Source organism: Trichosurus vulpecula, chromosome 3, assembly GCF_011100635.1.
Source record: "Trichosurus vulpecula isolate mTriVul1 chromosome 3, mTriVul1.pri, whole genome shotgun sequence".
NCBI classification, from domain to species: Eukaryota; Metazoa; Chordata; class Mammalia; order Diprotodontia; family Phalangeridae; genus Trichosurus; species Trichosurus vulpecula.
The window spans coordinates 19790981-20010656 of record NC_050575.1 but is presented as its reverse complement, the minus strand read 5'-3'; the positions used below and the strand labels follow the sequence as shown (position 1 = coordinate 20010656).

At 44.1% G+C, this 219676-nt stretch overlaps 2 protein-coding genes across 2 annotated transcripts; both read right to left on the bottom strand.

The window, feature by feature from the left end:
• Positions 1-35565: 35565 nt before the first annotated feature.
• Positions 35566-204675, bottom strand: KIF26A (kinesin family member 26A). The gene is made up of 16 exons (XM_036749690.1): positions 204602-204675; positions 203733-204021; positions 146342-146830; positions 125023-125189; positions 88156-88339; positions 61277-61486; positions 59714-59807; positions 57939-58201; positions 57504-57687; positions 55828-55987; positions 51510-51672; positions 46566-49884; positions 39934-40124; positions 39451-39471; positions 38334-38484; positions 35566-35880 (listed from the first exon to the last, which is right to left on the bottom strand). The coding sequence occupies exons 1-16, from the start codon at positions 204673-204675 to the stop codon at positions 35717-35719; spliced, it is 6123 nt and encodes a 2040-aa protein (XP_036605585.1). The 3' UTR covers positions 35566-35716.
• LOC118842924 (glyceraldehyde-3-phosphate dehydrogenase-like) lies at positions 113558-114809 on the bottom strand. Its single transcript, XM_036750262.1, has one exon. It carries the CDS (start codon positions 114745-114747, stop codon positions 113746-113748), a length of 1002 nt encoding a protein of 333 aa, XP_036606157.1. The 5' UTR covers positions 114748-114809; the 3' UTR covers positions 113558-113745.
• Positions 204676-219676: the final 15001 nt, after the last annotated feature.

Sequence of the window (219676 nt, the reverse complement as noted above, 5' to 3'; positions counted from 1 at the left end):
TCTCTCCTCTCTCTCTCTCTCTCTCTCTCTCTCTCTCTCTCTCTCTCTCTCTCTCTCCTCTCTCCACCCCCACCTCTCTCTCTCTCCCCTCCCCATCACACAGCCAAATATTACAGATCTTCATTTGGAATAGGAAAAGGATACAGGGCAAGCACATTAAGCACATTCTTTTTGTTGTTGTCTGTTAGTTTAGCTAATTCTACTTTGTTAAATGTTAGAAGTTTTTATGTAAGATTTTATTCCTTATTACATATTTATATTTGCTTTTGTTGACAGTTATGGCTTACAATTTAATTTTAATAACATATTATTTTAATAATAAAAACAAAGATAATTATAAAATAATGTTTAAAGAAATAATTAAATAATTAGAGAGAGATACATTGTACACAGCCAGGCTGAGGCAATATCATAAAAATGATGATACAACCTAAATTAATCTATATTTTTAATGTAATACCAATTAAAATACCAATGGGATACTTCATAGAATTAGTAACTAATAACAGAATTTATATGGAAGGATAAATGTTCAAGATATCAAGGGAATGTCTGAAAAAGAAAAAGGAAAGGATGGAGACTTGCACAAGCAAACTTTCTATTACCCTATAAAACAGTAATTATCAAAACTGTCTGGTATTAGACAAAAGATAGAAAAATAGATTAGATGAGCCAGAACAGGAAGCAAAGGCATACAATGGGCTAGTGTTCAATAAATTTAAGACTACAAACAACAGGGGAAGAATTTATTGTTTAATAAAAATTGTTGAGAAAATTGGGTAAGAATGTGGTTAAACAAATAGATTAGATCCATTTCTCACGGGTATACAAAAGTAAATTCTAAATAGATCTGTGGTCTGGATTTTTTAACTATAAAAGTATTAGAAGATAATAGAAAGTTATTTCTATCACAATTGTGGAGAGGAAAGTAATTTTTACATATTCAACAAACAGAAGAAATTATAGTAGACAAAATAGATGTTTGATTATATAACAATAAAGGAATTTGCATAGTAAAAAAAAAAAGAACGCATCTAGACTAAAAAGGAAAGTTGGAAAAATATTCCTAAGTATTTGCCATATAACTCAACAGTCAATAAGCATTTATTAAACACATACTAAGTGCCAGGCACTGTATCAATGATACAAAGACAAAAGATGAAACAATCACTACTTTCAAGAAGCATACATTTTATTGAGAGATAAAATCAATAGATAAAAGCTTAATAACCAAAATTTATAAGGAATCGATACATATTTTAAGTGTAAGATCAGTTCCACAGTAGATACATGGTCAAAGGATATGAGAAAACAACCTTTGAAAGAAGGAACGCAAATTATCAGTAGCTGCATAAAAGTCTTCCAATTCTTTAACAATTTGTTGTTTAGTCATTTTCAATCACGTCTGAGTCTTTGTTTGGGGTTTCCCTGTCAAAGATACTGAAGTGGTTTGCCATTTCCTTCTTCAGCTCATTTTACGGATGAGAAAACTGAGGCAAATGGGGTTAAATGACTTGCCCAGGGTCACACAGCTAGTAAGTGTCTGAAACTGGATTTGAACTCAGGTTATCCTGACTCCAGACCCAGCATGCTATCTACTCTGCCACATAGCTGCCCTCCTTTAACAATTAGAAAAGTGCAAATCAAAATAACTCTGAAATACAACTTTGCTCTTTTTATTGGAAAAGATAGTTTCACGTGATGAAATAAAGCACTGGCAGGACTGTGTGTCATGCTTTCAATTGCTCTGTTGGCAGAACTGTGAAATGGCATGATTTTGGGGAGGGGAGATGACAAATATATTTTATAACAAATAAGGATTTTTTATAAAAATTGGTGGGGGAAGTCTTTGAGAAATGACAGCGATCTAAAAACAAAAGAAAAGAAAACAGCATTAATTAAAAAAAAACTTTAAAAGAAAAAAAAAGAGTTGTGTGACATGAGCTACAAAGTTGTCCAAACAGCTCTGCAACCCAATACTCCCTTTCCTGGAATTCCAAAAGAATAAAAAGGATCACGGATCATATCATTATGCAACAAGGTGACCAAAATGACATCAGCCAACTACTGACCCAGATGCCTACTTTCTCATCTCTATAAAATATTTATGAGAGCGGTGTATACACATGTAGGGCATCCTTGATGAAAGCATGAGAAGTGGATGGACCACCTTTTCCAAATGATTTTCTACGTTGGACCATCTCTGCACAGTTACACAGTGGCCTGAGAAGTGCCAAAACTACTTTGTTTGCTTTAATTGTTTGAGAAAAATCCTTTGACTCAATAGAGCAAAACAGTGCTATAAAAAGGCTCTCTTCCAGCAAGAACTCCACCATGTTTATGGTAAGAACATGGGAAATCCCTTGATAGATACAACCACAACTTTTGTTAAGTGGGCTTCTTCAGACATAATACCAAACAAGGTAAAATATAGGCATAAAGCAGGAGGAGGAGGAGGAGGAAGCTCACCAAAGGCATTCGTCACTGCGATGAAGGATGAAAGGATAAAGTCCAGAAACTAAGAAATTAACAGGCCAGAGGAACTCTGAAACCGTTGGACCAAGTATTCATTAAGTATTTAACGTGTGCCATGCACTGGGCTCAATGGGGATACAAATAGGAAAACAAAGCTGTCTCTAATCTCAGGGAGTTTTCATTCTAAGAGGCAGCACAGGAGATTTTAGCTACAAATCAATCAGAAAGGGCTAGTTTAGTAGGTTCTTGGGCTGCAGCCACAACCCTGACGCTGATAATGCATTATTGTCATTAATAAAACCATACCCGTTTCTGGAAAGAAGCCTCTGAAGGCTTTGGACAAGGTGGTGACGCAATCCTATCTGTGCTGTAACAGTATGATTTTGGTAGTTGTGTAGAAGACAAACTAACAAGGGGAAACAAACAGAAGCTGAGGCTGACCAAATAAAGAGCTAAGTGAGGGTTTTGGTATCATGAATAGCAAGAAAGCTGATACAAAAGGTATCATCTAGGTATTATCAAGACTTGGCATATGAGTGGCTGTTTGTCCTTCATTCTTGAAGAGGACAGAGACATTAGGGAGGTGATGCCATGATATGCAAGTGAATTGGATTTAAGCGAGGGAGGGCCGTGGAAAGTCACCAGCCTCACTTTCTCCTCCAGAACCATCTGGACCCAGTGACCAGATACAGGACAACTGGAGATGGCCCAGGATGCAGTGGGGAACCTTGGCCTTTTCAAGGTAAGGTCTTTAGCAGGTCTCAATTTGACTGAGGCAATGCCCATTCAGTGATTAAGGCCTAACGAAAAATGAGGCAAAGAACGGCCTCTTTAAAAAACAAATAAATAAATCTGGGAGGGGAAGACCCTCAAGATTTCTGGCGGAAACAGAAACAGTTGTTATTTACATTTACTCCAAGCCAATCAGGCCCAAACAGTGACCAAGTGGGACCAGAGTGATTTGGGGTTAAGACTGGTGTTTAAGAGAAAAAAATGAAAACAGGGTGGGGGGGGGGAGGGCAGGACAGAAAGGTTATTGTGAGTAACAACAAGGAAAGAGTCAAGGATGTCTCCATGACTGTGAACCCTGGAGAGGTGAATAAAATGGGAAAGTCTGAAGGAAGGGTAGGCTTAGAGTAAATGAAGAGAATCAGCTCTACCTTGGACAAGTTGAGTTGGAGATCCTGATGGAACGTCAAAGTGGAAATGTCCAACAGTCAGATAAAAGACCCCTTTTCCCGGCCTCTGCTCTCTCCCCATCCACCCTCCCCACGAGGCCCATTCTCACTTCCATTCCTAGGGCCCTGCCTCATCCTCTCCCCAGCTTTCCCTTCCTTCAAAGTCTAGGTGCATGGGCTGCAATCTTACTCCAAGGGCACCTTGCCCTGACCATCTCAGCCCTGAAGGGGGCAGTAGGATACCTAAGCAGGTCTGGACTAAGGACTTGGGGTTTGGGAGTCGTGGTAGGAAGGGGCTGGCTTTCTTGGCCCAGCAGCCCAGACTCACCTGGAGCCCAGGGCTACTACTGGTGTAGGGGAAAGAAGAAGGGTTGTATGAATCTGGCAAGGCTTTTCCTTCCTCTGGAGTTAGGTTCTTCCATCTGTAAACAGCTGGCAATAGACACGCTTATCTGCTTTACAGAAACGAAAATGCTTTGTAAAAGTGAGAAGATGACTAATTATGATTACCTGTGCGACCTTAGGCAAATCAATTAACCTCTCTGGCCCTCAGTTCCTTATCCTTAAAATGCAGATGTTGGACCAGATGATCTCTAAGGTGTCCCTTATCTCTAAATCCTATGAACCCACTATTTGGGGTGAAAACTAAGATGTAGGAACAATGGCATTGAGTGTTGGAGGAGGGGTGGCGCAGAATTGTCCCACATGACACACTTTTAAATTTGATCTAAATTATTAACATTTTCTTCATCACTTTCTTAAGCCTAGAAAATCAACCAAAGAATAAGCCAAGTCCTGATTTTTAGCATTTGCCAATTGCAGAGATATAAATGCTCGGACTGGACATTTAAGGATGGGCTCAACAAGTTAAGCCGGCTCCAGTTCACCCCTGCCTGGACCTAATTAGAAAAAACAAACTTCCTCTGTGCTTTTGGAGAACTGTACTCTGATCCCATGTCAGTCTTTACACACACACACACACACACACACACACACACACACACACACACACACCCCTACCTCCACCAAGCTGTGTGACCAAAGGGAATTTGCTTACCTTCTCTGAGACCAATTTTTCGTCTGTAAAGAGGAGGTGGCCCTATTTAACCACCTCTTGGGAAGTTGTGAGCCTTTAATCGTTGCTTGCTCAGCCCTCTGAGAGCCTCCTGGGCAGGACTTTGCTCTGGCTCAGCGCCTCATGACGAAGTGACACCACTGTTAAATGATTAATGGCCCTACTCTATATTTATGTAAACTCTTTCATCTGAGGATCTCCAACATTTCCTAACCGTCTCAGCTGTATTCCTGCCCCATTGTTCACCTCACCCAGCACCCAGGGCTCTCTGAAGTCCAGTGGGAGTTGATGATAACCAAGGTTATTAGCCAGTGATCTTGCCTTGGGCCCATTTCTCAGATGGGAAAACTGGGCTCTAGAGAGACTGACTGTCAGTGGTACAGGAGCAAAACCCTAATCTTGCCTGCTATTCTAAATTCTCTATTCCCTCTCTCCCCACCATAATAAGAATACTAGTATTTCTGCTACCAATAATAATAATAATTCCCATTTCTATAGTGCTTTAAGGCTTACAGTGTACCTTCCTCACGACAGCGCTATGAGGTAGGGAGTCCTTATGCCCACTGTATAAGTGAGGGAACTGAGTCTCAGAAAGGGAAAGTGACTCATCTAAAATTCCACAGCAAACAAGTATCGGAGCTGACACTCAATCTCAGGCCTTCTGACTACTAGTTCAGGGCTCTTCCCACTCAGGACGTCACCCACCTCTCCACAGATTCCTGGCAGCCCAGGATATGAAACCAACAAAGTAAGAGTCCTGCAAATGGAGAGGGAAGAAATCCCTTGGGGTCTGAGGCCAGTGCTCCTCCTAAAACAGGCAGTCATTTTGCATTTAGATGTGCCTGCAAAGTCCCCATGACCTTAGAGTCAGGGAAGGTCATAAGGCCTGGAACTTCTGCCTGCTTGTGCAGGGCTACCATCCCCATAAGTCACTATCAGCACCAAGTCACAATCTATGCTCACCATTCCTACCTTCCTCTTCACTCCCAGTCCCTACCCGGACGCCCTGGGAAAGCCATTTCAATCGTCTGAGTGTTGGTCCCTTTACCTACCAGAAGGAAAGGGAAAGACTTCCACTACCAAGCTCCTATAGGCCTTATGGAAAAAAAAGTGCTTTATAAATCTTTAAGCATTCTAGAAATGTGAGTTACTACTACCACAGGCACAGCCCTGGGCCCTCTTCTGTTCTTTCTCTAAGCCTAAACTATTTCACTTGAAGATCTTATCTCCCATGGTTTTCATTGTCATGTATGAGGATGATTCCCCCTTGTCCAGCCCATCCTCTCTCCCAATATCCAATCTACCATTTCTAACTGCCTATTAGACATCTGGAACTAGATGTCCCAGAAACATTTGGAGCTGAATGTGCCCCAAACAAAACTCATATCTTTCCCCAAAAGCCCACCCCAGCCCCTCCTCCAAACTTCTCTATTACTGTTGAGGATGCCACCACCCTCCCAGTCATCCAGGCTCACAATCTTGGTATCATCTTCAACCCCTCACTCTCTCTCACCGTTATCCACACCCCCCACCCCTTGCTATGTCCAATCAGTTGTCAATGCCTGTTGATTTTACCTTTATAGCATCTCCTGCATACTCCTCCTTTTCTCCTCTGCCACACCCACTATCCTGATACAGGCTCTCATCACCTCACACCTGGACTAAGTGAGCTTTCAGGTCCCTTCCAGCCCTAGATCTGTAGGCCTATGACCATTATACAATCATTAGTTTATCATCGCCATCATCATCCCCAGCCATGAAGCCTTTAGGAAGATGCTGCTTTCACCATGGGATTAGATCACCGGCCTCCCTGCCCATAAAGCTAGAGCGAAACTTTATTTTTGTTCAGTCATGACCCTATTCGGGGTTTTCTTAGCAAAGACACTGGAGTGCTTTGCCATTTCCTTCTCCAGCTCATTTTACAGATGAGGGAACTGAGGCAAAACAGGGTTAAGTGACTTGCCCAGGTAGTAAGTATCTGAGGTCAGATTTGAACTTAGGAAGATGAGTCTTCCTGACTCCAGGCCCAGGGCTCTATCCACTGTGCCACCTAGCTGCTCTTACCATGCTTTAACACTTTTATATTTCAAAGTATAGTGTCATCCATGACTTAATCTAGTCCTTACAACACCCTTCAGAGGGAGGCTGCCGAGAGATTACTACTCCCATGTTATAGACGGAGAAACTGAGGCCCAGGAAAGTTCAGTGACTTAACTAAAGTTACACAGGACTTTGGGACAGAGCTTTGTTATAGGACATAGGTCATCAGCCCAGAGCTCTTTCCAAGGAGCCTCACTGAACTCCTCCAGGTTGCTCCTGAGAAAAGGGGAAGGGAAAACATAAATCTCAAAGGAAGTAAGACTGGGAAGCAAGCCTAGTGAGCGATTCCCCACCCTGCCCTGCCCTGCCCTTCTCCCAACCAATCTTGTTTCTGGCTCTGCCTCTGCTTTCTGGGCCTTCCAGCACCAGGGCTGAATGCCAAGTATTTCCAGACATGGGCCTGTGAGTCAGCAGGGGCCAGACACATCCCCACACTGGCAGATCCTGTACCTCTTTCTTTGAGGGTCAGTTATCCTCTCCTCAGATAATAAAGCCCAAGTGGGGCTATTTTCTTAGCTCCCAAGTCAAGGATGAGATCGGTACCTGGCAAGGACAGTCACCAAGTCCTACCCATCTGGAGGTGCCCCATCCCCTCCATCTCTGGAACCTCCCCTAGCCTTAAAGGTCCCTGGAAACTAACTCACTTTCTATCTCATTAACAAAGAATCACAGAATCATGGGCCTCTAGAGCTAGAAGTGGCCTTAAGAAGCCATCAAGGCAAAGTAGAATTAAATAAAATAAGTCAAAAGTCTTCAGCTCAGATGCCAACATCACCTCTTACCAATTGCATAGATTTGGGCAAATCAGCCACCATCTCTATGCTGACAGCTGCCAGATCCATCTCAATGTCCATCATAACTCCCTCCAGTCTCATATCACTGGCTGCCTATTGGACTTCTCCAACTGAATGTTCCATACACAACTCAGACCTGTGCCCAAAGCTAAACTCATCATTTCTTTCCCCAAACTCTCCCTCCTTCCTAACTTCTTTATTCCCATGGAAGAGTCCATCATCCTTCTAGTCGCCCTGATTCACAACATCAGAGTCATCTTCCCTCTCCATCATCCACGTCTAATCAGTTGCGATGTTTCATTGATTCTTCCTCCATAGTCTATCCTGCCTCCTTCTCTGCTCTCATAGAACCACCACCCTAGTTAAGACCTTTATCACCTCTCACCTGTACCATTTACAGTGTCCTTCTCATTGGCTGGCCTGCCTCCATCCTCTCCCTTCTCCAATCCATCCTCCACCCAGATACCAAATTGATATTCCTGAGGCATAGGTCTGACCATGTCAGCCAGCTACTCAGGAAGCTCCAGCTCTTTCTTGTCTTTAGAGTGAACTATGAACTCTCGGTTGGATTTTTCAAAATCCTTTTCAACTAGGGTCCAATCTAATTTTCTAGACTTATTTCTTATTACTCTCCTTTATGCATGCTACATTCCCACTGAACTGGTCTGCTTACAATTTTCCATATACAAGGACACTCCATCTCCCGGCTACATGCTTTTCAAAAACTATTCCCTATGCCGGAGCAGAACGCCCTTCTCACCTCCCCCTCTTAGAGAGCCTAGCTTCCTTCAAGACTTAGCTCACATGCCACCTCCTACAAGAAACCTATCCTGTCCCTCCCACCCTCTCAGGTGCTAGTGCCTCTACCCCTAGAAATTATTTTATATTTCCTTTGTCTATAGTTTATGGTTACTTTTCTGTATACATACTTCCTCCTCCCAGTAAACTATAAACTCAATGAGGGCAGGGACTATCTCATTTTTGTCTCCGTATACATAGCACCTGGCATATGCTTAGCAGATGCTTATTGAATTGGACTGAATGGAATAAGATTATAAAATCAGAGAACTGGGAAGCACCTCGGAGATCATCTTGGCAGACCACCTGTACAGCACCAGAATCTCCCTTACTGCATGCCTGATGAAAAAATTATCATCTAGTCTTTACATGAACACAGATGTGGATGTCACTACTTTTTAAGGCAGCCCAGTTTGGTTGTCTTCAAAGTCAGCTAGTCTGTACCAGCTCACCCAGGGGTCTTAGGCAGACCCTATCATGTGACATGGCCTAACAGTTCTATTGAGAATAGGTAAAGATGGACACAGCTAAGAGCTTGGACATGGGGAGCCATAGAGGAAAGGGTTCCATGAGCAGCTTCTCTCTAATCTGGGTCAGGCCATACTCTGAAAAACCTGGAACAGAGATAGATGTAGCCTGTGTTCTGGTCCCAAACTGCCAGGTAAGACTCAGCAGCCCCATAAAAAGTGCTAAATTCAGGGTCCAAGTTGTACCACTAACTGGCTGTGAAATGAGGGGGTTGGCCTTCCAAACTCCCTTACATCTCTGCAGTCTATGATTCTTAGGTCCTCTTCAGCGGCGGCATATTCCAAGTCCTTAAATACCTTCCAGCTCTGATACCCTGTGTTCTAAGATCATTTCCAGCTATGGCATTCTATGTTCTAAGCTCAGGTGCTTTCTAGCTCTGAAATTCTGTGTTCTAAGGCCCCTGCCAGCTCTAATCGTCCATGAAGCTACGAATCTAACTTCGCCTTTCCCCCTTCCAAGGCCCGAGGGAGCCACACCCGAACACTACAGCTTTCCCATCCGTTAAATGGGTATAATCATAGCTGTGGCCCAGCTGGGCGGTGAAGGGTTTAATAAAGGTGTGGGAAGCACTTTGATATTCCCCAATGAAAGGGATCCTAGAAGTTCAAAGGGTTCTAAGCAAAGAACAACAGCGTTTCCAAGAAAACCAATCCTGTTGCTAAGAGGGGAAGGGAAAAAAAAAGCCTGTGAGAAAGGCCAGGTTGAAAGGGAGTCAGGCAGGTATTAGCATCCAGCCTGCAAGGGGCCCCAACAACAACCTCCAGTCCTGGCTGGCAGGTGAGCTTAAGCAAGTCCCATACCCTCTCAAGCCTCAGTTTCTCTATCTATAAAATGAAGTCGTTGGACTAAGTTATCTCTCAGACTCCTTCCAGTTCTAAATGCTGCGACCCTTGCCTAATAAAAGCTCCCATTTTTATTGCCCTTGAAGCCTTCCTAAGCCCTTTTCCCACAAAAAGCCTTGTGATGTGGCAGCTCCAATAGTAACTGGCAAAAAACAGCTGGCTTTTGAACCTCTCTAGAATCTAGAGAGAGCTCAGCCCTACGCAAAATTTTAGCAGCTTCAGCTCTTCTCCAGCCCCCGACTAGGCTAAGGCGGCTCCTGTTCCTCCAAACACTCAGGGATTTCCATTAAACCACCTGAACTTTTCTGCAGAAGAGCCATCACAGATGGGACATATTTGGGGGATCTGAGGCACAGCTCCTTAGATCGCCTTTAAGACCTTCCCACCAGCAACGTTGGCCCTGAGACCTCAAGTGCTCATGTCTCAATTCAAGTCAGTAAATATGCATTAAAAGCTTACTAAACGTGAGGCTCAGCAGGGATACGAAGACACCTTAGACTTCATCTTCCAGAACTCACAACCCAAGGAAGGGTGGGGGGTGCACACAGCACAAATAACCTCAATAAGGATGAAGTAAATGCAAAGAAGCGAGTGCAAATCCAATCAGTCCCCTTTTTCTCCATCTCACACTGATGTACTCACACATTAGTTATCATCAGTTCTTAGAATTACACCATGTCCAAAAGGTGGGCATTCTGCGCTCTGACCACAATCTCCAATCCTTCCATGTCACTGACACTAAACTTGCTTTTACCTCAGGAAGGAAAGAAGGAAGAAAGAAAAGGAAGGAAGGAAGGAAGGAAGGAAGGAAGGAAGGAAGGAAGGAAGGAAGGAAAAAAGGAAGGAGAGAGAGAGAAAGAAAGAGAGAGAGAGAGAGAGAGAGAGAGAGAGAGAGAGAGAGAGAGAGAGAGAAAGGAAGGAAGGAAGAAAGAAAGGGAAGGAAGGAAGGAAGGAAGGAAGGAAGGAAGGAAGGAAGGAAGGAAGGAAGGTAGGAGAGAGAGAGAGAAAGGAAGGAAGGAAGAAAGAAAGGGAAGGAAGGAAGGAAGGAAGGAAGGAAGGAAGGAAGGAAGGAAGGAAGGAAGGAAGAAAAGGAAGGAAGGAAGGAAGAAGGAAGGAAGGAAAGAACTGTGCTAAGTGTTTTACAAATATTATCTCAGCTGATCCTCACCACACCTGCCCTAGGAGGCAGGTGCTATTATGACCTCCCTTTTACAATTGAAAACTGAGGCAAACAGACCTTAAGTGACTTGACCAGGGTCACACAGCTATTAAGTGCCAGAGGCCAGATTTGAACTTAGGTCTTCCTAACTGCACCACCTAGCTGCTTTTGACACATTGCTATTCTCTTAACCCAACTCCCTGTGGATGAAATTCAATTTCTCCCAAAACGAAGCTTGACCCAATGATTTGCCACTTTGATGTGTCAACGGATTTGAGGCGATGCAGGGAGAGAAGCAGGTGGTAAAGAGGGACCAGATCTGCTTTGTCATTGATGCATGGAAATCCCTGCAAGGAAATTCCCTCTACCCATGAAGATGGTCACTTATACTGCAAGTTATAGTCCTAGAGAACTACCTGGGAATGCTGAGGTTAAATGACTCACCCAGGGTCAGACAGCCAGTATATGTCAGAGGTAGGATTTCAACCCAGGCTCCATCCACTATGCTATAGCTGTCTCACTAGGCATTACCCCCAAATCCTCCATACCCCTGACCTTCAATCATTCCCAAACAGCAAATCTGAAGTTTTGGGTGATTCCCACCATCTAATTTCTCAATTCCTACTTTCAAACTGTTGAATATCACTGAAAAACAATAATATTGAACTGATTTTGCCCACCACAAATTCAAGGAGATAATTTCAGCCTGGCCCTCTCTGCTGTTCAGCAATCCTTTACTTGCCCTTATTAACTTAACCTCATTCCCTGAACAGCAACTCTTTCTTCCCTTCCAAACACTCCAATCACACCCACTGTCCCCAACACTTTATAGCAGACGACTCAGTCTCCTAATTTGTTGAAAAGTCTGAAGCCACCCAAAATGACCCCCTTCAGCCCAGCTCCTCCATTTCTCATACCTTTCCTTCATATTGTCTCTCTCTCTCTTCTTCCATCTTTTCATAGAAGAGGTCATTATTCACTAAAGTAAATCCCACTATCTGCATGTTTGATCCCATTCTCTCTACTTACCTCCTCCTCTTCCTCCTCCTCCTGGAGTCCTTATAATAAGATGAAGCCCAAAAGTGCCATCCCTCTCTCATGCATCTTTAGCCCCACCTTCTCCATTGGCTACTTCTCATCTGCCACAAACTGGCCGAGATGAGAGTTGGAAGGGACCTCAGAGGTTATCAAATTCAACCATATTGAGTAAGAACCCCCTCTAAAGCACCCCTACAAATGTCTATTCATCTTCTGCTTGAAGACCTCCAAACTGATGTTCTGGAGGGCAAGGCACTGTGTTGTGATGTCGTAGAGGGCAAGTAGAGAAGCCTGAAGAGGCACTGAAGAAGCCTAGCCTGCTGTTGGACAGTTTTCTTTAATAAGAATTTTTCCTTTATATCTAACCTAAATCTGCTTCTCTGTAATTTACTCCCATAATATTTTGTTCTCCTTGTAGGCTAGGGTAAAGAACAAGTGAAATTCTTTCCCGCGAAAGCCCTCCAGCTACTGGAACACAATGATCAAATTTCCTCTAGGTTTTTTCTTCTCTGGGCTAAACATCTCCAGGCAGTCTCCAGTCTCCTCACCATCCTGCTCTGTCTCTTCTGGACATACTCTAATATGCTGATATCCTTCCTAAAATGTGGTTCCCACTATGTCCCACACATAATCTAACCAGGGCAGTATACAGCAGGGCTGTTTTCCACATGAACATCCCATCCCTCTTCCTGCAGCCTAAGATAACATCAGCTTTTTGGACTGCTGGGTCAAACTGGTGATTCCTGTCAAGACTGGGGTCCTCTGGGATTCCCAGATCTTTCTCACACAAGCTGTCTAGCCGCATATCACATGTATAATGGGTATCATATTAGAGTATTAATACTTGTCTTTTCAATGGATGGGGGAGGGGCTAAGGGAGAGAGAGAATTTAGAAGTAAAAAAATTAATTAGTTAGAAATGGGGCAGCTAGGTAGAATAGTGGATAGAGCGTTAGTCCTGGAGTTAGGAGGACCTGAATTCAAATCTGACCTCAGAAACTTACTAGCTGTGCGACATTGGGCAAGTCACTTTACCCTGTTTGCCTCAGTTTCCTCATCTGTAAAATGAACTGGAGAAGGAAATGGCAAACCAATCCAGTATCTTTGCTAAGAACCCCCAAATGGGGTCACAAAGAGTCAGATACAACTGAAATGGCTCAACAACAAAAAATAAATTGTGAATTTGTGTAGTTTATTTTTTAAGCCCATGTAGAGGCTCTTAAATTCATCTCTATTAAATTTTATTGCATTATAGCCAGCTCATCACTCATATGTTTCAGTTATCCCTCCCAGGCTTTTGCGTCATCTCTCAGCCTGTCATCTATGAGTTCCTTCAAGTCGTTCATAAAATTCTTGAACAGCCCAAGGCCAAGAAAAGCTCCTTAGGATCTGCCTCCAAACGTGCTCTGGTCTCCCCAGTTCTTTCTCTTCCACCCCATTGAAATGTGACTCTACGCCCCTGCCCCCTACAATTTTGCTGAAACTGCTCCAAAGCCTCCAGTGACCTTCTCTTTGCCAAATCCAAAGGCCACTCCCCTCAGTCATTGGCCTCTGCAGTTCCTGGCACCGCTGCTGGACGTGAAGTCCTCCCTTGGCTTCAGACACATCTCATTTTTCTGTTTTTCCTCCTGCCATTCTGACTCACCTCTCCCACTACCTTCAAGACAGTGCTCAAATTCAGTATGTCCAAAACCCAGATCAACCCCTTTCCCCCTAAATCCGCTCCTTCTGACTTCACGACTTTTGTCTATATTGCCATCATTCACCCAGGCTGCCATGTTGAAAACTTCGAAATTCTCTTTAATGTTTCCCTCTTTGCTTCTCATTTCTAAAGAATCACTAAGCATTTATTAAATGGCTACTATGTGCTGGGAGGGCAGCTAGGTGACACAATAGATACAGCGCCAGACCTGGAGTCAGGAAGACTCATCTTCCTGAGTTCAAATCCAGCCTCAGACACTTACTAGCTGTGTGACCCTGAGCAAGTTACTTAACCCTGTTGGCCTCAGTTTCCTCATCTGTAAAATGAGCTGGAGAAGGAAATGGCAAACCACTTCAGTATCTTTGCCAAGAAAACCACAAATGGGGTCACGAAGAGTCAGGCCCAACTGAAAAACTATCAAAATGTGCTGGAACTCTTCTAGGTTCTCAGGGTACAAAGACAAAAATGGAACAATCCAGGACCTCAAGGAGCTTATGGTATATGAGGCAAGACAGTATTGCCACATATAAGAGGCAGAGTGGAACAAGAACAAAGTCAAAAGACCTGAATTCAAATCCTACAACTGTAGGGACTACCTCACAGAAATGTAGCTGATACTTACTGAGGGACCCAGTAACCCTCAAATTCACAAGGTTGTCTATTAGGCTGGAAATGCCCCTGAAAGGATCACTGCTCAGTCACCTGTACTCAAAGAAAAAACATAAAGCAGAAGACGAAGCCCAGAGCCCAGGCTCCAGCTGGCCCTTCTGAGCTCCTGTTTTAGCTACCACATGACAGCAGTGGTCATTTCTTTGGGGGTAGGGAAGGATGCCACTTTACTACTCTCTTATGAGAAGTCCTCAAAAGAGAACTACATGACATAAATGCTCTAGCGACTGGAAGAAAAAGAGATAGAAGGTGAGTTACGCCTTTCAAGTCTACCGAGCATCACTTCCTGGTTCAGTGGCCAGTTCTCTTTGGCGAAACTTTGGCATAAGGACCATTCTTCAAGGAGAAGCAGCAAGAGGACCACCCAGCTTTGCTGCATCATTCCAAAGTCCTTCAGTTCTGAGCACATGTCCCCCAAAAGGGTCTAGACTTATCCCCTATGGTCCCTGATAAACCTAAAATATCCTGTCTTCTTCCCCACCCCCTGCCTGATAAATTCCTACCTATCCTTTAAAGACCAACTTAAATGCCACCCTCTCTCTGAAGGCAATCACTTTGATCAATGCTTACTTTCCCTCCACCACCCCCACTTTCCTTAAACCTCACATGGCCCTTTGTTTTATACCTAATTCAGTTAGAACAAAATATTGTGCATTGTAATTAGCTGTGTTTGTATTATACCCTGACTAAATTGTGAGTTCCATGAAGAAAGGAATCTTTTTTTTTAATTTTTTTTAAATTAATTTATTTATTTTTAGTTTACCACACATGGTTCTACATAGTTTTGAGTTCCAGATTTTCTCCCCTCCCTCCCCCCTCCCTCCCCAAGACGGCATGGAAGCTCATATAACTGTCCTGTATAACTTCGCATTGAATTAATTTATGCACTAGTCAAGTTGTGGAGAAGAATTTTGACCAATGGAATGAATCATGAGAAAGAAGAAACAGAACCAAAAAAAAAAAAACCCAAAAGCAAAAGCAAAAGAGAAACAGAAAAGGCGAGCATGTAGTGCGCCTCGTTCTGTATTCAAACTTCACAGTTCTTTCCCTGGATGAAGATAGCATTCTCCATCATGAGTCCCCTGGAGTTGTCCTTGCCCCTTAGGTTGCTGAGAAGAGCGCAGTATGTCAGGGTTGGTCCTCACGGATTCCATATATCTGTGGCTGTGCACAACGTTCTCCTGGCTCTGCTCCGCTCACTCAGCATTATGTCATGTAGGTTTTTCCAGGTTGTTACGAAGTCTGCATCATCCCCATTTCTTATGGCACAGTAGTATTCCATCACCTTCATATACCACAGCTTGTTCAGCCATTCCCCAATTGATGGGCATCCCTTTGATTTCCAATTCTTGGCTACCACAAAAAGAGCTGCTATATATAGCCTTGTACATATGGGTCCTTTTCCTGCTTGTGTGATTTCTTTGGGATACAACCCTAGAAGTGGTATCGCTGGGTCAAAGGGTATGAACATATCTATAGCCCTTTGGGCATAGTTCCAAACTGCTCTCCAAAATGGCTGGATCAGCTCACAACTCCACCAGCAATGCAACAATGTTCCAATTTCCCCACATCCTTTCCAGCATTTATCATTTTCCTGTTTTGTTATTTTAGCCAATCTGACAGGAGAGATGTGGTATCTAAGAGTTGTTTTGATTTGCCTTTCTCTAATCAGCAGCGATCCAGAGCATTTTTCCATATGCCTGTAGATAGCTTTAATTTCTTCCTCTGAAAACTGCCTGTTCATACCCTTTGACCATTTCTCAATTGGGGAATGGCTTGTATTCCTATATATTTGGCTCAGTTCCCTGTATATTTTAGAAATGAGGCCTTTATCAGAGATACTAGTTGCAAAGATTTTCTCCCAGTTTTCTGCTTCCCTCCTAATTCTTGTTGCATTGGCTTTTTTGGTACAAAAACATTTCAATTTGACATAATCAAAATTATCCATTTTGCATTTTGTAATGCTCTCTATCTCTTGTTGGGTCATGACTTCTTTACTTTTCCATAAATCTGATAAGTAAACTATTCCTTGCTTTCCCAAATTACTTATAGTATCAGCTTTTACTCCTAAATCATGAACCCATTTTGACTTTATTTTGGTATATGGTGTAAGATATTGGTCTATACCCAGTTTTTGCCCTACCATTTTCCAATTTTCCCAACAGTTTTTGTGAAATAGTGAATTATTAGCCCAGAAGCTGGCCTCTTTGGGTTTATCAAAGAGTAGATTGCTAAACTTGTTGATTTCTCCTACTTGTGTACCTATCCTATTCCACTGATCCACACCCCTGTTTCTTAACCAGTACCAGGCAGCTTTGATGACTGCTGCTCTGTAGTACAGTTTAATATCTGGTGTGGCTAGGCCACCTTCTCTAGCATGTCTTTTCATTAATACCCTAGATACTCTAGACCTCTTGTTTTTCCAAATGAATTTTGTTATTATTTTGTCCAGCTCAGTAAAATAATTTTTTGGTAGTTCGATTGGTATGGCACTGAATAGATAGATTAATTTAGGTAAAATTGTCATTTTTATTATATTAGCTTGGCCTAACCATGAGCAACTGATATTTTTCCATTTATTTAGATCTGATTTTATTCGCGTGAAAAGTGTTTCATAGTTATGTTCATATAGGCCCTGGGTTTGTCTTGGCAAATAGACTCCCAAATATTTTATAGTGCCTTCAGTAACTTTGAATGGAATTTCTCTTTCTATCTCTTGCTGTTGGGCTTTGTCAGTAATGTATAGGAATGCTGAGGATTTATGTGGGTTTATTTTATATCCTGCAACTTTGCTAAAGTTGTTTATTATTTCAAGTAGTTTTTTACTTGATTCTCTAGGATTCTCTAGATAAATCATCATATCATCTGCAAAAAGTGATAATTTAGTTTCTTCTTTTCCTATTTTAATTCCTTCAATTTCCTTTTCTTCTCTTATTGCTACAGCTAACATTTCTAGTACCAAACTGAATAATAGGGGTGATAATGGACATCCTTGTTTCACCCCTGATCTTATTGGGAATGCATCTAGTTTATCCCCATTACAAATAATGCTTGTCGATGGTTTTAGGTAGATGCTATTTATAATTTTGAGGAAGGTTCCACTTATTCCTATGCTTTCTAGTGTTTTTAATAGGAATGGGTGTTGTACTTTGTCATAGGCTTTTTCTGCGTCTATTGAGATGATCATATGGTTTCTGCTAGTTTTGTTGTTGATATGGTCAATTATGCTAATAGTTTTCCTAATATTGAACCAGCCTTGCATTCCTGGAATAAATCCTACCTGGTCATAGTGTATTATTCTCATAATGAGTTGCTGCAATCTTTTTGCTAATATTTTATTTAAAATTTTTGCATCAATATTCATTAGACAAATTGGTCTATAATTTTCTTTCTCTGTTTTGACTCTACCTGGTTTGGGTATTAGTACCATATTTGTGTCATAAAAAGAATTTGGTAGGACTCCTTCTTCCCCTATTTTCCCAAATAGTCTACAAAGTATTGGAATTAGTTGTACTTTAAATGTTTGATAGAATTCACATGTAAAACCATCTGGCCCTGGAGATTTTTTCCTAGGGAGTTCATTGATGGCATGCTCAATTTCTTTTTCTGATATGGGGCTATTAAGAAATTTCACTTCCTTCTCTGTTAGCCTGGGCAGTTTATGTTTTTGTAGATATTCATCCATATCTCTAAGGTTGTCAAATTTATGGGCATACAGTTGGGCAAAATAATTCCTAATTATTGTATCTTTTTTAAAAATTGATATTTACCATCTATTTTTAACATTCTTTTCTTTTTAAATTTTGAGTTTCAAATTCTCTCCTTCCCTCCCACTTCCTTCCCCACCCACTGAGAAGGCAAGAAATATGATATCAATTAAACATGGGAAATCATGCACAATATAATTCCATATTAGCCGTATTGCAAGAAAACAAAAACAAAAACAAAAAAGCGAGAAAACTACACTTCAATTTGCACCCAGAGTTCATCAGTTCTCTCTCTGGAGGCAGATGTCATTTTTCATCATGAGTACTTTGGAATTGTCTTGGATCGTTGTATTGATCACAGTAGCCAAGTCTTTCACAGTTGATCGTCACTATAACATTGCCGTTACTGTACAGAATGATCTCCTGGTTCTTTTCACTTCACTCCGCATCTTCATGGAGATCTTGCCATGCTTTTCTGAAGCTATCCCCTTATTTCTTTTTTTTAAAATAGTATTTTATTTTCCCCTAATTACATATAAAACAATTTTTTAACATTCAGAGGTTTTTTTTTGTTTTGAATTATAAATCCTATTCTTCCTTCCCTCCCCTAACCCCTCCTCAAGACAGCAAGCAATCTGATATAGGTTATACATGTGAAATCATGTAAAACATATTTCTATATAAGTCATTTTGTGAAAGAAAACTAGAACCAAAAAAAAATGAAAGGAAAGTGAAAAAGAATAGTATACTTAAGTCTGTATTCAGACACCATCAGTTCTTCCTCTGGAGGCATTTTTTCATCTTGAGTCCTTTCGGATTGTCTTGGATCATTGTATTGTTAAGACTAGCTAAGTCATTCAAAGTTGCTCATTGTGCAATATTCCAGTTACTGTGTACAGTATCCTCCTGGTTCTAGATCATTCTGCATCAGTTCCTGTAAGTCTTTCCAGGTTTTTCTGAGAGCGTCTTGCTCATCATTTCTTATAGTATAATAGTGTTCCATTACAATCATGTAACACAATTTATTCAACCAATTCCCCAATCAATGGGCATTCCCTCAACTTCTAATTCTTTGCCACTACAAAAAGAGTTGCTAAAAATATTTTTTGTACATATAGGTTATTTTCCTTTTTCTCTGATCTCTTTAGGATATAAACCTAGTGGTAGTATATTGCCAGATCAAAGGGTACGCACAACTTTATAGTCCTCTGGGCATAGTTCCAAATAGTTCTCCAGAAAGGTTGAGCCAGTTCACAACTCTACCAACCATCAGTATACTTATTTTCCCTCATCCCCTCCAGCATTTCTTATAGGCATGATGAGGTACCTCATGGCTATTTTAATTTGCATTTCTCTAATCAATAGTGTTTTAGAGCATTTTATATGAATGTAAATAGCTTTGATTTCTTCTTCTGAAAACTTTCTATTCATAACCTTTGAACATTTATGAATTGGGGAATGGCTCTTATTTTTATAAATTTGACTCAATTCTCCATATATTTGAGAAATGAAGCCTTTATCAGAGAAGCTTGCTATAAAAATTTTTCATATTACTTAATTGTTAATGCTACCTTTTAACAAAATGTAGTTCCCCTGATTATCTCTTTTAACTAGGTCTCTTTCTGCTTTTGCTTTATCTGAGATCATGACTGCTACCTCTGCCTTTTTTACTTCCACTGGAGCATATTAGATTCCCAGTCTTTTATTTTAATTGTGCATGTCTTTCTGTTTCAAGTGTGTCTTTTATAAAGAACAGATTGTTAGATTATGGTTTTTAATCTGTTCTGCTATTCTGCTATCTGCTTCATTTTTACAGGTGAGCTCATCCCATTCACATGTGTTTTTCCCTCTATCCCACTTTCTTCTGTTTCTTCTCTCTCTTCATCCTGTCCCTCTTCAAAAGTTTATTTTGCTTCTAACCACTACCTCCTTTAATCCATTCTTCCTTTTATCAGCCAATGCCCCCTTCCATACTTTCTCTTATTCCCTTGTTTCCCTATTGGGTGAAATAGATTTCCATACATAACTTAGTGTGTGTGTGTGTGTGTGTGTGTGTGTGTGTGTGTGTGTGTATTCTTCCTTCTTTGAACTAATCTGATGAGAGTGAAGTTCAAGTATTGTCCACCATCCCCACCCTCCCCCCACCACCCTACACTGTAAAAACTGTTCCTTGTACTCCTCTTTTATGTGAGAAAATTTTCCCCATTCTACCTCTCACTTTCCCCTTCTCCCAGTGCATCCCTCTTTCTCGCTCTTTCAATTTTTTGGAGATCATTCCAACATAACCAACTCACTCCCATGTCCTCTATCTATGTATTTTCTTTTAAATGCCCTAATAATGATAATGTTCTTAGGATTTAAATGAATCATCTTCCCTATAGAAATGTAAACAATTTAACCTAATTGAGTACCTTATGATTTCTTTTTCATGTTTACCTTTAAATGTTTCCCTCAAGTCTTGTGTTTGAATGTCAAATTTTCTACTCAGCTCAGGTCTTTTCATCAGGAATACTTAAAAGTTCTTTAGTTCATTAAATATCCATTTTTTTCCCCAAAGAATTATACTCAGTTGTGCTAGGTAGGTTATTCTTGGTTTTAATCCTATGTTCTTTGCCTTCCAGAGTACTATATTCTAAGCCCTCTGTGTCTTTAGCATGTGATTATGGCTCCACAGTATTTGAATTGTTTCTTTTTGGCTGCTTGCAATATTTTCTCCTTGACTTTGGAGGTCTGGAATTTGGCTATAAGATTACTAGGAGTTTTCATTTTGGGATTTCTTTCAGGAGGTGATCAGTAGATTCTTTAAATTTCTATTTTACTCTCTAGATCTAAGATATCAGGGCAGTTTTCCTCAATAATTTCTTGAAATATGTTGTCTAGACTCTTTTTATTATTATTATCATTATTATTATTATGGCTTTCAGGTAGTCCACAAGTTCTTAAATTATCTCTTCTCACTCTATTCTCCAGGTCAGTTGTTTTTCTAATAAAATAGTTAACATTTTCTTCAATTTTTTTCATTCTTTTGATTTCATTTTGTTTCTTGATGTCTTGTGGAGTCATTAGCTTCTATTTGCCCAATTCAAATTTTTAAGGAATTATTTACTTCAATGGGTTTTTGTACCCCTTCTCCCACTTGACCAATTCTGCTTTTAAAGGAGTTCTTTTCTTTTTTTAATTTTTAATTTTTGGAGGGGGCAAGGTAAGGTAATTGGAGTTAAGTGACTTGCCCAAGGTCACACAGCTAGTATGTGTCAAGTGTCTGAGGCCGAATTTGAACTCAGGTCCTCCTGACTCCAGGGCAGGTGTTCTATTCACTGTGCCACCTAGCTGACCCCTGAGTTCTTTTCTTTAGTGAACTTTTATGTCTCTTTTACCATTAGGCCGATTCTGGCTTTTTTAAGGTGTTATTTTCCACAGTATTTGTCGTGCCTCTTCTATTAAGCTGTTAATTCTCTTTTCATAATTTTCTTGCAACTCTCTCATTTCTTTTCCTAATTTTTCCTCTACCACTTATATATTTCTTTACCTCTTCTAGGAATTTTTGTTGGGCTTGTGTCAAATTATCAATTTTTCTTTGAGACTTTGCTTATAGCTATTTTTGCATTGTCTTCTTCTGAGTTTTTGTCTTCTCTGTCACTATAGCAGCTTTTTATGGTCAAATTCTTTTTGTTGTTGTTGTTGTTTGCTCATTTTTCTAGCCTATTTCTTGACTTTGAACTGTATGTTAAAGTTGGGCTCTACTCACCTCTGTGTGGGGAGGCACTGTCCCAAGCTTTAGGCTTTTTCATGCTGCTGTTTTCAGAGGTAGTTCTAGGAGTCTGCAAGTTTCCGGTGCTTCCAAGGTGGTGTGATCCAAGAAGAGGTGTAGTGACTTACTCTCCTAATCAGTGCTCTGGTCTTTACCCAGGAGGGCCTCCTGCTCCCCTGCAGCCACAAGCACGAGCTCTCCTCTTTGCCCTGGAACTGTGACTAGGGCCCCTGCTCCCTTGGGACAGACCACAAGTGTTCCTCTCTACCCTGGCACTGCATGTGGCACGGCAATGTGGTTTGCCACATTGCCAATCAGCACCATTCATACCCAGTACCAACAATGGGTCCCCTGTAAACTCTTGCTGACTTTGTTTAACCAACTTTTGTTTCCATTTTCCCAATTAAGGCACTGCATTGTTGGACAAGGGTCTAAAGCCCCTTCTAAAGCCCTGACATTCTATATTGTAAGTTCTAAGTCTGAGCTTCTGGGTTCTAAGAACATTTCTGTAGCATTCAAATTCTAGGATTGCAGACCCTTTCCGGGAAAGAGGAAAGAGCTGCAGACTCCCCAGGGCCTCTACAGAATCTCTTTGCATTAAAAAAAAATATATGTCCAGTGGCAGATACACCTTTCCTTGACTCCATTACTTGACTCTAAACAGGGAATTAATTACCTTCTGAATTTAGTCCTAATGAACTATTAGCGTAAAGACCTGGCTGATAAGAAGCAATTTTGCTCAAGGGCTTCCTTAATGAAATGACTTATGGCATATTATAAAAATATGATAAATAGTGGCAGGCCCCAGGCTCATCTATCTCCCAAAGTACCACTAATGCCTGAAGGTGACTGGCCCAAGGCTCTGGAGACTCAGGTAGCGGCAGGAAGAAACCGAAGTCAATTTTGAAAGCTGTAGGGCAGAAATTCCAAAGTCAGAGAATGAGGAGGTGAGAGGTCACAATTATCTGGACAATTCAGGCCAGTTCTTAGAACCCAGAAGCTCAGACTTAGTACTTACAATATAGAATGTCTACAATATAGAATGATCTCCTCCTCATGAAAGTCACTTAGCTTCTGTACAGTGAGCTAGAAAAAAGGGTGCAACTCAGCGCTCCTGTGCTCCAGGGAACACTGCTGGCTCATCCTCTACCTGGCTCAGCTCACTCTGGGCATGGGATTTAAAAGTCAGAAAACCTGGGTTCATATTCACCTGTGACACATTCTCTCTCTCTAACATTTGATTTCTACAAAAAGGTCATCTAGCACATCTGAGCCTCAGTTTTCTCATCTATAAAACTGGGAAGCTTGATCTATGTTATTTCCTCAATGTCAGTGTGAGGGAAGGCATCTTAAAGAAATACAGAAATGCATCTTGTAGAGTTAGGAGGCTGTAAGGGTAGTCATGAACCTCCACAAGGCCAAAGCTAGGAGCATTTGATTAGCCTTATTCAATTTTATTCTGTATCTGCAGGAAGCTTATTAAAGTTACTAAGTCATTTCCTGTGGGTAGGTAAGTCCTGTTTCCCCACTCAGATGTGAGTTCCTTTGAGGCAAGGCCTAGAACTATTACTCTGCCTCTGTCTTCTCTATCATGAATGCTCTAAGAACAGAATCCAGCCCTGCCCCTCTTCTGTCTCTCCCAGATTATGAGATTTCTTTTTTTTTCATGTACTTTCTTTAATCTGCTTCCTTCAATTTGTACCACTTGATATGGCTTCCTATGTTTCTCTAAAATTTTCATTACTAATGACACAGTAATATTCTGTTATATAAATATAACATAATTTGGTCAGTCCTTTCCCAATCATTGGACATATGTTTTGCTTCTAACTTCAACAACTAGGATTTATATGGCACCTACTATGAGCCACATACCATGCTAAATGCTGTACATATATCTCATTTGATCCTCATAACGACCCTTCCATTCATTCTTTTTTTCTTTTTTTTTTAATTTTATTTTAGACTCAAGAGCCAGAACACAAATAGAATAAAGAAACAAAACATATCATAAACTTAAATATTGAAATTTAAATACAAAGTAAGGAAGAAAAAAAGCATGTCATGTGCATAGCAGAATGTAACAGAAAGACTGTATGATAAATAATATATGTTGTGTTGAGAATTGTCCATCTTTTCTTTGCTTCTTTGTGAGTTTTCTTTTGTTCTCTGTTGTGCAGTTTTTTACTTTGTTCTGATTATAAGATTTCTAACACCAGGTCTCTTCCGCCTCTCTCTCCTCTCCCCTAACTCTGACACCATGTAACAGCAAGCACCCTAGCATGCCCAGGATGGCCTGCTAGCAGGTTCTTTGATCTGCTTTTAAAGGAAAGCATCTTTAAAGGGATCAACAATCTTCTTTAATTATATTCACTAGTTCAGGGGAAAAGTCAGCCCCCTCAACGTTAGAGAAAATACAAGCAGAGAAATTAGCATAAAGACCAACAGACAGGGCTCTTAACTGCCTGAATCAAAGCAATATTGCTATACACTTTACACACATCACTGGATTGAGAGATCCTTTACATCTGAGCAGTCAGGGGGATCTGAACATATGGCTACTCAGAGTCTCAACCAGGAAATCAAAAGATCACTCTCATAAGCTAGCCCTCAAAGCAAAATGCCAACCTCAAAATACATATAATATATATGTATATATATATATGTATATATATACATATATGTGTGTGTGTGTGTGTAGGTGTGTGTGTGTGTGCGTATATATATATATATATATATATATATATATATATATATATGTATTTGACTAATAGGCTCAGATCCAGAAGGCATGACAACCATAGTGCCTAATTAATGTAGTGCCAAAAGGTGTGAAAGCCATCTTACAAGCAAGTCTCCCCTAAGCAAGCTTCCCTTAATGGGCTCTTGTAGTAGCAATTAGATCTGAAGATCTTTCCCACCCATTAATAGGCCATGTGACCTGCTTATGTCTCAGAAAGTCTAAGACACATGTGGTGGGAGGAGCTTCCTGGAAGGAAAAGGAAGTCATGTCATAGAAAATGCGGGGGGAGAGAGAGAGAGAGAGCGAGAGAGAGAGAGAGATGTTATGGCTACTAATAGCTGCTAGTGGCCACCCTCATGATTGTTAGAACTGAACAGACTGACTTAGCTGTACTGTGAGTTTGTTTTGGGGAAGACCACAGCAGGGGGTCAGAGAGGTTTTTGAATGGTGAGTATCCAGTCTGTTATATGGTGTTTTAACTTCCTTGCTGTTGCCATAAAGTGGGCTGACTGGCTGTGGGAGCTGAACATTTGATTATGGGATATGGTTTTCTGGTGTCTGAATAAATGGTTTACTTCTTCTACCTTCTATGTTGAGAGTCTCGTATACTTTGCACTACAGAACTACATAGGCATTTTGACAATTATCATCTATGTTGCTATTATTGCCTTACGGTTTCATTTGGTGACTAGGAGGTTGGGATCGCAAGGTATAAGATCTCTATCTAGAGGTAGAAGGGCTTTAGAAGAAGAAATGATTATTGCAGGATGGGAGGATGTAACTTATTGCTCCCTAGCAAGGGAATGGTCTAAGGACACTGGTCTCTGTGAGGACTGGAAGCAGAAGCTACAGAGTGGAGGACCCAGAGATTCGGAGCTATGTCTCAGAGAGGTTACTGTTGAGCCAGGAATGGGGATCCCAAGAGTGATCTCTAGATGAGGCTGGATTTTACTCACAGCCTATTGTACTATATGTAAAAGCAGAGACAGGCTATTAAGAGAGAGAGCTCAGGATCAGACAGTTACTGGACATCTGAGAATACTTTTATACCACAGCAAGATGGAGAAAACTCAGATGGTAGAACAGCAGGAAGCTAACAGCCTTGTTGTAAATTCAGCTAGAAGGCAGAGGGAGCCAAGGTGGTTAAGAGTGTACCTCAGTTCAGCTGAGGTCAAGTCTATCAGTCAGTCTGGTTACCATGGTAATGGGGCAGAGAATCTAAACAAGAGGATACAATGTCAGAACCTCCGGTACGAGGCAATACTTTGTCGCATGTTACTTCTCACAGAGAGAGTAAGACAGTAACACATCAGACTTCTCAAAGAGAAGTGCACTCCATACAGCAGAGGAGACAAGAAACACAAGATCATACTACTCAGTTTAGGGAGATTTTGGAGGATTTTACACAGCAGGAAATCACAGATATCTTGAGTAGGTTCACCCAGAGAATGGGATAATCATTAATATCTTGGATGGTGAGAATCAGTGATGAAGGGGCCCCAGGAGTATCTGTAGATTCTGTGGATTGTATAAGATTCATAAGTATTAGTCAGAACTCTTTTGTACAGCAAGCTTTTAGGGATTATCATTTGCAAAGAACTAACCAAGCAACCAATTTGTTGGCTTTGGCTGTGACAGGCTGTAAAGAAGAATATCCTGCTGACACCATGTGGCCTTCTGCAGATAGACCTTGGTATTCAATTAGGGACTGTACAATAAAGTTAAAGGAGGAAGTAATGAAGACTGCTATTATGTTGAGGAATGCTGAAGTTTATTATGAAACTCCCTTGGGAGTCTCTCATAGGAATTTGATAGTTAAGATGGCTCCCCTCACTTATAAACATGTGATTCTGACTCTGCTGATTGCAGAAGTATGGAACCCTCTTTCAGAGCTGCTGGATAATATTTCACAGTCAAGTGACTTAGGAGACTGGGGAAATAAGTTTCCTCAGGAAAGAAGGATACATAGCTAACGGATTCAACATCCAATGAATAGAGTGACAAGGAAAGAAATAATTACTGCTCTATTGAAAGCAGGGGTAGATTTTAGAATAGATGGTATCCCAACTAATGAGCTATACAAAATGTGCCAAGATAAGGGACTCAATAGCAAACAGAATAGAGAAGTAAGAACTGCCCCTACAAATCCTACAGATCTTGAACCCTTGTATCCAAGTGAATCATACCTTCAAGGAGACTAGGGAATACGCCTTGCCCCAGCTCAGATTAAGGAAACACACAGACAGGATTACTGACCCGTATTAATCTGACTATTTATTGGAAGAATGGATCAAATACTGTAACTAGGGTATTGATAGACACTAGGGCAGAGGCCAGCTTGACTTATGGAAACCCTGACGAATTTAAGCATGGAACTCCTATTACCATCACAGGACTGGAAGGGGCTGAAATATCAGCCAAACAAGTCAAACTGATGATGAAAATTGGACAATTGCTTAAGAAAGAATGTACCATGGTTATTGTACTCATTCCTGAATACTCATTGGAATAGATATATTGAAAAGTATGACTCTAAATTTGCCTGAAGGGAGATATCAATTTGCAATAAGGAAGATAGGAATTAATACAGTTTTGGTGGAAAAAGTAAAGATGGACCCAATCACTTTACTTGAACCTTCTAAAGTAATTACTTTGAAGCAGTTATCGTGTGCCAGGTAGGCAAGATGAAATTGCCAATACTATAAAGGAATACGGGGAAGCAGGAGTGTTAGTCCCTACAACCACTCGATGGAACAATCCTGTCTGGCCAGTATGAAAGTCAGATGGGACATGGAGAATGACAGTGGATTATAGACAATTGAATAAAGTGATTCCTCCCTTGTCTGCTGCTGTTCCAGATACTCTTACCTTAATAGATAGGATACAGAAATATGATGGAACTTGGTATGCAGTTATCGATTTGGCCAATGCTTTCTTTACAATCCCAATAGACTCTAAACAATGGGACCAGTTTGCTTTCACATGGCAGGGCCAACAATATACTTTTACACAATTGCCACAAGGATATCTGCATAGCCCAACTATTTGTCATAGGATTCTGGCTGAACATTTGGGTGAATTAAAGTTGCCTGGTATACAGCCTACCCACTACATAGATGATATTTTGATTCAGGTAGAAAATGTAGAAGATGTGGAGAAGAGTTTGATACTTTTAATTGAGCATATGAAAAGCAAAGGATGGGAAATTAACCCCGCAAAGATTCAAGGACCAGTTCAAACTGTAAAGTTTTGGGGTATACAATGGAATAAAGGACTGCAAGAAATTCTCCCACAAGCTCAACAGAAGGTTCAAGATTTTCCTGTCCCGACCAATAAGAAGGAGGCACAAAAGTTCATAGGACTGTTTGGATATTGGAGGTACCACATCCCACATCTCAGACAAATTTTGAAATCCTTATATAAAGTTACCAGGAAAAAATATGAATTTAATTGGGGACTTGAAGAGTAAAGTTTTTGAAGAAGCCAAAGCTTTTCTATACAATTGGCTCTGGATTTTATGGCCTATGCAAAGTGGACCGGTAGAATTACAAATGACTGTACACGATGACTATGTGAATTGGAGTTTGTGGCAAAAACAACAAAGCCAAAATGTACCCTTTGGATTTTGGTCAAGGAAACTACCTTCATCTAGATTACAATATACACCTTTTGAAAAGCAGATGTTAGCTGCATATTGGGCTTTAGTAGAGACTGAACAACTGACTCTGGGTCATGAAGTGATATTAAAGCCTGGAATCCCAATTATGACTTGGGTAATGAGTAACCCAGCATCTCACAGAATTGGACATGCACAAGAGGCTAGCATAATTAAATGGAAATGCTATATTTGGAATAGGTTGAAAACAGGCAAAAATAGAGTTTCCACTCTACATGAATCCATTGCAAGCATCAACATTGATGGAAATGAAAAAGCACCTGAACCAAGGCAACAGTTGGTACAATCCTTGGTAAAATGGAATGATGGATATGATGGACTGACTGAAGAACAGAAGAAACATGCATGGTTTACAGATAGGACAGCAAAATATTTGGGCCATAAAAGACACTGGAAAGCAGTAGCCTATAACCCATGTACTAAGAGAACTTTGGAAAGTACTGGGAAAGGTGGAAGTAGTAAATATGCTGAACTTATGGCAGTACATCAAGTTATTAAAACAGAGAAAGGAGGACAGTGTCATATATTCACTGATTTGTGGGCAGTAGCTAATGGGTTAGCTACATGGATGCCAATGTAGAAAAATCAAAATTGGGAAATTTATGGTAAGCAGGTTTGGGGCAAAGAACTATGGGAAGGTATATGGGACATGTCTTTGGTTACTAATTTGTCCGTTTTTCAGATGGACGCTCACATGCGCCTCACTACACCAGAAGGTGAGTACAATGCATATGCTGATTGACTAGCAAAGATTGCTACTGAACATATTGTCCCTACTTTGAAACCAATTGATGATGCAGTACTAGCAAAATGAGTCCACCAAATGGCTGGATATTTAGGGGTCCAGGCCACACACCAGCGGGCACAAGATCGAGGTATTAGTATCTCTTATTCATTTTTAAAGCAAGTAACAGAGGAATGTCACATTTGTCAATTGGAAAAGGAATGAACTGTTCCTCAGGTAGAAACTGGAGAAATAGCAAGGGGAAAAGTTCCAGCCCAGGTATGGCAGATAAATTATATTGGGCCTCTACCCCAAGATAAAGGATGAACATTTATATGTACTTGTGCTGACACCTATTCAGGTGGACTAGTGGCTTGTCCTTATAAGAATGCAACCCAGAAAAACACTGGTAAGACTCTAGATAGTCTAAGTCTATATTATGGAACCCTGATGCAGATTCAAAATGACAATGGGTCACATTTCAAAGGTAATGAGATGAAGAGATATTGTGTATTGAACAAGATAGAGTGGATATATCATATTCCATATTGTACACAAGCACCTGGATTGATAGAATGAATGGATTGTTGAAAGAACAGTTAAGAAAGTTAAGTTCTAATAATTCTTATCAACATTGGAAGGATAATTTGTTCACTGCTTTATGTAATTTGAATAATAGACCATTAAGAGGAAGTACACTTCTAGCCAGAATGATGACCACGAATCTGCAAATTAGAAAACAGCAAACATACAAGATACAAAATATTGAGTGTTGGACTGTGAGGGAAGATGTCCCACCACCATATCCAGGAATTCGTAGTTTGGCAGGATACAATTTACATTGTTTAGAGAACTTTTAGTTGGATAGAAAAGAGATAAGAAAAATTTCTACTGGGATATGTATGAGAATCCCTAAGAATCATATTGGACAGATATCACCCAAACCAGGATTAGCAGCTCAGGGAATATATGATTAGCTGCAGTGACAGATTCTAGTTATCAAGGAGAAATTATTGTGACACTCCAGAATTTAGGCGAAGAACTTGTACAGTTGTGTAAAAATGATAGAATAGTTCCATTGATTATTATTCCTTGTGAAACAATACCTCTTGTAAAAACTGACCCTCCTTCCAAAATAACTATCAGAGGAAAGGAAGGATATGGTTCTATTGGTAGAATAAAATTGGGAGCTAAAATCTGGGTAAAACAGAAGCTGGACAAGGTTCCAAAGGCTGCAGAAATTATAGCACATGGGAAAGACAATACTGTAACAGTGGTTTACCCAAGAGAAAATAATTATGAAACTGTATCTTTGACTCATGTAGTCTATTGTGAATAAGGCTATGATAGTCTCTTTGTTTCTCCTTGGACTTTTGTCTCTTAAATTTGTTTGTGAGATTTGTTTCCTGCAGGCTTAGTACCTGCAGATCACTGAAGTCAGATGTCACCCTCCGATGTGTTCCGATGTCACCTCTGGACCTGTCCACGACTATGAGGTGTCATCTCTGAACCTGTCCACGACTGTGATGTGTCATCTCTGGACCCGCCATCAACCGAGTTTCAGATGCCAGCATGCTAAAGAACTGACCTCTCGAATAGGACTCTTTATCTTTTGGGGCAGGGACAGCTCTACCTCCAATTCCAGCAGGAAGAAGCTTTGGAGGACGAGATCTTCCCCCCTTGCCCCAAGATTTTGAGCCCCATTCATTCGAGGGGAGAATGATGACATTGTTTTATATGTTTATCTTGTGTTATCCCTGTTAGATTGTTGTGTAAAGTTCTGTTAACACCAGTTATCCCAGAATTCCCACTGCCCTACGTAATGGGTATGAAAGGTCTTGGGGCCAAATGTAACAGCAATTAAATTTGAAGATCTTTCCCACTCATTAATAGGCTACGTGACCTGCTTATATCACAGGAAGCCTTAGACACATGTGGTGGGAGGAGCTTTCTGACAGGAAAAGGAAGTTATGTCACAGAAAATGCTGAGAGAGAAAGCTGTTATGGCTACTAATGGCTGCTAATGGCTTCCCTCATGATTGTTAGAACTGAACAGGCTGACTTAGCTGTACTGTGAGTTTTTTTGGGGGGAAGACCCCAGCAGGGGGTCAGAGAAGTTTTGGGATGGCGAGTCTCCAGTCTGTTATATGGTGTTTTAAGTTCCTTGCTGTTGTGATAAAGTGGGATGACTGGCTGTGGGAGCTGAACATTTGGTTATGGGATATGGTTTTCTGGTGTCTGAATAAATGTTATACTTCTTTTACCCTCTTTATGGAGAGTCTCTCATACCTTGAGATACAGAACTACATAGGCATATTCACAACTATCATTGACGTTGTCTTTATTGCCTTACAGTTTCAGCTCCATATGAGGCCTATTAATGAGTGGGGAAGATCTTATATCCCATTAGCATTATACACTATCACCTTGTGAACTCACTGAGGAAAAGTCTTAGGTCTGTTTCCTCATCTGTCAAATAGGGATGGTAATAGTAACACCTACCTGGGTTGTTGTGAGAATCAAATAAGATAATTGTTCAGCACTCTGCAAACCTTAAAACAATACATACATACATACCAGCTATCATCATCATCATCTTTGCATAGCCAATTAAGCTGTTCAGGCCTTCCATCAAGATACATCTAAGATTTAGAGTTAGAAGAGCCCTCAAAGATCAGCTTGTCCAACCCCCTTATCTTACCAAGAAGGATGCCAAGGTTCAGGTAGGTAAAATCCAAGGTCCATGTAGGTAGTGAATAACACATCCAGAATTTGAACTATTCACCCAGGCTCCTGTTTGTAACCATTGTCACTAATGACTCTACCCTCCCTCACTTTTAAATTTTTTTTCCTCCGTTGTGTATTTAGCAATCATCAACAAATATTTTAACTCACTAATTTTTCTGACAAATGGAACTGATCACAGCATGCCCCTCCTCAAAAGCCTACTGTGTCTATTTTTCTCTGGAGGTAAATTCAGATCATTAGCTCAACTTTCAGACCTTCCCCAATCTGGGCTCCACCCTACTTGTGACAATGTACCCATGCTCCTCCTCTCTACAATCTAGGCTTCAGTTGAACTAGGTCTCTGCATTTTTCAATGCTTTTGTGAAATTGCTTTTCACATGGAATGTTATTCCTAATCTTTACCAGTTCAATTCTCACTCATTTTTAAAAAAGCAACCCAAATGTCATGTCCCCCACGTGGTATGCCCTGACTCCTGGTTTGCTCTTTCTTCACCTCCCATCCTCACAGCAGGACTCCAGGCTACTCCTGTGTCCTTAGACTGAGCCCCGCAATTTACAGCTTAAATCCACTCCTCTGATGACTCCCTTCCTACCCTTCCCGTCTGTCTACGAACTCCCCAGGGCAAGACCCAAGTCTCCTCCTCTTCCACCTCCTGTGCAACCTTATGACATACTAGAAAGAAGCAGTGTAGCAAAATAGTTAGTGCTGGACTTCATCCAGTGACAAAGTGACAGTGGGGATTTAGAGGAGCCAAGCCAGACTTCCCAATATAGGAGGAGTGTATGTCAACAAAACCAAAACAATGATGTAATTTTGCTGGGACACTTGTCTTTCTCAGCTCTGGCAGAAAGATGTGAATTTGAATCCTACTTCAGACACTGGCTAAGCAAGTCAATTGCCAGTTTTCTTCTCAGTGAAATGTGGATCACCATCTGAACTTTATCTCACAGGGTAATTAATCATTAGGCTCCAGAGAGATAAAGTTGGTCTTTGTTCTTAGAATCTGCATTTGACCAGAGCTTTCTTAACAACCCCACTTACCACAGACACACACACATACACACACACTTCTGACCAAAATGGAAAATGTACTAAAGAGAAATCTCGAAGGACCCCATTATAGGACCCTGCTAAGGGCTCAAATTCCGTATCCCAGGATCAGAATTAAAATTGAAAGAGATGTTACAAGTCATCTGATCCAACCTCCCCATTTCACTGATACAGAAACTGAGGTCCCAAATGACTGTGATGCAAGACGAAGTTGATCTTACTTCATTTTATTTGTCTTCCTTCAAGATTCAGGGACCCTGTGGCTGTTGTTCCACATCTACATTTTTGTGATGTGAGACCTGGACAATGGAAAGAGACCTGGATGTATTCAGTAGATAGGAGATATGGAGCTGGAAGGGTCCTCAGAGGCCACCTAGTCCAAACCTCTCATTTTATAGATGAAGAAACTGAGGCACAGGGGTGTTAGGAAACCCAAGTTCAAATCCCAGCTCTAATATTTTAATATTTAATGATTTAATTTCAATATTTAAGCCTTTGGGGCTTGGATGAGTCTTTGAACATTTCTGATCCTCAGTTTACACACACACACACACACACACACACACACACACACACACATAAGGGATAATAACATGTGTTTTGAGGAAAATGTGTTTTAACCAAAACAAGGGTGTTTTGAGGAAAGTGTTTTGTAAATCTTGAAGTGCCAGTAGAGCTGGAAGCTAATATTCCCTCCTCTGAACCCTTAGAGAGCAGTTACTTTCTGCACCAATACAGAGAGCACAGACCATATTCTGCCTTTTATTATGTGGATATACGTATCCTGGGCTGGTCTCTCCCTCCCACCTACCTCAATGCAAATTCCTTGAGGGCAGAGACAAGTCTGAGTCACCTCTCAGAGCTCTCTCTCTCTCTTTCTTTCTCTCTCTCTCTCTCTCTCTCTCTCACTCCTCTCTGTCTCTGTCTGTCTGACTCTCTCTCTCCTCTCTCTCTTCTCTCTCTCTCTCCCACTCTCTCTCCCACCCCCATTCGTCTTTCTCTTCTTCCCTCCCTCTCCCCATAGTAGTCTTTGCTTCCCAGTCATTGCTTCCTCATAAAATGTAAACCCCTTGAGGGCAGAAACCATTTCATTTTTATCTTTGTATTCCTCAGTTCCCCATATACAGAACACATGAAATAAATGTTTCTTAATTGTTTATAAAAGAATCACCATATAAAAGTGAGTTTTTGTTACCGTTTTTGAAAGCAAAAAAAATTCACTAAAAAGAAACATTAACAATAGATGTATCTTTTATTCACAAGTAAAAGTGGGGATGCCATGTTATCATACACATTTATACAAAGGCTCATAAAACCCCTATAAATCAAAATGGTCAGAAAATATGATTCGTATGAAATGGGACCTTACATACAGTATTCAACCCTGGAAAAGTTTGTTTTCTTTTTCCTTTTTTCTTCATTTGGCAACAACTGATTGACCCAGGGGCCCCCCACTAGGGGACTTCTGGGCCAGCCTCTTTCCCTCCCACTTCCCCCCTTCCCCCCCTCCATCCTCAGCACAAACCCATGCAGTCGTCCATCCCACTCATGTCCTGAGCATTCATTCATCATTACAAAAACTGGGAAAAGGTTGACTTTTTGACTCCAAAGTTTTTGATGCAAATATTGGCTTTATGGTCAAAACGATAGAAAAATATGAACCTAATGAAACATTTACAAAACTCTTCCCCCCAACTTTTTTTTTGCTGGTTTATTTTGGTAAGAAATTGGAGGCTCTATTCCTGCCATTGAAGAAGGCTCTTGGTGCTTTTTGCTAAGCCCTTGGCCACTGCTTTCCCCAAGGGGGAAGAACAGGTTTATAGAAAATGAGGTTAATTCAACCACGGAGGAGATCATTCCGTAGTTAACAGTCCCCCTTGGCCCCAAATATACTTCGATCCCCACACTTATTTTCACCCATGTGGGTCCTCCAACAACACAGTTCCCAACCCCTCTCACAATTTTAGTAGACAGTCTTTATGAGTTGCTGTGCACCACCGCCAAAAAAAATTCCATCCTCTGGTGATAGTGCTGGCCTTCACCAGGCTTGTCTTCAGCCCCCACACTACCATGGAAGCTGGTACTCAAAGCTTTTCTAGCTTGGCTAGCTCATCACGCACAGGCTTCAAAAGCCTAGGGATCACCTCCACACCACAATGAGGCATCGGATAAGGATGGCAAGAGACTTTGATTCAAAAAAAAAATAAACCAGAAGTAAAAGCCAATCTTAGTTCTGCTCTGAGGAGGGAATGAAAACTAGTCCTTGTCAGAGCTCATTCCATGCCCTTTGGAAAGACAAAAACACCCATAAAAATATCTTGGATCTGAACCCCAAATCGGTGTTCTGGCCATTTAAGTTCTGCTACATCAAACCACTTTTCTAGGGAACCAGAAGGCAAGGCCAGTAGGAAATAGTCATGTGCTTATTGCTGTCATTACAAAGTTTTTACATGGGGTCAGAAATACACAATACAATATCAAAGGTCCTATAGGAAAACAGCTGATGCCTGGGCTGCTGGCTTCCAAATTTCTAGCACCAAAGGGAGAAAAAAAAATCCAATTAACGTGAAAGGCACTTGGCATTGCTAGGGGAATGTCTGTTGGTGTTCTTAATCCTCAGCTCCTGTCCGTCTGTCCATCCGTCCGTCCGTCCGTCCGTTTGTCCATCAGTCAGGCATGGTTCATTCTCACTCTCTATACAGTTTGGTCTTGAATGAGGCACCATGTTGATTGTGAAACATTCCAGTTCCTTGCCCACATCCATCCCCTCTCTCTCCCTCCCACTTTCCCACCCCACTGTTCCTTTCACCTCTACATTCCTGTTCCCCTTGTCACTTCCTTGTGGCGTTGCAACCTTGGCACAACCAGCCATCGCCCTGGATTCTGTTTTCTGTCCTTTCCCTTGTCTCATCCCTTTCCCATCCCGTTCCTGTCCCATCCTGTCCATTCTGGTCTGCTCTCAAACTTCTACTTCCTGCACGTCTGACACGCCGATGTCAAAGCAGGTGACGATCATGACATGGGCTTTGCACACATTCACACAGTGCTCGAGGTCCTCCGTAGCTTGTTCGAGAGCCTCCAGGTATTCCTCAGACTCTTTATCCAGTTCTGGGTCCACCTCAACTGCAAACCAAGATCATAACAGGGGTCAGAACAATGGGTGTCCAGGTACCCTCTAAAAAAGCCTCCCTGCCTCCACTATAATCCATCCTCCACTCAGCTGTCAAATTGATCTTGTCATTCCCGTATTCAATAAACACCCTAGGCTCCTCCATCTCCCAACTAACTCCCCTTGTTTTCCTGGCCTGTCCCTGATTCCTGGAATTCTATGCCTCCTGGCTTCTCTCACTTTCTTCAATCCCACTTACTGCAGGAGGCCCTTCCCAGTCGTGCCTGCCCTGCCCTCCCACTTCCCTGAGACTCCTCTCATTAACACAGTATAGATTTCATAGGTACATAGTTATTTGCATGTTGCACAACATGTCTGAGGGCAATGAACGTGTTTTTGTATTTCTTCCTACTATGTCTTCACTCCTGAGACCATCTCCACACCCACTGGAAACTTAGACTGGCTCTACCAGCTTTGATAGGTGAACCTCTCTGCATTACCTTCTAAAGAACCGAGCCTCCACACCACTTCACCTCCTCACCATGCCTTGTTATGGATAACCTCTTCACTCTCATTCCCAACCCCTGCTTTCCAACACCCCATTATGTGTCTTCCCCCATTAGAACGTAAGCTTCTGAAGGGCAAGGAATGCCTAACAAGCCTTTTATTTGTAGCTTCATACTGAGCACTGTGCCTGGCACATAGTAAGCACTTAAGCCTTCTATCATCCATCCATCCATCCATCCATCCATCCATCCATCCATCCATCTTCCTATCTGTCTATCTATCTATCTATCCATCAATCTACCCATCATCTATTTGTCAGTCTGCTTATCTCTGTCTGTCTAGTTTTGCCTACTGTCTGTCTGTCTATCTATCTATCTATCTATCTATCTATCATCTATTTGTCAGTCTGCTTATCTCTATCTATCTATCCATCATCTATTTGTCAGTCTTCTTATCCCTATCTATCTATCTATCATCTGTCAGTCTGCTTATCTCTGTCTAGTTTTGCCTACTGTCTGTCTGTCTATCTATCTATCCATCATCTATTTGTCAGTCTGCTTATCTCTATCTAGTTTTGCCTACTGTCTCTCTATCTATCTTTGTGTCCCCAGCACTTAGCAGAGTATCTGCCACATAGCACGAGATTAATGAATGTGTATTAACTGATTGACTGATTGATGTATCAAATAAGCAAACATCCAAGAACAAACTCTTTCAATACTTGTAACACCCACGATTTAGCCAATGAGGTCCCTCCCATCACCTCTGTAGCTCAAAACCTCTGTACAATTCATTTCTCACATGGGAAAGCTGAGGCCCAGAAAAGTAAAATGACTTGCTCAAAGCCACACAGATATTAAGTGGCAGAACCTGGATTTGAACCAGAGTCTTCTGGTTCCAAATGTATGACCAAGTGCAAGTCACTGTCCCTCTCTAGGCCTCAGTCTCTTCCTCTGTAACTGGAAGAAGACCATGTGTATTAGATACCTGACAAAAGATGCTAGGAGGAAAGTCCTTGGTAAACCTCAAAGTACTTTAAAATTTGAATTGCTGTTACTATTCACGGGCTAATGATGAACAGGCCCTAGTCCTTCCCTTCCTCCTCTCGGAGGACAATTACCCATGAGCAGATTCCTATTCATAAGCCCTTCTCCTGGGATGAGAAAAAGGAGGAGAGGCCCTGAGCCAGGGGTGGGGAACCTGCAGCCTTGAGGCCACATGTGGCCTTCTAGGTCCTTGGGTGCGGTATTTGGCTGAGTTCAAGTTTTACAGAACAAATCCTTTTGGGCTGCACTTGAAGACCTAGAGGGCCACATGTGACCCTTTGCAGCCCTTTGACTGAATACTAACTCCACAAATTTCACAAACTTCAAATCTTAATAAAAGAATTGGTTTTGTGAAACTTGAACTCAGCCAAAGGCCTCACCCAAGGACCTAGAAGGCCACATGTGGCCTCAAGGCTGCAGGTTCCCCACCCCCTCCCAGGCCTGGACCTTGGACAAATCACTTTTTTTCCTCTTAGGTCTCAGTTGCCCCTACTGTAAAATAAAGGGATTGAACAAGATTATCTCTAAATCCTCTGATCCTCTGAAACTCCAGCCAGGCTGCAGATAGTGCTGGCGGTCCTCACTCAGAAGCCCTCAGCACATAAAGAGGGAGCTGGCTGTGTGTACACACCCTAGAGGCACATTCCCATTGGCCCTCACCCTGAGAAGAAGGACCAATAGGAATGTTTTCCCATGGTGGGACCTCAGACTATGCCTGCCAGTGCAAGAGTTTAAGGCTTCTCTGTCCATTTCTATTATGCAGACTCTTCCCAGACTCAAGGAACTAGAGGAACAACGCAAGAAAGAGCCCAGGATATGGCTTTGTTTTTGTGTCTGCAGCTACCCAGCTTTAGGAAGCTCCAGGGTACAGGAAGCCAAGCAGCAGAAGGAGGATGTTGCTCCAGCACACTTACATTCTTCTCTCCACTTGTTTGGATCCATCATCAGCCGGCTCTTGGTCTCCTCCAGCTCCTCCTTCAAGAGTTCATGCTTGGCTTCCATCTCCTTGATTCGCTGATGTCTCCTTTCCAGGACCTTCAGCTTGGCATTAAAATACATCAGGCCCTTTGGAAAACAGAGAGAATTCCCAGACATCTGGGTTCAGGCTGCAGCTAGCACTCCCAGGCAGGTGAGAGAATAAAGGAAGGGACCCTAAAGATCATTTAGCCCCCATTCACAGAGGGGAAGAGACCTGCCCAGAGTAACACAGTTAGTGAGCAGTGAGACCCACAGTTCAAGCCTAGGTCTCTCGATTCAAAATCCAATGGGCTTTCTTCTCCATTACATTAGACAGCTGGGGGAGTAATGGATAGAGTGCTGGGCCTGGAGTCAGGAAGACCTCAGTTCAAATCCTGCCTCAAATACTTATTAGCTGTGTGACCCTGGGCAAGTCACTTAACCTCTGTTTGCCTCAGTTTCTCCAACTGTAATAGTAGGGATAATAACCCTCCACCTCACAAGGTTGTGAGGATCAAATGAAATAATATTAGTACAGTTCTTGACACATAATATATAAATGCTATCTAAATGCTTGTGGCAGACTTGAGTGACCTTAGGCAAAACCCTTTCCCTTCCTCTGGGCTTCAACTTCTTCTTCTGACAGATAGAATAGATAAATGAATGAATAAATAAATGATGGATAATAAATAAATTAACAAATAAATAAATGGATAAATAGATAAAAGTGCAAGGAAGGAAGGAAGGAAGGAAGGAGGGAAGGAGGGAGGGAGGGAAGGAAGGAAGGAAGGAAGGAAGGAAGGAAGGAAGGAAGGAAGGAGGGAGGGAGGGAGGGAAGGAAGGAAGGAAGGAGGGGAGGGAGGGAGGGAAGGAAGGAAGGAAGGAAGGAGGGAGGGAGGGAGGGAGGGAGGAAGGAAGAAACAACATGAGTGAATAAAAAATGATGAGGCTGAGTTCTCCAGAAAGGTATCCCTAGAGGTCATCTCTAAGGTTTCTTCTAACTCTGACATTCTGACACTGTACGATCCTTGAGGAACCCTACCTACATCACTGTGAGGGGAACATGCTATTTACCTTTTCCACATCTTGGAAAGGCTAGAGGGAAAAAAGAGAGAGGGAAAAAGGAAAAACTCCATCAGAAGGAAGCAGGCTTTGGGCTGAATGATTTTCCCAATAATAGCCCCCTCTCCCTCCCCACCAACGTGGAGGTGCCATCACTAAGGGTGAATGACCTTGCTCTGGAGGGAAGCTATTAAGGGGGGACTTAAAAGGTTCTGAACAAAGTCCGCTGCCACAGGGCTCTGCGCAGACAGCGCCCTAATAACGAGTGCACGCACATTCTCCACTCATGTTCTCCGTCAGGTTAAACACAATTAATTGTGGCCTATAATGATGTTTCTCTGTTCAGGAGACCTAAACATGCAAAACAGTGAAAATTAATCATGCCAGGAGCTCTAATTGCATGACCATTTCCAATTGAACCCCTTCCTCCCTCGGGGCCCTGGACCAAAGGGGTTATGGAGGGAGGAGGGGCTGCCGGGGAGGGGAGGGGCTGACCTCGGGCTCCTCCCGCCGGTGCCTCTGCAAGCGCTCCACGTCGTCAATCTCGTACACTTTGATCTCAAAAGGCTCCTTCAATGTGCCAGGCAGAGGGGGCAGGTCCACCCACTGGCCGGCAGCGCTCGGCTTCCTACCTAGGGCCGCAGCATCAGGCAGGGGAGTCGGAACCAGGCGCCGCCGCTGCAGACCTGCCAAGACATGACCAACATCCCCAGCCCCGTCAGCGATGCCCCCAAAGCCAGCCCCCCGCTGTCTGCCAGGCAAGGGCATCCGCGTCCAACTCCATGCACATTCTCCTCCTCAGCTAAGAGCAGAAGGCGGACTGTTAGAAATGGTGATAACAGCGCTTGATTGGAAGCCCGCTGGCATTGGGTTCATGCTTCAGTTCAATTCTTTTTTTTTTTAAGTTTTATTCTTAATTTATAGAATAAAACAAGCGTTTCCATAACATAGTACGATAAAAACGACAATCGTACATGAAACTGCGAATCTACTATGAACAACCTGCTATTCCCTTCAAATACACAACAAAATTATCATGTAAATTTTTTTCTTTTTTTCTTCCTCCTCCCCCCCCCAAAAAAAAAACCGAATTGAACCACCTGAGAGGTTTCAATTCGTTTCTGTAGTAGAAAGGTTGCTGGGAGGACCTAGATTCAACCTTACTCTGGACGCTTACTGTATGACCTTAGACAGTTCATTTAACTTCATGGGACTCAGTTTTATTATCTGGAAAATGAGGGAATCAGACTAGGTGGAGCAAACTAACCCCAACCCTTGTGACTTTTTTCTCATGCCCATCCACTTTCCCCCATGTTCCACTCCAACCCTGCCCACTCTTTCCACTGTCTCCTGGAATTACCATTCCATAAGTGAACAAATTTCTCCACATTCCAGACCTCTTTCTTCGTACTTCTTCCATCAACCTGCCCTCACTGAGACCTGGTGACCTACCACTGACCACCCCAGCCCCGGTCACCACCCCATCCCCTACACACACACACACACACACACACACACACACACACACATACACTATTCCTGTCATATATAACATTGGTTATACCTCCACTCACACCTCCAAAACCCTAGTCCTGGAAGGAGAGTCAGAATCCTCCTTGATCACCACTGTCACTTCCACAACTCACCTTTTGCTGACACCACTCAGCAATCTCTCATCCTTTGAAGTTCATTCACTTAAAATTTTCCACCCAATCCAGATTATGGAGGATATTATGTACAAGCTGCCCATCATTCTCCCTCCTTTTTCAAGGAATTCGGCACCCATCTCACAATCTTCCTCATGTTACCAACTCTTGGCTTTATTTACATTAAGGGACTTCAACATCCATATTCATTTCAAATGCCTTAGCCTCCCAATCCCTCCTATTCCCATGAATAGGCATAGGCAGAGATGGTTACAGCCTGGATCTCCCCATTACCCACAAGTGTTCCACTTCCTAAATCCAAAATTCTGACTTTCCTCTATTCGACCATACCCCTATCATGGCACCTCACCCCTTACCTCACTTCTCCAGAACCTATTTTTCATCCACATCATGATCTTCAATTTCTCCACTTTTCAGTACTTTCCCGGGGTCATTATCCCTCCCCTAACTACACTGTGCATCCACTCCAATCCTGACCCTCCAGTTCACCAATTCACCTTCCACTATTGTCTTCACTCAAATCCCTCAACCCCATGTCCTACTACCAATCAAGCCTTGCCAAATCCCAGCCCTGGATTACTCCTACCACCCACCTTTCTCTGTTCCTACCGAACATAGCTGGAGGAAGTCTTATAACTGTGCTAACTTGGTAACATAAATTCATGTTATCCAACTTGAACCAGGCGCTCAGTACAGGCAGGCATTCCTTATACTCCCCCCCTCCAAGTGATTCCCTATCTCACTCCCCATGGAAGTGTTCCAAATCTTCTTTCCTCAAGTCCTCCTATCCCATTCCTCAACTGGGGACTTATTACTTTCCTGAGAAAATTAAGGCCATTTGATATGAGTTCACTCTCCGTGCCTTCTCTTCTCATAGCCCTTTGGCCTCATCACCCTCTCTGCTAAAGAAGGGAAACTTCTTGCCAAGGCTAAAGGCTCTACATATGCCTTTAACCCATCCCCTCTAATGTACATGTCTCCAGCCTTAAGAATCTTTGAAGAGATTTATTCTTTTTTATATAGTTAGGTGGTGTACCATCTTTAAAAAATTTTCAATAAAGCCTACCATTCCTATTCTCCCCTTCTTACCCAAACTTATAGAATAAGCCTCCACACTCATTGTCTCCACTTCTCTCACATATGCCTCAACCCTTGGCAAAATGGCTTCTGCCTGAGTTTCTCAATTGCAACTGTTCTCCCCTGTTATCAGTGTCTTCTTTAATCACCAAATCTGTCCTCATCCTTCCCAACCTATCAGCTGCATTTGACACTACCAACCACCCTCTCCTCCTGCATATTCTTTCCTCTGAACTGTCTATAATTCTTTCTCCTGTTTCTCCTTTTACCAAATATCTTAACATCTCCTTGCCAGTCACCATAGCTGGCTGCATTTCATTACTCCTAACTGTGGGAGTTACTAAATGTTTGTACTGAACCCTTTCCTCTTCTCTTTCTCTCTCCTCTCTCTCTCTCTCTCTCTTCTCTCTCTCTCTCTCTCTCTCTCTCTCTCTCTCTCTCTCTCTCTCTCTCTCTCTCTCTCTCCCCTCCTATCTCCACTCTTTCTCGTTTACCTTACCAGTTCTCATAAGTTTAATTATCACTTCTACACAAATGACTGTCCCCTGAACTTCAACCCCACTTCATTAATTGCCTGTTGTGTATTCTAAGCTGGATGTCTCAGAGACATCTCAAATGCAACATTCCCAAAACTGAACTCCCTCTCTTTCTCCTCCAGTCCATTAGCACTTCCAACCTTCCCTAATTCTATCAAAGGCCACCATTTTTTCAGTCCCTCAGGTTTGTAACTTTAGTGTGCTCCTTGACTCTTCACAACCAAGCGACTGGCAATTCTTGTCAATTCGATCTCTACAATATTTCCACCATCTGACCCCCTCCAGTCTACTAAAATATAGCTACCACCTTAGTTTCAGGCCCTTACCACCCTTGTCCTAGATTTTTGCAACTGCCACCTAATTATAGTCTCTCCACCTCAAAGCTCTCCTTATTGTTCTGTCCTACACACTGCTGCCATTATGATTTTCCTTAAATGTAGATCTATGACATTCTCTACTCAATAAACCACAGTAGGCTTCTTATTGCCTCTAGGATAAACTACTTTTAAAAATAATTTTATATTATAAAAATATGTTTTTATTTATTTTTATAATTATTTATATTATAAAATATTTTTAAAATATAAAAATAATTTATTTGAATGTCCTTAACAACCTGGTTCCAAACGATCTTCCCAACTTCATCAGCACTCTGTGAGCAGCTGAACTGGCCTTCTCTCTTTTTCTCACATGCAACATTCCTTGCTAACCTCCATCATGGTTTCTATCACTCTTCTCCTTCACGACGTAACTCAAGCATCAGCATCACTTTTGACATGAAATCTTTCTTGATCCCTCCAATTACTGGTGACTTCTCTTTCAAAAGATCCTTTATGTAGTTATGTAGTTCAGGTATATTTCCATATGTATATAATGTATATTACGTGTACATATATTTGTACATGTATATATATATATATATGTATGTATACATATGCATGTTGTCTCCCACACTGGAACTTCAGTGCCTTGAGAATTGGGATTGTATCATTCTTCGTCTTTGTATGCCCAGCACCTAACATAGTGTCCAATACACAGTAGGTGCTTAATAAATGATTGGTGATTGAATAATGGATTGATGGAAAAACATTAGCAGGTTTGGGCATTAAGCATACAAAATAAGAGAGCCCATTTACCGATAACAGACAGCCCTTATTGGAAAAGAAATAGTTTGTCATCTTTAAAGACCTCACAAGTATTTCCTGGGGCTAAAAACAAAATCGAATCCATCAGTGAGTAATACCCTCCTCGATTCGTGTGCAACTTTACAGGGCCGTTAATATTGATTTGTGGGGGAGGCTTAAGTGGGAAGGGAGCTCACGTTAGCCTGATTTATTTCCCGCCCACAGGAGGGACTCAGAAGCCCTGCCCACCAAGCTCCAGCCAAGCCAGGCAAGTTAGCTCACTGAGGCTGGACTTCTGGATTGGAAAATTAACTAGCCCACTCTCAATTTCCCCTCCCTAGTGGTGGGTGCCCATGGAGGGGTAACAGGAAGGACACTGTATGAGCCAGGGCACCTCCCAAGGAAAGCAACTAGGTTGGAAGGAATATAGCCATCGGGCCATAAAAGGATGGAGTGAAATTGGGCTGAGGGAAATTTTGCACAAAGAAGAGGAAGAGACATAGAAGAGCCTGGTCTTCACATGTCTGAAGGGCTGTCGTGAGGAAGAGAAATTAGATTTGTTCTGTTTGGCACCAGGGTGTTGAACTAGGAACAATGGGGAAAGTTTCCGGGAAGCAGATTTGGCTTGGTATAAAGAAAAACTAGGTGGCGCAGTGGACAGAGTGCGGGCCTTTGTAAGTGCAAATCTGGCCTCAGACATTTACTAGCTGTGTGGCCCTGGGTGAGTCACTTAACTCTGTTTGCCACAGTTTTCTCACCTGTAAAATGAGCTGGAGAAGAAAATGGCAAAACCACTCCAGTACGTTTGCCAAGGAAACCCCAAATAGGGTCAGGGAGTGTCAGACATGACTAAAATGACTGAACAACAGCAAAAAGAAAAATTTCCCAAGAATCTTAGCTCCAAAGAGGAATGATCTGCCTCAGGAGACAGGGATTTTCCCAGGACTGGTCTGGATGACCACTTCTCAGGAATGGTGTACTGGGGGGTTATTTTTTCCAATAACAACAGTGGACTAGGGATCTCTAGGGCTAAAGTTCTTTGACCCCATGCTTGGGCCTGAGTCTGGAGAGAATATTTCCCACCACTTCCTTTCTTCCCTCCCCCCACCCCCCAAAAAGATTTGTCCAGATTCCCTGTTGCAAAAGGATCTCGTGAGAAGCAGTATGAGTCTGTAAAGATAGGGCTCAACAGAAAGCATAAAAATCCAGGTTCAAGGCCCAGAACCACCACTGACTAACCTGGTGACTTTAGACAAGGATTATACAGACATAACATCTTGAGCTACAAGAGACTTTTGGAGTCATCTACTTCACTTTACAAATGAGGAAGCTGAGAGGTAGAGAGGGATGGTGACTTTCTTAAGACCACACAAGTAACAAGCAGCCTAGTGAAGATTTGAAGCCAGATCTTCTGATTCCAAATACTGGGTGGTACGGTGACAGAATGATGGGCTTGGAGTCACGAAGACCTGAGTTCATATTCAGCCTCAGAACTAACTAGAAAAACTAGAAAAAGTTAAGACTAAGACTGGAAAAATTAAGAAGTGTGACTCTGGGAAAGTCACTGTGCCTCAGTTTCTTCACCTGTAACATGGGGATAATAATAGCATCGACCTCCCAGTGTTGTGAGGGTAAGATTAGATAACATTCGTAAAGTACTTTGCAAACCTTAAAGTGTTATACGAATGCTAGCTACTCTTACTGTTTCACACTATCCCCTCCGCTGGCCTCAGTTTCCCCATTTTCTACAGGATGGTGGTCTCTATGGTCCTTTCCAGTTCTGATATGATATGTTGTATGGTTCTGTAAGGCTGAGCCTTCTCATTTGTAAAATATAGGTAACAAAAAAATGGTTAACATTCATTTACCTAAATTATTACAAAGCACTTTACATTCCTTTCTTCCTCATACACTGAGACATTTATTATGCCCATTTTACAGGTGAGGAAATTAAGGTCCAAAGAGATGAAGTTACGTGCCAAAGGTTGCATACCAAGTCAATGTCAGAGTCAGGACTTGCCCTGGGTCTCCTGATACTAAGAGCTTCCTTCTATTCCTCAAAACTGGAACCTGGGCCAACTTTTGCCGGCTTTCTTGAATTTCACTGAGAGTGGATGCTGGGGACTGCTCAAAGGTTGCTCCAGAAAGTTCCACTCGGGGAGGAGGGGAGTGGGGAGGGGGTAGGAGAGGGGCAGAGCTGAATGTCGCTTTTGTAGTATGTCACCGGGGTTTGGCTGAGTTGCCTGTCCCGAACTACAGCCCCCAACTCTGGACTCTGTTCTTATCTTCACATCAAAGACCGAGGGGCAGAGATGACTAGGACCATCTAAGCCCAGATGGGAGCGGGGCACCCGAGGCAGACACAAATCTTAGAATTCAGCACACAGACTGAGGATGGTTTCTGTCTCAGCCCAACGTCTGGCCTGTGGGGTTTGGTGGCAGCCCAGCGCTATCACCCTCCTCCCTGTCTCTGCTTCTCTATCTCTGCCCAGAAAGCAGTGAAAGGTGACAGCCCAGGTGGAAGGTGACAGCCCAGGTGAAAGGCGACAGCCCAGGTGGAAGGCGACAGCCCAGGTGGAAGGTGACAGCCCAGGTGAAAGGCTCCCTGGGTCACCCCACCGAGAACAGTGAGGATAAAGTCCCCTATCCCCCCACCCTTCAGCCACGGAAGACCTGGGAGGGGAGGAAGGGGGGAGTCTTTCTTTCCAAGAGTTTCTTTTTACCTGTCGATCTTTTCTTGGGAGATTTCAGGCTCCTCGTCCGGCCCCCGGGGGACGACAGGCCGCTCTCGCTCATGGAGTCGTGCGTGGACGAGGCGCTGCCGGTGGCTTCGCTGTCCCGGATCATGCTCTCGTAGCCGCTGCTGCCGCCGCTGTGGTAGAACAGGGCCGTGCGGCCCATGGCCGGGGGCAGCTCCCCACTCAGGACGCTGCTGTTGTCGCTGCCGTGCCCGCTGCTGTAGCGCTGGGGCCGCCGCGGAGCCGTGATCTTGCTGTAGGGCGAGGGCAGGGCGGGCACCGGCAGCTTCTCGTCGCCCAGATTCACGCCGCTGTCATTCCCGCTGTCCGAATCCGCCGAGCTACGGGAATGGCCCCCTTTGCCCGAGCTCCCAGAGGCCAGCTCGTTCACGCGGCTGTTGGCAGCCCTCATGGCCTGCTTGGTGCCCATGATGGTTCCCCGGCTAGGCTTGCTGTTGACCCCAGGCACCGCACGCGGGGCCACCTTGCCGTTAGTGGGGCCACTGGGGCTCTTCCCCGCGGGCTGCTGACTCAGTGACTTCACAGAAGAGCTGAGAGCCCGCGACCCACTCGCCAGCAGGTTACGGCTCTTGCTTCCACCAGCTGGGGATTTGACATTCGCCACCCCCTTTGCGGAGCCGCCCTTGCAGGGGGTCACGTATGACGTTGGAGACACGGGAGAAGGGGCCACAGGGGGCACACCCAACCGCGGCACAGACCGTCCCTGCCTCCCAATGTTGCTGCCCCCGCCATCGGCCTTGGCTCCCCCCAAGCCTAGGCCCTCACACCGCTCGAGGGACATGTGACTTCCATAACGATGTACTACGTCAGGCTTGGCTGCTCTCGCCTTCAGGCTCGATGTGCTCTTGGGCAGAGAATGCTCACTCTTGATGCTGGCTTTGCCTTTCAGGCTCTCTGAAGCCAAGCCTGCACCAGGCCTGGGTCTTAAGTCAGCCTCTTCTTCCCCTCTGGAAGCAGGGGCTCTTGCAGGGTCCATGCCTCCCCTAGAAGGAGAAATGCCGCTTTTTTGCTCAAGGCTTGATTTCCGGACTGGTGGGGCAGGAGGTCCTGCCCCACTGGGCCTGGGTAAGAGACTCGACTTCTGGGGGCCGGTCTTCTTCCCCATAGAGGTTTTCAGGCTGCTGGTGGTCAAAGTAGAGTCAGGGCTATCTCCACTTCGAGCCACTGGCATCACACCCAGTGTGGTGGCCCCTCTCCTCAAGGGTGGGATTTGGGTCATGACCTCTGGTTTCTTAGCATGGTCCCCAGCTGACTTGCAAGACATTTCACATCCATCCACCACCCGCTGGGAACAGGCCAAAATTGTCTGAGACTTGGGGGGCCTATACCCTGCGGCCTCTCTGCATGGCATGTTTAAGGGGTCAATACTTAATGGAGGGTTGCTAGGAGATGACAGTGGGTCTGTGGAGTGGGTGCCCGGTGGGACGTCCACTCTCACTAGCCAAGGGTCATCAAATAGCCCACCTGGACTGGGCAATTCATGGCTGTGGTGCATGGCACCCACATAGTTGGGGGTTGAGGTAGTAGTTCTCAGAGTCCGAGGAAGACTAGAATGGATGGTTTGCATCTTATGGGTCACTTGCGGATTCCCACCCCTCCCTGCTCTCCTGGGCTGATTGGGGATCCTGGAGACACCTGGAGTGGGGGCAGCTTTGGTGGATCCCAAGGACTGAGGATTCTTGGCAATGGCAGGTGACAGCTTCTTGGAGCTAGTGCTCTCCAAGCTGTCCAGCTCTGAGACACAAAGCCCGCTGTCATTCAAGGAGTTCTTGAGGTTCCCTGGGGTGAAAGTGACAGTGACACCAGGAGAGTCCAAGGTGAAGTTCTCCCCGGGGGGGTCACAGGCAAAAGGAGATGATGTAGTGAGGACCTCCCCGGGGGGCATCACCTCACCATCCATGGTGCAGAGGCTGACCTCACTGAGCCAAGAGCTGATGGAAGAGCGGCGGCTTCCGGAGGGAAAGGCTCCCTCGGTGAATGGCAGGACGATGTCGATGTTCACGCCGGACGCCTGAGACGTGTAGGCATCAAACTCATCATTGATACTGCTGATGATGCTGACCGGGCGGGAGCCTGAGGCCAGAGCCTGCAGGGAGCAGTCACTGTTGAAACTGATGATGCTCGTGGGCCGGCCCGAGTCTACCATGCCACTGATTGACAGCTCCTCGACCACGGTGAACACCAGCTCGTCCTCGCCATTCAGCTCCACCGGCTGCTGTAGGGTCACTGTAGTCGTCAGGATGTCCCGGTCAAAGCACTTACCCCGGAAAGCCGAGTGGAAGCTGTGTACTTCCAGGGTGCTGGTGGACGGCGGTGGAGATGCCCCCTGGGCAGGCGGCATCTCCCCAGAGCTCACCATCTGCTTACTCATTCCTAGCGGAGGTGTCCGGACCCCACCGTCATCCAGCTTGGGATACATGTTGCTAGGAGGCGTGAGGTCCTTCTGCTGAGGGGGTGGGGGCGCTGGGCTGGGCAGAGGTCGCTTCCCGTACATGGCCTTGTCCTTGACAACTGGCTCTGTGGTAATGCTACAGTCTGGGCTCCTGGTCACTTCCGGCTTACAGGATCTCGACGAGTGTAGAGCTGGATCTCTCCCTCCATCTGACACCACATCTGATTTTTTCCCATCACCTCTAGTCACAGGATTGGGGATATCCACTTGGCCTTGGGAGGGGCTGCTTCCTGAGCAGGCACCATTGCGGGGAGGTCCTGCTGAGAAATGGAGGCCAGGCCCCTTTTTGGGGGATGCTGCCTCCAGCAACGCAGGCTTCTTGCACCCCCTCAGTGGGGAGGGTGGCTTCTCCTTGGCTGACTTGGCCAGGCCAGCCTCCGCACTGCCTGGACCATTGCCATTCCCTACCCCAGAGGAGTCGCCCCCACCAAAGCGACTGGGCTCCTCACTCCCATCAATGCACTCCAGTCTCTCCTGCAGCTCAGCAAACGTGTTACACTTGAAGTGGTCCTTGTCTGAGCTCCACGGGCCACCCAGCCCATCCTTGCCCCGCTTCCTATTGAGTGATGGGATAATGGGGACAAACTCAGGCGGGCCCTCATTGTCTGTGAGTTCCCGGTCAGACAGGGCGGCCCCGTTGGGCCCCACGTAGATGACGGTGTCACAGGACTGCTCGCTGCTGGAGGAATAATCAGGGTCACTGGAGAGGCCCAGGCCAGGGAGGTCGGGATCCAAAGCCACCGTGCGAGGGTGAAAAGGCCTCAGGTGTGGGGGTCTCCGTACTCGGCCCTCCTCACAGGAGCTCTCTCCTCCTGAAGAGCTGGATGCATACTGAAACACAAGGGAAGTGCCGTCAACAGTCCAAATCTCAGCTTCGCCCTATTAGCTCAGTAAGCTAACCTGGCTCCCATATTACTTCTATCCAAACTGAAGTTCAGGACCTTCCAAACCTACCAGCCTCAGTTTCCCCATCTGTAACTAAGGAAGGTTGATCCAGATGGCATCATTGTTTGCTGCTCAGTTGTTTCAATTGTGTCCCACTCTTTGTGACCCCATTTGGGGTTTTAGCAAAGACACCAGAGCAGCTTGCCATTTCCTTCTCCAGCTCATTTTACAGATGAGGAAACTGAGGCAAGCAGGGTTAAGTGACTTGCCCAGGATCACACAGGTATAGTAAGCGTCTGAAACCAGATTTGAACTCAGGAAAATGAGTCTTCCTGACTCCAGGCCTGGCGCTCTATGCACTGCACCACCCACCTGCACCCAAGATGGCATACAAAGTGCCTTTCAACTCCAATGCTCCATGTCCTGATCCCCATTCCACATCCTATATTCTAAAGAGTCCCCTCCCTCCACCACTTGGGGGTTCTGCATTTCTAAGGGCCCTTCCATTTCTTATGGTCTATGTTCCAACGTGCCTTCAGCCCTGGCCTTCAATGTTCTGTGGTCATAAACAGACCATCAGCACTCTCAATGCTGAGTTTGGAATTTAAGGATCATGGGGTGGGGGGGACAAAAAGCTGGTGGTACTTCTATGGAGCTAGACAGTCCAGCACTTATAGCCTCAGGAAATGAAAACTGTAGGTATCACACAGTCCCTTCCAAGAGGAGCAGTAACGTGGGGAAAGAGCCTGATGTCCTGGGGCGAGCACTAGGTGGGCATGGGAAGCAGAAGGCCTGAGGTCAAGTCCCAGCTCCAATGACCACTGAGTGACAGTCACAGGAAGAGCTGTGTTCGAGTCCTACCTCTGATACATCCTGACTATACGTGACCCTGGGAAAGTAATTTAGCCTGGCAGTGCCCCCAGACAAATCTCTAAAGTTATAAGCTTCAGAACAGGTTGACACATGCCCAGGTAGAAGGCATCCTCACCAAGAGGTCCCCACACTGATGGAATCCCAGGTCTGGTAAAAATAAGGATAATAGGGGCAGCTAGGTGGCACAGCGGATAAAGAACCAGCCCTAGAATCAGGAGGAACTGAGTTCAAACCTGGCCTCACACACTTACTAGCCATGTGACCCTGGGTAAGTCACTTAACCCCAATTGCCAAAAACAAAACAGAAAATAAAATTGGGCAGAATCATGCTTGCTGTGACATCTTCCCAGGGTTGTGGGGAGGTTCAAATGAAGCAAGGGCTATAAAGATCATCATCTCATAGCTATAGAACTTAGAAACCATCAAGCCCAACCCTTCCATCCTGCAAATGAAGAAACAGCCCCAGAGAGGTAAACTGCCCAACAATTAAATATCTGAGGTAGGATCTGATCCCAGGTCTTCCTGACTCCAAGTCCACTGCCTTATTTACAACACCCCACTGTCTCTCTCTTAGGCCTCAGCTTTCCCACCCGTAAAATGGGAAGGGTGTTTTCTAAACTATGAAGGGGCTAGATATGTATGGCTGCTGTTGTGATGATTCTGACCCAGCCGAGCCCCAGCTCAGGGGGTTGACGCACCTTGGACTTCTTCTTTCTCATTCGGTGGATGCGGGAGGCAAGTTGCACTGTGGTGAGGGTCTCTGCATAGTTGGCCGGGGAGTCAGAGATGTGGGCGATCATGGTGGTCCTGCAGTTGATGTTGCCCAACGACTCTCTAAGGAGCATCGTCAGCTTGTTGTCTCTGTAGAGCACAGGCAAAGTCAGTTCCGAGGCCTTCTCACCTAGAAGTGACTCCTCCTCCTCCAAATCCCTCATGCCTCCCAATCTGACTTCTGCTCTAATCACATTCAATACCTATTATGAACTTACGTGCATACATGTGACAGGATGATGGGCTCAGAGTTGGAAGGGACCATCGAGTCTAACCACTGTCATTTTACTGAGGCCCAGAGGAGTTATGAAAAAGTTAGGGTCATAGAGATAGTAACTGTCTGAATCGGGATTTGAACCCATGCCCTCCTGACTCCAAGTCCAGCGCTCTATGCACTATACAACTTAGCCACCTTGATGGTGAGTCATGGGAAGTGTTAGACTTGGGAGTTAAGAGGCCTGGGCTCTAAGCCCAGTGCTGACACCTAATTGAGCAAATGACTCTCCTCACTGATTTACTGGGAAGAAAATGCTTCATAAACTCCAGAGTATTAGAGAAATATGGGCCGTTACTGCTATTCTCACCATGGACTTTCAGGAGGGCTCTCAGAGATCCCCGAGTCAGAGATAGTTACACCTGCCCACTGCCAACCTCAGAGCTAACAAAGGGTCAGGGCCGCTTCCCAGGACAGGACCCACCTATATCCTGTCCTGGGAATGCACACATACTCCCACACCCACCGTTTAAAGATAATCAAGTCCCCTCCTATCATTTTACAGATGGAGAAACTGAGACCCGGAGCAAGGAAGGTACTGGCACAAATTCAAATGGACAGGACCCCTCCACTTCCTGTAGGATGCCAGAGAGGAGATCATCCCCATCATTTTACAGACAGGAGAAATGGAAGCCCAGAGTGATTTGCCAAAGGTCACACAAAGGAGTCAGTGTCAGAGGCAGAAATGAAAACCCATTCTTCGCACTCTCACCTCAGGCCTCTTGCCCATAAGCTAACTAGACAAGATCCAACCAAGGCAGGCACAAGGCCAGGAAGCGACAGATGCCTGAACTGGACCAGAGATGGAACCAGCCTAGGGTATTCAAGAGCAAGGGGTCCCAGATCACCATCTGCCTGATTTAACAGCAGCTAGGTGGTGAGGTAGAGCGCCAGGCCTGGAGTCAGGAAGATGTGGGTTCAAATTAGATCTTCCATACTTCCTAGTTGTGTGACCCTGGGCAAGTCACTTAACCTCTGCTTGCCTCAGTTTCCTCACCTGCAAAATGGAGATCATAATAGCACCTACCTCCCAGGATGAGGATCAAGTGAGATAATAACTGTAAAGTGCTTAGCACAGTGCCTAGCACATAGTGAGCTCTATACAAGTACTATTATTATTAATTAACACTAACTGAAGCAGTGAGCAGGTAGCAAAGCCTGTTTTCCCCTCATGCTATGCCAGCACAGACCAGAATCCCAGGTGGCACCTTCTTTAGGATAAACAAAACATTTAAGTGAACCTAGCATTTCCCAAGGTCTCATTTCTTCTGTGCATCCCCCTGGACCTTCTGATAAGCCTAAAGATCTGAAAAATGACTTTGGATAGCATTCAGCAGGCATTTTTGTGAGGCATTGGAAGATCCGAGACATCGTTACTTGCCTAAGGCACACCGTGAGTCATAGGATCTCAGGGTTGGAAGGGACCCTGGAGGTCTTCTAACCCAACCTACACATGAACAAGAATAACCCCTTTCTACCAAGCAGAGGTCATCAGGCTTCTACCTGAATACCCCTGGTGAAGGGAAGTTCACTCTCTCCGTGAGACATCCCATTCCCATTTTAGACAGAGAGTCAGGATTTTTTTTTTCTTTACACCAAGCCTGAATTTGTCCCTCTGCACATCTCCCCACCTACTCATCACTCCCTCTTCTGCCTCCTGGGGCCAAACAGAATAGACCTAATCACTCTTCTTCATGACAGCCCTTCAAATACATAAAGGCAGTCATCACATCTCCCCTAAGTCTTCTCTGTCAGGCTAACCATCCCTGAGTTCCTTCGATCCATCCTCACACGGCATGCCCTCCAGTTCCATCCCCACCCTCCTTGTCCTCCTCTGGACATGCTCCAGTTTATCAATGTCCTCCCTGAAAGGTAAGGCCTGGTCCTGAAATCCAGATGTCATCCGGGACAGCAAGACGATCTCCTCCTACCTAATCCTAGGCATGATGCTTCCTTCCATTAATGCAGCTGAAGACTGAACAGCTCCTATATTTTATAGGTTGTCACATCATACTGTTGGCTCATATAGAGTTTACAGCCCTCTAAAACATCCAGATCTTTTTCACATGAGCCGTTGCCAATGAGTAGATACGGGGAGAGCAGCACTCAGATTTTGAATGTCCCGAGACTCAACAGGCTGAGCTAAACCAAATAAAATGAAAAATCTGAAGGGTCAAAAGGTGCATCACATTTCAAGCTCAAACTTTCATCTGCATTTAGTGCCTATTCATACAGCGGACAGCCAGAGAGAATCCTAGATCTGGAAAGAATCTAGTTTAGCCTCATTTTACAGATGGGGAACCTGAGGCCCAGAAAAGGCAAATGTACTTACTTGGCTGAAGGCCACAAACTGAATCAGGGGCAGAGACGAGACCCAAACCCAGGCCTCTTGACTCCTTGGTAGGAGAGAAGAGTGCACAAAATAAAGGAAGCCCATCTGAGGCCACTGGGGAAGACAAGGACAGTTCACCTACCCAAGCCTCCATGACCACAAACTTTCCATCTCACCTAGGGCCTTGCCAAGTGGAGGATGCTCATGGGTTTCTAATGTGTGTTTAGTCCTTACAAATGGGAATATGTGGGCTTTGAGAAGTTCCACATGCATGCAATTATACTCCAATAGGACTTTACCCCACTGAACAACCTCACCTGGCCACAAACTATATACACATTTTGTCCCAAAAAACCATGTATTTGAGAAATCTGCATTCTCAAGAAATGCACAGAGTACAGTGGTTTAAGGTCCAAGGGATTCACGATTTAAACATTTTTAATGGTACCTTAAGCTGTGAACGATTGTCCAAAATTTATTAAAATGAAATAGAATGTGCAATCTTACATATTAATAGGCATGTAAGGTTTTGCTGGAATAATTCTTTTAATTCTTACAGAATGGCCCACATAAAATATTCATAATTATTTTATAATTAGAGTTTTATCATTGCATATTTAGAGTTTTCACAACCATAGGTAGAATGCAATTTTAGATTTTATAATTATATAATGCAAATTTTAATTTGGAGCTTTTGTGGGCAAAAGTTTTACTGGATAATTGTAAGTACTTAATGAATAAAACTGAAAAAAGTTCTGAGTAGCATATTAAATTATCCTGGGGATTCACAACACGGTTTTTGCTGTTGTTGTTGAAAGGGGCTGGAAGACTGAAAAAGAAAAATTGGGAACCGCTGTGTATCAGTAAGGCAATAATCACAATATAGATGATAATTGTCAAAATGCCTCTCCACATAGAAGGTAGAAGAAGTAACCATTTATTCAGACACCAGAGGACCACAGAGGAAGGAGCAGTGGACCAGAAGACCATGGGCTTCCTCAGTTTCCTCATCTTTAAAATTCCTATGCTGCCTATATAAATGGGATTGTTGTTAGGAAAGCACTTTGTGAATCGTACAGCCCAACAGAAATGCGAGCCATCGTTCTTACAGCCTTAGGGTTCTATCAGTATACACGAAATATCCAAAGAGCCAGAGGAGGTTAGATGTTCTATGGAGGATTTATAGAAAGTTGTAAATCCCAAACAGTCAGGATAAGAGGTGAAGGAGGGGTAGCAGAGTGAAAGAAAAACCCACTTTGATAACATCACAATCCCAATTTCTACAGGAAGCTGCTCCCAGTCCCTCTTAATTCAAGCGTCATCTCTGTGAATCAATTGCCATTTATCCTGTATATGGTTTGTTTGTACATATTTGTTGGCTTGTTGCTTCTCTCATTAGATTGTGAGGTCCTTGAGGGCAGGGATTGTCTTTTGTCTCTCTTTGCATCTCTGACGCTTGACACAGTGTATGGCACATAATAGATGCTTGATAAATGCTTATTGACTGACTGATAGATCCATAAAATACCAAGGTACTGTTCTTTTGCAGAAAACTAAGACCTACAGGTCTGAGTGACCTGAGCTGTGGGCCCATGGGAAGACTGACCGATATACGAGGTGTGTATAGTCATTCACTCACTTGTATGGCACGTGCTTTGCACCGTTGATTAAGGCCAAGATCACATTGCCCAAGGCAGACAGAGACAGGCAGAGGGAACCACCAGCTTCCCGGTTCTTGCTCAGCACTTTTTCACAACTCCCCAGATCGATGAGGTGCAAACGGCTACGTCCGCCTGACACTGAAACCAAAGAAAGGGAAGACGTTATCCTAGGAACTGAAGGACTCTGAATACAGCTCTGGACCAATTCAAAGAACTGAGAACTAGTGGCCCCAACTGGATAAGAATGACAAATAAACACTAGCAGAACTGCATTCAAATCCAGCCTCGGACTCTTACTAGCTGTTTGACCCTGGGCAAGTCATTTAGCCCTGCTTACCTCAGTTTCCTCATCTGTAAAATGAGCTGGAGAAGGAAATGGCAAAATACTTCTATACCTTTGGCAAGAAAACCCCAAATGGGGTCACAGAGTCAGACACAATTGAACGACTGAACAGCACTAAGTGACGTTTCACTAAAACCAAGAATGAGTCTCAGGGTCAGCCTTCAGATTGACAAATGGACAGAACTGAACAATAGTGGAACCCAGCTCCTTGTCTAAAGAGAGGGATTGAGCAGAGGGCAGGCAGCCTGTGCATGTGTATAGACCACAGTTGGAGCTCCCAGCCTCTCTTCTGACACTGAGAGATGGGCGCTTAGGAGGCCTGATAACTCCTGAGGTCTTTAAGATTCACAGAGAGAAGGAGAGAGACAATTTTCAGTCTTGAGGTGGACATGACAACGACTGTCAAGAGCGTCAGCTCCAGAATAGAGATCAGGGCCTAACATGAGGATTCCCTTCAAATCTAAATGGTCCATGACCAAGAGAATGCCAAGTCCCAATGTCTGGCCTGATTGTTCTGAGACATTAAGTTCAATGACATTCTAATGCAAGGAAAGACTATTGGATAGATAGATGGATACAAAGGTGGTTAGAGAGACAAAGAGGTAGACAGGCAGATTGATGGATGATGCAGAGAGAGAAAGAGAGAGGGAGAGAGAGAGAAATAGGAGAGGAGAGAGAGAAGAAAGGGGGGGGGGGTGGTAGAGCAGGCATTTATTAAGTGCTTCCTATTTGCCAGGCATCCAGCTTCGCTGTCTGGTGGCTGGACTAGCATGAAAGACAAAGGACTTGGGTGGAGGACTGGGGTTGACCACTTTGGTTTACAATAGAGTCAGTTGTCATGTGAGGATTATACTCCTGATTCCCCATCAGCAGAATATGCCCATTGAGGGATTTTTTCTCAGTAGCAGAGATGGGTCACACTGAACTATCCATACTCTTATGCTCAGTCTGGGGTTGGGGGGTCATGACTCAGTCTAGGGCCAGAGGACAAAGCCTCACCCCAGGAACTCAGTGCTTAGGAAAATGGAAACACTTAATAAATACACTCATATTCTCTCTCCCTCTGTCTCTGTCTCTCTCCCTCTGTCTCCTTCTGTCTCTGTCTCTGTCTCTCTGTCTCTCTCTGTCCCTAACGGGGTCACAACAATAACCTCAGCCTCATGCTCAATGTCCTCTTACAGTGTACAGCCATGAGAACTTTGTAGCATTCTGTGCATTTGTAGTATCTATGGAAGGTCCTAAACCTCAGAACAAAACCCAGAAGGGGAGGGGGGAGGGAAGAGGAGGAGGGAAAGGGGAAAGGAGACCTACTTCCTCCTTTGCCACACTTCTCCATCCGGTACTGGTAGATATGGAGGGTGAACAGCATGTGTGAGTTCCTTCGGTCCTCTTCATCACAGTCAGCCCGGCTGGTGCTCCGGGCAGCCAGTGCTGCATCCAGGAAGAAGGCAGCTTTCTCTGCAGTCGGAGCCCGGAGCTCACTCTGGTTCTGAAGCTGAAAACCAAGGAGGAAGAGGCTCATTAGACAGAGGCCTGACTGGCATTTTTTGTCAGACAGATTAAGTCTCGAGGGCTATCAGAGAAACAAATATGTACAGCCAGGGAGAGGGGATTAAAAATTAAAGGCAGGATCTTTCTTTCTTTTTAAGCTACCTTAGAAACTGTTGTAATTATCCTCAGATTAAAAGGAAGACAAGAGAGGGAAGGGATTGGCTTGGCCAGGGCCTGCCATGCTGCTCTTTATACCTGGGTTCCACAAACAGGATCCTCTCGAAGGTAAACCCCAGGAGACTGGCCATCCTGAAGGCTGCCACTAGCTACGTCACCTAACAAATCCTTGAGGTTTTCATCTTTGCCGCTAATCTCTACGGCTGAAACGCGCACAGAGAACCGGGTTCCCGTCTTTTCTTTCCGCTCATTGATCAGCTTAAACAACCAAGAAATGGCACAGGGCACAATCCCCAAGCTCTGGGTGGAATGATCCTTCCCAATCATGGTATATGACTTCCCTGCAGGGAATGACAAGAAAGAAAAGGCTGAGGAGTTATTGTCAAGTGATGGGGAATGGAAACACGTACTGGAGGGACCCCATGCTCTGGACACCAGCTATACCAGCCCCAGTGCCAAGGGGCAGCCAGCCCCTTGTCCCTCAAACCCAGGCCCAGACTGAGTCCCGACCACATCATCCAATTAAGCCTCGGTGCGTTTTGACCACAACCCCACTCATTGAAGTGAAGAAGAAGGGGAATAAGCACTTACATAATGCTTATTATTTCTGGGCACTGATCTAAGCACTTGTACAAATATTATCTCTTGTGATTCTCTGGGATAACCCTGGGAGGTAGGTGCTATTTATTATCCCCATTTTACAGTTAAGCAAACTGAAGCAAACAGAGATGGAGTGACTCGCCCAGGATCACACAGCTAGTAAATGTCTGAGGGCAGATTTGAACTCAGGTCCTCCTGACTTCAGGCAGCTCCAGCTGCCTCAGTGACTTATCCTTTCCCCAAGGCCATGAGAGGTCAGGATCTATTTCAAGACAGATCTATTAGTATTGATTAATCACATCCTTCCCTCTAACTCAATCCTGTAACATATTAATTTCCAAACTCATCCGGTCTTTCTGATACATAGGAATATGGAAATTCTAGAGCTGGAAGGGACCTTTAAAGGTCATCTTGTCCTGGGGTGCTTAGATTTCAGGGGGTTTGTGAATTTAACAGTTTTCCTTTGTAATTGTATTTTATTTAATGGATTTAAAAATATTATTCTGAGAAAGTGTCCATTGACCCCACCATACTGCCAAAGGGGTCCACAATATAAAAAGTTAAGAATCCCTGCTCTAGACCAACTGTCTCATCTTACAGACAAGGCAGCACATTAGAATGGACAGAAACCCAGAGGAAGTTAGGAGAGACCTTGTTTTCAAATCTTGCCTGCAATACCTGGCGGCGAGACCCATCTAACAAACATGTATTAACCACCCACTTGGAGGCTCTGAGCTTTAGTTTCCTCCTCTGCAAAATGGGAGCCATGCCATGCCTCATAGAGGTTATCTTTGAGGATTCAGTGAGATGATGCGTTAAGCATCTTACAAAACATAAAGCCCCATGCAAAGATCAGCTAGAATGATGAGGATAATGATTATGATGATGGTGGTGGTGATGGAACTTAGGCCCAGGAGAAGAGTCCAAGGCAACATGGGCCGATGTGGCAAAACAGGATTTGAACCCAGACCTTTTGACCCTAAATCCAGTATTTTTACAATTATTCCACAAAACAGGACCCAGCACGTCAACCCCCTCGATGCCCCTTGAGCTCCTCAGGTTCATTATTCAACCTCCTCCCCCATTAAAGTTGAAGGTTTTAATGCTGGAGGAATAAACCTGGGAAGTTTGCAAAGCTAATTAAGAAGAAATCCCCATCTCTTTCCAGACTCCAGCTTTATTGTTCCGGGAGCTGACAGCATGTAATTACCAGACTGACGGAGTCATTAACGGAAGGGAAACTGGGTGCTCACCAAGCCTGACATGGCCAAAGCAGAATATGCAGCCATCAGCACCATTCACAACTGACTGGATCACGTCTGCCACTGTCCCGGAGCACACCTCGGCCTGCAGGAGGGGAGACGTGAAGGTAGGAGCGGGTGAGGGCCTACTTGTTCCTGCTCACCACCCCATCTGCCACCAGAATCAAGAAGTATCCATAGAAAAGACCGTCATTGGGTCTCCTCTGGAACAGAAACCAAATCTTCCCTTTGGGCAATTTGCAGGTATTTATTAAGCACCTACTGTGTACCAGGTAGTAGGGAGACAAAAACCAAAAGTGAGATAGTCCCTGTCCTCATAAAGCATATGATACTTACTTGGGAGACTGGGGTATTGGAAAACAATACATATGCAGATAAACAAATACAAAACAGATAAAAAAAATTCCAGTGGGACCATAGAGTATGAGCTCCTTGAGGGCAGGCAGGAGCTGTTTTGTCTTTCTTTGCACTTAGTACAATGCTTTGCATGTAGTAAATACTTTATAAATGCTTGTTGACTGACTGACTGACTGATGCAAAGAACTGAAAGATTACTCTCAAGCTGAGCCCTTGAAAGGATCCAGGGAATAACAGTGGAAAATGTGATTTATTATTCCATGCAGCACACACATGATGACGCATTCAGGGTAAACCCAAATATAGTCAAAAATGGCACGCTCACATAATATACATGTAAACATGTGTCCTTACCCATGAGCATGTATAATGTGGGCACCAATTTTTAAAATCAGGTTTTTATATTCGTGAATCTCATGGTATGCAAGCTGTGCTAGGGAGAAAGGGAGAATGAACTTTGGGGCCAGGTTTATGCATCTCTTCCAGCACCATGCAGTGGGGAAGGTATGTGGCGTAAGAAGGCAATAGCCACTACCACTAGCCCTAAGGAAGGAGCCATCTTCTCCCCACCTCCTTCTGTGGTTGCCCAGAGCCAGTGTGGAAAAGCTGAATGAGCTGAGACTTGCTTGCTGTTTCTAAGCTGGCCCTCCCAGCTCTGAGCATATTGACAGGAGACCAAGAGAGCCAAATGAGATCTATGGCTGAGCAGCAATGGGGCTCTGCACAATCTGGTTCCCTGTGCGGAGTCTCACTCAGCACCCTGTACTGAGGACTGCCTGAGGTCTTGAAGGCCAACACAACACACAATAAAGTGGCAATAACTTCACATCACAAGGTCAATGCTTCCCTGATGACACCTTCTGAGCCCTTCCCTGTTGTCTAGAGTGGACCATGTTAGAGATCCCGAGAACCTGGCATCTAGCTTCAGAGACCCGAACAGGCCAAAAAACCACCGACTTCGTACAAGAAAACATGAACGTTCCGCAGTCTCGCCAGGTTTCAGCACTGCTGGTGGAATGAGAAACCGCCTGGTCTTCAGGACCTCATTTTGAGCCCTTGATTCTCTCTCCTTTACAGGAGAACGAAAACACTCTTCTCACCACACCCAGAAAAACACTACAAACATTGGGAGGCAGCTTCAAAAGCCAAGTTCCAGAGGTCCCAGCCTGGCCCTTCCCTCAGATGGCCCTCACTCACCTGAGCAGCATCCTGCGGGAAGACTGCATCAAAAGCAAACATCTTCGGGACCGCACCTGCTGTTCTCCGTGAGCCCCCATTGGCTGGGGAGCTAGCGGCTGGGTCGTAGAGTGTCACCTGTTTCTTCCGGGAATCCACCTTCAGGAAGGACATGGGCTCGGAAGAGTGAGGGGCACCCGGCGACGTACAGATCCGCACCATCACCTTCACCTGGGAGGGAGAGAGGCAGGACATGGCTCTCTAACCAAACCTCAAGCTGAGGCCACTGAGCTCCTGGGCATTGGCCCTGCTCTGCCAACTCATCCAGGATCCCACCCTGCTTCCCAAATACAGCAGGAGACAGAGCAACAGGAAAGCTTGAAAACCTTATTCATATGCCCGACACTGAAAGCACTTTCTCAATATAATTAAAAAAAAAAGACAATTTGTATAGTGGAAGGAGCCCTGAATGCAGAGTGTGGAGAGACTAACCGTGTGACCATGGGCATGTCCCTTAAACCTCTAACCCTCAGTCTCTTCTACTGTAACATAGGAAAAATCAATACCTCTAGTGCCAAATGAAATTATGTATGTAAACTGTTTTTCAAACCTTAAAGTATTACCCAAATGTCAGTAATTATTGGTCTATCAAGAGCTCGTATTTCTCGAGTACCTAAACATTTATAAATGGCTTTCCAACAACAAGTCTGTGGGGCAGGGAGTCTGAGTGTTCTTAACTCTCTTTTGTAGATGAAGAAACTTGAGACTTACAGAATTTCACCGTTAGCACAACAGAAATTATGGGAACCTTGTTGGCAAAGGCCCATTCCATCCTAGAGCTCATGGTAGGGAAGGAGAGCAGATACAGTCTTGGTTTGACTGGCACCCTAGTCACAGTGTTCATAGGAAAGCTATCTAGGATCCAATAATCTCATATTTTTCAGGGAAAGGCCGCCCAACATGGATAGGAAGCTCTCAAGAATGAAACTCTGGAGACACAGGGAGAATGATTCTGATGAGGAGGGAAGGGGGCTGCTGCTCAGTCTCTCCCCCTGTGAAGCTGCTGGTGTAGCTCAGGGGTAATCATGGGACCCGGTGCCAAGCAAAACCAGTCAGCCAGTCAGTCAACAAACATTTACAAATACCCATTATAGGTTACTCCTGGGCCTGGAGTCAGGAAGATCTGAATTCAAATCCAGTTTCAGATACTTATAGTTATGTGACCTTGAGAAAGTCACTTAACCTCTGTTTCAGTTTCCTTACCTGTAAAATGGGGATGATAAAAGCATCTACTTCCCACGGTTGTTGTGAGAATCAAATGAGACACTTTATAAAGCACTTAGCACCGAGTCTGACATTTAATAAACGCTCTATAAATGCCATTATTATTTTTTTTATTTTGTTTGAAGGACAAGGAGGCAAACATCACTGGGTCAAAGAGTATGTGGGAGGGTAGGTATAAGATATAGTAGGAAGGTTGTGAAGGGCTTTGAACACCAAACATAAGATTTTATATTTGATCCTGGAGGCGACAGGGAGCCATTGGAGTTTATGGAGCAGGGGAGTGACACGGTCAGACACGCATGTTAGGAAGATCATTTTGACAGCTGAGTGGAGGATGGGCTGGAGTGGCGTAAGGAGGCCAACCAGCAGGCTATTGATGACGGTGTCAGGGGAAGGAAGTAGCGGCACCAGGGGAAATACAAAGGCCAGGTGGCTGTCCTCACTTCTGTGAAGCTTATAGTCTAGTAAGGGATAAGACACAAACGGAAGTAACTAGAACACAAAATAATTCATGATAAGTGCAATCGAGGAGTGAGTGCTGCATGAATTTTTTTCCTCCTCACTAGACTATGAGCTCCTCGAGGGCAAGAACTGTCCTTCACCTTTCTTTGTATCTCCACTGCTTGGTACAGTGCCTGGCACATAGCAGGCACTTAATAAATTCTTTGCAATTGACTTATTGACTGGAGGGGAAACTTTGTGAGCAATTCAGGGATCAGTGCAGGCTCCAAAGAGAAGGTTGCATTTGAGGAGTGGTAGGAACACAGCAGGAGGAGAAGGGTGATGAAAGAGGGCATTTCACAGGTAGGCAAAAAAAGATAAGAAATTACAGGGTGGCTTCCAGACTCAGGCATGTGGATGCACTGCATTGGAGCAGCCAGGGAGAGTGCTGGGTAGTAGGGAGAGAGCCAGTGATTCAAAGTCAGAAGGTTTGGGCTTGAGAACCAGCCTTGCCACTTACTAAATGTGTGTGACCTTAGACAAGTCATTTCCCTATTTTCCCCCTCTGTAAAATGACTGAGTTGGATTAGATCATCCCTAATATCCTTTCTTATTAATTATCCTGTGGGGCAGTGAGTCGTAACGGCTGCCTCTCTCCTGCCTGTTCTGATGAAACTACAGTAGGTCTGTATCTGTTAGAGGGAGCAGAGGGGATGTAGTTGCATCTCAGCTGTTAAAGGGTTTAGTGAGAGTAGCTTCCAAAAAGCAGCTTCCTCCCCCCTTTCTGCCTTGGGGCAGTGCCTCAAGGAAGGAAGGAGAAACAGAAAGAGACTGAATTCTAAAGCCGGAGACCTTGTCCTTACCACAGGGAACCCGCCCCCTCGCCAGCCCTGCACTCCAAAGCAGTTAGGAAGGGAGGACACCATCTCATTCAGGCTTCTATAGATCTGGGCTGTCAGACACGTTCTCTTTGCTGGATCATTAGGAGGTACAACTAAGAGGTTGTCTCTTGGTACAGCTCTTTGTGCCCAGGAAGAAAGAGGATTCATTCAAATCATCAGCCAGCCTGAATGCTGTCCAGAAGGCCTAACAAGACCCCCAGAGCCCTGGGGCCATCTGCTGCTTAGGCCTGAGCTGGCTCAGACACCCATTAGCCTCACTTAACAGAATAAATGCATTGGTGGGGAGGGGTTGGTGGGCGGGGCTGCCTAGGAAGCAAATTTCTGCATATCAAATCATATTTTCACATCGATTTTTGTCGCAAAATTGGAGATGCTCTCCTTTGGGGGACAAATGCTCCTGACCGTGTTCAGAAGCTTGGAGAATAATGGACTCTGTATGGCGCAGGGATGGATTTGGAATAGAAAGGATCTGAGTTCAAATCCTGACTCTGTCACTTTACCTGTGTGACACTGACCAAGTCATTGTACACTTTTTGGGGCCTTAGTTGCTCAGTTGTAAAATGAATTGGATTAGATGACCTCTACCTCTGAGATCTCTTCCATCTCTAAATCTACGATTCTGTGATTTTTTTTGTCTTTTCATATCTAAACAAGACAATTCATGTTAACTCTCCCTCTGGAACATCTCTCCTCAGGGGCCATCTCCAGTCACTCTGACCGATATCTTGCCACTGGGCCCAGATGGCTCTAGAGGAGATAGTGAGGCCGGTGACTTTGCGCAGCTCTGCCTCACTTAAATCCAATTCACTTGCAAGTCATGACATCATCTTCCTGATGCCAACAACAATATTTCTGCTCCAATCTTTCATCCTCATCCTGACAGTTGCCTCATTACTTTAATTACCATCTGCTTAGACTACTATAGCCTCCTTACAGACCTACCTATCTCCCTTGTCTCTTTTTCCAATCTTTCACGCCCTTGCCAGTAAATTTTTTCTGTGTCATTCCTTTGCTCAAAAATCTTCACTGGCTCCCTACTACCTCCAGAGTACAAGTCAGATTTCTACAAGTCACATTCACAGGGCCCTCCAAAATCTAGCATCACCATCCTTTGCCTCCTCCATTCACTCCACACTATTCTCTATCCCCAACACAAGCCCCTCATTTTCATTCAGCCATCTACGCCTTTCCTTTTAGTGTATCCTATACCTGGAATGTATGGGGTGTTCAGGAAGGACTAGCCTGTCAAGCCCTCTTCAGGGCTGCTTGTCCAGCTTTGGTGTACCCCTTCATCCAACCTGTGGCTCCAAGAAGCTGCAGCATGTGTAGCGGCCACACCCAGGCTCAACCAGGTTGAGAGTAATCTGCAAGCCTCGAAACTGTCAGTGAGTTAGAGGGGTGTCTACGCCAAGCCTGGGAAGACTCTTCCTAGCAAAATGGGCAGATAAGAACAGTTTTGTCCAACAGCCATGAAGGCAGCTGAAGCAGGCACTGTGGACTGTTTAGAGCCTGGTCAGGCACCAAAGATGCCAAGGGCATCTACTTCATCCTAGGCCATTGTATTGGTAATTAAGGTGGGACTTTTTTTTTTTTACTGTTTTAGAATGCTAAATCAATTAAGTGTCTTTGATTAAGTCTTACTAAGTGCAAAGCTCTAGGCACACACCTTTTGCTAACTAGGTGCAAAGCCCCAGGCTCACACCCTTTTGCTGATTAGGTGTGAATGCTTTGAGCCCTGAACAGAATACAAAAACTCAGTGGTTAGCATTTTGTCTGGGGCTCTCACTCATGGAGGAGTGTTGATACGGTGACTCTCGGAAGCCGTTGTTAAGAGCCCCCCAGATGTTTTCTTTGGGGCTCTCACTAGAAGAGTGACTCTGGGCAAGCTGTCATAACTGCCCCCCCCCACCCCAACTGTACTGTATGCTTGTAATTTGTTTGTATTCGCTCTGAAGTTTAGGTTGTTGGCTTTTCCTCCTGAGCTGACTGAATGATATTTGTATGTTGGATTAAAGTGAGATTGTTAACCCCTTAAAATTACTTTCCTTAATAAAGCAGATCAAAAGAACCTGTGTTGGTGGCCTTCTGGGTGCTGGCTATTGTTGGTTTTACACAGCCACAGTAGCGGCTAGCCGAGTTGTTGCTACATCCATGGCCAGTCTCCTTGACCTTTGTCCTGCCACTGGACTTTGATGACTCAGGAAGAGAGAGTGAGGCTGACAACTTTTCAGAACTGACTCACTTAAATCCATTTCACAACTAAATCCAACTGGTTCCTTCAGAAACAAAGGATGAACAACAATGTACCTGGAACATCCTTCGTCTCCCTCACTCATACCCTTATCAAATTTTACTCATCCTTTAAAATCCAACTAAAATGATACCTCCTACAAGAAGCCTTCCCTGATTCCATCCCCCGAAACCCCCAAATCCCAAGGCAGGAAGTATTCTGCCATGAATCTCACCTAGTGTTTTTACACGTGAGGACACAAAATAAATTACTGTTGGAGTTGGGCCTAGAATCCACATCTCACAACTCCTGGCCTAGTGCTCTTCCTACTGGACAACATCATCTCTCCAAGCCTTCACGATCCCATTTGGGGGTTTCTTGGCAGAGATACTGGAGTGGTTTTGTCATTTCCTTCTCCAGCTCATTTTACAGAGGAGGAAACTGAGGCAAACAAGGTTAAGTGACTTGCCCAGAGTCACACAGCCAGTAAGTGTCTGAGGCCAGATTTGAACCCAGGCCCAGAACTCTAGCCGCTGAATCATGACCTGTACAGTGTCTCTCATATGCTGACTTAATATATAAATGAACCACAGGCTTCAAGAATTAGGTGGCACCTTAACAGCCAACCCCCACACCAAAGGAATTCTCACTATAACATATGCAAAAAGTGGTCATCCAGTCTCTGCTCAAAGACATCTAAGGAGGGGAAACTCCCCGTTTTTTCATGGTAGCCCATTTCACTGAACAGATGAATAATTCAGAATGGAATAGCACTAAAATGGGTAATCTGCAATAATCCATGTATACCACGAGTGTTGATGCATTTACAAGTTCAAATTTCAGTTCTGGTGAAGTAGAAGGAACCCAAGCAACAGGAGCCCAGGACTAATATCTCCCCTATTATCTTATTTAATTCTCCTAAGCAGCTTTGTAAACTAAGGTCCATGGAGGGCATCAAACCAGAGACATCGTAGGACCATAGATTTCAATTTGGAAGGAACCTCAGAGGTCTTTGGGTCCAACCCCCTCAGTTAACAGATGAGAAAACTGAGACCAGAGAAATGAAATAATTTTCCCAGCATTATACAGCTATTAAGTATCTGAGATGGTATTTGAACTCAGGTCTTTGTGCTTCTAAGGTCCAGCTTTCTAGCCATTAGCTCACCTAGCTGTGAAGCAGCCCAACTCAGTGCCTCTTTCAAGCAAAGCCTGGGCATGGAGGGTGTGGTAGAAGGGTCAGTTGTGGACTGGACTACATGAGGCTCTCTGATTTACCTCCGGTGCCAAGGTTTCATCGTTCTATGGTTGTATCGTGTGGATTCTTGCTTCTGATGCCAAGATTCATGGTGACATCCGTCTTGGGTACACTTTACAGTAAAAACTAAAGAAGTTCTGAGTTCAGAGGTAGCAGTCCCTATGGGCTGAGGTGGTACAGGAAGGGGGTGGGACTTTGACTTGGGCCTTGAAGGATGGATAGAATTGGGAAAGGGACAGACATGTGAGGGAGCAGAGGTTGGGAGGGCAATCTGAGGCACATAGCTTGTATGTGTTGGGGGAGGGGCAGTGGGGGTGGGGTGGGCTGCAAGAACATGAACAAGATGGAGAGGTTCCAAGCAAGGACAACAAGCCTGGTGGGGCCTGGGATTCAAACCATGAGAAGGAAAGGAAGGGAATGAGCATTTATACAGCCCCTACATGCACAAGGCACTGTGCTGAGAGCTTCACAAATAGTATCTCCATTGATCCTCGAGATGACCGAGGGTCGTTTAGTTCAGAGAAGAGGGGACCTGACTACAATCTTTAGTTAGGAAGAGGGATTCAACTTATTCTGTTTGACCCCAGAGGGGGCAGAACTGGGAGCAATGAGTAGAACCTGTAGGCTTAAAGTCAGGAGAACCTGCCTAACACTCAGAGCTTTCTTTTTCTTTTTTTTGGATGGGGGAAGGAAGGGCAATTCGGGTTAAGTGACTTGCCCAAGGTCACACAGCTAGTAAGTGTGTCACGTGTCTGAGGCTGGATTTGAACTCAGGTCCTCCTGACTCCAGGGCCGGTGCTCTGCTCACTGCACCACCTAGCTGCCTCCCATTCAGACCTTTCAAAAAGCAAAATGAGCTTCCAGGGAGGTAGTGGGCAGTTTGTCACTGAAACTGCAAAGATGCTACAGAAATGCAGCAGAAATTCTTCTTCAGGTACAAGTTGAAGTAGGTGGCCTCCAAGGTTGCTCCAAACTCTGAGATTCAGCAAAAAGGAAGTAAAACTACCTACTAGAACTCCTCAGAAGAAAGCTGTTTGGGTGGGGGAGGGGGGAATGTGAAGGAATAAGAAGGGATGTGGGGGTTAAAATGGAAAAAAATACAACGGATTAACAAAAGTGGGCAGCCAGGTGGCACAATGCATAGAGAACTGGCCCTGATGAGGAGAAGAGAGAGGAATAGAGAGGGGAGAGGGGAGGGGAGAGGGGACGGGAGTAGGAGTATCAGACGGGAAAATGCTCAAATAATAACAGCAAAGCTAACAAAAAAAAAAAAACAGAGATAGCATTGGAGGTGCTATGGGAAGACAGGGACTTTAATATGATGTCAGTAGAGCTGGGAACTGGTCCAACCATTCTGGAAAACAATGTAGAGTCACACAAGAAAAGTCACCAATTTGTTCACGCTCTGATCCAGCAATCCCAATATTGGGCATATATCCCAACATTAAAGAAAAAAAAACAGAAAGAAAGGTCCAATATAAAACAAAAATGTTTGTGTGTGATGACAAAGCATTGAAGACAGAATTGATGCCGAGCAATCGGGGAATGAGTCAATTATCAAAGGTTTTTGATGTAATGGAATGTTATTGACTAATATGAGAAAGTCAGAAAAACATGGGAAGATTGGTGTGACCCGACGGTGAGTGAAACATGCAGACCCAGATCAACGATATTCACAACGACTACAACAACGCAAATGAAATTATCGCTAAGTAACTGGAAAAAAAATGATAATGGTACAAGAGAATCAATAATGGAACGTATCCCTCTCCTCGTGGCAGGTGCAAGGGGGGGTAACCCAAGCAGAACGCTGCCTACGCCATCGGATGCAAGCGTTTTCACTTAATTGTTTATCTTTGTTACGAGGAAGGATTCAGTTGGGGGTGGGGTGTATATATAAAAATGACTGGTGTGAATAGGCTTTTTTAAAACATAGTTTTAAAAAGAAGTACTAGAAGCAACACTGGAATTTCCTATTAACACAATAAAGTATAGCTAGGCTTGGAGTCAGGAAGAGTAAGTTCAAACCCAGACAAAGACACTTACTAGCTGTGTGACTCTGGGAAAGTCAATTAACCGATGCCTACCTCAGTTTCCTCATCTGTAAAATGGAGATGGTAATAAAGGCATTTACCTCTCACGACTGGTGTTGGTAAAGTGCTTAGTAAACCTTAAAGAACTATATGAATGTTAACTATTATAGGATTACTAAAAGGATGGACACACAGAAAACACGGAAATTGGTAAAAACATCCAAGTGGGGAGAGAAGGAAGACAGACACCTAAGAACAAAATTATGATAAAATAAATAAGTTTTGGCAAATATAGACAAAATATTCAACAAAAATGGTTGAGAAAGCAAAACAAGCATCCCAGCCCTAGAACCTAATTATGGCTTAAAAAACAAGCCAGAGCAAATCCACTCTCTCTTCCCCATAATGGCCCTTTAGACACTTGAAGTCAGTCATCATGTGCCCACTGTCTTTTCTTCTATAGGCTAAACATCATTTCCTTTAACTAATCCTTGTGCGCCACAGTTTTGAGCCCCTTACCATCTTGCTCAATCTCTCTGGATCTTTTTTTTTTAATCCAAACTTCTGATTTAACAGGGGTGGAGACTTCCAGTGAGGGAACTCCCTCCACCAAATGAAGACTGCAACTTGTCTTTGAGAGTTGTCTGGGGCCCTGAGAGGTTAAGTGATTTGCCTAGGGTCTCAGAGCTAGTATGAGCAAGAGACAGGATTTGAACCTAGGTCTTCCTAGCTCTAAGTCCCCTTCTCTATCCACTATAATTCTCCACTTATCTCTGTCTCTCCTAAAACTTAGTAAAGAGAGCTAGACTCACATGTATAACTTATTTCAAAATCCTTATCATTTCAAGGAGGGAGAAAATTTGGAACTCAATTTTTTAAATGAATGTTAAAAATTGTCTTTACATATAATTGGGAAAAAATGTTATTTAAAAAAAACCCAGAGCTAGATTCAGTACCCCAGATGTAGTCTGATAGGAGCAACAGAGAGCAGCCCTATCACTTCCCTCCCTGTGGAAACTAGATTTTATTAATAAAGCCTAAAAATTACATTTGTTTTATTGGGAGCCACACTACATTGCTGGCTCAAACAAAGGTCCTCTAACTCTTTTTCACATGAACCGCTGATAATCCAGGTCTTCCCCTCCCCTTCACTCTAAGGAAGGTAGTGAGAGGTTCCACCAGAGTAGGCTGACAGAATGACAAAAGAGGGATTTAATGGCATAGGGAAGGGGACAGGAACAGAAAATGGGGGCAGATTGGGGGCAATCCTTAACTATGAGCTCTATGAGACCTCAGCAGACATCAACACTACTTGAAAAAAAAACAGATCAAAGATATAAATCCCCAACTGCTGGGGTCCCTACAGTTAATAATATCAATAAACAAACAAATAGGGTATTCTCTGAAACCCCAATATAATCACCACCTCTACTTACAGCAAAACATAATCACACAAACAGCTCTTTGAGATTTACAGATGAAAGGTGCCCAAGGGCAAAACATGAGGCTGTTTGTTATTTTATTCCACTGATAGAATTTGCAAATACCTGGGAAAGGGCATGGAAAGCATATGGGAGAGGGGAGGCCTTGGCCTAGGTAAGAGGCTGACGGCATTCCTTGGTTTTACCTTATAAAAAATGTCCTAGAACAGCTGGGTGAAGAGGAAAAAGCCTAAAGAATTAGAAGGAGTGGTGTTTAAAACTCACAAACTCCTCACATACATATACACTCCAGCAGTGGGTTAAAGTCCTGTGTCAACCAGGTGCTGGTAAACGTTTAACAACCAGATTGCCAAAAAAAAACTATGCACAACATATTTTTAAATTTGATACACATTTATAACAACATTCTCTCTATCACTTTCTTAAATTTAGACAATCGACAAAACAATAAATCGGGCCCTGATTTATAGATACTTGCCTATTGCTGATTTCCCAGGTGTAAATGCTCTCACTGAAAATTTAACAATTATGTTGAACTGGCTCAGGCAAAACCATTCCTGTGCTAAAAGGCTAAGGTTGTGGGTTTGGTCCCTACATAGGCCAGGCAGCTTTGCTTTGGTTTCTCAGCCACAAGGAAAAAGGGACAGAGAACAGCCCCTGATCCAGCCATCCTTACTTCAAAAGGATGCATTGGCCCCAGGTCTGGCTGGCACAGTGTAGCCTCAAATCACAAAATTCCAAAGTAAAAAGGGATTTCAGAGGTCATCTGAGAAGGAATAACATGCTCTCTACTAGAGTCAAAACATACTGTGCGAACAGGGTCCAGGAACTTGGTGTCTGTGTCCAAAGAAAAGCACACATCTTCGGATTCTGTGCCCATCTATAGGTCTGCCTGGTTTGCCCAGGGAGGTTGGAAGCACTCTGAAGGCAAGGACCAAGGCTGCAGTGTATGTTAAGACCTAACTTCCTAGAAAAAAAAAATGGTTCACTACCTTCTCCTTCCTCACCACTCATGAATTCTTTCATTGTCATTTGGTTCCTGACCCTCTACTTTACCAACTTTGCTCTATACAATCACCAACACCTAGCAGTTACCAATCCAGAATCTAAATTCCTAAGAACACCACTTGGACTGACCTTTCTATAACATCTGATACCACTAAGCACCCCCTCTACCTGGATACTTTTCCTTCCCTCCGTTTCTGGGACACTGATTTCTCCTGGGTCTCTTCATTATTCTTCTCAATCTCAAAGCACGCATATCCCATTTGGCTCTGTCATAAGCCCTCACCTCTTTTCTTTTTATGCTCTCTCAAATAATGATTTTTCTCATCGGCTCTCATAGCAAATGAATAGGGGTGTGTGTGTGTGTGTGTGTGTGTGTGTGTGTGTGTATGTATGTATATAAAGTATGAAATCCATCCCTAATTTTTCTCCTGAACTGCAGTCCTGCATCTCCAACTGGGCATCTTCACCTAGATGTCCCACCAGCATCTCAAATTCAACATGTCTAAAACAGAAGTCATCATCTTCCCCTCCAAACACGTTCCTCCTCTAAAGTCCTTCTTTCTGCTACTGGTACAAGAATCCTCCCCGTCACACACAGCCTTGAAATCTGAAGCCACCTCTCACTTTTCTCCATCTCTCTTTTCCTTTCTATATATGGTCGGCAGAGAGGTCTTGAAGATTCTATCTCTACCACATTTCTCAAATCTGGCCCCTTCTCTCCACTCTCCCAGCTACCATGCTGTTTCAGGCAATTTCAATTCTCACCTCGACTACTGTAATAGCCTCCCAACAGGTTTTACTGCTTTCTGTCTTTCCACTCGCCAATCATATAGATGTCAAGATAATCATCCCCCCCAAAACTGTCCTAACCATGTAACTCTCCCGATCACTGGCTAGGACAAAATACCAAGTCCTTAACCTAGCATTTAAGGTCTTAGGTAATCTGGCCCCAGCCTATTATCCAGCCTCATTAGTTTTTTAAATGAGTTATTATGAACAAAGTTTGACAATTATCCCTAGAACCCTGATAGGACTAATAATCAGTTGTCCACCAGGGACCTGAGCCATGAATGGGAATTGGAGTAGGCAAAGTAAGTCCAGAGAAGGTACCATTCTTAGCATTCCCCTAACACTAATCTTAGAAGGTCATTCTATACTTTTCTGTTTATTCTGTTACCTGTTCTTGCTTCCATCTTCAGTACATTTTTTGCCCTTAAATCTACATTGTTCAATGGATTCTCTGCATATCCATCTGGTCTCTTTAGACCACTCTCACTTTTCCTCATTAGACTGTCTTTGCATCTTCAGAATTCTAGAGAGTTTCTCATTCCTCCTAGCCTGACTTCCTCTATGAAGGTAGCCATGGAATCCTATCTACCTTTTTGCTGAATCAATCTATCAATAAGCAATTTTTAAGTGCCTATCATGTACCAGACGCTCTGATAGGCACTGGAGATAGAAGTGCAAAGAATGAAATAATCCCCAGGCTGAATGAAATAACCCCCAATAATCCCCAATAGAGGGTATGCCCAGCTTTCATCTCCTTTCTGTCTCTATCACAAATGCTAAGCTGGAACGGTAGTATCAGAAAGACCTGCCTCTGACACAGAGAGGCAAGTCACTTAATTCCTAATGCCCCAAGAAATAACCTAATACTTCAAGTTGCAACACAGTTACATTATTCCCAATGAAATGATTTATTCCAAAAATTGTACCAGGGACTATGCTAGGTGCCAGGGGATATGCTAACAGCAAGATGGAGATGTCACTTTATGGCCCATCCTCCACAAGGGTCCCATCATCTCTATTTCAATAAACAATTCCTCCTTCATAAAAGTCCAGAAGAGTAGTTTCCTTCACTGCTTCCTCCTCCTCCTCCGTTTGAAAGATGAAATTATCGTTAGGGCAAGTCAAGAATGTATTCAATGCTCTGCTTTTGGCAGAGAGAATTCCAGAAGCTATTTGGATAAATGACGTTCTCCAATACCATGATATTATCTCACTGTCATCCTTATGTTCAGTTTCCTAATTTCCTTGATTCTTTAAGACTTTATTCTCTAACAGAGGGCATACAACATGTATACATGTAGTGGTGATATATGGACATATAGATATATAGGTATAGACATGGATATATGTGTAAGGGACAATGTGACAAGATCAAAGTCAAGGTCCAAATGAAATCAAATACTCCAAAAGAATTTAAGGAAGAAGAGATCAAGTCACCAAGCATTTCTTCTTCCCTCTGCCCTTTCTGATACCCAGTCCCATGCTAAGGTATGCTGAGGTCAAGGTGGGCAGGGAGAAAAGTCTCTGCTTCTTAAAGGTGTCTTAGTGAGGCAATTATAGTCAGAGTGAAGGATTTAGAGTCAGAAGACCTGGGTTTGAATCCCAACTTTGCCCCTTGATAGCTGTGTGACCTCAGGCAAGCTGCTTAAACACTGGGGGTCTCAATGTCCTCATTCATAGAATGAAGCTGCTTCCAGAGCTATGATCCCAATCCCTCAGAAAGCTCCCAGTCTAGACTTAGTTTAGAAATTTTTAAAGTTAAGTAAGACATACACTGCTGTGCACTCCAGGAGAACTCAATAAATTCCCATCAATTTCCATACCCATTTACCAAGTATCCAGGACTATCAATGAATTTATTCACAAGCTTTAATCTCGCATGTTTTAAAAGCATGAGAAGACACGATTATCTTCATTCTGCACCAGGCACGCAGCTGATTCCAGAAATTCTTCTCCATTTCCGTAACAGACCAATAGTCAATCCTCATATCCTGTGACTGAATAAAGAACTCAGCCCATAGCAATAAAGATCATGAGAGCATGTTGGCAGGGGCACTGCAGATACCCCTGAAATCTGCACCGAAAGCCAAAGATGCCCAGAGAAATTCATCTTGTGCAACACACACCCACAATTGGCTGTTCGGGCAGGTCTGTAAAGCAAGCTTATTTAGACACAAACCATTCTGAATTAAGACTTCTTACCATCAAATTACCCGATTTCATTTTCCACCGGAGAATGCCACCGTCCATTTTCCAGTGGAATCTCTTATTTCTCAACTACAGCGTAAATCAAATTACCAAAGTCTTATTTCAGAGCCAATATTTTTCATGGATTTAATTGTAAGTGACAGATATATAACCCTTGCAAAATTGGTTTACTGTGGATAGTTCTTACAAGCCTTCCATACACTCCCCCTTTCAGCATATGGCAAATTTATATGCAAAATTGCTATGCACGCAGTTGAATAGCTGGCTCTCTAGGGAGAACCTTAAAGAAACACTTTTATATTGTACTCTTTAGAAACTGGCCTCTATTAGGCACGAATCGATTCTTTATTCCCAGATGACACTAACAAAACTATTTCATTTTCAAATGGTCCTGCAAAGTAGAAGAAAATGTATCCTTCCAGGTAATTTTCAACAATTTCTTTTTTCTGTTCCTTAGCCTGCCTTTGGCAGGCAAATGTGTTCTCCGGATTTGAGAGCATCTCAAGATAGGAATAAAGGGTTGTTTTTTTGTGGGTTTTTTTTTTTTTCTAGAGAGCTGGGCAATTTGTGTTGCTTTAAGAAATGTTCCTCTCACCAGGAAACAAGTGACACTGGCGGGGAAGGGGAGGGGGAGGGGGGGGAATTAAACACCAATTTGTTATTTGTCATCAAGGAAACAGTCAAAGCTCCACCAGGCACTGAGAGGTCCCATCAACCTAGGTGATCTTGAGAGTCAATGGGCTTCTTGGTACTTAGCTGGGACCCAGAGAAAAAAAATAGAAAGAGAGAAAAGACAGAGAAGAGCTAATGATTAAACAACATACCAGCCAGTGCACTCAGACAACAAAACGTAGTCTTTGCTGATTCCCAGCTTGTGAACTGGTTTGTTGGTTCTACTTTCCTTTAAGTGCCTCTTTCCCATTGTCTCCTAAGGAAGGGATTTTATTATTTCTGTTGGGGGGGGTGGGGAGCCTGCCAGCATCTTTGGAAGAGATGAGCACTTTAAGTGGTTCTGCTATGTGCTAGGATATTACAAAGAGCGCTCTGAATAGTACCCCAGAAGGGGGAAAAAATCTTACATGAAAAAAGGCTTCCAGCTACACAGTGGTGTTCTCAGAAGCAGTGGGCAGTGGGGAGGAAATTAGGATTCGACTCAGCCACCCCAGTGAAAAGGATGTCTTTTTTAATACCACAATATGATAAATTATCTTAAGTAGCACATTAATGTCAGAAATTGAGCATAATCTAACTTCTTTTCAGTGACAATATTAAATGGCTTTCAGATACCTTTCCTCCCATTCTGACATTAAAGTTAATGACATCCAGGGAGACCAGGCACCGTTTTGTTGTGTTTTTTTTAAAGAATCTAGTTTTTTAAAATTTCTCCCCATATAGGCTCCTTGTATTTAAAAAGAGGCTCACCTAAATGGTCTGAACTCTGGTGTCATCAGTGAATAGGAAAAGGAGGAGGGACCAGGCTGGATGCATGATAGACAACCAATAGCTTAGGAAATTTCATTCATTGTAAGAATGACAGAATCACACAACCTCACAACTTAAAGGGAACTCAGAGGTCATTCATCGAACCCTTGCCTGAACAAGAATCTCCCAGAGATGGGGAAGCCACCAACCTGTCTCTCTCGGGGCAGCCCACAATTGTACCCATGAACTCTGTCCACAGAATCTCAGAATTTTTAGAGTCAGAAGGGGCCTGCACAGCCATAGTTGAACAGAATCCCCATTACAACTTAACACATTGAAAAGTAGTTGTCTAGCCTCTGTTGTTAAGATTTCCAAGGAGGAAATTGAGGGACATCCATAGGTTGGGGAATGGCTGAACAAGTTGTGGTATACGAAGGTAATGGAATACTACTGTGCTACAAGAAATGATGAGCAGGCCAGCTTCAGAAAAACCTGGAAAGACTTATATGAACTGATGCTGAGTGAGGGGAGCAGAACCAGGAGAACATTGTACATAGTTAACAGCCACATTGTGCAATGACTGACTTTAACAGACTTAGCTCTTCTCAGCAATGCAAGGTTTTAAGACAACTCCAAAAGACTCATGATGGAAAATGCTATCCACATCCAGAGAAAGAACTTCGAAGTCTGAATGCAGATGGAAGCAGACTATTTGCCCTCCTTTTCTTTTGTGGTTTTGTTTCTTCTTTCTCATGGTTCCACCCATTGGTCCTAATTCTTCTTTACAACATGACTAACGTGAAAATATGTTTAATACGAATGTATAAGTACAGCCTATATCAGATTGCACGCCGTCTTGGGGAGGGGGAAGGAGAATGAGAGGGAGAAAATTTAAAACTCAAAATCTTATGGAAGTGAATGTTGAAAACTAAAATTTAATTAATTATGTAAATTTTTTTTAAAAAAAACTGTTTCCGAGGAGAGGGAAGCCACTTCCCCCCAGGACAACCCATTCCAGGTCTGGGCACTTCTAATTGTTGAGAAGTCTTTCCTGACATGAAACCTACATCTACTACCCTCTCTCCAGCTTCCCCTCACTGCCTGCTTCTAGTTCTGCCCTTTAGGACCAACAGAAAACAAATCACATGATCACCCTTAAAATCCTGGAAGACAACTATCATATCCCCACACTCCTTATATGAATTCTTCATCATCTTGGTCGCCATCTTCCAGATGTGTTTGTCAAAGTCCTTCCTAAAATTCAACACCCATGCCTGAACAACACTCCAGACATTTCTGACCAAGGCAGGAAAGGAGGATGTAAATGATCTCACAGCACCCTGAGATATTTCATTCGCTGCCTCTCCTGATCTTCTCTCACTTGGAGAACGGCAAACATGAGAAATATAATTCAATTCAGAAGAGTATTTCTCAATTGCCTTTCTATATACTGACACTTATGTAGTACCTGGGAGTTTGCAAAAACACTAGCCATCCCACATCTCATGTGAGCAACCTTACAATACAGATACTAACGGCATCATCCCCATTTGACAGATGGGGGAGTTGAGACTGGTGAGGTTGAATGATTTATCCATGACCACAAGGCTACTAAGTGTCAGAGGCAGGATTTGAACCCATATCTAGTGTGCCATTCCACCTTTCAAAGATGGTGGATATATCAATATTGTTCAGGTCTAACTCTGCTTATGAAAGCTAGGTGATGCAGTAGATAGAGCACTGGATTTGAAATCAGGAAGACTCATCTTCATGGGTTCAAATCTGGCTTCAGACAATTGACCCTGGGCAAGTCACTTAACCTGTTTGCCTCAGTTTCTTCATCTGTAAAAATGAGCTGAAGAAGGAAATGGAAAACCACTCTAGTGTCTTTGCCAAGAAAACCCCAAATGGGGTCATGAAGCGTTAGAAAATAACTGAAAAACAACTGAACCATCACGATAACAAAAACTCTGCTTAAGCTGGGTCTACACCACCCACAATGTGGACATAATGCAAAGAGCAATGGAAGGAGACAACCTGAGATTAAATCCTGGCTCTGATAATTAATATGTGACCTTGGATAAGTCACCTCTCTTCCCTCACCCAAGGTCAGGTCCTCATAGACTCCACCTAGTCACCGTTTCTGAGTCTCCAATCAGGCCAGAATTCCCACTTTCTCCTGCATATAATGGAATGGGAGACTCAGAGTCAAGAAATTTGGAATCTAGTATCGAGCTTTGCCAGTGAATCCCTGTGTGACCTCAGATGATCTCATCGTTCATTTATTCAATAGATATTTACTCAGCACCTACTATGTGCAAAGACAAAATGCCAGGTGATGGTAGTCCAAAAACCACAGTTCTAGGATTTGGGATATAAAGATCTCTCATGACATGATGGAGTTTTATTGTGTGTGCAGGGGCGGTGGGGGGGGGGGGAAATGGTGTGTGTGCTACATAATGTGACAAAGCTTGCAATTTGGGCCTCAGTTTCTATATCTGTAAAATAAGAGGATTAGACAAATTTATCTCTAAGATTCCCTTCCAGCTGTCAGGTACAGCATAGGGTGGTGGAACGGCTACTGGACTCAGAATCAGAAAAGTCCCAGGTTCAAGCCCCATACTTACTAGTCATGTAATCCTAAACAAGTCACTTCACTTCTGGGCCTCCGTTTCCTCATTTGTTCTATCTGTCTCACAGGGTGATTGTGGGAAAGTGCTTTGAAAACCTTAAGGTGTTATATAAATGTGTATGATGTTCTAAAATCCCTCCAAGCCCTAATGAACTAATATCATTTTCTAAGCAGAGTTGGGGCCATGGGGGTTTTAAGCAAGGTTGGGAAAAGGGCTTCCCCAGTACAGAGGGCAGAGACTACCCCTCCATGGCCCATACCACACAACTCAGGCCCCTGCTCACCATGAAAAGGTCTCTTGGGCTGCTCTCTCTGGGGTGCATGAGCTTGGGGCTAGAGTGACCCCTGATCATCTCCTCTGAAGGGCACATCAACAGTCTTCCTAAGAATACTAGACTGACTATAAGGAGACTGGGGTCTTGTCCCTGCTCTGACACTCACTCTAGTTCTTGGTTTCTTCCTCTTGGAGATAAGACGACTGGACATTCTGTCAAGATAACTTAGGAGTTGTGGGGCCGGGGAGGGGGGGAAGGGGAGAGAGGGGAGGTGACTTTAATTCCTCTCTCCGCCCCAATCCCCAAAGCATAGCCATCTTTGTTGAAGCGATTTTTGTTGGGAGCTCCATCCCTACTCCCTAGGAACGGCCTCCTTAAGACGCCAAGTATGAAAAAACAACCGACCTTAGCACCTAGTTATGTTATGAAGAATGAGTGATTAAAATAGGATATTAAAATAGGATATTACCAGATAACCTGCTTCCTCTCCCCAGAGGCAGCCTCCTGACCAGTGGCCTCATCCCATCCCAGGGTTTCCCCATGACAGAAAAGTGTCATATCCCTTCCCCCAGGTGAAGTTGCCTTACATGCCAACTGTCTCAGGTGCAGTATGTGGTGCTTGACTCAGACACTAAAATTCCTAGTTATAGTTCCGTTGTGCAATGCTGTTCTAATGATGATGCGATATTTGTCTTGTGTGCTGCCTATATGGTAAGTGTTTATCTTATACTCCTCCAACCAGATTAAAAACTCTTCTTGGGCAGAAATCCTGCCTTCTCCTCCTTTCAGACACAAGGCTCAGTACCCAGTAGGCCCTTGGAAAATCTTCCTGAACTTTGCTTGGTCCAGACCTCTGAGAAGCTTACAGAATAATGACCAAGACTACTTGGCTGCTTTTCTTGGCCCAGAATTTGTAGCACAGATAGGTTTTCCCTGTTCAAGAAACTCCTCTGGATTATCTCAAGACATATCTCCCATAGCTCAGCTGGTTAATGCATCAGACTAATGAGACCAAGGTCATGGGTTCTATCCCCACAAGGGCCAATTAGCTTTGCTCTATTTCAGGGCCACAATATGCACCCCTGCCTTGTAAATATCTCTGTGTGTGTGTGTGTGTGTGTGTGTGTGTGTGTGCGCGCATGTGCGTGTGCATGTGAGAGAGAGAGAGAGAGAGAGAGAGAGGTTACTTCATTGGGACTGGAGAAATCATTTAAGAGTTTATGCAATGTAGATGGTCACCTGCCTATATGAAGCCAGAAAAGAATATTAGACCTCAATTAATAAATGGTCAAAGGATATAAAGGCAGTTTTCAAAGGAAGAAATCCAAGCTATCAGCAGCCATACAATAAAAATCACCAATAATTAGAGAATTGCAAATTAAAGCAACTCTGAGTTTTGACCTCACTTATAAGATTGGAAAAGAAAAGGAAAATGACAAATGTTGGACGAATTACAGGGAAACAGGCACATAAATGAACATTGATGTAATGGTGGAGTTGTGAATTTGTTGGACCATTCTAGAAAGCAATTTGGAATTATAGCCAAAAAGTCATTAAAGTGTTCATACCCTTTGGCTCAGTGATACCTCCACTAGGCCTATGTCCCCAAAGAGATCATAGAAAAGATCCATTTGTACAAAAATATTTATTGCAGCTCTTTTGTAATGCAAAGAAACAGAAACTAAGGAGGTATCCACCAAATGAGGAATGTCTAAACAAATTATGGAACATGAACATAATAAAATATTAGTACACTATAAGAAATGATGAAAGGGATGATTTCAAAGAAACCTGAGAAGATTTGTATGAACAGATGCAAACTGAAGTGAGCAGAATCAGTAGCACAATTTATTCAATAACAACATTCATGATGAAAACAACTTTGCACATAATAAGCATTTAATAAATGGCTCATTGTCTTGACTTTGCTGATCAACGCAATAACTAGCTAAGACTCTAGAGAACCAATGATGAGCTATGCTGCCTACCACTTGACAGAGAAGTGATGGAGACATACACTGTTGAACATGGCCAAAGAGGGATTCTGTTTTGCTTGATTATGCATATTTGCTAACAACGGTTTTATGTTTCTCTTTGAGGGGACTAGGGGGCAACAAGAGATAGAGAAAGGGGGGAAGGGAGAAATGGTTATTAAATTAAATGTTTACATGTGTATATGTGTACATACTTGTATGTATGTGCACATGCACACAGCATATTGCATTGTGTACCACACGTGTGTGCATGTGTATACACATACACACAGACATGTCGTATATATGAAAGAGTGTTGTACCTGAAGTCAGGGGACCTCAGGTTAGAGTCTTGGCTCAGCCAGGACACTAATTACTTGTATAACTTCAGCCAATTCATTTCACAGCTCAATCTCAGTTTTCTCCTCTGTAAAAGAGGATTATTAATACCTGAAGAATCTACCTCCTAGGATTGTTGTGAAGAAAACACTTTGTAGACATTAAAGTGTTTCATGGAATAAAAGTCATTACATGAAGGTTAGATAGAAAATTATTAAGTTCCTACTGTGTGCAGCCTCCAGAGAAGTCTTTGCCCAGTGTCTGCCCATGGTCTGGAGGTCATCATAGACTTCCAAAAGCTAACTGAGGCAGTCGAGCACAAACTCTACAAGGTCTACCAAGCTGAAAAGGCTTCAGCTCTCAGCTTTGTGCTGGGTCTGTGACATTTGAGGCCTGAAGGCTAACCTAACTAAGCACAAAGAGATTCATCATCAGAGGACTGGCCACAGTAGTTCATCCTTTAAGGTGTGACTGGGTGGGATCTGCTTTGGCAGAGGGAATGTTCACCCTGATAAGGTTCCAAATTCAAGACTCACTCTGTGCAGGGTGCTGGAGAAGTCCAAAGATGAATAAGACATCGCTCTACTAGTAAGCATTTCAATCAAATAGGGAAGTTAAGATATACATAATTTTTTTAAAAAGTTCTTTGGTCCAGACTTTTGATTTCATTGGCATAAAAACTCCTCATACTAATACAAATCTGAAACAGTTCTGATATTTACAATCTTAGAGAGCTGCCCGGAGCACTGAGAGATCAGATGATTTATCCCAGGTCACACAGGCAATGTATGTCAGAGGCAGACTCTGAGCCCAGGTCTATGATTCTGGTCCTATTATCCATCATACCACGCTGCTCTTCATACACACAACATACAAGTGTTAAATGCTTACATAAAGTGCTGTGTGGCCACAAAAGGGAAAGAATCCTACCAGATGGATGGGCAGGAAGAACATCCAAGCTGAGCCTTAAAGGATGGGTAGTGTTTCAACAGGTGGAAATGAGGGCGAGGGCATTACAAACCCAGGGAATGAGCAAAGTGAGCAAAGAATCTTAAGTGGGACTGTGCAGGACAAGCCTAGGAATGGTATAGCTGATGTGCTGAGCCCACGGAGAGATGTACTTAGAAATAAGGCAGGAAGGGGCCAAACTATGGAGGGCCTTGAATGCTGGAATAAATATTTTGGACTTGATCTTGCAAATAAGAGAGTACACAGTTCACATTGCTATTTAAATTCAAAATTAAATTTAAATGCCTTCTATACGAAAGGGCAGCCTCTCTCAAATAATTACATCTATGTAAACTTGTCTGTTTATAGGGTATAATTGCCCAGGTAGAATGCAAGCTCCTCAGGGATAGAAACTATTTGTTTTTTGGAAGGAGGAAGGCAGGGCAATTGGGGTTAAGTGACTTGCCCAAGGTCACACAGCTAGTGTTTCAAGTGTCTGAGGTCACATTGGAACTCAGGTCCTCCCAACTCCAGGGTCGGTGCTTTACTCACTGATCCACCTAGCTGCCCTGGAACTATTTTTTGTCCAGTCTTTGTATCATTAATGCCTAATACAGTGCCTTGTACACAGTAGGTGTTTAATAGATGCTTACTGGAGAAAGTCTTGTGGTAAGGGCAAAGGGTTGCTGTTGCTAAGTCCTTTTCAGTCATGTCTGACTCTTCAAGACCCCTTTTGGGTTTTTCTTGGTAAAGATACTGGAGTGGTTTCCCATTTCTTTCTCTACCTCATTTTACAGATAAGGAAATGGAAGCAAATAGGGTTAAGTGACTTGCCCAGGGTCATGTAGCTAGTAAGTGTGTGAGGCTGGACTTGAACTTAGGTCTTCCTGCCCCAGGCCTAGCAAGAAGAGAGGAGAGACAAAGTTAATCAGAAATTTGGGGAAATCACCTGCTAGGTAGTGACAGCACTCAGTGATATGACTTGGAACTGCGATTTGGGGAGCCATAAGAAGGCCATTCTTCTAGACACATGGTCCCCACATGAAGTATATGCCGTGATTTTATTTTTAAACACACAAGACGTTCCATTGCAGAATTTTATTGCCAACCCATTGAGGTTTGAGGGGAGAATGTTTGCAGTAAACAAAGTATACCACCGTAGCACAGAATGCAGAATTCTGGGAAAGAAGGCGGGCTATGCCCCAGTGAAGGGCACACTGCATATTCCAATGATCTGTTCTACGTGAATTATCAGGCATTTTCCTCACTAATCAAATACACAGGAAATAGAAGGAAACAACCCCTTGTGATTAGGAAAAGGGCCTGGAACATCACCCCACATGCTTTAGCTGGGCTATCACAGGGACTGGGGGAAGACATGGGCGGGGGGAAGAAGAGAGGCCTTGCCTCTCCTAACCACAAGCTCTGAACCCTGGAAGCTCAAGGAGCAGCTCACAGCTGGCTTAGAAGCCATCAAAGAAACCCATCACAAACACAGATGCTGCCGAGGGGACAACAAATTCCTGTGGAGCCAGGCATCTGGAACCCAGAGCTGCCAAGCTGGTTGGTGGCCCACACAAGTCATTATTCTCCTTCTCTGATCCCTCCCTGCAGCCCCTTCAAGTAATGACCTTTAATGCACCGATCAAGCGAGTTCTAGCTAACTATGTTTTTGTCTCCTTATCTGTGAGCCGCATAAGGACACGACCCATGTCTCACCTAAAATTTGTATCTCCCCTACCCCTGCCCAGTGCTCTATGCACAGAAAGTTCATCACGGACACAAGCAGGGCTATTGCATTTCTTCTTGTCGTCGTTCAGTCACTGCAGTCATGTCCCACTCCTTGTTGACCCCATTTGGGGTCTTCTTAGCAAAGATACTGGAGCAGTTTGCCATTTCCTTCTCCAGATCACTTAATAGATGGGGAAACTGAGGCCAACAGGGTGAAACGACTTGCCCAGGATCACACAGCTAGTAGGTGTCTAAGGATGTATTGGAACTCGTGCAGATGAGTCTTCTGACTCCAGGCTTGGCACTGTACCACCTAGCTACCAGTAATACTTTATCAATGTTCTGTATATTTTTTAAAGGTTCAGCTGGGACCTCATGAGGAAACTCTCTACATCAAAGCACACCTGCAGCTCCTCTGAGAAGTTAATTGACCTCCCCAGGGCCACACAGCCAATATGTCAGAGACAGCGCCAGAACCCAAGTCTTGACTCTGGGGCCCTCTATCCATTCCTCCTCATCACTCCCTACCCTGCATATAGTAGAAGAGTAATAAATGGTGCTGACTGAGAGGATGAGTTGGAACAGTCTAACCCTCCACAATGAGGAGAAGAGGCTGGCTTGAAGGGTGTGGCCAAGCGAGGCCCATGTGTTCATTATTATCCCCTTTGGGAAACGGAGCGGGGCGGGGAGAGAAAGGGAGGTGACAGTGGTTATTCTTACTGAAGATATTACCAAAGATGATTATATCAGCAAACCACAGAATATGGGAAAACTGAAAACTCAAACATTATGCAGTATGTGCTCATTCCCTGAAGGCGTAGAGTAGAAAATGAGTAGAAAAATGAAAAGGCAACTCTGGAACAAGAGAGAAGTGTCAACCTCAGGGAGCTTGTGGAGTCCTGTGTTCCAATCCTGGCACCACTGTCAGGGAGAACAATGACAACCAGACCTCATCCAAGATGATGAGGGAACCCTCTCTGGAGACTGTGTCCTATCAGGATCACTTAAGTCACTGGGCATGTTCTGCCTGGGAAAGAGAAGGCTCAGGAGGAACATTGCAGATGTCTTCAAATGCCCGAAGGGGCTGTCCTGTCACAGAGATTTGATTTGTTCTACTTGGCCCTCAAGGGGAGTGTTAGGTGGTGCAGTGGATAGAGCTTGGGGCCTGGAACCTGCAGGACCTGATTTCAAATCCAGCCTCAGACACTCACTAGCTGCATGACCCTGGGCAGGTCACTTAGCTTTGTTTGCCTCAGTTTCCTCATCGGCAAAATGAGCTGGAGAAGCAAAAGGGAAACCACTCCAGTATCTTTGCCAAGAAAACCCCAAAAGGGGTCATGAAGAGTCAGACATGACCAAACAGCTACTTGGCCCTACGCAGGAGAAATAGGAACAATGCATGAAGGGAATTAAAGAGAGGCTGGTTTCGGACCTAACAATCAGAATTATTCAACAATTTGTATTCCACAAACATTTGTTAAGCACCTACTGTGTGCAGACCTAGTCCTGGAAGATACAAAATTTTGATAGGACATGGTCCCTGGCCATTATTTCAATAAAATAATGAAACAAGCTGTCTTGAGAAGTAGGATCGCAGGATTTAGAGCTAGAATGGGATCTCAGTGAACATTGGATTTAATACTTTCACCCTACAGATGAGGAGCGCAGTCAGAATTGCTCACAGTCATTAAAATTAGCACCTGGAGATTGAGGGGATGCCCATCCATTGGGGAACAGCCAAACAAGTTGTAGTATATAATGGGGATGGAAAAGCTCCATCACCACCACCCACAGTTGTATATGGGCAGAGAACCTCAGATCCATACACGAACATACAGCCTCCCCACAGCACCCACAGAGATTCATCACCACAGAGACTTAAATGTACATATACACTCACACAGATGAATACCATACATATGCACAAAGACAGACTCATGCGCACACACATACTTTCATGCATACCTTTAAACTCCCAGATCTGCCTCCCGTCAGAGACAGCCACACACACACCCACATTCTCATATCTGTGCACAATCACAAAGACTCCACATCCATAGAGATGCACACCCATAAAGACGAGCACATATACACGAAAGCCAAGGAACAACACAGAGATGCTTGTACACTTACACAAAGAAACAAAACAATGCTCAGAAATAGACCCACATGTCCACCCTTCCACCCAAAGAGAGACATGTGCACACACACAGCCCTCAACATTACCCCTGGACCCGCAGGCATCACCTTTTGGTTCTCTCTCCAATCAGCCTAGAAATGGAAGCCTCTGACCTCCCCCATCTAACACCTCTATCCCTCCAGCCCTTGGTGCAAATTGGCTTGGCTCTGCATAGTTTAGCTCTCCATCGATTTGACTACTTACCTCTTAATTCCCGCTCAGGCTTAAAATGCAATGGGATTTTCTCAATTACTATTAAAACACTGAACACCTTAGATTCAGAAATGATGCATGGTGGGCATTGTAAGAAGTGCCCTGAAGCGAGAGACAAGGAGGCCTGAGTCCAAGTTTTTACCAAAGTCAGTCAACAGGCATTTATTAACTCACACTGACTCATTAGATGATGTCACTTCAGTGATCTAAAATCAACCACAAGGAATCTTGAGAGTTGGGGGAGGGGGGCCCCCCACAGGAAAGAAAAGGACATAGTCCCTAAACAGCAATCTTATTTTCTTCTCACTGCCCACAATAATCTAGTCACCTCACTGAGCCTTATTTTTTCTCAGATATGAGATGGAGATGATACTCACAAATACCTCCTAGGGTGTTGTGAAGAAAGTGCTTTCTAAGTCTTAAAATGTTGTATATAAATGTGGGTGGTTATTAATCTTCATAACAATAACAATAATCACGCACAAGTAGTCTCTGCTAGATTGATCTTCCTAAAGCACAGCTTTTAGTCAGTCACTCTTCCGCTCAAAAACCTTCTACGACTCCCAACTTTCTACTGCTGTCTATAATGTGGCATAGTCCATGTCTTTAAAATCCTACCCATCTCAGCTCCTATGCTACCTCTTCACGCCCCTGCAGGTGGTAGGAGAAAACCAACCTGGGATTAACAAGCATATTAATAAACAACACAATTTCCCCATAGGTAATTAAAAGCATAATACTATTGGTGATGTGGATGGTGCCATCGCCCAACAATGGTAGAAACAAAGCAGTAAAGGAAAAAAAAATGCTAAGCAGGGACCTAGATGTGGGTTTAAATCCTGGCTCTATCCCTCAATAGTTGTGTGACCCAGGACAGGTCACTTCGTGTTCTGTGCCTCAGTTTCCCTACTCATAAAATAGGGATTATAACATTTGCCCTGCCTCCCTCCTCAAGTTGTCGTAAAGATCAAATGTAGTGATGGTTCTGTCATTTCTTAGGGATTATTATTTATTAAGAGACCAAGATGAAAGTCTCGGGCAGCCCAAGTGATTCTTCTATGGAGGATTTACAGAAGAGGTGTCCAAGAATGGGAGGTTCAAAAGAAGCTATGATCTACCACAGAGGAGGGAACAACCACACCGAAAAGTCACAGAGCCAGGTCATCAAATCTAACTCCCTCATTTTACAGATGAGACCCAGAGAGGTTAAGAGACTTGCTTAGGGTCACCTGAGCACCTAAGCACCTGAGACAGGATTCAAACTCTTCCTGACTCCAAGTCTGGGACCCTGCCTCAGCATCACAGGTTTAGAGAAAGAAGGCCCACAAGTCCACTCCCTTCAACGTGCAGACGAGGAAACTAAGACCCAGAGAAACTGTGTGATCTATCTGGGGGCTCGTGACAATAAGGAAAGGAGCTAGAATTTGAACCCACATCCTCTGAATCCAAATCCAGAATTTTTTTTCTAATCTTGTGATCCTGTCCCTCAGATCCATCCAAGCATCAAAGAATCTACAATTCACTCCAATAGCACACACAAAGCTTTGTCACACACCCCCAAAGCTGGCTCAAATCTGCATGAGTCTGCAGGCTTACCTTCCCAACGCCTGGGTTCTCCTTGGCTTTGGCCACAGATCTCAGTAGGCAGGGGGGCGCCGGGGGAGGGCTGAGCTGCAGAACACCACTGAAGTTTGTCCCATAGATGGAAAAGTCGTGTGAGGGGGTCAGGGGTGGGTGAGGCTTCTTCTTCTTGGAGGCCAGGTTGAGCTTCTGGGCTGCTCTGTGAGGAGAAATGAGAAAGCGAGAGAGAGAGAGAGAGAGAGAGAGAGAGAGAGAGAGAGAGAGGAGAGAAAGAGAGAGAGAGAGAGAGAGAGATTACGTTACATTCCAACCCATTTCTGCAATCGAGACGGGCAAAACAGATGTGCGCTGTCCCTACTGCCTGCTTAGCAAATCAAGTCATTCCATTCTAATCAGATTTCATAAGGACACACCATCAGGAGACTAATAGAGGAAAATATGGACAGAAATATGGCTGGCAAGATAGTCTCTTAATTTCTCTCCCAGCAGAGTTTCAATTATACGGTAACTTTTTTTTTTCTAGCCACTTGGCAGTTGAGTTGAAGGCTGTGGAAATCTCATTGACATCATCAATTACTGAAATCAGTCCCTTGTCACTTGGCTGGACCAGATGGGTTTTCCTGGTACTAGTGTTTTGGAAAGTGATATCCTGGGATCTAACAAGTTACTCTGCAAAAGAAGGCATTTCTTTACATTACAAAATATCTCCAGCTGTTTTTAGTGAAATTACCTTAAAATAAACTTGGATCCTCATTGCCCAGAGGATAAAATGCCAAGTCCCTGGACTGGCATTCAAGGCCCTTCACTGCCTGGTCCCAGCCTTCATTTTGAGCCTTATTTTGCTTCCTACGCTTTGTATCCCAATCAAACTGAATTATTATTAACTGTTCCCTCTTCTCATCTTTCCTTCTCCTGCCCGTGCCCACTATGGGGACTATGTTTTATATAAACGTCCTGTCTCCATGCTTTATTCATAGCATGTGCTCATTACATTTTTTTTCTGAATGAATGAATGAGTATTTGGAGGAAAAGCCTTTGGACGAAATCTAGACATTCGGGGCTTGAAACCCCAAAGGCACTTCTTGTGGATTTTTGCGTGACAGAAGAGAAGTGTGAATGAAAAGTATCACTGAAAAATTAAAGAATGAGGAATGAACACACCTGCCACTCCTACATCCTAAAGCTGCCCCCTCCAAGCTAATTTCCAGATGAAATTAGTTCAACTAGTGAGAATTCAGCTCTATACCAACCGTGACGTTATGGAGCTCATACAAGAACCAAGAAGAAAGCAAGAGACCCCTGAGCAGAGAGAGCAGGTGGTCCGAAGTACCTGCACTAAGCTCATGCATGTTACTCACAGGGGAGAAGAGGCCCTAAGGCTTCACTCAGAGATCATTTACTTTCATTTTACCATAATTCTTACTGAACTGGACTCCTCGGGTTCCTAGGACCACAGCAAATTAGAAACAGATGTTTAGAAAATCACAGGACTAGGAGCCAGGAGAAACCTTACAGATTAGCTAGTTCCTCAGTAGGATTTAGGGAAGCTATGATTTGCCCAAGATCACATAGGCAATGAGTAACCAAGCCAGGATCCAAACCCAGTCTTCTGATTCCAAATTCAGGGCTCTCACCATTACACCATACTGCTCGTAAGAAGCAGGCACAGTAAGAGTGGTGGGGGTAGGGTCAGCCTGACACCGAAGAAAGAGACAAAAGAACTATAAATAGCAGACACAAGAATGCAAAAGGCCCAGCCATCTGGAGATATTTAGTGTCCAGGGAAACAGCCCCCCAAGCTCCAAGAGGCCCACAGGGGTATCTCTGCATTCCAGTAACTGGTGCTTCTAATAATGACTCTGATGAGCCATCCAGAAAAACATATAATATTCATACGTAATGATCAAGTGACAGAATTTAAAGCAGGAAAAATGATCTTATAATTGCAGAATGTCAGACCTGGAAGAAACTTTGGAGATCACCTCATTCAGTGGTTATCAATTTTTTTGGAGGGGGGAGAAGATACAGGAGGGGCTCACAACAGTATTATTCTTTGCTGCAAAGTATTAAGGTATACAGATTATATACATCGGCAAAACCATGGGGGAGTTGCATGCTAGCTCTGTACAATCTAGGTTACACCTGGAAAAACTCACTGCTATAGAATACTCTTTGAGAACCACAGATTGAATCCTTACATTCATTTTACAGATGGAGAAACTGACATCCGGAGAATTCAAGTGACTTGTTCGAGGTCCTCCAGGTAGAAGTAGGAGAGCCAGCTCTCAAACCCAGGTCTTCTGGGCTTTTCCCACCATACTAGGCTGACTCTCATGTATTGAACTTTCTACTTTTCCAGGTATATTCACATACATTGGCTTGTATCCTCAAAAATAACAAAAATAACAATATGAAAGACTAGTAACAGGATATCAACTTGTCTCAGGATCGTTTTTATCTGAGCCCCAGCCAAAAAGAAAGATGAAAAGAATAAGGTTATGATGACGAAGAAAGATAACAGATATGGATATGGATATGGATATGGACATGGACATGGACATGGACATGGACGTGGACATGGACATGGACATGGACATGGACGTGGACGTGGATATGGTTATGGATAATAAGATCCAAGTGTAGAATCAAAAGACCCTCCATGAGTAGTATCTTCCATCTTCCACCCAACCTCAGCCAAGAGTATATCAACAACGCAGCACAGAACATAGTTGAGTCATCCAAATTCATGGAATGGAGAGATTCATGATCAGAAATTCAGGATTGAATCACTGCTACCTGAAATTATAGAAGGCTTATCCTGAAGAGTTAAAGACTTAATGGTAGATGTAGATTATGCGGAGAAGCACCTACCAAATACCTAGCAAGACACTACCCAGTGGCTAGAAATTATACATCAGAGACTCATTATTTTTCATAGACTGACCATACTTATAAATACAGCCCTCAAGATACCCTGGAGAACTCAACCAATAAGCTGTGCTCTTGATCTCCAAGATATATGGAACAAATAGCTTTTGAGATCTAGAGACCTAGCAGAAAATGCCAAAATTAGGTGTGTGAGGCACATGCCCTTCCTGTTTGTCATTTCTGCCATGGGTGTTGTTTGGTGAGCCTACAGAGGATGCTACTAATACTTTTACTCAACTACAAAAGGTAGTTATTTTATTCCCTTAGGTAATGATCAGTAGAATATTAAATACGAAAGAAGAATGAATAATAGGATAGAGATTTGTCCTAAGACCATTTCTATCTGAATGCCAGTAATAAATGATGATGATGAAGGAGGAGGAGGAGGAAGAAGAGAAAGAGGAGAAGGGGGAAAAGGAGGAAGGGAGACAGTGAAATAATCAATAGAGAATGGCCTCAGAGTCAGGAGGACGCCCAGTCCCACCTCCCACAGATTCTGACTGTGTGACCTGAAGCAAATCTCAGGGCCCAAGGCAACACTGTAAGAACCAAGAGTGGCAGATCTGGATTCTTTGTTATTGTTCCTGACCCCCCATTGGGAGTTTTCTTGCCATTTCCTTCTTCAGTTCATTTTCCAGGTGAGGAATCTGGGGCAAAAAGTTTAAGTGATTTGCCCAGGGTCACAGAGCTAAGTAAGTGTCTAAGGCCAGATTTGAACTCAGGAAGATGAGTCTTCCTGACTTCAGGCCCAGTGAAAAGCATTTTTATATAGTCTTATCTGATTAAATTAGATCAAACAAACTTATAGGGTAAGCAGAGATAGCGTTATCCACGTTTGACCCCCAGGAATGTGTGAGTTGTTTTAGAAAAATTCCCGTTCTAAATGGTTAAAAAAATTTTTTTAAGTTCTAATGCATAAAAGGAATGATTCAAAAACCTCTAAATTTCATCTCTCAATAAGTTCCATTAAGGTAGAGACTGTCTTGCAGCTAAATGTTACAGCACCCCTCCTAAGTCTCAGTTTAAAAGAAAGGGGTTGGACTGCATGACCCCCTGAGGTCTCTGCCGGCTCTTGATCTATGATCCTAGGAGCACTATTCTCCGCATCACATAACCTCTCTTTAAAGAAGCAGGCAATTGTGGACAATTATTCAATTTCCCATTCTAAAGTTCTTTCCAGGTCTGGCATTCTATGTTGTGATCCTATGTTCTCAAGTCCCTTCCGTGTTCTATGTGCTAAGGTCCCTTCCAGCTCTGGTGTTCTGGGTTCATTCTCTACTGGGGTCAGAAAAGGACAAAATTCTCAACCACTCTACACAGTGTCAGAAGTGAAATGAATTTCAAAAGGAGAGGTAGGAAACAAACATTTATTAAGCACCTGCTGTGTATTAAGTGCTTTATAAATATTGTCCTATTTGATCCTCCCACCAACAACCCTGTGAGGTAGGTAGTACTGTTATCATCCCCATTTTACAGTTGAGGAAACTGAGGCAGGCAACGGTCAAGTGACTTGCTTAGGGTAATACAGCCACTAAGTATCTGATGCTGGATTTGAACTCAGGTCTTCCTGACTCCTGGCTCAGCACTCTATCCACTGCGTCACCCAAAGACAAACTGTTATTGGTTTATCTTAAAAGGGCAGCGTTTTGTGAGAGGCACTGCAGCGTAGCAGAAAGACTCATCTGGTTCAATAAGAAGGGAAATTAGGTTGGATTATCAGTTCCGATACTTCCTAGCCGTGTGACCCTAGCTAAGTCATTTCCCTCCACAAAACCTGTTTCTTCAGCTAAAAGGGGTGCAATTATAACTCCCAGTACTTTCTTCACCGGGTTGTTTTTTAAGCTGATTTCCAGCTCAGCACATGAGAACTCAAGTCCTAGCATTCTGGGACTTGCAGGAGAACCAGGAAGAGAGCCAGAGACCTCAAAGCAGAGAAAGATCACAGGCTGGTTGGGAGGGAAGTACTTAATTTCAAAAAACAAACAAACAAACAAAAGGAATGGGAAAAGCCATCGGCAAATCTCACTTAACTCTCTGAGAATCACCCTTCTCATTTGTAAAATGGGGAGAATCAATCATATCCTCAGTATGGGAAGCAGTGTGGTTCAGTGGAAAGAACATAGGATGTAGAGTCAAGGGAGCTGAGTTCAAATCCTGCCTCTGCCTGTGGATTAGGACATGGCATTTCACGCCAGTGAGCCTGTAGAACGAAGACGCTGGGGTTACATGATCTCTAGAGTCCCTTCCTGCTAAACTCTGTGATCCTCATGCAGTTTCTTGAGAAAACACTTTCTTAACATTACAGTATTATAGAAATGAAACGTTATTATTTCCTGGAGCGCCCTTATGATTCAACCTCCTCTTTTCATTCCCTGGGCTCTCCAGGTGCAGAATTAAAAGATAACTAATGACTATTTAAACCAAAAACAAAAATGCTCTGCCGAAATCCAAGAACAAGTTCACCCCAGAAGCAGGGGGCAATGACTGGTAATGCTCTCCCAGGCAGAGGAATCGTTTAACAGCAACCACGTTATTGTAATTATGTGCACATTACCAACTACTTTCTCAATCTGGGGGGTGGGCATTGGCCAACACCTCCCACTAAGGACTAGGCATCCTCGGTTTAATTCAACCTTAAAGTCCCTAAGCCCACCCCTTAAGAACTTTCAGAGAGGTGAACACCTCGGGGACTAGGAATATAGAATATTTACAGGTGATCGACAGAACAAATAAAGAGGTGATCTAAGGACCTTGGGGGCAGCTGGGTGGCATAATGGATGGCATACCCAGCCTGGAGTCAGGAAGACTCCTCTTCCCAAGTTCAAATCCAGCCTCAGACACTTCCTAGCTGTGTGACCCTGGGCAAGTCACATAACCCTGTCTGCCTCAGTTTCCTCATCTGTAAAATTAGCCAGAAAAGGAAACGGCAAACTACTCCAGTATCTTTGCCAAGAAAGCCCCAAATGGGGTCTTGAAGAATCAGACATGAACGAAAGGACAGAACAGCAACAACAACTGAGAACCTTGGGCATATCTAGAAGAATGCCAAAGAATAAAGCAGGTGGTTTTCCGCCCAGCAGACTCGGGGAAAGGGAGTTCAGTATCCATCAGGTTTATGGCCACACCATCTCAAGCAGATCTCTCCCTACTCTGGGTCTCAAGTTTTCCCATCTACAAAACAAGGAGGTGAGACTAGGTGTGGGAAATGTGAAAGACTGTGGCACTCAGCTAAAAGATACGGGTTCAAAACCTGCCTCTGCTACTCACTGGCTCTGCTAACTTGACAAAGTCACTTCTCTGTCTTTGAGACTCAGTTTCCCCAAATGCTAGGTGAAGGAGTTGGGTTAGATTATCCTAAGGTCGGGGCAGCTAGGTGCCCCAGTAAGTAGAGCACCTGCCCTGCAGTGAGGAGGACCTGAGTTCAAATCTGGCCTCAGACACTTGACACACTTACTAGCTGTGTGACCTTGGGCAAGTCACTTAACCCCAATTGCCCTGCCTTCCCCCCCCCCCCCGCAAAAAGAAAAAAAAAATTTTAAAAGTTGCCTTAATTTAAAAAAAAAAAGAAAAAAGATTATCCTAAGGTTCCTTCAAGTCCCTTCCACTTCTGGAATTCTAGATATATTGTATTCTGTGTCCTCAAAGATCCCTTCTGGCTCTGACATCCTCTGTTCTATGTTCTAAAATCTCTTTCAGCTCAAAGCATTATAGTGAAGTGGGGTCAAATTAATTGACCCCTCCCAGCTGCATATTGGCTTAGAAAAGCACAAATTAATATTATCTACGTTGTATTTTTATTTATTCTATTAAACATTTCTCAATCACATTTTAATCCAATTTGACCCCACTGGGGAGTTTGCTGGCCATGAGTTTGATACCAGCAGACATGGAGTCCAGAAAACCTGGGTTTGAAAATCACCTCAAACACCTAGAAGCTGAGTGACTCTGGAAAAGTCACCTGACTTACTTAAGCCTCAGTTTCGTCATTGGTACAACAGGAATCATCATAGCACTGACTGCACAGGATTGTTATGGAACTAATAAGAAAACATCGGTAGAGTATTTTGAAAACCTTCTTTTTCCCTCCCAGACTCACAGTGAGGAAACTCCTTCTACTATAGCATTTCTGCAGATGTTCTGAAATACATATTCTTAGAGGAGAGTAGATTGGGGCATCAAGGGATTATTAAATGACTTATCCAAGGTCACATAACCGGCATGGCCAGAGGCATGATTTGAAGCCAGGTGTTAATGATGATGAGGCTAGCTCTCTTGGGAGGTAGCATAGGACAGTGCCGATGGACGATAGAAAGAAGGAAGGAAGGAAAGAAAGAAGGAGGGAAGGAGGGGAGGAGGGAAGGAAGGAGGAAGGAAGGAATGAGGGAAAGAGGATAGGGAGGGAAGAAGGAAGGAAGGAGGGAGGAAGGAAGGAAGGAGGGAAGGAGTGAAGGGGAGAGGGCAGGAAGGAAGGAAGGAGGGAAAGAGGGAGGGAGGGAAGAAAGGAAGGAAGGAGGGAAGGAAGGAAGGAAGGAAGGAAGGAAGGAAGGAAGGAAGGAAGGAAGGAAGGAAGGAAGGAAGGAAGGAAGGAAATACAGATTTATTAAGTGCCAAATATAGCAATGGAGTCAGGAAAGGTGAATTAAAATCTTATCTCTGATGCTTACAACTTATGTGACCTTGGGCAAATCTCCCTGAGACTCAATTTCCTCATCTGTAAAAGAAAGAAGTTGGACTGGATGACCTCTGAGGTCTCTTCCAGTTCTTGACCCCCACTCCTACGAGCTCACATGATCTCTTTTTAAAGTGCTGTATAAATATGGGCAATGATTCAATTTCCACTTTTAAAAGCTCCTTCCAGGTTTTGCATTCTCTTCTGTGATCCCACGCTCTCAAGTCCCTTCCAGCTCCGACACTCTGTGTTCTATGTTCTAAGGTCCCCTCTGCGTCTCATGTCCTAGGATTCATTCTCTACTTGAGGTCAGAAAAGGACTCAGATTTTCTTTCCGGGGCGGTCCTGACAGACTCTTGTGGTCTCTACCAGCCTGCCACATGGCTCCATGATCTCCTATTTTATTTACCATTTCGCCTGATGTCTGCTCATCCTCAGACCTCTCAATTCTAAAGGCCTTGCTCCCTCTTCCTCTCTTCCCAAAGACTGTTATTTATTTAGTGTGCCAAATGAAACCCTTGGAGTGGAACCACACCTTGGACTCTCAGGCCATGAGCCCCATCTCCCCTTCCAATTAAACCTTGCACAGAGCAGCTCTATATTATCTGCCTCCCTTGCTGTGAGATCTACCGCCTGCATTTTGTTTAACTCCTTTTCTCTTTAATAGGAGTTGTCTTTTAAGATACTCCAGGGACATCCTTCCTCATAGCGAGGTGTCATAGCAGAAAATAAAAGTAATCTACGACACATTTAGGGGCACTCAAATATAACGGCGACAAGGGACAGGCCCTAACCCGCTCCTCTGAACAATCCACAGATTATAGAGGATTCACAGGGCTGCCCAGCAGGCCTACCCGAAGTTCAATTACCCTGTGCATAGGACCAAGAGATCAGGCTTGCCTAGAGTTGGATCTAAGTACATAAACAAATATTCATCCCTGGAGAATGGCTTGGGGCGGGGGGCAGGACTGGAGGGGTGGAATGGGGAGAGCAAGGAAGATGGGAAGACAGTTGTCATAAACATTCTAAGTGGTGACACCGTTGGAAGAATATAATGGAATGCCACCTTACACATAGGATCCCAGGAAAACAGAGAATCATAGGCCTCGGGCTGGGAGGGACTGAGGGGAGACATATTTCCCCAACCCTTTATTTTACAGGTAAGGAAACTGAATCCCAGGGAGGTTAATTTACTTGCTTGACAGTACAGGAGTAGCAGAACCCTGCTATATGTACATGTGTGTCTATGTCATCTCCCTGAATTTGGGTCGTCTCCCCTAATTAGAAAGCAAGCTCCTTGAAAGTAAGGACTGTCTTCCTTTCCTATGTGTATCTCCAGAGCTTGGCACACAGTAAGGGCTTTGGAAATGCTTTTTCTTTTCAAGTAGGGAAGAAGGAAACAAGCACCTACTATGTGCCAGGCACTTGCCGAGCGCTTTACAACCATTATCTTATTTGATCCTCAACAGCTCTGGGAGGTGGGGGCTATTATTATCTCAATGTTACAGTGGACAAAAATGAGGCAGCTAGAAGTTATGTGACTTGCCCAGGGTCACACAGCTGTCTGAGGTCACATTTGGACCCAGGTCTTCCTGACTTCAGACCCAGCATTCTATCTATTGTACCACATAGTGTTGCCAAGATTCTAACTCAAGTCACATAACTCCTCATTCAGCACATTGCCGGTTCCATGCAGGGACAGCTGTGTATTTGTCCATGGTGTTTCTCATTCTTCTTAGAACTTCAAAACAACCCTGTGAAGTAGGTGGTACCACCCCGCCTTTTTCAGGTGAAGAAACTAAACTCATATACAGGCAGACAGAATGACATATAGACAAGCTGACGGAAAGGTAGCAAGAAAAAGAAAAGTAAAGAAAGATAGAAAGAGACAGACAGACAGACAGACAGAAGAGGGAGGGAGGGAGGAAGGGAGGGAGGAACGGAGGGAGGGGGAAAGGGAGAGAGGGGGGAAGGGAGGGAGGGAGTAAGGGAGAGGGAGGCAGTGGGAAAGGGGGAGAGGGAGGAAGGGAGGGAGTACAGAGAGGGCAAACAATATCTCAAGCAAGTTCTCTCTCCTCCAGGGCCTTGGGTTCCATGGATAAAGCCCAGTTCATGTTTAAATAGCACTGTAAGGTTTGCATCGTATTTAATAGACATTCTCCCATTGCCACATCATACCATGCTACCTGTAAAATTGAGTGTTTTCCGGGCTGGAAACAGCACAGGTTTGAAATCCAGCCCAGCTGCTTACACTCCCTTCCCTGTCTTCTCTTCCCCGGGCTAAATCTTCCCAGTCCCTTCCCTTGGTCCCTTTAAGACTGTCTTCAGTGCTTTCATCACCCTGGTTGCCCTGCTCTGGAATCTCTTGAGTTTTTCCCATGTCCGTGCTACAGAGTAGTGCCCAGAACTAAAGACAATACTCCATGCGTAGTACGACTAGGACAGAACACAGTGATGTTAAAACCCACCTTGCTCTGGACACTCCTTCCTCCCTTAAGGGACCTAGAAGCGTTTATTTCTTCTGGTTTCCAGCTCATACTGTTGACTCAATCCTGAGGGTGCAGGCCATTAAAAGAGGTAGATCTTTTTTTCACACAAAGGGAATGACCCTTGCCCTTGAAATGGCAGAACCATATTGGCTAACTGGAGTCGATAGCCAAGATAATTAAGAAGACAGTGTGCCAAGATTGGGTAGATAATGATGGCTGATCCACTATCAGTGATGTTGGAGAGATTGTGGGGCATAGGAGAGATCCCACCAGACTGGAGAAGGGCCAATGTTGTCTTGATTTTCAAAAATGGAAAGAGAAAAGAGTTGGTCACCTATAGGTCGGTTAACTTGACTTCAATTCCTGGGAAAGTTTTGGGAAGGATCATGACAAGATCGTTGATAAACATCTAGGAAGGAAAGCAATGATAACGAAAAGCCAGCAGAGACTCATCAAGAACAGGCCGTGCCAAACCAATCTTATTTCCTTCCTTGACAGGGTGACTATTTAGTTGTTGTTCGGTCGTGTCTGACTCTCCATGACCGCATTTGGAGTTGTCTTGGCAGAGATACTGGAATGGTTTGCTATTTCCTTCTGCAGCTCATTTTATAGATGAGAAACTGAGGCAAACAGGGTTCAGTGACTTACCCAAGGTCACATAGCCAGTAGGTGTCTTGAGGACAAATCTGAACTAACTCCAGGGCCAGTGCTCTCTCTCCACTGCACCATCTAGCTGCCCCAGGGTTGCCGTACTGATAAATTAAGGGAATGCTATGGATACAATTACCTAGATTTTAGCAAAGCTTTGATAACGTATCTCATGCTATTCTTATGGAGAAGATGGAGAAAGGACAAAATGAGAATACAATTAGATAAATTCAGAACTGATTGGATAGCTGGACTCAAAGACTCATTGTTAACAATTCCAAATCCATGTGGCAGGAGGTCTCTAGTGAGGTGTTTCAGAGATCTTCTCCTGACCCTAGACCGGTTTAGCATTTTTATCAATGACCAGAGATAAAGGCATAGATAGGATGCTCATCAAATGTATGGATGATGAAAAGATAACAAACCAGGTGAAAGTCACTAGGGAGAATGTAAAACCTCACTTGAATATAAAAAAATCAACTTTGCAAACAGAAGATAGAGAAGCCATGGTTAGACGTCAATTTGACTGGGAAATTTGCTGTGGTTCAGTCAGTTTTTCAGTCATGACAACTCTTCATGACCCATTTGAGGTTTTCTTGGCAAAGATACTGGCATGGTTTGCCACTTCCGTCTTCAGCTCATTTTACAGAAGAGGAAACTGAGGTAAATAGGGTCGAGTGACTTGCCCAGCGTCATGGAACTATTAAGTGTCTGAGGACAAATTTGAACTCAGGTCCTCCTGACTCCAGGGCAGGAGCTCCATCCACTTCCTCACCTAGCTGCCCTGCGGGGTATACTGGACATCAATATGAGTTACCGATGTTCTGCAGCAATTAAAATCGTTAATTCCATCTTACACCCCATTGAGAGAGAAACAAATAGATGATAGCAAGCCTCTGCTCAGGCCTTATAGTCTCATCTGGAGCATTATGTTAAATTCTGGGGGCCATAGCTTAAAGAGAACATTAGATTCAGGGTCTAGCTACACAGATCCCCAAAAGGACCTCCCTTCCTCTCTCTACTAACACCCTCTCCCACCTTCAACCCCACAGTTAATGGAGTGAGTCTCAGAAGAGGAAGTGAAAAATTCCAAACACAGACAGCCCTTTCCTAAAGACCAGGCAACACCTGGTGTTTTAAGAAGCAACAGAAACCCGAAGCCTCAGGCCTTTAGCTACTCCCATTCCATGTATCTTCCTTGACAGGAGCCAGCCCTCCCCCCAATATCAGGCCTCTGCCCTGTGGCTGAGACTCAGCTTCTGCTCCCCTAAAAACACACCTTCCTGCCCTCTTTGCCACTTTTGCAGCTCTAGGGGAGTCCACTTGGAAGAGAAGGGAAAAGTTATCTCTTGTAGCTCTCTCTCCCCTCCCTCTTAGAAACTGCTTGGGTCACTTCCTTCTGCCCATCTCCTCCTCCCCCAAATTAATCACTGGTGTCAATGTCTCTCCACATAATCAGGGAGGAGGCCCCTGGGTCTGTTTACAGAAGGAACGAGGCCTCTCTGGACTGAAACTGCTTGTCTGTCGGCTGTCCATCAGAGGATCTGGCCAGTTGGTTTCACTCAGGCCTCCCCAGCCTGGCAAACCTCCCCCAAGGCGCCAGCCTGGGGCCTCCCCATGAGTCGGGCTGAGGGGGAAGTCTGAAACAATAGAATGCAGGCCCCTCCCTTTCAGGCCCCTGCCCCTGGGGGAAAGTGGTCAGCCCAGAGAGAGGACCAAGCTGGTGAGGCCCTCCATAGGATTCCTTCTCTAGGAACTGAAGGAAGCCACAAAACTATAGAATCTCAAAACCACAGTGGGAAGGAAACTCAGAGGGCAACTAGTCCAACTCATAATTGAAAAGGAATCTTTTCCCTAACAGATGGAGAAACTGAAACCCAAGGATGTGACTTGCTGAAAGTCAAAGAAGGATCTGATGGCAGAAGTGACATTAGAACCTAGGAATTATCAGTTCAATGTCATTTATAAAAGATACCTACTTGCAGACACCCAGTGATGGGGAACTCACTGTGTGACCTTGGATAAGACACCCCTTCTGGGACTCAGTTTCCTCATTTATAAATAAGGGAATAGACTAAGCAGTGGTTATCAAAGTGTGATCTGCAGACCACTGGGGGGCTCCTGAAACACTTTCAAGGGGGTTGTTGAGGCCAAAGCTATTGTCATAATAATACTGACACATTATTTGCCTATTAAAATAGTCCTCTCTTTTCCCACTCTATGGGAATTTCAAATTTATGTTATTTCAAATTTATCCTGTATATATACATAGCTGTTTGCATGTTCTCTCCCTCAATTGACTGAATTCCTTGAGAGCAGGGGGTGTCTTTGACCTTTCTCCGTCAGTGCCTGGCATACAGTTGGTACTTAATAAAAGCTGACCGACTGACTACCTTAACACCAGATTTTCCTCACATACTTCAACATATCACAACAGATTGACTGCAGAAACAGATATTAGAATCCAGCTGTCTGCTATTAAGCCAAACATTAAGAGATTTGCAAAAATATGTAAAACGATGTCACTTTTCTCACTAAATATTTTTTTGTTTTGGAAGTTATTTTTCATAAAAATATGTTATTTATGCTAACATAAAAGTTTATTATTATTTTTAAATAAATTCATTTATATTTATTCTTAAATGAATAAATAAATGTTTATCAGTTTTGATTTCTAATATGGTCATCATCAATGGATAACCTACAAACCCAAAGACTTCTAGAGGTCCTCAATTCTTTTAATTAATTTATTTATTTTTAGTTTACAACATTCAGTTCCACAAGCTTTTGAGTTTTAAATTTTCTCCCCTTCCCTCTCTTTCCCCCTCCCCATGATGGCATGCAATCTGTTATAGGTTTTACATATACATTCCCATTGAACATATTTTCACATTAGTTATGTTGCAAAGAAGAATCATAACCAATGGAATGAACCACAAGACAGAAGAAACAAAACCAAAAGAGAGAGAAAATAGCATGCTTCAATCTGCATTCAGACTCCATATTTCTTTCTCTGGATGTGGATAACATTTTCTATCATGAGCCTTTTAGGGTTGTCTTAGAACCTTGCATTGCTGAGAAGAGCCAAGTTTGTCAAAATTAGTCATCGCACAATCTGTCTGTAAGTGTGTATAATGTTCTCCTGGTTCTGTTCCCCTAACTCAGCATCAGTTCATATAAGTCTTTCCAGGTTTTTCTGAAGTCTGCCTGCTCCTCATTTCTTATAGCACATTCATATATCACAACTTGTTCATTCATTCCCCAATTGATGGGCATTCCCTCAATTTCCAATTCTTTGCCACCACAAAAAGAGTTGCTATAAATATTTTTGTATACGTGGGTCCTTTTCCCATTTGTATTTGGGATACAGACCTAGAAGTGGCACTGCACTGTCAAAGGGTATGCACATTTTTATAGCCCTTTGGGTATAGTTCCAAATTGCTCTCCAGAATGGTTATATCAGTTCATAACTCCACCAGCAATGTAACAGTGTTCCAATTTTCCCACATCTTCTCCAGCATGTATAATTTTCCTGTTTTGTCATGTTAGCCAATCTGACAGGTGTGATGTGGTACCTAAGAGTTGTTTTGATTTGCATTTCTGTAATCAGTAGTGATGTAGAGCATTTTTTCATATGACTATAGATATCTTTAATTTCTTCCTCTGAAAACTGTTCATATATCGTTTGACCATTTATCAATTGGGGAATAACTTGTATTCTTATAAATTTGACTCAGTTCTCTATATATATTTTAGAAATGGAGCCTTTATCAGAGACACTGGCTGCAAAAAATTCTTTCCCAGTTTTCTGCTTCCCTCCTAGTCTTAACTGTATTGGCTTTGTTTGTACAAACCATTTTCAATTTAATGTAATCAAAATTATCGATTTTGCATTTCATAATGTTTTCTATCTCTTGTTTGGTCATAAATTCTTCCCTTCTCCATAAATCTGACAGGTAACTATTCCTTGCTCCCCTAAATTGTTAATAGTATCAGCCTTTATACCTAGATCACGTACCCATTTAGACTTTATTCTGGTATACGGTGTAAGATATTGGTCAACGCCCAGTTTCTGCCATATCATTTTCTAGTTTTCCCAGCAGTTTTTGTCAAACAGTGAGTTCTTATCCCAGAAGCTGGAATCTTTGGGTGACTACTGCATCTTGTGTACCTAACCTATTTCACTGATCCACCACTCTATTTCTTAGCCAGTACCAAATAGTTTTGATGACTGCTGCTTTATAGTACAGTTTAACATCTTGTATGGCTAGGCCTCCTTCCCTAGCATTTTTTTTTCATTAAGTCCCTTGATATTCTGGACCTTTTGTTCTTCTAGATGAATTTTGTTTTTATTTTTTCTAGCTCTATAAAATAATTTGTTGGTAGTTTGATTGGTATGGCACTGAATAAGTAAATTAGTTTAGGTAGAAGAGGCCCTCAATTTTTAAGAAGGGGTCCTGAGACCAAAAAGTTTGAGAACCGCCAGACTAGACACCCTGTGAGGCTCCTTCCAGCTCTCAATCTATTTTCCTGAGGCAGCCCATTCCAATTTTGAATAAGTCTGATTGTTAGGAAGTCCTTTTTTTTTCTTACTCTCAGCCAAAATCTTCATCTCTGCAACTATCTTTTTACTCTTCACCCTGACCTCTAGAGTCAGGCAGAATACATCTGATCCTATTCCTCTGTGGAAACTTTTTTTGCTCAGTCATTCCGACTCTTCATGACCCCATTTGGGGTTTTCTTAGCAAAGATACTGGAGTGATTTGCTATTTTCTTCTCCAGCTTATCTTACAGGTGAGGGGAACTGAGGCAAACAGGGTTAAGTGACTTGATCTGAGGCCAAATTTGAACTCAGGAAAATGAGTCTTCCTGACTCCATGCCACCTGGCTGCCCTGAAAACTTTTTAGATACTTGAAGAAAGCTATCCCATCCCTCCAAGTCTTCTGTTTTCTAGGCTAAATATCTCCAATTTCTCCAAATGATCTTCACCTATTACAATCCCCGGTCTATTCACCATCCTGGTTCTCCTCCAGAGTCTAAACAGTGCTTTCACCTGTATTCAGGTTAAATTCAGTTGCTCCTCACTTTCCTTAACTTTAAAACAAAGGTCCTGAACTAAATAACCTTCAAGGTCCCTTCAAGGTCTAATGTATGAGCCTAAAAGATCAAGGATAAGTTAGCAAAAAGTAAAGGCCCAGAGCCTTCGGTGACACCCTGTGGTGTGCTAGTAAACATTTAACAACCAGGCTCTCTGAGAGGGAAAACATAAGCACACACTTTTAACTTTAATCTGCATATTGGAACCTTCTCAAGTCTAATCAACAAAACTATAAAGCAGCCCCAAAAATTGGAAAATTGAGGGGATGTCCATCAACTGGGGAATGGCTAAACCAGTTGTAGTACATGAATGTAATGGAATACTATTGCGCAATAAGAAATTATGAGCAGCCAGATTTCAGAAAAAACCTTACATGAACTGATGCAAAGCAAAATGAGCAGAACCAGGAAAACACTGTACACAGTAACAGCAACATTCTCAGCAACACAATGACCTAAGACAATTACAAAAGACTCATAATGGAAAATGCTATCCACCTCCAGAGAAAGAACTGATGGAGTCTGAATGTAGATGGAAGCAGACTATTTTCACTTCATTTTTTTCATGGTTTTTTTTCCAGTTAGTCTGTTTCTTTGTTCACAACTATGACTAATATGGAAATATGTTTTACATGATTGCACATATATAACCTACACCAAACTGCTTGCCATTTTAGGAAGAGGGAAGGGGACAGGGGCAGGAGGAAGGAGTAAAAATTTGGAATGCAAAATTTTGTAAAAATGAATGCTAAAAAGTATCTTTATATGTAATTAGAAAAATAAAATACTATTAAATATTTTTAAATAAATCAAGCCTGGATTTGTAATTATTATAGATTTCTGAAGTATAAATTCTCACACTGAACATTCAGCAATAGCCTCTCTGCCAGAAGATCTGGCTCCCCACACAAGCCAGATATTCAGTACAACGGACATTAGCTTAGCAAAGGAGAAGAAGCCAAAACTAAGACTGAGCAGTGGAAAAGAAGGTGACCAGGAAGAAGGTGACAACTAAGCCAGGCCTTAAAAGGAGAAAAGGATGTCCACAGAATCCAAGGATAAGGAATGTGTTGAAGATGTGGGGAAAGCGTGTGTGGATCCATAGAGGCAGAGGAGGGAAGATCAAGATGGTGGGAAAATAAATTGTCTGATTTGGCTGGAATGTAAAAGTGGATGAAATGAAGAAATGAAGGTAAATTGAGGCAAGATTTTGGAGCATCTTCTATACTGGGTGAAAGATGGATTCAAAGAAAATTATGATATTTCATAGAATCAAGAGCTGTCACCTAGCCCAACGGGCCCCAAACTTTTTTGATCACATACCCCAATCATCAAAAAATGTTTTGTACAAATACCCCAATATCTGTCTTTTGGCTTATTTATAAATTCTATACATGTAATAATTGAGTGCATTATAAAACTTACACAAAATAGAAATTAAAAAACAGAGACAAAGATGAAAGAATATCTGATCTTAGAGGCAATAGGAAGTGACGTGGTTAGACTTGAATTTTAAGAAAATCACTTTGGCTGCTATGGGGGACATGATTAGAGAAGGGAGAATAAATTGAGACAGGGAGACCAAGCAGGAGGTTGTTGAAATAGTGAGAGATAACGAGGCCCCTGAACTAGCAGATAGATGGTACAGTGGATAAAGCTTTGGGCTTGGAGTCAGGAAGACCTGAGATCAAATGCAGCTCCAGAAATTTTCTAACTGTGTAACCTTGGCAAGTCACTTAACCTCCGTTTGCCACTGGAGGAGGAAATGGCAAACCACTCTGGTATCTTTGCCAAGAAAAACCCCGTGGAAGAGAGTCACAAAGGGTGGGACACAACTGAAACTACTGAACAACAACAACAAAGAGGAGATAGATGTAAGCCCTGTTATGGGGGTAGAAAATGACAAGATTTGGCAATTTCATGGTGTGGGACTAGAGTTCAGTAGAGAAATTAGGGGTAGATATATAAATCTAGGGGCAGCTAGGTGGCGTAGTGGCAGAGCACTAGCCCTGGAATGAGGAGAACCTGAGTTCAAAACCAGCTTTAGACACTAGCTGTGTGACCCTGGGCAAGTCACTTCACCCCAATTGTCTCAAATAAATAAATCTACACGTGATCTCACAGAGACAACAATTAAACCCATGGGAACTGATGAGGTCACCAAATGAAAGAGTATATATATAGAAAGGAGAGAATTGCACCCAGGAGAGAGCCTTGCGGTGTATCCCCAGTTCGGGAGGGTACATTGAGCTGAGGCCATGAGACTCTCTACTAACAGTAAGTGTGCGAGCGCACACTACAAAGAATTCAGCTGCATGGTCTGTGATCACACGATCATAAGAAGATTTAGGGCTGGAAGAAATCTTGGAGCTTGGTTCATTAAAACCTCTCATTTTGCAGATGAGAAAACAGAAAAAGGAAGCAACTTTTCCAAGATTAACCAAGGAATAGATAAGTGGCAGAGCTCAGATTGAGCTCAAATTCACTCAGGTCCAGATTCCAAGTCCAGTGCTCTCTCCTATCACACTGGCTCTCACTGAATATGTATGACAACAAAGGGAAATATTTTGCCTTTTTAGGAAAAAAAGAAACAAGGTTTTGTTTTTTTAAAAAGAAGTAATTTCACAGACAGTTGGCCTTGATGGGTTAAGTAAGGTATTTAATTATGCTAAAAAGAGATCTAAAATGAGCTGTTACAATCTGATGGGTCACTGAGCTGCAAACACAACACTTCCTAATTGGGCCTTGTAATGGGTCTAATGGACCAGAACAGCATCCTATCCTCCATGCAGAGAGGGGGAGGCAGGCACACCGCAGCCTCACCAGAAGACAAAACTAACTGTATCGAGCCAGACCTCGGCAGCAGCTCTGCAGGGAGAAGCTGGTATGGCTGGGAGAGGAAAGATGTCCTAGACAGGCTGGAGCAGGGCTCAGAGGAAAATGTTCAAGGCTAGAAGCCAAAGATTAGTCATGGATCCAGCGTTAGGATACAGGCCAGGGTTCAGAAGGCAAGGAATAAGAAGCAGGGACTTGCCATTGTTCAGGCATTTTCTGTTGTGTCCGACTTCATGACCCCATTTGGGGTTTTCTTGGCAAAGTACTGGAGTGGTTGGTCATTTCCTTCTCCAGCTCATTTTTACAGATGAGTAAACTGAGGAAAACAGGGTTACATGACTTGCCCAAGGTCACTCGGCTAGTAATGGTCTGAGGCCAGATTTGACCTCAAGATGAGTCTTCTTGACTCCAGGCCAGCACCCTACCTACCGAGCCACGTAGCCACCCAAAGTAAGGACTAGGCTACAGTTTATGAAATAACTGTGGTCAGGAGTGGACAAGGAGTCATCGATCGTAAACAGCATCCTATATGTAATGGGCATTCAATAAATAGCAATCTCCATTGCTATGGTGCTTCTAGCCTTACACGGCGCTTTTCTCATAAGAGATTTTTTTTTAACTTTCTCATAACAGGTTGATGCAAATATTACCATCCCATTTTACAGTTAAGAAAACTGAGTTTTGGGGGCAGCTAGGTGGTGCAGTGAGTAGAGCACCAGCCTTGGGGTCAGGAGGACCTGAGTTCAAATCCAGCCTCAGACATTTGACACGTACTAGCTGTGAGACCTTGGGCAAGTCACTTAACCCCAATTGCCCTGCTTTCCCCCTTCCAAAAAAACCCAAAAATCAAACAAAAAAAAAAAAAGAAAACCAAGTTTCAGAGAAGTTCTTCAGGGTCATATATTTGGTATTAGAAGCATGACTGGAACCCAGATCTTTAGATTCTTGATGCCACACTGCCTCACAAGCAACGACTTGTTGATGTTGGCAATGATGAGAAACAGGGAATCAGGAGGTCCCCAGGTTCTAATCTATTCAAATCAGCAAGCATTTGCCAAACACATTCTTGATTTCAGGTGCTACACTAGACTTCAAAATACATAAGGGAGGATGGCCCATTCCCCATGATTCTTTATCTGTCAAAAAAAAAAAAACATCCCTTACTTCTACACCTGTATAACTCAAAGCCCCATTGCTCCCTCCCACCACCATACTGATATCTTCACTCACTGACTGACCCTCACAATTTAACACTTTATTACAGACTTCCTTGCTCACTCACTTGTATGTGTGTTTCCCCCCATTCCCCACCCCCTCCGTTTAGATCATAAGCTCCATATGGTTGGGGATCGTATATTCATCTTCTATCTTGTCCCCACCCCCATCCCACCCCTTAGAGCAGTGTGTTCCAATACAGGCTCCTCTCTGTTAATTGTGTGACTGAATAAGTCACTTCATATCTTTAAACCTTAGTCTCCTTTTCTATAAATTAGGGATAATAATTCCTATCTGGCAGAGGCTCAAATGAGCTAGGTGTTAGACTGTGGGCCAAGTCACTTCCTCTCCAAGCTTGAGTTTTCCCTTCCATCAAGTGAGAGGGCTGGACCAGATAATCTCTGAGGTCCCTTTTGCCCTTAAAAATCTCATGAGTCATAGAGATAAGGGATGTATAAACACTTTTCAAACTCAAAAGGGCAGTCACCACAATAAGAAAGGCAGGGCAATTAAGGCCATGGAGAAGGAAGGTGGCACTCTTACAGACAGCCCTGGAAAGGGGCTACCCTCCCTCCCTGGTGTGGGACTGCAGAGGGGATAATGGGAGAACTTTTGGCCCTATACACGGCAGGGAAGGGAAAGGAAGGGAATAAGCATGTATATATTACAGCATCTGGCACTGTGCTAAGATAACAAAGGTTATCTCACTTAATCCTTAAAACAACCTGAAAGGGAGGTGCTATTATTACCCCCAGTTTACAGCTGAGGAAACTGAGGTAGATGGAGGTTAAATGACTTGCCTAGGGTCACTCAACTAGTAAGTGTCCAAGGCTGGATTTGAATCTTTTGGTCTTCCTGAATTCAAATCCGGCCTCAGACACTTATTAGCTGACACTTAACCATTTTTGCTACAGTGGGCTGAAGAAGAACATGGCAAACCACTCCGGTATCTTTGCCAAGAGGATCCCCAACAGAGTCGCAAAGAGTCGGATGTGTGAAAATACCTGAACAACTTCCTGACTCTGAGCCCCACGCTCTATCCAGTGTGCCATCCAGCCACATCAGGTACAACAGGTGCAGAACTGACTTTTTTTGAAGCAAAGTTAAAGAGAACTAAATGAAACCTATTCAAGGCAGAGCAGAATAGCCCTGGCATTTGGGCATTTGGTTTTTCTGCCTAGCTTTCCCCAAGTCTGCACTTGAGTTTCTTTGTGTTTTGTGTGTGTGTGTGTGTGTGTGTGTGTGTGTGTGTGAGAGAGAGAGAGAGAGAGAGAGAGAGAGAGAGAGAGAGTGTGTGTGTGTGTGTGTGTGTGTGTTTGTGTGTGTTTTCCTGGGGAAGTACTGGGTTTATTAGTGATTAATCTGTGCCACGTGGCCAATGACAGTCAAGTCCTTGACTACACCTTCTGAACCCTTCCCTATTCACTCAGGCCTGCCTGGCCCAGAGGATGCTTAGAAGACCTATACAAGTGGAGAGTAATATTTTTTATTAATGTGAATTAATAACTCCAACAACATCACATTCTATTGCCCCATTGTGGCATGGAGGGAGACTGGCACAGGCTCTGGCAAGTCCCGATAAAGTTGGAGTAGGCTTTGGTTGCAATGCAAAGGCTGCTAGATTTAGAGTCAGAGGAACTGAGTTCAGATCCTGTGTTTGCCACTTACTACCGGTGTGACTTTGGACAAAAGACTTCACCTCCCTAGTCCTCAGTTTCTTCTCCTGTAAAATAGAGTAAGGAGTTTGGGCTAGATGATGCTAAGGTCCCTTGCAGTTCTAAATGGGTAATCCTGTGAATGAGTGTGCCTTCCAAGGACCTGAGGAGAAGCTTGGCTCATCACTATAGGGTTAACTTCCAGAAGATGAACTTCTGGGTTACGATGGGAGGAGAGCTCTCAGTCCTCACTGATGAAAAGGGTATGCATACTGATGAAATCAGGGGTCCTGGAAATATTGTCTCCCCCCACAAAAGTCTATAAAGTAAATACCAAGTAGTTTCACAGAGAGAAAACACATTGACAAGGGATAATCAGGAAAAACTTCAGGTAGGGGGTGATCCTGGTGCTGGATCTTTAATAATAATAATAATTCACTGCTGTGTGATTTAACGATCTGGGAGAAGGCTGGAGAAAATGCACCTGTTTCCCTTCCTTGCAGAAGTGAGAGGCTCTGGGTGTGGAATAATGCACGTCCTGTCATGTGCAGTCTGATGTGTTGACTTTGTTAAATGCTTTTTTTCTTCTTTCTTTTTAAATCTTTGTTACGAAGGAGGGTTACAGAATTACAATGTGTGTAAGTTACAGAGCGATACATTCAGGAATGAAGATGATGTAAAAACAAAAGAGTATCATTAAAAACAAGATTAGAAATCATCATAATTCACATCTCTATAGTGCTGCAAGATTTAAAAAGAGAATCCTACACGGCTCTAAGAGGTACATAGATAGTTTTCCTTTCTGTGCACATTTCATTAAGCACAAAACTAAGGCTCTCTGCTGAGAGGTTGTGACACGTCCACTTCCAGCGTCCGAGCTGGAAGTGAGCCTCAGGTCTTCCAAGACCCCTCCAACACTTCCTAGCACACCAGGCTACTTCAAGGTAGGCAAGAGTACAGGAAAAAAAGGAGGAGGCCAACTGGAGGAAGAAAGATAATTCAAGCTGTAAATGTCCTAACCAGTAAAAATCTGATCCAGAAGGATGAAAGGGAATGAAGATCAATTAATTAGCAAGCACTTATTAAGCTCCTTCTGTATACCAGGCATTGTGCTAAGCACTAGAGATACAAAGACAAAAAATGAAACAGGCCTTGCCTTCAAGGAGTTTACATTCCATCAAGGAAGATAACATGTACTCATTTAGATCCCCCCAGTGTGCCTAGCACAGTGCCATATAATAGGTGCGTAATAAATATCTGTTGATCAATTTTAAAAAATAAACACAAGATAATTGAAGGGGAGAGGAATTAACCACTAGGGGGATTAAAAAAGGTCCGGAAGTTTACCATTTTTTTTGTTTGCTTCTTTCTTGTGGTTTTCCCTTTTGTTCTAATCCTTTACAACATGACTAATGTGGAAATATGTTTAATATGATTGTACGTATATCAGATTGCACACCATCTTGGGAAGGGAGGAGCAGAGGGAGGGGAAGAAAATTTAGAACTCAAAATCTTATAGAAGTGAATGTTGGGGGCATCTAAGAGGAGCAGTGGATAGAGAGCACTGGCACTGGAGTCAGGAGGGCCTGAGTTCAATTCTGACCTCAGACACTTAGCTGTGTGACCCCAGGCAGGTCCCTAAACCTCTGCCTGCCTCAGTTTCCTCACCTGTAAGATGAGAATAATAATAATAGCACCTCCCTCCTAGGGTTGTTGTGAGGATCACATGAGAAAATATTCATAAAGTGCTTAGCAGAGCCTAGCACACAGTAGGTACTTAATAAATGCTTATTAGAATTTTTAGCAATAAATAAAATTACTGCAATAGAGTCCAGGTAAGTGGTGAGAAGGAACTAGATTTATCACTGGAATATTATCCACTCCATTCATTTTATAAATGAGGAAACTGAGGCACAGAAAAGTGAGTTGACTAAAGTTACACAGATAGTAAGTAAAAAGTCAGGATTTGAACCCAGGTCCTCTGACTCCAAATAGAGTATTCTTTTCAAGGCATGACGCTGACTCCATTCCTACATATTCAATCCTTTAAAGCCCAACTCAAATGTCTCTTCCTCCAGGAGGTCTTCCCTGAGCTCCTAAGTTACTAATGACCTCTTCCACTTCAGATTTCACTTTATTTTATGCCTCTCTAATATTCTAACGGAATTTTGCATGTAATAGCTCCTTGGGTAGGTTCAGTTACAGAAAGGCAGGGACCCTGTCTTCTCTGTATTTTGTACCTCCTCGTCCAGCAGGGAGCACAGTTCTCTACTCACAGTGGGTGCTTAATAAATGTCTATTGTTGGGGAAACAAGACACCATCCCACAAAATATTTATGCAGCAAGAGAAGGTAGAGTGAAATTAATGCCCAGTTACAAGGTACAGAAAATGAGAGCAGTGGGTTTAGAGGAAGAAGCAGAGCTCAGGCATGGCCTGCAGGGTATGAGAAGGATTTCAGAACGGTCTCAAGTGGGAACTAGAAGGATCAGCAGAACATGGAGAGACAGAAGGGAAATGAGCAACCTTCTGGGAAAAGGGGAACAGTATGATCAAAGACAGAGACAGGAAAGGGCTTACCCCTAGAATTAATGTATCTACCATATGCACCTATTGATTGAGAAAAGAGATAATGACAAAAAACTAGATGTATGAATCCAGTAGGACAGAGACTGGGATGAGGAAATCCCCTCTGCTGATACCTTTGAGCAGGAATGTCAAATGGGAAAAGAAATGGATCCCTGTCAGCTGCACGTTGACTTAGAAAACCACAAATTAACATTCTCTATGTTATACTGTATTCTTATTTACATTGTTAAAATTTCTCAGTTATGTTTTAATCTGGTTCTAACCACACTGTGGAATTTTTGCGGGCTGCTTGGGCCTATGGGCCTCAAATGTAACACCTCTACCCTAGAGCACCAAGAAGCAAAATGACTTATTTGCCCAGGGTCACCCAGCCAGTACATGTCAGAGACAGGACCTGAACGTGTCTTCCCTTCCTGACTTCAAAGGCCCTCTTTGCTATCTACAGCAACAGAGATGTCCAATTCACTCTGTATGCCACCCACCACTCCCAGGTGAAGCAGGAACCAGATTAAAATGTAATCGGGAAATATTTAACAAAAAAACTAAAAATATAATAAAACTCTGATGTTAATTTGTGGTCTTCCAAGTCAATATGCAACCCATGGGGACCCATTTCTGTTTGAGTTTGACACTCCTACACTACAACACATTGGAGACCTAGTAATGCTTTTAAATGATTTTAAAAATTAATCACAGCAGATTAATTAATTTTTAATTAATCACAAAAATTAATAAAAAATGTATTTTAATTCATCACAGCTTCCTATGGTTGAAAATAATAACGCATTTATCTGATTTGATGATGACAATGACCATTGAATGTTGTAGGCCAGGCCTGACCCTGACCTATCCATGGTTTCAGGTTCAGCATCAGAATGAAATGAACTGATCATCTGACTTTAAAAAGGAAGTTTACTTAGCAGGTGATTTCTGGGCCTCATTTGTCTATAAAGTCATGAGTTTGGGCCAGATGAATACTGAAGGCCCCTTCTCACCTTAAATCACATGTCCCCTACATATCAACTCAATTCTACTGGGAGGACCAGGATATAATTCCTGGAGTTGGTGGCATTTGAACTGGGCCTTAAAAGATGTGAAAAATACCAGCTCAAAAATACCGAGGAGGGAGGGAGCCTAGGCACAGGGAACAGTGTGTGAAAAGGCATGGAGGGGGCTGAACAAGATTAAGAAAAAAGATAGTAGTCTAGTCTATTTAAAAAAATAGAATGAATTTATGAAGGGGATAGAGTGAGATGAGGCAGAAAGGGTAGATTTTTTTTTTTTTGCACTGAATGTGGTAACTTTATTGATGGTACACAATATAGGACTCTAGGCTTCTCCCCCTTACTACAGGGGTGCTTTAGGATAAGGATGTGAATGGGATATGGATCCCCAGTACAGGAACATAGGTTAGGAATGTAGGCTCCCCAGTGGTGGACCTCCTTTTTTTGGCTGGGGATGAAGGTTCATGGCTTTCCACTTTACTCCTGGGAGGCCATGTAGACCATGAAGTCTACTACACGGTTGCTATAACCGTACTCATTGTCATACCAGGAAATGAGCTTGACAAAGTGGTCATTGAGGGCAATACCAGCGCTAGCATCAAAGGTAGAAGAGTGACTGTCACTGTTGAAGTCACAGGATACAACCTGGTCCTCTGTGTAGCCCAAGATGCCCTTCAAGGGTCCTTCTGATGCTTGCTTCACCACTTTCTTGATCTCATCATATTTGGCAGGTTTCTCCAGGTGGCAGGTCAGATCCACAACAGATACATTGGGAGTAGGAACACGGAAGGCCATGCCTGTGAGCTTCCCATTCAGTTCAGGTATAACTTTGCCCACAGCCTTAGCAGCACCAGTGGAAGCAGGGATGATGTTCTGGGAAGCACCACGCCCATCACGCCACAGCTTACCAGAGGGGCCATCTACTGTCTTCTGGGTAGCAGTAATGGCACGGACTGTAGTCATGAGTCCTTCCACGATGCCAAAGTTGTCATGAATGACCTTGGCCAAGGGGGCCAAGCAGTTGGTAGTGCAGGAGGCATTACTGACAATCTTAAGGGAATTATCATATTTCTCATGGTTCACTCCCATCACGGACATGGGGGCATCAGCAGAAGGGGCAGAGATGATGACCCTCTTGGCTCCACCCTTCAAGTGAGCCCCAGCCTTTTCCATGGTGGTAAAGACTCCAGTGGACTCTACAACATACTCGGCTCCAGCATCTCCCCATTTAATATTGGCGGGATCCCGCTCCTGGAAGATGGTAATGGCTTTTCCATTGATCACCAGCTTCCCATTCTCAGCCTTGGCATTGCCCTTGAACTTGCCATGAGTGGAATCATATTGAAACATATAAACCATGTAGTTGAGGTCAATGAAGGGGTCATTGTTGGCCATGATGTCTACTCCACCTGAGGCGAATGCAGCCCTGGTCACCAGGCGCCCAATACGGCCAAATCCGTTGACTCCGACCTTCACCATCTTGTTTCAGGGATGCGACTGAAAACAGCAGATCCTGGCACCGAGCTTGGGAGAAAAGCCGAAAGCCAGAAAGGGTAGATTTGAGCCAGATTTTGGAGGTCCTCGAATGCCAGGAAATTGTGCGGAACTTTATCTTGAAAGCCAGGGTTCCCCACCTTTTTGAATATGAATGACTCTTTTTTAATATTTAAGACTCGCATGTGAAAAGAGTTGAACTGGATTTGGTGTCAGAGGACCTCGGTTCAAATCCTGTCTCTGTCACTTACAAATTGTATAATCCTGAGCAAGACCCGTAATGCCTCTGGGCCTCAGTTTCCTCACCTGTAAAATGAGGAGTTTGGACTAAGCGGCTTCTAAGGATCCTTCCAGCTCTAAATCTATGATGACCCCTCTTCAATAGCTCAAGGTCTTCCAGGGGTCCGTGGCCCACACATTGGGAGTCATTGCCCTAGGCCTTGGGTATTGGATAACCATAGACATAACATAAGCTAAGGTGTAGTGGAAAGCATTTTGGACATGGAAACAAAACATCTGAGTTTGAGTCCCTGCTCTTTGACTTAGAGACAAACTATTTCTCCTTTCTGGGCCAGAGCCCATTCACCTGTCAAGCGAGGAGACTGGAGTGGAGGATCTTTTATGGCCCTCCCAGCTCTAATATTCTATGATTCTGGGGATTTTGGGTGGACACAGTACACATCAGGGAGCTATTGTAGGTATCTGAGCAGATGTGAGGAGTGACTGTGTGGGGATTTCAGGTCTTTGCACAGACCCTGCAAGGACATTTCCATCTGACTATTAAACCGGACTGAAGGGTGAGGGGTGGGGGACATGACGACCTAGTTTGATTGAATTCTACTCATAAACCAGTCATCTGTTGAATCGCTCAAGTTTCCAGACACAAGGTTCCAAGCATCCCTGAGTAAATGATGGAACCAGAATTCAAATTCACTTCTGTCTCTGTCCTACACTCTTTCTACAGCATAACAATTTCTCTCCAGCTGCCCCAAGCCAGACTTGAGCAAGCATATTTCTCTTCTTATCTATAAAACACAGATAATAATGCTTATATTCCCCACCTCCTACCTAGCAAGGCCCCTCCCTCCTACGCTAGGGCCTAGCAATGCCCCTCTGTTCCAGAACTGTGGGTAAAGCCCCACCTGGGATCTCAACTGTGACCAAAGGACCCAAGAGCTCTGAACCATCTGATCTCAAAAAGGTTGCTACCAAAGCTAGGAATGTCCAGCTCAGGATCACTCACCTATACTCAGGGGGGAAAGACACTAAGCAAAGGAGGCAGCCAGAGATTCCTCTAGGCTATAGATGCTATGTGTAAGCAGTCATCATTTCTGCTAAGGTGGGGGTGGGAAGAAAGGAAGGGGACAGAGGGAGAGAGAGTAAGAGAGAGAGAGAGAGAGAGAGAGAGAGAGAGAATTACAGTTCACAGTTCCAGAGAAAGATCAGAAGCAGTCTTTCCCATTAAGTTGACATAGTCCACCCAACTGTCCTCAGAAAATCAGCTGTAGTGTCTTTTGCACATTTGCCCCTAATTCCAATTCCATAAATGGAGTTTCCTACAAAGGCTCAACCATTCCTTGTCTCTCCGAGCACTTCCCCCAGTGCCTTGTATCAAAGAGTCCCAACAACGTCCATGTGGCCGAGTTCTCAATGGCCTCCAGAATATCATATTATAAATTCCCAAGTAGTTCATTCATCTTAGTTCTTGGACAGTCCCATAATTATAATGTCTAGGGAGGGGCCAGGCCTACAACAACTGGTAGGGCTGCAGAGCATTCATACTCAACAAACAAAAGTTTACAGCTTGTAGCATCCTTAAAGAATATTTCTTAACAATACGGAGCACAGCAACACTACCCCTAATTGCTCACAGTTTACCCTCTGATCCCTCCACCCCCCAAGCCAACGGAGGACCACCCCTCACAACATACAGCCAGCACAACCAGAAGCAATTTGAGAACCACCATTACCACTCCCACAACAAACAGGCCACAAGATAAAAGAGGGCCTCCAATCACCTGGACCTTGCCTTCCCCTACCACAAGGAGGTGATTCTGGTCAATCCTGACAATCATCACTGAATGCTGAAGGCCAGACCTGACCCAAGCCATTCCAGTGTTCCAGGTTCAGCATTAGATTGAAGTGAGACTACTTGTAGACGATCAAACTATTTTAAAAGGAAGTTTACTCTGCCAAAGCCTGGAAAGGAAATCCAGCAAAGATACAGCATCAATTCAGTTGAGTGAAGCTTCTGTCTCTCTGTGGTCCAGTAAATCCTCACTGAGGGGCTCCTCACTCTTTTGATGCTAGCTTTTAGAATGTAGGGCATTGGGAAGCTCCATCAATGGACAACTTTCTTAGTAGGCTAGAGCAGTTAAGTATCAAGGATAGTTTCAGTAGCTGTTAAAGGAAAAACTAGCCTATTCCTACTACTACAAGGTCAAAGACATTATATCAGTTTACTTTAGTATTAAATTGATAACAATACTGGAAGATACATTGTGCCTTTTCCCTGGTTGCCCATCACGACTTGGAATGTTGTCCCTCCTCATCTCTACCTCCTGGCTTCTTTCAAGACTTAGCCCCATTAGTGGGCGAAGAACTGGTTTCAGAGCCAGGAAGACTTGGGTTTAAGTCTCACCTCTGACACATTCAGGTTATGTGACCTTAGGCAAGTCCCTTAACTTTTTAATTCTCTAAAAAAAAAAATAGAACCATAAGTTTCAGAGAAGGTGCTGACCTGTATTGACAGAGCACATTTTCTCATCTAGGAGTTTCCTCTAGCAGTGAAATCACAGGTCCCATCCCCATCCCCTATTAAAAATGATAATAGGTAACACTTTTAACATATTTTAAGTTTTTCAATGGGCTGTTCATACATTCCCTCATTGATCCTTACAAATACTACGGGAGATAGGTAATGTAAATATAGGATCATAGTATCCTAATGCATAGATCTAGAACTCAAAGGGACCTAAGAGGCCATCGTTGTCAGGATTTGAGCCCAGGTGAGTGTTCTTCACCCATATAGATTTATGAAATACCAGCTCCTCAGACTGGCATTGAAAGCCCTCCACAATCTGGTGCCAATCTACTTTTCAAGGCTTATTGCATATTACTTGCCTTCATGTACTCTACATTCCAACCAAAATGGACTACAAGCCATTCCCCAAATTCAAAATTCCCTCATCCACCTCCATGCCTTCTCACAAGCTATTAACCACCACTGCTCCGACTCCAGTTCCTAAGTGTTCTCTTCTTCCTCAAATTATCTTATATTTGCTTCTCTGTATGCATGTCGTATCCTCTAGTAAGATATAACTAAGCATCTTGAGGGCAGGAACCATTTCATTTTTGTCTCTGTATTCCTAGCACACAGAAGTGCCTGGCATATGGTAGGAATTTAATAAATGTTTGCTGCAACGTTTGTTGCTGAACTCAGTGAGAAACCCGAGGTTCAGAGAAGCTGCGTGACTCACCTAAAGTCACCAAGCTCGGAAGAGGCAAAGCCAATACTCCATGGCAGCTCTTCTGACTCCAAGGCCAGAACTCTTTGCCCAATGAGGCGATGCTTCCCAGCCTATCTCATCTGTAAAAAGGAAAGGATAGCCCTTCCCTGCATTCCCTGCTGTATCTTACAGCGTTGTAGGGCGAAGGAAAGAAGATAATGTATGTAAAGTGCTTTGTAAAACTGGGAGTGCCACAGAAAAAATTGCCTGCTCTTACTCCCATGGATGGAAATTTGCAAAGTGTTCAAGCATTAGAGAAATGTGAACCACCATTGACTATTATTCTTATTTGCCAGAAAAAAAAAATCCGAGATGAAAAAGTCAAGGTCTCAGAAAGGAAATCAAGCAAAATTAATTCACCCGAAGCCAAAGGAAAACACCCCCTGCATTTGTCAATTACTCCGACTTCCCTGAGCTGGGAATATCTGCAGCCCAACTTTGTGCACCAGAGCTCCCTTTCCCCAGGTTTCCATTAAATTCTAAACAGGCGCAATTTAATCAAGTTTAACAAGCCGGAAGGAGGGGACGCCTCTTGAGCTCACTGCACACTCCCGGAATCTGCATCACTGTCATCCCAAACTCCTGGTTTTCAGTTGATGCTTTTAAACACTTGTTTCTATGGTAACTTTACAAGGTCAGAGCACAGGAGGTGGGGGATTGGAGGGAGGAGGGAGGGGAGTTAGTTCAGCAAGACAAAAGGTGGCCCGGCCTGCCTGACTTTGGAATCAAAGGAGGTCAGGGCTGGAAAGAGCCAGAGATGTCACCTAGTCCAGCCCCCTCATTTCAGAAGAGGAAACTGAGGGATGGGGGAAACCAGACAGGAGACGACAGAATACTGGCCCACAAGGTCATACAGTGATTCGGTGACACAGTTAAGACTAGAAAAATCACAGGAATGGAGAAACTGCCGCTGCCAATATCCTTTAGGATTTGCAAAGCGCTTTGTGCACAACAACCCAGCGAGGCAGGTAGTACTGATATAATCATAGCTGCCTTACACATGAGGAAACTGGAGAATAGCCACCTCAGACAGGTAAAGATACAAAACATAGTTCTCCAAGCCAGGATATGAAGGGATGTCTTCTCTCTCAAAGTGCTGTACTTCACATTCAGCAATCCACTCCTGGACTCTGTGCCCTGGCATGGGACTGTTCCTCACTCCTGGAACACAATTACCCCTCACTCCTGCTTTAGAATCCCTGGTTCCCTTCAAAGCTCAAACAGCAGCTCCCACACAAGGCCTTTGCTGATCCCGGTTGCTGATGCCTTGTACTGCCTTGTACTTATTCTGTATATGGCACAGTGGGGGAAAAGCATTGGCTTGGGAGATGCGGGTTCAACTCCTACCTTTTACTCTTATTACCTGTGAGACAGGCAAGGCACTCACTCCATTGGTCTCAGATTCTGTGTCTGTCAAATGAGCAGGTGGGACTAGCTGACCTCTGATGTCCCTCATGTGTCCTCCTGTCCTTGAGGGAAGGCACTGCCTCTCAGTAGAATAAACTGTGGAACCAGGATTCTGTGCCTGTTGTATTCTTAACTATAGATCATAAGAACTAGAGGGAGCCTCATCTCATTCAGCCCTATTCCACAAAGGAGGAAGCTGAAGCTCAGGGAGGAGTTAGGCAGATTTGCCCAAATTAACATAGCAGTAAACTGCGAAGTGAGGACCCAAACCCATCATTTCTAAACCCTAACTCTAGCATTTGGTGCTTCAGGCTACAATGCCACTGAATAAGGCTCATTCACATCCCAAGAAAACACACAAGCTTGCAGCTCGGGCCTACTCTTCTCCATGCATGCTACACTCCAGCCATGCCCATCTATCTTCTATCTCACAATGCACTGTGCACCATTCCCACCTCTGTACCATCTATCCTCTATATCTATCATGCCCTCCCTCCTCCACCTTCAGAAACAACCTTGCCTTCCTATTAAATTTCATCTCTTTAGTCTTTGTCCATTCTGTCCAGAGTATAGGTAATGAGAGACCACATGGTATCAAAGAAGAAACAGCACTGGGTTGTGCGACAAGACACCTGGACCTGTCTCACAGTTGTGGTCCTTACTCCCAGAGTATTCTGTTTTATGTCATTAATGCATATCACATACATATATCATATATGCATTATAGATATCCTTCTACTTAACTGTGGGCTCCATGAGAGTAGAGATGGGGTCTTATTCAAACCGTGTATCCCATATAGTATCTAGATGTGTTATGCACACAACAGATGCTTAATATTGGATGACTCCATCAATCCATCTCTGAATGGCTCACTTCTCCTACAGAAATGCATCTCTGTGCCAACAGGAATGAGGAATCTCTAGAAAGTTTAAAAAATTTTAATGTGTTTTTTCTTTGGTTGGTATCTTTTGTTTTATATCACATTCACTTTCAAATAAATCCCTCCCCTAATCATTAAGGAAGAAAGAAAGAAAAAAAGGAAGGAAGGAAGGAAGAGAGAGAGAGAGAGAGAGAGAGAGAGAGAGAGAGAGAGAGAGAGCGAAAGAAAGAAAGAAAGAAAGAAAGAAAGAAAGGAAGAAAGAAAAGAAAAGAAAGAAAGGAAGGAAGGAAGAAAGGAAGGAAGGAAGAAAGGAAGGAAGGAGGGGAGGAGGGAGAGAGGAAGGAAGGAAGGGAGGGAGGAAGGAAGGAAGGAAGGAAGAAGAAAGAAGGAAAGAAAGAAAGAAAGAAAGAAAGAAAGAAAGAAAGAAAGAAAGAAAGAAAGGAAAGAAAAAAAAGTCAGCATAGCAAAACTATCACATCCACAATTCTGAAAGCATATGCAACATTCCACACTCAGTCTCCCATCTCTTAAAAGGGGGGAGGAACAGAAAGATACATCTTCTCAACTCCTCTCTATGTCCAAACTTATTCATTACAATTATACAATATTTTTTAAAGTTTTTTTGTTCTTCCTATTTATATTGTGGTTGCCATTACATGTATTGATTTCCTGTCTTTGTTTACTTCCCTCTGCATCTTTTCATATAAATCTTCCCCTTCTTCTCTGACTTAGTTATTTTTGTAGAGAACACTATTCCATTACATTCTCATTTCATAATTTGTTTACCCATTTCCCAATCAATGGGCCCCCACTTTGCTTCCAAATCTTTGCGACTGCAAGAAGTGATGCTATGAATATTTTGTTATTTATGCATCCTTTTTTTCCGTCTTTGACAGAAAGTAATGCCTCAAGGCCTTCTCTGCCTGGAAGTGGGATTTCTTGGTCAAAGGGTATGGATATTTTAGTCAATTTGAATACCTTTTCTAAAGTCAGTTGACATGAAGGGCTGAAATCCCATCCATAGGAATACCAGCTCGCTACAGATGCTGCCAAAAGTCCCTAGGCACCAAAGGAGGCTTTAAAATGGAAAATTAACTTGGTACTAGGAAATTGGCTCTGGGACTCATCGCTGCTTCCACTGGCTGATAATTCAAAAGCATCCAGGTTTTGATTTTATCATCATGATGTCCCCAACCCTCTCCACCACGAGTCTGGCACAAGGCTCTGGCAGCTAGTTACCAGGCATTTCGGGCACCTTCAGTGAACAATGGCCAGAGCTATCCCATGATAATACACACACCAAACTCCATTCTGAGCTTCCGGCAGCTAATTGGGGGATCGGATGCACAGGACAAGAGTCCATTAGTCATTTAGTGGTTGTCCTAATATTGTTCTCTGGCTCAGTGGCACTTTCATTAGCCCAACATAGAGAGGATGGTCTCATCATATGCTCAGTCACAGCACAATCAGGTCTGGAAGGCCCCAGGTTGGCCCCCTCCTCTCTGCACCATCCCTAACGTTGATAAGGTGTCTCTGCTCTCAGCAGAACCTCGGCTGTGGGCGATAATTCATGGCCAATCTAATGACCCAATGCTTATCGGGGCCCACGCAGGGCTGCTAATAGGAGAGTGACCTCTAGTTTATATGTGCCATTACTGTTCATTAGGAATAATTACATTCTTTTAATCCACAATGCACATACATGCAGACAGGGAAAGCAGGATTCACTGCTCAGACCCTGCAAGGAAAGGGGCATTTGAAAGCAACTCCAACAAATGCACAAAGGATGATGGAAAATTGAAAAGTCCTCTGGTCAAAAGGAAGCCTACAAGGTCATTTCATTCATGCTCCTGCCTTCATTTAGCATCACGTTTATTATTATTGATAATAATGTGACCAATGGTCAAAATAGAACTGGTATTTCTAGGTTCTAAATTTATAGTTTACAAAAATGCCTTCTTTACATCTGCCCTGGAAGGTAGCACTGCATTTGGTGTCCTGGGGCCTGGATTCAAGTCCCCCCTGATAATAGCCACGTGAATATGAGACAGTCACTTCCTCAAGTCCTCACCTATAAAATGAGCGCAACTTCATGGAGTTATTGTGAAAAAAAGGTTTTGTAAACCTCCAAGGCATTCTAGAAACACAGAGCTTTTGTTAACAATGATTACTATCACAACTCCCATTTGACAGGTAAGGAAACTAAGACCCAGAGAGACAAATGACCGGCAGGCAGTCACATAGCTAATATCACAGCTCTGATAGGTCTCTTGACTCCCAACCCAATGCTATTTCTGCTTTGATACCGCCCTGCCTCTCAATTATCTATACTCTTAACAGAATGAACAAAGACGAAAGAGAAGAAAGTTAACAGACTAACGTAAAGTCCTGTGTTTACATTCAGTTTCACAGACCAACCCCTACCTTGATAGCAGCTTATGAAAAAAAAAGAGACCAAAGGTCTTGACTGACCACAAACTAAATATGAGTCCACATTGCAATTCAGTTTTTCAAAAAGCTCATTTGACCTTAGAGAAGGGAGAGGCAGTGTGTGGTAGCTGTATGACCCCTCTCAGTCTCAGTTTCCACATCTACAAAATAAAGGGGTTGGACTCTGCCTCTCCAGTCCCTTCCAAATCTACGCCCGTCTGAGAGTCCCTGCTTTCAGCTGATCAGACCCCATCTGGAGGACTGTCCATCTGTGGGTTCAGTTTTTCTTCAGTCTTCTGGATAGAAATTTCAATGCCTCTGCTCAGTGATGCATCCCAATGCCTCAAAAGCATCACAGCTGAAAAGTTCCCTCTCACATGTAACCTAAATTCACCCTGCTGTGGAAGAAGCAGGCTCCCTATCAGCCCATCCTCAGTGAAAAGAAAGAACGCAGAACATACATCACCCCCTCCGTCAATACAGTTTGAAGAAGAAGGCTTGGGAGTCTTTTGTTCCTACCCAGCCAGCTGCATTAGACTGACTTCGTCACACCCTCAGGAACCTCAGCATCCTGCAAGATCACTTTGGCCTTGGTACTCAAACCTCATCATTATTCTTGGGTCTCCTCTCAATGTGGATGGCAAGGAGACATCCTCCCAAAACCTCCATTTTAGGAGAGTGCCAAGACCAGCCATCTCTTTTTTTTTCCTTGGTGGGGGAAGGGGGGAGAGGCAATTAGAGTTAAGTGACTTATACAGGGTCACACAGCTAGTAAATGTCTAAGGCCGGATTTGAAATCGGGTCCTCCTGATAGACCACTGTCCAGTGGCCTATCCACTGTGCCACCTCACTGCCCCCAGCCTAGCTGTACTCCTTTGGACTTTTTCCTCATTCCCCACCCCATTCCAAGTACTTTTTCTCTACTCTCCCCTTTTCAGCTCCCTTTTGTATGACATCTTCCCCTATTAGATTGTAAGCTCCTTGCAAAGAAGGGACTGTCTTTCTCCTTCACATTTGTATCACCAGGGCTTAGCACAGTGCCTGTTTTTAATTTAATTTTATTAATTTATTTATTAATTTAATTTAATTTAATTAATAAATATTGGTCAACTGACTGAGTCAGGATAAGCGGGTTGAAATTCTGGTGCTGACATATATTAGCTTTGGGAACTGAGGGCAGGTGACTTATCCAAATCACAGAAACTTCAAAATCATCCACACCAACCCTTGATCCAAGCAGAATCCCCGCCTCCCCTCCCCCCATCTCTACAAGTGCTCATCTAGCCTTAGCTTGAAAACCTCCATAGCCGGTTAATTCATTGCCCTCAGGATAACTTTGTGCACTTTTGGGCAGCATTAATTATGAAGAAGTTTTTCTTTGCATCAGGTTGAAACCTGCTTGCCCTTTGTCCTCTCTCTGGGGTCAGGCAGTACAAGCCTAACCCTTCTTCCTCCAAAAGAGCCCTTCAAATACATAAGGACAACTTTCACAACCCTCCTGACCCCTCACAAGTCTTCTCTCCTCCAGGCTAGGCATCCCCAGTTCTTTTAACCCATCCTTACATGGCATGGACTAGCCTCACCTCAATACTGGTCACTGACTTCTGGACACCATGAAGTCTATCAACGAGACTCATAAATGTAGTGGTCAGAAGAAAATACCCACTCCTCGTGTAACCTGACCAAGGAAGAGGACGGCAGGGATTTCTCTTTCATCGTTCCAGCTACCATGTATCCAAGAATTCAGCCTAAGCTCATATTTATTTTGTGAGCAACCTCTCTGAGGCTCTGTTTTACCAGCTATAAAATGGGGGAAGTAATCCTTGCACTACCTATCTCCTAAAGTTATTATGGGAAAATGGCTTTGTAAACAACGAAGACCCATATAAATTTGAGATGCCATTATTATGGCCCTAACAAAAGGGGCCTCCTAACAAGGGATTCCCAGCAATTTTGGCCCAATTGCATAATCTGTCCCCAAAAAGACCAACATACATAAGCAACTATGGAAAGTGGGGAAAAAGAAAATTTACCTTATGAAGAAGGAAGCTGCGGCAGAAGTACCTGTAGAGACTCCCCCTGGTGCCACCAGACTCTGTGAAGTACCAGGGGGACAACATCCGGGCTGGTCACAGCGGTGCTGCCCGGGGGCCCCTTGGCCACGGGGTCCATCCTTCACCTGTTCTGTGGCTGCTTCTGCCTGGGGCGCAGGAAGAAAGAAAGGGAAGAAGGGCCATTAGTCTATAGAATAAGATACAAAGTGCCGGTTTGGCGGGCCTTCCATAATCTCATTCCAACCATGCTCTTCAGTCTCTTCGAGCACCCTGGATTCTAGCCAAACAAGACTGTCCTTTGTACCCTGATCTCTTCCAACAATTTCCACCATCCTCCATGTCTAGAAAGTGCCTCCTTCTTCATCTCTTCCTACCAAAATCCTTCTCTTCCTTCAAGGCCCAATTCAGACGCTGCTACCTACAAGAAGCCTTCTTTGAATCCATCAGCTGAAAGGAATTATACTTTTAATTCTATAGCACTTTACCTATATATTTCCTATCCCCACGACACTCTCTAGGAGGATATCTAGCTATATGTGTGTGTAACCTCACCCTCAATAGACTGTAAACTACCTGAGGAACTATGTTTTTCACCCCTGTATGTCTAGTACCCAGAATACTGCATATTGCGAGTACTTAAAGATATTTTGTTTGAATCTACTTGCACTTTGCCTAGGATAAGCAGAGACACATAATTCACAGAAGACACTGATTCTACAGCCTAGTGTTGGCAAAGCAAGAAAAATGGAAGGTGAAAGGGTACGTGCTGCAGCATGGAGACAGCCAGGGCTAGAGATCAGAGGTTCCCTCATGCTCCCCTCTCTGGGAGACCCTCTCTCTTCATGATGCACAGTGGAAATGAAGCAGCTCGATGGAGCATGGAGATGAGGATACCTACATCTGGCTCCTTGGGGTTCCAAGCTCTGTGTTCTCAATGGCTGGTCATCCAGGTGACCACTCTGCTAGGAGAACGCTAACCAAACAGAAGTGGCTGCCTCCCTGATCTGCAGCAGCTGTCCTGGGAAACTCAATGCACAGCCTTTCAGGCTAGAGGAGAGTAAAGATCTTGAATTTTCAGAATGTTGCCTATCTTTGTAGATCCCCAAGAGACAACTCCTACATGATATATATTTGACCTGTGCCCCAAATTTTGCATGGCCTTCTATTGTGACTTGTGTTTTCATATGGATATGTCTTGTCTCCCCAGACAGACTATAATGGATTATGACTCATACCTCTTGGTGTCCCATATGGTCCCTGGCACAGAGTAACCAGATGACAAAATTTCTGTGGCTCCCTATTGCCAAAGCTGGTAGAACAAATGCTGGGCTTGGCATCAGAAGACGCAAATTCAAGCTTTACTTCTGGCACTTACTAGCTGGGTAACCAAGAGGAAATCCCAACCTCTTTGAGTTTGTTTCCCCATTTGCATAATCATACACTGCCTACCTCTCAAGGTTGTTGTAAAGAAAGAGCTTTGTATATTTTACTTAAAGTGCTATAGAAATAGAACCCAAACTCCTTTACCTGGCATTCAAGGCTCTCTATAAATAGTAATAATGAGGAAGCAAGGTGGCACAGTGGATAAAGTACTAGACTGGGTAACCCTGGGCATGTCAGTTAATTTTTCTGTTGCTTCAGTTTCCTCATCTATAAAGTTGGGATTATGCTAATAGTTACTACCTCCCAGGGTTGTTGTGAGGAAAAAATGAGATCAGGTTTGTAAAGCACTTTGCAAACCTTGAAGTGTAATATAAATGCTAGCTATTACTATCATTATCATTAATATTATTGCTGTTGTATAGCATTGCTTTGCCTTCCCAGTTTTATCGCATTATATACCATCCAAAGATTCTATAGAACAAACTGAACTACTCTTTGTCCCCCAAACAAACCATATATTTTCAGTCTCCACACCTTTTTGATCACACTGTTCCCTATGACTAAAATAGTTTCCCTTTTTGTCTATTGGAACCCATCCTTTAGAGCCCAAATCAAAATATATCACCCAAAGAAAGGTTTCTCTGACCTTTCACTTTGTTAACAATCTCCCCTCTCAGATTTAAAATGATACATTGTTCTTAACTTCTTTATCATAATTATGATATAACAGTCTGTATCACCATCCCTCTGTGTTAAGGAGACAGTGGTCAATGAGGATTAAGATAAGCCCTGTCCAGGGAACATACAGGAGTTAGCAGTCACTTGGGAATGGGTGTTTATTCCCTGATTTAATTCCCATTTTTGACCACTCCATTTCACTAAATGTCTTTACTTTGAATTCAGAGTCATCTGGTTTGATCTGATAAAAATGAGCACTGGTGGGGGCTCATGAGTAATAGATCTGAATAGCTTATTACCTCTAATAGTACCATGGACCTAGGTGTGGCTTATTCTGTTCTCATGATTCCCAGTCTAGTGCTCTTTTGACTTCTGAGCGACTATGTGAGCTGTGGATTTTCCTTCCTGTCCTAAAGGATGTTAAAGTATCTATCAATGGATAGGTGGATTGGCTTGGATAGTATGACTACCTATGTTCCTTCATTCAGGTCGTCACCTGAAATTCACTGCCTGGAAACAGCCACAGGATTTCCCAGCCCCCTATCTCTCACTAGATAAAGTTACCAGAAATTCAAGCAACCCCATAGTTGAGGTTGACTATAGGTTCCAAGTTCCTAGGCCACGAAACCCCAACCATCTGAGTAGCGAGGCTGTCCATCCCAGAGCACAAAAGGGTGTAATTAGAGGAGACACCACAATAAATATTTGTCAGAGCCTTAATTGTGCCGTGTATGATAATATATGATGTTCCCGTCACCTGAAATACTACTCTGACATTTCCCACTAATTAGCTAAAATAAATTTCAGAAAGGGAGACAGTCTTGTAATGAAGGACAGAAGCAATTACACGCTCCCCGGGATGCCTGCAAACTTTAAATCCCGGTACACTGTATATCACTTTTTATACCTGCCTTTCCCAGGGACAGACCAGGGAGGCCCTCCACACTTGCCTGCTTTCCACAAAGTTCCTTTGTTACACAGAACTTAATGGACCCCAACTTGAGGGCACAGGAGCAGGAAGCCTGCTGTCCGACGGAGATGCAACCGGTCACCCAAACCACATTATCCATTTAACCAGATTTGGTCTCCTTTGTGTCACCACCTTATGCAAAAAAAATGTCAAGTGACACCCCCCGCACCCCACCCCACCCCCACCCCTTATTGCCTACTCATGAAATACCAGAAATTATCAGAATTAGAAGAAGCCTTATGTCGGAACACAGAATTATTTGCATCATGAGGCACACACCACAGATATTATTACAACCATTTAATAAATCACTGGATACATTTTTCTGTTTTCCGTATATGAGGATTGTCTCCCTAGCCAGACTAGGAGCTCCCGGAAGGTAGAGCCTGAGTCTTTACTTCTGTCTCATCCCATCCCTGGCAGAATCAAGAAGAGGGCTCTCTGCTAGGCTTGGAAGTTCAGGATAGAGCCTCAGAACTCAACAGGAGAATGAAGACTAATCTGTTAGACTCCATCAAGCTAGATGGCCCCTGCCAGCCCACCCTCCCCTCCCAAGCATTCCCAGGATCTCTACTTGGAGATGGAAGACATAGGGACTTTTGGTTCCTGAGCAGTACAGAGTGTGTGCACCTGCCATCATGGTTGTTCAGTGGAGAGAAGCTGGGCCATCCAAACCAAGCACATGGCAGCTGGGGTAGGCTGCCAGCTTCGTCCCCTTCCTTGCCCAGCCAAATGTGTCTTGTTTTCCTGGATGCGCTCCAGTCCCTGGACACTGACCTGTCTCTTCTGGTCCACAAAGCTCTTCTGCAGCCACTGCAGGCATTGCTCTGCTCCATCTAATGGACTAGCGACAGCCAAACCCTGCACAAAAACTGGAACTGGGAGGTGCAGAAGAAGCAAATTGGGAGGAGAGAGACCCAGAGCAAGGAGAGTCGGGGGGAAGGAAAGGCAAAGGGAGAAGGGACAGGGGGAGTCTTGCAGGGAGTCGGGATGGGGGACGAGGGGATGAGACAGGAAATGGAACGGTTTCTATAAACAAAAAACTGAGAGCAGCTTCACAAAGGAGCAACTTAAGGAAAAGTATGAAGAGAGGGGAAAAAATAAATAAGATTTCTTTTTTTCCATACGACATGATTCATTTGGATAGTTCCTACTCTAATTTTGATCAGAATAATTCAGTTCCATTCAACTAACATTTATCAAAGACCTGCTATGTGTCAGTCAGCTGAGAATACAAAGAAGAAAACCAAAACTGCCCCTGTCCTCCAGGGGCTTGCATTCCACTGGAGAATTTGAATCTCCTCTCCCATTGATGTAGTTAGGCCCTCCACACATAACCTTAGCAGGGAACTTTCATATTCGGTTTTGGGGTTTTGGGGTGGGATCAAAAAATGTCAATACCCAGCAGGCAGTTCTCTGGGAATGAATCTTTCCACTTTTTACTAGGCCGGTCCTCAGACCACAGACACAGCATCCACCATTAGGCCAACTCAAAGTGTTTCCAGCTTGGCAGAGCCTGACAGAGTTCATGCTTCACTGGCAAAGTCTTTGAGTATCACCCAGTATCACCCTGATGACTTCATGAAAGCACCAAAATTACCTTGGATTAATTTTGTGTGAGTGCGTGAGCGCATGTGTGTACGCGCGCGCGCGCGCGTGTGTGTGTGTGTGTGTGTGTGTGTGTGTGTGTGTGTGTGTTTATGCATGTATGTTGTACTTTTTATCTCTCCCTATAGAAGGCAAGCTCTTTGGAGGCAAGACTGTCTTGTGTTCATCTTTATACTCTCAAGGTCTAGGCCAGGGTCTGGCATATAATAGAAACTTAATAAATACTTCATGATGGATTAATAGAACAGAATAGCTTGGCCTCATATAGTGCTTTAAGGTTTATAAACTACTTCCTTAACAATGATCCTATATGTAGGCATTGGATGTTGGGGAACATCAGGTATGGAACTCCCAATATAGCAACTCCTTCCACAAATGCAGATTAATTTACAATCTCAGAGTCACCTATGGCACTAAGAGCTTAGATGACTTACCCAGGGTCACACAGTGAGTATGTATCAGAGACTGGACCTTAATTCCAGTTTTATTTGATGCCAAGGCCAGTCCTCTTTCCACTATGCAGAACTATCTCTTTTTAAGTATTATCCATTTTCCAGATAAAGAAATTGATATTCAGAGGGCGCAAATTATTCCTCCACGAGCGCACAGCTTAGAAAGTGTCCATGCTCAGATTCTAAACCAGATCTCCCTCTTCGAAGTCTAAAGGTTTTTCTACTATCCAACATTCTTTCTCAAAATGTATTGATTTCTTTTCTCTTTTTCATTCTCCAAGTCCCAGCCAATTGTTAGGGAATCAAAGCTGAGGCCATTCCCCATCAAAAAATAAGTCTGTTCAGCTTAGTGTAACTGGCACAAAATCCCAAGAAATCCTGTTGCCAATGTCAGAGTCAGACTAGAGCCTTCTCACCTGCCTCTGTTAATGGCAGCAGATGGCATGGGCATGTTCAATAAACCCTCCTTCCCTCCAAGGCTGGTGAGCCCTGAAACAGGCCCCCTCCTGGCCTGGCCAGTGTCACATAAAGGGACCAGGCTGTCCATCAGAAGAGAACCGCATCTGGGATCTACCCAGCAGGACTTCCGCAGGGGCTCATAAGCGGGAAACTAGGCCATTTATAACTCAGATTCACCACGGCACACATTTTATAGCCAGAAGCTATGGAATTGTAACAAGAAGCACTTCCAATCAGTTTCACCTTGGCTTTGGCACAAACCCCATGAAGAAAGCTGCCCTCAGAAATAACAGGAACCTTAGAAGCCTCAAATGTTAGGGCCAGAAACATCCTCTAAGATCACAGAGTTTAGAGTTGGACCATAGAGATGAATCTCTTCTTCTCTTCTCTCAGTCTCAGTTTCATCATCCGTAAAATGGAGATAATACTACTACTTTACAGCATTGTGTACAAGATTAAATGAGATCGTCTATGTAAAGGGCTTTGCAAACCTTAAAACACCATACAGGGGGCGGGGGGGGGCTCCTCAAAAGTCTTAGGGCCAGTTTAAGCCTCGATCGCTTAATAAAAGCTATGTAACTAACATAAATATTATTTTCATAGATGTTATAACTGCATAATGATTATTATAATTATTGTCTAATTCAACCCATTAGTTTCTTAGATAAGGAAACTGAGGCCCAAAGAGACTGTGCTTTGTCCCAAGATCACACAGACGATAAAAAGGAGAGCTGGGAACCAAACTCAGGACTCAGGTGAGACAGTGAAGTACAACTGAAAAGGTGTTGGATTCAGAGTGAGAGAACCCAGCTAAATTCAAACCCTAGTTTTGCCACTTACCAGCTGTGTGGCCTTGGGCAAGTCATTTTAACCTTACTGGTCCTCAATTTCCTAACATGCAAAACTAGAGGGTGATGTGGAATAGATGACCACTAAGGCCCTTTCCATTTCTAAATTTTGTATTCTGACTCCAAATTCAGCATTTTCTATCTCTTTCTCTTTCACATCATATTGCTTTTAACCTTATCTCTCCAAAAGAACCACTGTTTAATTTCCATGTTTATGCCCTCTTAACAATGTAGTTTGAGGTACCCTCTTCCCTATTTTTGATTGATTAATTGAAGTTAATTGGTTAAGTGACTTGCTCAGGATCACAGCTAGTAAATTTCTGAAGTCATATTTGAACTTAGGTCCTCCTGATTCCAGGGCCAGTGCTCTATCTACTACAGCCCACCTAGCTGCCCCTCCACCTAATTTTTGAGAAGATGGCTTTCATGAACAGTTGTGGCCAGAAATACTCATCGCTGGTGGCTGTCCCCTTTAGTAATTACGTTCTGCACACTTAGCTAGGCTGGTCCAAAGACAACAGACATACTGTCTGCCCCTAGACCCATGATCAAAGCTGCTGTGGCCCGGCTGTACCTCCCAGTGCATAAGTCCCCAGTCTCCAAATCCAAGCCCGGTGATTCTTCTCCTCCACCACCTGCCTCCTTATAGAAATGCCTCATTTTCCAAACTGAGAGAATGTTTCTTTTAAAAAAAAGATACGATTATGCATGAAACTAGGCATCAGAAACTATGTACAGGAATCTAATAAAATGGTCAAACATTCATAAGAGAATAAATTGTTCAGATACGAAGTCAATAATATCACGTGGAGTGAAACTAAACTCAGAAATAAATTACATTCACTGACAATGATGTTAACGGAATCGTCTCCCCTAAGGACCTACATTTCCATAACTTATTTGCTTATCATGGCTGCTACTTGCCAGTCATTCCAACAATCATTTGACACCATAAAACACCACATACCTCACTCAGAATATTTGGGACTTCCAAAGAACCATCTAGTACAAAGGCATTCCACAGGAGCTAATTTCTGGAGAACTGAAGCTGACTCCCTTAAGTATCAAAATTATTTCTAACTTTAACCACTTGAGATGAAAGTCTTTCCAGAATAAATCACACAAACCCTTGTCTTTCTAAGTAGAGGATACTGAATATAGCTTAACCATTCCTTGATAACAACAAAGACTTGTTCAATTGTGTCCAACTCTCCATGACCCTGATTGGGGTTTTCTTGGCAGAGATACTGGAGCGGTTTACCATTTACTCCTCCGACTTACTCTACAGATGAGGAAATTGAGGCAAACAGAGTTAAGTGACTTGTGCAGGGTCACACAACCAGATTTGAACTCAAAGAGATGAGTCTTCCTAACTGGAGGCCCAGCACTCTATGCACTATGGTGCACCTAGCTGTCCCTTCCCCACCCCAAAGTCATTGAAAGGTAAATGGGACAGTGGAAAGAGACCTAGATTTAGACACAAGTCTTCATTTTAAATCTCAGCTCTGCTGCTTATCAAGTGGACGAATCACTTCCTCTGATTTCTATTTTCTCATTTGTAAAACTGAGGAGGGATGGGGTCTCTAAGTGCTTTTACCATTATAAGTATCAGTTATTACACTGAGCCGTAAAACAGGGACACCTGTAGGGCCCTGTGTGGGGTTCATTGGACTATTCACTCCTACACTGAATTTCCCTAGGTGGTGATACTTCCAGAGCTTCTTTATATATTTTTATAGTACTTTTGTCTTCTCCTTCACTATCAAGCTATTAACTGTCACTTTCCGCTGCCCTCAATTTACCCACCAGTAACAGCCTCACTCTCTCTTAAGTTGTCCCAAGGTTGGAAAACAAACCTCTAAGCTAGCTAGAATCTTATGGAAAATTAGATTCCTTTAAGGATCTGAGGGCTCTCCAAAGAGCAAAGTACAGGGCAGCTAGGTCGTTCAGTGGATAGAGTGCCGGGCCTGGAATCAGGAAGACCTGAGCTCAAATCCAGTCTCAGACACTTACTGGCTGTGTGACCCTGGGCAAGTCACTTCACCCTGTTTTCCTCAGTTTCTTCATCTGTAAAGACAAACTGGAGAAGTAAATGGCAAACCATCCAGTCAGTATCTTTGGCAAGAAAACCCTAAATGGGGTCACAAGAGTAGAACACAACCAAACAACAACATAGGGACTTTATGATCTCAGATACCTCTTTTAAACCTTCTGGGACTCTCAGCTAACTCTGACCGTTGAGGTTACTAGAGAAGTATCCCCTGACTAAGTAGATTGTTACCACATTCGCTCCCAACTATTTTCTCAGTTGGAATAGGAAAAAAATGGAAAAAAAGAAAAAGCACATTTTCTTCAAGATCCTGGGCCAGCAGGGAGGAGTTGATTCTCAATGATCCATATCATGTGCCTGTGGTCTCTTCTGGGTCTTTAGCTGGATAATCACTAATGCTTAGTAGGCTCCCGGCCCAGCCCATCTTTGGCTGATAGACAACTGCCCACAGAAGACTTTTGATAACACCCAAAGTCAAACTCATTTAGGAAAGAAAATCTTCTGCCTAAAAACAAATGAACAAACTCCAGATAAGGTATTCTGAAGGCATAAATAGGCACATTTTGACTGAACCAAGATTTGGGGTTATCTGTACCATGTCCTACGCCTCTACCTACTCTGGACCCAGGTTTTGAAGGATCACAGAATCTCTCATGGGTGCTATGGGCTCATACAAAGAAAAATAGGAATCAAACATTTATTAAGCACCTACTGCGTGGCTCTATGCTAAGTATTGGGGATACAAAGAAAGGTAAAAAACAGTTCCCAATCTCAAGAATGTTCCCAGAAGAAATGGGAGGTTTTGGGGGGAGAAATTCCCAAAGGAAACTGGATAGAGCAAGGAGCCAGACATTACCAATACTGAGGAGCCCTCAAGATTGGGACTGATCTATGTGAACTCAGATCCACCCTTCTCAGCTACAGTTTACATTTTGTCCCCTAAGAACATAGAACACAGAACAGCAGAGCTAGGAGGAGTCTAGACTATAGAACACAGAACAATGGTGCCAGAAGGGGTCTTGGATATCAATATCACACCTAGTTTAACTCTTTCATTTTGCAGATGATAAAATTGAGAATCAGAAGCAAAGTGGCCTGCTGAAGATTATTCGTTCAGTTGTTTTTCAGTCATGTCTGGCTCTCTATGACCCCATTTGGCATTTTCTAAGCAAAGATACTGGAGTGATTTACCATTTCCTTCTCCAGTTCATTTTATGGGGGTGGGGGATGGGGGTGGGAACTGAGGCAAACAGGATTAAGTGACTTGCCTAGGGTCATACAGCTAAGTGTCTGAGGCTCCTTTTGAACTCAAGTCTTCCTCACTCCAGGCCAAGCACTCTATCTACTATGCCACCTAGCTGCACTGAAGATTACAGAGATAATAAATTTCAAGAATAGGGATTTAAATCTACATCTTCTGACTTTAAGTCTAATGTTCTTTCCATTACAATAATAGAGGACTGGACTGAACAGTCTCTAAGGGTAATTCCATCTTAGACATTCTAGCATTAGTCAATAGTCCAAAAAGTTGGATGTCGAACTTATTTTAAATGTTTTTTAAACCCACTACATGCCCGTGTGAACTGACTGAGTGCTACGTCTCTTCTCATCTCATGTTAGCCATCCCTTTAATCAAAAAAGAAAGTGAAGTGTTTACGCAGTTGAGGAAACTGAGATGCTCTCTTTCCCCTTTTATTGCACTGAAGAAAACAGATGTTGGAAACCCACCAGGAAGAATTTCACAAACTGGTGAAAATGGAGTTTTTCACAAGCTGGAACTTTTCTTGCCTCCCTCCGGCTTCCACCTGGCGTCATATAAGACAAGGGACATGAAAGAGGAGGAGAAGGTGGGGGGAGGGGATCAACTTTGAGCAATCCCAGACCTTTTTTTTTTTTTTTTTAACAAGGCACTGCTGGATAGATGATCTCTGTTTGAGGAGTACTGGTAGTTTTCTGAGCTGCCCCCCTTGTAAACCTCCCACAGAGACCCCAGGGATGAACACCTGGCCCTCTGGCTGAAACAGCTGCTTGGGCAGACCCCTAGCCCCTCCCAGGCACAAAGTGCACTCCAAGAATATTTGTCTTTACAAACTCAGATTCATAGAATGTCAAAGCTGGGAGCTTTAGAATCATAAAACAAAAAAAGTCAAAAGCTGAAAGGGGTCTTAAATCACAGAAGTCAAATAAAGTCAAAATAACAAGCATTTGAGGCAGCTAGGTTAGCTCAATGGTTAGAGAGCTAGGCCTGGAGTCAGGAAGAACTGAGTTTAAATCTAGCCTCAGACACGTATGAGCTGTGTGACCCTGGGAAAGTCACTTAATCTGTTTGCCTTAATCTACTGGAAAAGGAAATGGCAAACCACTCCAGTACCTTCGCCAAGAAAACCCCACGGACAGTGTGGTTCATGGGGTGAAGAAAAGTTGGACGTGGCTGAACAGCAGCAATGGTTGTTCAATTGCCAGGCTCTGCGCTAATCTCTGGGGCTACAAAGAAAGGGGAAAACCCAGCCCCTCCTCCCAAGGACCTCCCTGTGTAAGGAGGGAAAGAGGAAACCACGTGCAAACGCTACATACAAACGAGACAGAGCCGGAAGAAGCATTAACATTAAAAAGAACTGGGAAAGTCTTACATAAGGTGAGGGATAAAGGCAGCCAGGGAAGTCAGAAGGCAGAGGTTGGGAGGGACAGACGGAATTGGGAAATGGAGGCTCTGGTGAAAGGAACAAGGTCAGTCGGAGGGGAGTAAAATATAATTAGAATAGAAAGGTAGGAAGGGTCCAGGTTCTGAAGGGCTTTAAAAGTGAAATAGAAAACACAGAATGTCAGAGCTGGAAGGGACTTTGGAATCACAGAATGTCAGAGCTGGGAGGTGCCTTAGAATCATAGATCATAGAATGTCCTAACTAAGCTTTGGAGTCACAGAACAGGAAGGGACCTTAGAACATTAAACACAGACTGTCAGAGCAGGAAGGGGCCTTAGAACATAGAACATAGAATGTCCTAGCTGAGAGGAGCTTGGCGTCACAGAACGTAAAATGTCAGAGCTGGAAGGGGCCTTAGAATATAGAACACAGAATGTCAGAGCTGGAAGAGGCCTTGGAATCGTAAACCCACAGAATTCTTAGAAATTTTCCAGTCCAACTCATCTTTCTCCTCTCCCACCCCCAAACTAGTTTAAAGCAGGAGAAATGAAGTTCCTGAGAGAGAAAGGGCCCTGTCAAAATGACACAGATAGTTAACTGGTCATAGAGGATGAGACCCAAATCCCTCCCACCCCAAAAGAATCTAAAGGTCTTTTCAGTCCACCACACCACGCCTATCCCAACACGTTTCCCCAGGACTGTGTTCTATGACTCCATCCCATGCGCCACTCACTCCCATCCCCAGGCTTTGCGTCTATTCTGTCCTCTGTGCCTCTCTGCCTATTGACATCCTACCACTCTCTGAAGGCCCAGTTCAAGTGCCACTCCCCGCCATTTCAGGAAGCCTTCACAGACTATCCTTCCCCAAGCCGGAGGCCACCTCTCCCTCACATGTTTGCACAATGTGCTGTACTACTCTTAAGACATTCGGACACTAATAAGATAAGGCATAACCAAAGAAGGGTCACCAGGAGGGTGAGGGGACTGGAGATGTGCCATCCTAAAAGGATCTATTAAAAAGACCAAGGATGTTTAGCTTGGAGAAGAGCAGGGTCAGGAGGAACACAAGAGTATCTGAAGAGTTATCTGTTGTCAAGCATCTTGAAGGTCTGGGGCAGCTAAGTGACACAGCATGCTGGGCCTGGAGTCAGGAAGGCTCATCTTGTTGAGTTCAGATCCGGCTTCAGACACTTACTAGCTGTGTGACCCTGGGCAAGTCCCTTAAACCTGTTTGCCTCAGTTTCCTCATCTGTAAAATGAGCCGGAGAAGGAAATGGCAAATCACTCCAGTACCTTTGCCAAGAGAAGCCCCCCCACCCAAAAACAAACAAACCAGGGTCATGAGGAGTTGGATATGACTGAAACAACTCGACAACAACAATAACGCACGCCTTGAAGGCTGTCTTGGAGAAGAGCGCTCAGGCCTAGGGGGCAGAAATAGGAAGAGGCAGGGAAAGGCGGAGGGAGCTGCAAGATTTCTGAGCCATGTTAGGACAGACTTTGTAACAAAGAGTTGTCCCAAACCATAACGAGGAGTCTGCAGATTTCCTCACTGTTTCACTGGGAGGTGGGATGGGCTCCATATGTGTCCTCCTTCCCAACCCTGAGATCTCTCTATGTCGCCGTGACGCGTCCCTTGGTCTTTCAGGACCTTGATTTCTCCTACTTTAAACTAGGTTGGGGAGTGGGAGAAGGGAAGGATGGATTTGAGGGAAGAGTTGGGGAAGGTTTCCAGGAACCCTGGGGTTCTGTGATTCCAAGGCCCCTTTCACCCCTGATACTCTGTGCATTGTCTATCGGGACTCATGTAATATCATCTCTATGAGAATGCAATCTGCAGAGTGAAGATTCTCTTCTGAGGGCCAGGAGAAATCCTATTTATTTGGGGAACAGGCACAGTGCCACACACACACATGTACACGCACACACACACACACACACACACACACTCTCCTTTCTCTCATCCTTTCTCTCCGACTTAGCAGGAAGACTCCCAGGCCAGTCTCTGGACAGCAGAGCTACTTGGCCTTTACACAGGCCCAAGTATACAGACTCAGTCCACTCCTCTGGTACGGGGGATAATAAGCAATCGACATCAGGGTTGGGCTCGGGAGCAGACAGTCCTTGCCAAAGAAGAAGGGTGAGTAAAATAACCCCTTCGCCAGGCCTTTCCCTCACCCACCACCAGGACCAATGATGTCTAACCCCCAGACAAAGTGGGAGTTAGCTAGACTGCTTCAGGTCTAGAATCTGTGTGCTCCTGCCAAGCATACATGCACACACACACACACACACACACACACACACATATGCATACTCATGCTCCTCCTCTGACTGGCACATAGTAGGAGCTTAATAAATGCTTTTTAAAGTGTTGAAATGATTGTTTTCCACAAACAGCTGTGGCCAAAAACACCAATTCCCTGGTAGCCAACCTTGTATCAGAAAGGCTCTCCATACTTAGCCGGATGGGTCCTCAGACAAATATATGCATCCCTTTCATGTCTGGGCCTATACTCCTCAGCCTAATAGCTAGCATTTATGTAGTGCTTGAAGGCTTTGCAAAGCGCTTTACTTGTATTATCTCGCTTGATCCTCAAAACAACCCAGGTGGTAGGTGCTATTATGACCTCCATCATACAGATGAGGAAACTGAGGCCAACCAAGGCTAGATGGCTTGCCCAAGGTCACCCCGCTAGTATCTGAGACCAGAACTGAACTCTGGTCTCCTGACTCCAGGCCCAGAGCTCTATCCACCGTACCACATCATGCTACAGTTCAGCTCAGAGGACCCAAGTTCACCTCCAGGCCAAGGGGAGGCATCAGAGGAGAATCTCAGTAGAGGCCCCACACTGTAGGAAGTTAAATATTTGCTGGATGAATGAATGAATTTGGATCTCTGTATTTCCCTGGGCTTCACATGAAGAAGGCCCCCAGAACACCAAAGCTATTATCAGAATTAAATGAGATCACGTCTGTACAGAGCTTCCTAACTATAAAGCAGGATAGGACTGTGAGCTACTATTATCCCCCCTTCAACACCTACTAGACGGGTGCCCTGGGGCAAGTCTTTTTTTTTTCTTTTTCTTTTTTCTTTCTTTTTTTTGGGGGGGGGTGTCCAGCCAGACTTATGATTTCACCCATTGGGTGGAAACTCCCTCCACCCAGGCAGATTACTGACCCATACAGGTGGGCAGCCTAGGGAAGCTGGCCCTCTATCCACCTCCCCTCGCTATCTCTCTGGGCAAGGCATTTAGAGCTGGAAGGGACCTTGTAGAAGAGTTAGCCCTCATTTCCCAGGTGAGGAGGAGGCCCAGAGAGGTTAATGACTCAGCTAATTAGTAGGGAGATAGGGATCCAAATGCAAGTGTTCTTTTCTATTATGTCAAGTCACACCAATAACTCTGACCTTCCATTTTCCTTCTCTATAAGGAGACTTGAATCCTTCCCTCCACAGGAGGAAACAGGAATGTGCCTTACTGGCCAGCACTCTTAACCCAACACTGACTCCCCCAAGGAGGGAAGGAACTTCTTCGATGGTCCACAGGGTCATTTTAGGGAATTTTTTTTAAAAGCAAAATTATTATTGTGAGGAAAGTACCTTGTAAATCTTAAATCTTTATTAAAAATGCACATCACTATTGCGCTCACTGTTATCCATTGTTCTTATTAGAAAAGATGAATTTGTCCATTAGGACAAACCACATTGGCATCTCAATAGCTCCCCTAATCTCAGACAGAGACTCTGGACCACAGGTCTCCCCCCACCCCCATCCTTACTCCCCAAAATTATTTTCTATTACCCTTGTTAGTAATAAAATAAACATAGAACTGTTTATGGGCAATACAATGAAGAAAGGGAGATTCATGGGGCTGTCTGCACCAAAGTGTTTAATTCTAAAGTCTTCAGAGAGGTATTTTAACATTCCAGGGCTAGTTCTAATTATCGATCCCTGGACGCAGCAGGAAATTACCTCATCTGAGGCTTAAAGTTCTATTTATATGCCTAATAATACTATCATTGATTACTGTGACTGTTCTCTAATTATAAATCCATTATCCGGTCCCCTCCCCACCCCCCACACACATAATACACATACCAACACAAGCTGGAATAAAGTCAGGAGCTCTTGTAAAATAGTGTAGGAAAGGAGAATAAGACTTAAAGGCCTCTTATTTTATGTCCTTCCATCGAACCCCTAATCCACGCCCCATGACCTTATTCACTAGGGGCCCTAACCCAACCAAAGGGTCATTTTAGGGAATGTTTAGCAACATGTGAAGAACACAGACAAAATCTCAATTCTCTCTCCCTTGTTTTGAATTTCAACACAAAGGGATGGGACAGCTTCCCAGCTCTTTATCGATATCAGTGGTGGGGGTAGGAGAGGAAGGGGAAGGATAATAATAGGCTGGATAAAATCTCAGGGAAATGAAAAAGAACTATTTCTAGTGACCTGACATTCAATACTTTCCACAATGTGTTTCCCCTTCGCCCACCCTGGCTTTTCCTTCTTTTCTAGTTTATTTTACTTTCATTCTGAATTTAACAAACATTCAATAAAATCAGCAGAGAACAGAAAGAGAAACAGAGAGGGTGATACATGAAACAGCAAATTCCTCTTAGGTAAAGCTTAGTTTTCGTTTTAAGTATGTAATAAATTCAACATGTAACTTTCAAAGCTGCCTTGTCTGTGATTCCTTCTGGCCTTTCTTCTGTTCTTTTTTATAATCTCCCCTCTCTCTCTCTCATCTACCCTCACTATGGAAAAAGAAAAAGAAAACACTGGTAATAAATATGGATAGTCAAGAAAAACAAATTCCCACATTGGTCATGTCCATAATGGTGGTCTCTTTCTGCACCTTGAGTCTATCATCTCCTTGTTGGGAGGGGAGCAGCATACTTTATCATTGGTCCTTTGGAATCACAATTGATTATTTCATTCATCAGTTTAAGTCTTTCAAAGCTGTTTTGTTTACAGTATGTTGATTTATTATATAAATTGTTCACCTGATTCTGGTTTCTTCACTCTGCATTGTTGCAGAGTCGTTTTTCCATCATGTCTGACTCTCTGTGGCCCCACTTGGCATTTTCTCAGCAAAGATATTGGAGTGGTTTGCCATTTCCTTCTCCAGTTCATTTTACAGATGAGGAAACTGAGGCAAACAGAGTTAAGTGACTTGCCCAGACTCACACAGCTAGTAGTGTCTGAGGCCAGATTTGAACTCAGACAGATGAGGCTTCCTGGCTCTAGGCCACCTGGCTGCCCTTCACTCTGCAATAGCTCCTACAAACCTCAGGAATGAAAAGAGCTGGAATTTCACTATATCACACTTTATAGTTTATAAGATACTTTACATATGTTGCCCCGTTTGATTCCCCACTACTGCTCTTTAGAAAGAGGCAGCCTCGCAAAGCGATAGAAGGCCTTTCTCCTTGGACGTATGGGAACTGAATCACCCTGAGCAACGTCCTTAGCTTTTCCAGGTCCCCAGCTCCTCTCTACAACTATATATTGGAGAACCATGGCGGGTATGCATTGGTGGAGGGAGTTTCCTCAAAAGAGTTGAGTACTGGGAGTGTGGAGTTAACGGAAATGAGTTCAACTCCTGCCTCAGAAGCGTTAACTAGCTGTATGTCCCTGGACAAGTCACTTAAAGTCTCAGTGCCCCTAGCAAATATCTAGGGCTATAAAATACAGATGTGTTGGTAATCTGCTTCTTTGGATGGAGCTGCCCCATCTGGAGTTCTCTGAAATCAATAAAATCACAAGTCTGGACCAAAAATAAAAAAATAAAAATGAAGAAACTGAGGACGAAAGTGGAGAAAACCAAAATAAGTGACTTGTTCTAGGTCACATAGATAATAAATAATGGGGTTCAGACCCAAATCCACATTTCATACTCTTTCACATCCAGGACTCTCTTGTCCCCTATTCTGAGCTGCCCCAAATGAGATAATGATTCAAGTATGATACAGATAGATACCAGCTGTTATTACTATTGAAAGACTAAAACAAAGACGGTTGATTGCTGTATTGAGCAGCTAGGATCCTAGCTCTAGAGCTGAAAAAGACCTCAGAGGCCATCTAGCCTAATGCCTTCATTTTAGAGAGATGAGGAAAGGAAGGCCCTCGAGGAGATCCAGTAACTCGGTCACCCTTATAAGCATCAGATGCAGAATTTGAACCCAGGTCCTCCGACTCCAGAGTCATACTGTATTCTGTTGCCTTGACTTAGAGAGGTTACTTGGGGATAGGGCTGGTGTTCTTTATTTTCCCTTCTGTAAAATAAGGGGGTTAGATCTTAGGTCATCTCTAAGGTTCTTTCCAGCTCTGCAGCCTTTCTCCTACAATGTGTGGCCTAAGCAAAAGAAGAGTCTTTCTAATGTATTTGCTCAAGCATACATCCTACATTCTGGCCAAGGCCAGAAAAACCCAGTCCTTGAACTGAGGCAGACAGTGTCCTACCTTTCTGTCTTCTCAGGCTGTTTCCTCCCCAAAGCCCTCCCCCCAACCCCATCTCTATTTATTGCTATTTTATCCATCCTTTAAGATCCACAGGAAGTACTTTCTCCTATTTGAACCTTTCCATAATGCACTCTGCAAGCCCACTAGCATGCAAACACACACACACCCACACACACAAACACACACGCGCACTGGTTCCCTCTTTCCGCTATAATTCCCTAGCACCAGCTTTATAATAGAAGACCTGGGTTCAAATGCAAACTCTAATACTAACTACTGTTCCGTGTAGGACAAATCATTTCTCTCTAAGCTTCAGATTCCCCATCAGCATGTACCTATTGAGGTTTTTCATGCAAAAAGAGCACGAGAGGCTTCCTGCCTCCTGACAAAAAAATAAGAAACAGACTTAAAGAAAAGACAGAGGCATATGTTTTGTGGACATGGAAAATGCATAAATTTGTTTTACTTGACTGTATATATTGTTACAAGGGGTTTTTTTTTCTTCTTTCAATGGGAGATGAAGCAGAAAGGAATAAGGTAGATGTTTTTTCCTTGAAAAGATTTAATTTAATTTTTTTAAAGTAGTATGAGATACAGGTCAGCTAGGTAACGCAGAGCAGCAGCCTTAGTCAGGAGGACCTGAGTTCAAATCCGACCTCAGACACTTGACACTTACCAGCTGTGTGACCCTGAGAAAGTCACTTAACCCCATTGCCTTGCCAAAAAAAAAAATAAAGTAGTATGAGATAAATCAAGGAAAGGAATGATTGACAAAGAAGGTAGGTCAATCATGTAAACTACTTAAAAAAGGATTAGATTAGAAATTTCCCACTTACACTCTTATATCTTGCCTTGAGTTGTAGCTATCTGAATCCTGATCTTACCCACTTTCTAGACTGTGAGCTTCACAAGAGATCATGTCTGTCTCTGTTTCCTCCAGAACATGCCTTATTCAAAGTAAGTCTAAATAAATGTTTGTAGATATTAGTGAGAGAAGTTAAAAGTGGGGAAATGTGACTAGATTCTAGTTCAACTGGGGAAAAAAAACAACCTGAGATTTTTGCTGAATTGCAAACCCAGTGAGAGTCAGAAGCGGTCCACAATATCCAAAAAACTTTATACTTCAATATTTTGATTGACCTACAATCACATCAATGCAGGCACTCCTGCCATCGACCCTAACTTTCTCCGCCTGTGCTCCCAGAAACTCCCCACAGAAGATCTATCTCATTAGAGAGAAGCCCTTCTCTTTTGAGGTCTTTGAGCATGTTCTGCGCACCAGGGCAGCATTCACACTGTTTATCTCTTATTCCTCACTCTTACTGTACTTTAACTGGACCATCTTCTTTTCTGATCACACATTTCCTTAATAACATGTCTCACGCAAAAGTTATCATGAGTAACATGCCACAGCCCACATACTCATATCCAGTGAGCATCTCTCCATTTCTCTCTGGGTCACCTACAATTATGACTCTTTGGAGATTGTCCCTAGCCAGGCAGCATCACCAAGAGAATGCTAGCGCTCAAAAGATGGATATTTGTGTCAGAGAGCTTCTTGAGATCATTAAAAGTAATTCACACTTTTCTAAATCCAATCAAATCCATTCTTCTATTCCCATTCAATCTGGGGACCAGCTATCTGTCTAGGTGCAATGCCTGTCTAGGCATTGTTAGGCATTGTACTAATTCCGTGAGCTATTCATTCAAATGCATGTCAAAGTCTGGATGATTTATATATTCTCCACGTCCTTGTCTTTTCCGCTATGTGGCATAATAAATATCTAATCTCTTATGAGTGGCCATGAATTTTATTGAGGAGATCCCATAGAGTTCAGGGGTTTGATGCAAACACTACAATGTAATTCACCAAGAGAAGCATCTGAAGGACTTCCCAAACTGAATTGTATCTGTCTTCTATGTGGGATTATCTAGTTTACATGGGTCTCATAACAAGCTTTCCATAGGTTCTTCTTCCCCTTCTTCTGTTATTCCCCAAATTCTTACTCTATAAAGTTCCACAAATGAATATCTACTCTAAATTAGAGTGACTCTTGGCTACCATGTCTCTCTACCTGGCAAGACCAAGCATGTGGTTGTTGAAGTGGTTTCTGGGTTTTTTGGGTCTCCCCATTATGGTGATTGCTTTACGTCGTTTAAATTTCTCCAAGGAAATGATAACAGCTGACATTTATGTAATGCTTTAAGATTTACAGTGAACTTTGGACACGTCATCTCATCTAACTCTCACAACAGCTCTGAGTGGTACGATTAGCTCTGCCTTACAGAGGGAGAAACTGAAACTCAGAGAGTTTGCATATGGTAACATGGTTACTAGGTAGGTAGTGCATTGGATAGAGCACTGGGCTTGGAATCAGGAATATTCATCTTCATCAGTTCAAATCCAGCCTTGGACATTTACTAGCTGTGTGACCCTGGGCACAAGTCCCTTAACCTCGTGTGACTCAGTTTCCTCATCTGTAAAATGAGCTGGAGAAGGAAATGGCAAACCACTCTAGTATCTCTGCCAAGAAAAAACCCAGATGGGGTCACTGAGAGTAGGACATTACTGAAACAACTCAACTACAAGAGAAGCCGTGTTCAAGCTCAAACCTCTCTTGATTCCAGTTTGGTGTCCCTTCTACACTATCACACCGGCTCTCGGAATCAATGATCATCAGAGTCAGAGTTTTTTTTTTCTTTATCCATTTTCTATTTTTCAATATCAACAGTTTGTTTAAATAGGTCTAATTAGATCTATTGAGATTTCATACAGTGTCTTTTCACCTTTCTCCTTCCACTAGACTGGTGTTTATTTTGGCTGATTCAGGGGTGACTTAGACATCTGTAACCAATCATTTCATAGCCCATTAAGATACAGTCAATTTCATTTTTTGTTAGGTTGTTCAATACTCGCCGTGACTAGCACCTTCCGACTCTCTTCTTAAAGAAAACATTTATGATATGCAAGCAGAAGTCAAGTGAATAAAGAATCTATAGCAAAGTGTCACCACCAGACCCATGGAAGAAAGGCAGCATTAGCCACAGACAAGAACAGTTCTCATTAGGTTGCAACAGCTGCCCACTAAAGACCACTTTTAATGTCTACCACATGTGATACACAGGCCCATTATGGGGTCACACCCTATTAGTAGCTGCTTGGCCACACGTTCAACTCCCCTAAGGCTACAGACACAGCCCCTTCTACCAGATGGGTCAAGCCCAAGCCACCTTTCATGTTGGACCAATGAACCAATAGCTCCAGGGTCACACTCAGATGCAGCTTTCGAGCTCTTCCCATGTGACCCTGTAGCAAGGAGAAAGGCTGAAAAAAAAATAACTTTCATTGACAACTATATTAACATTGGATAAAAAGTGATGTTACAACTTTTAGAAGAACCAGAGTGGTATTACAATACAGAAACACAACAGGGGGTCCCACCCAGCCAGTAATAGAGACAACCCTTCAGTCAGTCAGCCAGTCAATGAGCATTTATTAAGAATCTTCAAAGAGAGAGGTATTGTGCACCATTATTGATGACCCTGCCCAATTCTAGCTTAGGAACAAGGTAAGAGCCTTGTTCTGCATGGTGAGGCTATCTGGAAAAGTTTAGCAAAACATATCATTTTGCAGGGAACATGGTCTGAACCACCTCTTCTATGGTGGCTGTTCAAGGCACCATGCAAATGATTTTCCTTGGGTTTGATTCTACTGGAGCAAAAATGACCAGTACTTACCAGGCAAGCTGGTGGGAGGAAGCTATTCACTCTGGAGATACTCCACATGCCTTCCAGGTACTGCTGAGCCTGGATGGTGACAGAGCTCAAGGCCCCACCGAGGCCTGTGGGAGCCACAGTGACTTGGACACTGGAGTTGGGAAAGCCACCAGAGGCTGGGGGCCATGCCAGAGCTTTTTTCCTCTCTGCTCCAGGGAAGGGAGAAGCCTGCTGCTTCCCCACTTGCCCTGAGGCCAAAGGCAAGTCTCCACCCAAAGAGCAATGGTTGGCCAGGTTCTGAGATGCCAAGCGGGCTAGGGCCCCAGGACCATGCGGGTGGTCGGGCTTCTCATAACAGGAAGACACCTGGACCATCTGGATGGCTTCTTGCTTAAGCTGGTTCAGGTGTGTGGCACACACATCACAGCGACTCTCTCCTTCCAACCGGTTCCTCTGGAGATACTCAGGCACTTGGAGTCTGTCAAGAATTAAAGCTGAAATTCTCGGGTCCTAGAGAGAAGAGAAAAGATAAAAAGACATCAGTCCTGATGAAGGCAGGAGAGGAAAGGACAGGGGAACAATTGGACCTGCCACTCACAGAGGCGCCTGCTCACACTCCTACAATCCACAGCTGGTTAACAAGCTACATGCATGTTTCATTTTTTAAGAACCCAGTATGAAAATAATTATCAGAGCTTAATAGCTGGACTTGGGGTGTCCTTGATAACTATCCGTTCACTTGTGTTCTTAATTAACTGTCCTTTGGAAACCACTAACAAGACTGTGTTGTCCACGCTCCCAGATAACCTAGGGTTCCAGTGAACCAGGGGAGAAGATGATACAACCAGCTCTTTGTTTGGAGCCTTGGTCCCTCCTGAGCGATCACAGAATTCTAGAACAGAAAGGGCCCTCTAAGGCAATCAAATACAACCCATACCTGAGCAAGAATCCCCCCCTGCAATATATCACAAAATGGTTGTCCAGTTTTTCTAACGATGGGGAAATCACTACCTCTTATTCTGGCCCCTTCCACTTCAAGATGGCTGTTGTTCCTAGCAAGTTTTTCCTCCTATCCAGCCAAGGTCTGCCTCTCTCCAGCTCCCAAACATTGCTCCTGATTCTGACTTTTTTCAAGCACAAATGGTCTTCAACATGACAGCCCTTCAAGTACTGGAAGACAGCAATTATTTCTCCCTTTGGTCTTTTATTCTCCACACTAAACATGCTCAGTTACTTTAATCAGTCCTCACAGAATCTTTGATCCTTCCCTCATCTTGGTCACACTCCTCCAGACCCCCTCCAATTCACCCATGTCCTTCCTAAAATGTTGATTCCAGAATGGAACCATCTGCAGCTGTGGTCTGACCAGGGCATAGAACCTCAAAGCCATCCTATTCCTTAGTAGAATAAATTCTACTAAATCTTAAGCCAGAAGGGAACTCGAAAGATTATCTAGTCCAAGAGTCCTTCATCTACGGCAGTTTGGTGAAGCCTATGGACTCCTTGCAATGTTTTAAAATAATTCATTTGTTCAACTGTTGAGTCATTTTTCAGTTGCATCCAACTCTTCCTGACCCCATTTGGAGTCTTCTTGGCAAAGACACTGGAGTGGTTCGCTATTTCCTTCTCCAGCTCACTTTACAGAGGAGGAAACTGAGGCAAACAGGGTTGAGTGACTTGCCCAAGATCACACAGCTTGTAAGTGTGTGAGGCCACATTTGAACTCAGATCTTTTTGACTGTAGGCCAGGTACTCTATCCACTGTGCCACCCAGTTGCACATATGTATGCGTATATGTGTGTACATATGTGTGTGTGTACAGATATATAGACATATGGATTATGGCTATATGATATATAGGTGTATGTATAAATGTGTGTATATACATATATATTTACATATATATGTATGTATATATTCCTCCTTAGCCCTTCTTAGCAGAAAAACCCAATTAGGTCCCTTGCTTTGCTACCGCCACATAATTGGTTGAACAAGAAACACATGGTATTCATATGGCCAAGTGCAATTTAACAACCACACCTATCAAACGACTTGCAATGCTCTCTGACTCAAATTTGCTTGACAAGAGGGGGTCAGGGGCATAGGTTGATGGGGCCAGGGTTTTGTTCTGAGGTTACCAGTTCAGAAACACTATCTGTCAGGAAACTCTGGCCAGGCAGTTGGGTGTAATAGAAAAAAAAACCCCACTAGATTTGGAGTCAGGAAATTCAGACTCTTGTTCTGGCCCGGTTGTAAATCTTTGTGGCCTTGGGTAAGTCCCTTTCCCAATCTGGGCCTCAGAATACTTCTCGGAAAAAAAAAAAGGCAGGGGAGCCTGAATGAGAAATTCTCTAAGGTTTCTTCCAGCTCTAAATCCTAGGAAATATCTTCTCCAACAACTCTTTCCCAAACTTTCCAGTTCCTCAAAGGGATTACTAGCTCCCAAAGGTCAGACTGGAAAATAAATTTGACCAATTTAATGTCCTCCAGACAATTAAAGTTTAGGGAAAAATCACAGTATGTCTAAGAATTTGTTAAGAGGGTTAGGGGTATTCTCAAATGGTAATTTACTTAATGACCAATCAACATCAATTTATTAAATATCTACTATGTGCCAGAAACTGTACTAGGTACTGGGGATATAAATACAAAAGTGAGCCAACCCCCTCACCCAGAGAGCTGCCATTTTGAAATCTCTGTGGCTTTGGGTAAATCATCTCCCCTCTATGGGCCTCAGTGGTCTCATTTGTAAAATGAATGAATCCAACTAGGTCAGGGGTTCTTAAGCTAGAGTACGTGAATTTTTTTAAAAAAAATTTATAAATGTACTTCATTATAATTAGTTCCTTTGGGAATCCTATATATTTTATATTATATATTTAAAAACATTATTCTAAGAAACGGTCTACCAGTTTCACCAAATGGCCAAAGAGGTCCAGGATATATATAGGTTAAGAACTCTTGGCCTAGATGGGGTTATTTTCAGAGCTAATATTCTATGGCATGCTACAACAATGTTGGCAGAGTCACCAGGTCTAGGCCAAGGGTCTCATGGCCCCCATGCTCTTTCTGACAGTTTGCACATATGGCCGTCAAGGAGGGACTTTTCTCTCTAAGATTAAGGAATCAAAGTACTCCAGAAGGGCACCAACTTATGTCCAGCAAATTTATAATTTACCTGTGAATCTCTTCTAACTGCCTACAGAAAACAATCCCAGAGCTTCTACAAAAATCCTAAAAGCAAGAAATGTCCAACCTTTGACCAGTGTGAGGATGGAAGGGTAGTTACCATTCCCCACCGATTGGCTCAGCTCAGGCCTGGCTGGAATTCCTGGGGGAGGCCTGGTGGTGAGCCCCTGACTTGTTAAAAGTCTCTGAGGAGCCCTGGACTATCTCCCAGAGGGCTCTACTCAATGGGAATTGAGGACTTAGTTAACACTACCTTTGAAGTTCCCTAGGACTTCTGGTCCTGATTAAAAATCCTCTTTCCTATCCCATAGAAACTTTACAAAGTTCAAAAAGCCAGGGCTAGATCAAACAGAGTCCTCTGTCTGCCTTGAGAAATATGCTCTCATTAACAAAGGGAAACCTTCTTGCAGAGCTCCCATTAGAAAGAAGCTGGCCCCTCAGAGGATCATAGAATGGAAGAGCTGGGAAAGGCTTTAGAACAAAGAACAGAAGAGTGGAAGTCCTGGGAGGAACCTTAGACTCAATCAACAAGCATTTATTAATCACCTACTATGCGCTGGGCACTGCTAAATGTTGGTGACACAGACACAAAAAAGATGAAATACCCTCTGCTCTCAAGAAGTCTTAGACCACAGGAGAGAGACTGTCCAAACCAAGAGGAACCTTGGTCTATCTGTAACACAGAATATCAGTGCCAGAAGAAGCCTTGTCACATGGAACCTAAGACCCAGAAGAGTCCTTAATACACCTAGATCTGGGTGGGACCTCGGAGCTAATATAATGATAATATTAATAGCTAATATTTACATAGTACCTTCCATGGGAAAAACACTGTGCTAAGCATTTTACAGTTATTGCGCCATTTGATCCTCTCAACAACCCTGGGAGGTAGATGCTATTATTATCCTAATTTTTACACATGAAGAAACTGAGGCAAACGGAGTTTTGTCTTGTCCAGGGACACACATCTAGTGTCTGAGGCCGGATTTGAACTCAGGAATCCAGGACTCCAGGCCCTGAGTTCTATCCTCTGTGCTATTTAGTGCAACCCCCACATTTCCAGACAAGGAGACTGAAGCTAGGGGAGTTTAGATGATTTGCCTAAGACCACACACACAGAATGAATTCGAGGCAGGACCCAGGAGCCTAGAGAGGTGAAAATAACTTGCCTATTTGCCTACATTCACAGTGAGCTTCCCTCAGAGCCCTGGTCTCCTAACTCCTAGCCCGGGGCTCTTTCCACTGCCCCAAGGTTCCTCCCTCATTGACACCATGGAAGTCTGCATATACCCATCCACCTCTGTTTTTCCTCTTAATTCCACTAATTGGAAGAGAGTCAGAAAAACACCAGCTAGGCGTCAGAGCCAGAAATAAACTGTATTGGAAGAAAGATTGAAATATCCCTTCCTGTTGGGGAGAAATTCTCTTTCCAAGGCTGTAATTCAGGCTAGCCAGGGCTGGCCAGCTGCTGCCCTCCTCCCCAGCTCTCCCCAGGGGCCAGCTGCTAGCTACAGGTCTTTTCCACAGTGGGGGGCCAAAGCCAACTAGCCAATGGGTGGGTGTGAAGAGGAAAGGAAATATACCGGATGCCCTGTTAAGACCATTAGGCCCCAGCTTAAAAGGCAGCAGGTCCTGTTCCTCACACCCATCCCAACCCTCCCCCCAGCTCCCCACAGCAGGCAGTCCGCTCCATTGTTCTGAGGAGTGTCCCTCCTCCTCCTCCTGCCCGCCCCTTCCCCAGCCCCCAGTCACACTCACACTTTTATTACCGAGAGAAAGGAAAGCAGGCCCCGGGCAAAGACTCGTTCTAGGATTGTAGGACTTCCAGCATCCTCCTGCCCCTCCCAGGGAAGCTAAGAGATTTGTCCAAGGTCACTCAGGCCCAAAACACTGACCGATCCAAGGGGAGGAGACTAAGTCTTAGCTCCCACCAGGCTCTAACTAACTCGGGCTAGGGGGGCACAATTGAGAAGGCAGGAGGAGGAAACACCAACCAACCAGCATTTATTTGACCCCTACTATGTGAGAGAGGTGGGCATTTTGGAGTACTCTAGAGCCTGAAGAAATCTTAGAGATGGTCTGCCAGGTACTTTTATAGCATCCCACATCCTGCCTGCTAATGTCCAAGGCAATCCGATCCACCCGTGGGCGATTCAGTCATTAGGAAGATTTTCCCCACATAAAAGCCCAAAACTGCCTCTCTTCTCCTTCCCCACGTTGTTCCTGGTTCTGCCATCAGCCAAACAGAACACTAAAATTCACTTTTTACATAGCTTTTCACACTCCCCTCACTCCCACCCGGGTGATGCAAGTGGCCCAAGTATCCTTATCTTACAGACTGAGGAAAATGAGGTTTGGAAATGTCCCCTACATCCCACCCCAACTAGCAAGTACCTAAGGGGGGATTTGAAGAACTCAGCTTATTTCACTCCAAGCCCGGCCCCAGCCACCACGTACCCCTCAATGCCTTCTCTGAACTAAGCAGGTCTAACAGTATCACAGACAGAGCACCAAATCTGGAATCAGAGGCCCTGGGTTCAAATCCCACCCCTAATGATAATAATAGCCAGAATTCTCAGCAATATGACCCAAGACAACCCTAAAGGGCTGATAATGAAGCATACTATCCACCTCCAGAGAAAAAACTAATACTGTCTGAATACAGACTAAAGTCCGCCATTTTTTATTCCTTTTTTAATTTTTTTTATTCGAGTCTTTTTGTACAAAATGACTAATATGGAAATGTTTTACATGATTGCACCTGTATAACACATCTGATTGCTCACCATGGGGGGTGGGGGAGGAAGGGATAGAATTTGAAACTCAAAACTTTTTGTTTTAACACATAATTGTGGGAAAATAAAATATATATTACACTATAAAAAAACAATAATAGATAGCACTTATAATAGTGCCAACTATGTGCCAGGCTAAGCTCTTTATCCCATTTGATCTTCACAATGCTGTGAGGTAGGTGCTATTATGAGGAAACTGAGGCTGAGAGGTTATGTGACTCGCTCAGGGTCACACAGTAAGTATCTGATGCTGGATTTTAACTCTCCATCCACTGCACCTAACTGCCTCCCAGTGTCTGTTACTGACTAGCTGTGTGTGACAGGGAAAGCCATTTAAACACTCTGGGCTCCCCTTTCCTCATCTGTAAATTGAGGGGAGTTGATCATAAGATTATTTCTAAGATCTCTTTCAGCTTTAAATTCCATGATTCCTTGACCAGATGACTAGGAAATAAAAGCCAGGAACCTCGGCCATGGGAGAGCCAGCCCGAATCTCCCCTGGGGAGAGGATTTTACAAGAAGCAAACTGTGTTTAATGTATTCCCATATGTATGCTGTGCACTCCTGGCCTCAGAGGTCTCCACTCATTTGCACCCTGAATTGTAACTGCCCCCAACTCAGCAGAAGCCTGAGGCCCCCTGAGCTGCCAAGCCTAGGTTTCCACTTCTAGGTTATTAACTGGTAAAATGACCTTACAATGAGCTTGGCCACACTCAGGCCCTGGAAGTTCCTTAGGACCATAGGATCTAGAACTAAAAAAGCCCTTATGTCTCATGTAATCAGAGCCCCTCATTTTACAGATGAGGAAACCGAGGCCCAAGATCAAACAGAGAGCAGAGCCAAGATTCAAATCCAGGTCTATGGATTCCAAGTCCAGCATTTGTTCTGCTCTATAACACAGAAGACCTTGGAAAGCCCCAGTTCATTCCCTGGGGGTCCAGATTGTTTTCACAAAGCTTCTGGGCTCTGAACCAAACCCCACCCACCCACACTGCTGCCACCACCACCACCATCACCACCATTACCACTTCGCTCCACAACCCCAGCCAACCAAGCAGGAAATAATGTGTTTAAGTCAGACACCTGAAAGCTGGCTCCTTCCCATTGTGAAACCCACCAAGGGGACCTCCTTCCACCCTCACTTACAACCATTCGTTTTTGGCCCCAACCCAATTAGCCAGAGAGGAAGCAAAGAGGCATCTGGAAATTCAATGGAGTCTTTCAAATTCTCCCACCTCCCATCTGGAAATCTATCCTTTCAGAAAGTTCATGCTCTGGATCCTGACTGTAGGACTCACAGAATTCAGAGATGGAAAAGACCTTGGAAATCCATCTAATCAAACTCTCTTACAGACCGGAAACTTAAGATCCAAAGCAGGGAAGAAAACAGGTAGCAAGCAGCAAAGCCAGCATCCAAACCCACATCCCATATGACTTCACATCTGTTACTGTTTCCACTGCACCAAGATGATTTCCTTAAATGTTGCTGTCTTGTCCAACCTTTTCCTCCAAGAAGAATCTCCTTAAATGCCCCCCACACCTTCCACGTCCTCCATCAAACACCAGGACTAGAAAAGCCACAGAATATAGAATGTCCAGACTGGAGGGGGCCTTAAAACAGAACACAGAATGTCAGAGCTAGAAGGGGCCTTAGAACATAGAGCATAGAATGTTAGGTCTGGAAAGGGTCTTAGAACACAGAGCACAGAATGTCAGAGCTGGAAGGAGTCTTAGAACACAGAACCCAGAATGTCAGAGCTGAAAGAAGCTAGAGCATAGAATATCAGAGCTGGAAGGGGCCTTAGAACATAGAGCATAGAATGGTAGGACTGGAAAGGGTCTATCTTCCTTACAACAACTGTGTGAGGAAAAAAGTACAAGCATTGTTCTCCCCATTTTATAAATTCAGAAACTGAGCCCCAAAGAGGAGAAATGAAATACCCAAGGTCACACAACCGACAGAGTCAAACCTTGAAACCAGTTCTTGATGTCCAGGCCAGCTCTCTTTCCAGTAGCCTGCTTACTGTGCCTTGTCCTATATTTCCTGTTACTTTTTCTGGACCAAAGCAAGGCTTTAGGAAGTTAAAATAGCTGCTCATCATGGCCATTAGAGCACAAAACATGGCAGAAACAGGAAAACGAAGTATTCCCTCTATTAACCTGCTCTGCCCCAGCTCTCCCCAAACCCCCACCTGACCTCTCATTGATTATAATTTCTTTTCCTGTTATGCTCACACACTGTCCCTCCTTCCCCGTCTTCCTCTCTTGACCAAAGAACAGAGAAGAAGAGAAATATCGATGGGCAAGGTCTTGTGGAGGTGGACAGACGAAGGCAAATGAACACTAGGACCCATTCTGGGGTGTGAGAGCCCACGCTAGCTAGGAAAGAGACCTTGGAAATCATCCATTTCAATTCCTTCATTTTACAGAAGAGAGAAAGAGACTTGCCCAAGATCATTTAGCTCAGCCGGGGCTTCAACCCAGGTCAGGCCAATCTGGCAACTCAAAGACATCCAACCCCAGACAGGATGGGGATAAATGGAAAAGATGAAAGCCACATCCAGACTGTCGAAACAGAAGCCAAGCAACAGAGAGAGGCCTCTCGCCTTCAAAAAAAAAAAAAAGCAGTAATTACCATGTTACAAAATATTACTTTTAATTCCCTTTTTATGATCTAATTAAACAGATATTTTACTTGCACTTGGAAAATGTTTTTCTTAATTTGATTCAATTTAGCATTGCTGGGGAACCCACAGATCACACCCCCCTGCCCACCCGCTGCCACCATCACTGCCGACTTTCAGGGGCTGGAACACTTCATTTAAAAAATAAATAAATAACCACATTTCTTTCTTCCTTTCTTTCCTCCTTTTAGGTTTATTAGTTGCCTTAATTAAGCCTTCCATTTTCTCCTTCCTGGGAAGCCCTGCCTTACTTCATCCAGACGGTTCTGTTCCCTTTGGCTGCTGCCCCGTTAACTAGCTGCATGCTCCTGATAAAACGGTGGCCCTGCCCTCAAGGACTTTACAATAAGGCCTGACACTCTGCACACCCGCGCACGCGCACGCGCACACACACACACGCGCGCACACACACACACACACACACACACACACACACACACACACACACACCCCTCTATCTCTAGCTCCATTTAGGGTTTACAAAGCACTTACTTGCCTCACCGCAAATCTGAAAGAGAGATAGTACAGACGTTATAATGGCCATTTTATAGATAAGGAAACTAAAGTCCTACTCACCTCCTACCTTCTCCCAGCTCCCTTTGCCCACACAGTCTCCCATACCTGGGATAGGCTTCCCTTTAGCCCATCTCTCTGATAAAGTCCTTCCAAAGTAACCTCTTCTGTAAAGCCTTTGCAGAGGCCTCTTCCAGCTAAAAGTGATCCCACTTCTCAAGGCACTTTACTAGGCTCTCTCCTTTGAACTTATTTAACTTTATTTTATATAACAGTTATTTGAGTATTCATTCTGCCCCCACCCAACCCCACTGATCTGTATTACTGGAGATGATGTCCTTTGTAACTCACCCAGAGCATAGGGACTTGTACCCAGTGAGCGCTTAATAGATGCTCGGGAATCGAATCTCTAGAACAGAGTCCTCATCACTGGAGAAACGTGTGTGGGGGTTGGGAGAGGAGAAGCCAGGAGGAGGTTCTTTCTCTAGTAATGGGAGCATTTGGGCCTGAGGCTGGAGTCATAAATGCTTTGTTTCCAGAGGGTTGAATTAACATGGAAATTTCCACCCACTTTCAAAGAGAGCTGGGACATATAGATGGTTATCTGTCTGTGTTAGATAGTCCTATGGTTCAATCACTTTCCTCCTCATTGTAATGAAAGAGAATTTCTGTGTAAAACTGGGCCTCAGCCACACAGATTTCAATTCAACTTAGAATTCAGATCAATTCAAAACAGACAGTTATTGAGGATACAAAGGTGAAGCCTACAACCTAATAGAGGGGGTGTCATAGAAGGGTTTTTTCTGGCCTTGCCTATGTTTGCCCAGCAGGCTCTCTCTTCCCTGGTCATGTCTCCTCCTTCTGCTCTGCCCCTTTCTCTGATCACTACCTCCTCCACTATACCCAATACCTGATAACTTATAGCCTTGGAATATTTCACGCTAGAAACTTCCAGGCTCCAAAGTGAGTAGTGTTTCCCTTCCTGTAACCTCATGGACAGGAAAACAATTAAGTAACACTTGCTTTCCTTCTATATAAAAACTCCTGAGCAGCTAGGACCTCAGATTGGCTCTGATGCTCAGGATGATGCAGGAGCTGCCCAGGCCTTCCACCACCACCCCACCCCCATCCACAAAGTTCCCCAAGTTGGTGCTGTGCTCTCCTGCCCAGGCCTGAAGACTGTCACACCCAAAGCTCCTTGGGAGTCCCCTCCAGTCGGCTCTGGAGGAGGCTAGATCTAGCTCCAGCAAGAAGGGGTTGCTGGATTGCCCTAGTTGGTTTCTATCCCGGCCCTGGTTTAAAAAGGGGCCAATGGGCCTCCTAAATACACTCCCATGTTGTCCTGGCCTCCAGTTCTCTTGGGAGTATCCTCATAAGCCATATGGCTTCCATTTGGGGTCTTCCCTTAGGAACATCAAATAAAAGATCTGACGGCTTCTAGCACTGACTCATTTAATTCTTCTGCAAAATCCAGTAAAGAACTCTAACAAGGAGCTATCACACACACACAAACACATGAACAAATAAGCACGCTACAAGGTAGAATGTCATAGGGGCAAAGGAATGATTCAGACAAAGAAGAGAGGTCACTTTCAGCTAGAAAAATCAAGAAGAGGTTGCGCCGGCACCTTGGAGAAAGAGGATTTCAGGAGGTGGAGAGGAGGAAGCAGCACCTCCTAAGCAGGCTGAGGTGAGTGTACAGGGCCAGAAAAGGGCAGTCAAAGGCTGTGGTTTGGTGGATGAAGAAGCTGGCTTTGGAGTCTAGAAGATGTGGGTTTAACACACATTGTATGATCCTCAGCAAACCACTTAACCCCTCGGAGCCCCTTACAATGAAGACAAAGTTTCAGATCAGTTACAGATCTGTATTGGTGGAGAGAATTTACATGCATGGAGTGAACTGAGGGCTAAGGTCAGGGCACTCTAAATTCAGCACCCTGGGACAGAGCTCAGTCCTCCTTGTTCTAAATAAAGTTCCGTTTAGAAAAGAGAATGAACCGTTTTGCAGTTTCACCAAAGAAATGTTTCTCCTGAAAGCAGAATGGCACATGAGCCCTGGCTTTGGCATCCAAAGATCTAAGTCTAAGTCCCAGATGCCACCATTTACTAGCCAAGAAGTAATTTTGAGCAAGTCACTTCTGTGGACTCAACTTCTCCTTCAGTAAAATGAGATCCCCGCCCTACCGCCTTTCACCAGGGTAGGAATCAAGGAAATGTTAAGATCCTAGAAGTCCTGCTTCATTTAAAAAAAAAAAAAACAGAACTAAGACAGTAACTGTGAAAGTGCTTAGTGGTGTAAAGTTTATATATAAATTTGAGGTGTTACTGTCCGATGTCTTTATTCAGTTCTGCCCAGAAGCAGAACTGCCTTGGACTCAGGACCCCAGTCCCACCCCCCACCCAGTTTCCCATTCCATTTTCCAAGTGACAGAATTCCTCACTCCTAATCCTTCCCTCCCTCTACTCTACCCCAAACTAATTCCTTGCAGATTGAAAGGAAGTCCCTGACTTCTGTGGGTCTCGATTTCCACCTATGTAAATGAGGGATTTGGAAGAGGAGGTCTCTAAGATTCTAAACCCAAAGACCCTGAAGGATTCAGTATGCTTAAAATAGGATACCCCTACTTCTGTTCCTCCAGCCAAAGACAGTTTGCATTTTAAGAGATATTAAGCATTCAAGTTCACAAATTGAAGAGCCTTCATTAAGCCCTTACAAAGGGTCAGGCACAGTGCTAAACTCTGGGAATTCAAATACAAGCCAAAATGGATGAATGAATAGGTAAATAAAGTGGATAAGTGAATGAATGAATGAAGTGAATAAGTGAATGAATGATGTGAATAAGTAAATGAATGAACAAATAAATGAAGTGAATAAATAAATATATAAATGGATGAATGATTAAGAGTCTCTGCCCTAAAGGAGATTACATTCTAACAGAGGAAGATGATACATAAAAGCATGCTGAAAAAGCTGGGGCATAGCAGCAAAATTGGGAGAAGTTGGGAAGGCTGATCTAGGCCCTTCCTCTAAACAAAGGAAACGGGTTCTTACCCTCTGTGATTCTATGGTTCTGGTTTTGGGGAACATAGGGAATCTCTTGGCACCGCTCCAATTCTACCTTCTCCCTCACAAAATAAGGGCAAGCTTCCCGCTACCCACCGCACAGACTGTTGTGAGAAAAACATTATTAAGAATAGAATTTATGCATAAAGTAATAACATTTATATATCACGTTAAAGTCTGGAAATTGCTCTACATTCATCAGCTCTTCACACAAGCCCTGTGAGGTAAATAACTATAGTGTTACAGTCAGTTTACAGATGAACACACAGAGAGCCAGAGAGGCTCACTGATTTTGTCTCTAAATGTCGGGGGGGGGGGATTTGAACCCAGGTCTCCCCCAGACTCTGAGTCCAGCACCCTAGCCATCACTCTATAACACCTCCCTATGAATAACCAGGGTGTGGTAGAGAGATGGCTGAATTCAGGTCAGAAGAACCTGGGTTCCAAATCAGGCTGCGCAACCTGGTGCCCCAATGACATAAGGCAAGCCACTTTCAGTTCTCAGCCTCAGCAGCCTCATCTGTCAAGTGAGGGATGACCTCTGGGTTCCCTTCCAGTTCTAGATCTTATGAAGGTTTTATGAAGTCAGAACTGCATTCTCCCTCGTCTCCAGTCGCTACCTGGAGAGCTTTTTATGAAACCCTTTTTGGGACTCAGTAATCATGCAGCTGGGTGGCATGGTGGGTAGAATGCCAGGCCTGGAGTCAGGAAGACTCATCTTCATCAAAGTTGATTATACAAATCAAATCCAGCCTCAGACACTTACTAGCTGTGTGACCCTCAGCAAATCATTTAATCCTGTTTGCCTCAGTTTCCTCATCTGTAAAATGAGCTGGAGAAGGAAATGGCAAACTACTCCAGTATCTCTACCAAGAAAACCCCAAAAGGGGTCTTGAAGAGTTAAACAAGACTGAAATGACTGAACAACAGTAATGTTTACCAAGAGACCCTTCGTTTGGGAGTTGTCCCCTGGGCAGAGTGTTGGGCAGCCACCTTCCCCTGGGATTTATAGCTTACAGACTCCATTCTCAGAGCAGTTAGTTATGCAACCCAGCCGAGGTCACTCTAAAATGTGCATTTTATTGTTCAATCTGGGAGGAGATTCCTGGGGCCCCCAGCTCACCAGGGGGCTTAGGCAAGCAGGAGGTAATTGTACCAGGGGTAGGTAGGCCTGTGGCTTTGAAGATCCAACCAGCCCATAAATTAAGCACACCTCCGACAAAATTAACACATGGAGCTGGGGTTTGGTTCCTCTGACCTGCTTATTTGTTGGTCATAAAACCCTAGGATTTAGAAGTGAGAAAACCCTTAGAAATCACAAGTCCAACCCCCTAATTACTCAAGAATTGGGAAGGAGAGGAAGAAACTTGTCTTAAGTCACATTTCGTAAGCAGCAGGGCTAGGATTTAGACCCAAGTCCATTCAGGCCTGTTTTCCAAAGAGAGGTTGCCTCCGGGTTTTGAAGAGCTTCCTTAGGGAACTGGCCAGCCAGAACTAGCTCAGAACCTGGCCTATTTAACCAAGCTAGAAGAAAAGGCTCAGATCTTCTAAAAGATGAAAAGAAAGAAAAAAAGAAAGAAAAAACCTGTTCTGCTTGGAGCTAATAATTATTCCGTCATAACTGGTTTCCTACATAATCCTATGTGCTTTATTTTATGCATTTAAAAGCATTATTCTGAGAAGGAGCTCATAGCCTTCACCAGACTGCCACAGGGGTCCATGATACACACACAAAAAAAGTTATCCCCTAGTTTTACTGAGAAGGAAACTGAGGCCCAGAGGTTAAGTTAATTATACAGGGTCACACAATTAGTGAAAGTCTAAGATGGGACAGGCGCAGGGGATAGAGTGCGGGGCCTGGAGTCAGGAAGACTCATCTTCCTGATTCAAATCCAGCCTCAGACACTTCCTAGCTGTGTGACCCTATGCAAGCGCTTAACCCTCTTTGCCTCAGTTTCCTCATCTGTAAAATGAGCTGGAGAAGGAAACGGCAAACCACTCCAGTATCTTTGCCAGGAAAACCTCAAAATGGGGTCACTAAGAGTCAGATACTACTGAAAAACAGCAGCAAGGTGGGACCTGAGCCTGACAGCAAACTACTATTCCACCTAGCTCCTATAGTATGGATCGAAGGAAATGGGAACATTTAACCTGAAGAAAAGATTTAGACGACATAGGATAAATGCCTTCTAATAGGTGGAGGACTAAAATATCTGAGTTCTAATCTCAGGTCTGCTGCTTATCAGCTACAGAACTTGGAGCAAATTGTTTAGTGGCTCTGGGCCTCCGTTTCTTCATCTGTCAAATGGACTGGACTAAGTGATCACTTACATCTGTGATCCTGTAAGCTCAACATAAGGAACATTCCTAATAATCAGAGCTAGCCAACAACACAAGATTGTAAACTCTTTGAGAGCAGGGTCCCCCTCCCCTTCTCCCAGGTACTTACATGTCCCCAAGGAAGATCTTGTCATTGGGTGGGGAGGGGGTTTGAGGACCAGGTTCCTGCTTAGGTATGGGTTTTGGCTTCTGTGGAATTCTCTAAGTACGGAGAAAAGGGCAGTGGAAAGGAGACTAAGCCCAGCCCCCTCAGCCAGCCCTGTCTCCTGAGTCGCCCTACCCCACCCCCACCCTTCCCCCCTCTCAGTGAGGGGAGCTGGCCCAGGGGCCACATCTGGAAGAACATTTGTGCTTACACAGTCAACTCCAAGAGGGGAACTGCTGAGAAAACCAATTAATCTGCAACTGTCAAACTTTCCTGGGCTGGGGACTGTGTGTCTGGGGGGAGTGTGAGAGAAGGGGGGAGCAAGGGAGCCGATGGAAGGAGGCTGGGAAAAGCTACTTGGAGCTGACAGGGTCTATATCGTTAGTGGTCACCTAGTCTAACCTCCTCCAGGGCAGAGAAGGGAGGTAACTTGGCCAGTCATGAAGCCCGCCAGGAGGATTGCTGGAATTGCAACCAGACCACTCAGCGGCTGGTCCTCTACCACTCGGCCTCCTCACCTACTGGTTCAGTTTTTCCCCCATTTTGCCTCAGTCTTTTCCCCCCAATTTAAAAACAAGTGGTGACCTGGGTGTGACTGCAAACAACCCCAGGCTTTTCCGGAGTTAACAACAGATCCAGGAAGGGCCTCCCTGCCCCAGGCAGCAGCCAGATCATACTGTCTAGGAAATTCCGATCTCATACACCAATTAGTAACCCAGCCCAGGGTCCTCTGGGGGCTCAATTTTCCAAACCTGGAAAACCACATATGCTGCTGTCAGCAAATACCACCTTTGACCCCAGGGCCTCCGTCCCAATGATCCTTCCAGCTCTGGGGCAGCCATATTTAAAGGGAGATTGGATTGCTGGGCCGCCAGACTTCCTCTCCAACAGGCCCCTGCCCCCACCTCTGCATGACCACCACTAAGCACAAATGTAATGCTTTTGGAAAGTCCTGTGATATTGAAAGGACTGCAAATCAAACCCAACTTTTCGGTGGCTTCTGGGATTTTAGCAGATCTTCAATGTCTTAATTTCTTCAGGGGCTTTCAAGGGTCACAGAGTCATTTTTAGTTTAGTGGATAGAGCATCGAACTTAACAACTAGAAGACCTAGATCCAGATTCCCAGCTCAGCTGCTAATTACTAACTACAAAACCTTGAGGAAGCCTCTTTTCCAGCCTGGGCCTTGATTTCCTCATCTATAGAGTTGATAGGTCAAGTCAAATTTTCTCTAAGGTCAATCCTATCTGTTATTTTACCTTCAATGAAGCTTGGAACATTTAAGCTGCTCTGACTCTTCAGCCTTATATCACTCAGCACTCAGGAGTGCGCTCTAGCCAATTTCTATTTCTCATTTGGACTAGACCTATTCTTCAGTATAGGGAACTCCCAGTGAGAAATCTCCCTCCACCAATGCTATGGGCATCTAGATCATCTTTTAGTCTGAATGAAGAATGGATGGCTGACGCGTCTACATGACTGTTTAAGAGGAAGCCCTGTGTCTCAGAAGCTAGATGCAGTCAAATACTGCGGAACGAGGGAACTCTCTGGAGTAGGGGATTTGATGTAGCCCTGGAAGTTGTTAAGGTGTTGGAGGAAAATTAATTTATGAGGAAAAGCTATTTAGAGAGACCCGATTCACCTTTGGGCAAATTCATTTTATAAAAGGAAGAATCCTTTGAGAGGAGAAATTTACAGCCACTAACATAGGAGTTGGGAAGTGTGGATTTTTAGGTGCAGGATTTCTTAAAAGGAAATCCACCTGCAGCTGGCCCAGACCTGTCTCCTTGAGAAGACCATCTTTCACCTTCCTGGAAGACCAGGGTGTCTGTCTCCCAGTGCTGTCCTAGAGAAGGGGTGACAGATCTTTTCTGGCTTCCAGAGGAAGCATCCAAGGACTCCCTTTCCCAGTCCCTATCCAAACACAAGGTCGTATTGACAGGGCTGAGGCAGGAGAAAGTACAGTAGGCCAAGAGTGTAATTAGGCACTCAAAGGAATGCTGGGGCCAGAGACAAGTCCCCTCTCAGATGCCCAGCACCTGTATGACCAAGGCAAAGCACTTAATACCTCTCTAGGCCCGAGTTTTCACCTCTGTAAAAGCAAAGGATTGGACTGAAGGGTTTCTAGAATGTAACTCTCCAAGCAGATCACACGTTGCTGGATTTTAGAGCTGGAAGGGACCCTAGATATGGTCTAGTACATTTTGCATATGAAGAAACTGAGGCTCAGACAAGTCAAGGACTTGCTCAAAAGGTCCACAGTAGGAGAGCCAGGATTTGAACCCAGATCCAATGAGTCCAAATGCAGCACTCTAGCCACACTCTGCAGCTACCATCAGTGCAGCAGGAGAGGGAACCCTCACCAAAATGCCAGAAGATGAAGTCTTGGGGAGATGGAGAAAGCTGGGCAAATTCCCTGAATCCGGCCCTCCTGATCCACGCATATCTATCCCACTATTGGTTTCTGCTTCGAATCTCAGCCCTTTGCCTTTTCATTCATCGATCAGCTCTTGATTTTCCGGGAAGGGAAATTTGTCCCCTACCACACTCTGATTCTCCTCCAGGTGGAAGATGACAATGGACAGCCCTCTATCCCGGGCCAGCCTGTGCCAGGCGACAGATGCAGCTGGGAAGTTCATCCACACAAACAGGTTTATTGAGACAATCCATTGATCAATACAGTCCTCTATTTCACTTGGACAAAAGCAAGCAGCAGCCCATGAGTCAGGGCAGTTCGTCTGTCACTCATTGGAGAACCAGGCAGCAAAGCCATTCACCCTCACACCCATTTGGGGACTGAAAGCACCTTGGCAAAGCAAACTGGGGAAGGATGACTCAGAACCTTATTGCCAATTCAGCTTAGGCTAGGGAGGTAATGCTGGTAAACATTTAACAACCAGCTCTCTGTTGAGAGGAGGGGAGAATTTATGTACAACACACTTTGAAGTTTAATCTACATTATTAACATTTTCCTCCATCACTTTCTTAAGTCTAGACTCTCAACAAAGCAATAAACAAAGAACCAGCTTGTAGGATCTGCCAGTTTCTGGGCTCTAGCCTCTCTTTATCCAGGTCTTCCTCCTGCTGCTTCTTCACCCACAGCATGTATTGTCATGAACCATGAGAGGGAAAGGACTCCTTTCCCCTGATCTCCCTCTTTGACCCTGGCTCCAAGAAATGGGATCAGGGGTGTTTGTTTCTGTGCAGTATTGTTTGTCTTCCTAAGTTTCAAGGGCTGGGACCTTGGAACCAGGATTTCAGGAGGGCTGAGCCAGCTAGCCAGACTGGCCTAGAAGTCTTGAGAAGCCACCATGCCTGGGACTCCAAGCCCAAGTTGGGGTTTGGCACTTGGGACCGTGCTCTGAGAGAACTCAGCTAAGCTGTGGACCTAATCTCCTTCCCCTCCCCAGAGGCTGAGATGGTGCAAAGGATACGTGTGTGTGGTTGGGGGGCCGGGGTAGATCACACCTCCCAGGTAGGGAGTAAGTTTATATGTTGGTGATTAGACTTTCTGAAGTAAATATTTCTGTGTGAAAGCTAAAAACAAACAAACAAACAAACCCAATTAATAAGATCTAGTCAGTTGGACCTGGCTCCAGCACATCCAGGTCTAGGATACCTCCCAACAACAGCCATATCTCACAAGTACCTGTGCCCTGTCACTGTGACTGTTACCAAAACCTTCACAGCCCTCAAGGCTTCTGTGATTTTTGTCCACATCCTTCCACAATCCTCCAGAGAGGACACACCCAACATGTTGGAGATCCACTAGACCTTTTTCCGTTTTGTGGGTACCAGTGGAATGCTGATTATACTTTCTCCCATTCTCCCTCTTTCTCATTTCCCTTTTCAATCATACTTTCTTTTTTTTTGGGGGGGGGTGGGGGAGAGATACTGTCCCTTCTACCCCTTCTTAAGGTCACTTCTAGAAAGAAATTGTTGCATGGCTGTGGCCACCCTCTCTTACTCCATTGACTTTGGAGTCACTTATGACTTCAATGCTCAGAGACTGAGGTGTTCTAAGACACACAACTACACAGGATTGCCAGAAGACCTTCTGTTGTTCTAAAGATGGGTCACTGTATCAGAGAATGGTTTGGGATTATTAAAAGCAAAGCACAATTTTCCAAATACAATCCCTCAGGCTCTTTTCCTCCTATTCAGTTCTGGCCCCATTCACTGCCCCAAATATATGTACTAATGCAAGGGAGTAGATATCTAATGATAGGTCAGACATGACAAGAATCCATTTCATCCATGCAGTTTTTCCTCTGTGGATTGTCAAATTGATCTCTTTTGAACAGTCATGGATCTCACTGAAGAGATTTTGTAAAGTCCTGGCACTTAATGAGATCAGTATAATATCAGTTGTACTGCTCTAGATGGTAATATAAATATCATATTTTATTTAGTATGTATTATATATATTGGACTTTCAATATAACATCAATAATCAGCAAATTCCTTACACTTTTATAGTCCTGCTAACTTTTTGAAATCCCTCCAATTCATTTGATGTCCAAACCAACCCAGAAAAGCATGGGGAGCACATGCCCCGTGATCCTCATTTTAAAGATGAAGAAACCAAAGTCCCATCCCACCTGAAAAGTCAAATGACCTACCTTTGTCACTTAACTAACCTGTCTGCCTCAGTTTCCTCAACTGTAAAGTAGTCCCTACCTCCCAGGGTTGTTGAGAAGATCACATGAGATAATATTTGTAGAGTTGCTTGGCACATTTTTTCAGTCATTTTCAGTTGTGACCTCATTTGGGGTTTTCTTGGCAAAGATACTGGAGTGGTTTGCCATTTTCTTCTCCAGCTCATTTTACAGATGAGGAAACTGAGGCAAGCAGGGTGAAGTGACTTGCCCAGGGTCACACTGCTAGTAAGTGCCTGAGGCTAGATTTGAACTCAGGAAGATGAATCTCCAGGGCCAGAGCTCACTACTGTGCCACCTAGCTGCCCAGTGCCTGGAACATAGTAATCTCTTAATAAATGCTTGATCTCTTCCTCTCATCTCCCACCCCCTTGCCTCCATTCCCATAGTGGTCAATGCAGGTGGCGGAACCAGGTGTAGAATCTAAGTTTCCTAGTATGCTATTTTCCCATTACCCCACCCCGCATACTTTCAGACCTTTCTTTGGTTCATGGGCTAGATGCCATCATTCCACGTGATTTAAAACATTCTGACTCTTCAAGGATCTGTTATTTCATTCACCATGAACATGCCCTCCAGAGACAAAACGTTAATGCTTCCATGCTTTTTTTTTAAGTTGAGTTGCTGTGGCCAAAATGAATCGCTCCCAGATGGCCAACTTGCTGGTGAAGAGCCAACTCCAACAGGCTAACTTTCAGACAATAGACACCAAGTCCATTGCTGGCCTATGCCTAAAGCCTTTCTGGCTTAGTAGGGTTCGCTAAGGTTTCTGCTTCCTGGCACAGCCTTCAAGAACCAAAAGTCCATGCTGAGGCATCAATGAAGGTCATAAAAACTGGTATTTATATAGTACTTTAAAGTTTGGAATGAGCATTCTATATATTAACTTGTTTGATCCTCATAACAACCCAGCGAGGTAGGTGTTCTCATTATCCCCCTTTCACAGAGAGATACTGAAGCTGAAAGAGACTAAGTGACTTGCCCAGGATCACACGGATAGTTAAGTATCTGAGGCAGGATTCAAACTCAGGTCTTCCTGATGCCAAGGCCAGTGCTCCATCACAAAACTAAAGAGCAGTCTTCTCTTCAATATCCAGTGTATGCTTTAAGACCTTCAGTGACAAGGAGCTCACTACCTATTGAAGGAGTTCATCTCATTTTTCATTCTTCTGATGGTCATGAGGCTTCTAAGAGATTTAGTGTTACAGAGTCGTCAGGGCTAGATGGACTTATAACTACTTTGTCTAACACCTTTATTTTACAAATGAAACCTCTGAATCCTAAACTTTCAAAGGCCTACCATGTCACCAGAACATAAGCTCTGGCTAATCCTATCTGACTTGGAAAGGCTTAGGCATTTCGATAGAATATTTGTCAGTCACCTAAGGTGCTGTTGAGTTGAGGAGAGAGTCATCACCAGTAAGAATAGTCTTCAGCACAAAGTCCAAATGGAAGGGGAATTTCTTACAGATGATAAGACCCTCTGGATTCTTCTTTTTGTAGATGACATTATGTTGATTTCATTAAGCCCCAGAATATTGCAAAGCCTTCTAAATAAAATTAATCATCCCTCAAAATAGGTCAACTTAACTATCCACACAAGAAAAAAGTGAGGAAGAATACCTATAATCCAGACCGATATACAATTACATACAGTTAGTCGTACAAGCCATCCAGTGAATTCATTTATCTTGCACAGACTCTACAGATGGTCAGTCATCTGAGGCCAGAACTGAATAAAAGGCCAAAAGAAGGCTGGATGGTCATTGAGAAACTACAGCATGCTTTTAAATGACTCCAACAATGTGAAACAAAGGGCCGTGTTTTTATTATTCACAGATATTTTTTCTGGAGATGTTTTTATAGCTTTGAGTCATAGAATACCAGCTTGCAAATCACTGAAGTTGTAAGTCATTCGAGGGTGTGATCTCTAGTTGGAAGAGCCCACATAGCCAGCATGCGACATAGTGAGACTCTAATACATTACTGAAGAATTGCACAGAAGTGTCATACAGGTTATAATTAGAAAGGTTTTCACCAAAAAAGAAGGCAAGGAGAGTCATGTAGAAAAAGAGAGGGAAAACTGAAGTACAGCCCCCATTTTCCATCAGTATCCACATGATGTCAAGAGATCTAGAGGAAAGTTAACCAGCACTTTTGGATGGGCATTCTGGGTAGGATTTATGGGACGTTATCACATAAGATGAGAAGGCTGGATGGACTGAAAGTACACTGTTGGAAGTGGTAATATTGATGAGATCATAAAGGCACTGAAGGGTGAAAGTCTAATAAAAAAATTTACATATGAAACTTATAAGAAATTATTTTTTTCAATATTTTCAGTTAAAACCCTATGGATAAATGGGCAAAGGATGTCAATAGATAATTTCCAAAAGATTAAATTCATATTGTAAATAATCACATGAAAGAATGCACACTCTCTCTAATAAGCAAAGAAATGTACATTTGAAAAACTTCAGGTTAACACCTCATACCCATCAAATTGGGAAGAGGGGTGTTAAAAGCAATGAAACTCAATCCTGGCAGAGTTGTGATTAAAAAAAATAAATAAGTACACTCATACATTGCTGTTAGAATTGCAAAGTGAAAAAATATATTTTTGGAGAACCATCTGGAAATTCTCTGCAAAAGTTACTAAAATAATCATATCCTTTGGCTCAATAATTCCATTGCTTGGAATATACGCTGAGAGTATTATAAAAAATAAAAAAGCTATGCCCCCAAAGGTTTTTATAGCAGCATTACTTATAATTGCAAAAAAGTTGAATCCAAATGTCTAATGATATGAAGATAGCTCAATAAATGTACTATAGTATATTTTAGCATGGAATACTATAATGCAATTAAAGTCAGTATGGGCAAAATAAAGAAATCTGGAAATACATTTATTAATGCAATTCCCACCCCATCTCCCAAAAAAGCAAAACCAGAAGTACAGTGCCAATTATGACTACATAACTGAAAGCCTGAATGAAAAATGAGTAAAGCCAAAAAGCTGATACAACCTCAAAGAGAATGAAGGACAAGTTGCTACAATAATTTATGCACTTAAATTCATTTATTGAACTGCAAATAGTTGTAAAGCAAGTTTAATTGGTTTCATTGATGTTTAATATTCACTCTATAATAAATCATCGATGGTCAAAAGAAGGAAAAGTGGCAGGGGAAAATCCCCATTAACTGAGGGCCTCACTTTGGGTTTTATTTAATCTGTTTAGTGGCTATTACTATTAATGAGGGTTTTACTATAGAAATTAGGCAAAGACAAAGAGCTGGATCCAACAGAAAACTGGATTTTGAACCAGCAGATATGGGTTTGAATCCCAACCATTTCTGCTTATTACTTGTATAACCTTAGGTAAGGGTTCTCGCGTTGTTGTTCAGTAATTTCAGCAGTATCCAACCCTATTTGGGGTTTTTTGGCATAGATACTGAAGTAGTTTGCTATTTCCTTCTCCAGCTCATTTTATAGGTGAAGAAACTGAGGGAAACGGGGTTAAGCAACTCGCCCAGGATCACAAAGCTACTAAGTGTCTGAGGCTGGATTTAAACTCAGATCTCCTTGACTCCAGGACCTGTGCTCTATCTGCTGAGCCATTTCACCCTGAAATGAGAGGGTAGGTTTAGATAATATCTAAGGTACCTTCCAGAAGGTGATTGGGACTTTGCATTCTGGGACAAAGCTGTGGAGACAAGGAAAGGGATGCTTGCAGATGGAGTCTCGCTCCATGTGGGATTAGCTCACATCTCAGATAAAATGATGATGATGAAGATGGTGGTGGTGGTGATGGTGATGGTGAGGATGGTGATGATGGTGGTGATGGTGGTGATGGTGATGATGATGGTGGTAATGGTGATGGTGGTGGAGGTGGTGGTGATGGTGATGATGATGGTGATGGTGATGATGGTGGTGGTGGTGATGATGATGGTGGTGGTGATGGTGATGATTATGGTGATGGTAATGGTGGTGATGGTGGTGATGATGGTGATGGTGATGATGGTGGTGGTGGTGATGATGATGGTGGTGGTGATGGTGATGGTGATGGTGATGATTATGGTGATGGTGATGGTGATGGTGATGGTGGTGATGGTGATGATTGTGGTGATGGTGATGGTGATGATGGTGGTGATGGTGATGGTGGTGGTGGTGGTGGTGGTGATGGTGATGATGGTGGTGGTGGTGGTGGTGATGGTGATGATGGTGGTGGTGGTGATGATGATGGTGGTGGTGATGATTGTGGTGATGGTGATGGTGATGGTGATGGTGGTGATAGTGATGATGATGGTGGTGATGGTGGTGATGGTGATGATGGTGATGGTGATGGTGATGGTGGTGATGGTGATGATGATGGTGGTGATGGTGGTGATGGTGATGATGATGGTGATGGTGATGGTGATGATGGTGGTGGTGGTGATGATGATGGTGGTGGTGATGGTGATGATTATGGTGATGGTAATGGTGGTGATGGTGGTGATGATGGTGATGGTGATGATGGTGGTGGTGGTGATGGTGGTGGTGATGGTGATGGTGATGGTGATGATTATGGTGATAGTGATGGTGATGGTGATGGTGGTGATGGTGATGATTGTGGTGATGGTGATGGTGATGATGGTGGTGATGGTGATGGTGGTGGTGGTGGTGGTGGTGGTGATGGTGATGATGGTGGTGGTGGTGATGATGGTGGTGGTGGTGGTGATGGTGATGGTGATAATTATGGTGGTGGTGATGGTGGTGATGGTGATGATTGTGGTGATGGTGATGATGATGGTGATGATGGTGATGGTGATGGTGATGGTGATGATGGTGGTGATGGTGATGGTGGTGGTGATGGTGATGGTGAGGATGGTGATGATGGTGGTGATGATGATGGTGGTGGTGGTGGTGATGGTGGTGATGGTGGTGATGGTGATGGTGGTGGTGGTGGTGATGATGATGATGGTGGTGGTGGTGGTGGTGGTGGTGATGGTGATGATGATGGTGATGATGGTGGTGGTGGTGATGATGATGGTGGTGGTGATGGTGATGATTATGGTGATGGTAATGATTGTGGTGATGGTGATGGTGGTGATAGTGATGATGATGGTGGTGATGGTGGTGATGGTGATGATGATGGTGATGGTGATGGTGGTGATGGTGATGATGATGGTGATAATGATGGTGGTGATGGTGATGGTGATGGTGATGATGGTGGTGATGGTGATGGTGAGGATGGTGGTGATGATGATGGTGGTGGTGATGATGATGGTGGTGATGGTGGTGATGGTGGTGATGGTGATGGTGGTGATGATGGTGATGGTGATGGTGGTAATGGTGGTGATGGTGGTGATGGTGATGGTGGTGAGGATGGTGGTGATGGTGGTGATGGTGGTGATGGTGATGATGATGGTGATGGTGATGGTGGTGATGGTGATGATGATGGTGATAATGATGGTGGTGATGGTGATGGTGATGGTGATGATGGTGGTGATGGTGATGGTGAGGATGGTGGTGATGATGATGGTGGTGGTGATGATGATGGTGGTGATGGTGGTGATGGTGGTGATGGTGATGGTGGTGATGATGGTGATGGTGATGGTGGTGATGGTGGTGATGGTGGTGATGGTGATGGTGGTGAGGATGGTGATGATGGTGGTGATGGTGGTGATGATGATGGTGATGATGATGGTGATGATGGTGGTGATGATGATGGTGGTGGTGATGGTGATGGTGGTGGTGATGGTGGTGATGGTGATGATGATGATGGTGGTGGTGGTGGTGATGGTGATGATGGTGGTGGTGGTGATGATGATGGTGGTGATGGTGGTGATGGTGGTGGTGATGGTGATGGTGGTGATGATGGTGATGGTGATGGTGCTATGATGGTGGTGATGGTGATGGTGGTGGTGATGGTGAGGGTGAGGATGGTGATGATGGTGGTGATGGTGGTGATGATGATGGTGATGATGGTGGTGATGATGATGGTGGTGGTGATGGTGATTGATGGTGATGGTGGTGATGGTGGTGGTGATGGTGATGGTGATGGTGCTGATTGTGCTGATGGTGATGGTGGTGATGGTGGTGATGGTGATGATTGTGGTGATGGTGATGATTGGTGATGGTGATGGTGATGATGGTTGTGATGTGATGGTGTGGTGATGGTGATGGTGAGGATGGTGATGATGGTGGTGATGATGATGGTGATGATGGTGGTGTGATGATGGTGGTGGTGATGGTGATGTGGTGATGGTGGTGGTGATGGTGATGGTGCTGATGGTGATGGTGGTGGGTGATGGTGGTGATGGTGATGGTGGTGGTGGTGATGGTGGTGATGGTGGATGATGATGGTGGTGGTGGTGGTGATGGTGATGATGGTGGTGGTGGTGATGATGATGGTGGTGGTGATGATTGTAGGTGATGGTGATGGTGATGGTGGTGATAGTGATGATGATGGTGGTGATGGTGGTGATGGTGATGGTGATGGTGGTGATGGTGATGATGATGGTGATAATGATGGTGGTGATGGTGATGATGGTGATGGTGATGGTGGTGATGGTGATGGTGGTGATGATGGTGGTGATGGTGATGGTGATGGTGGTGATGGGTGATGGTGGTGATGATGGTGATGGTGATGGTGGTGATGGTGGTGATGATGATAGTGGTGGTGATGGTGATGGTGCTGATGGTGGTGATGGTGGTGATGGTGATGATGGTGATGGTGGTGGTGGTGATGGTGGTGATGGTGATGATGATGGTGGTGATGGTGATGATGAAGTTTTGGCACAGATTTCTGATTTTGTTACTCTGTAAGGCTATGATTCACAGAACAATTGCTTATCTTCATGGGAAAAGGCAATTTCCTCATCAGGAAGAATAATGATGATGATATTTATATAATGCTATAAAGTCACAGAGTTCATCGTATATATGTAGGTGTATGTACATATATGTGTATGTATTATATAATCCTTCTGAGTCTTACAATGACCTTATGAAGTCAGTATTGCATTATCTCCATTTTATAGATGAGGAAAATGCACCTCAGAGAGAGTTTAAGGGATTTGGCCATGAGAACACAATCAATACGTGTTGGGGTATGATCTGCACTCGGGTCTTCATGACTCCAATTCCAGTATTCTATCCACTAAGATGGGGCAGCTAGGTGGCACAGTGGATAGATCACTGGCCCTGGAGTCAGGAGGACCTGAGTTCAAATTCAGCCTCAGACACTTACTAGACCCTAGGCAAGTCACTTAACCCTGTTTGCCTCAGTTTCCACATCTATTAAACGAGCTGGAGAAGGAAACGGAGAACCACTCCAATATCTTTTCCAAGAAAACCCCAAATGGGGTCACAAAGAGCTGAACATGAAACAACTTAACAACAATAAATCCAGTAAGATATCATGCATTCTACAGAAGGATAGATCCCCCTCAATATACACATACCCAACCCCATTTCCCTTTGTATGAATGTGTTTACTGCTTCTCTGACCACTCAGGGCTAGAGAGTTAACTGCTTTCAGGACTGGTTTGGTGGGGAAGAAGGCCTTACCTTGGGAATTTTTGGCCCAAGCAATAGATAACCTCCGGCCATGCAGTCCTCTGTCCTTCAATGTTAATACCATACTATCAAAGTGGAAACACACATCCTTCCTTTCTGTTAACAATCAGTAAACTACAAAAGTGGAAAGTGGTGGTATTATGAATTGTGATCATGCCATCAGGCAGTTTGCTAAACTATTTTCAGAGAATGTGCTAATGTGTTTTAATTAGGGGCCAAGAGGAGGTGTTTGAGTTTTTGTTTAGAACTGTCAGCTTTGCCTTAAACATTGATCCAGTTAATATGTTGCTTTTTTTGCTGACCTGCTTTTTTTCTTCTTTCTTAATCTTTGTTAGTAGGAATGACTTAGTGGGGAAAGGAGAAGAGAGAAAAAACGATTCAGGAAGGCAGGCGATACAAAAATGAAAAGTATTGATGGAATAAAATAAATTTTAAGAGAAAATCAAAATGCATCCATTTTCTAAAAATTCAGTAAGAATTCATTTGAATAAACATTTATGAAATATCAGCTGGGTGCAAATGAAAAGTAGCAGTATGCTATGTATGCTACTATGCTCAGGGCTAGGAGAGATACAAAATGTAGGCCAAACTCAGTCTGCCCTCAGAGAGCTCACAGGCAAGCAGGGAGATGAGACACAAATTTGTGTTCCCTCCTTACTCCTTGTCTCTTTGGCTTCCTACAAGGCTCAGCTCAAATCTTTAGTAAGCCAAGGATCTCAAGAGAAATAATGAAAAAAAAGTAGGAATGAAGGGGGCCAAGCAGTATCAGATTTCAATCTTTAGTACAAAATACTAATCCTCAAAACTATTAAGTACTGGTTAAAAATAGCAAAGATTTTAGTTTGCTTGTTTTGAGGTTGGGTTTTCCTATATTACCTAGTGCAGTGGCCTCTTATGGGTCTGAACCCAATATTGGGCTCTGTTTTTCTGACTTGTGTTGGTTCAATCCTCATTAAGTATCCTGGTGCCTTTCCACTCCAGAGGGCTCACTATATTATATCTGGATTTAGTGTGGACAACCAAACAGCTTTAGCCATAATGTAGCTTAGAACTCCCAAGTTCAGATTTATCTTCCTCAAAAGCAGGCACTACAGATATGTGTGCTCATGCTTAGCAGAAATCGACAGAACGAAATAGGTTAAAAAATACTCAGGAGCACTCTGGCATAGCATAGTGTTTGATAAACCCAAGGATGCCAATTATTGAAGTGCGGACTCTGTATTCAACAAAAAACTGCCAGGAAAATTGGAAAGCAGTCTAGCAGAAACTAGGTTTAGACCAACATCTCATACCATATACCACATTAAACTCTAAATGGTTATATGTATGAAGTATAAAAGGACATATCATTTAAAAATTAGAGAAGGGAAGAAAATACCTTTCTCAACTATAGTGGGGAGAGGGGATTCATAACTTAACAAGGGATAAAGTTTATGAAAATATAATGGACAATTTTGAATACATAAAATTGAAAAGCTTTTATACAAGCAAAATCAATGCAGCTTAGGAATTATAATGGAAACAGTTAAATGGAAAAACATTTTGCGGTAAATCTCTCTGATAAAAGTCTGGTATTTAAGATATTAAGGGAACTGATATAAACATAAAAAGTCATTTCCCAATAGATAGGTGGTCAAAGGATATGAACAGGAAATTTTCACATGAAGACATGTAAGCTATCAATAACCACATGAAAAAAATTCTTCAAGTCACTAATAACTGAGATTCTGATACCTACTCACAAAATTAACAAAGATGACAAAAAATGAACATTGCAATTGTTGAAGAAAAGAAGAAAGGAAAGAGTAATAAAACATTAAAAACTGAATAAAAAACAAAAACAGACCAAAAAACAAGAAAAATAAAGATAGTTTTTAAAAATATGCTTCTATCTACTTTCAGACCCTACCATCTCCTTCTCTGGAAATGGAGAGCATTTTTCATCATAAGTCTTTGGGATTGTCTTAGAGATCATTGTATTGCTGAGAATAGCTTAGGTCATCCATAGTTGATCATTGTACAATATTGCTGTTACTGGGCACAATGTTCTCCTGGTTCTGCTCACTTCACTTTGTATCAGTTCATAAGTTTTCCCAGGTTTTTTCTGAAACCATCCTGTTTGTCATTTTTTATAGCACCATGGCATTCCATTTCGTGAAGTTTTATAAAATAAGCATGTGTACGAGTACTCCAGACAACAAGAAGAATATGAGCATAGCGGTGAGGAAGCTCAGGATATGGTCCAGGGATAGAACAAGTTTGAATGGAGCGTGAAGAAGGGATACGGGATATGGGGTAAAGAGAGAAAAGTACAGGTTGGCACCAGACTGTGGAGGTCCTTGGATGCCATATAAAGGAGTCTGACGTTGGTTCAGTAGGTGATAGGAAGCAGGAAAGATAAGAAGCTCCCTCATGCACAGAACATTACAGACATCCTGCCTAACATCCTTCACTAGTTCTAGAAGACATCATTAGATAAAGCATGTTACCCAGGGCAGATGCATACAAAGGTTGGATGTTACCAATTGGTCAGACTCTATGGTTGGGTTGGGTTTTTACTGGGAAATGAAGCTAATCAGCAGTTAAAATTTATAGATGGCTTTAAGAACTCTCTACATATATTATCTCATCTGGCCTCACTGCAACCCTGAGAACTAAGTACTATTATACTCATCTTCATTTTACAGGTGAGGAAACTGAAGCATGGGGAGGGTAAGAGACTTGACCATAGTTACACATATAGTAAGCAGACAAGGCAGGATTTGAACTCAAATATTCCTAACCCCAAGTTCTGTACCCTAACCACTGTACCACATTGCCTCCATAGGAGGGGTAGGTCTCCTTGCCCATGCACCTGGGCCTGAGCAAAAAAACATTAAAAAATAGGTGTGCAACTACAGGAATAAAGAAACATCATGCAAAAGTGATGCAATCATTCTCATCAAACAGCTTTACTTAATTGAAGCCTGGGAAAGATTGCTCATCCATTCACCTATCCTTGGGCTCTGAGATATTGGTCTGTCTACAGTGCTGATGACACTAGCATCCCCAGCCTAGGAAATTCACCTGAGGGTTTTTCATTATCCAGACTTCACCTTTTCTGGCTGTGGGGTCATCTCCTTCAAGGGAAGATGGACTACTCTTTCACATATACCAATGTCAAGAAATAGTGACTGTTCTCTGCTCTGGGTTCCTTCTCTAAATCGACTTGTTCCAATCTTGATCAGATTCCAGCTCTTTCCTGCTCCTTCCTTGATCTCCTGACCCATCTGTGCAGATGTTCCAACCAGGATGTTCTTCTACCTAAACCTATCTCCTCAAAAAAGCTTCAGTGACTGGGTCCCAATTAACTAATAACAATGTACTGTTAATGTACAGGAAATAATCTTGGATCTAAAATCAGAGAACCTGGGTTTGAATCACTCCTCCATCTACTCCGCCTTACACAAGTCATCTGAAATCTCTTGGCTTCTGTTTCCTCATTTGCAAATTAAGAGAAATGCAAAGGGGTTAACAAAAAGAGAAAAATCTCAGATGTACCCCTCCCACACAAAAAACTGAAAACAAAGCCAAAGCCACTGACTGGTGAATAGTTGAACAAATAGTGACATATGATTGTAATAGAATGCAATTGTGCCATAAGAAACAACAAATATGAAGAATGTCAGAGAAACATGAGAAGACTTTTATGAAGTGATACAGAGTGAAGTAAGCAGAATCAGAAAAGACCATAAAATTATCTTAACAATGTAAATGATGCCAGACTGTAGTACCAAGCCATGAGGAAGAGTCGAGGCCAAGAGCCTCCCTTCTATCTTTGGGGAGGCGGGAGATTACAAAACATCTCACATGCTGTCCATGTGACCATTGTGACAGCTGTTTCTGTTTAACCATTTCTCCATTACAAAGAATGATCCATGGGATAAGGGAGGGAGGTATATTCAGGAATGATTGAGATACAAAAACAAAAGTAATCTATAAAACATTTAATAAAATAAGGGTATTGGTCTAAAAGCTCTCTAAGATCTCTTCCAGCAATAAATCCTAGGATTGTGGCTCATGAATCTGACTTCACAGTTCCACTATAAAAAATCCCACACGTGGTTTCCAGAATCAGGCTTTATCCTAATATTGCTTTTTGTTTCCCTGGCAGAGATGGGGTTCTGCAGGCCGTGATGAACCTGAAAGGACCAGGGGCCTCAGAATGGGACAAGAACCCCCTGACTATGGTAGTTGGGGCCAGACACCCCAACTCTAGCCAGAAGAGAAGGGGGGATGCTGATGAAGCATAAACTGACAGCACTTTCTACCTTTCTCTTCCTCCCTTCACCTCCCTGGGAGACTCTCAGCGGAGCACCAGGCATCCCTCCAGTACAGCCTGATCTCCAGGCAATGTTGAAGTTAGCTGCCCACTAACAGTTCACGTCACTCAGTTCATAAGGATTTTGCATGCTCTGGCAGGTTGGCTTTTTCGGTAGAGAATGGTGCCAGAAACATTACAACTCCCCAGAGGTGCCTCCGCAGGGACCAGGCCGAGCAATTTTGTGTAGATGTTTCCTCGTTACCTCACTGAGTGAGGAGTGGAGTTGTCGTTGCTCCCTTGGGAGGGAAGGGTTCCCAGGCTGGGGGGCAGGATGTTCTGTGGGTGCCACATTTAGGAAGAGCACTGATCAGCTGGTATCCATCTAGAGGGAGGCCACCAGGAACGTGAAAGGGTTCAAATCCACGACATACGAGGATCGGTTGTAGGAAGTTTAGCCCAGAGAACAGAAAACAGGATAGCTACTTTCAAATCTATCAAGAGAAAGACCTACTCTGCTTGGTCCAGGGGCAGAACACAGAACAATCAGGAAGAAATCACACAATGGCAGATTTTGACACAATAAGAGGAAACGTTCCTTGCAATGAGAGCTGTACATAAGTAAAATGAGCTACACATAAGATAAGCATTTAATATGACTGAATATGATTGAATGAACCTTTTTAGGAGGGAAATAAGTTCCCTGACCCTGAAGTCTGTCCCTAGAGAGGGATGATCACTTGGGGACTTTGTAGAGGGGTTTCCTGCTGAAGGAGTAGAATGACACAGCCTTTGCAGCCTTTCCAACCTTGAGAGGACCTGCCAGAGACTGTACTCCATTAGCACAACCTTCAAGAACACAGCATTACCTCCACACCACGACGAGGCACCAGAGTAGGCCATCAGTGGGGTGAGGTCCACTAGTATGACTTTCATACTATTTCATACTACTTCAAAAACCCATTCTGAAAAGGCCTATGGTGATTCAACTGCAAACATGACATTATCTGCAATTGGGAGAAACAGCGACTCCTTTAAAAAAAAAAGTGTGAAGTGCAAAACAGCCCTCAATTAGGAGTTAGGGAACTTGGATTTTTGTTCCTGTCTTGACACTAATTTGCCAAATAACCTTGGGGAGGTCACTTTCCACCTCTAGGTCATAGTCTCCTCCTCCATAAAATGAAGGGGATGGAGCATATGATCTCTCAGGCCCCTTCTGGCTCCCACATTCTATGCTCCGTGTAAGGCCATGCTTCCAGTAATTACCATCAAACACCCCCCCGCACCCCAAAGGCAATTGCCTTTGTTACTTGTTAACTGAATCAATCAGTACTAGGCATGGACAAAAGATTGCACACCACCTTGAATCAATGAGAGACATTTCAATTAGGTGTGCCAGTAAGTCTCAACTGGGTGAAGGAGTTGGTCCAAGGAATTTGCATAAAACAAGGAGCTATCTCAGCACCAGAAGATATTTTAAAGGTCTGGCAGTGAAGAAAAGGAAGCAAGAACATCCTCAGGAGCTGAGATAGAATCAGCAATATAGGGGCAACACCAAAAAGAGAAGGTAGGGCTGAAGAGAGAATGAAAACTCAAATTGAATGACATCAGCCTTACAGGCACCTCGGAGCAGAAGGTTCCAGATGATGCCATCATTTGTACCCAGTTCCTCCAGAACTCCAGGAAGTTCCAGGAAAAGTCTAATCTTGCTTCAATTTCCCCTCCAGGTGACTGTCTATGAAGAGACACTCCAATGCACATATTTTGCTCACTTTTTTGCCCAAACATTTCGAATAATCTGAATTTTTCCTAAACCACAAAGAGGGTAAGGGTTAACAAGAGATAAACACAAATGTAAACTAAGACAGTGAGCTAAACTTCCATAGAAATGTTAGGAATTTTCCTAACTGGGGGTTTGGGGATTGTGATTATATTTCAAATTTTTCATTTAATATAATACATTCCCCAAAGCAGAAGAGAAGGGACCCTGAGGGGCAATTATATTGCCTGAAGCCTTAAAATGAGCTAATTATTGTAACAACTTGTTACATATGTTATAAGGCCTATTCCAGGTGTGACATTATACTCCTCAACCAAGGAAGCCCATTAGAAAAGATCTAGGAAGCAGGTGTGGCTTCTGTACTCCCAGCTTCTGGAAGGACTGAGGCTGGTTGATCACTTGAGTCTGGGAGTTCTGAACTGCAGAGGTCTAAGCCTCTATATTGAGCATCCACTCTAAGTTTGGAACCCCTCAGGAGCAGTGAACCACCGGGCTGAACCAGCCCATAAATGGCTCATACACTTCCAGCTTAAGTGAGACAGAGAGAGCCAGTCTTGGGGAGGCGAAGGGACTCATAGATGTGCAAGCTTTGAAACTTGGTTTTAATAAAAAGCCAGAAAGACAGGGAAAGGTAGAAAAGCCAGTATCCGTTTGGACAAGGAGCTGTCCTCCCTGCTTCTCTAGAGTCCAGCCTACCTAACAAGAATATCCATCTATGTATGGTAAGAGATGCAAACAGACACTACTCCCAAGTTCACCAATTTGGTGACATCTTTAGTCTTGCCTTTCTGGAAGGTTTCCTTTGAGGTTTTAAGGAGAGAAAAACCAGAAGAGAGAAACTTATTCTCCATTTTGGTCCCAAAACATGGGAGAGTAAAATCGAGCATCTTCTGGGTACCTGCCACTCTTCTGCCCAACTTCTTTCACGGCTATGAGAGTAAGAAGCTAAATTAAGGGCAATACATCTCCCTGGTCAAGAGCTGATGGGACAGGGGGGTGAGACCGCAGAGCAGTTGAAGGGAGCTGGTCACCCCTCCCCACCCCTTGCCTGTTAGAGGGGTAATAGCTCAAAACTCCTTTCTTCCTGGACCTTCCTCACCATGAGATTGGGTAAGGAAGAAGTCAATTCTATTCCTCATCACAGGCAGTTATTTCCATACAAATGGCTTGTTCCAAATTTGTTTAATAAAAATGTATATGTAGAGCCTATATCGGATTGCATGCCATCTTGGGGAAGGAGTGGGGAGAGGGAGGAAAATATTTAAAACTTATGGAAGTGAACGTTGAAAAGTGAAAATTAACTAATAAAAAATTTTAAAAACAAATGGCTTGTTCCATTATTATCACATATAATTGTGTTCCCTCTCCTTGATGCAAAAAAAAAATGAAGCACTACCAAATTCTTGTCTAGAATGATAAATGAGGACAACATGCAGAATCAGGAAGAGATTTTGATGCTTAGAGAGCATGGAAGACACATGCCTACTTCAGCACAGAAGGTCAGAAATGGAGCAGTGTCCATAGGACATTGGGCCCAAATGAGAGTTCCAAAAGCAAGGGAAATGTACTGATATCACACCACTGGGTAAACACAGGTTCCCATAAACAGGAGAGCATAATAGAAAGAAATGTGTCCCTAGGCTCAACTGAGATAAACTCACCAGGCAAAAGCAAGCCAAGACAGGGCTTGGCCCCTGGGAGGAGAAGGGAAAGGAATGATGGGGTGCCCATCTCTTAAACTTGCTACTATGGAAACAAAACCCTACACACAAAAACCACCTGCCAAAACCTGTTACATCACACACACACACACACACACACACACACACACACACACACACACACACACACACACACTGAGGCCAATTTCTACCTACAGGCCACATCATATACATAATGAGGTTATATCCATTTCAGCAGAAATCATTCCCTGCCGGACTCAGGAAGTCTTCATTTGGAAAAGATTTCATGTATTGGATTTTAACCAACCCACATCTCAGCACCCTGCAAATTTAACCTCCCTAAGCAACCTTCTAATGAAGGTTCTGGCAACATTTTTGAAACCTTCAGACTTGGAAAGGAACATGGGAAGTCCTTCCCCCAGGCTCTAGGCAGGACCTCACCTAGTAGTATCATAGAGACTTGAGGGGGAGACATGATCCCTACTCACCAAAAATCCCATCAGAGGAAGGAAACACAGTCTGACCTTCTGGAATCTCTCAGTCTGAGGAAACAAGATTCCCTACCTATTCAGACAACATGTAGTCTGAGAGAGGAAACCTCTCTCTCTCTCTCTCTCTCTCTCTCTCTCTCTCTCTCTCTCTCTCTCTCTCTCTCTCTCACATACACACACACACACACACACACACACACACACACACACACACACACACATTCATACTGTGTAACAAAGTGACGATCAGCTTGTGTAACAAAAGGGACCCATTAAGCAGGGGCAGCCTGGAATTGCTGGTAAGACCATTAGCTTCCTCCAGGAGTGAGTTGACTGTACAGCTGCAAATTCCTTTTGTGTGTGTGTGTGTGTGTGTGTGTGTGTGTGTGTGTGTGTGTTTTCCTGGAGGGGGAAGGGCAGGGCATTTGGGGTTAAGTGATTTGCCCAAGGTCACACGGCTAGTAAGTGTGTCAAGTGTCTGAGGCTGGATTTGAATCAGGTCCTCCTGACTCCAGGGCCTGTACTCTACTCACTGGGCCACCTAGCTGCCCCAACCGTTGCACATTCCTAACAGTGGCCTAAACCCATTCCTAGGTCTCACTAAGACTTGAACATTTCATCTCTTGGAAAACCATTAGACTTATCAGGCTTATTAATAAGGCTGAGACCTAGCCCTAAGAAAGTGTCTTAAAGTTTACAAAGCACTTTACATATGTTGCCTCATTTGATCATCACCACAAACAACCCTGGGCTTATTTTGGCTATTTTACAGATGAGGAAACAAGCTGAGAGAGGGTGATCTGCCCAAGGTCATACCTCTGGTAAGTATCTAAACCATGATTTGAACTCAGTTTCTCCTAACTCCAAGTCCAGCATTCTGTCCACTGTACCATCAGATACCCCACTTTCCCTCCCAGACCCCTGGCATCAGGGGGCTGGGTCTAACCAGGGGTGGGGAACCTGTGGCCTTGATTGGATTCAGTCAAAGGGCCACACTTGAGAACCTAGAGGGCCACATGTGGCCTCAAGAACACAGGTACGCCACCCCTGCCTAAACATTTTCAAAGCAGGCTGAGAACTATATCAAAATACTCAGGGAAGGGAAATGAAATCAGGACTGAAGGAGAAATACCAACCAGAAACAAAAAGGGTACCCAGAATGAGCTTGAATGTCAGCTGGGCTCTCCGTGCCTTCCTCCACAACAGGGAGCAAACGAGGAATTCATGAGAGCCCCGTTAAAATTCGACACTGTTATCCTCCCTCTCCCCCCACTCTGTCCTTTTCCCTTGAACAAGCCGGGAGAGCAGAGTCAAAACCTCTGCCAGCTGGTGTGGGGTGTTTCACACTGTACAGTCAGTCACCCGGCCCCTTTGAAAGAGCTCAGCTCCTTGGAACAATTTTTCAAAGGCTGACAGTACTAAACTCCACAAACAGGAGGGAGGAGAACATGAACTGAGACAACATGAAGCCGTGGGGCTTGAAAGACACTGCAGAACTCCAATCTCCGAACCAGCCTGAGAGTCTGAGGACGCCCTAGCCCAAGCACTAAAACGGACCTCAAAGGAGACTTCAGGGCTATGACAAATCAATGGATCGTTGATCTGGGGAGTCCCAACACCAGTGGAGATTGCTACCCATCTGTGCGGGCCCGTCCTGTGCCACTTTTGTCTATGTACCTCAAAAAGTACTTGAGAATGTCAGTATTCATTCCATCCCAGCTAAGGAAATCCTCCCCTCACCTACACCGACATCAAAATAAATGAGAGAATCATAGACTCTCAGAGCTTGAGGGGCCCACAGAGGGCACCTAGTCCAACCTGCACCAGAACATGAATCCCTGAAACTAGATCTGTGACTAGTAGCCAGCTAGCCCATACTTAAAGACCTCCAGACACAAGGAGCTCACTACCTCCTAAAGGAGTTTGTCTTTATTCGAAGCTAAAATTTACCTCAAGACTATAATTGAAGACCTCCGGGGACAGGGAGCTCATTACCTCTTAAAGGAGTTTGTCTTTATTTCAAGCTAAAATTTACCTCTAGCCTATAATTGAAGATCTCTAGGGACAGGGAGCTCACTACCTCCTAAAGCAGGTTGTCTTTATTTCAAGCTAAAATTTGTCTCCCTGTATTTTCTGCCATGTGATCCTAGTTCTGCCTTCAAGAACAAAAGAATGTCTAATCCCTCTTCTGTAGGACAATCCTTCAAATAACTGAAAACAATGATTATGTCCCCTCTAAATCTTCCTTTATTCAGTCTTACTCTTTGTGGGGCTTTCTTGGCAAAGATACTGGAGTGGTTTGCCATCTCCTTCTCCAACTCATTTTACAGAGGAGGAAACTGCAGCAAACAGGGTTATGTGACTTGCCCAGGGTGACACAGCTAATAAGTATCTAAGGCAAGATTTGAACTCAGGTCCTCCTGACTCTAATTCGAACACTGTTTCTGCTCCTCCACCCAGCCGTTATAGGGAAAATGAAATTGTGAGTGCCGTAGCTACTATGCCCACCACTAGGTTGTAGTGGAAAGAACACCAGCTTTGCCAACACACATCTCGGATTGGAATCCCAGATCCTCTACTTACTACCTATGCGGCTCTACATCCTATGACCCTATAGGCCACTGGCCACCCACCTGGCCTTTGGCAAGGGACCAGAAACCCAAGCATCATGAACAAAGGCAGCAATCCATCAGGAGGATGGCCTGGGGTCAGGGGTTAACGTAGCCTAGCAGTATAACAACAGGGGCTAGCCAGGAGGCCACATGTCCTATTGGGTTTGTGGTGACAACCAAAGGGGGAGGGGAAGTCTGAGTTGTCACTAAAATTCACAAACCTATTACAACCAGAAGAGAGGAAGAGTGATTTCAGGGATAGATCAGCCACCTCCGGGTCCAGAAGACCTCCATTCAAGCCCTTCCTCTGACACATGTTAGCTGTGTGACCTAGGAGAGGTCACTTAAGCACTCCGTGCCCCCAGACTACTTTTTGTGACTGTAAGTTGCAGAGAAGGTACAGACCCCCATATAGAGGAATTTTCTTCCAAGGGATTTCCTTATACCAATGAAATTATAGGTCCAGCCCAAAAAATAAAACCACACACAAAAACCAAGACCCCAAAATAATCAGGGTCTTCCTCACTTCCCCCCCTCTCTCTTCCTGAAATGCAATAGCCACTCATGGGTCTGATTCCAATGCTGAGCTGTATGGAAAGAATTAACCTCCTCCCTTTTAACCTGGTCCAATTTGCCCCTCCTTAGGCATCCTGATGGCCCCTCCATTTCCCAAGGCTCCCCATGCTGGTGCCAGACTTAATGTGGACACCCAATCTCCTTAGCTCCTTTTGCAGCTGACAATTCCTAAATCCAAGTGATTCACCAGCCTCATCCTCCTGGTAACAGGGACTACAGACATTTGCCACCACACCCAGTCTCTGTATACTTTCTACCAAAGAAAACCAGTTCATATGCCACAGATTAAGACCAATTAAAGGACTCAGGTCCTAAAAAGTACTTCTCAGTTTTCTCTACTCCTCCAGAAATAAAAACCACCCTGCAGCTATGCAAAACTCCATGAGGAAGAAGAGTTTGAGTTGAAAAGGACCTACCTGAGAGATCTTTAGCTCTTGAGTTCATCAGTCTATTGTCTTCAGCTCTGTTGTACTATAAGATCAAATTTTAAACACTGACTGTACCTTGAAAATAATATCTGACTCCATTTCTTTCCTCTCTAAGAAGTCCCCAATACCATCAGCCCGGCTATACTAGAAAACCCTGCACTGATATAAGACCTAATACTTTACAAAATGCTAAAAAAATCTTCACCTTAGCTGAGCCTCAAAAAATGTCTTCTGGGAAAAGCAGGACAGAAACAATAAGACCATAGAATTAGCTCTAGAACATTCCTCAAAGCCTGTCTAGTACAGGTCCCTCGTTTCACAGAATCCCAGATAGATTAATAACTCACTCAAAGTCATAAGGATAATAAGCAGCAAAGCAAGGATTTGAAACCAGGTTTTTTTTTGAAAGGCTTTAAATATTTTATTCTTTTTCAATTACATATAAAAATAATTTTTAACATTTTAAAAAAATTTTTCAAGTTCCAGATTCTTTCCTTCCCTGCCTTTATCTCCTGCTCCTTTCCTGGACTGGCAAGCAATTTTATATAGATTATACTTGTGCAGTCATACAAAACATAGTTCCATATTAGTCATGTTGTGAAAGAAAACATAGATCAAAAAACCGCAAAAAAATAAAGTAAAAAATAGTATGCTTCAATCTACATGCAGATTCCATCAGCATTTTTCATCATAAGTCCTTCAGAATAGTCCTGGATCTTCGTATTGCTGAGAAGAGCTAAATCATTCACAGTTGATCATTGCACAATATTGCTGTTACTAGGTACAATGTTCTGGTTCTGCTCTCTTCACTTTGCATCAGTCCATGTAAGTCTTTCCAGGTCTATCCGAACTCATCCCCCTCATCATTTCTTACAGCATGATAGCATTCCATCACAATCACATACCACAATTTGTTCAGCCATTCCCCAATTGATGGGCATCCTCTAAATTTCTAATTCTTTGTCACCACAAAAAGAGCTGCTATAGCTATTTTGGCACATATATGTCCTTTTCCTTTTTAAAAAAAACTCTCTTTGGGATAAAGACTTCTTCTATAATATTAGCCAATCTGATAGGTGTGAGGTGGTACCTCAGAATTGTTTTAATTTGTTTTTCTCTAATCAACAGTGATTCAGAGCAGTTTTTCATGTGATTATAGATAGCTTTGATTTCTTCTTCTGAAAACTGTCTGTTCATATCCTTTGACCATTTAATAATTGGGGTATGATTCACATTCTTATAAATTTGACTGAGTTCCCTATATATTTGAGAAGCAAGGTCTTTATCAGAGAAACTTGCTGTAAATTTTCTCCCCAGTTTTCTGCTTTCCTTCGAATCATGGCTGCATTGGTTTTGTTTGTTGTAATAGCAATTTAGATTTGAAGATCTTTCCCACCCATTAATAGTCCATGTGACCTGCTTATGTCACAGGAAGCCTAAGTCACGTGTGGGGAGAGGAGCTTACTGACAAGAAAAGGAAGTTATGTCACAGGAAATGCAGAGAGAGAGAGAGAGATCAAGGATCAAGGGTGAGCTGTTATAGCTGCTAATGTCCGCCGTCACGATAGCTAGAGCTGAACAGGCTGACTTCGCTGTACCGTGAGTTTGTTTTTGGGAGGACCCCAGCAGGGGGTTGGAGAGGTTTTGGGATGGCGAGGCTCCAGGCTGTGATACTATGTATCGAATGCTTTACTGCTGTGATAGATTGGGTAGATGGCTTGTGGGATCTGGTTCTCTGGTGTCTTCCTTCTTCTACCTTCTGTGTGGAGAGTCTCCTATACTTTCTGATACAGAACCACGGAGGCATTTTGACAATTATCATCTACATCGTCATTTCTGCCTTACTGATACATTTGTGCAAGAACTTTTTAATGCAATGTAACCAAAATTATCCACTTATATCTTGCAATGCTATCTCTTGTTGGGTCATAAATTCTTCCCTTATCCCTTTAAACCATTCTTGTTGTTCAATTGTTTCTGCCATGTCTGACTCTTCCTGACCACATTCGGGGTTTTCTTGGCAAAGATACTGTGGTGATTTGTCATTTCCTGCTCCAGCTCATTTTACAGATGGGGAAACTGAGGTAAACTGGGTTAAGTAACTTGCCCCGGGTCACACAACTAGTAAGTGTCTGAGGCCAAATTTGAACTCAGGAAGTGGACTAAGTTTTGCTCTGTTGCATATTACCTATAGGACCTTAGACAAGTCACAGCCCCTTCTCTTCCTCTATCACCCCTTCCCTAGACTAGTGCAATAGCCTTCTCATTGGCCTCTTTTCCTCAAGTCTCTCCCCATTCCCATCCATCTGCCATTTAGCTGCCAAAGTGATTTTCCTACAGTGTAGGTCTGACCATATCACCCCCTCCTGAATATGTTGAGTTTGAGATGCCGATGGGACAACCAGATAGAGAGGTCTGCCAGGTAGCTGGAAATGAGGAACCAGAGCACAGAAAAGAGATGAAGGCTAGGAACATAGACATAGACGTGGAAGTCCTCTGCACAGACATGATCCTTGAACCCATGGGAGCTGAAAAGATGATGAAGAGAGAATGTGAAGAGAGAAGAGAAAGAGCCCAGAAGAGAACTCTAGGGTACACCCTTGGGAAGGGACAGAATGATGAACCACCAAGGACTACTTAGAAGGAACTGTCCCATAGGTAGGAGCAGAATGAGATAAGAGTGATGTCATGAAAATCCAGTAAGGAGAAAGTATCTAGAAGGAAGGGATGGCCAAAAATATCAAGCACTGCAGAGAGGCCAAGAAAAGATGAGTGCTAAGAAAAGGCCACTGGATTTAGCAACAAGGAGATTATTAATGATCTTGCAGGAAGTTGTTTCAATCAAGTATTTGGGACGAAAGCCAGACTGCAAGAGATGGGGGAGTGAGTAGGAGGTGAGGAAGTGGAGGTAAGTAGTACAGACAGCTATTTTCCTAGGGGGTTGGCTCTGAAAGAGAAAGGAGATATAATATAGATGATAGCTTGATGAAATGGTACAGCCAATTGCAGATTTTTTTCAGGATTAAAAAAATTAATATTCACAACTTGATAAACATTAAATGAATATTTCCACATACAAGGGAAAAAAGAAGCAAGGATTGTTTATGAAATCATGAACAACGCTATTATGTACAACTTAGGCTTTTATAAATGTATAATAAATTCAACACAGTTCCAAAGCTATCCTGTTTATTTGTATCTCCCTCCAAATTTCCCTCTGCTCTCCCAACCATTTTCAAACATTTCTTCAAAGCTCTTTCTTTTTTTTCTTGGCATCATCATCACTAGCTTCCACTTCTTCCTTTTCCCCAGTTATCCTCCTCATCTCCACCCCTCCCCAAATCCTTCTTTGTAGCAAATAAACGTAGTCCAAAAGAACAAATCCATACATTGGTTATGTCTTATTCTGCACCTTCTGACCTCTCTGTCAAGAGGTGGGAAACATGCTTCATCATCAGTTTTCTAGAATTGTGGTTGGTCATTATTATATTGATCAAAGTTCTTAATTCTCTCAAAGTTATCTGTCTTTATAATGTTGGAGTCCTGTAGAGACTATTTTTCTAGTTCAGCTTCAAGTGAAGGTTTTTTAAGGACAGAGAAAATCTGGGCATGTTTATAGGCAGCAGGAAAGGAGCCAGTGGATAAAAAGGTTGAAAATTAGGGAGAGATGGGAACGACTGAAGGAAAAACTTCCAGAGGAGGGAGAAGGGAATGGAACCAAAGGCACAACGAGAAGGGTGGGTCACCTTCTCCTCTTGAGGTTGTATCAGAGGAGGAGAGAATGGGGAAATATGTGGAGCTAACTTGGAAGGTGGGATTATGGAGGACGAGAGCTAGATGGATGACTTCCACTTTTTCAGGGATTCATAAGGCCAGGTCACCTGCTAAGAGGGACATAGGTGGCTTGGGGAGAAAAGAGAAGGCTTGGGACAGCTCAAATAGAGCTGACATGAGTGGGTATGAGGAATTAGGGAATGGCAGGAGCTAGGGAAGGGAACTTCTATGTAGGCAGCCTATGAGAGGAGATATAGAAGCAGTGGCTTGTCCTAAGTCAACAAAACAAGACACCAGCACCAGGCCCTGCTAGGTACATAGGTACATAGGGTTAGGTGCTCAGTGTGTGTTTGGTAATTGGTTCTTTACAGCAGCTCTCTGACTGCTGAGTCAGTGAATCACAGAACCTGAAGGTCCCCTGAGCCCAGCCCCAGCAGTCTGACCACTGCTGCCCAGGGGAAATACCACTGAAGACGACATTTATTCATACCTCTCCGGAGCCACCTCCTGAATCCAGATGCCCCAAGCCTTGTCTCAGACAGCTCCCATGTGCCTGTTGCTCATGCCCCCACCTCACCAGAGGCCCAGATACACAGCTACATCCATCAGCTTGACAGAGGTGGCTGGCTTCAAGGAGGGTGGAGCTCACACTCCACCACAAACAAGCACCAAGAGTGGCCTAGAGGACAGCAGAGAGATTGCGGCCTGCGAGGGAACAGGCCCAGCAAAGTCTGTCTGGGGAATACAACTGCCTATTTTTTTCCCAGGTGTTGACAGGTCTCCCCTGTTAATTAATCTACCTCAGTCTGGGAAGTGCCTAAGAAGGTGTGAGAAGATTAAATAGAAGCCAAAGGGGGAAAAGCAAACTCAAAGCGGGAAACGGTCCAAAAGTCATCGAACACTGGCTTGGAATGCACCTCTCTGTTCACATTTGAATACAGGTGTGTCTGCTGCTTCAGGAATCCACTTGAGAGAAGGTAATAAAGGAAGAACTGACTAAGCATCCGGAGGCAATGCTGTGAGGACTCCCCAGTCTGTCCTGACATCTAACTCCTCTCTGTTCCCTAGTCTAGTCTGGGGAACATTGTCTCTGAGGACCAGGCAGAGCACCAGCCTAAGCAGAGTCACCTTCTCTCATACATTTCTCTGGTTCAGAGGAGATAGAGAACCATCATATAGTTTCTTTGGGTGTCTATGGGCTACAAGGTAAAAATCATAAAAATATCTCACTTTGAGGGAGGAATGCTAGGGATTATTATTCCTGTTTCACACTGGAGGAAACCGAGGCCCATTAAAGGGAAGGCATCTGCTGAAGATTACACAGCTAGTAAGTAACCAGGCCTAGATTTGAACCCAGGTCCTCTGATGCTCAGGCCCACGCTCTTGCCACTAGTTAGGGGAACATGCTTCAACTTCAGGGATCCATGACTGGGTTAGTATGGGTTCTTCCTCTATCAAAGCAGATTGGAAGCACGTAATGACTTAGTAGATGATCCTTGAGATTTGCTACCATAGCTAAAAAGTTAATCACCCTGACCAGCCTGCCGATGAGCTTCTCCCACTCAGCTGGGCTGGCCTTCAGAAGAAAGCTACACCCTGGACCCATATTCAAAGCCTTTCCAGCTCCACTGGCTTAGCCTAAAGGAAGCCAGGACCACCTCCATACCAGCCAACATTCAGTAAGCTTTTATTAAGCATCTACTTGACACCAGGCTTTTTCTAGGCACTAGGAATGCAATGACAAAAAAAAAGTTGAATTCAAGTTCGGATTCAAGTCTTCCTAACTCTAAATTGAGTACCCTATATGCTATACCACGAACCTCATCTAGGCTGGATGTCACAGAGGCTTAGAGATATGTTTAAAATGAATTGATATGAATTAGATGAATTAAAATGAATAATAATACTAATAATTAAAAGCCAGTGAGTTGTGATAGAGAGATACCAGGAGACCCAGTTTCTAAACCTGGCTCTGCTACCAAATGCCATATAACCTTAGGCAACTCACTTCTCCTCTCTAGGCTGGTCTCCACATTCATAAAAGGGGCATAGTAATCCCTGCCCTACTTCTCTAATGGAGCTGTACATAGGGTTTGAGCAGTTCAGAGGCTCCTTGGGGTTGGAGAAAGGGGATGGAGGACTTGGGAGTCAAGACAGCTGGGGTCATCATCCTCATTCTGCCGCTTCATAGAAGTATGAACTTGGGCAAATGATTTCACTTCTCTGAGCCTCAGTTTCCCTGGGACAATTGGGTCAATAATAATGATGCTCCCCGATCCCAGAAATCTTTGTGAGCCAAGTCCTGTGACAACCAAAGCTGGGGTTCTTGTTATAAAGTGAAATAATACATCTAACAGCAGTTACGGAGCTCTTAAACAGCAGCTCAACAGAGGTTAAAATTGCTATTCAAATATATGTGGCCCAATTATTTTCTTTGACATTATAAAATTTTAGGGTCATGGGATTTAGAGCTAAGAGGAACTTTAGTGACCATGCGGTCTAACCCCTTTATTTTACAAAGGAGAAGATAGGACTCAAAGGGGAAATGACCAATTATTATCCAGAGGCTGATTCTTCAGGGGTTGTGTTACCTTCTCTGCCCTCCGACTTTGCGGAACCAAACCCCAGCCCAGACTCCCCAGGAGAGGGACAGAGCTCACACCTCAAATGTGTCGGCTAGAAGTCAGAACTAAAGGTGGAACGCAGCTGAGATTGGAGGTTTACCTGGGAATATCAAAACCCACAATCTTCCCCATCCTCACTGACCACAGATAACTGGGAATTATGGGCTCTACATAATTCAACGTTCTCTTCCGGAATGGGAGGGGAGGCTGAGAAAAGGATGAAGAAGATCTGGCAACTAAAAAATGCACATGGGTTACTGACTTCTTGGAACTGAATGTTGGGGAACTCTGGGATGTGGAAGAAGATGGTGGCCATCGGCACTGGGAATGGAGACATGGCCTGATGCTTCTGAGTGCCAAGTAATGCCAAGGTTGTGGGTAGCCAAGTTAACAAAGAAAAGGAACAAGGTTTCTCTGAGGCTCTTGGTTTATAGGATCACAGATTTGGACCTGGAAGAGACCTTACAGGTCAGTGAGCCCAACTCCCTCATTTTGTCAATCTGGAAACTGAGGCACTGAGTTGTAAAGTAATAGAATAAGCAGCAAAGCTGAAATTCAAGTTCAAGTCTTCTGACTCCAAATGCAGCACGCTATCCAGTGCATCAGAAAATATTCATTGTTGTATAAACCCTAGGCAAATAACTTAACCTCTCTGGGTCTTGGTTTCCTCACCTATAAAAAGAAGAATTAAACTCAATGAGCCCCGAGGTCACTTTCAGCTCTCTTTCTATGATCTTATGGTATTAAAATGTGCCTTCCAGCTGTGTCTGACATTCTATGATTCCAAGGTTCCTGTTAGATGAATGTCTGGTAATTCTGTGGACCTCTATAAGCTAGAGGGCATTGAAAAATGGGCCATCAGACTCTAGAAGGCTTAATATAGGAAGAAAGAAGAAGAATTAAGGAACACATAGCATTGACTTAATGAGCAATGAGGACCAGAGAAAGCTGGGACTGGGGAGCAGATGGAGTGCCCTTCCAGAAGCCCTTGATAAAAATGAAGAGAATCAAAGTGAAAACTCTCAAGCAGGAGAATCCATTTCCTGCAGATACCTGGCCAGGTGCTTGAGAGCCCGATTGGATTGCAGGACACCCTTTCAAAAGCAGCGGCAGCTAATCTTCTCAAAGCAGCAAAAAGTAGAACAAATTCTTTTCTTTCACGCCAATGCTAAAAGGGCAGCCAGCGCTGGCCCGGAACAGAGGTATCACGTTTCCGCTGGGCTCCCAACGCTCTTGTCTGGTCTTCCTTGAGGAGCGTGAAATCTCCCAACAATAGAAGCAGGAGATTTGCTGCGAGCTAAATGAAAATTGATCATTTACCCACTCCTGGCTGGTGTTCTAATCAATTCTGCACAGGTATTGACATATGGAGATGCCGCCCTCATCTCAGTGAGAAACATAGATCAGATTACGGCATTGAAAGGAAGCTACTGAAGAGATTGGTCCCTGAGCCAGGACTCCCTCTCCCCACCTCCCTTCCCCACCCCCGACACTCATCCTACCCGGCTCCTAATGCCTGCAGATCAAGACCTCCACAGGGAAGCAGCATTTGGCATTAGGACAAGGAGCCCATAAAACTGCCTCCTGGGGAAGATAAATGAGGAGGTGATGACTTTTGATTTTGATTAACTTTCTGGATGAGTAGGACAGCCGTGTCTACACCACAGCACATCATACAGAAAGCACTCAAACAACCATTCTTCACATGTACTCGGCTCTTTACAGTTGCCATGCAATTCATTATGTCATGTGATCCTCCCATCAGCCTAGGGAGGGAAGCAGGATAGAGATTATTATATTCGAAGCTGGTTTGAAGTACGATTCAGGTGCCACCTCCCACTGTACACCTTTTCTGACACTCCCAGACACCTGCACTCTCTCCCTCTTCAAATTCCTTTGAATTAATTTATAGATACTTTGGATTTATGTACTTGTGTGCTCTACATGTTGTAACACTGTCAGTAAGCTCCCTGAGGGCAAACATTGTTTCTTTTTCTTCATAACACAGAACCCAGCCCAGTCTAGTGTAGGCACTAGTTGCTTTTTGAACTGAATTATCCTCATTTGACAAGAGGAGGAAGGAGATAAAGAAGGGGAAGAGGCGGAGATGAAGGGAGATAGAGAGGGGGACACTGGCCTTTCCCTTCCAAGGAGGAAAATGACTTGTCAACGTTCAAACAACCAGAAATCAAACCTAGTCTCCCGGTTCCAAATTTGGGAAGCTCCACCATAAGGCACTTCCATGCAAGGGTTCCATAAATATGACCATAAATGTTTCAGAAAAATGGTCAGAAGAAGTGAATGGCAAGATGAATTGTGATTATTGAAGAAGGCTTCCCTGCAGAGTAGAACTTTCCCTGGACTTTCAAAGGTGTTCATGATACATGAGAAATGCAAGGTAAACCAGGTCATACAGGGGGTCTCAAGTGCCATTCATGGCAGTACCTCAATGTTCTCAAAATAGTGATACCTTGTGAAAGCCAAAGATTCAGGAGTTTACACATAACTGATGACTACGGCATTCAAATGATAACAAATAGCCCCAGAGGGAGAGAGTCTCATCCTGGCACTACTAGTAGCCCTGAAAAAGTAAAGACCCCTGGACCTGGCTCTGCCACTCACCCAAGGAACAATCTTAGGCAACCTCTTTGGCTTCAGTTCCCTCTTCTGTAAAATGAGGAATCAGGATTAAGTGGTCTTTCAGGTTGCCTCCATTTCTAAATTCTATAAGCCAACAACATCTCTTAAAATCTCAGACACAGGAGCAGTTATGGTGCTCAAAACAAATATTCTTATAATTATCAACTAACGTTTCCTAGAAGTAAGTCCATTTCAGATTATTAAGATAGTTGCTGAGCTAGAAAACACTTGAGTACAGGGGAAAGATTTCTGTAGTTGGAGTCAAAGAACCTGGCTACCTGTGTGACCTTGGATGAGGCATTTAACTTATCTGGGCCTCAGTTTCTTCATCTGTAAAATGAAGGATTGGACTTAGAGGTCCTCTAAGGTCTCTTCCAGCTCTATATCTCTCCTCTTATTCAACTTTCCAACTCTATATCTACAACCCTAACATGGTATTATGAGTTCCAGTGGGGAAGAGGTCATTACTGGGTGGAGGGATTAGTTCAGGCTGCTTGGAAAAGTTGATTTAACTGGAATCATTTGAAGGAAAAATAAATGTCAACAAATGGATGGGGTGGGGGCAGAATTCACTGTAGAATATGGAAAAGTATATAAAGTCACGTGTGCAGAAGAGCACAAGATGAAATCAAAGGACAAAGAATAGTCCTGTCTGGTAGGAGTAGAATATATGGAAGGGATAAAGGGATTAGAACTATGACTATATCTTATATAGGGAGTGTAGGGAACTCCCTGAGGAGGAAATTCTCTCTACCAATGCAGGTTGACACCCTCTCCACAACTTATAGTTTGAGAGAGAGTAGCCAAGAGTACTAAGAGTCTGTAACCTGCCCAGGGTCACCCAGGCAGTATACATCTGAGATGAGACTTGAACTCAGGGTCTCCCTGGCTCCAAGATCAGCTGTCTATTTACCTTGCTATTTCTGCTCTCTGGAGACTGGAAAGCTAAGTGGGAGAAAGATTGTGCATGGCCTTGAACACCAAGCTGATGTGCCTTGACTTTACATGGCATAAAATCAAGGTCCACTGCTGAGTATCAGAAAGAACAGGATGGACCAAAACCTCAGGAGCCAACCAGGAAAGCATCCAGCCAAAGTTGTGTTAAGTCTGTGGGATCCTGACAGAGAGAGCATCCTTAGTCAGTCTGGCAGCAGCCTCTTTGGTTTGGCCTGTCTACTCGAAGATTTTCCTTCCTAACAGAACAAAAAGCAGCCAAAGCCATTATTTCTCTGCCAACTTCCTCTACCTCCCTCCAGGCTCTTTCCTGAAATGTTAAAGGAAACTGCCCCCAGCCAAGCCAATGAACTCAGGCAGCCAGGACAGGGGTCTAGAGGAAATGATTCAAAGGTTGGTGTGGAAAGCAAATATTTTCATAAACAAGAAGAAATTGAAACTCCCTCAGGGTTCATACAACTTTCTTCCAGGCAGTATATAGCAATACCCTCATACTGGCTGAACTGCGAGAAGAGCTGGCTGCTGAGACCCAGGGGTGCTGCTGGTCCCAGTACTGCCACTGACTGACCCCATGACCATAAGAGCTTCATGGAAAAATATCTGGCATCTTAGAAATCATTAGGTCCAACTCTCTCATTCTATAGATGAAAAAGCAGACATCCAGAGAAGAAAATGGACTTAGCCAGTCACACCACTGTCTCTGAAGTTTCTTGGTGTTTAAAATTACAGGACTGGGCTGGATGCCTTCTAAGATATTTTCTTCACTTTATGAGGTAGGGTGGTGTAACAGAAAGAATGCTACACCTGCAGACAGGTGAATTGGAATCCTAACTTTGATCCTTCTTAACTGTGTCTGTGGGCAACTCACTCGACCTCTCCAAAGCCTCTGTTTCCTCATCTGTAAAATGGTGATAACAATGCTTGCATGGAAAGAATTGTGAGCACATTGGAAAACCTGAAGTGCTATAAAAATGAGAGTGGGGATGATGATCTAAGACTCCGGGCACATTAGGCAGCATGTGAAAAGCATTTAACATTCCCTGGACAAGTGAGGATGTCGATGGCCCCAGAAAGTTGGGAATCATTGACTAGTCCACAGAGGAAGGGACAACTGGAATTTAGTTCCCCCTCACTCCACGCTGCTTCTCCCCACCCCCCTCAGCACAGACACAATGAAACAACTGGGCATTCTAAGAGAAAAAGGAATATCAGTCAGCAGTGAGCAGGTGAAGGGTTTTTCCTCTCTTGTGGGGCGAGGTCAACACCAATCCAGAATATCAGAATGCCACAGGGATAACCCCCACTTGCTAGCAAAGATCACTCCTCAGTTGAAACATCCCTAGCAGCTGAAAGCCCCTCTCTCTCAGTAGCTCAAGTGTCTACTTAGCTTCTGCATTGGTGGGATACTTGGGAGCTGGGATGTAAGATACTTGGAGGGCAAGAAAGAATGAATGAAAGGAATCAATCCAGTCACAAGAGTTTTCTGAGCACCAGCTACATGCCCAGTCCTGTAGTTGGGGGAAGGGGGAGAAGAAGGGAGAGAGAGAGGCAAGCAGGGCTTTAACGATCTGATGGCTGACAGGTCTGAAAAACATTCACAACATTTCCTGAGTACTTCAGCACAGGTCCCTTCGCTTGCATCTGATGTAGGAGAGCAAGGATGGAAAGGGGCATTTATTAAGTTATTCTGGTCTGTTCAACTCTAGCTCTGCTTCTTATGGCCTGTGTGACATTTGGGAAAGTCTCTTGTCCACAGTCATCTCATCACAGAAGAAGAATGGTAGACCAAATGATCAGTAAGATCCCTTCTAGATCCAAATCCTTTGATCCTAAAACAGGGAGCTCCTAGTCTTGGGGTTGGGGGTGGAGGGAGAGAAGCCATAGCCTTAGATAACCATATAGGAGTGCCTATGCTGCCGGCCAAATGAAAGGTTTGGACAGTGAATGATCTGGGAGCTGGGAGATCACAGAAAAGAGGTGTGCCTGTGGGAAAGAGAAGACTTTCTGGAGGAGGTGATGTCTGAGTTGTCTGAAAGACTTCATTAGGTGTAGGCGGAGAAAGCACATCCCAGGCAGGGAAAACAGAATGAGCAGAGGTGAGAAAACAGGCAGCCTGATTTAGAGGAAAGACTGCTGGATTTTAGAGTCTGAGGAACTGCATTCAAATCTAATCCTATGGTTATCCAATTTTACTGTGTGACTGGGAGCAAAATCCTTCTTTCTAATGCTCATGGTCCCCATCAAAAAAAATGGAGGAGTCAGACTAGAAAACCTCCAAGAACTCAGTTTGAAATCCTGTGATACAGGGTTCAGTGGAGCATGCTTGGCCACTGCCAAAAGTTCTTGGAGGAAAGTAGTGACTTTGCTCATACCTTCACCCAGAACCCATTCTAACTCACCCTCACTTCCTTTTAATGAAGTCCTCTCTTCCTTCAAGACCCAGTTCAGTCAATACGTCCTACATCCTTCCTGACCCGTGCTTCCCCTCCCCACTTAACTGAAAGTAATTTCTCCCGTTTCTAATTTGTCACATGACTTTTCCTGGATTTGTTCTTCCCCCTTTCTCACTCTCCTCTGTATCAAAATATTTGTATACCTGTCTTTCCCCGGCCCCATCAGATTTTAAGCTCCTTGAGAACAGGATTGTATGGATCCTAACATGCCCAGGGCCAGCATGGGACCTTAACCATAGTAAGTGCCTAATGTTTATTTAAATTGAATTCAAAAATTCCATATTCTTAGGATACACTTTTCCCCAGCTCTAAGCATAAACTTTCCTAGAGAAGATTCATGTTTCACTTAGTTATCATCACAGTCACTGCATCCTGCCCGTCTAATCATTCAACAAGCATTTATGAAGTGCTTCCTATATGCCACACACATCGCTAAGCACCCGAGGATAAATACAAAAAAGGGCAAAAACGGTACCTGCCCTCAAGGAGCTCACATTTCCAAGTGAGTGCAATTAATTAGATACAAATAAGATGTATACAGAGTAGATAGATGGTGATCTGAGAAGGGAAGCCAAGAGCAGCTGAAGGGACCAGGAAAAGCCTCTTAAAGAAAGTAGAAGCTGAGATGTTTCTTGAAAGAAGTAAAGGATGCCACTAGCATCTCTCACTGCTCTACCCCTTCTCCAAGAGAAAAGACCAAGAGAGTCAAAATCTCCAAGGCTCTTGGTTTAACCTCCCTCCCCAAGGAGAGGAGGACCAAAAATCAATACTTCCCACTTCAGGGAGGGGGTATGAAAGGAGGGATGGATTTTAAATCCCACTACAAGGTTGCTTTGAGCACAGATGTTCCCATACCATCTTTTACCACTGGGGTGGGCTTGAATGTTGCCATCCAAAGGAGGCAACAGGAAACTTGGCACATATGACAAGGTGGGCAGTTGATGGAGGTAGGAAGCTGAAAAACAGTGTGCAGATGTAAGAAAAAGGTTGTCTTTGTGACCCTTTGGGATAACCATTGGAGGCTGTTATCCTCATTTAAAGGTGAAACACCATCTGTACCCATTATGTATCCTCATTTTCACTTAAGGAAGAGATAATGTTCTCTCCACCTGGGTGGAATGCTATATTCCTCTTCCAATCAGGAGACTTCTTGATTCTTGGATTATAGCATGAACCATCAAATTACATCTACAATTCCCAGATGGCTAGATGGGAAATGTATCGGGATTCATCATTAAAATGAGGATAATATTCCTTGAACTACATGGTCATTGGGAAGATTAATGAGATAAGAATACAGAATTTTAGAGCTGGAGGAAAACAGATACTATCCAAACAGACATCTCCTGTAGAGGAGGAAACTGAGTTCACCCAGGTTAAACGACTTACTTGCTCGAAGTTACGCAGCTGGAAAGCAGAGTCTGCTTCCTAATAATCTTCTAGATTTCAAACCCAGGGTTCTTTTCCAGCACACCTTGTTCTACCTTCCATGTGCCAAATAAATGTGAATTGGTAATACTGGTATTTATTACTTTAAGTTAAGATCTCCATTTTTTTAAAAATCACATTTTATCCAGAATAGTGACTATTAGGAGTCAGAATGGGCTGGTGAATTGGAAAAAGCACTGGATTTGAGGTCAAAAGACCTGGGTTCAAATCCCAGTTCTCCTATTTACTACTTATGTGACCATGGGCAAGTTTCTTCCCACTCTGGGCCTCAGTTGTAATGAGTAAGTTAAGATGGCCCCTCCACATCCATGTCCTGTGTCCTGATACTCTATTATTTATCACCGCCGTTCTTGTCTTTCACTAATGCTTAATCTAAAGCACTGAAAGTCATCCCATTCATTCTTGTTTTTTGAAGCAGGAATAGGAGTTGGTAGATAACTCATGAGGTTTTGCAGGGCTTTTTTTTTTTTTTTGCTCTTGTTCCAGGAAGAAGCTCACAGATTTAAAAAAAAAAATAAAGAAGAACCACCCAATGAGATGGCTTTCATCTTATTTCCTCATAAGACCAAGGGGGAATTCCTTCTCAATATGCTGAGATAAGATAGAAAATACAGGCCCTCCCTACAGAGTGACTGACCATTACACTCCCCTGGTAAAATACAAGAACTACAAAATGACTCTGGCAACTAGGGGACAAAGCAGATGGAGTGCCGGCCTGAAGCCACTTAGGCAGGAGTCAAAGCCAGCCTCAGATACTTGCTACCTGTGTGGACCTGGGCAAGTCACTTAACCCTCAGTGTACCTACAGGTGAGTTTCCTCAACTGTAAAAGGGGGATAATAATAGCCCCTCTCTCCCAGTGTTGTAAAAAATCAAATAAGATTTTACCAGGAATACTTCACTGCAGCAGATTGTCTGTTGTCCCCCCTCAATTTCCTCCCCTTCCACCAAAGACCATAGTATTTAAAGCAGGAAGAGACCTTTGAAATCACCTATTTCAACCTCTTCATTTCATAGAGAAAGAAACTGAGGCATAGAGCTACTTGTAAAATTGCTCAGCATGGTACTTGGCAAAGAGTAAGTCCTTAATAAATGCTTGTTTCTTTCCTTTCTTCCTTCCTCTGGCTTTCTTCCAAATACATCTGACCACACGCTGAACCCAAATAGGACTTGCAGGAACTTTAGACAATGAGAGATGGGATAAGGTCATAGGGATGGAAACACCTTTAAGGAATGTTCATTGCAACAGCTCATTGGAATTACCATCATTGTTTCTCATTAGCTTCCCTCAAAAAAGCAGAGAACTTTCAGAAAACAGCTTCACACCCAGTTAGCCATGCCCATGCATGTCCAGAGGGAGAAGCCAGGGTTCAAGTTCTGGCTGTAACATCACCTCCCTCTCAGGAGGATCTTGGGCAAGTCTTTCATCTGTAAAGGTGGGGGGGAGGTACTGAGCTAGAGTCTCCTCTAAGGTCCTTCCTGGCTCTGACATATAAATTCTGTAAGTCTGTAGTTCCACACACAAAACTTTCCACATGGGTGACATTTCACCATGATCACATGCAGCAAACAAGATGAGAAAACCCAGCTTCAGAAACTGGCTAAGTTCTGGGTCCCTGTACCTGTCTCCGAGGGTTACCCTCATCCCTGGGTCAGCTACAAAACAGTCTCCTTTGTGGCTCAGAGAAAAAAAAATCTGATATCTCTACTCACTCCCTCTCAGAGTAACCAGAGACTCTAGAGGAGTGCTCTCTCTTTCATCAGTTGCTGAGTTTGCACGCCCTCCTCACTCCCCCCATGGGACCTGGGCTGGCCCAGTAGGTAGAGGAGCTGCTGAAAGATCTCTTGGCTATCACAGCCAATGACACCCATCGTCAAAGTATGGTAAGTTCAAAGGAGTTGTCTCCGCCTCCTGGGACTTAGAACAAGTGAAGGAGGTTATCTTGATGTTCAGATTAAGGTCTTCTCACTGCTGTGGAAAGAAACTGCCTTTATTTCATTAAGGAAAGGAAAAAAGGAATGATATGTAACAGGCTCACAAGAGGACGAGAAGATGACAGAGGATGCTTCACTTAGTGGCAGATCGTCTGTTATCTCACTTTAATCTCCTCCCCATCCACCAAAGACCACAGTTTTTAATGCAGAAAGAGACCTTTGAAATCACCTACTCCAACCTCTTCATTTCATAGAGAAAGAAACTGAGGCACAGAGCCATTAAGTGACTTGCCCATGGTAACAACGCTGGGATTTCAACCCAGGTCCCCTAACTCTTGAATACCTGGGAAAATTAAAGGGATGAAAGGCACATGCCCATACAGGCTTTGGTACTTATTATAACCTTGTCCTGTGGCATCAGCATTTGTCAATCAAGTTTCAGAGATGAATGCCTACTTTATCACCTCTAGGTATTTGACCCCACCCTTCCCTCCCCACCACTACCATCCCATGCTAGGAGGTAGCCCAGGCTCAGTTTGAATCTCTAACCCTTAAGAAAGGGGGTGGGGTGGAAACCTGGCCTGGATTGCACTTGGTGACAGATTTTCAATTAACTCTTTTCTTCACCTACTTTGAAATGCTGAGAGGGGGAACCAGGATAGATTTACCCATCCTGGTCATCTTCTCAGAGAAGGATGCCTGAGAGGCAGGATGGGGACCACACAGGAGGCCTTCACTGAAGGTCTCCTCACCTGACCGCCCCAGCACCAAGCCACATGCGTGTATTCCTCTCCAATTACTGCCCCCCTGGAAAGAATTCTCATGACATTCCCACTAGAGGCATAGATCCTGCAAAGAGACTGCAGAACTGAAGGATTATATGCTCTGGGCAAAGTCAACCTGTCACTGACCCAACAACAGAAATATTAGACTTTGCTGAACCACAATGTACAACATACACCAGATAGAGAGCTGGAAAGGGCCTTAGAGATCATTGAACCCAACTTTCCAGTAAGGGAAACTGAGTCACCCAGGTTGTAAGTAGGCAAAATCAGGCTTCAGACCCAAATGAGGCTTCAGACCCAAAGCTTATATTCTTTCTACTGTACAAATTGCCGTATCAGAAAAAAGTCATTATCCTTCATGTGATAAACCACTCTTCTGAAGAAGTGATAGAATTAGGCTAGCTTATCTTCTAACAACAGAAACAACCCGTTGCTGGGTCCAAACTCAAAGCTTTCCCAGCTTGGCAGAGCCTGCCAGCACTTGTGTTTCTACTAAACTACCCTTCAGTTATCTATGGTCACCTCTGGGCCACAGTAAGGTATCAGAGAAGGACTACACAGAAGGCCAGGAAATAACCCACATGGATATGAGATTATCGGATTTAGAGCTGGAAGGAATCTCAGAGGTAATTCATTACAACCTCCACATTTTTTACAGGTGAGGAAACTAAGGCCCAGAGAGCTTAAGTGACTTGGCTGAAGACACACAAGTAGTTAAGGTCAGAGCTAAAATTCCAACCCAAGTCTGTGGATTCCAAGTACATCATTCTTTTCAAGCTATTCTCTTCCCACTGACTGCCCCCCCTTCACACACACACACACACACACACACACACACACACACACACACACACACACACTAGCTATATTTAGATTCAATAGGAATTATGCTGACTTCCCAGGAACTTTTTCAATAAGTCTGAAGGTCAAGAGGGATTGGTTTCCTCTGGAGACCCCCAATCTCACAAGGCTTTGCAAACTTCCAGGGCAGCATTGTTTAGGAAAACAATGTCCCATACGAAGTCCAAACCCAAGGGTCCCAAGGTCTCTAGTTCAGCTTTTATCAGGCTTCTGGCCAGTCTTTTCCACTGATTTTGGGGAGGGCAGGGCTAAAACACAGCTGTGGGCTACCTGCCTCCTGTCTGAAGGTTTCCTCTCACCCCACCCCCACCCCTCCAGGTCCTGCCAAAAGCAGCAACAATTACAAACACAGAGAGAAAACTGAAAGTGAATACTTGGGTATACCAGCATAGCCATGTGTATGCTGGGACAGGGGAGATGGAATAAAAACTCATCAGATGCAGTTTGATAGAATGGAGACAGCATTTTACCAAGAATCAGTAGGGCTTAAATCCAAATCCTAGCTCCCCCTACAGGACACATGGAGTTTTCGAGCTGTGTGACATTGGGTAAATCACTTAACTTCTCTGGTCTTCAGTTTTGCCAAGTGTCGACTAAAGGGATTGGGCTAGTCTCTTCTAGCTCCAAATCTTACAAAAATCTATAAATCTCCCCCAAACTGTGTAAATCAGCACATTAAAAGATGGAGCCAATCACAAACCAGATAGTTTGGCCCATATTCCCCTCTCCTGAAGGCCAAACCTCTTCCATCCCCTTCTCCATCCTTCCCACGGGCGGTCCGGGTTAACCCTCATTCTCCGAAAGTCGTGTGGGAGAAGGTGCAGGGCAGCCCAAGCAGCAGAGCCTACTGCATGGTACCGGCTTCAGTGAAATGAGAAGGGCTCTTATCCGCATTCTTAGGCACACACACAAAACTCTTCCTCTCTGTGGAACGTCTGCGGCAGCCCGATTCCCCTCTCTCCCAACATGTATACACCTCCCCTTCCCCAAACGTGTGAAGCTAATGGGATTCGACCAGACCACTACCTTCCCAGGCTTTAGGAAGGGGCTCGGGGTTAGTTCAGAGTCGTTAGGTACACAGGAAAACTCAAGTCTCCGTAATGCGGCAGTGAATGACTTACCCCGAGGGGCGTACCCTGCCCACCGACCAATTTCCAGGCCTGTCTCTTCAGTTCGGCGAGTTTGGTCTGACAGTGGCGGCACCAGCCCCCTCTCCCGGACCGCTCAAAGTGGCCTGGTTCCAACCCGGTTCCAGCCCCAGCGCCGGCCCCCTCGGGCGGGGGGCGGTTGCCACATCGATCCTCGTCTGGGGGAGCAGCCGGCAGCCTTTTCCGAGGGGACAGCTCCAGGGACAGCGGCTCCCGGCACGGGCTTCCCTCGGCCACCTGCGGGGAGGCGGGGCAAAGTGAACTGTGAGACAGCGGGAGGGCAAACTGGGTACCCACACTCCAAATACCCAGCTCCCCCCAAACTGGCACCCACGCACATCCCAAGATCCTCCAAACTAAGTTCATCAGGCTGACGTACACACCTAGGAAACTATGCCCTGACACACTAGACCCCCAAACACACATTTAAATTCGCCCCGTTACTCACTCTCTCAGATACCCCAGAGCTGACTTGACAAGCCAATACAATCCCAAGCTATCAGAACAAGAAACACCCCTCAATTCTCAAACTACACCCCAAAGTCGAAATTGAGGAGATACTGTGTCAGACAAAAGAGACTGTATCCTGAGATGGCGCCCCAAAAGTCATGCTTCTCCTCCCTGTGACCCCTCTCCCAAGAAAACAGCGATCGCTCTTCCCTTCCCCATACGAAGTCTAAGGAGCCGGTAACTGAGGGGTTCCTGGCCCCGGCGGCTGCACTCTATCCCCGAAGAAGTGAGGTAAAAATTAAGGGGAAAGGAGCAGGCGCCGGGTACTCAGAACTACTGTTGCCAGGGCAGTGACCCCTCCTAGCCTAGCCTCCCGGACCAGCCACACTCACTTCACCCCATTCCCTAGAATATCTTCCCCCGCCTCCCCAAACTCGCAAGACCCAAGAGTCCAAGAGCAGCGCATACATTCGAAAAAGAAAGCGCTATGTCAGGGCAAACGCACACAGCGCAGAGCCCCTCGTTTCCCCAGCAGAAGGAGCGCTGTACTGGACGGAGTGGGGAGCGCTATGCAGAAGGCCAGGGCCCTACGCTGGGGGGCGAACGACACAGTCAGAGCCCCGACTCCCCTCTGCCCTTAAAGGCTCGCTACCGGGAGAAGTAATGCGGAGCATTGCTACAAGCACCCAGAAGCCCCCTGTCCTCGAAGTCAGGAGCGCTAAACTCAGGAGAGGCTAGCCCTCCAAGACCGGTAACCAACACACGCAAACACGCGGACTCGGTCAAAGCCCCCCCGTCCCCCGGAGAAGCGATATACCAGGGGCCCCGCTATGCCGGGGGGAGTGCCGCGGCTGCCCATGGCCCGGCTGCGGCCGCTGCAGCTGGGGCGCGCCTGGAAGCAGTAGCTGGGGGCCTGGCCCCGATCTAGGCTGGCTCTGCAGGCTCGGCGGCGACTACGTGATTCGGCTCCTTCCCGCCCCCATGGCCCGAGTCCGGAGTAGTCCAAAGTTTTGGGGGCGGCAAGTTTGGTGAGAGCTAACCCAGGAGGGCGGGAACCTAGCTGGGCTGGGGCGGGGTGGGGCGGGGCTTCCAGGGAGAAAGGGGCGGGGCCCGCCGAAGGTGGCTGGGGAGACTGGGCGGAGGACAGCCGCCAGGCCGAGAGAGTGGGCAGGGCCTGGCAGAGAAGGTGAGGGGAAGGGAAAGCATGTCTGTCACTCACTTTCTCGCTCCCCAAGCGCGGACTCTAAACCAGAAGAAAGGGGAGGGGTTGGGGAGGAGAGGGAATGAGGAGAAAGCTGAGCTGGGGGAGGGGTAGTTTTTTTTTCCTTTGGCATAGCATCTGGAGATGTGGAGGAGGAGAGGAAACAGTGGAGTGGAGGAGGGGGCAACTAGGCCGAAGCCCTATCCTCCACACTCTGTGCGTGTGTAACAGGGGAGAATTGTCCAGCTGGAAACCAGTTGGTTGAGAGTGGGGGAGCCCGACATTCTAGAGGGAGAGATATCAGGATGAAAGACTCCTCCAGCCCCTTCCCAGTACACTCATACCCAGCACCTTCAGTTTCCCCCATTCCTGTAACTGAAGGATCTCTCCTTTGCCCAACACGGCCCAGACTTGTGTCTCCTTGGAGTCACAGAACAGAGAAAGTCAAAGCTGGCAGGGGCTTCAGGCAGATGGAGAGAGTAAGGGTCTAAAAATGGGATGGTACTTGCCCCATGTCAGCAGTTAGTGGCCCAGTAAAGGATAAATAAAGCTCATGTCTTGACTTTCAGTAGGTCTCGGTCCCTCTCCACTGCCCCTCAGCTGCATCTTTGTGTGTGTGTTTCTATATATGCCTGTGCCTCTGTATACACTATCTGTTTCTATATATACTGTGTGTCTCTATATATACGGTATCTGTGTGTGTGTCTGTCGCTAAGCGATTAGCATGTGTCTGGTTGAATTCCACAAGCGTTTATTAAGCTATTTGAGCAGGTGAGAGAGGCAACTTCGCGTTGTTCTAGGAGGCGGGGACGTTGTGTCTAATAGTATATCTTTGTGAGGGTGTGTCTGATTATCCGTGTATCTTCGTTTTTGTACCTACCATTGTGTGCCAGTATCTATAGCTATAGCTAGTTGTGGCTGTTGGCTGGGTACATGTTGTAGGAAAGCAGCTGACATATGGTGACCTTACCTCCAAAATGAATTGCCTGTTGGCAACGGTTGCTTCCCGCCCCACTCCTCACAATGACCCAACTCTCTTCTCCCGACCTATGCGACTGCCCCTTATACTCCAACCCCTATCCCCACGCCCCCAGGCTCAGACACAAGCTCCTCGCAGTTCGGGGTCGCCCAGCAGGCTGAGGGAGGCAGTGGGAGCAGGGAGTTGGAGGAGGGGAGGACTCAGCCTCCTGCCCTGGGGAACTGTACCTGGCTAGGATAAACTCCATGCAGTGGAAGGGCCAAGTCTGCCTGGTCTGTTACGCCAGTGCCATCTACTGGCCATGGCTGGCTCCGCAACACTGAGAGGGGACTCGCTCAGACACGCGGACCGAGAGACACACCAAGCAAGAGACATAGAGGCAGAGGGAGGGGAGAGGATGAGAGAAAGGGAGTGGGAGGAAAATCAAACCCAGAAAAGATAGAATTATTAATCTCAGCCAAGAAAGATCAATAAAGGGGTAATGATAACGAAGAAACTCGAAAGAGAGGGAGAGATATCAGACAGAAGGGCCAATTTGTAAGCACAGAAGCCAGAGACAAGAGAGCTCGAAGAGACAAAGAGATGTGACACACTGCACAGGAACAGGCACATAATTTCAAGCACACACAGAAATTAAATCCACGCACACATGCATGCGCACACACTTTCCTTCCAGAAGCATGGGGGGGGGGGAGGAAAAAAGTAAATAGCCAGGGTTTTGTCCTTTGGGTTCATCTCCATCAGCCCAGGGACCGCTCAGGTCCAGCCTAAAGAGGCCAACCTCACCCTAGCCCTGTCCGGTCACACTCCCTCAGAAAGACCAAGGCAGGTCGGAGAGCTTGCCCGGAAAGACCCCACCCCCAACCCGGGCTGTGGCTGGGAAAACAGAAGGGATTGATTGACTTTGATCGTATTATCGAGGACTTATTCCTGCCCCAGATCCTGCCCAGTCCCAGGCATTTTCCTCTAGCAAGTGGGAAGTGGGTGGAAGGGAAGAGGAGAGCTGTTCCCTGATAATTTTGCAAACTCAACCCGGTCTACAACACGAGTTAAGTGCATTGATTGAAGGCCGCGTGCTACGTGCGGCCAGGCCGGACCAGGATGTGGGAGGGGCTGCGCCGTGGGGGAAGGGTTCGAGGTTCGAACCTTCTCGTTCCTACCCTAGCCCCAGGGTTTCCAGTGGACTTTCCTCACACTCACACTACAACCAGAGTCTCCTCCTCAAGCCGCTGGCACCAAGGAAGCAATGTCCCCCATCCCCATAGAGACCCCAAACAACGATGCAAAACAGGAATTTGACCCGTGCTAACTCGACTCTCTTTATTCCGCTCCACTCCACCTGATGCGCCCAGCAAACACACAGCTCTCCAGTGGCCCCGCCCCAGTTCTATTGCAACCTAGGGATAGCAACCCTAAGTGCTGCTTCTCTCCCAACCCCGAAGACCACCTCCTTCCCCCTCCCCCCCAAATTACCCCATCCCATTTCTTTCCTCCCCTTCCCACCAAGCACTGGCGGCGGCTGCCACGCGCCCCTCCCAGTGGTGTGGTCCCGGACATTCCTCACCTAGAACCCTATAACCGGGGTCGCGCTCGCGTGCGCGCCCACAAACACACAGGCACGTGTGCGTCCCTGGCCCCGCGGGGCAACGGCTAGGCCCCACCCCCAACTTCTCCCCACAAATGCAACACCTTACATGCATACATACATACACACGCGCGCACACACACATACACACACGCACGCGCGCACACGACTCCATAAACCATATCTCTTTGGGTCTTGGGGGTGGGGATTGAGATGGGGGAGGGGGACAAAGAGGAAATTCAAGTTTCCGGATTGGGAAAGAAAGGAGGCAACCCAACCTGCCCCCTCCTCTAATACTGGAATGTTTCCTCAACTGAAAAGCTGAGGCTAGGGTTGGACCCTAAGAGACATCTGAACCACCTCTGCCCCCCCCATTCCCAACCATCCCCCACCCCTCCCAGGCTCTGAATCCAATACGCTCCTGGCGAGGATTTTCCAGGACTAAAGGGGAGCTTGGAGTAGAGAGAGGGAGCAGTGAAAAGCAAATGCCTCAAGGGTCGAACCCCGGCCCCGAAATCCTCACCCAACCAGGGCTTGGAGATCAGGGAAAAGCCTCACTCCAGCTTAGGAACCCCACCCTGGCCGCGCCCTAGAAATGCTGGGGTTCCCCGTTAAGATCCTGGTACTGGGATCCCCGCCTCCTTTCTCCCTTTCCTCTCCCAACTCGTCTCAGGATAATAAGGGTAAGTTTGGTTGGGAGTTGGCTTGCCTCGGACACCCCCGGTCCCAGCGGTACCACAAGCCGAGAGTTAACACAACAGTGTCTTCAAAGTCTCGTTGGACGGCGCCTGGTGCTGAAATAGAGGAAGGTGTTGGCTTTGGGCGTGGGGGAGGGGAGGAAGCCGCCTCGACCAGAAGCTAGAGCAATACCACCCCCCACCTCCCCGCCCCTCTCTACCCTCCCTCTGCTAACAGCCTCCTGCTTCGCATCCCCGTCAGTTGTCCTCCCCTCGAGCTGGGAAGCTGCCTTCTGAGGGTGGGTACATCCCGGGCACCGACAACCCCGCTCCAAGTTTCCACTCGAGAGACAAGTATGGCGAAGTCAGCCCCGGTTCCTCTGCTTCGACCGTCTGCCCCACTCAGAGCCCCCACCCCCCACCCTGGGTCCTCAAAACGTCCAGAAGTAGGGGGTCGGGAAGGCTGGGGGAGGGGCTGGGGTTCACGCACTGCCCAGGCCCCCCTCACCTTTCCTCTCCTGCGCAGGAGATGACTTGTGAAGCCGAAGATAATCTCCGAGTCCAGGCAGAGAGCGCCCATCTCCAGCAGACTGGGCGCTTTCCTCTGGGCGCCCGGCGCAGGCTCGGCAGGTTTCGGCAAAGCCATCCTATTTGAGCTCGGGAGCTTGAGAGAACAAGTGGCTGGAGGCTGGCGGGCTGGAAATCGCCTGTCCGCGCCTCCGGGCTCCCTGTCACTGCCCCCTCATGCTTGCGGAGCTGCCTCCAAGCGCCCTCTGTGCGGTCTCCTCCTCTCCGCGCCTGGCTCCAGCCGGTGGAAGGCGCTCTGCAGGTCCCGCCCGCAGCTGCCGCCGCGTAGCTAGCAGTTCCACTCTCCCGCCCGCCCGCTCGCTCGCTGCCTTGCTCTTGCTCTCTCCGCACCGCTTGCCGCTGCTCGGGGCTCCCCGCGGCGTCCAGCCCGCTCTCCAGCGGCAGCGCCCCAGTCGCCGCTGGCCACTTGGTCACCGCCCCTCCTCCTCCTTTCCTCCACCTCCCCTCCTCTTCCTCCTGTCCCTTCTTCCTCCTCTTCCTCGTCCTTCCCCCTTCTTCCTCCTCTTGCTCTTCCTTCTCCCTTCTTCCTCCTTTTCCTTCTTCTTCCCCCTTCTTCCTCTTCCTTCCCTCTCTCCTTCCCTCTTTCTCCTCCTTCCCCCTTCTCCTCCTTCTTCCTTCTTCTCCTTCTTCCCCTTTCCCCTCCTCTCGCCTTCTCCTTCTTCCTTCCCCCTTCTCCTTTATCTTTCTTCTTCCTTCTTCCTTCCCCCTTCTCCTTCTCTTCCTTCCCTCTTCTCCTCCCCATGCACTAATTGTGCTTCCTCCGAGGTAGGCAGGGGGGCGTTTCCGATGGACTTTTTTGCGCCGAAGTCCGCGATGCCACGCTGGCGCGAGCGGCGAGCTGCGGAGGTGTTGCTGCCACCGCAGCCTCCTCCGTTTTCTGCTTGGGGGCGGGGGTCCGAAAAAATAGATAAAGGAGGCGAAATCAGAGTGAGGCACCCGAGGGGCGCCCGCTGCAGCTTCTACCCTGGGCGCACATCGCCAAGGCTTAGGGTTTTAGAGTTGGTGGGAGGGGAGGGAGAGGGTGCAGAAGGATGGGTAGGAGGGGCCAGGAGCTGTCCCCAGCCCCAGTTAACCTCTTCTGGAGGGTCCCACAGTGATCTTTCATCTCTGAAAGACCCGGGAAGACAGTAGGGACCCAGGACTTGCAGGACGCCTCATCACGTACTCTGCCCTAGAGGGAATAACCCGCAAAAGGCGGAGGAAGAAGTAGCTTTCTCCGGGCTTGGAACAGCATCACTCCTCTGCCTACCCCCTCCACTCCTGCCTCAACACTACCATCACCACCACCTTGGTTTCGAAGCTAACCGTTCAACCCCTGCCTAAAGGAGGAAGCAGGGCCGGACCCCTAGCGGAGCTTGGGAATAAGCAGAGATATCCGAGCGCGCAGTACTGCGCAACCTGCGCAAGCCCCTACATCCACCATCCTCGGCTGGTGAAGGGACCCCTCAGGGGTAGGGACCGAGTGCGATCCGCGACAGCCTAAGGCTAAACTAGGCTGGAAGGGTGGGGCGCGCAGACAACGCACAATCTGAGAGGGCAGAAGAGGGGCGCCACCTTGTTTTCCTCTTGGTCTCTAGGGTCATTGAAGCCAACTTCACGTCTCAGTGTTCCTTCGACCTTTCCCCTGAAGTTTTTCTACTGCAGAAACACACACACGCACGCAAGCACACAGATACACACCACTCCGTGAGTACAATGATAGCTGGTCACTGTGTTCAGTAAGCCTTGAATGGAAACCCCTAGGATTCCCGCCCCCACCAAGACCCCAAGGGCAACTCTTGTTGTCCCTGTCCCAGCCCCTACCCCTGGGCTTCCTTCTCTGTCAGTCTTCCTTGGCAGAGATCCATTCTTTTCGACTGACCCTGGTGTCACACAATTTCTGAGGTTGTTTGGGATGCGCCCCTCTATCATCGAGTATTAATTGGCGCTTACTATGCAGCAGGCACCATGCTAAGCACTGGGGAGACAAAATACAATGAACGAAACAGTGCCTACCAGCAGAGATTAGACTCAAAAGGAGGAGAAGAGAGAGACAGCAACAGAGAGAAGGAGGAGATGAAAGACTGAAAGAGGAGGAGAAAAAGAGAGAGGAGAAAGAGAATAAACATAATGAGAAAAATAGAAAGTAGTTAAATACAAGGTAGCTTGAGAGGTAGGCTACTAGCTGTTAGTGGGTGTCAGGAAAGTCTTCATATACAAGGTAGTGTTTGGATTATGTGAGGCAGAGGTGAGGACAGAGTACTTTCCAGGCATGAGGAGATGATGAGGGCAAAGGCAAGAGAATCAAAGATGGGGTGTAGTGTGTGACACAAAAACACAACATTGAAGTAGGCTGCCAGGACTCTACATCCAGGGGAGTCTTATTTGTAGAACTAGATGCCTTCTGGTGGCTAGAGATATCGTAGAACAGATTCCTGCTCAAATGGGGGCAGACCAGGTGTTTTCTGAAGTGCCTTCTACTGCTATCATTTGATGAAAACAAGAAAACAAAGAAAAACACATCTGCTCCATCTGATCCAAGCTCCCTGGGCACCATCCCACACACCTCACCCTATTGTAGCCTAAAGACAGCTAAGTATGAATCTCAGAAGTGCCCCTTTCTCTAGCCCCATCACCATTCTATCCATCAATTGAATTTTTCCTTTGTTTTGTTTCAGAGCACTGATTTCATCTGCATAAGAAATCTGCCAAAGCAGATTGGTAACTCTTCTGAAACTTATAGTCTAACAGAGGTGTTTGGCAGCACTTAAGAGGCTGTGACTTATTCTAAGTCACACAGCCAAGCTCTTTCAGAAGGCAGGGCTTCAACAAAAGAAAATCTACCCAAATACCAGGCTAGCTCCCCATCCCCTACGCCAAGCTTCCTCTCCATCAGTATTCAATGGATAAAAGTGTCCTAAGCATCTACTTGCTATGTGCAAAGCTTTGAGTTAGATCCCAAAGAAGGTACAAAGATCATGAATATATGGAAGCTTACCGTCACCTAGTGGGGATTGCAAATGTACACTCCGCTGCTTAGTGGCCTGTGACATTGGGCAAAACAGTTTTTCCTTTTTGGACTTCAATTTATCGATGTCCAATGAACTGGGTGATTTCTGAGGTCCCTTCTAACTCTGAGCTCCTATGGTCCCACGTGTAAGATTCCTTCCAGTTTTTTCATTCCCTAGTCTATAATAAAAAGTTTACAGTATGAAGTAGGACATGCTAAGGGCCAAAACGAGGAGGTGCCGTGAGGAGCCTGTACTGTGGGCCTTGGAGTAGTTTCCATCCTGAATCCCAAGCACTCCCTCCCCAGAGGCTTTCTTTGTCTCACTCTTCAATTGTCTATTGTAATCCACTGTTGGGATACGGGGCTCCTGAAGATACTCCTGAGCTAGACTTCAAACCAAAACTTTTCTTCCCTTAGTCTCAAAGTGAGAAAAATGTCTAAACAATCAGATACAGGAAAACACAGGAAAGAGTACTGAACTAGAGACTGAGAGAATCTTGGGTTCAAATTCTACTCTGACACTTATGAACTGCATAATTTTAGTCAAGTTAATTAACCTCAGTTTCCTTCTCAGTAAAATGGACATAATATCAGCATCAGACACTCCACAGGGTTATTTTGAGGATCATACAAGACAATGTATGTAATTTCGTTATTATTATTCAGTCATTTCAGTCTTATCTGACTCTTCGTGACCCCATTTAGGGTTTCTTGGCAAAGAGAGTGGAGTAATTTGTAATGTCCTTTTCCAGTTCATTTTACAGATGAGGAAACTGGAGCAAGCAGGGTTAGTGACTTGCCAAGGGTCAAACAGCTAGTAAGCATCTGAGGTCAAATTTGAACTCAAGACTTCAGGCCCAGCACTCTATCCACTGTGCCATCTACTTGCCCCATGTTGGTGTTGTTTTGTTTTAGTTTTTTAATTAGACCCAACTCTTTGTGACCCCACTGGGGTTTTCTTGGCAAGGATACTGGAGTTGTTTGCCATTTCATTCTCCAGCTCATTTTTTCAGAAGAGGAAACTGAGGCAAGCAAAATTAAGTGACTAATCCAGAGTCACACAGCTAATGTCTGAGACTAGATTTTTAACTCAGTCCTCCTGATTCCAAGGCCCATATTCTACCCACTTTGCCACCTAGCTGCCTTAATATAGGTAAAGTGTTTTCTTAAGCTTAAAACGTTGCATACGGTCCAGCTCTTGCTTCAGACCATAGGAGTCACTGCCAAGAGAGAAAAAAGATTTCCTTCTAGTACGTATCTTTACAAAAAGAACTGGTCCATATGATTGTCCATGGTCTTCAAGAGATTGTGGAGAATAGAAAAAGGTGTCACAGAACTAGAAGAGGGCAAATGTCTAATTTTCAAGGTGAAGAGTGGGGTCTGCAAGCTATTGGCCAGTGACTAGCTCTACTTTGTTTCCTTGAAAAATTCTAGCCCAGAGAGTCTTGTGCAAGCAATGGCAAGTAGGCCAGTGTATCTGAATTACCAAAAATGTGGACGGAATAAAGTATAAGAAAACTGGAAAGGTAGGTACAGGCCAGGTTGCGAAAGGCTTTCAAAGCCAGACAGAGATTTTTATACTTGATCCTGGAGGTAATAAGGAGCCACTGGAGTTTACTGAATAGGGGTGACATGATCAGACCAAGTACTTTAGGAAGATTGCTTTGACAACTGAGTGGAGGATAGACTGGAGTGGGGAAAGACTTAAGGCAGGGAGATGAAGTCTATTGCAATAGTCCATATGAACTCTTGGCTCTGTGCCAAGATGGAGGCTGTATGAGTGGCATGAAGGGGACACATGAGAGATATGGAGAAAGTAGAAACAAGACTTGACAGCATATTGGATATGCACAGTGAGTACAAGTGAGGAGTAGAGAATGACCCAGAGGTTATGAGCCTGGGTGACTGGGAAAATGAATCAATATATTGGCCATGTGTGACAATGTGTATCTCATATCTCTCTCCCTCTGAGAGGTGGGAGGCATGCTTCACTGTCTATGTGATCTTTATGAGAATGATATGCAAATGAATTGAAGGTATCCTTTTTAAAAATACAGGAAAGGAGGAAGCAGGCTTTTGCAAACAATTCTCTCGTCTAATTACACAATTGGCTAAAAGGTGTATAGAATAAGAGACCCTGCTGTGTTTATTTTTCGCTGATCTCCTTTCCTCTCTCCCCCACCAAAAAAAGTTACCATCCATAGGGAATGTTCTTTCCACTTGGATTTTGAAATGGGCATCCTCTATAACAGTTGTAACGCCTTTGGCAAGCATAGAAACGCCTTGCTTAATAATCAAAGGATGGTAGACAAAAATTTCCTCTATTGTTACATCTAAACATGCATGGAAGACACCTTGTTGGAAGAGAGCCTTTAAGGCAACATTTTGCCCTTTTGAATCAAATGCTTTTTGTAGTCCACAAACATTAAGCACAGTGGGATCTTGTATTCTCTACACCTTTCAGACACCTCTATGACTGTAAATGTCTGATGTAGAATGACTGTTCCCTTCCCAGACTGATGTATGCATGTAGATTATTTTGTAGAGATAGGAAACTGACATATGAGTTGGTAGTTACTTATGTTCTTTGTCACCTTTTTCATAATAATAAAGTTTGAGGGTTTTCCCCAAGCTTTGGATTTTCTCTCCTTTTTTAGATATCTTGAGAGCTGATTCCTCATAGCCCTCAAAATCACGTCACCTGCATTGGACCACTGGCATTTATGTGCCGTCCTATCCAGCTATTCTTCCCACCTTTATTTTCTTCAGCATCACTTCCACTTTCTTACGCACTACACCTGGCATTGTGATGCCAGAATCCAAATGTAGGCACTCCACTCTCATTGATGGTGAAAAGAGTTTAGTTTAAAAATCTGTAAAGATCTTTTCTGTTCCACATCTATTCATTATTTTCCATCCAGTTTCATGCCGTTTTCTGTTAACTTGTTTTTTGCTCCATGGCTCCTTATGGTTTTATAAGATGATACTACTCATAACCTTCCACTATCTTCTTCCATAAGTGTTTACAAATGAGTTTAATATTAACTAGAATTACCTTTGGCTTCCAGGAATGACTTGCTTTCTCAGCTTGTCAAGGAGGCCAACTGTATACTGGCTAAAGTAGTTTCTAAGATTCCTTAGATCTCATTATTGGAATTGTCTTACAACATTTAAGCTTCTTTAACTGTTGGCTAATAGTCTGAGTCAATGTTCATTATTTTTTTGTCATTTTCAATCTTAAGAGTCTATTTAAACAGGTTAGTTTGGAGTTGCCTCAATTTCATCTGAAATCTTTTCTTTTTTTCATTTTTTGTCTTCATAATGACCTCAATAAAGACATTGGAAACTTTTACGTTATCAGAGGCATGAGTTTCCCTTCACCTGTGTGCATTGGTCACACATATTCCCTTCATGTGTACCCCTCTGTGTGTTTGTGCCCTAGCCATATTATCATATGTCTATTCTTCCTACTGGTGATATATGTATTTGGGGCATATTGGGGTGGAAAAGATATCTCTAATTTTCATACCATTTCATGATTTTTATACTGATTTATAAAAAGCCTGTGCTCTGAACTAATTGTGTCTTCCAGATGACTAATGAAAGTAGGAATATTAGTATGGGCTCATGAGCTATGGTTTTGAATGGCTGTCAACCCACAAAGTACCTTCGAATCTAAGGGAGCTTTTCTAGGGATCTGTGTGTGAGAAGGAGTGAGCCAGGTGCACTAGGCTGGTCCTCAAATAACAGACATGCTTTGCACATCTATGCAGACTAGCTAGTGATTTAAGTCTTTCCAGTCTGGTAGCACCCACAGCACCTTGCACTACTTTGAACTCATGGTCACAATGAGGCACCAGAGAAGGATTTAAGTGGCACTGTTTTATATGATGGGTACAAAGCACAATAAAAATATAAAGTTTAATTGCCTGTCAGAGAAAGTTCAGTATAATGAAAAAAAAAAACCATTGGTTTGGTACTCAGGTTCAAATCCCAGCTCTTCCATTTACTAGCTAATGTACAGTTCCCTTCTCAGCCTCAGTTTTCTCACCTGAGGTATCTTCTAACTCTAAATTCCATTGTCTTCTGTAGTCACCTCCACCTGATCGTGTCTACCCATCCCTGTTCTGGCCCTTAAACCATTTCCTGGGCAGGTTATAGCATCTCATACTTCCTTAACTAACATTCATCTCATTTACCTCCCCAACTTCCTCCGCAAGATGTCAGCCAAGTCCCTGGGATTCTTACTGACATCACTTTTTGGAGCCTTGGAAACTACCTTTCCAGTGTTCCTAGACTAGTGTCTAAGACGGACTCCTTTTCTTTTTCATGTTCAAAATCCTAGCTCAGGGATGTACCTCTCACTAAGATGGAGCTTCTACTCTAGGGGTCCATCTAGTCTGCAATAGCTCTGAGTCCATCAGAAGATCTGGAATGACCAATAAGACACTCACCACCAACCACTATTACCAATGGCCATTGCTCACTTTTCTAGATTCCTAGTTGCTGACACCATCCATTCTGATTGATGACTCATTTGTCCCCAATGAAGTGGCCATATAAATCCTTGTCTTCCAGTTTTGTAGATAATTTCCACCTGAGAGACAGCATAGCAGAGGAGATGGAGAGCCAGCCTTGCAGGTAGCAACACATGGGTTCAAGTTCCACCTTTGATAATGCTGATTGTATGACCCTCAGCAAGTCCCCTAACTCCTCAGTATTCTAGGCAACTTTCTAAATCTAAAAACTGAAGAGAAAGCACCAACCTGCAGTGGTATACCAATGAAATGGTCCCTATCCCTATCCTTAATTTCAACTCACAGTAAGAGGGAGAAATGGGGTCATTTGCAGTTCAAAAGATGGAGAGAGATCACTTCCAGGTGAAGTGATAGAAGAGTAAGGAAAGTTTCATGAAAGAGTTAACATTTGATGTGTAACCTGAAGAATAGGAAGAACCCCTCTCAAGGAAGCTTGGGGGTGGGGGTTGCCTTTGAGGCAGAGGGGGATGGCATTCCCTAAAGCAGTAGTCTCCAACCTTTTTTGACCATGAGCCCCTAGCAGCAAACCCCCCAAAATCAGTACTCATCTCCCATATATTTATGTTTACTAATTTATAAATTGTATATATATAATGTGTTATATATTATAAAACTATAAAATAGATGTTAAAAAGATGAAACAATTACAAAATTAGCAGTATTTAATTTTTTATTTTTCGTTAATGGTGTAACACTTGATGCTCTCACAAAAATTTCATTTTTAGTCAGAGAAATATGAATATACTTCATTATTTTTTAAAATATTGGCTAAACAATTGAAGGTCTTGTTCTGCATTCAGCTTGTTTCAATATTTGATTTGAAGGATTGTCAGAGCTAAAAAAAAAGATCTTACAAAGACACATACATGCAAATAGAAGTGTATTGTTGTTTATTCTTACTGAGACATGATATAACTTTTTTTCTATTTCTTCTACCAAGTATGCAATAATTTTTGTTGAAATTTGGTCACTAGGTTTCTATTTTCCCAGATGGGAGATGGGCATGGTCTCTGGAAGTCAGATCCTAGATCTAGAGGGTGGCCATTCCAGGTGGGGAGAAGGGGGCAGCTGCAGTGCAGGTGTCAGGATGCCTAGCTAGGTTCTGTTTTCCTGGTGATAAAATGGCCTTCCTTATTTACTTCCAAATTGTTCAGTAGGTTGGGTGGGATCTTGAGAGGAGGAATACAGATTTGAGAGAATTCTATGCTTGGCTACTTGAGTCCCAAGCCCACTGGGAACAGGAGTTGCATCTGTGTCTCTTTTTTTTTTTTTGCTAGTTATTACTGCTGCTGGCTTCTACACCCATTCCCACTTCCACTGCTACTTTGTCCTCTCAGGCTATGCTGGCTGCAGCTCTTTTCTGACTTGACTTCCCTTGTCCTAGAAGCAGAGGAATCATCCTATACTATCCATACTTACCTAGCTCCCAGGCCAGCCTGGCCACCTAAGCTCCTGTGTTGTCACAGGCATGCTCTGGGTTAGGAAACACACATCCCACCCATCCTCCCTAGAGGGTGAGGCTGTGGACAGTCTCCACTCCCTGGGAAGCCAAATTTGCAGCCTAAAGCCCTGGGGATATGGGAACTATGTTTCCTCCCTCTCCCTCAGGGGTGGAGCAATGTGCTAGAGAAGCAAATCCAATCCTGCCCACAGTGCCTAGGGCAAGATTGGGGAACCTGCAGCCTGGAGGCCACATGTGGCCTTCTAGGTCCCTGGGTGTGGCCTTTTCACAGAGTCTAAGTTTTACAGAACAAATCTTTTCATTAAGGGGATCTGTTCTATGAAGTTTGGAGAGCATCTGCTCTCCTCAGTTCTGACAACTTCTTCACATGCCCACAAAAGATCACTTTGCATACTGCCTGAGGTGCCCACATCCCATTTTAGAGATTACACTAGCCCCACTCTGGGTCCCCTTACTCTCCTTGCTGCCCTTCTCCAGATCCAGCCACACCACAATCCTTCATAAGACAAGGATGGCCCCCAGAGAGAAGACTTTGACCACATGGTCTGGAAGCAGAGTCAAACCCAGATCTGATATTCCATCCAGGACCCCTTCAATAACACAATCATTTTTGCCTTCTCAAGGGCCCCTTGAAAGATATCTAGTCTGCCTCCTCTCCTCTCATTTTACAGCTGAAAAAACAAGACTCAGAGAGGTTAGTTGATTTCCCCAGTGCCTAGCAAGTGACAGAGCTGGAATTCAAGCTCCAATCTTCTGATGGTCATGCCCACCTCTTTCTCCTCAATTTTGTCTATATCCTTAGTAGGACAGGAATGCTTATGCCCTAGAGAAGAATGGGTACTGCAGAGAAGGAGGGGAAAGGAGAAATTGTCTTCCTGGGATCACTGAGGAGGGACCTGGGATTAAACTGATTGAATTTCAGAGCTGTACAGGAACATCTAGACTAAGGGAGCAATTCTGTGGCAGACTTATCTACTCGGGCTTCTATCAATGACATCCTTTGGGGGCAGGGGAATCTGTACTCTGGGTTTGGTTGGTATAAACCATTGGGTCAGAACCTGGGAGACTTTTTAGAGATAAAGAGCACCCATTTCTCCCTTTCATCTGCAGAAAAGAGAATCTGAGACTGGACCACAATCAGAGAGATTCAGAAGTCATTCCAGATATAACCGATTTGGATCAGCCAGCAATCTTCTCCTTTCTTCCTTACCTCAACCCTCTTTTCCCTCCAGATTCCCCCAGTATAGAGTCTTAAATCAGGCAGATAATTGCCCCCATTCCTCTCCCAGGATGACAGAATGTTAGAACTGGAAGGGATTGTAGAGATCGACTAGTGCAACCTTCTCCTTTTATAGATGGAGAAACTGTAGCCCAGAGGGGATGGGACTTGCCCAAGGTCACGTAACAACTGAGATTCAAATGAAAGCTTTCTGACACTCCCTCCCTCT

Excerpts from the sequence above, each read along its gene's own strand:
- LOC118842924 (XM_036750262.1), bottom strand. The coding sequence starts at position 114,747 with ATGGTGAAGGTCGGAGTCAACGGATTTGGCCGTATTGGGCGCCTGGTG.
- KIF26A (XM_036749690.1), bottom strand. The coding sequence starts at position 204,675 with ATGCGCTGCTCTTGGACTCTTGGGTCTTGCGAGTTTGGGGAGGCGGGG. Across the intron at positions 59,808-61,276 it reads TCCCGCAGGATGCTGCTCAG|GCCGAGGTGTGCTCCGGGAC; the intron begins GTGAGTGAGGGC and ends CCCCTCCTGCAG. Across the intron at positions 35,881-38,333 it reads AAACAAGTGGAGAGAAGAAT|TTGAGGTGGACCCAGAACTG; the intron begins GTAAGTGTGCTG and ends CTTGGTTTGCAG.